The sequence below is a fragment of the Pongo abelii genome, chromosome 15 (genome assembly GCF_028885655.2).
Source record: "Pongo abelii isolate AG06213 chromosome 15, NHGRI_mPonAbe1-v2.0_pri, whole genome shotgun sequence".
Taxonomy (NCBI): Eukaryota; Metazoa; Chordata; class Mammalia; order Primates; family Hominidae; genus Pongo; species Pongo abelii.
The window spans coordinates 85,220,354-85,496,184 of record NC_072000.2 but is presented as its reverse complement, the minus strand read 5'-3'; the positions used below and the strand labels follow the sequence as shown (position 1 = coordinate 85,496,184).

The 275,831-nt window shown below is 38.5% G+C and overlaps 3 protein-coding genes, 1 long non-coding RNA gene, 1 other non-coding gene and 3 pseudogenes across 12 annotated transcripts; 4 read left to right on the top strand and 4 right to left on the bottom strand.

Annotated features, from left to right (window-relative positions):
• The first annotated feature begins 1,936 nt into the window (after window positions 1–1,936).
• GTF2A1 (general transcription factor IIA subunit 1) lies at window positions 1,937–50,306 on the top strand. 4 transcript variants are annotated; one of them, XR_008512970.2, is made up of 10 exons: window positions 4,401–4,875; window positions 9,010–9,111; window positions 21,319–21,523; window positions 23,788–23,852; window positions 27,957–28,032; window positions 29,202–29,335; window positions 32,595–32,915; window positions 39,825–39,914; window positions 44,105–44,377; window positions 44,860–45,155. XR_008512970.2 is itself a non-coding variant. In XM_054529638.2 (9 exons), exons 2-9 carry the CDS (start codon window positions 9,097–9,099, stop codon window positions 45,230–45,232), a joined length of 1,014 nt encoding a protein of 337 aa, XP_054385613.1. In that variant the 5' UTR covers window positions 1,937–4,216; window positions 9,010–9,096; the 3' UTR covers window positions 45,233–49,620.
• Window positions 22,593–22,736, top strand: LOC112128936 (small nucleolar RNA SNORA79). Its single transcript, XR_002911380.1, has one exon. It is a non-coding gene; the product is annotated as a small nucleolar RNA SNORA79 (small nucleolar RNA).
• Window positions 50,307–66,169: 15,863 nt separating the features above from the next.
• On the top strand, window positions 66,170–130,000 carry LOC129049796 (uncharacterized). Of its 2 annotated transcripts, none has more exons than XR_008513127.2 (5): window positions 66,170–67,406; window positions 72,199–72,387; window positions 83,545–83,637; window positions 124,771–124,916; window positions 127,012–130,000. It is a non-coding gene; the product is annotated as an uncharacterized LOC129049796 (long non-coding RNA). The 2 variants fall into 2 exon arrangements; XR_008513128.2 differs by having other exon boundaries at window positions 126,189–130,000.
• LOC129049795 (thyrotropin receptor) lies at window positions 91,909–96,022 on the bottom strand. Of its 3 annotated transcripts, XM_054530327.2 has the most exons (3): window positions 95,575–95,688; window positions 93,907–95,344; window positions 91,909–92,937 (listed from the first exon to the last, which is right to left on the bottom strand). In XM_054530327.2, the coding sequence occupies exon 2, from the start codon at window positions 95,326–95,328 to the stop codon at window positions 93,931–93,933; it is 1,398 nt and encodes a 465-aa protein (XP_054386302.1). In that variant the 5' UTR covers window positions 95,329–95,344; window positions 95,575–95,688; the 3' UTR covers window positions 91,909–92,937; window positions 93,907–93,930. The 3 variants fall into 3 exon arrangements, with proteins under 3 accessions (XP_054386302.1, XP_054386303.1, XP_054386301.1); XM_054530328.2 differs by lacking the exon at window positions 95,575–95,688 and adding an exon at window positions 95,738–96,022 and having other exon boundaries at window positions 91,909–95,344; XM_054530326.2 differs by having other exon boundaries at window positions 91,909–95,344.
• TSHR (thyroid stimulating hormone receptor) lies at window positions 122,990–274,358 on the bottom strand. Of its 2 annotated transcripts, none has more exons than XM_024231878.3 (9): window positions 274,037–274,358; window positions 170,017–170,088; window positions 163,865–163,939; window positions 144,792–144,866; window positions 141,627–141,701; window positions 140,159–140,236; window positions 136,059–136,127; window positions 123,486–123,563; window positions 122,990–123,381 (listed from the first exon to the last, which is right to left on the bottom strand). In XM_024231878.3, the coding sequence occupies exons 1-9, from the start codon at window positions 274,204–274,206 to the stop codon at window positions 123,249–123,251; spliced, it is 825 nt and encodes a 274-aa protein (XP_024087646.3). In that variant the 5' UTR covers window positions 274,207–274,358; the 3' UTR covers window positions 122,990–123,248. The 2 variants fall into 2 exon arrangements, with proteins under 2 accessions (XP_024087646.3, XP_024087647.3); XM_024231879.3 differs by having other exon boundaries at window positions 122,990–123,318.
• Window positions 198,806–199,680, bottom strand: LOC112128808 (nicotinamide/nicotinic acid mononucleotide adenylyltransferase 1-like; annotated as a pseudogene).
• Window positions 226,942–229,119, top strand: LOC112131879 (large ribosomal subunit protein uL22-like; annotated as a pseudogene).
• On the bottom strand, window positions 246,239–247,891 carry LOC112131880 (G protein-coupled receptor associated sorting protein 3-like; annotated as a pseudogene).
• Window positions 274,359–275,831: the final 1,473 nt, after the last annotated feature.

The window sequence follows — 275,831 nt, the reverse complement described above, 5'->3', positions numbered from 1 at the left end:
TCTGTCGCCCAGGCTGGAGTACAGTGGTACAATCTCGGCTCACTGCAGCCTCTGGGTTCAAGTGATTCTTGTGCCTCAGCCTCCTGAGTAGTTGGGATTACAAGTATGCACCAGCATACCCAGCTAATTTTTGTATTTTTAGTAGAGATGGGTTTTCACCATGTTGGCCAGGCTGGTCTCAAACTTCTGACCTCAAGTGATCCACCCACCTCAGCCTCCCAAAGTGCTGGGATTACAGACGTGAGCCACCACTCCCAGCTGTTGTTGTTTTTTTGAGACAGAGTGTGTCTCCAGCTCTGGTGCCCAGGCACGATCTTGGCTCACTGCAACCTTTGCCTCTCATGCCTCAGCCTCCCAGGTAGCTGGGATTACAGACACATGCCACCATACTCGGCTAATTTTTAGCATTTTTAGTAGACACAGGGTTTCGCCATGTTGGCCAGGCTGGTCTTGAACTCCTGGCCTCAAGTGATCTGCCTGTCTCAGCCTCCCAAAGTGCTAGGATTACAGGCATGAACCACAACACGCAGCCATCATTATTAAAATGTAAAGGTAGTGTTCTACAAAGTGAGTTAAGAACATCTTTCCCCAGCTTTGATGACATTGGTGTAGCTGTTACAGTTACCATTAATAATAAAACACCGACCAAATACTTGTCAAAGCACTTCCTAGTACCTTTGATTTTCCAACAACGATAGGTGGTGGTGATTATTTCACCTTATTGACACAGAGAGAATCATGGCACAATGTTACACAGGAATTTAGTGGCAAGAGTCAAACCTGATTCCACCAAAACTCCACACTAAGTTAATTTATTTTTGCTAAAAACTACAAACTGGTCTACACTTTGTTCTACAGAAAATAACTTAGAGCTGGTTGGTGTTTTAAGACATGAAGTAGCAATTTCAAACTAAGTTACAACAGACGAAGATAATTCAAAAAGATTTTTAAAAATCTCTTCATCACATGTATAGAACTGATTTGTATGGTCAGCAATTTCTTCTTATAGCCACCACCAAAAATTTGTGCATGTGAAAATCAGCAGTTTCTTTGAAAATGACAAAAACATAGGTGAAATCTGAATGCAGTATAATTTTTTTTGGTAGGACTGAAATATGTATGCTTTCAACAGCTTAAATGAATGCTATGACTATGCACTACACTTTAAAACAGGGACTTTCATTAAGATTGGTAAACTTGCTTGGCACGGTGGCTTATCTCTGTAATCCCAGCACTTTGGGAGGCCGAGGCAGGTGGATCATCTGAGGTCAGGAGTTTGAAACCAGCCTGGCCAACAATGGTGAAACCCCGTCTCTACCAAAATTACAAAAATTAGCTGGGCATGGTGGTGTGAGTCTGTAATCCCAGCTACTTGGAAAGCTGAGGCAGGAGAATAGCTTGAACCCATGAGGCAGAGGCTGCGGTAAGCCGAGATCGCACCACTGCATGCCAGTCTGGATGACAGAGCAAGAGTCTGTCTCAAAAAAAAAAAAAAAAAGAAGAAAAGAAAAAAAATGATTAGTAAGCTCGAGGCATCTTTCTTCTTCAATTCTGTATCCTCCCAAAGTGCCCAATACATACTAAGCATACATACATACATACAAAGTGCCCAATACACACTGAGCATACATACATACAAAGTGCCCAATACATACTGAGCATTAGGGCCTAAATATGCCTCAAAACTAGTTTTGTTTTTTTTCTTTCTTCACTATTTAAGAAAATGGAGTTTGATGGGAAGTCACGAGATTTTAGTTTAAGCCAATTTCCACAATCTTTTTAGACTCTTTTCTTTCTTGGCATTGTTGCTAAAATAGTCATTTGGACAGTAAAATATTTAAATGTTTGGACACAGAAGGTTTGCTGTCATTTTGTTGATGGTATAGCAAAATTTATACATTGATTTTTTTTCCCTTTTCTTCTCTTGTTTTACAGTTATCTAGTGTTTAGGCTGCATATTAAAAGAAAGACGCAACATTTTATCTCCCAATATAAATCATTTTGAAGTTAAAAAAACACATAAACATTCATCACAAGGAGAGTACTATTATGTATCTATCTAAGTACATGGCTGCTACAAAGTATGAGATCACAAACAGCAAATCCTGTATAAATGTTTTATATAGTAGAAGAAGCTGTTAAAGTTAGAAACGTCATTCAAGCTGTAGGAGACCAAGAATAAAAAGTTCAGATAGAAACAATTTAAATATGATGCTAAATGTAATCTTACTTGGGAGAAGTTTTCTCTCACAAATTTTCAGTTTTGTGAATTAAAGGGCTGCAGCTTCCAAGTATTCAGTCCTACAATTTTGGTACAACAGAAAATATTTCTTTCCGAAACTAAACTGGATGGCACACATATGTTGCAATGAAGGCATATAACAGCTACTGAGGGACTGGAAAACCAATATATTGGAATAGAATCCATGATGGCTAGATGCCAGACACACAAGCAATCTAAGTTCCTGGGTAAATATTAACCAAGTGCTTAGGTCTTTTTGTAATCTAGGTGTAAAGACAGAAGCCAACTTAGAGCCTCCAGGGAGTCTGATGGTCTTAAGGAGGCCAAGACTAGGTTTTCTGCCATTTTAATCCAGTAACTACAATCCATTATTTCACAGATTAATTCTGTGAAGAGCAAACCTCGTAGCTTCTCTTCCCTGTCCTGTCTGCAGTGGTTTTAACTTTAATTGATAGCAAAACTACTCAACCATTTAGTCAAGAATACCAATAGTAGGGAGGAAAACTAGGTGGAAGGTGAGGGATTCCATGTGCAAAGCGTTTGGGAGTATGTAATAGGGAGGTAACAAGAAGTCTTCTCAATATGTAGTAAAGCTTAACAGGAATGGTATTGTTTAGTGTAACTTTTCGGGCTGTCACCTGAATATTAAATGAATTACAAATGTTGATAGAATCATAACTTTATATAATATACCAAGAACACCGATTTCCTGTGATTTTTTTAAGTGTCCCAGACCATGCAGCTGTGCAGGAAACTGGGAAGCAACTGTTAAGAGAGGAATGGACTTGGCGTGAAAAGAAATGTCAAGGTTCATAGATATTCTCTACACCCATTCACAATCTCCCATTTTCTGAATATTCAAGGCCTCTGGTTTCTCCAATCCCTTTCTTCAAGTCTTGGCAGGATGCCTTTTTTTTCTTCTTTGGTAAGACGCCTTTGATATTCCTCAAATCTGGTTTCACCGGCACAGAACTTTGACATTTAGTTTTGCTTTGTCTCTGGAAGACAAACTCCCTCACTCATCCATGCGACATTTCAAGTCCCTCAAAATTCCCAGGGACAAGAAAATTAGGTACTATGAATTCTGCCTTCCAAACAGCATTCTCTGTTCTGCTTGCGATGTCGATATAAAGGCAGGATTTGCTTGGGCAGAACAGGTCAAAAGCTTATTGAAATGTACTTATTGAATTGCACATGGAACACAGCCGGCTTGCTCTCTTATAGCGAGAGGCCATGCGAGTTGGTGGGTCAAGGGCATGCATTTCAATGTGATCAGACTATACGTTGGCCATGTGGAGTCGCAGTATTTTGGCAATATTTTTAAAAACCAGGGAAAGTTACTGTGCTGTTACAATCCAAAGGCTGGTGGGGTTTTCTTCCCCCCCTCATTTCCACTAGCGTGATAAATTATTTAAAGTACGTGGCCTAGTAGAGGACTAACCTCTGGGTAACATAAGCCTAGTCTTCGCAGCGTACCCAGTGTGGAAACAAACGAATCAGAGGTTACTAATTCTGGAATGTTGAAAGTAGGCCCCGATCGGCTTTTATTCCCTTTGGGAAATCCTACACAATTCTGAGCGCGAAAGACCCACCCTCGGTGAGGCGGTGAGGCGCGAACGCCGCGAAGCTCACAGTCAAAGCCTCGCTAACAAATCAAGAGATGACTCCGCATTTAAAACCTTCCCGAATAGGAACGCGCCAGAGGCCGGAAGCCACGCCACGTGACCAGTCCTCCTCCGCGGCCATTCCTAGCGAGGCAGTAGGCACCGCCTCTGTCACATTTCCTAGCGCCTAAAGCGCGGGACCAGGCGGAAACGTGCAACAGGAGGCGGTCCCACCTAGCTTTGGACTGGAGTGTCAGTAGAACTCCCGTCTTTTCCAGCAACGCTTTGCAAGTACTTCACCGCAAAGAACTGCCGCAGACTTCCGCCTGGGTGCCAACCACGTGATCACGCGAGCGTTGGAGAGGCGTAGGTCCGATTTCACTACTTCACTCCCCGGGTTCCGCCAGTCCAGCACCCGCCACGGCGCGTGACAACGCGGCTCGCTTGCTGCCTCCGCCCCGGCGCGCCTGCGCACGCGGCTCTCGCGGTGTCTCGCGCTCAGCCCCGCCCACCTCTGTCCCCGCCCTTTCCGCCCCTCCCTCCCCCTTCACCCTGTCTCTCGGCGGCGGCGGCGGCGGCGGTGGCTCGCGCAGCTTGTTGGCTCGCTATATAAAGGAGAGAAGCGGGCGGACCGGACGGCTGGAGCTGCAGCCGGTGGCAGCAGCGGCGGCGCAGGGAGCGGCGGCCGGTGGTGGTTTCCCTCCTTGGCGCGGGGTGGGGAGCGGGCAACGCCCCCCCGGACCCCTGAAGGGTCGTGGCTTTTTTTTTTTTTTTTTTTTAAAGGAGATTCTCGAGGTTTTTAGCTGCGGGAGGAGTGCCCCCCTCCTCCTCTTCTCTCCGCTCTCCCCTACTCCTTCAGGATTGATTTTGTTTAAAATTTTTTCCCCAATCTTGCGGTGATTTGGGTCACCCTCCGGGTGTTATAGTTTTTTTTTTTTTGGTTTTGTTTTTATCTTGTTTTCTTGGGGTTGCCCCCTCTTGTTTGTGTTGTGTGTGGAAATGGCGAACTCGGCAAATACAAACACCGTGGTAAGGACGTGGTTCGGTGGCCGGCGGGGGCTTCGTTCAGGCGGCAGTAACGGCCGGACCGGGCGGGGGCGGGGACGGCGGCGACTCCCGGCCTCGACTCTTCAGCCGCCCGCGCGGCCGCCGCCGCCGCCGCTTCCCGCCTCGGGCGGATCGGGCCGGAGCGCCGGGCGGCGGGCGCGGGGGGGGCGCCGAGGGCTCGCGGCGCGGAGAGGGCGGGGGCGCCGGCGGGGCCTGGGGCCGCCGCGGGCCGGGCCGGGCCGCGGAGGCGGTTGGGCCCGGTCGGGCGCGCAGCCCCGGCCCCAGAACCCGGCCGCTGGGAGGGAGGGCGGGAGGGGAGCCGCCGCTTCCCCCCGAGGGGCCCGTCCGCGCTGGCTTGACGAGGGCTCCCCGAGTGGCTACAGAACAAAAACCGTGTCTGGGGAATCGGGCGAACCCCCGAGACCCACCGTGATCCACTTTAATGCAGTGGAAGATTAATGGTTACTTTGGGGGTTTCTTAGGTTGTTTCTGGCGGTTGTGCTTTGGGAACCTTCTCTGGGGCCATTTTATGTTTAAAAAAAGGACGAAGGTTGGTTGAAAAGCACTTATCTCAGTTCCTTCCGAATGGGTAAAATGGCGAAGGGGAAGACCCCCATCGTATCTTCGACTAGCAGAAGCACCAAAACAAACAAAAAAAGCCTGCAGTGGTCCAAATGTCCCCGCTTTCGCCTTGAAATTTACCTACTTCTTCCCGTTGGTCCCTTTTTGGTTACTTGCGATCACGTAGGTTTGCAAAAAGCAGTCACATAAATAACCTTTTCAGTCACCAACGCAGTGTGATCACTAGTCCACCCAACTCTTATTTTTATGATGACAATAAAACACGTTTTTGCCCGGTCCCAAATGCCGCAGATCAGCCCGCGGCCGCCCGACACCGTACCGTTGGCGACTCGGGTCTATCCATCATGGCTGCGGCCGCTTACCCTGCTTTTCAGTCCCTGAGCCTTGTGGTCCTCCTCCCTTTGGCTGCCCTGTTTATATAGAGCCATTGCCGCTCTCTAATATAGACTCTGCCAGGATGGGAAGGTGCTTTTCAGGCCTACGTCACCGCCTCTCCATTTAAACACCAGATCCGGCTTTAAATAGTGAGAGCTGCTGAGAGCGGGGCTGGGAGGTGCGTGCTCCCGAGGCGAGAGCCAGGCGTGTGCAGAGCTCAATTTATTTCTAGGTCCTTTTTTCACCCTGTGATTTCGCATCCGTCGCGGGCTGCTTTCAGAGCCCCAAGTTTTGGTTTTGTTCCTAGCAGCAGCTAGGATTTGCCTTCTTTGTTTGCTAGGGGAAATATATCCGAATCGCTGTCCCTTTTTGTTTACAATTTTCAAAATTTATTATTTAAAACAGAGTTTTAGATCAGATGGTCTAGCCATTTTTCTTATGTGCATTATTTTCGGGAATTTAAAAAACTGCTTTCTACATGGAAAGTGTTAGCTGCAGAGGACTTGGTTTTGGTAGTGTTTTGTTCAAGTATTCAGGAAATAATGTTAGAAATACAGCTCCTAATATTTCATTATGTTTTCCTATAGTAAATATAAAAGACACGAGGCTTTTCAGAGAAATAGATAAGTACCTAAAGCTTCAGTATAGGACCATTTATGTGTAGGAGAATCGTGAGTAGAGGGAAGAGACATACTGCAGACTAGATTAAAAAAAAATCGAAGTAGAACTTTATTGCCTTGGATATTAACATGGGTATCCGGTATAAAAATTATTCCAATTTATTTTCCAGCATTGCATCAGGGAATTAACATTTTTGAAGGAAACCTAACAAATCACTTAATAATGCCACTAGTGGCCCTCTGATTTACCAGTTCTTAAGTTTGAAATAACCTGTTATTTAAAAATTAGGACAAACCTAAATTGTATTTCGTGAAAGAAACTTTGCCTCAAGTATTAGTATAGAATTTTAAGTAATAATTTAGAAATTGCTTATTTCAAATACTACCTATGTGCCCACATACTTTTCAAAAATTAGTATCTTGAGGGCTTTTCAAATTGTGAACAATTCTGCTAAATTACTCGTTAGGCATATATTTTGTGAAGAATATACATTTCTCTTCCTTCAACTATAGGGCTTATGAAGCTGTTAAGTGGTCAAGTTGTGAGTTCATTAAGGCACAAAAATAAAATCGTAATAACTGATTAAGTAGAGAGTAGTAGAAGAAAGCAGAATTATACCTATACCTGTCTGGATCTCTTTAGAGGTAACTGACTTCAGAAACACCAAAGCACCATCTAGTTTACTGAAAAGCGTACATATTGTCAATTTGAGATTTATACGCCCAATTTAAAATACATTGCCCTCCTAATGCCTCGAGGAGTCATTATTGGTTTAAAAAAAAAAAAAAAGCACTTTATAGAGATACTTGTAATTCAGTTAAGTCACTTTAGGCAAGATGATGTCCATAGTCAAGATATACTTTCCTTATATATAGAATTAGAATGTTAAAGTAGGGACTATAGAAATGTGCATTTTACAGATAAATAAACTTCAAGAGGCGGATTTGGCAAAATAAAGCAGGTTAGTGAGTGAACAGTAAAGCAAGAACCCAGACAGTTGAATTGGTTTTCTTGTAATGAGAAGGATTAAATAGTACTTAATGGTTGAGGTAAATTGTACTGACAAACTCATTTGTATTTTGTTTGTTTTCTGAAACAGGGTCTGGGCCTGTCACCCAGGCTGGAGGGCAGTGGTGCAATCTTGGCTCACTGCACCCTCTCCCTCCTGGGCTCAAGCCATCCTCCCACCGCAGCGTCCCAAGTAGCTGGGACTACAGGCACGTGCCACCACTCCTGGCTAATTTTTTGTAGAGATTGGGTTTCACAGTGTTACCCAGGCTGGTCTTGAACTCTTGAGCTCAAGCGATCCTCCCAAAATGCTGGGATTACAGGTCATTGCACCTGGCCTCATTATTTGTAGTTTTGACAAGGCAAGGACACATTTTCTTAGCAGTTCCCCTGTGATCACAGTGTTGCTGATAGAGATGGTAGTGAAACACATATTTCTGTTTGAAGTTTGCTTATGAGAAAAAACACTTGGTTTTATTTGGTAGCGATTAACTTTAACCTTAAGCAAGGTATGAAACACAAGTAATGAGAAAACATCTAAAGAGCTTGTTAACCATAACTCTCTGATAATAGGTAGGATTTGTAACCAGGCAACTGTAGTTTTGTCAAGGCAGCTCTAGGTTTATCATCTGACATGACTTCCTTTTGTCTAACAGGTTAAAAATAGGATGTGGGGGAAAAAAATAGGATGTGGATTGGGCTGATTGTTCTATCTCCCACCTTGTAGTTTTTAAAAAATATTTTATACTTTTTGAAAGTTCTTTCACATCTGTTCTCATTTTACTCATTTTACCATTCAACCTTCTAGAAGCCAGCTCCTTTACTTCCCGCTCCTCCAAGTAATATCAACGGTGCTAATTGTAATAATGATAGTAAACATTTAGAGGGTTCATGTTCATTATAATGTTTCATAGCATTACCTGGGCAGTAGTAGAGGAGAAATCCTGGGAAGGAAATCAGTATACCTTGTTCCTTGGGACCTTGAGACTTGTCATTGTGAGTGTGTGAGTAGTTTAATGGTATAGCTTGAAAGTACAGACTGGGTCACACAACAGAAGTTAGGTGATTTTTAAACCTGAATGTTCATTAGGTTGCAGATTATTACCAGGCAGATGACTCCCAGACATAAGATTCTGCAAAGTCTTAAGATTTAGTGGTGAGGTAGTAAGACAAACAACAGAGTTCAAACCAAGCATGGAATAGTAGAAGCCAGACATAAGCAACCTGTAAAGCTATTATTGAACATTACATTAGGTATTTTGACTACAACATAGGAAATTATAATTGGAAATTGTATGGACCTTGTAGTCATAGGGACCTTCTGTTTATGAATTGCATTAATCTTAAAATTTTTATTAAAGTATGCAGTCATCAAATCCAGTTTATGGCAAATGATGGTCCTATCTTTAAAGTCATATATAGATAGTTGGCAAAATGACTATTATATTTGTTTTGAATTTGTGAAAACTTGTTATACATTATAACCTGTGAAAAACTGTGTTTTTCAAGTCTTTTATTTTTCCTTTAAAGCCTAAATTATACAGATCTGTGATTGAAGATGTCATTAATGATGTGAGAGACATCTTTCTGGATGATGGAGTGGATGAACAAGTACTGATGGAACTAAAAACTGTGAGTTTGTCTTTTTTAAAAATATTCCTACTTTTCCCCCCTAAAACATTTTCTTTAGCCAGAGATGAATCTGTAATTTTTCTATAGGATGAACGTATAGTTGAGTGAAGTGTGCTGGTTTTAAATCCCAACTCTACCATGCATTCTTCCTCTGACCTTAGGCAAGCTTCATTTATATTTCAGTTTTCTTATATGTAAGATGGAAATTGGTAGTACTTACCTTATAGGTTTGTTTTGAGGATTAAATGGAATAACTGTATAAAATGTTAGCACAATGCCTGATAGTAGCATTAGCAGTTATTATTGGGTAGTTAACATTCTACATTTTATGGTCTAATTACTTGACGTGTCTGGAATAATATTCTTGCTTTCTTTTTTCTTTTTTTATTTTTGAGACACGGTCGGGCTCTGTCGCCCAGGCTGGAGTGCAGTGGCACAATCTGGTCTTACTGCAACCTCTGCCTCCCAGGCTCAAACCATCCTCCCACCTCTGGGACTACAGGCACATGCCAGCACGCCTGGCTAATTTTTGTATTTTTGGTAGAGATGGTTTTCACCATGTTGTCAAGGCTGCTTTCGAACTCCTGGCTGCAAGTGATCCTCCTGCCTTGGCCTCCCAAAGTGACAGGATTATGGGTGTGAGCCACAGCGCCCAGCCTTAATCTTACCTTTTTTTAATGGTCTTAATGTACCTGTATTCTAAAGTGTGTTTTAAGTCGTAGGGATTAAGTGCTTGATAAAAGAATTTTAGGTTCTTGAAGTAGACCCTTTATGTAGGCCAAATGTTTTAAATATATTTTACATTAAGAGCTGGTTTTCTGTATCTTGGATTCAAGTGGAAATATTTAGATTTTTTTTATTAGCAGTTGTGTTTTCCTTGCATTGTAATGACTCATGAAATTGTGGAATATTTTTGCCCTGTTGATTAGAATAGTGGTTCTCAAAGTATAGTTCGTGGAGTCCTGGATTTCTCCCCAAGGGTTCTTTCAAGGGGTCCACAAGGTTGACTAAATGCTCAAGTCTGGAAAATCATAGTTTGCCTGTCATTCTTTCAAGTAAAAGTTGTATTCTGTGAGAAAAGTGACCAGTTAAATTCACAACTCAAGTGCACAGGTGCTTTTCCTTGAGATAACTGTAAATAAGCAGCAGAAATGCTTTATGTGTACTTCTCATTTCTGATGAACTGAATATTAAAAAGATGAGGACTCAATGTTATATTAAGAAATTTGATTGTTTGATATTCCGTAATGAAGTGTGTTTACATTTGAAAGATCCATATAATTCACTGAACTTGTATTTTCTGAATATCCAATGCATAATGTTGGAAAATTCATTCAAAATGCAAGATAAATTAATGGACTTTAAAAGTATGAAAAGTTCATAGTTATATGGTTTCATATTATGCATTGTAACTAACTTTTAAGAAACTATCACTTAAAAGTACCTTTTCTTTTCCCAACTACTTAATTGTAGGAAGGCAGATTTTCTTTGTATACCTCAACCAAAACAAAGCAAAAACGGGCAGATATGAGAATCTAGCTATTTTCCTTTAAGTCATTTGTCATTCTCACTCAATTTTATTTACTAAAATATGGCTATTTTCAGAAAAATGTCATTTATGTTAACATATAATGGATCCATTGTTTCTAAACAAATTAGTAAACATTAAAAATTTGTTATAATTTCTATTAGTATAAATATAGGTGGATGTAATTCACATACAGAAAAGCTCTTTGAGGGTCTCAGTAATTTTTTTTTTTTTTTTTGAGACAGAGTTTTGCTCTGTTGCCCAGGCTGGAGTGCAGTGGTGCTATCTTGGCTCACTGCAAGCTTCGCCTCCTGGGTTCATGCCATTCTCCTGCCTCAGCCTCCCAAGTAGCTGGGACTACAGGTGCCCGCCACCACGCCCGGCTAATTTTTTTGTATTTTTGGTAGAGATGGAGTTTCACCATGTTAACCAGGATGGTCTCGATCTCCTGACCTCGTGATCCCCCCACCTCGGACTCTCAAAGTGCTGGGATTACAGACACGAGCCACCGCTCCCGGCTGGGTCTCAGTAATTTGATAAAGCGTCCTGAGATGAAAGAGTTAGAACTGCTGCTTTAGAAGTTGATTATTAGGCTCCCTTAAATCTATGTACAAATAAATAATCACAGTTAATAAGTGTTAAGGAACATTTGTTGTGGTCTCATTTATCCATTCAATATAGGTGTGGAGGCTGCAACTTGGCAACCAGTTTATTTTACGTAAAGCAAATCTCACCTTGATTGTGGTGATGAAGTAGGTCTTGGCATATTTATTAATAGGTATCTACAGGAAACTTCTCTAGAATTTTCAATAAGGATATTCCTGTGTGAGGAGTTTGAGACCAGCCTGGCCAACATGGTGAAACCCCATCTCTACTAAAAATACAAAAATTAGCTGGGCATGGTGGTGCGTGCCTGTAATCCCAGCTACTGGGGAGGCTGAGGCAGGAGAATGGCTTGAACCCAGGAGGCAGGGGTTGCAGTGAGCCGAGATCGTGCCACTACATTGCAGCCTGGGTGACAGAGCAAGACTCCGTCTCAAAAAAAAAAACCAAAAAAAAAAACCAAGAATATTCCTGTGTGAGGTAGGAAAAATATATAGGTGTGAAACCGTTGAGCAAATATTTATTTACCTTGAGAAAAATTACAGGTTACTAATAGTGAAGAGTAGATATCTAAAAATACAAGTGTAAGAGTGCTAATTCTGAGACGTGAGTTGGAAGAAGAACAATATAAATTGTTCAAGTAGCATGAAGTAACTGAGGGATGTGAATAATAAGAAAACAAGCTTCTTTTGATTCCTTAGTGTAACGTGGAATGAGTTTTTTTGCAATTTATGTTATACTTTTTAATGGTTGTCCTTGTAGTTTTGTGACCTTGTATAGAAGATGCAGCATTTTTAGGTGTAGAAAATCAGTTCTAAAGATGTTAGGTAATTTTCTCTAGGTCTAACTCTAGTGGTCAGTCTAGATTGTTATCTACTCTTGCTTTTCACAATGAAAATCTGGAGAATTTTCCCTATCGTTAACAGTAGAATCGAGACATTCTCTTGAAGAGAATGAGCTATCTTTGAGACCAAATGTTTCCACCTCCATTTTTGTTATATATGACTTTTAGTACATATTTTATAGCTAACACACTGATTTTTAGTTTAATGGTTAGTTTTTAATGACAAAAAATGTGACCTACTCAATTTTGAATCCCCAGCTTCTACCATGATGTCTGGGCATATGTGGTTGGCATTCAGTAAGTATTTGATTGAATTGTTTGATAATAGATATGGCACCTGAATCTAACTGAACAAAGTAGTGTAATATTCTTGTTGTTTTTAAATGGGCCATACTCTTCTATCTGGGTTGTACTGGAGTTAAAAATAAAACGGTTGGACTAAAATGAGTTTGTTATTTTAATTCTCTGCACTGAATTTCTTCAGGATCTCATTAGAATTTCTAGAATACGCCCTAGATTTAACAGCTGGACAGCCAGCATTGTCCAATAGAACTTTCTGCAGTGATGAAAGTGTTCTGTATCTGTGCTCTTCAGTATGGTAGCCACTAGCCACATGTGCTTATTAAGCACTCAAAATGTGGTTGGTAGAACTGAGGAACTGAATTTTTGTTAATCTAAACTTAAATCACTACATATGGCTAGTTGCTGCCATATTGGACTGCTCAGGTTTAGACATTCTTGCTTAATAAAACAAACTTTAATTTCATATTTTATGGTTTAGAAAGCCTGTCATTAGCTCTAGCCCCTCTCCCTACTTTCTGGGGCCATTTTACAAACTTATCAAAAGCTTGTATCAGGCCGTAAAGGAGGCAGTGGTGAATTAGATTGAGAACAAAGATGAATGATGAGAATGCATGTAATTTGAGGGTTAATGAGGTAAGCAGAAAGGGAGATGATAAGAATATTTCAACCCAATCTTTGAGGTTATCTTTTGAAACACTGCAGGCCTACTTTAATGTATGAACTGTGAGAGGTAGAAAAAACACAATAAAATACAGCCCTGGTTTTCAGTAAATCTGTATTTGAATGTAAATGTGTTTTGGATTGGTGAGTGTCTATGGGTGGGAATGACACTGTAGAAATTCTCTTCAAAGTGAATGATAAAATCAACCTGATTTCTAGATTTTCCAACCTACCTATGTCCAAATGTCAAGTACTGTGGGAGATATAAAACATTTTCTCTCTTTTTAATAAAACAAATGAGAAGAGTTGCCTCAATTGGAAGTATATCTGAAATTCAGTTTATCTGCCTCTGATTCAGATTTCTCAACATTGGCATTATTGACATTTTGCACTGGTTAATTCTTCGTTGCAGGGGCTGTCCTATTGATTGTAGGATGTTAGCAGCACAACTGGCCTCTGCCCACTAGATGCCAGTAGCACTCTTCAGTTGTAACCAAAAATGTCTCTAGACATTGCCAGATGTCGCTGGGGGGCAAAATCACCTCTGGCTGAGAACCACTGTTCTAAATATACTCTAGTTATATAAAGTACTTGATGCACTCTAATTATGTGTAAATATTTGGACCATAAGTTGAAGAATAATCTACTATTTCATTTCATTTACTCTTAGGGAAAGCTCTGTTTCTACAGCATTATTTCTTGGGAACCCAGATGTGTAATATATTTTATCCAGGAGCTAGATGTTTTGTGAAAGTAGGAGAATCCTTCAGAATTTCTAGCCTACCATGTTGCCAGGTTTAGCCACCTAAGCTCTGGGCTTGTGATGTGAGGGGCTGCAGTGAAGGTCTCTGTGGCCTGGAGACATTTTCTCCATGGTCTTGGGGATTAATAGCAGGGGAGTGGTAAGGGGATTAACTTGGGGAGCAGTAGGTCTCATCACATTTTATAGATGAGAAAGTAGACATGGAATGTGCTTTGACAAGGTCATTTAGTTAATAAATGGTAGAGCCATGAACCTAGCCCTTTTGCCTCCATGTGACATATACAGTACTTAGCAGTAAGAAGGAAGGTAACAGAGTGTTGACTAGATCTTGGGTTGTTGGTGGGTGGCACCTGAGATGGTTTTGAGGGTTGGCAACCTGCTCTGATAGCAGTAGTCTAGTTTAGAGACTAGGAATTTGGACTAGTACTGGGATTAAAGGGAGGCAAGTGAGGGTCCTGGGGTACAGAATGCAGAGACATTCACTCTCTAGCCCTGACTGGGACATTGAAGTCAGACCAACTGGGTTATACCCCTATTCTGTCTGCCATTAGAGTGATCTTGAATAAGCTACCTAACCTCTTTCTTGTCAGATTCTTTTTCTGTAAAAGGGAGATAATAATATCTATCTTATAGGATTTTTGTGAAAAAACTAGTTTGTACATGTATTTATAAAGTACACAGAATTTAGTAAGTTTTAGTTATTAGTCTAGTTAACACGATATACAAATGTATACCTGAATCATTTTGGGAACAGAAGATGAATTTTCTCCATGTAATTTCAGATACCCGGCAAAGATTAGTATTCCTGATTGTTTTCAATACTGTGTTAGTGGCTGGGTGCGGTGTCTCATGCCTGTAATTCCAGCACTTCGGGAGGCCGAGGTGGGCGAATCACTTGGGATCAGGAGTTTGAGACCAGCCTGGCCAACATGGTGAAACCCTGTCTCTACTAAAAATACAAAAATTAGCTGGGCATGGTGGTGCATGCTTGTAATCTCAGCTACTGGGGAGGCTGAGGCAGGAGAATTGCTTGAACCCAGGAGGCGGAGGTTGCAGTGAGCCGAGATCGCGCCATTGCACTCAAGCCTGGACAACAAAGTGACACTCCATATCCAAAAAAAACCAAAAACGTATGTTAGTATGATTACTATTGCCAAAATAGTGTTTCATTGTTTATTTTATTTATTTTATTTTCATCATGTTGGTCAGGCTGGTCTTGAACTTCTGCCCTCGTGATCTGCCCACCTCAGCCTCCCAAAGTGCTGGGTTTACAGGCATGAGCCACCGCGCCCGGCCTCATTGTTTAAACAGTTGATGTCTAATATTTTGATAAATAAGATTGTGTGAAAATGGAATTGTAGAGAAACTATAAACATTCAACTAATTTGAACTTTATGGTAATTGGCATTATAAGCTTAATACAAAGTACTTGTATGATACTCTTTTTGTATGTCTTACATTACCTAGAACCAGTATTATAGTACTTGATAAATAATGATTTTCAATAGATTACCCGCCTCTCCCAAAGCTGTTGGAAATGTGTGGGGCCATGTTCAACATTTCATGAGGATTTTTGGCATTTATTAGGCAGGAGTCAGGAATGTTGCAATTCCTGCATATTTCTTGTGGGACCATTCTGTATGATAAAGAATTGTCCTGCCCAAAATGTCGGTAGCATCCTTATATAGGAACAGTATTCTAGAAGACAATAGTTTTGTTTTCCCTTCTTTGAAATTAGATCCTGAATAAGACAGTTGCTGCCCAGAAGATGTTCATACTTTGGTAGAAATGGTAGACTTTGTTTGGTAAGTACAAAATAGAAATGTCTTTTATGCATGGAGGCAGTGAGTGATGGCTTTTCTTTGAGGCTTTTGAGACTTTGACATTTGTCTTGTATAGGGAATTGTGGGAGAAAACTGCTGATCATAAGGAATAGTCTATTAAGGCTACGTATGCTATATTCAGGGACCTCCAAGTAATTTGGTACTGTGAGAAAATAGAGTACAAGTTATAGTAGCAATTGGTGTATGGTAACATGCTATACTAAGGAGCTTGGTCTTCAGTGTGAGGATTATCTGGGGTACTAGTTAAAATGCAGATTTTTGGATTTTCCAGAGAGTCTGGCTTGATAGGGGTAGTAAAATGAGACCTAGGAATCTTTTGCAAATAAGTATTCCAGGTTGTTAGATGGTGTATTAGTTCATTTTCACACTGCTAATAAAGACATATACACACTTCTGATAGACATACCCGAAACTGGGAACAAAAAAAGGTTTAATTGGACTTACAGTTCCACATGGCTGGGGAGGCCTCAGAATCATAGTGGGAAGTGAAAGGCTCTTCTTACTTGGCAGTGGCAAGAGAAAATGAGGAAGAAGCAAAAGCGGAAACCCCTGATAAACCCATCAGATCTCGTGAGACTTATTCACTATCACAAGAATAGTTTGGGAAAGACTGGGCCCTATGATTCAGTTACCTCCCCCTGTGTCCCTCCCACAACATGTGGGAATTCTGGGAGATAACAATTCAAGTTGAGATATTGGTGGGGACACAGCCAAACAATATCTCTTCTGTCTCTAGCCCTCCAAATCTCATGTCCTCATATTTCAAAACCAATCATACCTTCCCAGCAGTCCCCCAAAGTCTTAACTCATCTCAGCATTAACACAGATGTCCACAGTACAGAGTCTCATCTGAGACAAGGCAAGTCCCTTCTGCCTATGAGCCTGTAAAATCAAAAGCAAGCTAGTTACTTCCTAGATATAATGGGAGTACAGTTATTGGGTAAATAAAGCTGTTCCAAATGGGAGAAATTGGCCAAAACAAAGGGGTTACAGGGCCCATACAAGTCCAAAATCCAGCGGGGCAGTCTTACGTTAAAACTCCAAAATGATCTCCTTTGACTCCAAGTCTCACATCCAGGTCATGCTGATGCAAGAGGTGGGTTCCCATGGTCTTGGGTAGCTCCGCCCCGTGGCTTTGCAGGGTACAATCTTGCTTCCAGCTGCTTTCACGGGCTGGCATTGAGTGCGGCTTTTCCAGGAGCACAGTGCAAGCTGTTGGTGGGTCTGCCATTCTGGGATCTAGAGGACCGTGGCCCTCTTCTCACAGCTTCACTGGGCACTGCCCCAGTAGGGACTCTGTGTAAGGGCTCCGACCCCACATTTCTCTTCTGCACTGCCCTAGCAGAGGTTCTCCGTGAGGGCTCTGCCTCTGCAGTAGCAGACTTTTGCTTGGGCATCCAGGCGTTTCCATACATCTTCTGAAATCTAGGTGGAAGTTCCCAAACGTCAATTCTTCTGTGCACCTGCAGGCTCAACACCGCATGGATGCTGCCAAGGTTTGGGGCTTCCACCCTCTGAAGCCACAGCCTGAGCTCTATGTTGGCCCCTTTCAGCTGGAGTGGCTGGGACACAGGGCACCAAGTCCCTAGGCTGCACACAGCATGGGGACCCTGGGCCTGGCCCCCGAAACCACTTTTTCCTTCTGGGTCTCTGGGCTTGTGATGGGAGGGGCTGCAGTGAAGGTCTCTGATGTGGCCTGGAGACATTTTCCCCATGGTGTTGGAGATTAACATTAGGCTTCTTGCTACTTATGCAAATTTCTCCAGCCAGCTTGAATTTCTCCTCAAAAAATGGCTTTTTCTTTTCCACAGCATTGTCAGGCTGCAAATTTTCTGAACTTGTATGCTTTGTTTCCCTTTTAAAACGGAATGCTTTTAACAGCACCCAACTCACCTTTTGAATGCTTTTCTGCTTAGAAATTTCTTCTGCCAGATAACCTAAATCATCTCGCAAGTTCAAAGTTCCACAAATCTCTAGGGCAGGGGCAAAATGCCGCCAGTCTCTTTGCTAACACATAACAAGGGTCACCTTTGCTCCAGTTCCTAACAAGTTCCTCATCTCCATCTGAGACCACCTCAGCCTGGACCTTATTGTTCATATCACTGTCAGCATTTTCGTCAAAGCCATTCAACAAGTCTCTAGGAAGTTCCAAACTTTCTCACATTTTCCTGTTTTCTTCTGAGCTCCCCAAACCGTTCCAACCTCTGCCTGTTACACAGTTCCAAAGTCGCTTCCATATTTTCAGGTATTTTTTCAGCAATGCCCCACTCTACTGGTACCAGTTTACTATATTAGTTTGTTTTCACGCTGCTGATAAAGACATACCCAAAACCGGGAACAAAAAGAGGTTTAATTGGACTTACAGTTCCACATGGCAGGGGAGGCCTCAAAATCATGGCAGTAGGTGAAAGGCTCTTCTTACGTGTTGGCAGCAAGAGAAAATGAGGAACAAGCAAAAGCGAAAACACCTGATAAACCCATCAGATCTTCTGAGAATAGCGTGGGAAAGACCGGCCCCCATGGTTCAATTACCCGTCCCTCCCACAGCACATGGGAATTCTGGGAGATACAATTCAAGTTGAGATTTTGGTGGGAACACAGCCAAACTGTATCAGGTAGATAGGTAGGTAGGTAGGTAGATAGATAGATAGATAGATAGATATATTAATTACTTTGCTGTGGTTCCAGTTTTTAAGCAGAGGATATCATATTTATAAATTTAAAAAACGCCTTGATAACAGTGTAGAACAGTGTTTCTCAAACTTCTTGACTAGGACCCTCCTTAAGAATTAATAGTATTTAACATTTTGAATAAATATATGCACAAGTGTATGTGTGTATAACAAAAATCTGCAAAAGTTTTTTCTCAGTGCAGTACAGTCTGATTTTTTCTCAGTTCTATTTTGTTTACAAAAAACATTCTTAGGGGAGAGAGGGAGGGAGAAGGGGAAAGGAAAGGGAGAGTGGGACGGAGAAGGGGAGGGAAGGAGAGAGAAAGGAAAGGGAGAGAAGGAGAGAGGGCTACAAAGAAAATTCTAAATTGACTATGAATCACTAGTGGGTTGCAGTCCTCAGTTTGAAAAACATCGGTCTAGATTTTAAAGTAGTTCTCACTTTAGCATACATCAGAATAACCTGAATAACCCCCAGAGCTGCTGATTCAGTATTTTTAACAAGTATCCAGGTGATGCTGATGTTGGGTTTAGAACCGCATTTTGAGGATCACTGATTTATAGAGGATAGATTGGAAGGGCAAGTGTCCACTGGAATGTCTGCTCTGTAAGGTCGAGCATTTTTCTCAGGTTTGTTCACTGTATCTTCTTAATGCCTGTAACAGTGTTTGGCATATAGGACATAATTATTTGTGGACTGTATGACTTTATGCAGGAAACTCAAGAGTTGAGTCACTACATTACTACTGTTTGCAGTACTGCTGGGCAGAAAGGACCAGGGCCATGTCATAGAGATGCATTGGAACAGTGAATCAGAATAGACAGTAATGATAGGCTGTTGGGGTGGATTCTGACTTCTAGGTCGTTTACATGGGAGTCTAGGTGAGTCATGGTGCCCGGTACTTAGCCACACGTGATGTGTGTTCATTAATGTTTACCATTATCATAGGAGCTTCGTAGAAGTGATGGGTCGAGATTGCTGTGGGTAGACCAGTTGCAGGTGGTAAAAGTGAAGCATAAAATTTAGAAAATTATGATTTAAAAAACTTTTTAAACAAAACGTTAATAAGACTTTTTTTCACCTTGATTTTTGGCTCACAAGAAACAGGCTTTGTTTTGTTTTCGAAGAGAGGAGAAAATGTAGAAGGTTTCGGTGATAACAGAGTGTTTGGAAGCCTTACTATATATAATACATTAGTCATAATGTGTTTTATTTAGCATGTGAGTGTCTATTTTGATGGTGCACTATTCTAGATGCCTACTTTACAAAGATGAATCAGACACAACATGGGATCTCAGAAAGTAGTGCTTGTTACTACGGGAAGAAGCTAGCTGTCTTTCGCCTGAGATTAGCAGAGACTTAAATTTATTCACTGGAAGTGAGTTTAGAAGTAATCTTATTCAATTGGTTCCCCTTTTGGGTGAAGAAGATGCCTAAGAAAGATAAATGATTAGGTTACATAAATGGCCAAACCAGGACTAACTGGGTTCCTGACTTCTAGTGTAAGGCTCTGTTAAACAGTTAATGCCACCACCACTGCCACCAATAATAATATATTTTGATCACCAACTTTGTGTAACACTTATAATTGTTTTACATGGATATGTCATTTAATCCTCTCAACAACCAGTGAGATAGATGTTGTTACCATCTCTCTAAGAATAGACTTCAGGTAAGTCTAAATACTGGGCCTGCCAGTAGGATTCCCTAGGAAATTGACCTTAACATTTGCTTTTTCAGTAAGCCATTAGAGATTTAGTGGAATTGTTACTAGCATCAAGACAACAAATCTAGAATGTCTGGAATGATTGGAAGGGTCAGAAGATTATAAAAAATCTCTATGAGTATGACCAGGCATGGTGGCTCACGCCTGTAATCTCAGCTCTTTGGGAGGCCAAGGCGAGCAGATTGCTTGAGCCCAGGAGTTCGAGACCAGCCTGGGCAACATAGTGTCTCTATTTCTTAAATTAAAAAAAAAAATAAAAAAATAAAAAAACTCGCTGTGAGTATGGCAAAGGGAAGTTCTTGAAGGATCTGGTAGAAGCTTCAGGTCAATTAGGCAATATCCCAAGAGCAAATCCTGGAGGAGAAGACAAAGTATGTGTAGATCCTTGTGTACAGAATGACCGAATGAAGTTTTATCTGTATTTTCAGGGAATAGTTTGTGACTTTTTGGCCAGTTTCTTATAAGGTTAAGGCTCTAGATTGAACACTAAACCTGGTAGAGAGGAAATGTGTTAGGTAGAAGAATGAAATCGTTGCACATGTTTTCTTTTCTTTCTTTTTGTCCATTCTGATTTTTCCCATTCTACTAAGGTGAAATGAGAAAATAGAAATGGCTAAACAGAAAAGGATTGCCAATTGGCGTAATGGAAGAAGGAAGGACATTTCAAGAAGTGTGGAGAGTTGGGATAACTACTAAGACCTTCGGGCATTGCCGGTTCTTTTTCTTTATGTAGGATTGGACAGATGGAAAGTTAGGCTTTTCTTCTTTGGGGATTGCCTCTATGTTTCTCACTGTTGTAAATGAATTTATGTTTTGTATGTTATTTAAGAATTTATGTTTTATATGTTGAAGCAGAAAATTTTGTCTTTTGTATTTTTATAAGGAAAAAGTTCCATATAAAAATAGTTTAGTAATGGTTTTGATATTATAAAGGATAAACTTTGATTACTAAAGAAGTTGCTTATATGAAACTCAATGCTAAATAATAACTGCTGATTAAGGAATTACTATAGAAAGTTTATTGGAAGATATAAAAAGAAACAAAATCTCTAGTACTCTGATGTGGCAAAAATGAGGTTTGATACTTTAAAATTTTGTTTTTGTTATTGTTTACACTTGGGTTAGAATTATAGATTTGTTGTATTTCTGTGTCTGTATCAGTTTTTAAAATGGAATAACTTTATAAAGAGATTAATAAAACTGTTGTGTTCATCTGTCCAGAGTTATTTTTCACTTATAAGTCTTTAATGTTCTTTGCCTTAGTTATGGGAAAACAAACTAATGCAGTCCAGGGCAGTAGATGGATTTCATTCAGAAGAGCAGCAGCTTCTACTGCAAGTTCAACAGCAGCATCAACCCCAGCAGCAGCAGCATCACCACCATCACCATCATCAGCAAGCTCAGCCTCAGCAGACGGTACCTCAGCAAGCACAGACCCAGCAGGTCCTTATTCCTGCATCACAGCAAGGTGAGACTGGATTTGTTTTCCTACTTATGACTTGGAAATTAAGTTTGTCATTATGAAAGAGAAATATGCTGCATTTCTTGGATCTTGTCTTTTAAGGGGTGCATGGAGAACCTAAAAATAAACAAAAACCCCTCTTGATTTCGGGCTTTTTTCCCCCTTTCTCTTGGCTGAGGGGTGTGTGTGTATGTAAATGTATATAAATTTGTATAAAATGTAGGTTGTATCTGTAGAGTAATGGTAGACAAGTAATTTACTAATTGAAAGCCTAAGTTGATATTCAGAGAAGTTATATTAATATTTTGTTTTGAAAAGGCTATATAGTGATGGATTTCCTAAGTTAAATCTAAAAGGTTTATTTACTAAGGGCTTTATTATTTTATATGGTAAAATAGTTATTTGCTTTCTCTATAATACATGTTATTTCAAAGACATGTTTCAGATTAGTTTTTAAAATATATCTTAAATTCTGGAGTTTTTTGTATACTTTGGCAATCTGAAAATTGAGTTCCGTAGTAATTTATGTAAGGCTAAATGGACTGAATTAGATTTATTTTAAGTTAAGGGTGGATATATAACATATCTTAATTTATATTACTTGGATTAAAGCTAAGAAAAAGCAAATATTCATAGACTGTGTCCATAGTGCTTTGTACTCTGCAAGTCATTTTATAGATACTGTTTCACTGGCATCTTATAAGGGCTTTGTAAAATAGCCCTTGGCTCAGTTTCACAGCTGAGGAAAATCTGAGCCCAGAAAAGGCTAAGAAACTTGATCTGTATTTTCTCTCATGACAAACATCTATTCAGTTATAAAACTTCCTGAGCATTCTAATTCAGTGCATCTGCTTTTATGGGAGAGGACACTAGAAGTAAATGAAAAGTTCATTTTAATATCATTTAGTTACTCATTTGCCTCATTTGACAGTATATATATGTGTCTTAAAATTGGTAATGACACACAGTAGAAGAGTCTATTTGGGTTATTTTACTGTTGATATCTAGTGGTACTTTTCATACCTAATTTTAATGTGTACTTTGTATCAAATAATTTTATCCTTTTATTCTTTTTTGATGACTGTTCTTCCTGTTGCCTTCAGACCTGGCATTAGGATTTTAGGTCATCATAAATTAAAATTTGATTTTCTTCACTCAGAGAATATTAGGATAATGGAGTTATCTGTCTGTTCTCTGAAATTTGCGGAATCAAACATTTAATTTCTTTTACGCTTAAGTAACATTGCCATTATTTCTGATTTGTATTTTTTCCGACTTGGGCCGGTTTACCACTCTTCAGGCAACCTGGTGGTCCCCTGCTTTCAGGAGGCCACCATATTGATGCCGAACTTATTTGGACACCTGATCAGCATAGCACACTACAGCCCAGAACTCCTGTGCCCAAGTGATCCTCCCACCTCAGCCTCCTGAGTTGCTGGGACTACAGGCATGCATCCCCACACCCGGCTGATTTGTATTTTTTAAACAGCTGATGAAAGTAGCATGAATTTGTCAGCTGTCATATTTGGAAGAAAAGGACTATGTAGATTTCAAAAACTAGTCACAACTTTTTGAGCTTACTTTTATTGGATTAGTAACTCACTGCAACAGTGGTATCATTGTATCAGTAAAACAGTTAACCTTGAGTTAAGACAAAATTATGTTTGAAAATGTCCAGTTTACTTAAGAATGCATAGAACTGTGTATGTTTAGGTGTTAAGGTAACTCACTACTTCATGTTCCTAAATTCCCTTGCATCCTTAGGAATTGTCACTTAATTTTTTTTTTTTTTTTTTGAGATGGAACCTTGTCACCCATGCTAGAGTGCAGTGGCACGATCTCAGCTCACTGCAACCTCCAGTTCCCGAGTTCAAGTGATTCTCATGCCTCAGCCTGACACCCAACTAATTTTTTTGTATTTTTAGTAGAGATGGGGTTTCATCATACTGGCCAGTCTGGTCTCGAACTCCTGACCTCAAGTGATCCGCCCGCCTTGGCCTCCCAAAGTGCTGTGATTACAGGTGTGAGCCACCACGCCTGGGCTTAAATATTTTTTAATGTTAAATATTTTTCTAGTATAGGGTGGGTATATCACAGCTGTTATTTGCCATATAAATTTATAATGTCCTGAGATCAAATGATTGAAAGCATTTGAGTGCGGAAAACATGGAAAACGTGAAAAAAGTTTTCATCATTGTATGTAAAGTGTTCTTGTGATTATAAAATAACCTCATGGTTCCTTGTTTGCATGTGTGCTTATTTTTTTGTAGCCACAGCACCACAAGTTATTGTTCCAGATTCTAAGTTGATACAGCATATGAATGCATCAAACATGGTAAGACTCAGAATGTAGCAGTTTGATTGGCTGTACTTAATTCTAACCCAAATTGTGATTATGCCTATATATGTCGTATATTAACAACTTGAAGTTTATTGAAGACTCGAGCAAAACAGCTGTTTTAGTTTCCTGAATATTGGATCTGAAGTTTAGCTTGGTACCTAGACATTAAGATTCATAAAATTACGGAATTGTTTAAGAACACCAAAAGAATGGTGCTTTGTGAGAGTTATTCCATTCCCCACTATTTCCGAAAAAGTTTTAGGGTACCTACCAAGCTTATAATGCCAAGTATGGTTCTGTTTCAGGAGACCTAGTAATTGCAAGAGGGTGGGAAGGCTAAGAATTGTGAACTTCTAAAAAATGAAGATAGACTGTTTGGATAGTTCAGTATAACTATTTTTAAAATCAAGCATTTAAAAATATTGCTCTGACTTAACCATAGTATAGTCTAATAAGTCATTATAGTGTGTAAATTACCACAGAATACATTTTAACCGTTGAGTTACGTTAGAATTTTTATATTTCTGAGGACTATTCACTAAACTTTACAAGTCCTCACTCACATTTTCAAATTACATTTCAGACATATAATATTTCTCAACAAATGCAGTATAGGTTAACTGTAAACTTGAAAGAACCTCTTCAGATCCTTAGAAAATCTTTACCTATATCCTTGAAGTTGTTTTTTTTTTTTTTTTGATAAAACATTAAAATACAGTCAGATTAGAGTAGTTCAATACTTCCTTATAAATGGTTTTTCTTTATTCTGTTTAAAATTTACAGACTGTTAATTTCATTGAGTGGTGACTCAGCTCTTACATTTCATTCTTCAGCCAAAACTTTTATTTAAAGGTGAAAGAATCAATATTTGTAAAAAGGTCTTTTAACCTATGTAACTAGTTAGTACTAGAAATGAGATTTTTTTTCCCTCCGTTCAAGTTTTTTTTTTTTTTTTTTTTGAGATGGAGTCTCACCCTGTCACCCAGGCTGGAGTGCAGTGGCGTGATCTTGGCTAACTGCAACCTCTGCCTCCTAGGTTCCAGTGATCCTCCCACCTCAGCCTCCTGAGTAGCTGGGAGTGCAGGTGTATGTCACCACACTTGGCTAATTTTTTTGTACTTTTAGTAGAGATGGGGTTTCACCATGTTGGCCAGGCTGGTCTCCCAACTCCTCATCTCAAGCGATCTGCCCACCTCGGCCTCCCAAAGTGTTAGGATTACAGGCGTGAGCCACCACGCCCAGCCTCAAGTTTTTTTTTAAACCAAAAAGCAGTATATGGAAAGATCAGTTCTACTTTGTGAGTGATACTGAATCACAAAGTTCATTTGTGGTTTATAAGCCAGATAAGAAGGGCTTACCCACTAGACAGATGACTTCCTCCTACACATTACCAGCCTCACAAATTCATACTGTGGCAGAATTGGAAGTTTCTACATGATAGTAGAAATTGCAATTTTTAAATTCACAAATATCAAGGATCTCTATTTGTACTTGCAGTTGCAGTTTCTAGAATCTTTTCGTTTGCATGAAAATAAAAAATTTCATGCCTGTTATTTCTCACAAGATTTTTTATTGGAAAAAACTCCATTTTAAGTCTAAGGCCCCAATTTTTTTTAACCTCCACCCTTAAAAAAAAAAGTCTCACTATATGTTGCTTATTGCAGTTGATGTTATTAAGACTATATCCTAGGGAATAACTCGCATTATTTTAAAACAAATTTTGGCAGAATCTCTTGTGGTAGGCCCCTCTAAAAGAATTTTAAATGTTGTGGAAGAGAATTTTGAATTAATAAGTTATTTCTGGGATAAAAATTAGTGGTCCATCTCTTACTTACTGGTTAAGTCTCCTTTATTCTAAAAAGCATATGTATTTAAACAAGTCATAGGTCAGTTATTCAGGAAAATTGATTTAACATTTCTGTATATTTTACATTTTACTTTGTTGTTTTTAGTCAGTGTTTCCTTCATGTATTTCTGAACATAATTAGTATAGGCTCTGTACCAATAAAAGTGTTTTAGGTTTTTGTGGGTTTGCATTATTCTGATTCAGAAATAGCAAAAATATATTTGTTCTTTCTAATGGCTCTGTTTGCATTAGAAATGAACTAATCATAAAAACATGAGATAATATAGCAGAAGGCTATTTCAGGGAACTTCTAGTAAACCATTGTTTTCGGTTCTTTTTTATGAAATGATTGGTCTAATGCATTATTTGTGTTTGGGCTGTTTTGTGGAATACAAGAAGAAAATTTAATAGTTATTAAGTGTAAGGTGGTTTGTGTATGGTACATGACTCAGCAAATATATGTTATGCAGCTTGAGTTTGTGGAGGGTGTGCAGGTAGATATTGGGTCATGTATTCTATATAGAAACTACTGTGTCAGTTTGCTGGTGGAGAATTGTTATCTTTCAAAATATGAATTATAGGCACTTAATATTTCTAAATATTTTTGTTTTTTTCTTTTTAAATATTTCTTAATAGTATGTGGTGGTTAATATTTTCCTTAAACTTAGATAACCTTTAATTTGCTTATATAGACAAGATTTATCTTAAATTGGGTAATTGAGTATCCAACTTAAATATGGATCACCCGGGTGGGCTATAGTTAAATTCCGGAGACACAGTGGGAATTTCAGGCCCAAGATGTAGAAATTACTTAGGTTTGTCAAGTGGCAACAAGTCTATTTTCTTGGAAAGCTATGTACCTAGAGCCCAGACTAGACAGTAGTTGAATTATTAACTCACTTTAATAATTTTCCAAGGTGACTTCTCTGACACCAGCATTTCCAAAGCAGTTATATTTATTTTTTTAAGCTTTTCCAGATATGGGTAGTTCTAAAAATGTATAGGTTAGATTGAATATATGAATGATTGGTAGCTAAAGAAGATGGAAAAGAGAGGGAAAAAACTACCAAAATGTGTAGCTATAGTGGGATACAGGAAAATACTTAAAGTACAGAATAAAAAACCAGAGAATGGCATAATTCTTTGCGGGAGGACAGGAGGAGAAAACTCTCCAGAACTCTCCAGGAAGTCAAGAATTTGTCCTGGATTTAAAGAAATTCATAATCCTGTCTATATCTTTATAACTTAAGTGTCACATACTAACTTCATTTCAAAATGTTGAAATTAAAGTTTGTGACTATCGCCCAGGCTGGAGTGCAGTGGCACAATCTCGGCTCACTGCAACCTCCACCTTCAGGTTCAAGCCATCCACCCACCTCAGCCTCCCAACTAGCTGGGACTACAGGTGTGCACCACCGTGCTCAGCTAATTTTTGTATTTTTTGTAGAAATGGGATTTCACCATATTTCCCAGGCTGGTCTCAAACTCCTGAGCTCAAGCGATCTTCCCACCTGGGCCTCCTAAAGTGCTGGGATTACAGGCGTGAGCCAGTCTGCCTGGTGTGACTTTTCTTAAGATTTACAGATTTTTTGTATTAATCTGTTATTAATACATGTTTCACCTAGAATATAATGCCAATATATCCCTTTTTTCTTTGCTAATGTGACATCTTAGAATTGTCAGCTGTACTCCCAGTGAAGTCTTCTGATACAGTGTTCTTTATAGATATCTGTTGATTTTAGTAGAAATTTTAAAAGTTAAGAATTCTAAAAAGTAGATAATTATACTTTTATCTCAAGGAAATGGGGATAAGGAAACAGTGGGAAAGGAAGCAATAATGAAATAGCTATTTCATATAATGTACATATATTGTACATTGTTAATGTGGGTATTGTCTAAAAATGTGTAGGTTAGATGGAGTATAGGAAGGCTTGGTACCTTAAAGAAGATTGATGGGACAAGAAGGAAAAAAAAAACTGCAGTACCTGTGGGATTTACTTAGAGCACCTTCTCTAGGGGAAAAAACCCAATTATATTGTTGTATTTAACTGCTTAAAATAATTTAGTAGGTTGGAGGCTAGGTTGGTCGGTCTTGTACCATTTTATAAAATGGGATTTAGCCTTACTAGATTTTTTAAATTTTGGTATATTCTAAACAAAAAGTTTCATACACTATTAAAATATGCTAGAGATAAACAGATAGTATTATATATATGTGGTTTTGATATTTTTTCTTTTTTTTTTTTTTTCAGAGTGCTGCTGCTACAGCTGCTACGTTAGCACTCCCTGCAGGTGTGACTCCTGTTCAGCAGATATTAACAAATTCAGGTAATTAGGAATGATGGAACCATTTTAAAATGTAATTCAGAAAATTGTACTATCTAGCCCTTAGGTTTTGTCTTCTTTGAAAGACGGAAAATACTAATATTTCTTTTACCATTTGGTTTAGGTTATTAAAATAACTTTATTTGAGGGCTGTAACACATACAACTGTAATCATTGTTGAGGATACAGTAAAGAAGATGAAAATTGTACTTGAACTTTTGATGTGTGCATGATAACCCTATTATTGAAGTATGATTATATAAAAATGCTTACTTAGTGTTTTACTGAACACATTTAACATGCCAAGTGAGTATTAAACTTATTTGAACTTGTGATATCAAAGTAATTCCTAGAGCATATTAAGAGCAAATTTATTGTATGCTATTATTATACACAGTATCTCTTCATTGACAAAAGACCAATGTCTAGCTCATGTGTTTTGGCATATTGGTGCTTGAAAAATTTATTTACATGGATTTTTAAGTGTCCCCTATAATCTTGATTATATAGTTATTATTTATTTTCTATTCTGTGTATGTTATTTTTGTTAATTTGTAAATTTGTGAAATTAGGGGCTTGTCTTGCTACATATTTTAATAAGATGTACTTTGCTTTTTAATCAATTCAAGACTCCGAGTTATCTAAAGGAACATATTGGGGAATTTGATTCTGTGTGAATTGTATGACAATGATGATAACTGGTTCAGGGGACTTTTATTGCTTTTACGAATTTTGAAGCAAAGTTCTGTAGGTGCTTTGTTTGGTTCAAGATATTAAATGAGCTGTTAAGCTTTTGTTCCTTTAAAGCTTTAAAAATGAACAGCTCCCGAAGTGTCTGATCTTAACTGCTCTTTCTTCACTCCTGAGATTAGCAAAGATAATGTAAGCTTTAGTCAAGTCTCATAATCTGTTGTTAAAACCTTGTTGGAAATAGCTGAATGAGGATGTAAATATGAAAAATAAAACATTTTAAGGAATGTATTTGAACATGGCGAGAAGTCAGAGAAGGGGAGGATTGTGCATACTGTGTATGAATGACAGCCTTTAATAAAATTGTTAGTTTTCTTGATAATTTCTTGTGCTTTTGGTGGTATGAAATTAAATATGAATTCATTTCTTTTGAGATGGTCACTGCTAAAATGATAACTTGGAATGCATGCTTCTTGCTTTAGGCCAGCTTCTTCAGGTGGTCAGAGCAGCCAATGGTGCCCAATATATCTTTCAGCCTCAGCAGTCAGTGGTTCTACAACAACAGGTTATACCACAAATGCAGCCTGGTGGAGTACAAGCTCCTGTTATACAGCAGGTAAAATAATCTATTATGATCAGTATGGGGTTCTGTTTTATTCTGTACGTATTCCCTGGGTAGTTTCCCTCTCCTTATATGCACAAAAGACTCTTATTCAGTGCTACAGACCCAGTTGTTTCAAATTTCTCCTGTATACAGCTTAACTTAGATTCAGCATGTATTAAACATGTATTAAACAATTACTGTTGTCTCTGCCCATCCTTCATCATCCCCTCAAAGGTGGCAGCACTCTCCTTCCAGCTTCCTAAGCTGGTCATTCAGCCTTTATTCAATAAGCAGTTACTGAGTCTCGGGGTATTCACAAGGGTCAGGGGATTTAGGAGTGAATGAGGCAGACATGACTCTAGTTTTATGATGCTTACTGGAAGTGGGTGTGTAGAATCCTCCCTTTTCCTTACCTCTAATATCCCAAGGTATCAAGCCCTACCAATTCTTGTTAATAGTTTTTCTTTTTTTTTTTTTTTTTTTGAGACAGAGTCTTGCTCTTTCACCCAGGCTGGAGTGCAGTGGCGCGATCTCAGCTCACTGCAACCTCTGCTTGCTGGGTTCACACCATTCTCCTGCCTCAGCCTCCCGAGTAGCTGGGACTACAGGCGCCCGCCACCACAGTTGGTTAACTTTTGTATTTTTAGTAGAGACGGGGTTTCACCGTGTTAGCTAGGATGGTTTCTATCTCCTTACCTTGTGATCCACCTGCCTCGGCCTCCCAAAGTGCTGGGATTACAGGTGTGAGCCACTGCGCCCGGCTTTTTTTTTTTCCTTTAACTGCAGTTTTGCCATGGTTGTAGTCCCTTAATACGTTTGACACTGTTTTTTTTCTCAGCCTCTTTTTTCATTTCCTTAGTTCATACTGTCCATGATTTGTCACTAAAATGCTGTATTGTCTCCTTAATGGTTTCTCTGCCTCTCATCTTGTGCCCTCCTAACCTGGCTGATTTATAGTCTTTTTTTTTTTTTTTTTTTTTTGAGACAGAGTCTCTCTCTCTGTCTCCTAGGGTGGAGTGCAATGGTGCGATCTCAGCTCACTGCAACTTCTGCCTCCTGGGTTCAAGCGATTCTCCTGCCTCAGCCTCCTGAGTAGCTGGGATTACTGGCACGCACCACTGTGCCCAGCCAATTTTTGTATTTTTAATAGAGACAGAGTTTCACCGTGTCTAGGTTGGACTTGAACTCCTGACTTCAGGTGATCTGCCTGCTTTTGCCTCCCAAAGTGCTGGGATTACGGGTGTGAGCCACTGTGCCTGGCCTATCTTTCTAAAAATCCTAACACTTTTAACAGCTTTTCATTGCCTACTGAGAAGAGCCTAAACAACTCAACATGGTTTATAAAATCTTTTTGTGGATCTTGTTTCTTTGAACTCTCCAGGTTTATTTCTTGCCATACTCCCAGTTATTTAGCTGCATTTACATCAAAATAAACACTTGGATCTACTTGTGTTATATTCTTGTGCTGTGAGCACTAAAATGAAAGAGGAATGGTTATTTTCTTGAGGAACTTATGTACTTTATATGTTTATGTGTCTGTCTCTTTTTTAAATGTCAATAAAATAGTATGATGATAGAGACAAGATCAGAGCTGTACTATTAATCCAGTTTATTTACGTCTTTCCAAAATTATGTACTGCTGTCACTTCTGGGTTTCACTTGCTGTTACACTTCTCTTAAGAATGCTGTCTGGCAACTCCCTGCACTTCCCCCAAGCAAATAGAAAAACCTGGCTAATCTCCTTAAAGCAGCGGTCCCCCAGCTTTTTGACACCAGAGACTGGTTTTTGCAGAAGACAATTTTTCCACGTACTGGGCAGCGGGGATGGTTTCGGGGTGAAACTTTTAATTCAGGTCATCAGGCATAAGGAGTGCACAACCTCCATCCTTGCATGTGCAGTTCACAGTAGGGTTCCTGCGCCTATGAGAATCTCATGCTGCCGCTGATCCGACAGGAGGCAGAGTTCAGGTGGTAATGCTGACTCATCCACCACTCACCTCCTGCTGTGCAGCCCGGTTTCTAACGGGTTGGGGACCGCTGCCTTTAAGCACAAACAGAAACTACTTACTAATAATATAAGTAATATTTGATCATGCTTTGTCCCCCAAGTTGAATTTGGTACACTGTCTTGTGTTCCCATAACAGTATGTCATATTTGTACTACATCTTCTGTGTTTTTGAGTTGTTAGTGCTTTGTCTATTGTACCATTTTTTTGTCTTTTGTGTTGTTACACCATGTGTAAGCATTTTAAAGGAAATACTGTGTCTTATTTTTGCATTCCTTGAACCTAATGGCAAGTAACAAGCATCCAGTCCTCCTCCTTTATTATAGTACATATAGTTAATATTTGTTAGTATATATTTTTTCAAGTTGTGACTTACTTTAGAATCCTAGATGCAGAACCTGGAAAGGAACTTCAGAAATCTGATCTGGTGGTTTTTAGAAAAATAATTAGCTTTTATCTCACACTGAGTCAGAATATTAGGGGTATAGCCAAGGTATCAGTACTTTTTAAGCTGCCAGGTGGTTCATATTTGCAGCCAGGATTGAGAACCATTGAGCCTAGTTTGACAGTGAAATGACAGAGGCCAAGAGGAGTTAAATGACTTGCCTCTGCTGTATTTATGTCTGACTTTAGACAAAACTAGACCCAGGTTGGCCAGGCGTGGTGGCTCACGCCTGTAATCCCAGCACTTTGGGAGGCGGGCAGATCACGAGGTCAAAAGTTCAAGACAAACCTGACCAACATGGTAAAACCCCATCTCTGCTAAAAATACAAAATTAGCCAGGCATGGTGGCGTGCACCTGTAGTCCCATCTACTCAGGAGGCTGAGGCAGGAGAATCGCTTGAACCCAGGAGGCAGGGGTTGCAGTGAGCCGAGATCACACCATTGCACTCCAGCCTGGGCGACAGAACAAGACTCCATCTAAAAAAAAAAAAAAGTAGACCCAAGTTTTCAGATTCTCAGTCCAGTGTTCTTCATGTGAAGGCAGTGTATAACTCTTGGCCTGGTATCTGGCATATACATAGTACGTGCTCAATAAATGAAGCAGTTATCTTTAGAAAATCCTTATTTTCCAGAAATTTGATAAAATAGAAATTTAGTGGGTCACTACACTAGTTAAACTAATTGCTTTTGTACTTTAGTAGTTTTTAACTGTGTATGAAATAAGGCCATTCTGGTGATTCTTAAGCATTTGTTTCTATTTCTGTGTACCGTACTTGATCCTCTTAACTAGTTACTGTTATGTGGTTTTCTTTTGCTTTAGGTACTGGCTCCTCTTCCTGGAGGGATTTCACCACAGACAGGTGTCATCATCCAGCCTCAGCAAATCTTATTTACAGGAAATAAGACTCAAGTTATACCTACGACAGTGGCAGCACCTACACCAGCCCAAGCACAGATAACTGCAACTGGCCAGCAGCAACCGCAGGCCCAGCCTGCTCAAACACAAGCTCCATTGGTCTTACAAGTTGATGGAACTGGGGATACATCATCTGAAGAAGATGAAGATGAAGAAGAAGACTATGATGATGATGAGGAGGAAGACAAAGAGAAAGATGGAGCTGAAGATGGGCAGGTGGAAGAAGTAAGTTTCTAGTAAAATACTTAAAATGATAATCTACTTGATTATTTCCTTTTTTAGTTGGTGCAAAACTGATAAATTATATCCTGTTTTTTTCAGAGACTGTTAGGTGCTGTACAACATAATATTTTAAAGATAAAATTAGATTGTTTTAACTTTAGTAAGGTTTTTATATTCTGGTTATATTTATCTTCATAAAATATAACTTTCATATAGCTGGTAATAAAAAATGTATAACAAATTAAATTGTATTAATATGTGTAGTAAAGAGTACAGGTAATTCTAACTCTGGCTTACACATTTATAATGTGGCTTAAACAAGACATTGGTAGATAAATAGATGTGGTTAATCTTTTGCTTCAGTAATTTAAAAAGCATGGCAACATTTGGGGAGAGAGCAAACTCAAGAACCAAATGTCACAAATTTATTAAATATTTAAAACCTTTTGGTCCATGTTCTATACCACTTCCTTAAAAACCTGCGTGTACCCTTAATGTCTGTGTTCTTCTAGAAGCATATAAATATGCCTTTGTTTTCCTCACTATTCCAGCTTAGTTACTAGGCTCCAAAAACTATTTGTCCCACCACAATCTTCATTGTTAATTGCCTTCGTTAGCCTAAAATGCAGTCTTTTTGTTTCTTAGTACAAAGTTCTTCTAAATTATCTAAGTAATTTTTTTTCTAAAGAAAACATAGTTTATTATTGAATATTGAATAGACACAAATGAATAGAAATGTTTAAAGATAAAAATCATCCTGGTGCCCACCATCTAGTTAAAATAAAATTCCATTATTTAAAGGGCCTTAGATGCCTCTCCCTAATCCCATTATTCCTAGGCCATCAAAGTACCTTTGCTCATACATTTGTGTTGATTATTAATTGCTTTTATATTTTACCATATATATTTATATTCCTAAATAGCATATTGTTTAGTTTTGCATGTTTATAACGTAAATGAAGTAATTACGTATTCTTCTGCAAGTTGGTTTTTTTCCCTTAAAATGATATTCCTGAGGTTTATCCAAGTTGTTGCATATAGTTATAATTATTTTCATTGCTGAATATACCATAATTTTATTTATCAATTTTTCTAATCCAGTGGACATCAGGATTGTTTCACGTTGTTTACTGTTACAAACAGTTATAAAATATTGTAGTGTATGTCTTCTGGGGACACAAATGCAAGAGGTTCTCTAAATTTTATACCTAAACATTGAACTTCTGGCTCCTAAGGCATGCACATCTGCAACTTTATAATAAAATGCCAAATCACTTCTGCCATTCAGTACATAATTGTGCAGATGTCCATACCCCCTTATCAATACCTGATAGTGTCAGGCTTCCTAATTTTTGCTGATCTGGTAGGTAGAAAATTTTAGTATTTCATTTTGGTTTTAGTTTGCATTTCCTCACTTAGGAGTTTTAGCCTCTTTTTGTATATTTATTTGATATTTTTGTTTTGTATAGAAGTGCTTATTGAGGTCTCTTGCCCATTTCCCCCCCACTAAATTCTTCATAGTTTCAGTGCTACTGTAAGTAACATGTTTTTATTACCTTTTCCAGTTGTTTATTGGTAGTATGGAAATATGTAGAGCTTTTAATATTCATCCTTGAACCAGCCACCTTCCTAATGTCTTTTGTTGGTCCTCATAATGTATCTGTAGATTCTTTTGTATCTTCTGTGTAGACATTCACATCTTATATGAAGAATGGCAGTTTTTTGTGGCTCATTGGCTAAGCCTTCCGGAACAGTATTGATTAGAAATGGTGATAGCAGGCACCCTTCTCTTCTTCTTAAACTGAAAAGTAATCTTTTCCATGCTTCACTGTTAAGTTTAATGTTCGTTGTGGGTTTTCTTTTTTTTTTAATGGATATCTTCATCAGGTTAAGTAAATTCCCTTCTTTGCATTGCTTTGTTTTTTAAACTGTAAGTGAACGTTGCATTTAATTAAACACTTTTTCTGCAATGATTTGTACAATTTCTCACTGTAATGTTATTTATAATGGATTTCATTAATTGATTTTCTATTTGTAAACCAATCTTGTATTCCTGGGATAGCACAACTTGATCATTTTTTATTTCTCTTTTTATAAATTGCTGAATTCATTTTGTTGAGGACTTTTTTGTAGATATGTATGAGTGATAGATACTGTCTGATTTTCTGTTCTCATACTCTTCTTACAAGGTTTTCAGATTATGGTAGTTTTGTTAAATGAATTTGGGGACATGTTTCCTCTATTTTGAACTCTTTTTTTTTCAAAGATTGTATTTAATTCTTCTGTTGATATTTGTTAAAACATGCCACTACAGATACCTGGGTCTAGTAATCTCATGCCCTTCAAGTGTTTTGTTTCTGTTTGAGACCGTTTTGATAAGTTATATTTTTCTAGGACTCTCTATATATTTATCTAAATTTTCAAGTTGATTAACATAAAGTTAATCATGACATTGTCTTATTGATACCAGAATCCTTTGTCATCTTCATTCCTAATATAATTATTGTGCCATCTTTCTTTTTCCTATTCAGTCTTACCAGAGGTGTGTTGATTTTATTAATGTTTTCAAAGAGTAAATTTTTAGCTTTATTCTCTCTAGTGTGTTTTTCCCATTCTATTCTTTTCTGACTTAACTGTTTTGTTTGTAAAGAATATGATCTGTGTGATGTGTGAATCTCTTGAAATTGCTTGAGACTTGCTTGATTTGGTCAGTTTTTGTATATGCTTTGAAAAGAATGTGTTTTCTGCACTTGTTTGCTATTTGTACGTGTCTGTTAGATTTATATTGTCAGTAGGTTTGCTCAGATGCTCTTTATGTATCCTTGATATTTTTTGTGTGCTTGATCCTTTTTTTTTTTTTTTTTTTTGAGACGGAGTCTCGCTCTGTCGCCCAGGCTGGAGTGCAGTGGCGTGATCTCGGCTCACTGCAGGCTCCGCCCCCTGGGTTTACGCCATTCTCCTGCCTCAGCCTCTCGAGTAGCTGGGACTAGAGGCGCCCGCCACCTTGCCCGGCTAATTTTTTGTATTTTTAGTAGAGATGGGGTTTCGCCATGTTAGCCAGGATGGTCTCGATCTCCTGACCTTGTGATCCGCCCACCTTGGCCTCCCAAAGTGCTGGGATTACAGGCATGAGCCACCGCGCTTCGCCACTTGATCCATTTTTTACTACTGAGTGAGATATGTTCATTGTTTCCTACTATAGTAGTTGATATGTTTCTTCTTGTTTTTCTGCCATTTTTCCTTTTTATATTTTGAGCCTCAAAACAGGTGCATGTAAGTTTAACATTCATTGTTTTTTCTCAGTGAGTTGAACCATTTATGATCATATAATGTCTTAAGTTATTGCTAGTAATTTTTTTTAACCATGAAGTCTGTTTTTATGATACTGTTAGAGCTGTACCAGCTTTATTGTGGTTAGAATTTGCCTGGTACAGCTTTTTTCATTCTTTCACTTTTCAAACATTTTGGATCTGTAAACTTAATCTTTTTAAAGTAGAATATTGCTATTTATGCTATTTGTTGCAAAACTTTAACATCAACCAAGACTATTCAGTCGGGACAGAATAGTCTTCAACAAATTATGCTTGGACAATTAGATACCCGCATGCAAAAGGGTTAAGTTGTACCCCTACGGCATACCATATACAAAAATTAAAGTGGATTAGGGACCTATATCTAAGAGCTGAAATTATAAAACTCTTAGAAGAAAACATAGGGGTAAATCTCCATAGCTTTGGCAACAGTTTCTTTTTTTTTTCGAGACGGAGTCTCACTCTATCGCCCAGGCTGGAGTGCAGTGGCGCGATCTCAGCTCACTGCAAGCTCCGCCTCCCGGGTTCACGCCATTCTCCTGCCTCAGCCTCTCAAGTAGCTGGGACTACAGGTGGCCACCACCACGCCCGGCTAATTTTTTGTATTTTTTTTTAGTAGAGACGGGGTTTCACTGTGTTAGCCAGGATAGTCTCGATCTCCTGACCTCATGATCTGCCCACCTCAGTCTCCCAAATTACTGGGATTACAGGCATGAGACATTGTGCCCAGCCACTTGCAACAGTTTTCTTAGACATGACACCCAGAGTACAAGCAATCAAAGAAAAAGTGGACTTTGTAGATTAAAAAGGTGGTTTTTGTTTTTGTTTTTGTTTGAGACAGAATCTCACTCTGTTGCCCAGACCGGAGTGCAGTGGCATGATCGTGGCTCACTGCAGCCTCAGCATCTTGACCTCCCAGGCTGGAGTCATCCTTCTGCCTCAGCCTCCTGAGTAGCTGGGAGAAAATATTTGCAAATCATGTATTTGATAGGGATCTACTATGCAGAATATATAAAGAACTCTTAAACAGCGTAACAACAAAAAGATAACACAATTTAAAAACTGGCAAAGAACTTGAATAGACATTTCTCCAAAGAAGATACACAAATAGCTAACAAGCATATGAAAAGATGCTCAGCATCATTAGTCATTAGAGAAATGCAAATGAAAACCACAGTGAGATAACCACTTTACACCTACTAGAATAGCTATACTCAAAAAAGAAAGAAAATAAATGCTGGTGAGGATTTGGAGAATTTGGAGCCCTTGTGCATTGTTGGTGGAAATGTAAAATGGTACAGCTGCTGTGGGAAACAGTTTGATAGTCCTCAAAAATTAAGTATAGAATTATCCATATGACCCAGCAGTTCCACTCTTATATACATACACAAGAGAACTGAAAACATGTTTTTCAACAAAAACTTGTATATGACTGTTCATAGCAGCCCTATTTATGATATCCAAGTGGTATAAACCCAAATGTTCATCAGCTGATAACAGTGGAATATTATTTAGCCATAAAAAGAATGAAGTATTCATATATGCTGCAACATGGATGAACCTTGAAAACATGCTATGTGAAAGACATCAGCCACACAACGCCACATATTATATGATTCCATTTATATGAATCCAGAATAGGCAAATCCATACAGACAGCAGATTATAGATTGCCAGGGGACAGGGAGAATGGGGAGTGACAGCTTAATGGGTAAGAGTGATGAAATGTTCTGGAACTAGGTAGTGGTGAGTGTTACATACACTGTAAATGTTCGTTGCACCTGAAATGTACATGTACAAATGCTAAAATAGTGAATTTTGTTAACTTGAATTTTACCTCAGAGATTTTTTTTTTTTTTTTTTGAGACGGAGTCTCACTCTGCTGCCCAGGCTGGAGTGCAGTGGCGCAGTCTCGGCTAACTGCAGGCTCTGCCTTCCGGGTTCCCGCCATTCTCCTGCCTCAGCCTCCCAAGTAGCTGGGACTACAGGCACCTGCCATCACGCCCAGCTAAATTTTTTGTGTTTTTAGTAGAGACGGGGTTTCACTGTGTTAGCCAGGATGATCTCGATCTCCTGACCTCGTGATCTGCCTGCCTCAGCCTCCCAAAGTGCTGGAATTACAGGTGTGAGCCACTGCGCCCGGCCTAGAAAATTTTTTTCATTTTACATTGATGATACCTATTTTAAATTAAAGAATATCTATACATACACACCTGTGTAAGTAGGTATAGACCTAGACATAATAATTTTTTTTGTTGTTCTTATTGTTGATATAGAGTCTCAGGTTTTTGTCCAGGCTGGAGTGCAATGGTGTGATCAAGGCTCATAGCTTCAACCACCTGGATTCAAGTAATCCTCCCACCTCATCCTCCTGAGTAGGTGGGACTATAGGCATATGCCACCATACCTTGCTAATTTTTTTTATTTTTTGTAGAGGTGGCATCTCACTGTATTTCCCTGGCTGGTCTCAAACTCCTGGCCTGAAGTGATTGTCCTGCCTAGGCCTCCCAAATTGCTAGAATTAACAGGCATGAGCCACGTGCCTGTCCATAATATCTTCTGGATTATTGTCCTCTCTACTTTTGTTTTGTCTTCTCTTTCTGCATTTATTAGAAATCTCAGTTACATCTATCTTCTGTCACAATTGAAGCGAAATTTAACATGGTTGGTTATTTTATGCTCTAGTTAGGTTTTATCTTGGCCCCTAACTCTCTTTAATGCTGAGATTTCCTACTTTCTGCCTTTAAGAAAAAAAAAAGTCTGAATCTTAATTCTGCTTCATACCTCTACCATAACCATCATCATGCTAAACATGCTGATTTGTATTTAGAGTCCAAGTTCTTTAATGTAAAGACAGCAAGGCAGACTGCTAGCCTTTGCATTGCTCTTTTCTCCTCTAATTTCTCCACTGTTTTCCATTTTATATGATTTGTAGTACATAGTGCCATTAGCTCTTTTGAACCTTCATATTAGGTCCTTTTCTAGGCATCTTAAACAGTTATTGTGGAGAATTATCTTCTTGTACTGTTTTTAAAGAATAAAGAAAATAAAGATAGGCCAGGTGTGGTGGCTCACGCCTGTAATCCCAGCACTTTGGGAGGCCTAGGCGGGTGGATCATGAGGTCAAGAGATCAAGATCATCTTGGCTAACATTGTGAAACACCGTCTGTACTAAAAACACAAAAATTAGCTGGGTGTGGTGGCACATGCCAGTAGTGCCAGCTACTGGGGAGGCTGAGGCAGGAGAATCGCTTGAACCCGGGAGGCAGAGGTTGCAGTGAGCCGAGATTGCACCACTGCACTCCAGCCTGGCTACAGAGCGAGACTGTGTTTCAAAAAAAGAAAAAAGAAAATAAAGATAAACATCTTTTCAGACTTACAAATTACATAGCTTAGCTAATTTAATTATATTTAATTTCTTACATTTCAGTAATATTGGCAAACTATTAACAGCTGATTTGACAATATTAAATTTATGGTGTACATATATGCATTTGGCATTTGGTTCTCAAAGAACATCAAGGTCATTATATTTTTTTTTTCAGTGAATATTAAGGCCTTCTTATAGTAATACATAAATAAACTCTCCTTTTATTTGTAGGAGCCCCTCAATAGTGAAGATGATGTGAGTGATGAGGAAGGACAGGAACTCTTTGACACAGAAAATGTTGTTGTATGCCAATATGATAAGGTAAGGATGTCATCTTCAGATTACTGACATTATTTGTGTTGTAATTTCTTCCCTACATTATTCTTTCTACCTTATTGAAACATTTGGGCAGCTGATTCCTGCCTCTTAAATTCATTATGAATAGTATGAAAACCCTGTTAGAGTTTTGTGGATTATTTTAATAGAATGAAAGATTAATTTCTTAGCTTTATGTTTGAAAAATAAGTTATGAATGAAATGAAAAGAGCTATGATCTTCTTTTTCTATTTAGACAGTCTTTGAACTTGTAAGCAGAGTAAACAGCCACTTTGAGGTTGTCCTTTATGGTAATAGCTAACTCAATGAGATAATTCTGTTTCTATTTAGCCTCAACTATCTCAAAACTAGAAGGGTTCAATTGAATCTCTGTAACTGTTTTTATTATTAAGGAGAAGACGAAGGCAATGAACAGTGCTAAAAACAAACAGATAAGTTTTTACTGAAAATTATTTAAAATATTATTTAACTTTGCTGTAGTTTGCTAACATTAAGGAATTTTTAAACCAGATACCGTGAAAACTAGCCATTGATTCCTTATTTTCTTAATTCCTAAACAGGGTGCTTCTTTCCAAGTATTTTTGTTACATTTATTTGTATTATTTCTGAGATTTTTGTTTTCAAGACATTTAAATTGGAATACAGTTTTTTTATTGCAATCATTAAATTTATAATGCATGCAAATATTACGTTGCATTTATAATTTTAGTAGCGATCTTTACCAAATGCTGAAAATTCTAACAAAAGCTTATTTATTCAACATTTATAGAGTGCGGAAATGTACCAGACACTATTCTGGGCCCTGGCGATGTAGTTATGAACATGTAAAATTCGTGCCTTGCATGAAGTTTCCTTTATAGATGAAGAAAATCTTAATTCTGTTGCTTTTATGAAAATGAATGTGATAAGTAACCGTGCTTACTTCAAACAGATCTATAGGGAGAATGCCAATACTATGGATCTTATTTACTAATAAAAAGGTGGAGTTAGGCTAGTTTTTTTACCAGTGAAATTATAGAATGAAGACAGTAAGGTCATTGAGAGTTTCACAGCATTCTTTTTTGTGCATAATGACTTCTGAGAGACTGTTCTTAAAACCATATACCATGTACAGTATAATAAATGTAATTTCCTGTTAGATACACATAGAGCAAGACTATGAGGTTAAAACAAAAGATACCATTAAATCTTTATTGTTAGGAAGTCTCAGAGGATCTCCTTGCAACCAGATTATCCAGAACACAATTTCATGATGAGATGTCAGATTTATCAGGCAAGAGAGGACCTTTGTTTTAGCCTGACTGAAGAGTATACTTCTAAGTGTCTTCCTACTTTAAGACAATGGTTGTATTCTCCTTTGGCACAAACTGTACTCATGATATTTTAAATGTTAAAATTGGTTTGTTTTGCTCCCAGAGACATTACTGTTTTAAATTAGTAAGTGGAAAATAGCTCCAAATAGTGTGCTGAATGATAAATAATTTTAAAATTTGCAGAGGTCTAATTTTGAGAATCAAATGAATTGCCCTGAAGATTGGAGGGGGGTGGTGGCTTGATGTCTTTAGCCAATAGTAAAGAACAGCAGTGTTCTGTGACTGCATAAAATGAGACTGGATATTGTTTGAGCCAACTTGAATTTCAGGAATGTAGTTTTGAAGCCTAAACTTTAGAATGTCAACAATGAGTCAAGTTTAGAAGAGATCATAGAAGGACTAATAAAGCTTGTATTGCCAATCAAATCAGAATCTTAGTTAAATGCTAATAATATGGCAGAGTTCTTGCTTGCGTGTGGGTGGATAAGGGCTGATACAGCATTTGGCGAAAATAGCATCAGATGTAGGTAAACTTGCTTTAACACATTTTTAATTAGGAAATTTAAGAGGGCTTTCTCCTGGCTTTAAGAACATTCCTTCATGAAGGGCTTAGGGCAGGTAAATGGATTGCTTTTTAAGTTGTGACTTTGTACTTCTATTAATATAAAAATATTTACCATTTATTACCCAACATGACTTCAGTGTTGACTGTGTGGATTATTTGGCCCATGAAACTTTCGTACATTTATTTTTTGCAAATTGTCCTGTCCTATGACAGAATGCAGTCAGTTTCTTTACTTGTCTATAGAATCTCCATTTCCTGGCTACTCATCACTTTCTTGTTTTTGTCTAGGTAAGCCCACTGTCTTTCTGGTTGCAGTCACTTGGTTCATGCTGGAAATAACATTTGTATACACGTTTGTAGAATAAATAATACTTTATAGGAAATCAAAGAAAAGGGGAGACAGCTCTTTTCATGTGCAACAAATACTTATTGTTTATGATGTCCCTTGGCACTATTCTTAGAGCTTGAGATACACTAATGATCAAAACAGAACAGTCCCTGCCATTGGGAAGCTTACTCCAATCAGGGGAGATAGATGCTAAAACATAATAAATTAGGATTTATTTATTTAAAACATAATAAAATATTTATATGTTAGAAGCTGATAGTCGGTATGGAAAAATAAAAAGCAGGGAAAGAGGACAGGTTTGGTTTCAGTTTTAAACAGGATAGTCATAGTAGGTCTTTGGAGAAAATGACATTTTAGCAAAGACTTGGGAAGAATTAGCCCTGTTATCTGGTGGCAGAGTCTGTTGTATGTGAGGAACAGCAAGGAGGCCTGTGTGGCTAGACTGGAGTGAGGGAAGGGGAGAGTACAGTAGTAGGTAGAGAGGTAGGGGAAGGCAGATGGTAAGGATTTTGTAAGGACATGGCTCTTACTCTTAAGTGAATCAGAAAGTTATTGGAAGGTTTCAGTGAGACAAATGGTATGAACTGATTTAAATTTTGAAAGGATTACTTTGCTTTCTTTGTAGAGAGCATAATAGGAGGAGGAAGCAGAGGTTGCTGAAACAAAGAGTCTATTTAGGGGGATATTATAATAATTCAAATGGGCGATAATGATGACTCAGCCTATGGTGATGGTATTAAAGTTGGTGAGAAGTAGTTGGATCTTGGATTTGTTTTGAAGGAAGAATGTTAACAGGATTTCCTGACTCTGAGATTTGTGGTAGAAGAGAAAAAGGAATCAAGAATGACTCTCAGGATTTTTTGATGAGGATTCTGAAAGAAGGATGGTGATACCATCAGTTCAGTTGAGGAAAAGCTGCATGTGAAGCTGGTTGGACATGCCAAGTCTGGTATGTCTGTTAGACATTCAAGTCATCAATCTTAAGATGCTACATTTAGCATTTACGTAGTGTATTTAGACTAGAGGTATAATTAGTTCTTCATCCAACAGTCTCTACCCTACCTGCTGTTTTACCTTTATTGTGCTTTGTTTTGCTTTAATAAGTAAGAAAAGTTTGAATCCAGAAGAAGAACATGAGAGTAGTTTCCAAATAAGAGGAAGGTTGTTTGATTGAGTGATTTTTTTTTTTTTAAGTCTCAAAAAGCGGAGCTAGGATCAATAAATGGAAGTTGGAGAAGCAGATTTCAGTAAGGGTAAACTCTGAAAGATTTTACAAGAGAGCTGTTCCAAAAAGGAATAACTTAATTTGAAATTCTTTGCTTACTTTTCTAATCGTATTTAAGCAGACACTGCACAGCCATTTGTCAGGAATATGTCATAAAGAATGTTTACACTGGGAGGTTAGGCCATGGAATTTTAGGAATGAGATCTCAGAAAATATCTGTACCTGGCTGGGTGCAGTGGCTCATGGCCGTAATCCCAGCACTTTGGGAGGCCGAGGTGGGGGATCACCTGAGGTCAGGAGTTCAAGACCAGCCTGGCCAGCCTGGTGAAACCCATCTCTACAAAAATACAAAAATTAGCCGGGCGTGATGGTGAGTGCCTGTAATCCCAGCTACTCAGGAGGCTGAGGCAGGAGAATCACTTGAACCTGGGAGGGGGAGGTTGCAGTGAGCCGAGATCGTGCCATTGCACTCCAGCCTGGGTAACAGAGTGAGACTCTCTCAAAGAAAATATCTGTACCTGTTGAGCATTTCTGCATTATTATATGAAACAGACTGATTTAATAAAAGCGTACTGGACCAAGACTTGAAAATCATGATTGTCACCTAGTAGCAGTGTACCCTTGGTCAAACCATTGAACCCTATCCAATCTGTCATTACTTCTTCTGAAAATGAAAGCCTGAACTAGTTGATTTTTTTTTTTTTTTTTTTTTTTTTTTTTTAGGTACCTTTAGATCATAGAATAGGGAGAACCATGGGGCCTTCTTTGCAGAAGATGTGGAACTTGAACTGAACATTAAATAATTAGTGTGACTTACTGGGAAAAGGAAGAAAGGTCACTTCAGTTCATTAAGTTTTACAACTCCTCTCCCCCACCAAATCCATGGAATTACAAACAACTAAGGACTATAAGTGAAGGCAAAGATGGGAGTGCCCAGAGCCTGCCCTTCAGCTCTTTTTGTTTAACTGTGGATGTACATAGTTTTTGAAATCTGCTGTAAGTGACTGGATGATTAGCATCCTTTAGATGTATTTTTAAAATACGGCTATGTATAAGGTTCCATGTTAGGTCTTGAGAACTCTATAAGGAGTTTTATTTTGGTAGAAGAAATGAGTCCATAATTATATTACTTACAAATAATGTAAGAAATGTCAATGAAAATACCATTGGGAATTTAACACTGGAAAAGAATAGTTTTAGCTGGTTAAGATCTGGGAAAGCTTTGTGGAGGATAGTCTTTTTGAGGTAGACCTTGAAAATATATATGCAAACCTGGTAGAGAGATAAGACATTTTGTAAAGAAATATTTTTTAACTATTTTAATGAACACAAGTACTAAAAGCTATAAAATAGTACTAATTACAGATAAATTTGTTTTTAGACCCACCTAGTGAGTAAGTTTTGTGTGTGTGGTTTTTTTTTTGTTGTTTTTTGTTCTTTTTGGTGAAATTAAACTTTATTGAGAAACCAATTTTTAGGCCAGGTGCTGTGACTCACGCTTGTAATCCCAACACTTTGGGAGGCTGAGACAGAAGGATCACGTGAGGCCAGGAGCTCGAGCCCAGCCTGCACAACATAGGAGACCCTGCTTCTACAAAAACCAATTTGCAAATACAATACTGTAAATAGTGTTCTGTGGGGGGGGGGGTGTGTGTACGTGTGTGTGTGTATGGGTTTTTTGTTACTTGTTTTCTCTGTTTTCTGATTGTATCTCTGAATTTTTAAAATGTTGTTTTTGTTTAGATACACAGAAGTAAAAACAAATGGAAATTTCATCTCAAGGATGGCATTATGAATCTTAATGGAAGAGATTATATATTTTCCAAAGCCATTGGAGACGCAGAATGGTGAAGAGTTGCTTTTTTTCTTTTATAAATAAAAGAAACTTAAAAAAAAAAGTAAAGTGGACAGTTTGAAACTTGGGGCATATGCCAACCAAAACTTCATTTCTGCATGTCAGAAAAGTGCAGTAGAAGCAAAGCTACTGGAACAAAGATAGACCTTGACAACATAGACACTACTTACTGGCAAGCCATGGAACTGTAGCACCTGGGGTTGTTGGGTGGGAGGGTTGGGGTTTTGTGTAGGAAAACCATAATTGTTGATTTTAAATACAGGTACCTGCCACCGGTAATTAGCATGTAAAGCTTTGTCTATATTCCTTCCTCCAACTTGGGTTCAATCAGAAGATACTTGTTGGAATGAACTGAAGAAACTTCCCTTTTGATAGATTGAACTGAAACTGCTTATTGTATGTGGTTATATTTGGTAAAAGTTGCGTGTGAGCTTTTTACAGAAGGGTAAGAATTGTGTTGAATTTTAATTCACTTGTATAAGAAAACAATTTAAAACTCTCATAATAGGTCTTAAATATTTTTACTTGCTATTCTCCCTCAGTGATATATACCTCTTCCTTTCCAGCTTTATGAAACATCTATTTAAGATTTAAAGTTATCAGTGATCATAGTTTGGAGATAAAATTTGACCCAGGAATGAATATTTATTTTAATTAGGTTTTCATACTTATTAAATGTAATTAAAGACTTGGGTCTTGTCTGAGTTCAGTGGAATTGAAACCACAACTTTAATTTCCTTACAGAAAAACTTAATTTGTTTCTTTTAGTGCCACACCTTAAAAAGAAACCCCAAACTAGCTCCTCAGGAATATAGTTTTATTTTGCAAGCATACCATCTAGCTGAAATTGTATACACATGAATATATGTAGACTTTTCCTGTTGGACTGAAGTGTGTGCTTATAAATGTGTTTAGTTTTTAAGCTAAACATTCAGTTAACAGTCTGTGCATTGATTAGCATAGGGCAGGTGGTGAGGACCTGGATTTTTATTAAACAATTTAGTAATTATAAAAGTTTCTTGTGTTTACTAGTAAAGAATTTTAAAAATCTATTATTCTAATTCAACAAGTTTTTAAAATCAACTTTGTAATTTGAGGTTAAAATTTTGGGGGGAAGAGGTGGGCGGGCCACTAAGTTACCTCTCTTTCATTTGGTGGCCCTTCCAGGCCATTGAAAATAAAGACGTTGGCTCCAGTTTGCACATCGGGAAGAAAGCATAGAAATTTGACTTGTATATTAAAAATAATAGAAATGTAATATGTATATTAAGAATGCGTAGGTCTGTATTCTGTAAGGGGCTCTGAAGAACAATATAGCACTGCTGTGTTCAGTGTGAATTTGCTGCCTGGGAGAACTGCAGGAATGCTTGTCTTCACCATTGTGTTCTTACAACGAATTCAACTTTCCATGGTTTATCTTGACAAAATTTACATGTGTTTAGGTTACTTGTATATTGATATATTTTTTTAATCTTCAGTTTTTGTCTTCCTTTTGCCTTTGTGTTTTCAGAAGTAACACATAAACACTTTTTAAAGTACATTACAAAGAAGAAAACTGTGAGCTATTATATAGTGTTTCTTTTTTAACACAAATCTTTTAACTTTAAAAAAAGGCAAAAATTTTTTTTTCTACTTCCCACCCAGCTTACCACCTTGATCTCTTTAACTTATGTTCTAAACTTTGGTGTAAATGGTGGTGTCTAGCATGCTAGTAGTTAGATTTTATTTAGATGCCATAACTGGTAATACAGCTTTTATTTTGACTATATTAATTTAGTTTTTTGAGGGGAAGTTTGTTTATTCTGCGACTCTCAAAGCACACAGAGGTTTTAAAATATATATTATTATTAATAAGACTGAGAGAAGAGGAAATGGGAGGGAGTAACATCACAGAAGTCCTGTTGTTCAACTGTTCTTCAATATAGTTGCTAGTAGGTTTGTATTTACTCAGTAAAGAAGTCAGTGACCTGAACTACCTATAAAAATTCAGCAGTGCTGCAGTGTTGCTTAAGTGAAACCCTTTGGCTATCTAGTAGTTTTTATGCTACTGAAACTTGGATTACTGTATGATATTCAGCTTGTCTTGGGCCCTCTATGTAGACAAACATTCATATTCATAGTAGCGTTGTATACTGGCCTGTTTTTATAACTTTATTTTTCAAATATTAACAACCACTGCTTTCAGAGTGGTTATTTTGTTATTTTTGAAGCAGGAAATAACCATTTGTATTTGCACCTGTGTATTGCATATTAATTATGGTATACTTGGCAAATGCTTTTCTTTTACCTGTGAAAATTCTGAAAGCTGGTCCAAGCTACATTGCATACCAAATTGTGCTCTTATATATTATTTGCATCGTGTCCTTTTTAATCAAATAGCATGTTTTAGTTTTATTATAGTAGCTTTTGCTGTAAGAATGTCACTTGCTTATCTTTTATTGTACTTGAATTCTTAATCATGCTTTTAACATTGTATTTAACAAATCATTTCGTATTAGGTTCCATTAAAATGTCATTCCTTTGAAAAGGCAAGGGATTTCCACTTTCAGAATTTGAAAATGAAAGTAGCATGTTTATCTAAAGGCAGAAAATAGTTCAGACTTGGTATTATGAAAATAAGTAATGGTTTCTGGAGAGGATTGGTTTAGATTTGCACAGATGGCGATGGCACCTTTTACTTAAATTAACATTAATCAACAGTGCTAAGGAAAATTTACACAAAATTACAAGATAAAACATGGAAATGTGTGCCTTTCAGTATACAAACTCTTGCTTGGTGGTCATTTGGGTAATCAGACCATTTGAATGCCTGAGAGCATGTTTAATTTCTGTGGAGTGCCACATATGGCTAAAACAACTCTTTAATGTGCAATTAATTTCTAGAGTAAAATGTCTGTTATGTGAGGGGGATCTTTATATTGGGCTTTTCTATTTTTTAAATGTTCACATTTCTTTCTGTTAATTAAAATGCCATCATAATGTCACATTTACACTGTTGCCTCTTTTAAAAGCAAAGCCACTTTCTTGTTCTAAGATTACATCAAGACTTGAGCAGTGTGTAGTAATTAAAATGTATGCTTGATGAGCATAATAGATTCTGGTTTTAGGAAATAACACATAGCTTTTATATGAATATTTTCTTTTGCTATAGTGAAAATCAAAGATTTTTTTTTTCCTGGCTGTTTTTTTTTTTTTTTTGAGACGGAGTCTCGCTCTGTCGCCCAGGCTGGAGTGCAGTGGCGCAATCTTGGCTCACTGCAAGCTCCACCTCCCGGGTTCACACCATTCTCCTGCCTCAGCCTCCCGAGTAGCTGGGACTACAGGCGCCCGCCACTTCGCCCGGCTAATTTTTTGCATTTTTAGTAGAGACGGGGTTTCACCGCATTAGCCAGGATGGTCTTGATCTCCTGACCTTGTGATCCGCCCGCCTCGGCCTCCCAAAGTGGTGGGATTACAGGCGTGAGCCACTGCGCCCGGCCTTTTCCTGGCTTTTATGGAGGAATGAAAAGAGTTGTCTCCCTCTAAGAGTAATTTTTGATTCTCATAGCAATAATGTCACCATTCTTATCAGAGGGTAAATACCCCCTGTATAGGAAAACAGACATAATTTCCTCTTGGGCGTTCTCTTTATGACTTAGCATTTTCTTCTACTTGAGAAAATTCCTGTTTTTCCGATTATTTCATCTTGAACTTTTTTTTGAGCTTTTGTGCAATGTAATAGTTTATTGATCCATCTTTGTACATTTTCATTTTATTTCATGTCTTTCTCCCACCTACCTGTCAGAATCAGCTATAGCAGATTTTGAATTCTTTAGTTAAAAAATAGTTGCTTTGTTTCCTCATGAGTTTGTTAAATAGCTTTGCATTTTATTCCTCTGTTATGCTATGAAAATTATTACGAAGTTTATATTCTTCCCTTTTTAAGCCTGCCTTACTCTTGTCTTTTGTCATTGTCTATGGTTTAATGAAGAACACACCAAACTAACATTTTTATTTTGAGGAACAAAAAAACCTCTTCTCTTTTAAGGGAAGTTACTACACATTGAGTTAGTAACTACTCTTTCAGTCAAGGTTCCTTAATCAGTCCAGTCTGCATCAGGACTATGACTTGGGGGGCGGGGCTAATCCTTTTTGCTGTTCTGAGCTACTATTGTCAACTGCTGTTGTACATACTGTTATGTGTAATGGCGTAAATATATTTATTATGTTTGTAAAATTCATTGCAGATCAAGGTTGCTCTTCTGTGATATATGGGATATTATGTTTTAAAGACCATCTTGGAATACAATTAGAGAACTTAGTATTTTGATGTACTAAGACCTATTTTAAGTTTAATATTCTACCTTTGCAAAAACTTTAATTAAAGATGTTATTTAAAAAAAAATGTTGCTTGCTTTGCTTACTAGTTTATGGCATTGTTATAGATAATTGAATAAAATACAATTTAGAAAGGAAAATGCTTTACATTGTTAATGAGAATTCCACTTAACAACAACAAAAAGATGCTAAATTCTGTACCTTAAAGATAAGTAGATTGAGATGTCAATTTGAATTAGTAAACTGTGTTACAAATTATTAATAGTAGCTTTTAAAAAGTTTTATTTTCCAGGCACACAGGAATTTAGGTTGGGCGAATTCACACTAACAAATTATAACTAAAAATTGGTATAATTGTTTTTCAAAATAAAGATTACTCCTTGTGAAATATTAATAATTAACATATTGTATTAAATAAGTATTTCTACTCCAAAGTATAGATTACTTAGGATAAAAACATTGTTATTTCTCTGTTTAGCCAAACCACTTCCTCTTAGTTCAGAGGTTATAAATAATTGCGTATTAGGAGAATTGGATTACTGAGATTTGTATTGCGTATTGAATATATTTTGTGTTATTTTAGAAGATACTAAATAATTAGCAGGTATTTTAATTTTATAGTTAACTCAGCTGAATCATTAAGAAGCTCGCCTTTTTGTATTTTTTTATCCTGTTAACAGACTATCTAGAAAACATGCAAATTTTAACTATTAACATAATCATAATAAAGATATCTTATTTATTGCCAGCAAATCTTGTATTTTGCAGTTTAATTCAAGCTCCTACTTTAAGCTTAAGCTTTTGGCTTTTGTTTTTCCATCTGTAAAATGACAAGATTTTGAGGATGAAATGAGGTGTGATGCATGTAAAGCTGTTAGGCTGGTGCCTGGTACACAGTCAGCACTCAGATGTCACAATTATTTGCTTAATTTCATAATTATTTGCATAATTTAAAATTATTCATGAACCGGAAAAAACGGTCAAAAATAGCAAAAACAAATTGAGAGCCGGTGAAAGAGTTCATTATAACCAAACAATCCTGGGAGGGTAAGTTGGTGAAACAATGCATCTGGCTACAGCAGAAAGTGTCAGAGGGAAGAAAATTGAGTGCTGGATATGGGAGAGGGATAATCAAACAGTGGGAGGGCTTTTAAGCTCCATCTTTCCCCCCGCCAAAAAATTCCTAAATTATATGTCTAAAGTTGAATTTTCTCAAAGCTAAAACTGTGATAGAACTATCATTTTAAAAATGGACTTTTCAAAATGTGAATGGAGTCTGTCCAGTTCATTTAAGGAGCAAAACAGAGTTGTCAAACATTGAAGATACGGATACATCACTCTGATTCTCACAATGTCTCCTCCACTTTGAAAAAGAGTACATTGACTTCTCTGTGTTGACAGAAACTCCATGCTAATGATGCATAGGTTAGGGTGGCATTGCTGAGTGGGGCAAATAGGGCCAGGAAAACTAAAGTTCACCCAGGTTAGTTGCAAGAGATGAAGAGAGTAAAGCTTTTTTTTTTTTTTTTTTTTTGAGACAAGAGTCTCACCCTGTTGCCCAGGCTGGAGTGCAGTGGCGCCATCTCAGCTCACTGCAAGCTCCGCCTCCTGGGTTCACACCAGTCTCCCGGCTCAGCCTCCCAAATTAACTGGGACTACAGGTTCCCACCACCACGCCCTCCTAATTTTGTTTTTAGTAGAGACGGGGTTTCATCGTGTTAGCCAGGATGGTCTTGATCTCCTGACCTCATGATCTGCCCGCGTTGGCCTCCCAAAGTGCTAGGATTACAGGCGTGAGCCACCGCGCCCGGCGGAGAGTAAAGCTCTTTAGAGCTGTTTACTTTCAGCAGGGATGCACAAAGGACATTTGTTGTTTTGGCTTCTCAGTGTCAGAATACCCTTCCTATTTTGCTTCATGCCAAGAAGAATGGAGGGTAATGTATACCTCTTTATGGAAGTAGAATAGCAAGTAAGAAGTCACCTGTCAACTGGATCCAGAAACGGGGACCAAAATCTGAGAGATGGTCAGACTGATGCTTACACTCAGGACTTTGAGTCTTAAGAGCATGAAACAAAGTTGCAGGATCAGTCAGAGGTCCTATATATGTTCAGGTCTGGTGGTATGATAGTGACTGGGGCAAGAGTGCTATTGGCAACCTCCTAAGCAGACTTTGGCTGCAAACTACTGTACCCTTCCAATCCCTTTTCTGCTTAAAATAAGTCTGTTTCTGTTGTTTGCAACCAAGAAAGAAAAGCATTATTCATGCAAAGTATGTCTTAAGATATCACCTTTCCCTTGTAGGAGTCTTTTGCAAGATATCACCTTTCCCTTGTTCGGAGTCTTTTGCCTTCACAATTAGCCCCTTCTTCCCATTAGACATTCAATATCCTATTCAAAAATCTTCAGTGAATTACCAAAATAGCAATACTTGTAATATCAGCATCACAACTGTGGTTGGCTGATTATCTTCGAACATAAAGGAGTTTGTTACATTTAAGCCCATTATATTTTGTGTCATTCATGTATTCCACAAATACTTGAATACCTACTATGTGTACCATGACAACTAAACCCATATTCAAACTCCCTACAGTCTTGATGAAGTGACTGATGGGTAGAATTGGCAGAGTCCCTTCAAGATTCTTCATCCCTTGCATAGCATCTCTCTCTGGGGGCCAATCGGCCTCAGTGGATGAGGCCACTGGGGGTCCATTTATAGGAGTTGAAAGAGCACAGAGACTCCAAAGTCCTTGACATCTTCCTGAACTTGTTCTAGCACAAATCTGCTCTGATCAACTTTCCAAGACTTCCTCTCCTTCTTGGTGTGAAATGTATAAGGACCCTGTGCTCTATCTTGAGATGGCACTCAGTTTTTAAGTTCTACGTTATAAAGAGGGTGTGTGATATATATACTTAGTGTTATTTTCATGTTCTTAAAGCCTCTTTTTTGACATGCTCCATGTGTTCTGGAGCCTTTCCATAGAATTCGTCTCCCACAACCAAGAGTTCCTGTTCTCAAGGAGGGTATTAAAGGTGGAAGAAGGACACTGAAAGATTTTACAGACACAGCTTTTGTGGAGCAGAGAGAAGTGTTTGGAAATACTGGTTTTGAAGTATGCAGCAAGTATGAAGAAAACAGGGATGGGGACTCGGAATAAATACTTCTTCAGTGGCAAATGCATTGCCTGTTTTTTCAAATACGCACAGTAGCCTTGAGAGTGGTTATTTTTATCTTCATTTTACAGATGAGTTGATGGAGCTTTGTGGAGGCCAAGTAATTTGCCTAAGGCCACACAGCGAGACCGTAGTTTGAAGCTAGGGCAGATTGGCAGAGTGAGGTCAAGATACTCCATCCCTAGCTTAGGATGGGATGGGTCTTTTCATCACCTCAGTTTCCAGGAACAAATGGTTTCCATCTTAGCTACACCTGTTAATAAGAGGCTGTGGCGTTGCAGCAACCTGGTCTCTTGTTTCTGTTCAGAGGAGATATTCTGGGGACAGTTCTTCACTCTCCACTGTCTGTACTCACCACTCTGAAAAGACAGAGAGACAAATAAAAACACTGGCTGGGACCATGACAGCAAAGTCCTTCTGAAGAGTCATTCAGTGAAGACTTGGGGGTTGGCAAAGTAGTCCGTTCTGTTTTTGCCTTCTCCCAATAGTTCAATGAGTTAAAGGAAAAGAATGTTTTCACAGAAAAAAAAAAAAAAATCAGTATGTTTGTTTGCCAGAAGGAGATCTGTCTAGCCTCACCTCATATCACTTCTCTTCTGGTGAATCTGATGGTGAAATAAGTTTATTCCCAAGAGGAGCTCCCTAATGCAGTTAAAGTGGGCGTGGCTTCTATGGGTTTCATGGCAGGATGCATCAGGAATATAGAAACTTGGAGACAAATGTCCTGTGGTTATTGTTGTAGTCTGAATGTTTCTACCCTCCCCCCCAAATTCATATGCTGCAATTCTAACCTAAGGTGATGGTATTAGAAGGGGGTGTCTTTGGGCAGTGAGGGCATAATGCACTTATGAAGAGACTCAGAGAACTAGCTAGCCCCTTCCACCATGTGAGAGTGCAACAAGGAACAGGCTCTCACCAGACACCAGACTGCTGGCCCCTTGATCTTGGACTTCTCAGTCTCCAGAACTCTGAGACATAAATGCCAATTGTTTAGAAACTACCAATTTCATGGTATTTTGTTACGGCAACCTGAACAGACTAAGATAGTTACTGAAAAACCCCACTTTAAATATGTGAGCATGGGAGCCCACATTGCTGGACAGCCTTATGGTAAAGCTATCAAATCCTGCTCTTGGCATATTCTGCAGTAGTGTTGTGCCCAGGGAGGGAGGCAGTCAGTCCTGGGGGATGGGCAATAAGGAGGTGAACTGCTGGCCGAGAACATAATCATTATTAAATTGATTACATGTAGTGTGCTTTTTATTATTACCATGTGCCAGCAATCCTAAGCTATGTCAATGATAGAACTACCTTCCCATAAGAAATAATTTTTCGTTCTAACTGGTCTAATTGTTACAGTTAGTGTTGAGAGTGTTTTTTCATTTTTTTTTTACTGTGATAAAATATACATAAATGTTACCATTTTAGCCATGGTTAAGTGTACAGTTCAGTGGCATGAAACACATTAATGTTTAGTTTTAATATTTGTTAGCTTCATTTTTTTTTTACATTTCACATACATGAAATAAGCCAATCACAAAAAGATAAATACTACACAATTCCACTTAAATGAGGTTATCTACAGTGATCAAATTCTTAGAAACAAAAAGTAGAATGGTGGTTACTCCGGACTGGAGGAAACAGGAAATGAGAAATTGTTCAATGGATACAGAGATTGAGTTTTGCAAGATGAAAAATTTCTAGGGATCTGTTGTACAACTATGTGAATGATCTTAACACTACTAGACTGTACAGTTAAAATTGGCTAAGATGGTAAATTTTATGTTGTCTGTGTGTGTTTTGTTTTTACTACAGTAGTAAAAAAAGAAAAGCTTATTATTATTATTTTTTGAGACATCATCTTGCTCTGTTGCCCAGGCTGCAATGCAGTGGCATGATCATAGCTCACTGCAGCCTCAACCTTCCGGGCCCAAGTGATACTCCTTCCTCAGCCTCCAGAGTAGCTGGGACTACAAGTACATGCCACCATGCCTGGCTAATTCTTTATTTGTTAGTAGAGATTAGGTCTTGCTATGGTGCCCAGGCTAGTCTCAAACTCCTGGGGTCAAGTGATCCTTCCACCTTGGCCTCCAAAGGTATTGGGATTACAGGCGTGAGCCACTGTGCCTGGCCTACATATTTTTTAGTGAACATTGTGTTCAGTGTGGAAGTTAATTCAGCCAACTCCCAGTTATATGTCAGACCCCAACATGAGGGCACAGTCACATTAGTTTGTTTCTAGAGTAGATTCTTGTAGGTTTAGAATTGTTTCTACTCACTTAGGGCTCAGCTCATGCCTTCAACTTCTGTGGTAGTGTCTATTTCTGTGTTTAAGCAGTAGAATAAAAAGGAAGAGTTAGAGCACAACGGCTGTAAGGAAAGAAACAAAATTTAGTTCTTCAATTACATCCTTCTATGTGACCACTGGGAATTCTTATTTCTGCTTAATAATGAAACATTGAAATGTGTGGACTGTGAAGTGCAATCATTTTGTTTGGTAAATGCAAATTTTAGTCCATACTTGAAATACATTCATTTCATTTTATGATTATTACTGAAAATAATTGTGTCATATAAGAGAGGAAGACGTGTTAAGAAATGAAATATTCTGGATGTCAAATATGCTAAAAACTGGAAATCAGAGAATCAGAATCAGATCCTATTCTTTTTTTTTTTTTTTTTTTGTTTCAGACAGTCTTGCTCTGTTACCCAGGCTGCAGTGCAGTGGCGCCATCTAGACTCACTGAAACCTTTGCCTGAAACCTCCACCTCCTGAGTTCAAGTGATTCTCCTGGCACAGCCTCCCGAGTAGTTGGGATTACAGGTGTCCACCACCACACCCAACTAATTTTTGTATTTTCAGTAGAGACAGGTTTTCACCATGTTGGCCAGGCTGGTCTCGAACTCCTGACCTCAAGTGATCCACCCACCTTGGCTTCCCAAAGTGCTGGGATTACAGGTATGAGCCATCGTGCCTGGCCAGATCGTATTCTTTAATTATTTGAAAACAAACATTTTATTAACCACAGAAATGGTGGCATGCTGGAGAAAGCATGGGCTTCAGAATTGGATAGACTTGAATTTGAATTCAGGCTCCACTCTCTCCTTGGCAGACCTTGGACAAGGCATTTAAGCCCTTTGTCTGTTAAACAAGGATAACAGTACCTCCCTTGTAAGGAAGTTTTTGCCATGAATAAGGAGTGCAGAGCACATAGCACAGGTTTAAGCACAGAGCAGGCATGACGTGGGCTAGTGCATTAGTTTCCTATAGTTGCCATAACAAATGACCACAAACTGAGTGGCTTAAAACAGAATAAATTTTGGCTCTTTTTCTTCTCTTCACTACTTGGTTCTGAGAACTGGTTAGACTTTAGAAGCTGCTCAATTTCAGTATTTTCTTGCCCCTAGGTCTTAGCAACAGAAATAAAGTATATCAACGGGAATGGCTTCACTGCGTATGAGGAGGTCTTTTTTTCTGATGAACCCTGGACTTAAGGGAACACATGGGGAGAAGGTGAGAACTCTGGAGGGAGATGCTGTCCCTAAGCGAGGAAGTTTAAGGGAAAGGAATAGATCCCTGTCAGGTTATAAGCATATTGAAGAAAAGGATGAATTAGAGTGAGAAGCCAGGTGGCCCAGTCAAGTGCTAAGTGGAGAGATAAGGACTTCACCTTATGTTTTGCTGAACATTTTGCTGCCTTTTGCTAAGTTTTTCTTTTGGGCTTTAAAGTACCCATTATGAATTGTTCTGACTCTGGCCTTGGCAGAAAAGGTTCTGTTTTGCAACTAGCCAGGCACAACCAACCCTACTGATATCATTGCTATTTCTTTTCATAAAGGAGTAGAATAAGGAAGCCAGCCACAGCTCTGTGATTTGGCATAAGATTTCAATTTGTCTCTCATCTGGACCTGGACATCGGGAGGAGGAGTGGGGTTGGCGGAAAGGGAGGAAGGGTCATAGTCATTGCCAATGCTATTGATGATCTGATCTGGAACAAAGGATCTTTTTCAGAGTGGTTCTGGGGTGGGAGAAAGAAAAGTTACCCTCCGTTGACCATCAACCTTGCTCCTTGTTGCTTAATGAGGAGTGAAAGAAAGGGAACCACGGCAGGACCTCTCAAACAGCACGCAGCTGCTCTGAAACAGGCAGTAGACTTGTAGCTGTCCTCTCTCAAGCTCAATTTTTGAACTGCACTCCAGGATGGCAGGGCCAAATGCCATGGCTGTTGCTTGGTGTTGCTATACTTTAGTCTTCCATTTGGCAGAGAGGAGTAGAAAGCTTGGGAGTTAACCTGTGTGAAGCACCTACTCATAGTCAGGACTCTTAGTTGCATGGTACAGGAACCCAACTCAATCTGCCTCGAGCAAAAATAGAAATGTAGTGACTCACTGAACTGTGATAACAGCTTCAAGCAAGACTAGAAACCAGGTGCTCTTTCTAGCCTCATCTCTCAGCCCAGCTTCACTTTAAGTTTTAATCTCACGTTTGTCTACCCTTGACAGACTCTTTATGTTTCAAAAGAAGATGGTGGCTACCCAGGGCCCTACATACATATCCTTAGAGTTTGTGAGCCAAGATAATTTCTTATTTTAATTTTCTATTTTGAAACTTTTGTAGAAGTGCACCAATTGACCTGGCTTGGACCTGTGCACAATCCTTGGACTAATCACTGTATTCAAAAGAATGTAGGTTCATAATTGTATTAGTCCATTATCACACTGCTATAAAGAACTACCTGAGACTGAGTAATTTATAAAGAAAGGAGATTTAATTGACCCACAGTTCTGCATGGCTGGGGAGGCCTCAGGAAACTTACAATCAAGCAAGGTGCATCTTACTATGGCGGAGAAGGAGAGCGCGAGAGCAAAGGGGAGTGCCACACTTATTTTATTATTTATTTTTAAGTTCCTGGGTACATGTGCAGGATGTACAGGTTTGTTACATAGGTAAACGTGTGCTATGGTGGTTTGCTGCACCTATCAACCCATTGCCTAGGTATTAAGCCCAGCATGCATTAGCTCTTTTTCCTAATGCTCACCCTCCCGCCTTTCCCCGGCAGGCCCCAGTGTGTGTTGTTCCCTTTCCTATGTCTATGTGTTCTCATTGTTCAGCTCCCCCTTATAAGTGAGACTATGAGGTGTTTGGTCTTCTGTTCCCACATTAGTTTGCTGAGGATAATGGCTTCCAGCTTCATCCATGTCCCTGCAAAGGACGTGATCTCATTCCTTTGTATGGCTGCATAGTATTCTATGGTATATATATACTACATTTGCTTTATCCAGGGAATCATTGATGGGCATTTTGGTTGATTGTGCCATACTTTTAAACCATCAGATCTCATGAGAACTCACTCACTATCATGAGAACAGCAAGGGGGAAATTCGCCCCCATGATCCAATCACCTCCCACCAGGCCCCTCTCCTGACACATGGGGATCACAATTACTTACGAGATTTGGTTGGGGACATAGAGCCAAACCATATCAAGAATTGTCCCAAGTTGGGTCACACACCTACCTCTACCCAAAGAAGGCAGGGTACACACCATTATTGTCAACTTGATGAGGACCACATCAGGGAAAGAAAATGTAAAGCAAAAGTAGTTGCAGTTTCTTTTATTCATTCGTTGATTCATTTGCTAATTCAGTGTATCCAAATAACCAAGAGCCTACAATGTGACAGACGCTATTCCAGGTGCTAGTGATATGGTGGGGAGCATAACAGACCAAGCCCCTGCTCTCACAGAGCTTACATTCTAGTCGGGAAAGACAAATGCTTAGTAAGTAGGAATTTAAGATTAAATAAGTAGATAAATACGTAAACGATAAGTGCAATTGAGACCAGAAAAGGACAATGAAATATACAGTGTCCAGGGAAGTGAGTGCTACTCCAGGAAATGTGGCTGAGGAAGTCATTTCCGAGGAGATAACATTTAAGCTGAAACTTAAATGATGAGGAGGAGGTCTCATACAGAATAAAGAGACAGAGGAGGGGCAAATTCTCTCTCTCATCTCGAGCTAAAATATCCATCTTCTGCCCCTGAACATCAAAGCTCCCAGTTCTTGAGCCTTCAGACTCTGGGAATTATGCCATTGGTTTATCCAGTTTTCAGGCTTCTGGACTCAGACTCAATTCCACCATTATCTTTCCTGGTTCTCCAGCTTGCAGACAATGTATTGTGAGACTTCTCAGTCCCCATGATTGCATGAGCCAATTTTCATAATAAACCTATTATCTTTCTCTCCCTCTTTCTGTCTATATATATAATTGATCCAGTGGCTGGACCAATTTACATTTCTCCCAGCAGTGTGTAACTGTACCTTTTCTCCACAGCTTCGCCAACGTCTGTTATTTTTTGACTTCTTAACAAAAGCCATTCTGAGTGTTGTGAGGCAATATCTCACTGTGGTTTTTATTTGCATTTCTCTGCTGATTAGTGATGATGAGCACTTTTCATATGTGCGCTGGCCTCTTGTTAATCTTTTGAGAAATGTCCATGTCCTTTGCCCACCTTTTAATGGGGTTATTTGTTTTTTTTGCTTATTCAGTTAAGTTCCATACATGTATATTCTATTAGTTTTGTTTCTCTGAGAACCCTGATTAATAAAGACCTGAAAATCTACATCTTTAAAATCAACAAAAAAAAAAGTCCTGGGTTAAGCAACAGATTACTCATAACTGAAAAAAGAATTAGTGAACTGAGAGTAGTCCTAAGGAAATTACCTAAAATACAGCACAAATAACTAAAGACATAAAAAATAGGAGAGGTTGCTGCATGGTGATTATAGTGAGGAAGGCAATCACACATTAATTAGGAGTTCCCATAGAAAAAGATGAAAGGCAATATTCGAAGAGATATTAATCATGATTTTTCTTTTTACTTTTTCAACTTTTAGGATCATCAGGTTCATGTACAGGGTTGTTACAGAGGTATTATATTGTGTGATGCTGAGATTTGTGGTATGAATGAAGCCATCACCCTGGTAATGAGCACAGTATCCAATAGGTAGTTCTTCAACCCATTCCCCTGTCCTTCTCTCCCCATTCTAGTAATCCTCAGTGTCTGTTGTTCCCATTTTATGTTCATGTGTACCCAATGTTTAGCTCCCACTTATAAGTGAGAAAACGTGATATTTGGTTTTCTGCTTCTGCGTTAGTTCACAGGATTGCATTTTTTTTTTTTTTTTTTTTTTTCTTTTTGAGACAGAGTCTTGCTCTGTCGCCCAGGCTGGAGTGCAGTGACGCCATCTCGGCTCACTGCAAGCTCCGCCTCCCTGGTTCATGCCTTTCTCCTGCCTCAGCCTCCCGAGTAGCTGGGACTACAGGCGCTCGCCACTACGCCGGGCTAATAATTTTTTTGTATTTTTAGTAGAGACGGGGTTTTACTGTGTTAGCCAGGATGGTCTCAATCTCCTGACCTCGTGATCCTCCCGCCTTGGCCTCTCAAAGTGCTGGAATTACAGGCGTGAACCACTGCTCCTGGCCGGATTTCATTCTTTTTTATCACGGTATTGTATTCCATGGTGTATATTTACCACATTTTCTTTATCCAGTCCACTGTTGGTGGGCACCTGGGTTGATTCCATATTTTTTCTATTGTGTGTTGTGCCACAGTGAACACACAGGTAACCTTTTGGTAGAACAATTTGTTTTTCTTTGTGTATACACCAAGTAATGGGATTGCTAGGTTGACTGGTAGCTCAACTTTTAGTTCTTTGAGAAATCTCCAAACTGCTCTCCTCGGTGGCTGGGCCAATCTACATTCCCTCCAACAGTGTATAAATGTCCCTTCCCTGGCGCCCCCAACAGCTTCACCAACATCTGTTATTTTTTGACTTTTTAACAAAAGCTATTCTGACTGTTGTGAGATGGTATCTCATTGTGGTTTTGATTTGCATTTCTCTGATGATTAATGATGACCATTTTTTCATATGTTTCTTGGCTGCTTCTAAGTCGTCTTTTGAGAAGTTTCTGTTCATGTCCTTGCCCACATTCTAATGAGGTTATTTGTTTTTTGTTTGTTCAATTGTTTAAATTCCTTATAGATTCCGGATATTTGACCTTGGTCAGATGCATAGTTTACAAATATTTTCTCCCATTTTGTAGGTTATCTGTTTACATTTTTGGTAGTTCCTCTTGTTGTGCAGAAGTTCTTTAGTTTAATTAAGTCTCATCAACATTTGTTTTTGTTGCAATTGCTTTTGGGGACTTAGCCACACATTCTTTGCCAAGGCCAATGTCAACAAGGGTATTTCCTAGGTTTTCTTGTAGGATGTTTTTATAGGATTTTGAGGTCTAACATTTAAATCTTTTTAATTTTTGTATATAGTGATAGGTAGGAGTCCAGTTTCATTCTTCTGCATATGGATAGCCAGTATCCCAGCATTTATATTATTTTATATAATATAAATAATATATAATATATTATTTTATATAATATAAATAATATATAATATATTATTTTATATAATATAAATAATATATAATATATTATTTATATAATATAAATAATATATAATATATTATTTATATAATATAAATAATATATAATATATAATAATCTATCATAATATATATTAATAATCTATCATAATATTATATATTAATAATATATAATAATATTATATAAATATATTATAATATTCATTATAATAATAAATAATATATAATAATATAGAATAATTATATTCTATATATAAAGATATATATTATGTATTATATATTATATATAATGATATATATTATATTATATATTCTATATAATGATATATATTCTATATTCTATATTCCATATAATGATATATATTCTATATTCTATATTCCATATAATGATATATATTCTATATTCTATATTCCATATAATGATATATATTATATATTCTATATTCCATATAATGATATATATTATATATTCTATATTCCATATAATGATATATATTATATATTCTATATTCCATATAATGATATATATTATATATTCTATATTCCATATAATGATATATATTATATATTATATATTCTATATGATATATATTATATATTCTATATAATGATATATAATAGATAATTATATATTATATATAATAGATAATTCTATATTATATATTATAATAATATATATTATATATAATATTATATATTATATATTATTAATATATATTATATATAATAATATATAATATATTATATATAATAATAAATAACATATTATATATAATAATAATATATAATATATTATATATAATAATAATAATATATAATATATAATATATAATAATAAATAATATATAATATATTATAATATAATATATTATATAATATATAATAATATAATGTATTATATATAATATATATTATATTATATATTATTTATTATATATTATTTATTATTATATATTATATAATATATAATAATAAATAATATATAATATATAATATATAATATATAATATATAATATATATAATTTATATATAATATAATTTATATATATAAAATATAATATATATTTTATATATATAATTTGTATATATTATATAATTTATATATAAAATATATATTATATAGAATATATTATATATTATATATAATACATATAATATAATACATAATATAATATATAATATAAATGTAATATATTATATAATATATTATATATTTATATGATTATATATTTATATTATTAATATAATAGAAATAATATATAAATAATATATAATTAATATAATAGAAATAATATATAAATAATATATATTATTAATATAATAGAAATAATATATAAATAGTATATATTACTATAATAGAAATAATATATAAATAGTATATATTAATATAATAGAAATAATATATAAATAGTATATATTAATATAGAAATAATATATAAATAGTATATATTAATATAATATAAATAATATATAAATATAAAATAAATAATATATATTAATATAATATAAATAATGTATATTAATATAATACAAATAATATATATTATTTATATAATATTAATATATATTATTTATATAATATAAATAATATATATTATTTATTATTTATTATTATTGCTTATTTTTTTGAGTTTGTTGAAGATCTGGTGGTTGTGTGTGGCTTTATTTCTGGGTTCTCTATTCTGTTCCATTTGTCTATGTGTCTGTTTTTGTACTAATGTCACGCTGTTTTGGTTACTGTATCCTTGTAGTATAGTTTGAAGTCAAGCAATGTGATGCCTCTGGTTTTGTTCTTTTTGCTTAGGATTGCTTTGGCTATTCAGGCTCTTTTTTGGTTCCATATAAATCTTAGGATAGTTTTTTCTAATTTTTTGAAAAATGATATTGGTAGTTTGATAGAAATAACATTGAATCTGGAAATTGCTTTGGGCAGTATGGCCATTTTAATAATACTGATTGTTCCAACCCATGAACATGGAATGTTTTTCCATTTATTTGTGTCATCTCTGATTTCTTTCAGCAGTATTTTGTAGTTCTCCTTGTAGAGATCTTTCAGCTCCTTGGGTAGATTTATTCCTGGGCATTTCTTTTTTGTGTGTGGCTATTGTAAATGAGATTGTGTTCTTGATTTGGTTCTCAGCTAGAATGTTATTGGTATATAAATGCTACTAATTTTTGTGCATTGATTTTGTGTTCTGAAACTTTACTGAAGTTGTTTATCAGTTCCAGGGGCATTTTGGCAGAGCCTTTAGGTTTTTCTAGGTACAGAATCATATCGTTAGTGAAGAGAAATAGTTTGGCTTTTTCTTCTCCTATTTGGATGCCTTGTATTTTTTTTCTCTTGCCTGATTGCTCTGCTTAGGACTTCCAAAACTATGTTAAATAGGTGTTTGAGAGTGGGCATCCTTATCTTATGCTGGTTCTCAAGGGGAATGCCTTCAGCTTTTGCCTGTTCAGTATAATGTTGGCTGTGGATTATGTTCATTTGATGCTAAGTTTGTTGAGGAGGTTTTTTTTTTTTTTTATCATGAAGGGATATTGAATGTTATCAGAAGCTTTGTTTCCATCTATTTAGGTGATCATATGGTTTTATGTGGTGAATCACATTTATTGATTTGCATATGTTGAAACAGCCTTGCATCTCAGAAATAAAGCCTACTTTGTGGTGGTGAATTAACTTTTGATGTGCTGGTGGATATGGTTTACTAGTATTTTGCTGAGAATTTTTGTTTCTGTGTTCATCAGGAATATTGGCCTGAGGTTACTTTTTTTGTTGTTGGATCTGTGCCAGATTTTGGTATCAGGATGATGCTTACTTTGTAGAATAAGTTAAGGAGGAGGCCTTTCTCAATTTTTTGGAATAGTTTCAATAGGATTGGTACCAGTTCTTTGTACAGCTGGTAGAATTCAGTTGTGAATCCATCTAATCCAGGGCTTTTTGTTTGTTTGTTTTTGTTAGTAGGTAATTTTTTTTTATTGCTGATTCAATTTTGGAACTTGTTATTGGTCTGTCCATGTTTTTTGCTTTCTTCCTGGTTCAATCTTGGGATGTTGTGTGTTTCCAGGAATTTTTACATTTCCTCTAGGTTTTCTAATTTGTGTGCATAGAGGTGTTCATAATAGTCTGAGGATCTTTTATATTTCTGTGGGATTAGTTGTAATGTCGTTTTTATCATTTTGGATTGTGTTTCTTTGGATTCTTTTTTGTCGTTAATCTAGTTACAGTCTATTGATCTCATTTATTCTTTTGAAAAACCAACTTTTGCTTTTATTGATCTTTCGTATGCATTTTTGTGCCTCAATTTTGTTCAGTTGTTTTCGGATTTTGTTATTTTTTTTCTTCTGCTAGATTTGGGGTTGGTTTTCTCTTTTTTATTCTAGTTTCTCCAGGTACAATGTTAGATTGTTAATTTGAGATCTTTCTAACTTAGTGATGTAGGTATTTGGGGCTGTAAACTTTCCTCTTAACACTGCTTTCGTCATAGCCTAAAGATTTTGGTAAGTTTTAATTAGTTTCCAATATATATATTTTGATTTCTGCCTTAATTTCATTCTTTACCCAAGAGTCATTCAGAAAAAGTTGTTCATGTAATTTGTGTAGTTTTGAAAGATCTTCTTGGTCTTGATTTCTATTTTTCTTGCACTGTGGTTAGAGAGTATGGTTGGTATGAATTCAATTTTTTAAAAATTTATTGAGACTTGCTTAATGGCTGAGCACATGGTTGATCTTAGAATATATTACATGTGGAGATGAGAATAATTTATATTCTATAGTTGTATAGTAGAGCATTCTGTAGATGTCTATTAGGTCAAATTGTTCAAGTGTTGAGTTTAAGTCCAGAATTTCTTTGTTAGTTTTCTGCCTTAATAATCTGTTTAATGCTGTCAGCGAGGTGCTGAAGGCTCCCACTATCATTGTGTGGCATCTAAGTCTTTTTGTAGGTCAAGAAGATCTTGTTTTATGAATCTGTGTGCTCCATTGCTGGGTGCATATATGTTTAGGTTAGTTAAGTCTTCTTGTTGAATTGAACCCTTCATTATTATGTAATGCTCTTCGTTGTTCTTCTTCTTGATTGTTGTTGTTTTAAAGTCTGTTTTATCTGATATAAAAATAGCAACTCCTGCCCTTTTTTGTTTTCCATTTGCATGATAGATCTTTTTCCATCTCTTTACTCTGAGCCTCTCAGTGTCATCACATGGAAGATGAGTCTCTTGAAGACAACAAATATTTGAGTCTTGTCTTTTTTCCAACTTGCCAGTCTATGCCTTTTGGATGGGGCATTTAGACCATTTACATTCAAGGTTAGTGCTGATATGTTAGATTTTGATCCTGTCATTGTGTTGTTAGCTGGGTGTTTTGTAGACTTGATTGTGTAGTGGCTTTATAGTGTCTTTGGGTTATATGCTTAAGTGTGATTTTGTGGTAGCATGTGTTGTTCTTTCATTTCCATGGTTACCACTCCCTACGACTTCTTGTAAGGCTAGTCTAGTGCTAATGCATTCCTTTAGCATTTGCTTGTCTGGAAATAATTTTATTTCTCTTTTGCTCCTGAAGCTTAGTTTGGCAGGATATGAAATTCATGGTTAGAATTTCTTTTGTTTATGGATGATAAAAATAGGTCCCCAGTTTTATCTGGCTTGTGATGTTTCTGCTGAGAGGTCCACTGCTAGCGTGATGGGATTCCCTTTGTAAGTGACCTGACTCTTTTCTCTAGCTGCCTTTAAGATATTTTCTTTAACGCTGACCTTGGTGAATATGATAGCATGTGTTAGGGATGTTCATCTTGTATCTCACAGGGGTTCTCTGTATTTCTTGAATTTGCATCTCAACCTCTCTAGCGAGATTGGGAAACTTTCCACAAACTGTGTCCTCAAATATGTTTTCCAAGCTGCTTACTCTCTCTCCTTCTCTCTTAGGAATGCCAGTGAGTCATATATTATGCCATACTTCTCTGAAGATTTGTATTTTTAAAAATTTTTTTCTTTATTTTTGTCTGATTGAGTTGCTTTGAAGAATCAGTTTTTGAGCTCTGAGATTCCACAGCTTGATCTATTCCTCTGTCAGTGCTTCCAACACTATTGTGAAAATTTTGTAGTGAATTTTTTAACTCCAGTTCAGTTTGGTTCTTTTTAAAAATGGCTATTTTGTCTTTTAATTTTTGGGTCATTTTTACTGGATTCCTTGGATTGGGTTTCTACTTTCTCTTGAATCTTGATGAGCTTTTTTGGCATCCAGATTCTGAATTCTATGTCTGTCATTCCAGACATTTCAGTCCTTGCTGGGAGGCCAGTGTGCCTGTTTGACGTTTTGAATTGCTAGAGTTCTTGTGCTGGCTCTTTTGAGAGGGCTGGTGTTCCTTTGTCTTCTCGTTTTTATATTATTCATTTACCTTGAAGGCTTAACTGTGGTATATGTTGAGTATAGTCAATTGGCTTCATTTCTAGATACTTTCAGAGGGCCAAGGCTCTGTATGGGATCTTTGTGGCTAGATTCTTGCTCTGGGTTTTACAGGCGCTCTATACTGGCAGAATATTTTTGAAATTGTGATTTCGGCTGCAAACCAGTAGATGGCGCTTAAGAGTAATGGCCGGCAGGCTCTTACTCAGCGCTGGCTCTTTGGCTATTTTGTATTCGCAGCCATGCTCCATAGTTCAGGGGAGAGAGAGATGATCCTTTTGCCAAGTCCTCTCCTGGCCCTTAGAGGAGCCCCCTCCAATCACTGGAGCTGCACTTACATTTCCTCTGTTAGGTGTTCGGAGCTGTGGGGGCTCTCTCCGGCAGAGGCTAAGGCTTGCAGACAGGCCGCACCCTTCCCTGAAAGGCCCTGAGAGAGGCAAGTCTCATCCCGCGCTGGCCCACGAACTGCTTCTCACTCCTCTCAGCGTTCTGAGAGTGGAGGCTCCTCCCCCGCGCTTGCGCACCAGCCACAGATCGCAGCTGGGCACCCCTGAGCTCTGTGCTGCAACCCTGGGGCATTGGGCTCTGTCTTTCGGCCCCTCGGGGTCAGACACCTGCTGTGTTGGGGGATCCGAAGTGCTCCCAAGCTGCCTGGAAAGCATTCAGGCGGGGTCGCTAGCAAGAACTCAGGCTGGGCAGCGGAGGCGGCATGGTGCACACACTCAAGCAGGAACAACCAGGCAGGGGCTTTGGGAGGGGCTGCGTGCAGGGGGTCCCGCAGAACATATGCGCCCCAGTCCCGCAGGAAGGACAGCCCTGCTCTCTCTTGGTCCACTGGTAAGTTGAGGTCAGATGGGGAGCCTTGAGGGATAGGCGCCTATAGCCACCTTCCTCTGCAGCTGCCATGCACACAAAACCCCCTGGGCTCCCTGCAACCTGGAGCTCTGTCTCTACCTACTCCCTGGGCAGATCCCCCTGCCAATTCAACTGTCTGTGGGGGTCATAGGATCTCTTATAGCTGGAATCCCAGAAATACGTGAGGAGAGTGGGCTGCCCCACTGTCACTTTACTCACCCCTTCCCTAGGAAACGTTCTGGGCCTGGAACTAGTCCTGGCACTCACCCCGCGCAGGGTTCCCAGCTTCATTCCTCTTCAGCCTCGTGTCTGTGTGGCCGCTCTGTGGACTCAATGTTTTCACTGCGAAGATCTGCTCAGAGTATGTTGGTTTACGGGATATTTTGGTATCTCGATGGAAGCAGCACTTATTGACTGCATCTGTTATTTTTCTGGGAAAAATCATCTAATCAAGATGTTTCTGGGAGCAATGTAACACAACAATTCAAACGCAAGAAGGCCTCTCATCTTGAGCAAGTAAATAGGAATAATGCCAAATGCTTTTTATGTCTCAGACACTACACATGTATGAATCTTTAAATAACCCAATGCACTACGCTTTAGATTTCTCCCCATTTTACAGATAGGAAAAGTGAGGTACAGAAAGATTGTAGACTTTGCCTAAAGTCACACAGCAAGTGAGTGGTGGAGTCAAGTTGGACCCAGTCTGACTTCGGAGATGTCTACTTACCCATTAAGAGCACGTTCCTCATTAAAAACGAGGATAAAGACCTTGTTAGTGTATTCAGAGTACTAAGGGGAAATAATTCAATCTAGGAACCTAGACCCAGCTAAAAATATTATTTCAGTCAGGATGAAATAGATATTTTAAAATAAAAACTGAAAGTGTTTATTATTTACAAGTCCTAGCCAGGCAGAAAGACCTAGTAAACAATAAACTTTAGAAAAAAGATTATGGAAATTCAAAAGAGGATGAAAGAAGAAAAGGAAAACAAAGAAATTGGTAAGCATGAATAGGTCAAAATATTGACTGTGAGAGAAAAATTAGAATGGTAAGTTTTAAAGGAAAGTGGAACAAATATAATGCATAACAACATTAAATTACTTCATGAATTGTAGACAATAAGGACTTCTGTGGGAAAAAAACCACACTCAAACTCAAAGTGCTTTTTCTATTCTCTCTCTCAACAACAATCAACACAGAAGATGTCTGTGACCAAATTGGGGTGGAGGTGTTCTTCCTGCCACTAAGCAAGCAACAAGTTCTACAATTCTGTCGCAGTTTACCTGGAGATAGCATCAGATCCCACATGTTGAGGATTCATTCCCACAAGACTGCCCCTACTTCACATGTCAGTTGCAACTCCAGGCCTCCAGAATTTCTGACCAATGAGCTTCAAGTTGGGGTTTTCATAAGTCCCTCTTTGGGTTCAATTAATTTGCTGGAGTGAGTCAAATAACCCAGGGAAACACTTATGTTTACTGGTTTGTTATAAAAGATGTTAGAAATGATACAGACGAAGAGAGGCAAAGGCAAGGTAGGGGAGAAGGGGCACGGAGCTTCCATGACCTCCCAGGATATGCCACCCTTTAGGAACCTCCATGTGTTCAGCTATCCAGAAACTCTGTGAACCTTGGTCTCTTGCTTGAGCCTTTCATGGGAACATCATTGAATAGGCATGACTGACAACTGTGTAGAGATGTGATTGGACAAAAAGAGTATGGTCTAATACTCACAGACTGAGAGGGGAAACCCTGTAAGGCCTGTCTATTCAGATTCCTTTTGGCCCCTCTGTGTAGGACTCCTTCTTTTAGGGTATGGGGCAAGATCACTTCTGAAATGAGGGTCTTACGTCCCACAATCAGACAAGTTAGGTCAGAGAATTCCTTTATGGCCAGTGCCAATATAGAAAAACAAGGAAGATTCCTCACCTGGGGAGAAAAAGGAGCAGGTGCAAGGAGGGCAGGAGGGGAGCAGAGAGACATTCTGTTTTCTCAGGCCTGCTTCTGAGCCCTAAAGTGCTCCAGCATTATACCAAGAGCTATTGGAGTTATGAGCCAGGAACATGGATGGAAACCTATATGTAAAACCACAGACACATAGTAATAACAATATACCAGGATCCTTTAAAGAAATGAAGACATCTTTAAGCTTTTATTTCAGTTTAGTTGTCTCTCTTCAGAGGGATGGCCCAATAAAACTTCCTTACATATAAAGATAAAGCAAAAACTCAAAGAATAAAATAATGATGCCAAAAATGTTTTTTGTTGATGCCACTATTATTACCCTCCTAACCCAAGTTGATTCTACTTGGAAAATGCACGCTTTGCTTATTTCATTTTTGTTTTTTTACCTTGCACTGGTGGAAATCTAAGATGACAAAGACAGTGCATTTTACTTATATATATATATTCTTTATGCATTTCTTATATATATTCTTTATGCATTCTTATATATATTCTTTATGCATTTTCACTTATATTCATTGATTTAGTCCAGGTAATTCTTTTTTTTTTTTTTTTTGCTTGAGAAGGAGTCTCACTCTATCTTGCCCAGGTTGGAGTGAGTGCAGTAATGCAACCTCGGCTCATGGCAACCTCCGCCTCCCGGGTTTATGTGATTCTCCTGTCTCAGCATCCTGAGTAGCTGGGACTACAGGCGTGTGCCACCACACCCTGCTAATTTTATATTTTTGTATTTTTAGTAGAGACGAGGTTTCACCCTGTTGGCCAGGCTGGTCTCCTGACCTCAGGTGATCCACCAGCTTTGGCCTCCCAAAGTGCTGGGATTATAGGCGTGGGCCATCGTGCCCGAACTAGTCCAGGTAATTCTCATAATTTTATTAGTTAGATAGCATTAATACAGGTGTCAAAAATGTCAGAATTATTTCTTTTAAGAAAAAAGTGTTTTGAAGGTTTCTTTCTTTTCTTTTCTTATCATTAGGCATTAACAGCGATTTCCTGTGTAATTTGGGAATGTTTATTGACAGTAATGTGTATTACAGGAAGATAAATTCTATTTTTTCATGAAATGGCTGTCGTAGAATTATAATTATTATTATTTTGTTGTTGTTGTTGTTTTGAGACAGAGTCTTGCTCTGTCGTCCAGGCTGGAGTGCAGTGGCACAATCTCGACTCACTGCAACATCTGCCTCCCGGGTTCAAGCCATTCTCCCACCTCAGCCTCCCAAATAGCTGAGATTACAGCCTCGCATGACCATGCCGGGTTAATTTTTGCATCTTTAGTAGAGACAGGGTTTCAGCAAGTTGGCCACACTGATCTCTAACTCCTGGCCTCAAGAGATCCACCTGCCTTGGCCTCCTAAAGTGTTGGGATTACAGGTGTGTGCCACCTCACCCGGCCATCAAGGAATTATTAAAAAGAAGGAATCTAAGACTATTTAAAAAATTTCTCTCAATGATATAATATTTGGGTTTTATGTATTTTATTCCATTTTAGCACTGTGAGATAGCATGATTGCCTAAAGGACTGTGTTAAAGATGATTGCACAGTTCTGTCTTATTTATCTGCTGTCACGTTGTTTTGACACAGAAGAAAGTCAAGTAACATTGACAAAGAGCTAAAGTATGCTCTAACTGTGGAAAAAATAAATAAACTTGTCCATAGTTGCTCAATTTCTGAAGTAAAAGGAAAGAATACAGTGTAAGACTGTGAATTAGTTCAGGAAGGTAAACTTAAGTAATGTTTCTTTAACTTCAAGATTTCAGTGGCTTAACTCAACAAAGGTCTGCTTCTTCTGCATGTCACAGGACAATGCTGGTTGGTATGGATGGCTCTTCTCCACACAGTAATTCAGAGACACAGGCTTCTTTCATCTAGTGATTTATTTTTCCCTGCAGCTTCAGATACTCTTTTTCCCTCTCTCTGGGATCCTTTGCATCTGTCTGGCAGATATGGAGACGGAAAGCACAAGAGGATTGTGTTAGAAGTCTTAAGGGCTGGATGTGACATTCCTTGAAAGGGAAGCTGGGGAATGAGTATGTAGGTGTGTGTCCAGGATGTAGGGAAAATGGGCTTGGTGAGTATACATGCTGGTGTTTGTTATAAGAGAGCTAATCATGACTTTGTTTTGCAAGTATGAAAAGTGTGAAAAAGATAACATGAATGATAAAATCAGGCATGGTCACATTTATAATTGATCATTGATGTTTTTTCCAAGTTAATTACTTCTGTGATTTCTTGATAGCTATCAGCATGAGCCCCATTGCCTAAACATGATCTCATTTACTTACATGTTTGAACAATTCATATTTTTTTATGTTTTGTAGAGATGGGATCACCCTATGTTGTCCAGGCTGGTCTCGAACTCCTGGCCTCAAGTGATCCTTCCACCTTGGCCTCCCAAAGCACTGAGATGACAGACCTCTGTGAACCACTGTGCCTGGTCTCATATATATGTATTTTTAATATGCAGCTTGCTTCTTATTTATGTGATGAGAAGAGAATAAATGTTACATTATTTTAGTTGAAGAAGAAGTTTGTCAACATTTTGTCTTTTAAATTTAATTCACCTATAAGTTTGTATCGTCTTCAACCCTGTATTTAAACACATAACGTTCTTTAATAGAGACCTAACAATTTACAAACACTTCATGCTCCTCCATGTGGCCTGGGGAGTGCACGATGATGCTGGCCAGCACTAAGTTCTTCCACCTATGAACTTTGAATTCTGCCTTTGAGCTTTCATAAATGAAGAAAGCTATCCAGCAAAGCAGATGTTGAGCAACTCTTCATGTCTGCCTACTCTCACAGGTGGTGACAGCACTTCCTGGAATAACGTTGCTTTGGATTTAACAACAGTTGGGCAAAGGAGGTCGGTATACAGATACAGGACAAGAAGAGTGGTGTCAAAGGGAGGCTAAATCATTGGTTCTGGCTTCATCTAAGGAATTCTTATAAGAAATCGAGGGAGAGACTGTCCTGGGAAGTCTGATGAAACATGTAAGTTAATAGGCTGCAAGAATCATTTCTATCTGGTGTGTTTCTTTCCTTACATTTATTTCTGCTCCTTGACTGTTCACAGGTGACTTGAAATCAGATTGCCCTATCCTTTTTGAAAAGGGAAGCTTGTTTTCAATCCTCTGAGTAGTTTATAATGGTGTGAGGGCAGGGAGGTGGTACAATCTACCACTTTCCAACTTTTTACTTTTTTAATTTTTAAAATAAAAAAAATGTTTTTGAGACAGAATCTCACTCTGTCACCCAGGCTAGAGTGCAGTGGCACAATCTCGGGTCACTGCAACCTCTGCCTCCTTGGTTCAAGTGATCCTCCTGCCTCAGCCTTCTGAGTAGCTGGGACTACAGGTGTACGCCACCATGCCCAGCTAACTTTTAAATTTTTAGTAGAGACGAGGTTTCACCGTGTTGGCCAGGCTGGTTTCAAAATCCTGACCTCAGGTGATCCACCCACCTTAGCCTCCCAAAGTGCTGGGATTACAGGTGTGAGCCACTGCACTTGGCCTACCACTTTCCAATTTAACGATCATCAAATGGGACAAGCAATATTAGAGAGTTTTAACTAAAACAAGAAGGTGCTGCTGGGTCACATAAAATGTGGAAAATTCCATTAGTTGGTGTTTTCTGGTTGTGCTGGGGCCATACTCACATGGATGGGTATGACATGTTACTTATGTTAGAGATCAATGCAAAAAGGTAAAGAAGCATGACCAAGTTCCAGGCCCACACATTGCCTGGCGGTGGTCTGTGAATCAGCAGCGGAGCAATGAGTCATTATCACAATGTGCTGGCTGCGAGGTACAGGGACATGTCAGTTATAGAGGCACTGCTATGGAGAGAGGCCTTTCTTGTGTTTCAGCTGTGCTGCCTGTAGAGGGAGACACTGCTCCTCAGGTAAGGATTTAGAGTGTGGCATCAGCCAACTGTGAATATGTCGAGTGGGCCCTAAGTCTCTGGCAAAAGGAAAAGGGAGAAAGATAGGTTTTCAAGCAGCTCTAGCAAGGAGTCTGTGCCGCATGTCTCAGATCAAAACTACTTATCTTTCCTCCTCCTTCTTCTCCATTTGTTTTGTTCCACTGGTTGACAATGACCCTTCAGTTTGGCAGGTTCTTGGCCTCACTCACTGACCTAACAGACTTACTAAGTGTCTGTAATAAGCGCCTAATGACGCAGGTGTATTTCATTAAGATTCTTTTTTTTTTTTTTTAAATTCTTCACAGAAAGGTCATTTCTATCTGGCAAAGAACAGAAGAACTTTGTTTTTAGGTCATGTTAACCTTCCTCATATTTGAAAGAAAGGTTCGTCCCTTTGCCATGTTTTGACTTTGAGGATGAGTCTGCTCTGTCCATTTTGGGCCATTACTGCAGAGCTCAGCTGCCCAACAACTGGACTTATCTAGGTCACAAGGGAGAACATGGATGTATGTAAATAAAACATGTAACTGGTCAATATTCATGTTAATAGCTTCAATCCTAGTGTGAAGACATGTGTATTTGACTCATGGGAGAACCTCTTATGCTTACTTTACACAAAGTAAAAACTAAAATGATCTGTTGATTTACTAATAAAATCAAGACTAGATTCAGGTTGGCCAAGAAGCTATACACTCCATAAAGAGAAGGGTGCCTAAACTTTAAAACTTGAACTTCTAGTCTTCTCCTTCTAGTCTTCTCTATTGCCAGCCTTTGAAGGCAAGGGATTGACATTGATAAGGGCACTGATACTATACATTATGGTTAGTGGGTTGTGCTGTTGGATTAATGGGATTAACCTGGCTACTGGCTGATGGTGGCCCAGGTGCAGAAGTAAGAGTAGAAATTTCAAGAGAGAAATCACAAAACTGGTCAAACTTCCATAAGATATTGTGTATCACCAAGACAGATATTAAGTCTCCCAGTACAACACTGGGGGTTGGAAACATATCACAATAGGACGGGACAGTCACTTTCCCAGCTAAAGAGTCATGAGGACAGAGTGACTCGCAGGAGAGCTAGAAAGGTTCCCAGCAAGATAAGGAGGCAGCCTTGATGTGGGCCCCAATGCCCCAAGCATGACTAAGGGCATTTTGTAAGACCAAGTATTGAGTGGTGTCACTTCCTCTTTATTCTATAATCCCATGAGTTTTTGAATATTCTTAATCATGGCTGGTGGCTGTTGTACCCTGGTGCTTGGCAATGTCCATCCAGGGCAAGGGTACCTTTTTCTAATTTGTGCAAAGGTTCAATATGGGCTAGCTGTGACCCTACCTATGACTTCGGAGAATCAGAGAGGAGTTATATGCCCGTAATTGGGTCAAATGGTTGTTAAATTTTTTTTAAAGATATGGGGGTCTCCCTTTGTGGCCCAGGCTGGAGTGGAGCGGCACAATCGTGGCTCACTGCAGCCTCAAACTCTTGGGCTCAAGTGATCCTCCTGCCTTAGCCTCCTGAATATCTGGGACTACAGGGGCATGCCACCACACCTGGCTAATTCTTAAATTAATTAATTTTTTTTTATAGAGATAGGGTGTTACTGTTTTGTTCAGGCTGGTCCTTGAACTCCTGGCCTCAAGTGGTCCTCCAATCTCAGCCTTCCAAAGCATTAGGATTACAGGCATGAGCCACCACAACGGCTTTGGGTCAAATGTTAAAGGGGGACCAGGGCTTGCCTGAGGTCACTGATAGTTCATGAGAGAGTCCCACGAGGATGAGACTCTTGTGCAGATGGAGTTGGAGCTCTAAGGCAGAACTTCACACCTTGAGCTCTAAGTCTCAAGTGTGTTGCAAGTGTGCCTTGAGGAAGCTGTCCAAGGTCTGGGGAAGCCAGAGCCTCTGTACTTGTCACCTCTGGCTGAGAGTACCCTTGTTCATTTACCTAGTGTGTGTGCAATATGATTATATTCTCAGAATGCCACGATGTGAACAAATTTGGGGAGCACTGCTATAAGATACTACTTTACAAAGGACTTGGGTTTGATATCTTGAAGGAAATGTGTGGTCTTCCTTATACTTGGTTATCTGCTTTCCAGAACCAGCACACTAATATTAGAAAATGATAAAGTGGGAAAATGTTTGCTGAAGAACTTTGAGCTACAACTGGCTTCTAAGCCAGAAGTCATGGAGGACCCTGCAGTGAATGGGCACTGGTTGCTGCAAAGAGTGGCTCTGGAACATAGGACAGAATATTATCTATTTAACTCAGAGCTAAGTAGCTTTGATAGTCTCTAAAATGGACCAGACCACTCGTACTCTTCCCAGAGCTGGCACTGTGTGCCTATGACATACTCTCAGCTACTGATGACATGGTTATGCTGATTCTCTCCTTGAACTGCCTCCCAAGCCCTCCTCCTTTTTATTTTCTTTAATCATCTCTCTCTCTCCCTCTCTCCCTCTGTCTCTCTCTTTATTAAGAGCCAGGGCTTCCATACATAGTTGTGCAGTGCACAACCCACACAACTCTGTGCTAAGAGCCTTGATGCTCTGTACTGTCTACTGAACACAGGTCAAACTTGATAGCCTGTCATGTAAGATCCTGGATGATGCAGCTTCAGTCTATCTGAGTCAGTGAAAAGGCTGGCAGAAAACAAATGGTCTCCTCAAAGAGTTTAACTGAGGAGAATTTACAGACTATTTACAAAGAGGTGGGTGGGGTGAGAGGAACCAATCAGGGATGGTGAAACACTTAGGAATTAGCCACAGCAAAGTTGTTACCAGTCCTAAGGCTGAAAGGACAGAAGAAACAGGGGATGATACTGAACCCCAGAGGGAACTTGGAGTCACAGAAGACAGGAGCTATAACTATGGAGCTAACACTGCCGTAGCAGTCAAGAAGCAGGGAGGGAACCGGGGATAAATGCCCACATATCTCTGCCCTTGTACTGTGATCTCAAGCCAGAGCCCCTGTGGCCAAACCCATTGGAACACAGAGGACAAAAGAGCATGCATGATGCAGTCTATAGTGGTCAGTCCCTGCAGGGCAGAAAAGTTGGAGAATGCCTGTAATTGGGTCAATTACAGGGAGAGTAACTAGCACATTGCCTTCCCTCCTTCCAGCCCTCTCATCCTGTATGCTGATTCCTTTTCCGAGCAGTACCACAGCCTTCACACCTCTGTCATTTTGTTCATGCTTAGGCCTCTGTATGGAATGCTCTTTCCTGTACCCTCCTATATTTATACATTTGAAATCCTACTAATCTTTAAAATCCCAGCTTAGAAGTGACCTTCTTAAAGATTTCTTTGATCCCTCAAGCGGAATCCTCTAGTGCAGGGACATCTATGGCTTGCAAAGCCTAAAATATTTACTTTTTTTTTTTTTTTGAGATGGAGTCTCACTCTGTCACCCAGGCTGGAGTGCAGTGGCACGGGGTCACTGCAACCTCTGCCTCCCAGGTTCAAGCATTTCTCCTGCCTCAGCCTCCCAAGTAGCTGGGACTACAGACACATGCCATCATGCCCAGCTAATTTTGTTTGTATTTTTTAGTAGAGACAGGGTTTCACTGTGTTGCCCAGGCTGGTGGCGAACTCCTGAGCTCAGGCAATCCGCCCTCCTAGGCCTCCCAAAGTGCTGGGATTACAGGTGTGAGCCACTGCACCAGGCCAAAATATTTACTCTTTAGCCCATTACAGAAAATATTTGACAGTCCCTGCTCTAAACTTGTGCTATTCACTATGGTAGCCATGAGCTATGTGTGGCTATGGCACATTTGAAATGTGGGTAGTGAGACTGAGAAACTGAATTTTCAATTTTACTTCATTTTTATGAATTGAATTTCAAGTTTAAAAAAAAACAATTCAGTTATGAAAAACTTTTAAGTCTGTTTAGAGTAATTTGGGTTTGTAAGTCTTTTTTTTTCAAGTGGACATTTTACAAACTTTGAATGTGGCTAAGGTATTTCTGAAGAAAATTTAGTTTCCAAATTGCCATGTGTTTTAAGTATATACTGAATTTTCAAGACTGAGCAAGAAGAAAAGAGAATGTAAAATATCTCATTAATAATTTTCATATTGATTTCAGTTCAAAATGATATCATTTTGTAATAATGGGTTAAAGTATATTATTAAAACAACTTTCACTTTTTTCTTTTAACCTTAATTTTTTCTATTCTTATGGATTCAGGAGGTACATGTGCAGTTTTGTTACATGGCTATATTGTATAATGGTGGGGTTTGCACTTCTAGCCTACCCATCACCTGAATACTGAACATTGTACCCAATAGGTAATTTTTGACCTTTGCCCCCTCCGACTCTCCCCTGTATCTATTATTTCCCTCTATATGTCCAGGTGTACCCCTTGTTTATCTCCCACTTATAAGTGAGAACATGTAATATTTGACTTTCTGTTTCTGAGTTATTTCACTTAGGATGGTAGCCTCCAGCTCCATCCATATTGCTGCAAAAGACCTGCTTTTATTCTTTTTTAGGGCCGCATAGTATTCCATGATGTATGTATACCATATGTTCTTTCTCCAGTCATTTGTTGATGGACAGTTAGGGTGATTCCATGCCTTCGCTATTGTGAATAGTGCTGTGATAAACACAGAGTGCAGGCATCTTTTTGATAGAACGATTTCTATTCCTTTGAGTAGGTACTCGGTGGGATTGGTGGGTCAAATGGTAGTTTTACTTTTAGTTCTTTGAGACATCTCCATACTTTTTCTGTATTCCCACCAACAGTATATAAGCGTTTGTTTTTCTCCACATCCTTGGCAACATCAGCTGTTTTTTGATTTTTTAATTAATAGCCATTATGACTGGCATGAGATGGTATCTCATTGTGGCTTTAATTTGCATTTCTCGGATGATTAGTGATGTTGAACATTTTTCATGTTCGTTGGCTGCTTGTATGTCTGAAGAAATGTCTGTTCATTGTTTATGTCCTTTGCCCACTTTTTTTTTTTTTTTTTTTTTCGAGACAGAGTCTTCCTTTGTTGCCCAGGTTGGAGTGCAGTGGTGTGATCTTGGCTCACTGCAATCTCCACCTCCCAGGTTCTAAGAGATTCTCCTGCCTCAGCCTCCGGAGTAGCTGGGATTACAGGTGTGCACCATCACGCCCGGCTAATTTTGTATTTTTAGTAGAGACGGGGTTTCACCATATTGGCGAGGCTGGTCTCGAACTCCTGACCTCAGGTGATCCACTTGCCTCGGCCTCCCAAAGTGCTGGGATTACAGGCGTGAGCCACCGTGTCTGGCCATCCTTTGCCCACTTTTAAATGGAGTTATTTGTTTTTTTCTTATTGAATTGAGCCAAACAAAAGCTCAATTCAGGCAGGCTGTGGTGGCTCATGCCGGTAATTCCAGCACTTTGAGAGGCTGCTGCGGACAGATTGCTTGAGTCGAGGAGTTCTGAGACCAGCCTGGGCAACATGGCAAAACCCCGTTCTACAAAAAAGTACAAAAAATTAGCCGGGCATGATGGAGTTCTCCTGTAGTCCCAGCTACTCAGGAGGTTGAGGTGGGAGGATTGCTTAAACTTGGGAGGTGGAGGTTGCAGTGGGTGACAGAATGAGTCCTTGTCTCAAAAAAAAAAAAAAAAAAAAAAAAAAGAAAAAGAAAAAAGAAAAAAGAAAAAAAGCTTAATTTAACAGTTTTTCTTGCATGTGAGTGACCTCTGAGCTTTTAAATGGAAAGTTGACACTGAGTTTTAGTGAATGGCAGGGGTTTTTGTTTTGTAATACAAGTGCTTTTTTTCTTATTAAGTTTTTCCTTGTAGGTTCTGGGTATCAGTTCTTTGCTGGATGTATAGTTTGCAAATATTTTCTCCCTTTCTGTTGACTGTTTACTCTGTTGATTATTTCTTTTGTTGTGCAGAAGCTTTTTAGTTTAATTAAGTTTCATTTTTCTGTTTTTGTTACATTTGCTTTTGACGTCTTAGTCATGAATTCTTTGCGTAGGCCAATATCTAGAAGAGTTTTTCTTAGGTGTTCTTCTAGGATTTTTATGGTTTCAGGTTTTATGTTTAAGTCTTTAATCCTTCTTGAGTTAATTTTTTTATAGGTTGAGAGATAGGGGTCAAGTTTCATTCTTCTGCATGTGGTTATCCAATTTTTCCTGCACCAATTATTGAAAAGAGAGTCCTCTGCCCACTGTAACTTCTTGTTAGCATTATTGAAGATAAGTTGGATTGTGGGTATGTGGCTTTATTTCTGGATTCTCTATTTTGTTCCATTGATCTATGTGTCTATGTATGTACCATGCTGTTTTGGTAATAATAGACCTGCAGTATAATTTGAAGTCAGGTAGTGAGATGCCTCCAGCTTTGTTCTTTTTGCTTAGGATTGATTTCTATCGAGTAACACTGCTCTATAGTAACATTCAGAAACTGCAATAATTTTTATATGGCGGTGACACATATATCTTCCTCTCTAGATTCAAAGTTTTTTTAAAGTCTGGGGCACAGTTAAAAAAAAAATTCTGATGGATATGCTCTGCTTGCAGAAGGTACTCAATAAATGAATAACTAGTCAAACAAATGCTCAATTCAAACACTTTCTTGCATGTAGATGACTAATTCTCTGGGCTTTTAAATGGGAAGTTGAGACTGAGTTTTACTGAATTGCAGGAGTTTTTAGCTTGTAACCACAAGTGCTTCCTTACTGTAAGATAGAGGACTCAACGAATAGGCTTCTTACAGAGAAAATGATGGATAGTGGACTCTTTTTTTATAATCTGTAAGAATTTATATAAGGCCATGTCTAATTTTTAACTACAGAGGACGACTATAACATAAAACAGAAAATTGTCAAATGTTCATGCTCTACCGGGAATAAGCTATTATATTTGAGAGGATACATTTTTTTAAATTTCAGTAGTTTTTGGGGAACAGGTAGTGTTTGGTTGCATGGAAAAGTTGTTTAGTGGTGATTTCTGAGATCTTTGTGTACCCGTCACTCAAGCAGTGTATACTGTACCTGGTGTGTACTCTTTAATCCCTCACCCACCTCCCAACCCTTCCCCCTGAGTCCCCAAAGTTCATTATATCATTATATGCCTTTCACCCTCATAGCTTAGCTCCCACTTATAAGTGAGAACATATGATGTTTGGTTTGGGGGAAGATACATTTTTAAGGGCTCAGCATCAATTAAACATTTCATAGACATGAAAAATAATATATCAGAAATTCAATTCAAATCCAGCACATATTTATTGAGCACCTACTATGTGCCAGGGATTGTTCTAGGTTCTTGGGATGCACCAGTGAATAAAACTGACAAAAATGTCTGCCACTGTGGAGCTTATGTCCCATTACGTTTATTATAACATGATAAATAAACTAGTATATTAGGAAGTGATAAGTACAGTAGAAAAAAAGAGGAAAATAGAGGTACAGTAGAAAAAAAGTGATAAGTACAGTAGAAAAAAAGAGGAAAATTCTTGAGAGGACCAGGAATACAGCATGGAACAAGTAACAAATTTAAGTTAGGGTGGTCAGGACAGGCCTCACTAAAAGGTGCCATTTGAACAAAGGCTTGATGGGAGTGAGGGATTTATCCATACAGCTATCCAGGAGAAAAGCATTCCAGACAGTGATGAGCCAATGTCATGGGTCTGGTTGGGAAGTTCGTAGGTATGACCAAGGAAGAGCAGGAAGGCAGAGCAGCAAGAGGTCAACAGGGAAAAGATGTGTAGGAGATAAAAAAAAAAAAGAGAGGCAACTTGGACCAGATCATATGGGTCTTGTTTAAAGACTTTGGCTTTTTTTTTTTTTTTTTTTTTTTTAGTCATTAAGACGTTTATTTCTGCAACTGCTTCCCACTTTCCGAGTCTCGCTTTGTCACTCAGGCTGGAGTGCAGTTGTATGATCTCGGCTCACTGCAACCTTTGCCTCCTGTGTTCAAGAGATTCCTCTGTGTCAGCCTCCTGAGTAGCTGGGACTACAGGCGCCCACCATCATGTCCAGTTAATTTTTGTACTTTTAGTAGAGATGGCGTTTTGCCATGTTGGCCAGGCTGGTGTAGATCTGCTGACCTCAAGTGATCTGCCTGCCTTGACCTCCCAAAGTGCTGGGACAGCAGGCGTGAGCCACCATGCCCGGCCAACTTTGACTTTTGATATGAGAGAACTGGAGAGCAGAGGAATGACCTGATCTGACCTAAGTTTTAAAAGAACCACTGTAACTGATCTGTTGAGAATACACTAGAGGTTGGCAAACTGTTCTATAAAGGGCCAGAGCCATTAGGCTCTGTGGGCGATACAGTTTCCGTCACAACTACTCAACGATTGTAGCACAAAAGTAGCCATGCACAATATGTAAATGAATGAGTGTGGTTGTGTTCCATTGAAACTTTATTTATGAGCACTGAAATTTGAGTTTTATATAATTGTCATGTCCCTCAAAAGATTTTTTATTTTGATTTTTTTCGAACTGGTTTAAAAATATAAAATAATTCTTAGCTTTTAGGATGTACAAAAGCAAGCAGTGAACCTAATTTGGCCACTGGGGAGTAGTTTGTCAACCCCTTGAATAGATTGTAGGGGGACAGGAGAACAATGGAGACTATTTAGTAATCCAAAGAAAAGAGATGGTGGTAATCCAGACCAGGATAATGGCAGTGCTTGTGTAAGAAGGGGCCATATTCTAAATATATATTGAAGGTTAAGCCAAAAAGATTTGTTGGTAGTTTGGATGTGGAGTGTGAGAGAAAGAGAAGAAACAAGGAAGACTTCAAGATTTTTTGTCTGAGCACTTTGAAGGATGTATTGCCATTGACCAAGATGGAGAAGGCAGTAGACGAAGTGGGTTTTGGAGTAGAAGATTAGGGGTTTGGTTTTAGACATGTTAATTTTGAGATTCCTGTTAGATATTAAAGTGGAGCTGGTGAGGAGGCAGATGGATATATAAGCCTAGAGTTTGGAGAAAGGTCTGGTCTGGAGATAAGACATTTGGGAAGCATTGCATGTAGATAGCATTCAAAGTCTTGTGGTTGCATGAGATCACCTAGGGAGTAAGTGTTGACAGAAAAGGCAAAAGAGGGCCAAGGACTCAATCCCAGAGGTTTTATTTTAGGAGGTTCTATTTTAGGAGGTTGATGCAAAGAGAAAAAAGCAGCAAAGGCCATTGAGAAGGAGTGGTCAGTGAGGTAAATAGAAAGCCAGGATACTGTGGTGTCCTCAAAGCCAAGGGAAGAAAGGATGTCAATGAGGAGCGAGTGAACAATTGGATCAAGTATTGCTGATAAGTAAGATAAGACCTGAAAACTGACCATTAGATTTAGCCATATGGATTCACAGATGCCCTTAACAAGATCACTTTCCTTGAGCTATGGGATTGAAAAACTAGTTACAGTTGGTTTAACAGAGAACGGGAAAAGTGAGTAAAGATAACCCCATTTTTTTTTCTAGTTTTGTTGCAAAGGTGCCAAAGAAATAATGGGGGGAGAGTGAAATCAAGGCAAGATTATTTTTTTCTAAACATGAGAAAAAAGTTTGTGTGCTGATTGGGGGTACCAATAAAAAAGGAGAATCCAAATACAGGAACTTTATTATTTTATAATAACTCAAAGAGGAAAATCTATACTCCATTTACTAGGAAATGGGCATCAATGTCTACAATAATCACACCAGGTATATTATATACACATAACATAAAAATACTCTAATCCAGTTAGACTGACTAGCTATAAAAAGTTTTTAATGTTTAAGTTACAGTTTTGCTTGCCACCTTAGAATTTACAAGACCTTTTTGATGATGGATTGTATGACCCATTTCTGTTGAAGAAGCTGACCTGAAAACTTGATTTTCCCTTTCATTAAACTTCCCCCTAACAGAGGCATTCAGTATCATTTTACTGACCATAGAACTATCATCATTAGTCTTATTTATCAATAATTTTATTAGCAACAAAAGTTGACAATGATTCTTCCCTTAAAAAATATTTCCATATGTATCGCTAATACCAGTTTCTCCATTTCATCCTCCTTCCTTCTTAGTTTATTTAGAGCAAGCACAATCAGAGGAAATGTAGGTTACAAGGAAACAAATCAATGGTGGTTTTTTTTTTTTTTAGAGACAGGGTCTTGCTTTGTTGCCCAGGCTGGAGTGCAGTGGCGCCTTCTTGGCTCACTGCAATCTCTGCCTCCCCTTCTGCCTCAGCCTCCGTAGTAGTTGGGACTACATGTGAGTGCCACTACACCTGGCTTTTTATTTTTATTTTTATTTTTTTAGAAATGGGGTTTTGCCGTGTTGCCTAGGCTGGTCTCGAACTCCTGGATTCAAGCAATCTGCCCGCTGCAGCCTTCTAAAGTGCCGGGATTACAGGTAGGAGCCACCACACCCAGTCAAATCAGTGGCTGATAAGTCATTCAACTTACAAGTTTCAATTTAACCTTTTGTTGGCAGCTCTCAGAGGACTTTGTAACTGAAAAGACAGAATCATAGAAACAGTAATCAGGTTCTCAGCAGACTTTTCAAAAGACGTTTCCAAACATCTCTGTGGAATTAAGACCAATATTAGACAATCTACTGATTTTCCAGCCTGCTGGTGTCTCTCTGTGCTCAGATTTGGAATAAATGAATGAATTGAGCTTCGTTTTTCAATTAATTGTTATTTAATTTAAGACTTCTTTATTTATTTATTTTATTTATTATTTTTATACTTCAGGTTTTAGGGTACATGTGCGCAATGTGCAGGTTGGTTACAGGTGTATACATGTGCCATGCTGGTGTGCTGCACCCACTAACTCGTCATCTAGCATTAGGTATATCTCCCAATGCTATCCCTACCCCCTTCCCCCACCCCACAACAGTCCCCAGAGTGTGATGTTCCCCTTCCTGTGTCCATGTGTTCTCATTGTTCAATTCCCACCTATGAGTGAGAATATGCGGTGTTTGGTTTTTTGTTCTTGCGATAGTTTACTGAGAATGATGATTTCCAATTTCATCCATGTCCCTACAAAGGACATGAACTCATCATTTTTTATGGCTGCATAGTATTCCATGGTGTATATGTGCCACATTTTCTTAATCCAGTCTATCATTGTTGGACATTTGGGTTGGTTCCAAGTCTTTGCTATTGTGAATAATGCCGCAATAAACATACGTGTGCATGTGTCTTTATAGCAGCATGATTTACAGTCCTTTGGGTATATACCCAGTAATGGGATGGCTGGGTCAAATGGTATTTCTACTGCATTTCCATCTGAGCTTTGAAGAGAGGAGTGGTTCTCCCAGCACGCAGCTGGAGATCTGAAGACTTCTTAAGAGATGTACATAAAAGTACTTTGCGTAAGACAAAGGTGAAGATTGCCTTAGGCATATTTGAGAAGGTTTGTTCAACAAAAACTTAAGAAAATAAGTGAATTAGATGTTTCTGGACATTTCTTTCAACCACTGATTTTGTTGTTGTTGTTGTTAACTTACCAAAAAGTTATAGAACCTTTCTCTAGAACTCGTGGATAATACTAAGCAATTGCTCTAAGAGTTAGCTATGTAAGTATGAAATTCTTAGCCCCTACATTTCCTTTTCAGCTGACTGGGACGGATGAAAAGCAGCACCAGCCACAGGTTTCTTTCTCATTCTGTGTAATTACCATCTCTAATCCTGAATCACTCAAACTTTCCTACCACTATACTCTGCACCTGTTCTCTTTTTCATATCCTATCTATGATGATGATTGTTAAAAAGTTTCTCAGTATATCCTAGATGCAGCATCAACCATCACTGGCCCTTTTCCCCCTTTTGATGGTGGCAATGGGGGCATAGAAACTACAGTACACTTTTTAGGAGTTGGACAGGGACAGAATGGAATAGGTTGGACAAAGTATATTGGGATTAGGATAAGATGGAGGGGTTGGTGTAGGTTGAAGTTCTTCCAGATGTAATACAGGGCGTGGCTGCAGGGTGAGAGGGTTTGAAGAGAATTTATGGGTACCAAAGAGGCTGGATGGGCAAATAGTTAAAGAAGCAGGAGAAAATACTTTAATTTTCTCCAAGTATTGCTCCCATGAGTGGCTCAACTGTTCTAATTAAAATGAAATCAAGTAGCAACTTGGATGTCTGGGAAGACCTCTGAGTGCCAAAGGTGTGTGCTCACTCTTTCCTTTTCACCAGAGTTGGCCTGCAGATGATGAAAACAGGTATGAGGTCAGGCATCTCCTCTTTCATCCAGACCATGGCATTGATTGCTCAGGGAATCTCATTTCTCCAACATTTGCTGAAGCTATTAATACTTCCCCTAGTTTCTTTCCTGTCAGAGTGCTTGAAGAACACTTTGAGAAATCAGAAAAATATTTGAGAGCAAATAGTGTGAAATGGTTCTCTTTGTTGTTAATAACAAATCATAGGAGTCCCATATTCCCACAGATCTACAAATCATGTGTCAGTATCTAGTCTGTAAGTGTCTCCATTTGTCCTCTATCATTCCAGAAGTCTTTTTCATATGATGTCAGGGGAACTGAAATGGAATGTAATAAAATTTAAACCTGGGATTTGCTAAAAAGAAACAGAGGTGGTATTAGTCTTGTTTTTCTCAAACTTTTACCTCATTTCTTTAATATAGCTCTTGCTGAGCAGCTTGAAAATTCTCCTAGAGAATTGAGGCTTGGACTTTTTGCAGCTGCCCTTGAGGTCAATCTTTAAATTGCAGTGTTTATGGTGAAAGAGAAAATGGAGTCACAGGAAGGAATAAGTTATGAAGAGATTTTTGTCAAAATATTTCCCTTCCAATAGGCAGATAGTGCTGCTCTTGACAGCAAATTTCTTTTTATTTTTTATTATTTTTATTTTTATTCAGATGGAGTCTCACTCTGTCACCCAGGCTAGAGTGCAGTGGCATGATCTCGGCTCACTGAAACCTCTGCCTCCCAGATTCAAGGCTATTCTTGTGCCTCAGCCCCCTGAGTAGGTGGAATTATAGGCATGTGCTACCATGCTTGGCTAATTTTTTGTATTTTTAGTAGAGACGGGGGTTTTACCATGTTGGCCAGGCTGGTCTCGAACTCCTGACCTCAAGTGATCTGCCTGCCTCAGCCTCCCAAAGTGCTGGGATTACAGGCGTGAACCACTGCGCCCAGCCTTGATAGCAAATTTCCTAATGACTAGAATTCTGTGTTTAAACCTCATTATTGTAAATAATGCTGCAATGAACATAGGAGTGCAGATACCCCTTTGACATGCTGATATCAAGTCCTTCCAATATATTCCAGAAATGGGATTACTGGATGATATGGTAGTTTTGTTTTTAGTTTTTTGAGGAACCTCCATACTATTTTCCATAATGACTGTACTGATTTACATTCCTACCAACAGTGTACTAGTATTCCTTTTTCTCTGTATCCTCACCAACACTTGCTATCTTTAATCTTTACACAATGAAATACTGTTCAGGCTTAAAAAAGAGCAAAATCCTGTCATTTGAGACAACATGGGTAAATCTAGAAGACATTATGCTAAGTGAAATAAGCCAGGAACAGAAAGACAAATAGTACATGATCTCACTTATATGTGGAATCTGAAAAAACTTGAATTGATACAAGTAGAGACTAGAATGATGGTTACCAGAGGCTAGGGGGAAAAGGGCAGAGGAAGCGGGAATGGGGAGTTACTAGTCAAAGGGTACAAAGTTTCAGCTAGGCAGGAGAAATAAGTTTTGCTATCTCTTGCACAGCAGGGTAACTATAGTCAATGATAAAGCATTGTATATTTCAAAATAAGTAAGAGGGTAAGTTTCAAATGTATCAACACAAAAAATGTCAAGTAAGTGAAGTGATGAATATGTTTATTAGCTTGATTTAACCACTTCCCATGTATACATAGATCAAAACATCACATTGTACTGTGTAAATCTAATATGATTTTTCCAATTAAAATAATATAAAATTTAAAAAATCCCATTACAGGCTGGGCGGGGTGGCTCATGCCTGTACTCCAGCATTTTGGTAGGCTGAGGCAGGCAGATCACTTGCACCCAGGGCAACATGGTGAAACCCTGTCTCTACAAAAATTAGCCAGGAGTGGTGGTGTGCACCTGTATTCCCAGATACTTGGGAGGCTGAGGTGAGAGGATCACTTGAGCAAGGAAAGTCGAGGCTGCAGTGGGCAGAGATGGCACCACTGCACTCCAGCCTGGGCCACAGAGTGAGACTCTGTCTCAAAAAATAAATAAATAAAATAGAGAATAAAAATCCCATTATGGTGAATTATTAATACATCATTACATGGTTTCCATACCATGGAGCTATTTCTATAGTGCTTCATGACTTGAATCCCCCCAGAATTGATTACAAAGAACCATGTTATTGTTTTTTAAGACTAACAGGCATAGGACTGATATATATATATATATATATAGACTTTTAATTGTGTGTTGTTAAATAATGATGGCTATTACCTTCTTAAGCCCTCCCCATCTAAAATACTTCAACAAATGAAACAGAATACTCCAAAATATTTCTAAATTTCCAGGAGAAATTTCAAAATTATACTAAATGATTGAGGGTGACAGATTTGAAGTTGCTTATACAAAGCACTTTTTCTCTATTCTGTTGAAAGCTTTTTACTTACTAAATTCATATGAAGAACAACAATTAGTTGCTTAATTTTCCTTATGCAACTTGTAGCTATGCATTTATGGGAAACAAATATTCTGACAAAATACGATTATGCTGCCCAATGGAATAAATTATACACGGGTTTCACTTTCTTAGTGTTCAGCTTACCAGATGTTGCTACAAGATAAGCACTTTAAAACTCACTGGCTTAAGCGCAATTCAAACTTGCAAAATTGTGGAACCAAACCAAAAGCCCATCAACCAACTAGTGAATAAAGAAACTGGTACATATATATGATGGAATACTACACAGCCATAAAAAGGAATGAATTAACAGCACTTGCAGTAACCTGGATGAAATTGGAGACTATTATTCTAAATGATGTGACTCAGGAATGGAAAATCAAACATCATATGTTCTCACTGATACGTGGGAGCCGAGCTGTGAGGACGCAGAGGAATGAGAGTGATACAATGGACTTTGGGGACTTGGAGGAGAAGAGTAGGAGGGGGGCAAGGGAAAAAAGACTACAAATATGGTGCAGTGTATACTGCTTGGGTGGTGGCTGCACCAAAATCTCACAAATCATCACTAAAGAACTTATTCATGTAACCAGATACCACCAGTACTCCAATAACTTATGGGGAAAAAACCCCAACTCACTGGCTTAGATTTATCACATCCTAAAAAAATCTAAATTTCATAATAGCTAGATTATTATTCACGTCACATCACTGTGGTATCTGACTCCCCTAGTATAGCTCTAAATACACAATAACTCAATTAGCCATTCTGCGAATTTCTTTAAATGTCATGTCTTTTATTGTTAATTATTTAAAGCATAATATTATTGTGATAATTTCCAATCCAATATTTTTAAAAAGTATGTACATATTTAAAAATCAGCAGTACAGAAGAGTACCAGTTGAAAAGTTTCTACTTGTATTAGTCTGCTTGGGCTGCCATAACAAAATACCACAGACTGGGTGACTTAAACAACAGAAATTTATTTTCTTACAGTTCTGGAAGTTAGAAGTTCAAGATCAATGTCCTGTGAGGGTTGATTTCTGGGGAGACTTCTCTTCTTGACTTGTAGACATCTGCCTTCTTGCTGTGTGCATGGGAGTGCGGAGGAGGGACAGCTCTTCTTTATTTTTTAAAAAAGTTTATTTTCAATTATTATGGGTACATAACAGATATATATATTTATGGGGTACATGCGATGTTTTGATACAGGCATGCAATGTGTAATAATCACATCAGGGTAATTGGGGTATTCATCCTCTTAAGGACGACAGCTCTACTGGTTTAAAGCCCCATCCTTGTGATACCATTTAACCTTAATTGCTTCCCTAAAGGCCCTACCTCCAAATATAGCCACATTGAGAGTTAGGGCTTCAGCATATAAATTTAGGGGAGACATAGCTCAGTCCTAATATCACTCAGTCCCTAAGTCCAAATTCCAGAGAAAACCACTTCAAGCTATTTTCTGATTTTAGTCACTGTAATTGTATTATATACTTATGTACTTGTTTTCTGAACGATAAATATTTAGACATATCTTTTGGCTACATATAATGAAGATTAGGAAATTACAACTGACCTTTGAACAATACGGGTTTGAACAGCATGGGTCTACTTACAGGCAGATTTTTTTCTACCTCTGCTACCCCTGAGACAGCAAGACCAACCCCTCCTCTTCCTCCTCCTCCTCAACCTGCTCAGTGTGAAGACGATGAAGACTTTTATGGTGATCCACTTCCACTTAATTAATAGTAAATATATTTTCTGTCCTTATGATTTTCTTAATAACATTTTCTTTTCTCTAACTCGCTTTATTGTAAGAACATAGTATGTTATACATATACAAAATATGTGTTAATCAACTGTTTACGTTATTGGTAAGGCTTCTAGTGATCAGTAGGGTATTAGTGGCTAAGTTTCTGGGGGATGAAAGGTTATATTCAGATCTTCAACTCCAGTTTTGTTTTTTTTTTTATTCTGGAGGCATTGATGATGTTGCTCTGTTGTCTTCTAGTTTATACTGTTATTAATATCTTTTCCAGTGTCTACTTTTCTTTCTTGATTCTCCCTCAAGCATTTAAGGTTTGCCTTTTACTTTCGGTGTTCTGACATTTTATAAGTGCTGTTCTGCCCATGTGCCTTTTCATTCATCGCCTTTTGCACTAAGTGGACACTATCAATCTTTACCAGCTTTGGAAAATTTTCTCCTTCTGTTTCCTTGATGATTATGCCTTCTACGTTTTCCTTAGGACTCCTCTTGGACAGATGTTTGGCTTGGAGACGGATCCTTTGCATCTTTTAACTTTTGTCTTATATTTCACACCTTTGTCTACTTGTTCAACATCCCAAGAAATTTCCTCACTTTAACTTCCACTCCTTCTGGTAAAGCTCTTGCTTTGGCAATCTCATTTAAAATTTTCCAAAACTCTTTCTAATTTTTGATTACTATTATTGTTTTAATAGTAATTTTGATTGTTTTTGGGTCTGATATTCTCTCCAATTTCTCTGAAGTTATTAAGTGAAATTAAACAACAATATTCTGTTTATGAATGATCTATTTTCTCTGGAGAAATGTTCTTTTGTTTATTCTGGCCTTGTGTGTGTGTGTGTGTGTGTGTGTGTGTCTGTGTGCTATTGATGTGCAGTTTATTTCTCTCAAATATCTGGCAATTCTTGTGTCTCATTTATATTTTTGAGTGAAGAATGAGAGCAGCTAATGTCAGCAGACTGTATAGATCATTTTCCCCAAGATGTTTCTCCCTGACTTCAGGTGGGGGTGGTGGGAGGTGCTGATGGTAACTCCTCAATGATCAGGCTTCACTTATGTGTGAGGGCAGGAAGTGGGCCAGTGGGAGGAGTTCCCTGTTTACAGGAATCATTCGCTTTCTTTGAGATATTAATTGCAGCAAACACTGCATATGTCAGTTATTCCAACTGAATGGAGTGATGGCAGATGGAAGGGTCCAAGTGACATAGACTTTCAATTAATTGCCCTAATTAACCTCAGTCCTGTAACCTTCAGGCTTGGGAGGCTCACTGGGACTCTGCAGGGAAGTACATTCTTCGGCAGCTGCAGCCTTTTCCTGTCAGTGTGTTCTAGGCTGTAACCTCCCGTACAGTTAGTTACCGTCAACTCAAGGCCATAGACCTTCCATCTTTTAGAAAGCTAACAACACGTTTGCTTTGCTGGTGGTTCTATTTCTCCTGTTCACCATGCAGTTTTGGCTTGGTCTCATTTTAAATGTCTTCCCTGTCATGTCGGTGGGATTTGAAAGAAAGTCAGTCTACCACTTGGAGCTGGAACTTTTATAGCTTTTAAAACAGAATGCATTGATGCCAACAAGTTTCTATGGCACCCTTTAGGTACTCAGAATGAATGAGAATCACTCAGTTATGTTATGAAACAGTTTTCTCCTAAAGTAGGAGCATTTGTTCCCAAACATTTATTGTTTTAAAAAAAGTATTGTGGTTATAGTTTTCTTCTTTTTTCCCTGACTTTTACTTTGTTGCCACTCTCACGGTGCTGCCCTGTAAGACCCTCTCCTCATTGGCTGCTTCTTTGATGCAGTAGATTATCCTTAAAGCAAGAGTCAATAAACTTTGGGGGTGTTTTAAGAGACAGCCTTTTGAGAAACATGCATGAGCTTTGGAGAATGAATTGTGTGACCTCCACTGTGACTAGTCTGTGGCCATTTATCCTCAATAATTTGGGTTTATCTTCAGATAATTGAAAGGTGCTAGATAACATGAACTCTGAACAGGCCTTAGAGGTTTATTGTCTTCATTAGCACACTATTTAAATTTCTAGTGTCAATACCAATCATTTGCTTGGTTTTTTCTCTTAGTGATTCCTGTCAATTAATCATAATTCAGTTCACCAGGAGTAAGTTTTTCCACATAAAGACCACTTATGATCGAGACACAATGTTATACTTAAGTTATTAATTGACAGTCAACAATTTATTTATTAATATGGATTCATTAGCAAATGTGCCAATTATTTTTCTTGTCTTCAGTTTTAACACATATAATAGTAACCCCCGAAGAAACTCACAGATTAACAAAAAAGAACAACACTCTAGGACTTGGCACAATTATTCCATAGGAAGAAAATTTATTTCATGTTGTGAGTGCAAATTTTAGTAACAATTCTGTTGAAGTCACTTTTCTAGGACTCTGTTTCCAAAGCATTAGTTCAGCTATTCAAGATGAAACACATTATTTATCAAGATGTGATATTTCAAAATGTCACAGGAGAGAAACACATGACAAAAGGCAACACATTTGTTTAATTTCATTAGTTACAAGCGAACTTCTAGGTAAGTCATGATTTTAGATGTTTATAATATTTCTATTAAGATGTGCAGGTCTCAATGATAGTGATGAGTGGGTATGGCTGTGGAGAGATTCCAGTTGAGTCCAGCAGGGACCATCTGTGGGCACCCATTAACCACACTCCACAATCTTAAAACAACAAAGAGCTTTTATTTCATGGTGTGGTTTATGAGCATTCAGAAGTAATGTCATCTCTGCTTGGAGACTTTTCTAGCAGGACATTAGGGGGCTATCATCACAGGTAACCTGGAGAGTACATCTGTAGATAAAGATCCTGACTATTTTAAGTAAATAAGAATTATTGGGGAAAAGAAGTTTTATGTCCAGTGATCAACAGGGCTGGAAAGAGCTGGCAGTTTCAGAAAAGAAGAAACCTCTCTTGACAGCATTAGTATCATACCGTGGCCTGGAAATGGCAAAAATCATCCCTAAAGACAAGCAAAGTGTTTTGAAGTGACTCTTCATAGTGAAGTAGCAACTCTAAATAGCCAAAATTTGCAACCATTGTTTACTCTTTTATATAAACATGAATCTGTTTTTGGCCTGATAATTATAGCTGGGTAGATCTAGTAATTAAATGAATTATTCAGATCCAGGCGAATATGTTTACTTAATTGAATTTTTGGTTCAGACATCATAATCAAAAGTGAAACAAAGGAAACATTTCCTGGGTCATATGTCTAGGCTTCAAGGACTAGGAGTCAGCAGCCCTACAAAATAGGAAAAACAGATTCTACTTACTTAGTGCTCTCCTTTCTCTTTATCTTAGAAATATATATTTGAGGGAGAGGGATGTATTAGAGTTTTAAAATTGGAAGAAGCTATTGGACTCCTTCATTTCTACAGATTTAAGTCCCATAGTTAATTAGTGTCCAGCCTGTTTTATTAATCAACAGGGGATTGAGTGTGCTCTGCCCATAATTCCCACTTATTGCTACTCAGAAAGACTTCCTAGAGTTCACATCTTTTATGCTATGAGGCTGCCCAAGAAGAGAAATTCTTAGTTTGCTAGGCCACATAAGCTGAAATCTTGCCAGTTTTTCCAGGCAACACATAATAGCTTGGTCACATCAGGTGGATTCTTGTGAAGAGATGATTAATAGGTTGAGTTAAAAAACAAAACAAAGCAAAACAAAACTTAAAGCTAATTCTTACCCTCCTTCATGCCTCATAATAGCTGTTTCTTGTATGACAGCTAGCTGTGTTTGGCTTTTCAGTTTTAAGGAAATCAAGTTCTCTTTGTATCAGGGAACATCTAGTTGAACTGAGCCAACATGGGACTGATTTTATCTTGTGGCCACCAACCAAATTAATAGCATTTTCCATTTGCTGAATCTTTAGTATGAAATGTTATACAAAACTGAGAAGCTCTATATTGACATGGCTCAGTTAATATTTACTGAACATCCTACACAATGACATCTCTGGACTTGGCATCAAGAAAGTCTTCTAGATAGTATAGATTATTTTGATTTCACCTGGCATTCAAATATGCTGGTAGCCTAACTTCCTTCTTGGGGGCAATGATTAGGTTAATACTAATCACTCTCTAGAGATAAACTCTTGCCCCACGAAACATTGAAACATCGCCTGCACAAGAGTGAGGGCAGCTATGTGTTGGGGGTGTCGTGGGATTGGAATGCATATTCAGGAAACTATTATTTTGTAAGTTCCCCTACCATTGTGCGTAGTGTAGTGTTAATTTACAAAACCGTTTGCATATACTCTTCTGAGATTTGGCCTTGCTTCTTTGGGGTTAGATGGGAGTTTTCAAGCAGTTCATAGACATCTTGCATGTTGTGGAGACCCTGCCTCATGTCGTGGGTAACCTTTTGAACCTGGATATCAGTGCTGTTCTTTGGAGGAACCCTCTGCCCCCGGTATGCCTGAGCTTGGCGTTTACAGATGCCAAACTTGCTGAGTAGGATGAACACATCCCTCTGGAAGGCCTTGGTGAAAATAGCATAGAGGAATGGATTGGCACAGGAGTTAAGTGGATAGAAGAGTACCAGCAAGATTTTGGAGTTGCTAACAGTGATGAGAGGCTTGTTCAGAATTGCTGACAGAGCATAGAACGAGATTGGGGCCATGCACATGAAGTCAGTGAAGATCAACACAGCCATCCTCTTGGCAATTTTGGTATCTTTGTCCCCTGGGTTGTACTGCGGATTTCGGACTGTGATGTAGATCTTCACATAACAGCAGCAGACGATGACGAAGGCAACTATGTTGAGCGTCAGAACAAAAACAATATATGCCAGAGCAAGAGGGGTCTCGGTGTCCATGGGCAGGCAGATGCTGACTTTGGCATAGCTACTTATTCCTACCAAAGGGAGCAGGGCGAGAAGGAAGCAGCAAACCCAGCCCCCAACCATGATGGCACATGCATGCCTGAGGCGGATCTTCCGGTCCAGGCGCATGGCGAAGGTGATGGCATACCAGCGCTCCAGGGTGATGACCGTCAGTGTATACACTGACAACTCACTCGCAAAGACAGTGAAGAAACCAGCCGTGTTGCACCCAGGGCCTGTCTGCCAGTCGATGGCATGGTTGTAGTACTCAGAGTGAGTGTAGAGGTCTACAGAGGCGATGAGGAGCAGGTACATCCCCATGCAGAAATCCGCAAAGGCCAGGTTGCACATGAGAAAGCGAGGGACGTTCAGTTTGTAGTGGCTGGTGAGGAGAATAAGCAGGACAAAGACATTGCCCAGGAGAGCCAGCAGACTTACGAACCACACCACAATTCTCAGGAACTTATAGCCCATTATGTCTTCACACGGGTTGAACTCATCGGACTTGGGGGTACACACCATGTCTTCATTGTCCCCACACACGGTGTAGTCATAATGGTTGTCAAAAGCTTGTAGAGTCTCTTCCTGGGGGTTTTTGAGCTCCTGGCCAAAACCAATGATCTCATCCTCTTGTTCTTCAAAGAAGACGTAATAATGAGCGTTGTTATGAGTATCCTGGAACTTGGACTTTTCCTTGTACCCAACAATGCTGTCACCCAGATTCTCTTCATATTCCTGGTGGAGGGGGCTATTCAAGGCATTCACAGATTTTCTCTGGCGCAAGCTCTGCATACTGCTCTCATTACACATCAAGGACTCAAGGATTCTGCAAGGCAACAGAAAAGAGTCAGTGCCAGGCTGGGCGCGGTGGCTCATGACTGTAATCCCAGCACTTTGGGAGGCCAAGGCAGGTGGATTGCTTGAGCCTAGGAGTTTGAGACCAGCTTGGGCAACATGGTGAAATCCCATCTCTATAAAAAATGCAAACATTGGCTGGGCATGGAGGTATGTGCCTATGGTCCTAGCTACTCGGGAGGCTGAGGTGGGAAAAATCACCTGAGCCTGGGGAGGTCAAAGCTGAGTGAGGCGAGATCAGGCCACTATACTCTAGCCTGGGTGACAGAGTGAGACCCTGTCTCAAAAAAAAAAAAAAAAAAAGAGTGCTTGCTTAAAACCCACGAGTGGTTCCCACATTTACAAAAATATGCAAACTACTTACTGTGATGTACATAATTCTATAAGGTTCTATAGGATCCAGGCAGGCCTGTTTCTGTGACATCATTCCTATTACCTCCCCTCCCCTACTGCGGTCCGGTGGCATTGGTCTTATTTCTCTTCTGCAACCACTTCAAGAACAGTGATTAAAAAAAAAAAAAAGTGGCCAGGTGTGCTGGCTCACACCTGTAGTGACTCAATCCCAGCACTTTGGGAGGCCGAGGCAGGCAGATCACTTGAGGTCAGGAGCTCGAACCAGCCTGGCCGACATGGTGAAACCCCATCTCTACTGAGAATACAAAAATTAGCTGGGCGTGGTGGCACGTGCCTGTAATTCCAGCTACTTGGGAGGCTGAGGCAGGAGAATCGCTTAAACCTGGGAGGTGGAGGTTGCAGTGAGTCAAGATTGCACCACTGCATTCCAGCCTGAGTGGCAACAGAGTGAGACTCTGTTTAAAAAAAAAAAAAAATGTGGATGCTGGAGCCGGTCGCCTTGGTGGGAACCTGGCTCTATTATTGACTAGCTTGGGTAGGCCCATGAAGTTTGGTTAACTCATTTGTAACATGGGACAATGGGAGTGACTATTTCATATAGCGTCATTAAAGGATTCAATGAATTTATCTTTTTAAGGCTCTTACAATAGCACCTGTAGCTTTGTGAGTGCCATATGATGGTTATTGTTATTATTATTATTATTCCTATTCAAAGCTCCAAAACCCTATGTTCCCATTGCCTGAAAAACCCATGGCTGCCTCTACTCATCATTATTTAGTTTCAAACTGAATATTTTAAAAATAAAAAATTTATGTATTTTTAGTAGATACAGGGTTTCACCATGTTGGCCAGGCTGGGCTCGAACTCTTGACCTCAAGTGATCCGCCCACCTCGGCCCCCCAAAGTGCTAGGATTACAGAAGTGAGCCACTGCCCCCGGCCAGCCTGTTTATTTTCTGACTTCCTCCACTAGACAGTAAGCAAAATACAAGAGGGAATTCTTGTCTGTTCTATTCACAACAGCCAGGCACATAGAAGGTGCTCAGTAAATATCTGTTTAACAAATGAACAAATGGACACTACCATACAGGCATACTTGTGGAAATAAGATTTAGTTTTTTCCTTGCTCACCAGACTCACAACAAAAGGGATTCTTTAACTTGCCTCAGCTGCTGAGCAGATTTTGATTGATCTCTTGGGTTCTGGTTAAAATGTCCAATGGACTTGCTCTTCTCAACTGGAGGCTAAGGAGAAATCTAGGCCCTGCCCCTGAGGTCCACTTAAGCCTCCCACCCAGCCCTTGTCCAGTCCTTCTCAATGCTGCATGGCATCAGTGTAGAGTCCACTATCACCATCCTCTACCCAACTCCTGGCCTTTTGCAGTCCATATTGACCTTTTTTGTGTGTGTGTTTGCGTGTGTGTGTGTGTGACGGAATCTCAGAATCTCGCTTTGTTGTCCAGGCTGGAGTGCACTGGCACGATCTTGGCTCACTGCAACCTCCGCCTACCAGGTTCAAGCAATTCTTCTGCCTCAGCCTCCCCAGTAGCTGGGATGACAGGCACCAACCACCACATCCGGCTAATTTTGTTTTTTGTATTTTTAGTAGAGACGGGATTTCACCATGTTGGCCTGGCTAGTCTCGAACTCCTGACCTCAGGTGATCTGGCCGCCCCAGCCTCCCAAAGTGCTGGGATTACAGGCGTGAGCAGCCGTGCCCGGCCGCCATATTGGCCTTCTTGGTATGGCTGTTTTAGCTTCTGCCCTCACACCTAGATCTGATATTTTCCTGACTGCAATTATGTGTGTAGTAAGTCAATCAGTAAATACATAGAAGCTGAGGAGGACTGAATAGAGATGATGAAGGTGGATTAGGAGAACAGGAGATTGTACAAGACACAATGGGGGAAATAATGCAGAGTAAAAGCAAAAAAGTAAAAGAATCAGAGAAAGCCTGGAGAGAAAATGAAGGCAATTCCTCCTTCGCAGGCTCATAAGCAGCCTGATGTGCACATACTGTATATCATAGTTAATATTAATGAAGATCTTATAATATTCCAGGCCATTCCATTCCAGTGTTTTCCATTCAGTTTCTCATTTAGTCTTCTCAAAACTGCTATGAATGATAGCATTACGATCTCCATTCCCAAAGACTCAGAGTGGTTACATAACTAGGCTGGGATAACACAGCTTGAAAAATGGCAGAGCTGCGGTATAAACCCAGCTGCCTCCAAAGCCTGCAGCCATGTAACCAGGGAGCTATGACATTTGCAAGGCCCAAACCAATCAGGTAACCCAACTGTTTGTGTTGTTTATAAGTCTGTTCTCGTGGTTGTGGTGTCTGGGGTCTAATATGTGTTGCAGTATCTAATTATGAGTTATACCTGGAAACCGGACATCATGTCTACATAACCTCTACAAGATTGTATGAGATCTGGTTGTGTTTCTCTCTCCTTTGCCATCTGTCACCTCCTCTGCTCTACAGCTATCCAGCAACATTTGCCTTATTTCTCAGCTGCACCCACTTTGGGTCCACAGGGTCACTGTGTCCCATGGATTTCCTGTTTCATATGGATGCTTCCAATTTCCTCTCCACCTGGTTTTCAAACCAGGAAGCATCTTCTCCAAAACCAAGAAATGAATTCCACTTCCACCAAGGTCTTTTGTCACTTATGCCAGGTCCCTGCCACTTACCCTCTGATTTTCTTCTGATTCTTAAAAGCACAGCAGTGGCTTGGGTAAGAAAGGTCAGCCCGTGTGAGGTGAAGGAAACTCAAGGAAAGTGGAAGTTTCTTAAGAGTCCAGGTGTTTCTTGCTATCAGTTCCTTCAGGTGCTCCAGGCCTTTGGATGGAAGGGTAGTGACACTGGTTTGAGACACGTCTCTGGGAGGCAGAGAACAGAAAAATGCAGAGAGGCAGTGAGCAGCCAGTGCCTTCTCAGCCTTGGCCAGAAACTCAAACAGGCCTGAGGTTAATTGGGAGATGACATGCTTCTTTCTTCTACTGAGTACATAAGCTGAGCTCCTGGTCTAAGGAGGGATGGATATTAGGCTTCTAAGTCTGTGTTACAGGAACTCCTTGGAATTCCAGTATCCAGCAGTACAAATGCTATTTCCACAGTCATTTTATTCTATCCATCACAATACACACAAACTCTGGGAATCAGAGAGAGATGTCAATTTTACTCTGCAACATGCCACCATGTGACTATGAAAGGGTCTCAAGAGGCAAGAGAAATAAAGTAGAACAGAGACAAAGGGCCTACCTTGCTATCAGCCACTGTGGGGACTAGAGTTTGGGGACTGATAAACTGCTCACTGATATGAACCAATATCAGTATCATGAAAATCTGATAATGATGCAGACCTTGGAGTCATAACCAGTTACACTGCGAATTCATGACTGACAACAATCCCCCCTCCCCGCCCCCGCCCAGTGTCTTTAGAAGACTGTAAATCAATTCTTGGAAAGAAAACTCAAGTGTTGATATTAACAATGTGAAATCAGATTCAAATCACTTCCAAGAACAATGGGTTGGGGGGGTGGTGGTCAGGCTGGGAACAGTGTAGACATCAGTGTTAGTTACTAAAGTAGAATGAATTCATGGCATTAGTGTGGCATTCTCTGCTCTTTTCTGAATCCCAGAGAGTCCAGTTTCCATGTCTTGCTCCATCATTTTTATTGGCACCATGAATAGCTTGAATAAGGCCATGAATATTTAACCTAATATCCCTCCTATTTTATATTTAGTCAATTAAAATATTCCTCATAGAAGATAATTCCATTTAAAATATTTAATATAATTAATAGTATCCAATTAGCGAGTGAATTCCATTATTTTCAATTTCTTACCCCACATCATTGTAATTGGACTTAGCTGGGATTTACATACTCAAGGTTCAAGGCCGTCAGAACATGAAGCTCATGTATTAACCCCATTCTCACCACAGGACTGTGACTCTTGTGAGGAAAGCGTTGGTGCGGTTGCTATTTTGTTTTGTATTTAATTAAAAAAATATATAATCTAGCATTTTCCAAACTTGCCTGGTGGTAAGAATTACCCTTGGCGATGCCGGGTGCGGTAGCTCACTCCTGTAATCCCAGCACTTTGGGAGGCTGAGGCGGGCGGATCATGAGGTCAGGAGTTCCAGACCAGCATGGCCAACATAGTGAAACCCCATCTCTACTAAAAATACAAAAATTAGCTGGGTACGGTGGCACGTGCCTGTAGTCCTAGCTACTCAGGAGGCTGAGGCGGGAGAATCACTTCAACCCGGGAGGCGGAAGTTGCAGTGAGCTGAGACCATGCCATTGTACTCCAGCCTGGGTGACAAAGTGAGACTCTGTCTCAAAAAAAAAAAAACCAAAACCAAACAAACAAACAAAAAAAGCATTACCCTTGGTGCTTGTTCCTGTATTAATCCCGGGTGATTTTTACATTAGACACTTATAAACTGGCATAAATAAACACCTTTGCGGGTAGTGAGAGAGTGGAGGGACTTTTGAGCCAGACTTAAGCACAGTTGTGAAGAAAATGAATCTGGGTTTGCTCTCCTGCCTCATCTGTCCTTTTTGAGGCATGTCTTTCTCTTTTAGCTGTGCTGTCTCCAAGGTGTGGCCATCTTTCAATTCCAGCTTTCTGGAAGCATCTTAGGTTGCTCTTCCCAATGATGCTTTCATGTCAGTGAAACGGGAGAGCATCTCATGGCTCATTTCCCTGCTTTGTTGTCTGCCAGATACACTGATTGTGTGTATTCATCTGAAAGAGTTGATCCAAGTAATGTGCTTGCATTTTAATACATATTTCTTGAGAAAACATGTTAGTAATTATTTCAGTTACTGCGTGACAAAACACCCAAAAACTAAGCGGCATAAATCAACGATCTTTTTATTATGAGCATAGGTTTTATGGATAATGAATTTGAACAGTGAATGGTGGGGATAGGTTGTCTCTGTTCTGTGATGTCTGGGGCATCAGCTGGGAAGATCTGGAGTCTGGGGTGACTCAATGCCTGGGGGTTGGGATTATCTGCAATTTCCTTCACTGCCATGTCTGGTGCCAGGGCTGAGGTGACTCAAAGACTGAGCTCAGCTGGGACTGCTGCTGTGGCTACTCCATGTGGCTTGACCTTCCCACATTACATCAGCCAGATTCTAAGAGAACTATCAAATTCAAGGGCAGAGGACATACAGTCCACCTCTTAATGGGAAGAGTGTCAAAGAATTCGGTGCCTTCTTTTAAAACTGCCCTAATGTTCTAAGTGGTGGAGACAGCATTGAGGCAGATAATTTGGGGAAAAACTGGCAGTTTATCACTCTGCAAATCAGCATTTCTAGTCCAGGGATCACTCTGGACCAGCATCAGAATCACCTCTAATACTGACTGAGACACATCCCAGACCAAATGAATTATAATCTCTGTTTGTGGAGCCTGGGAATCTGCATTATTTAAGATGCTCTCCAGGTGATTCAGAAGCTGGTTTCAATTCTCAAAGCATTTTTAGGAAGCAGGCAGATACTAAAATTCAGACAAAGAAATAAGGGATGTTGTGTCCAAAAAGATACGGTGAACCAAGGGTGGAGTCATAACTATCATTTGGGTCTGGAGTTCTCAGCTTCAGTGTCCCAGGCGCTAGCCTTCACTTTCAGGTCTTTGGAGTCTTTGAACACAGATCCAGGTGCAGTAACTTTCCATGGACTCATTAGGAATCTGGGAGGGAAGATTTGATTCCAAAGTTTGTCTGAGTATATGTAATGACGTATCCCAGGTGGCCTCTAAGTTAGGTCCCACTCGGGCTGAACTGGGAGGGTGCTTGGGCAGGCAAGGAGAAAGTAGATGTTAGGAAATGTGGGTGCTTGGCATATGGTAGGTGCTCAATAATTGTTAATTTCCTCCTTGTTCCAATTTGAAGTTTATCTGAGCTCAAGCCAAAAGCAATGAAGTTGGCAAATACAGCTCCAGTCCAGACCTCAACTTGTATATCCAACTCCTTATTTGATATCTCCACCTGGATGCCTCACAGGCATCTCCAACTTAATAGGGTCTTTCAAAACTTAGCTTTTCATCCCTTGCCCTTGGCTTAACCTGCTCCTCCTCTATTTCCCCACAACATGGTAATTGACACTCTCATCCACTTGACTGTTCAAATTAGTAACCTTGGAATCACTACAACATGTTGGATTTCCTCAAGACCATTGTCCCATCCACATTTAATCTTGCAAAACACCTATGATTCTGAACTCCAAAGGAATCTCAAATCCATGTATTTGCATCTCCAGTGTAAGCTTTCTAGTCCAAGCTAACATTATCTCTTACTGCAATATCTTTCCTGTCCACTTTTATTCTTTTTCAATCCATTCCTCACATAGTAGCCAGAGTGATCATAACATATGAATTGAGTAATGTCACTTTCCTGCCTAAAGGCCTGCAGTGACTTCTCAACGTACCATGAATAACATCCATGCTTCCTACCATGCCCTTTAAGGTCTTGCAGATCTAGCACTGGACTACCTCTGTAGTCTCATCTCAGAGCTCTAAGGCCACTTACAGACAAAATTAGAATCTATTATACTTGAAGACATCTTAATCCTCACTTGTCATCGTTCTAAGTATCCATTAGGCAGGCTGCACCTTAAGTGTTCCTGTGCACTCCACCCACACTATCTCTGCACTTTCAGGGTCAAGCAGGGGGAACAACTGCCTTTTTTCTTTTTTGATTTAACCACCCTTGCAGTGATCTGCAGTTTTAATCAGACAGTCTGGTTGCTATCAGACAGAAAGGTAGGAGCTCCTCTATACTTCTCTATGGATCTAGCACTGCCTCTCCACTCAAAATATCTCAAATAGCATGATTCTTGCCTTGAAGCCTACTGGAATTTCTTTATTTCTTGTCTTCCATCTACCCTTTTCCAGGGCTTGAAGCTTCAATGTCCTTGTGGAGTCTCTCTTGCCCTTGCCCTACATTCATGCCGTGAATATTTACAACAACATGAAATTGTGCTAAGAACCCCCCACCCCGATCAGATGTCAGCCCAGCTGTTGCACATCTACAATTTCATGGTTCTCATTGCTACCACCTTAGTTTAGGTCTGAACTACATTTCACCTGAGTTTTGCAAAAACTTCGTGACTGGTCTCAGAAATCTTCCACTATTCCGATCTTAGGAACTTAGGAAAGAATGTTTTTTCTAAAGGACATTAGGAAAGACTTAGGAAAGAATATCTTTTCTAAAACACAGATCTTATATTGCTTTCCAGCTTGAAATCTATGCCTCCTCTAATATCTACAGAATGAAGTTCAAGCTTCTTAGGAGACTATTTCCCCTCTCCCCAGTGGGAGTCTCTTTCTGAATCTTGTGTCATCTTTTTTCTCGATTTTCTCTCCTAGAGCACATTTTCAAGTAATTTCTTAGGCCGTGTGAAGGAGATATTTTCTGAGTCTTTGCATGTCTGAAAATGACCTTTTTTTTCTACCCTTATATTCAGTTGGTACTTTAGCTGGCTATAAAATTTAAGGTTGCAAATCGCCTTTCTTCAGAATTTTAAAGGCTTTATCCTATTCTAGCACCCAGTGATGCTTTTGGTAAGTATGACACCATTCAAATTCTTATTCTTTGGTCATTGACTTGTTATTACTTCTGGAAGCTTCTCAGACCTTCTCTTTATCCCTGGTGTGACATTTCATGAAGGTGTACCTTGATAGGAATCTTTTTCCATTTATTATAATGGGCACTGGGGGAAGAGAGGCCCCTTCAATCTGAAGACCTTTGTTCTTCACCGCTAGGAAATTTTCTTGTATTGTTTCTGGGATAACTTATTCTCATTTTATCTGTTTTGTCTCTGGAATTCTTAATAAGACGAAAAGTCACCTCCTGGTCCCTCAGACATATCTCCATTTTTTCTTGGAATTTTCTCCTATTACTTTTATTAAATTGCCTGGTAAAATTCCTTGAGTGCATCTTCCATCTCTTCTATTAAATTTTTAATTTTAGCTTCATGAGAGCTGGAATACTGCCTGTTCTGTTTATTGCCATATTTTTGGTACCTAGACTGGTGTTTAGCCAACAGAAGACTCTAAACACATACTTGTCAAATACCTGAATAGACTTTTTAAGAGCACTTTCTTGTGTTCTGTTCCTTTTAATAACAGCGTATTTGGTCGGGTGTGGTGGCTCACATCTGTAATCCCAGCACTTTGGGAGGCCGAGGCGGGTGGATCACCTGAGGTTGGGAGTTCGAGACCAGCCTGACCAACATGGAGAAACTGGTATCTACTAAAAATTCAAAATTAGCCGGGCATGGTGGCACATGCCTGTAATCCCAGCTACTCAGGAGGCTGAGGCAGGAGAAAATCGCTTGAACCCGGGAGGTGGAGGTCACGGTGAGCCAAGATCATGCCATTGCACTCCAGCCTGGGTAACAAGAGCAAAACTCCTTCTAAAAATAAATAAATAAATAAAAAAGAATAAAAAATAAAATAAAACCAGTGTATTTGAGGAAGCATACCCCTTTGTTTAGGAACATGGGTTTTAAATTCACACTATCTGGACTTAAATCCTGGCTTCTGCGCTTACTATCAGTCACTTAAACTTTGTGTGCTGCAGTTTCCTTATCTTGAGTTTGTTGAACAGTAACTCTTAGTGTGTTCTCAATAAATATTAGCTATTATTTTTATTATTATTATCATGATTGTTATAGTAATAGGGATGAAATGTGTTCTCAGATTTATCTCAGGTCCTTTATTATTGCTTTGTTAAAGGTTCCTTTCTCTTTTCTGTGATGTCTTTGATTTCTCCAGGCTCATTTCCCTGCCATTTGTGTATCTTGGTTTTGATCTTCCATATTAGGAGCATTCTTTGACTGGAGATCTCTGGTTGCACACATTCATATTTAAGAGGGTGCTTTTCTGTTGGCAGACTTTGCTTTAGGGTAATTATGTAGGGAGCTGGCCATTATGTTGGTAGACCCTAAAGTGCCAGAATGTAAATGTCTTTTTTGTTTTAGGATTTCTCAACCTCTTCAGCTTAGTGGGGAGGTACTTGGCTGTTGGAATTTTGCATAAATAGAGTACAGGATTAATGTTTCCAGATATAAACTTTCAGTTAACCCTTCTGTTTTCAGTCCCATGTCTTACTCTTCCCACATGCCATACCCATCACCTCTAAGTCCCATTCCTCCCAGAGATTTTACAGAGCAAGACAGCAGTCTCTGACTACGCTCCCTCTGAGTACTGTGAGTTTTGCCTTCCTTCTTTTCTATTTTTCTTCCTTCTGAATTCTGTAGCTCTTCAGACCATGGATGGGCTCTCACCTGTCTTCTGTAAATGTATGTGTAGTAAAAATTCTTGTGGATGTATAAATAGGAAAAACTCATTTCTCATCTTTTTAAGGGGATCTCAGGAGGGAGAGAAAATAAAATCTTAGGTTTAATGCTTCATCTTTAACTTTTAATCACTACTGTATTTAGCACACAGAACTGTGCAAGAGCTTGGAACAAATACTTGTTGAGTACTGAGCCACATTTGATAGTCTCCCAATTCTGGAGTTTTCAGAGAATAAATCTCAGTCTGAAGAGATCCTCAAACTCAACAAGTCAGGAATCATTTTAAGTTATTTGAGGCTGTATTTTTTCCCACTCACCCAAAGTTTTATTTGGTTACTTCAAATCCAGGATTTTTAAATAGTGTGTACCTTCTTTCCTAAAATAAACCTGTCAACATGTAGTAATTTTTTTTTTTCTGAGTAAGAAGAATATAAAGAGTTGTTATGGGTGATGAAGGGGTCTGAAATCACTTGTGGATGTAGCCATATGGATAGAAAGCTACAAGCTGGAGGGCTTCCCTCTGTTTTGTTGACTCTGGCACTCTCTTCAAAGAGCTCATCAAGCAATGGGCATTGAACTCCATGAGAATTTGTCTCTAGCAAGTATTTACTCGCAAATCAGAATGCAGCTGAGCTGAGTCTGGCAGATGGTTTGAAGTCTAATTGCCTAGGTCGTGGGAATAATCTCGAGTTAAGTGTCTAATGAAAGTAACAGGACCTGAATTTGGAGAGAGTGAGTCCTGCAGTGTTATATACAGAAAAGAATATTGTGAGATTTTAATGATGCCAGGAAAAAAAAGAGCTAACTACGTTGAATGTCATAGGAAGAGCAAATTGCACCTCAAAAGCAATTGGGCACTCTAGTATCCCCAAACATTGGAACTATTTTTATTTTTTGAGAGATATTTTGTCATTGATTATTATTTAAGATTAACATGATAAATTCAATTGCAAATTAAAGAAGCACTAATTGGCTTGCCAATGTTCCAACAGAAATTGCAAGTGTCTTTTCTGTTTGCTTGTCATGAAAGTAGGTTTTCCCAAAGGTCAATATGTGGAAGCTGCTCCATTATAAATGTGCAGTTACATCTCTAAATTGGTAGATGAAATGCATCTAGGAGCAGAAAGATTAATTTACTGTTTAAAATACAATGTAATTAATTTATTAATATTGAATTGAAAAATAAGTTAAAGGTTTAAAAGGTATAAATTCAAAACAGTGAGCTTGTCTATTAATATATTTAAATAATTTAGAAATGCAATATGCATTTATTTAGCAAGTACAGAATGTATTGATTGCTGTCTATGTCTCAAGTATAGTTCTAGAAGCTAGGGCTATAGTAGCAAACTAAACAGGCAGAAATTCCTGCTGTCCTCATGCTTACATTCTAGTGGAGAAAAAGGTAATTTTTTCTTAAAAAAGTGAAGACATACAGTATGTTAGATGACAATGATAAGTACTGTGGGGAAAAGGAGAACAGGGAAGAGAAAAGGCAGAGACCAGGAGTGGGTCACAATGAGAGATGAGGGGACAGTGTCAGGGAAAGCCTCATTGAGGAGATAGTTGAGGAAGTGTCTGAAGGCGGTGAGGGAGACAGCCAAGCTGATATCTGGAGCAAAAGCATTGCAGGCCAAGGGACCAGCAGTGTAAAGACTGTGAGGAGTGCACCTGTATGTTTGAGGAAGCAAGGAGGCCAGTGTTGCTGGTGCTGAGACAGTGAGGGCATAGAACATGTGGGAGAAGTCAGCGGAGGTATTGGGAGCCAGATCATGTGTGGCCTTGTAGGCTATTGAAAGAACATTGCATTTTCATGGAAGTGAGATCAAAAGGCTGCAGAGGAATGCTATAATCTGACTTATTTAAAAAGGATCATGCTGGCTGCTGCTTTGAAAGTTACCAAAGTGAGTAAGGGGTGGAAACAGGGAGACCAAAAATAGAGAGGATGGTGCTTTGGACTAGGGTGGTAGCAGTGGAGATATTGAAAATGGTTGGAGTTTGTAGATATTTGAAAAGTAGAGCCATTGGGACTTTCTGATGGATGGGATATGGGGTATGTGAGAAAGGGAAGGGTTGAGAATGACTCCAAGATTTCTAGTCTGCAGCTGGGAGAATGAAGTTGCCATTTCCTGAGATGGGGAAGGCTGCAGGTGAGGCAGGTTTGGAGGGAATGATCAGAAGTTCACTTTTGGGCATGTCAAGTTTGAGAAGCCTATTGGACATCCAGATGGTGACGGCAGTCAAGCAGTGTTTTATGAGCGTGGAATTTTGGAGAATTGTCTGGACTGGAAATTTCTATTTGGGTATCATAAGCATTAGGTAAATCCATACAAGTGGATAAGATCACCAAGGAAGTGAATGAAGATATAGATAAAAAGAATATCAAAGATGGAGCCCTGGGGCACTCCAACATTAAGAGATCAGGAAGAAGAAGAGCTAGAAAAACAGAGTAGGAAGGAACAATCAGAGGTATAGAGAAAAACCAAGAGAGGGTAGTGCTTTGGAAGCCAAAAGAAGAATACATTCCAAGGAGGATGGAGTCAGCAACTGAGTCAAATGCCTCTGAAATAAGTACTAATTGGCCACTTGATTTAGCAATTGTGTAAGTCACTGTTGACCTTGTAAAGGGAGTTTTAGTGGCATGGTGGGAAGTGAAAACTTGATTAGGGTGAGCATAACAGAAACTGGGATAGTTGCTGCAAAAAGACACAGATAAATAGGGCAGTAGGTGGAAGTAGATATGAAGGAAGGGATATTTTAAAATTATAAATATTTCAATATTTTCTAAGAATTAAGGAATCTTTTAAAAATAAATAACATCTAAAACAATAACTCTTTAAGGCCATGTAATATTCAATCGGTTTTCCAAGAAAGGCAAGGTAGTTCTTACCTTGTTTAAGTCAGATCCAAATAGGCCCAGACATGGCATTCAATTGATGTCTCTTAGGTGTCTTTTAATCCATATTCATGAAACATTGTTTTAAGATGGAAGAAACTACAGCATGTTTATACACTGATGGGAGATAACTTAGTAGGGAGGGAAATACAGATGATTAGGGAAGAAGGGAGAGGATTGCGATGTCCTTGAGTTTTTGAGAGGGGATGGGATCTAGGGCCCCGGTGAAGGGGCCAGCCTTAAAAAGTGACTTAAAATACGGAAGAGAGGAGAAAGGATGTGGGCATAGACACAGGAAGATGGGTAGATGTGGTAGTGGGACATGAGGAGTTCTCTTTGGATTGATTTTATGCTCAGTGAAATGGAAATCAAGGTGATCAAGTGAACAGGAGAATGAGGGAGAGGACTAGAGAACTGAAGAGAGGGGAGGCCATAGGACATGGTCATCCAACAGAGTGGGAGAGGGAATGGGGAAGTGGGATGTGATTGCTGTGCAGCAGGTAGAGCCTGCTTGGGGTGAATGATTTAAGGTGAAACCACTTGCTATGTTCAGCTGCAAAAGCCCAGGCCTGCAGCAGGTGGGTGGTTAGACCTAACCAGGTTTGGGCTTGGCCAGAAGAGGCTGATGAGACAGAGAGGCAAGGTAGTTAGTCGCCTGCTTATACAAGTCAGTGTTTATAACGACAGAACATGGCATTTAAGCTGCATAAGGAAAAAGTGAGGATATGAGGGAGGTGAGAGACAGTGAAATGTTAGTAACAGACTGTAGATCCTGGCAGAACCAAAAAATTGAAGGATTAATATATTCTAAGGAAAGAGATAGAAAGAGCAGGATGTTTAAGATTAAGGTTATGGAGGCTTTGTGGTCATTGGTCATGACAGGTCTAGTGAAGCCTGGAAGTACAATGGAGGGCAGGCTTATTGGGGGGAGTGGAGCTCAGAGGTCAAGGTATAGGAAAGATAATCCATGTGGATATTGAAATAACCAAAGTTAGGACAGGAGCAATGTTGGAGGAAAAAAAATGTTGTATATAGGGTTAGGGACTCTCCTCTGTTTCAGTCATCCCCTGTGGGTCTTGGAGCATATCCTCCATGGGTAAAGGGGGTACCACCGTAGGCAAATGTCTAGAATGTCAGATGGTAATAAGCATCATGGGGAAAAATAAAACAGGGAAGTGGGATGAAGAGGGGTGGGCAGCTTGCAAACTTAAATAGGGCATTCAGGGAAGATCTCAATGAGAAACTTACCTTTAAGCAAAGACTTGTATCAGACGAAGGAGACAGCTATGGATATTTAGGGAGAGGACTCTCTGGCAGAGAAAACAACTAGTGCCCAACCCCTAAGGTGGGAACATGCCATGTGTCTTATTCAGTGTGGCTGGGATAGAACCATGAGGAGGAAAGAAATAGGAGGTAGGATGAGAGACTACGTGGCATGGGTGGGAGACAAACAGCATAGGTCTTTGAAGGCTATTTGTGAGGACTTTGTCTCTTTAAAAATGAAGATGATGAACAACCACTGGAGGCTTTTAAGCAGAAATTTAAGTAAATGATCAAGTAAAGTTGCAGAATTACAACAGGTGCAAGAATAATCTTACATAAAAGGGGTTGACCTGATGTACCAGGAAGAGATTGTGTTTTGGAGTTAGTTAATACTGAATTTCTATCCTGATATTTCCCTTATGGCCAGGTGACCTCGGGGGACTTACCTGATTTCTTTGCACCAGTTTCCTTATTTGTTAAATAGGAATAAGAATACTTTCTATTGAATAGTTAGGCCCAAAGTGATAGACTATCTGTAAAGAACCCAGCACAAAGCTAATGCTCAAAAATGACTTATTATTAATAAGAAAATTAGTGACTGACTGATCAGAAATTATGAATCTTTTCTTAAAATCTATGTGTACAAATAAAATTGCTTTATAACTCAGATATTACTACGATCATTTCTTATAAGCCTATTCTTTCCATGATCTATGAAATCTTTCAGCATTTACTATTGCAACATAATAGACTCTGCAATGGAAAATTGCCATATCCTGTAAGTTGGTGAGTCAGCATTCTACCACACAGGGACAAAAGGAAACCAGGGCAATTTTTAGTCCATTTTCACGCTGCTGATAAAGACATACCAGAGACTGGGTAATTTATAAAGAAAAAGAGGTTTAGTGGACTCGCAGTTCCATGTGGCTGGGGAACACAGTTCCCCAATGTGGACTCACAGTTCCATGCTGCCTCCTGCCTCACAATCATGGCAGACGGCAAAAGGCAAAAGGCACATCTTACATGGCGGCAGGCAAGAAAGGGAATGAGAGCCAAGTGAAAGGGGGAACCCCTTATAAAACTATCAGATTTTGTGAGACTTATTCACCACCACGAGAACAGTATAGGGGAACTGCCTCCATGATTCAATTATCTCCCACTGGGTCCCTCCCACAACATGTGGGAATTGTGGGAGCAACAATTCAAGATGAGATTTGGGTGGGGACACAGCCGAACCGTATCAACGGCCAATGGTCAGAAGCTGAAACACAAGCATAGCCTCCTCCTCAATGTTGAATCCCCTCCTTTCTCAACCTCACAACCCCTACACACACCCAAAATGATCATCATCGTACTGGCAAAAGGGTCAGGCTCAATGCTACTTGTGGGAGATAAAAGGTCCACTTTTTTTTTTAAGTGTTTATTTCTTTTAGACTCAGAGGCAGAATGTAATTAACAAAATGGATTTCCATGTCCTGGCAGAGATAGTGTGTCAGATGACAATGCTTGATTATTTCCTCCCACCTGATCCAGGAGTAAACTCCCAGAAGAGTGAAAACATTTAGTACCCATCCACATTTACTTGGAAAGAATTGTGTGCCTAATTCTACATGCTAAAAACTGCTTTTTGTGTTTCTGTTTGTAGGTTATTTATTCAAAAATTTAATCCAAGGTTGATTTATACCTCTCATTATTTAGCCTGTTGCCAGCATCCTCCAACTGATTGTAAAATCACAAGTAAAACCTGCTATAGAACATAGTATACATGGCTTTTGCCTTTACTATTTGGTCCTATGCAGTCTTGTTTCTCTTCTTTCATTATACAGATAATTGAGACTTGAAATGGGCAAAATCACCCAAAATTGAGAAGAGTAGTGTGGAGAAGTCAGAATCTTTTGGGGTTGGAAGGCTGAAATCAAATTTATGTAAAAATAGCACAGAGCCTAGCAGGCACTCACTAAAAGGTAGAGTTATTTACATAAATAACTCTAAAATTACATAAATAACATAAAATTGCAAAGAAGGAACAGTGAAGAAGTAATTATCATCCTACTTGCTCAACATAGAACAAACTTCAGATTCTTTACTGTTACGAGCTCCTGGCTAAAGAGGGATAATTAGTTAATAAAATGGTTCAGAATTTATAAGGTTTAGAACATTTTGGTAGTGTTGTTTTCCTAGTATTCATTCTCAGCAAAAATTCTTTTATGTTCTACCAGTTTTTGTCAAGGTAAAAAGCCCTTACTTAAATAAATAACTTCAGCAAACCCATGCTAAAGAAATATTTTATGAATTTGCAAATTATTTTTAGAGAAGAAAAGCTCTTCTAGTTTACTTTTTGGCCTGGCATAGATAGGAAACATTTACTCAGACTGAATCCCCTAATACAAAATGCATGACCATTTGAGGCCATTGCTCTAGACAGTGGCTCCCAGTGTTTTGGAGAACTGTTATTTAAACTAAAAATCTTTCGGGGATGATAGTAGTTGCACTGTTAGTCAGTTGAAGAAGTACAAAGGTTTGTATGATTTTGAGGATCTTTGCACTAACTGCTTTATCCCTCTCCCACCAGCAGGCAGCCCACTAGTTGGGGACTGCTCTGCAAACAATTTCTCAATAGTTATGAAAGTAACCTTGCCAATATAGATTGCTGTGATTTAATGTATTAATTCTTTTTTCTCATAATAGTGGCTATGGTAGTAGGAGATGCTACCTATCAATAAATTAGGATTTTGGGGGAAACCAAGTATCCTGAGTTGTCAATGTGACTCTTCTGTTCTGAAAATTCCTAGGGCTGAAGCAGACCATTCCCTGTTCTTGTCAAGAAGTCAGCAAGCACACCATTCTGGAAAGATCATTGCCTACTCTCTCTCTCTTCAAATTCTTTCATCATCTTCCTTGCAGCCCCTTTGCTGTGCCTCTGGAGATGTGGGCGTGTGACTTAGGAGGGAGGACCTACTTCAGTTGCTTCCCCAACACCTCAGCTCTTTTGGCATGGGTCTGGCTTAGTGCCCAAGCTAGGTGTGCAAGACGTCAGTTTGTCTTGTGTTTGCAACTCATTTCACAGTCGGTGAGCAGGGCAGCCTAGCATGCAAGCCTCCCTTGGCTTTGCATCTGCAGGAGGTTCCCTTCTCCAAGGGAGCTGCACCAAGAGCTTCACTTGGTAAGCACAGAAAGAACGTCAAGGAGCTCCAGGCTGATGAGGTATTTGGGGCTCACTTTCCCTCCCCTCAGAGGGAGATCCAGTCCCCATCAAATTGCCAGGAGGTGCAGATTAGCAGTCCCAGCTCAGTGGCCATGACAGAGGTGTCCAGGAATAATATAGTCAGGGCTGAAGTGAGTTGAGGGCCACAAACTTTAATCTGTTATGCAACTATTACTACTACTTCTACAGGGGCCATTCTTACCTGCTGAGTCAGATTAGGTTGTCCATAATATGATTTCAACACAACATTCCAACACTATCCTTTTACCCGAATTATGTCATTTTTTTTCCTCTGAACACATCCCATGTTTTCCTATAGACATGCCTTTGTTTTGTCTCATAACTCTATCACTGTCTGTTGCAATTCTGCCCCTCACCTGAAGCCCATCTCAAATACTATCTCCTTTAATAAAGCTTTTGCTGATCACCCTAACTAGAAATGGCATGTTCAGTCTCTAAATATCTCATATGGCTTTTTACATTAAACTTATGTTACAGTTACTTATTCACATTTCTCCTAAATTTGATTGTAATCTTTTTAAAGCAGAGGCTGTGTCTTATCCTTATAACTACTGGAGCTCAGTAGGTGCTTAGTAAAATGCCTGTGGAATAAGTGAGTAAATGCACTAGGGTTGGCAGAGAGCTGGTGGCCAGGACCAAAATTTTATTTAGGTCAAACATTTTTTCCTGGAACACAGTTGAATAATAAAAAGACAAAAATCCAATGAAAATGGGCAAAAAATTTGAACAGAAACTGGGTGAAAGAAAATATACAAATAGCTGACAAGTGCATGAAAAGATGCTCAACATCATTAATAATCAGTGAAACATGAATTAAAACCACAATGAGATACCCAGTAGAATGGCTAGAATAAAAAAAAGACAATTAAAAGCATTGGCCAGTATAAAATGCTCATACCTTGCTGGTGAGAATAGAAAATGAGACAACCCTTTTGGAAAACAGCGTAGCAGTATTTCCTATAAAGTATACGTAAAGACATATATATGGAGATATACATCTATTCTATTACCTGTCAATTTTACTACTAAATTTTTATATTAGAAAAATAGCATGTCTATGGGAGGTAGGGTGAGGCATGAGGGAACTTTCTGGATGATGAAAATGTTCCAAGTCTTAATCAGGCTAGAGTAATATAGTTTTGTCGAAATGCATCAACCTGTATACTTAAAACAATTGTGTATGTTATTGTATGCAAATTATATTTAAAATATAAGTTTGCTCAGGATCATCCTAGAAAATCATGTATTTACCTGTGTACTTCAGGCATGCCAGAAAGGACTCTACCACAAATGTTCAGCCACCTAATAGTATTATCTTGTGAAGATCACGAAGAGTTTAAAAAAAAAAAGAAAGAAAAAGAAAAAAAAAAACCGAAGAAATATGACAGTGCCATGACCCTTGAATTAATTTGATCAGCTAAAAACAAGAAAGGTGTATTTTTGAAGTTTATTTATGCTGATACCTGTAATGCAAACTCAAGGATATTATTACAGAGATTTCCTCTTCTTAGGAAGTACTTACTCAACAATATGCTAAATGCTATATTAAAGTGGGTTACATAATTTAGAACTTAGAGAACTCTGATTATTATGAAAGGCATTGCATTTCAGTGTGTTCTTTCCTCTGAGATTAAAAACACCAAGTGGTTCTCTTTCAAAATAAGATAAAAAGAAAATGAGGTAATCAAAAATGGAAAGTATAAAAATGGAAAATGAGATTGCATGTCTTGATTAAAAATCAATCAATAAAAAACATTATTGTACTTCCAAACTAAATTTATGTCTTTTTGAAAAACAGCAAATATTGGATAATAGATCTTCTGACTCTAGATATTGCAACTGTTTTAAATTAGATTATCTTTTGAGAAGTGACCTTGAAAACGCTGATTAAGTGGGTAAGTTTGATTTTTTTTTGGTTGACTATTAGACATGACTGTATTCTCCCTCAAAAACCTTTATAAGGCAGAAATATATACGGCATCTGATTCTCTTTTCTTTAGATGGAGTTTACGATTTTCCAAGTCTGGCTTTGACAACAAATGACAATGAAATCATGGCTATTTGATATTTAGTTACAATTCATCCAATATTTATTGAGCACTTTCTGTCTTCTGTTTTGAGGCAGGAAGATTATTAAAAGTATAAGACACCGCTTATTTCCTCTGGGATCTTAAAATCTAATTATGGAAAGAAGATATGTGGGAAAAAATAATGGAGATTTTGACAAAAGATGAAGACAAGAATTAAAGAGACGTCACACGTCCATGTATGATTAGTTAACCAATTCATTTCCAGACAACAACTATGCTTGGAAGTTCAGGAATGAGACTGGACTCTTCTTTGTTCATTTCTTACTTTTCTGCTATTGACCTCTCACATGCTGACATCTCCATTGTCTTCTCTTCCTATGCTTTGTGGCTTTGTTATTAAATTAAGTGTTAATTTTTTCTTTTTCTTAGACGGAGTCTTGCTCTGTCTCCCAGGCTGCAGTGCAATGGTGCAATTTCGGCTCACTGCAATCTCTGCCTCCCAGGTTCAAGTGATTCTCGTGCCTCAGCCTCCCGAGTAGCTGGGATTACAGGCGCCTGCCACCGCGCCTAGCTAATTTTTGTATTTTTCAGTAGAGACGGGGTTTCACCATGTAGGCCAGGCTGGTCTTGAACTCCTGACCTCAAGTGATCCACTCCCCCTCAGCATCCCAAAGTGCTGGGATTACAGGTGTGAGCCACCACGCTCAGCCTAATTTTTATTAAAATAATGCATGGACCTATTTTTAAAAAGCAAATTATACTGGAAGCTTGATAATACAAGAGGCAGCCCTTCCCTGCAGTCTGGTGTCTGATGTCCCAGAAGTATTCCCTTTAACTTCTGGTATTTCCTTCCATAAGTGTAAGTATTTCTTGATTTATTGTTTTTAGATTTTATCCGCTGACTCTCTACTATAGAAGATGAGGATTTGGCTTTCTTTTATCATCCCTCACCCCTAAGCATTTCCTCTCCTGACACACTCCTCTACTCTGCTGAAATAGTTTTGTGACATATTTGGTTAAACCCATATTCAGTACTGTGGTTATTGCAACTTTGCATATTGTGCTTTCATTTCCTTTGTCATGTAACTGTTTATTTTTTTTCATAAGATGTCCATTTGCCTCTCTCTTTTTATTTGGGTGTCTTGGTTTGAACAAACCTCTTGCTAAGTTTTCTACATGCTCCAATGTTCTTTAAAACACCTCTCAAGGCCAGGAGTGGTGACTCACACCTATAATCCCAGAACTTTGGGAGGCCTAGGCAGGTGGATCACCTGAGGTCAGGAGTTCGAGACCAGCCTGGCCAACATGGTGAAACCCCATCTCTACTAAAAATACAAAAATTAGCCAGGTGTGGTGGTTGGCACCTGTAATCCCAGCTACTTGGGAGGCTGAGGCAGGAGAATTGCTTGAACCCAGGAGGTGGAGGTTGCAGTGAGCTGAGATCGCACCATTGCACTCCAGCCTGGGTGACAGAGCAAGACTTCCTCTCAAAAAAAAAAAAAAAAAAGGAAAAGAAAACACATCTCCAAACCAGTTTTTCACACAATGAATTCCATCAAATAATCTATCAATCCTTTTATTTTTTTGAGACAGAGTCTTGCTCTGTCTCCCAGGCTGGAGTGCAGTGGTGGGATCTGGGCTCACTTGCAGCCTCCACCTCCTGGGTTCAAGCGATTCTCCTACCTCAGCCTCCCAAGTAGCTGGGACTACAATTATGCACCAACATACCTGGCTAATTTTTGTATTTTTAGTAGAGATGGAGTTTCACCATGTTGGCTAAGCTGATCTCAAACTCCCGACCTCAAGTGATCTGCCTGCCTCTGTCTTCCAAAGTGCTGGGATTACAGGCATGAGCCACCGTGCCCAGCCAACCCTCTTTTATTTCTAGAAGACCTTCCTCTTGGAGTCTTCATTCTTCAGCTCTGATGTAGACGTCATGTTCTCAAGACTCCTCAGACCTCCCTTTGTGGTCATCCTGGGAATTCTATTTGCTTCTTTCCTGTGTTGATCACTGTTTTAACAAAGTCCTCATTTTTCTCTTTTCTGGTTTATTCTCCAAGAAAAGGTGAATAGGAAATCAAGGTTTTGAGACTTTGCATGTGAGAAAATGTCTTTATTTTTATCAATCATACTTGATTGGTAGTTTGGAAATGACTTTCCCTTCAGAATTCATAAGGTGTATGCTATCTATGGTCTTCTTCAGTGTCACCATTGAGAAGGCTGATGGCATTCTGATTCTCCAGCCTGCACAGGTCACAAGATTTCTCTGTCTAGACGCCTTTAATTTACTATTTTTATCCCATTGATTTCATGTTTTATGATGTACCTTCATGCCTCCCCACTTTTTTTTTGCCATATGGGTTCTCTGTGCATCTTTTTATTTTGAAAATTCATTTTCTTTATTAATGGAAAATCTGCTACACTATTTTCTTTTTCAGTTTTTGTTTTCTCTTCCTAAAACTTTTGTTAGTTGGGTTGTGGACCTCGTGGCTTGAATTTCTAATTTTCATGTTTTTTCTTTCCTCTATTTCATATTTTTTTGCTCTCTCTACTGAGTGCTGTTTTTCCCTTTAACAACTTCTGCTTACTTTTTTGGTTTTGGCTTTCATGTTTTTAATTTTCAAAAGCTCTTTTATTGTTTTCTGAATATGCCTATATAAGGAATTATTTTGCGAATGTAAAACATTGTCTCTCTGAGGATATTTGTTATAACTTTCATGAAAGTTTTTTTCTGGTTCTTGCATTGTTTCTGTTCCTTCCAAGTTCCTTTTTCTGTTTATTCTAGTCCTTGTTTTTCATGTCACCACATCTATTCAACATAGTACTGGAAGTCCTAGTTAGAACAATTAAGCAATACAAATAAAAGGCATCCAAATCTTAAAGAAAGAAAAGAAACTGTTTCTGAGTGCAGATGACATTATCTTATACAGAAAATCCAAAAGCCTCCACCAAAAAACTGTTAGAACTAAGAAATGAATTCAGTAAAGTTACAAGATACAAAGTCAACCTACAAAAATCAGTTGTGTTTCTATAAACAAACAATAAGCTATCAGAAAAAGAAACAAAGAAAACAATCCCATTTATAATGGCATTAAAACAAAATAAAAAATAGGAATAAATTTAAACCAAGGAGGTGAAAGATCCGTACACTGAAAACTCTAAGACATTGACGTTTTTCATGTCAATGGATTTCCTCAAAGGTCTGCTGGTTCTTGGATGTCTGTTCTTTGTAAGGGAGGCCTATGAGAAGCTCTGTGTGTGGAAGCTTATTGGCTGGTGGGCATTACTATGGTGACTTTGGGAGACTATCAGTGATTCTTTTTGTAGGTTTTTTTTTTTTTTTTTCTTTTCCTTGGGCCTGTCACCTTCCTCAGTAGTCTCATCTCTTACTTGGAGGGTATACATTTTGCCAATATTCTATGAGTTGAGTGAGTGGATAAGGGGATTGTTGTTCTTACATTTTAGAATGTAAATTTTCATATAATCCTGTTTTCAGAACAGTACCTACCTTCTAACCCCAACTGTGCTTATTCTCCTTGAGTCTTGGTGATGACATTTTAACAGAAAGCAAATTCTAGTCTTTTTTCTGGGATGAGTAAGAAGTAGTCCTTGACTGTGCAGAATGAGACTGACCAGCTTCAGCGTCACCTATATTCTCGTTTGCAGAACACTTAAGATTTAATTGATAAAATATTTCCTAGATTTTGTGATTTGAATTAGCTTGCATTTTATTGATTTCACCCATGCAAGTACTTAGCATGCAGCTCTCTCGGCTTTTGAAGACACTCATCATTTACTCACATGATCACCTTTCCTACTCTTTGTCATTAAAAATACATGCTTTTTAATGTATTTATATTTTCTCAGAAGTACTGTCATTTTAATGTTGTTTAAAAAAGGATCAGGGAAATCACATTGGTGGGGAGAGTTCAGAAGTCTCAATTCTATTCATTTTTTGAGATTTCTTCTATACCTGTATCCCCTCATCACCAGCTACATTCCAAAGAGTCTCAAATATATCTCTAGCCCTGACCCCTATTGTGACTTTTGAACCCACGTATATCACTGCCTGCTTGCATGTGTCATGGGACTTCAAACTAACTTTCCCCATCTCAGGAAATGGTGATCTCATTCTCCTAACTACTCAGTCAAAAATAATTACAGTTCTCCTTGATTCCTTCCTTTCTCTCATCTCCTATATCCGATCCATCAGCATGTCCTGTTGGCTTTACCTTAAAAAATATAGTCAGGATCAGATTATTTCTCATCATCTCCACTGCTACTGTCTTAGTGCAAACTACTTTCATTTCATGCCTATATTATTTTGGCATATTCCTAAGTGGTCTTCTTGCTTCCATACTTGGTTCCCTACAGTTTATTGTCAACACAACAGCCGGCATGTTCCTGTGAAACTTTGAGTCAGATTGTGACACACCTATGCTCAAAATGCTCCTTTGGCTTCCCCTCTATCTAAAGAGCAAATCAAAAGACCTGATGATGGCCTCTAAGACCATCTGCAAGTTGCTCCTCAACCCTATCATCTTTTTGATCACAGCTTTTACTTTTCTCCCCCATGTTTACTTCACTATGTTTGAGCGGCAATGGCCTCCTTGCTATTCCTCAAATGTGCCAGGTATATTCTCACCTGGGGGTCTTTGCACTTGTCTAAAATGCTCTTTCTTCAGATTGTCCCCAGGCTTGCCCCTTTGTTTCTTTTGGATATTTTCTGAATTGCCACCTTCTTGATGAGGCTTTTCGCTCACTGTTCTTTAATGTAGTGACCCTCCCCTATTGGCAGCTCCCAGTGAAGAATCCCAAGTTTAGCAAGTCCTCATCAGTAAATGCTTATTGTACATTTTCAAAGGCTGGCTAGGGAGAGTTTAACCAGATTGACGGGATTGGATAGGAATGAGAGGGAGCAAGGAGAGAATTTCAGCTGGGTGAATGGCCAAATAAGAGCTAAGGTATGAGGACCTAAACTTAGAAATCATTCATTCTCATGATACTTGTGAGCAGATGATTTAACCAAAGGAGAAGATATAGAGGAAAAAGAGCCAGGACCCAGGATGGAACCCCATTTTGAGGAATGATGCAGTGAGCTAAGGAGAGAAATGGGGAAGGAGTGATCAGAGAGGTTAGAACAGATCAGAATAATGAAATGTCAAAGTTCAGGAAGAAGTGAAAATAATCATAATAATGTCTAACATTATTGAGGATATATTTAGTTCCTTTATTATCTTATTTAAACTTTATTAGTTTACTTTATCCTGTTTTGACAGATGAGAAAACTGAGACTTGGGTCTTATAGTTAGTAAGTGATGGGGCTGGGAGTCAACTCCAGGTATAACTCCTCATCTTTGTCATTTTCCACAACCTGGAATGCCACCAAGAGGTAGGGAAAGCATTTTCAGGCAGTTGCACAAATCCTGTTAACTTGGTGGGAGAGTCTTGTAAAAAATCTTGCCATAAATATAAAAAACAACTTCTAGGCAGTACAAGCAGGTAGTTTAATTGACCACTTCCAAAGAAGTAGAAATGGACACATTCCGTTGAGGACAACAGACTAAAATATCTTTAAAATATGATTGCTCTTTAAATGCTATAGTGTTTACAGAAGAGTGCTTTAATTATTTATTGGGTACCATATTAATTTCACAAATATTTATTAAGCTCATACTGTGTTTCAGGCATTATAATATGAACCAGAATTGTAGAAATACAATTCTGCCCTCTAAGGCAGAATTAAAATGCCAGCAGGTGCTCATCAGAAAGATAAGATTATAGCAGGGTTTTCCAGACAGTAGGAAGAGTAAGAGTTTAGCATAACAGTATAAGTAGGTTGGAGAATTAAGGGAGCTAAGAGGTTCGATATGGATGGACCATTGATCAGAGGCGTTAAGTAGTGTAAAAGACAAAGCTAAAGATTGTGGCAATTCCTTGCATGCCTCACCAAGACCTCTATCCTGAGGGGAATGGGAGGCCAGTATTGGGTTTAAGATTCTATTTGCATGTGAACCCAAAGAGGTTTGGGGAGGGTGGATTTGAGAGGAACCAAGACTAAATAAAGGCAGGAGCCAGATTTGGAGACGCTAATCATCTAGATTACTGCTACTCAAAGTATGGTGCCCATTGGCCAATAGCTTCTTACCAATCCAAGGATAAGAAGCGTATGCTGGATGTGAGCCAGCTACTTCAACTGAACACACTGTTGAGTTTGGTTGACTTCATTTTCATGACGAGATTTTCTCCAAAAAAGAAGCTGTGCTTTGCTGTATGTCTTGGACAGCCACTTACCTTGTAATGAACTCACTTTGAATGGTTCTGGTCTACACTATTGGTCTTCAATTCTTTCAGTCTCACATATTAATAAGTAAAAAATATCTGAGTATGTACCACTAACATACAAATAATCATGAACCCTATACATGTATTTTCGTAATACTATATAATATATACCATAACACACTAAACATACATTTTAAAATAATGCAATGAGGATAAGTAATATATATTTTTTTAAAGTTTCACAAAAGCAAAAGCAATGTTATCAAACATGCTTAATTAGTTTTGAAAATTATTTTTAACCCTTTTGGCTATGGCTGTTCAAAGTCTGCTTTTGGTTCAGTTTGTTTTGATTTTGGTTTAAATGGCCATCCTAGTTGAAAAAATTACCAAAGATGGTTGTTTCACCAAGAATAGAGCAGGCTTAACTGCGTTTATTAAACTAAGATTTTCATTTTTCAATCTAATTCAGTAATTAAATACATGTTTTTAATGAAATTTTATATTTTCTGATGTCAATCAGTTGTTTTTGCAAAGTGATCTGGAGGTGTTTCATTTTCACATTTTATACACATGGATTTTAAACCTGTTACAACTCTGTATTACTTTGCTAGAGCTATGGTAACAAAATACCATAGATTGGCTGGTTGAAACAACAGAAGTGTATTTTCTTACAGTTCTGGAGGCTGCAAGTCCAAGATCAAAGTGTCAGCAAGTTTGACTTCTCCTGAGGCCTCTCTCCCTGGCTTGCAGATGGCCACCTTCTTGCTGTGCCTCACGTGGCCTTTCCTCTGTGAGCGCCCATCCCTGGTGTCTCTCTGTGTATCCCAATCTCCTTGTCTGATGAGGCCACCTGTCAGATTGGATTAGGGCTCACCTAACAGCCTCATTTTAATTTAATTACCTCTTTACAGACCCTATCTTCAAATACAGTCACACACTAAGATGCTAGAGGTTAAGGCTTCAGCATTTGAATTTAGGAAGACAGACACAATTTAGTTCATAACAAGCTTAATTTGAAAGATTTAAAAACAAGTTAAAATTCTATTTCTGATTTGAACCAAACAGAATTTTTATGGCATTGACAATTTTTTATCAGGAAAATCGCATAATATGTGAATATTTCCAAATGCCTGTTTCTAAAGCCTTTCTCTAAAGCATACATTTCTTTCAAAAAGCAATGACTTTTCTTATTATTTGGCGAAATAGTACCTTAATCTTGAAGAAGCAGATATAAAAGTGTTATTGAAAAATATCTTCCAGGTTAAAAATTACTGACAGGGACTTTATCACAGAAAAGGTTAATACATTTTTTCCCCACTTGTCTTCTTGTAAAAAGAAAAATGCATAATAATTTTAAGTACTTTGCCATGAATTAACAGTGAACCCCTACGTGGCACAGCAGATTTTCAAGATCACTCTGACCTCTTATTTGGATGGAGCCTGTGTGTTAAGAGAACAGGACCTTAAACGCACTGGGTGCATTCAATCTGAAAGTGAAATAACATTGTTAAAGGTGAAGGAGTGAAGGTATCCAGTGCTCAGGACTGTGGATCACTCACCCTTCTCTAGGAGGCATCCACCCCTACCTGACACCTGAGGGACAGTGGCTATCTATAAATAAAAGATTAATAAAACTTAATTTGTTCTTATTTAAAAATAAGTATAAATAGAACCTCTAATATTTCCTCTCGCCCCTAACAGATTATCTTGTGTTATCTCTAGGGTGCTGTGTTCCACTTTGTTTTTTTTGTTTTGTTTTGTTTTTGTTTTTGTTTTTGAGACAGACTCTCGCTCTGTCGTCCAGGCTGGAGTGCAGTGGCGCGATCTGGGCTCACTGCAAGCTCCTCCTCCTGGGTTCATGCCATTCTCCTGCCTCAGCCTCCCAAGTAGCTGGGACTACAGGCACCCGCCACTAAGCCCAGCTAATTTTTTGTATTTTTAGTGGAGACAGGGTTTCACCATGTTAGCCAGGATGGTCTTGATCTCCTGACCTCATGATCTGCCCGCCTCGGCCTCCCAAAGTGCTGGGATTACAGGCGTGAGACACTGCGCCCATCCTGTGATCCACTTTGGCAAGGACTAGAGTGGATGCTCAATGATGAGATTCTAAACTGAGGCAAAACCAAGGGAATGAGGAAGGTGGCGATGATACAGAGGCTTCAGGGAAGCAGAATCAACAGAACCTGATCACTGATTGGTTGTGGGGGTGTAAATCAAAGGAAATGCACAAATAGGTATGTCTTCATGCTGTTTAAAAAATGTTTTTATTCCATCTTTCCCCATGATTGTAAGTTCTTCCACAGATGAGTCGAACTATCATTTATATTCCTCCTTCTTTGTGCCAGGCATTGTGCAATGTACATTCAGGTACATTTTTTTCTGCAAAGACTAGAGTGCCTTCCATCTAGTTGTGGACCTTGCATTTCAAAATTTTTCAAACAGCAGCTGCTCCATGAACAGAGCCTCTGTGAGCATGTACACCAAGGTGGCTGCCTTAGCAGGCATCAGGATGGCATACTGGAGCTTGGGGCCTTCTGAGTCTCAAAGGACAAGGACTTTCTTCCAAGAGGTAGCCTATACAGCCAGGAAAAGAGGGACTTGCAGAAGCCTTTACCCGAGACAGCAACATTTTCTACCCTTGAACATAAGGTTCTCTCCTTAATGTCTCCATTTATTCCAAAAAAGTAAAAAAAAAAAAAAAAAAAAAAAGACTAAAATATTCTTTTGTATGTCTTACTCACAGCAAGCTTGGTCCACTGTATACTCCTCCAAATGCATCTTTGTCAATAACTGTCAGGTATTTATTCTTGTTTAGGTAACTAGAGAGAGAGAGAGAGAAAGAGAGAGAGAGAATGAATTAGGTGATTTTAAGAAATCACACCAAATTAGTACAAATATCAGAATAAAATGTGACCATAGTATTGACTGATTTCAAGAATTTAGAGGATACTTTATCTTCTTCTGGCTTGAGCACTTAAAACATTCTAGGTTTCAACAGTATAAAGTTTTACACATTAATTATGGCAGAAGTTTTTGAAAATGAGCATGTTTATGATCTAGTTTGCATACCTAAATTTCTTAAAAGTTGTTTTAATTCCCTATTTTTCAGGCCAGTGGCAACTGTATTTTTTAATTCTCTTTAATGCCAATCCTCTGTAATACCAAATTTTGTTTGTTAGTATTAATTAATATTCCAATTTAACTTTGAAGACTAGGCTTAAATTAGGAATGGAATGAAGATGGTGAGGGTGGTGAGTGATGCTGAGGACTGTCAGAGATTCAGATATTTTCTTTGGGTAAGGTTGTCAGATTTAGCAAATAAAAATACAAGATGCTAGTTAAATTTGAGTTTCAGATAAACAATGAATAATTTTTTGGTAAAAATAATCCCCATGCAATTTAAAAAATATTTATATTGAAAGTTATCTGTTGTTGATCTGAAATTGAAATTTTATTGGGTGGCCTGTATTTGATCTGACAACCCGATAGTGTGTGTGAGGAGTGTTTAGGCAGATTACAGAGGCAGATTACAGAGTAAACTCATCAACCTTCCATGGAGGAGGTTTGATGGGCACACTGACCATTCCGTTTTAAAAACACACTGGGCATTAAAGGGTAAAATGTTTTTGGAGCAATTTAAGTTACAAAGTGATTTTGAAATAAAATTCCCTCCAAATGGATAAAATCTTCCAAGGAGTTTGAAACTGGCTGTTTCCCCATAACTTTATTACACAATAAAATTACCTAAAAAGAAGCATAGCACATATATATCCTTGTTACAAATGCTCCCAATTTACACATTTAGAATAACTCACAACATAACCTAGTTATGTTAACTTAAACATTACTGAGTGGCCGCCTGTTGATGCAAAAGAATATAGCAGAGACCCTTAGAAGGTATGCTTAGATATGGCTAATGCTTCCATTATTCTACTTACGGGGTTTGCTCTTCATGGTGGAACATTTTTAAGGGTAATGGTTAATAATAATATTAAGCCTTCAGTCAGAAGGATTTCTTCTCCATAGCCCTCACAGAGAAACTTCCCTCCTGGTTAACTGGACCCAAGCATGAGTCTTCACTGGAGCCGTGGGAGGAAGAAGAGTTTTACCAATCACCAGTGCTGAAGAAATCTCTCCTTTCTGGGCAGGATGAGGGAATCACTAAATGATGAGTAAGTGCTGAGACTCCACAAAATGACATGTCATAAATTGGTATATATTTTTGGGTCTTTCAATTTTCTTCTTCTTTTTTTTAAAATTTATTTATTTATTATTATTATACTTTAGGTTTTAGGGTACATGTGCGCAATGTGCAGGTTAGTTACATATGCATACATGTGCCATGCTGGTGTGCTGCACCCACTAACTCATCATCTAGCATTAGGTATATCTCCCAATGCTATCCCTCCCCCCTCCCCCCACCCCACAACAGTCCCCAGAGTGTGATGTTCCCCTTCCTGTGTCCATGTGTTCTCACTGTTCAATTCCCACCTATGAGTGAGAATATGCGGTGTTTGGTTTTTTGTTCTTGCGATAGTTTACTGAGAATGATGATTTCCAATTTCATCCATGTCCCTACAAAGGACATGAGAGCCCGCATGGCCAAGTCAATCCTAAGCCAAAAGAACAAAGCTGGAGGCATCACACTACCTGACTTCAAACTATACTACAAGGCTACAGTAACCAAAACAGCATGGTACTGGTACCAAAATAGAGATATAGATCAATGGAACAGAACAGAGCCCTCAGAAATAATGCCGCATATCTACAACTATCTGATCTTTGACAAACCTGAGAAAAACAAGCAATGGGGAAAGGATTCCCTATTTAATAAATGGTGCTGGGAAAACTGGCTAGCCATATGTAGAAAGCTGAAACTGGATCCCTTTCTTACACCTTATACAAAAATCAATTCAAGACGGATTAAAGACTTAAACGTTAGACCTAAAACCATAAAAACCCTAGAAGAAAACCTAGGCGTTACCATTCTTCTTCCTTTTTTTTTTTTTGAGATGGAGTCTCACTCTGTCACCCAGTCTGGAATGCAGTGGCATGATCTCTGCTCACTGCAACCTCCTGGGTTCAAGCGATTCTCCTGCCTCAGCCTCCTGAGTAACTGGGACTACAGGCAATCACCATCAGGCCCGGCTAATTTTTGTATTTTTAGTAGAGACAGGGTTTCACCATGCTGGCCAGGCTGGTTTCGAGCTCCTGACCTCAACTGATCTGCCCAACTCGGCCTCCCAAAGTGCTGGGGTTATAGGCATGAGCCACCGTGCCAGCCCAATTTTCTTCTTAAATAGAGATTGAGAACTAGCTAATCTAAAGTAGCCATTACCATTTTGCCTCCATACACTCTCTATTTCTTTCACAGCATTATCACAATCCATAATTATTACCTTGTTTATTTACTTGTTTACTTTATTTTTTGTCTCCCCAACCAGAATGAAAGTTCTGTGTCTACCCATTGCCAAGTTCACCATCTCTATAACTATTTGTTGGATGAATGTGTGAATGAGTAGAAAATAAATCAACATACTTTTTCATCAAGGCAGTAAAGTGGGCAGTGTTAAACTCTTAGGGTGACACAGACGATTGCTTTAAAGAAAAAATAATGAAGAGTGAAACAACAGAAGACTTGGCTTATGGTGTGGTGGCATTTGACCAACTGTTCTTGTTGAGGTAGTGATTTTTGAGGCATCTGGTTTACAAATACCTCAAGGGTATAGCCCAAACTTGGCTTCTTCTGGTAGTGGCTGAACACCCAATATTCAGGGCATTGTTAAGTGTGACACAGGGAGAGTCAATAAATCTCAAATGCATTCAGAGACCTGGCTAAGATGCTAAAGCAGCCAATCTGTGCCTTCCCAGTGGCTTCAATCACAGTCCCCACTTGATCATTGTTGGACTCTCCTTTAACCCACTATGTCCATGGAATTCCTTTGGTCAGTGACACCCGGAGTGGGCAAAATCCACCCTGGAAAAAAACAACAACTGCCAAGAAGATATTGAACAGCATGATTTTGTAAAAAGACAACTAAGTTCAGTACAAGGGCCGCACTGGCTTGCATCTCTTTTTGTATTCTTTGGACAATGCAGCTTGCAGATCACATTCTGTTCCCAGGCTGTTGAAAATCAAGTAAGAGCCGGTGAACTCATCTCAGTTTTTCCTCTTCATCTCTAACTGCTGCAAGTGAAATTCAGCTTGTTCTTTCTAATCATTAGAAATTATTGTAAAACTAAATTATTGCTTGTCCAATTCTGCAGTGTTTTCATCTGATATTTAATATACTCCTGAGGATAAGGAGCCTGGTTGATAAGCATTGCAGTTTACCAGAAACTCTGCAGAAGACTTCAGACTGGAAAAGCCAGCCAGAGTCCAGGAGGGGAGGAGGAGGATGCAGAGGAGCCCTGGCTAAGCTGAACGGAGATGAACTGACACTTCAGGAGACTGTGCCAGCACGGCTGTTTGGGTACTTTACCTCTTAGAGATAATTAGATGCTTAAAAGTGAAACCATCACTCTGCCATCAGCAGATTTGAGGGCTGCCTAATTTAGCTTTTCAACCTTGCATCAGCTTGCTGCTCTTGCCTTCCATCTGAAGTCAAGACAGTGGGGAGGGAAAATACATATACAGAAGCCTCAATATCCAGGAAAGTGCTTCCATCAACCTCATTTATCACATGACATTTCCTGGGATTATCAGTCTAGTTAAACTGATTCCTTGACCATGACTTACCTTGATTCTTCTGAAATCCACATTTGTAACCAGCTTCGATAAAGCAGTCACAAATCTTGGTAGGCTATCTGGTTAACCTACTCTAGAAAACGATTATTTTAGAAGGGAGTGATAAAAACTATCCCTTGCAAGGAGAAGATGAACATAAAGTAGCTTAAAAGAGACTCAAAAGGCTTGTAGTAAGAGATGAAAGGAAATACGTTTTGAAAGTCAAGGTTTCTAAATATCTATACTGGAAAGGGCTTATGAGAAAAGAACTGGTATTTCCTTTAAACATAAGATAGACATGGCTATGTCTCTATGTGTTCAACAGCTTTTCACCGCTTGGGTCTTATTCCTCTTTGAGAACCTGTTGGAAGAAATGAAGTTCTTCTGAGAAAAGAGATGTCAGATTTCCATACATGGAGTTAAGAAGGCCTGCTCTGATTTAAGATTGTGAATAGTTCACAGTTAGGGAAGACCAGTGCAGTCAGGAAAATGAAGGTGGTGAGGAATGAGCTGAGGAAAATATTCAATTGACAAACTCAGTATTATGTGTACTACATGTGTGTTTATGTACGCCCTTTTCTGTTGGACTCACTCTTGGCACATAGGGGCCATTCAATAAAGACTTGCTGGAGGAAGGAATGAAAGCCTGATTGTTGGGTGACTCCTAGAAAGAGGCACCCTCTACACCAGGTTTAGAAAGACGTGATCTATGCCAGAGAGAGGAGTGTGATGTCGTGGCAAGAGAATTTGCTATTGCTGCTGAACTTGGCTCTCTGGGGAGTTTGAAGATACATTTCAGCTCCAAGATGGAATTTCAGCCTGTGCCTCCACAGTCCCTTTATGGGGAACTTGGGCTGGGCCCTGATTATGTTGTGAGACTCTCATGGGAACACTTCTGTGGGGAACCATGTTTTCCTCCCACAGCGTTGCTAATTCAGAAAATTAAAGGGACCCCCTGCCTAGCTCTCATGTTAGTTTAAAGAGAAGCTGGATTGCTCTATGGAAATCCTTTTGTAGCAGAAATCAGGACAGCTGTTTGTATAGTAACCCATGAGAAAATACTCAAGCTTTCAATAGGCAGAGGGAAAAGTCAGCCTTAGAGTATATCCTACAAGCTGTTCAAATACTTACCCCATGACAAATAATAGCCTTCTTAATCCTATAATGTTCTCTATCATTGTCTTTTCCCAGTGCGCCAAGATGTGGTGTTTTACTTCGAATCAGCTAATGCATGATGCTAATTAGCGCATTAATTGTGTTGATGCTGTTTATAATAATTAGCGTATTGGTGGGCTCTTAGCATATCAAAATGGTATTTTTATTCCTGCCTAAATGTTTACTGTCAGATAGTAGCTAGTTACTAGAGTTTGACAATAGGAAATGTGATACAGAGAATCAGACATTCTGTGAGAAGCAGCATATCCCCATGCAGATTGTGTGGAAAGAGGATGGAAAAGAGATTTCCATCACACAATGAATGTGTGACTTAACTTGTGACCAAGTACAGTTCAACTTCTGTTGAGCAAGGGATGCTTGTATTATTATTAATTTCACCTCTGAGTGATGACAACGTTCTTGGCGCCATAGGAAGTCATAGGACAATGTGCTTTTACACATCTGCCATCATTTTCATGAAATCCTAACTAATTACTTGACTGCTGCTGAGGCATCAGCACTTGCACTTGATGTGGAATTTGTCCAGCTTGGCTGTAATTGTATTATTCAGTTACATTTTAAAAAATGAGTGTAAATGAGGTCGATCTGCTAATTTCAGTAAATTGTCATGAAGTGGAATGATGGGGGATGATTGCTCTTTTGGATGACACATTGTTTAAATGAGAACCTAATGATATCTGGACAAACTTCTGGAGAAATTACCAAATTGCTAACATGCCATGTGAAATCCTTGAACACTATTAAGATAATTACAGGAGATTGATGTGTTTGCCTTAGTTTAAAATCTTAATTAGCATTGAGACCAAAAGCAACATCCCTATGTTAAAAACATAACATGAATACTATTTTATTATTACCATGGAACCTTCACCTTTCTTTCCTTCGTCTATAGCTCAATCCTTGTCTTCCTCCAGTCCCAGGGCTCCTTATCACAACCATCATTTTGATTTTACACTGGATTTACGTGATACCTTTTACTGAAGTGCTTAAATCTAGGAAAGAATAAATTTCTATTGACTAGGAATCAGAAACTTAGGGTAGAATGATGGAGCATTGTTTTATAACAGGAGCAGTTTCCAACTTGGATTCAAAATACTGATTAAAAAAATTTGTTTTCTATTATGATTGGATCTGTACTTTCTAATGCCAAATATTTTAATCCAGATACTTTTTATCTTGATCCCACGCTTGCTCTTTAACCTTTACCAGAAATTCAGAGAAACAGAGTACGTATTTCGCCACGCAATGTTCATCCTCACTGAATACTTTTATCCAGAGGTCTACAAACTATGACCCTCCAGTCAAATCCTGCCTTGCCCTTGTTTTTGTAAATAAAGTTTTATTGGAACATAACCATGCTCATTTGTTTATATGTTGTCTATGGCTGCTTTCACACTACAAAGGCAGACTTAAGTAGTGCAACTAAGACCATATGTCCCATAAAGCCCCAAATATTTGCTATCTGGGCTCTTCCCAGAAGAAGTTTGCTGACCCCTGATCTAGACTTTTAGAAACCAAGACACAAAAGATTCTTAACAAAGAAATAGTTTCCACATTTGTTAAACTCTTCCAAATAACTTTAATACATAACATAAAAATGTCAAGAAAGTATTGTGAAACAGTACGCTGATTTCTTTCCTATGTTTCAAGGTATAGTTAGACAGTAAGTCATGGCACCAGTGAATTGAAAATCCATTGTCACTGACAGAATATCTCTGCCATCAGCTAAGCCTCCCAACAGAATCCATGATATGGTATGAGGAGAAAGCTGGTGTGAAGGTACAGAGAGTCTCTACATATACAGCAGATCCTCTAATAATATTGTCTCATTCACTATTGTTTAGTTTTTGTTTGTTTGTTTGTTCCTGAGACGGAGTCTCTCTCGGTCGCCCAGGCTGGAGTGCAGTGGCGCGATCTCGGCTCACTGCAAGCTCCGTCTCCCGGGTTCACGCCATTCTCCTGCCTCAGCCTCCCGAGTAGCTGGGACTGCAGGCGCCCGCCACCACGCCCAGCTAATTTTTTTGTATTTTTAGTAGAGACGGGGTTTCACCGTGTTAGCCAGGATGGTCTGGATCTCCTGACTTCGTGATCCGCCCGCCTCGGCCTCCCAAAGTGCTGGGATTACAGGCGTGAGCCACCGCGCCCGGCCTGCTTAGTTTTAATAAGAAAAAAATCCTTTCCAGGCCAGGGCTACTGTGTGTAAAGTGTGCACACACTTCCCATGTCTGTGTGGGTTTTCTCCAGGTATTCTAATTTCCTCCCACACCCCAAAGATGTGCATGTCAGGTTCCTTGGTGAGTCCGAGTGAGTGTGGTGGTGTGTGTGATTGTGTCCCATGTTGGGGTGACGTCCTGTTCACGGTTGGCTCCCACCTTGTGCCCTGAGCTGCTGGAATAGGCTGTGGCCAGCTGTGACCTTGAACTGGAATAATTGGGCAAATAATTCTCTTGTTTTTATTAACCTAACTTAAATGTATGTATAGCTCATATTTGTTTCCATATTTAACATTAGAAGCATTTTGGTCCTTATGTAAACGTTTGGTTGTTTTTGTGACCAGAAATATGCTATAGAAACTCAACTCCTATTTATATCAACTAGCCTATGGTAAAATTGGTTTCATTATACATTGTTTGTACTTAAAGTTGTAGTTTTCAAGACCCTATCTGGGATGCTAAGTGAGGACTTCGTGTACTCTTTCCATAGGGTTAATTTCAGAAGGCCATCTGATCATTTGAAATCTTTACTAGTTCTTAGAAGCTCCACAGCTGTCTCTAGAATAAACGTTCTTAAATTTACCTGCCTCCCAAGCAGATGGTATATTGAAAGATTCTTCTTCAGTAGTGTAATATTGTGAAATATGTATTTGGTCTTATCTGTTTCCTGGCACACAGCTCCTAAAACTCCTGGAATTTCCAGAGTGACAAGTGTCTTTTGTATGCTGATGAGATGACTGGTGACTGTCAATCCTTCATAGCTTCAGGATGAGGGCTGGTCACCAGAAAGATCAATAAATAGAGGGTTGGACTTTCAGCTCCACCTTCTCACCTTCAGGTAGGAGACAGGAGCTGAAAAGATTGAGATGATCACCAACCACCAGTGGCATAATCAGTCATGCCTATGTAATGAAACCTCCATACAAAGCCCGAGAGGAGAGGGTTTGGATGAGCTTCCAGGTAGCTGGAAGGTGGTCAAGCCACATGTGGAGCTGACAGGAGGGTGTGTGCCCAGAGAGGGCATGGAAGCTCTGCACTCCTTCCTACCTCTCACCCTATGCATCTCTTCCACACAGCTGCTCCTTTGTAATATCCTTTAAAGTGTTTCCCTGAGTTCTGTGAGCTGCTTTAGCAAATTAACTGAACTGAGGAGGGGACTGTGGGAACCCTGATTTATAATTGGTCAGTCAGAAGCATAGGACACAACCTGCGAGCTGTGACTGGCATCTGAAGTAGCAGGCAGTCTTGTGGGACTGAGCCCTTAACCTGTGGATCTGATGCTATCTCCAGGTAGAGTATCAGAACTGAGTTAAATTGTAGGACATCCAGCTGGTGTGCATTGGAGAATTGATTACTTGCTGTGTGGGGGAAAAAACCTCCAAACATTTGGTGTCAAAAGTGTTGTATTGAGTGTGTGATGGTAGAAAAACACCTTGATTTTTTTCCTACCTCTCAGAGGTGGTATTCCCCTGAAAAGTCTGTGGAACACCAGACCAGAGAGATGCTCCTGTAACTGAGAACTGCTTGAGAAGCTCTGCAAACTAAGGCTCCCTCTTTGATATGAATAATTCAGATGATTTTATTAGAAGATCTGAAAAGTCCACTTATATATCTTGTTTAACTTTATAAGATCATAAATTTCTTTTAAAAAGTAATACCCATTAATTTACTATGGAAAGAGAGTTGAAGAAATATAGTTTAAAGGAACATAGCTCCCCCTCTCCCATCCCTTCTCTTATCACAAAGGCTGAGGAGAAGCCCACAGAGAAATTATTGTTCACTTGTTCGTTTTTCCATCCTTTCAATAGAAAATGTCTCTAAACTCCTTTGATATTCTGTGGCTAATTTTATGGCTGGTCATAAGATAATAAGCTGCTAGACCTACACTGAGCTCCACTTAGCACACTAACACTTCATGATTGAAGAAGACCTCTTTTGAAAATCTCTTGAAGTCTTTGCAGAGTTCTCTAAACATGACCAGGAGGCCAATCATGAGGAGGAGTGAGATGTTTTGCAGGAAAATAGTCAATATACATAAACTAAGTTCAATACCAATTCTTTGACTTGAATAATGTTTTATCGTCCCAGCCTTTTTGTCAGGTTATCGCCGACCAGACTTCACCTGGAAGCTCACGAATGGCCTTGCAGCATTGGTAAAGTCAGGTTCTCGTGGACTAATGGCACTGTTTCTTGATGTGATTGTCATCTGAAACTTCTCCTGATTATGCCTTGAGTTTTGAGTTGCCTCCCTTCTCTCACATGATCTCATTCTTTTCAGGATCAAGATATTTTTAACTTCTGTATTTAGTACCTTTAATAGATTGAGCTAAGAAGCCTAAGCAATCTTCAGGGCTAAGAAACAAGTTGCACTTGTCAGAGTTCGGTGTCCACACCTTAGTGATGGCTAGTAAGTCTGCCATGATTAATCCCAGCAGAGGGCAGGGAAAGAGTTCTGAACCAGGGGACCCAGGTCTCAGCTTTGACTTGGCCACTAGGCAGCTCTATCAAATTAAAACAGCCATGTTAAAAAAAAGAAGCCCTGTGTCCTTGTTGGGCTTAATTCCCTTCATATGTAAAATGTGACAATTGGACAAGAAGACTGATAATGTATTTTACAGCAGTAGTTCTTGACTTTTGCTCTGTATTGGACTCACTTGGAGAGAGTTTTAAATCCCCATGATCCTGCTACATCCAGAATGTCTGATGGCAAAACCTAGGCATTAGTGCTTTGAAAACTCCCTAATGTTGAGAACTATTGCTCTGTAGGCCTTAAGGTCTGAATTTTATACTCTATCTTGAATAAATGATAGCTGATAGTGTTTGACCCTCAAACACTATCAATGACTAAATATGGCAGGAAAACATGTTCTTCCAATGACTATGTTCTAAATATGACTAAATATGACTAAATATGACTAAATATGGCAGGAAAATATGTTCTTCCAATGACTAAATATGGCAGGAAAAACAGGCACATAATTTGAAGCATAGATTCTTATCTTGGGCTCCAAAATCTTTTGCTTGTGGAAAAATGAATGTTTTAGAAATCAATTACCCTATATCCCAGGTTTCAGGTTCTTTCTCTAATCCACCATTCTGGAAAGGCAGTTTTAGTTCAGGCAAGAGTCAGCTGAACACACTGAATTCAGGAGCCATATTAACAGCTCTGGTTTCCCTGGTTGAAGATTTCCTTACTATCTCCTATCCCTGCCCTTGCTAATGTGAGTCTTTGTTGCCTTAATGCTAACTAAACTTTTGGTGTACTCTATGTCTAGAACTGTGTGACAGTCATCTGAAATCTTTATACCCTAAGTACCTACAAACTATCTTCATTATTTTAAGAACTCTCCATACTCCATTCATAGAAAATTTGAATTTGAAGATCATTACCCTAAGAGTCATAGCTTTCTAGGAACAGTTGAATCAAAGAGGAAAATATTTGGTGAAATTCATACAATATTAAAATCAAATGCCACCTTTCCAGAATGCTGGATTAGAAAAAGAACTTGAAACGTGGAATATAGGGTAATTCATTTCTAAAACATTAATTTTAATAATGATTTAAAAAACAATGGGATAAATCTAGAAAAAATCTAGCTTGTATCTCCAAAGAAGGAAAGCAATGTTATTCGATATTTAGGCTTCAGTTATCTTCTATCTGAGATGCATATTTTGGATTGGGTATACTTCTCCCTAATGTACTTTGCCCTTTGATGCTGCTGCCCTTGAGCTGACCCCCACCAGAATGTACACTCAGTGTGGGCAGGGAGCACATGGCTCCTGTTCACCTTTGTTTTCCCAGTGAATGGCACAGGGCCTGGTACATTGCAAGCGTCTAATAAATATGTTGAAAAGTATGAAAGATTGTAAGAAGTTAGTATCATAAAGTTAAGATAGAAGGAGGGTCTCTCCAATTCTGTAAGTAAATTTGAAGGGGTAAGTATCACCTTACTCGATAGAGTCTTTTTAGACTTCGTCTGTAATTATGTATTAAAAAATAATGGAAATGAACCATTATGATTCCACAACCAGACAATCAAGAGAATGGTACTGTAACTCTTCATTTCATAAAGACTGGTATGAAGCACAAAAGCCAGCAAAGAGTGAGACTTCACTTCAAACAGAACTCAGGGAGCCTTGCCTCCATGTAATGAGTTCAAACATCTTTTTACCATTTACCATTTAAAAATGGAATTGTTCCAGAACCTACCACCTAACCCCTAAACCAGAACATCAACCAAAATCACATAATCTACATGCGTGTTCTTCTCCATCCAGAGCCACTGTATACGGTTAGACAGCTTATTGACCTCACCCTTGCAACTTAAAGTGTGGTCTATGAACAGCAGTGTCAGCATCACCTGGATGAGTTTGTTAGAAATACAGAATCCCGAGGCCAAATCCAGAGCTACAGAATCAGAATATGTATTTTGATAAGACCCCTCAGAGGTTCTGATGCTCAGGAAAGTTTGAGAAGCCCCGTACGCAACAGATTTTGAGTCATAAGGCCTTCAGATTTTGCAGGGATCATTTCTGGAACATAAAATTACTATGTATGAAATGTTTAAAGTGAAAAAAAATAGAATTACAAAAATGAATACATAACAAGACACTGCCAAAAATGAGCAGGTAAATTTGAAAAAAACAACAAATAGAAAAAGGTGAAATAGAAAAAATGTATCATTTGTAAAGAAATACTCAAAAAGTGTTATAAAACACATCAAACACAAAGTCTATTGTTTGCTGTTTCAGCTGTTCCCAGCACTATTTATTTTTTGAAAAGGCAAAGGTGGATATGATTTTTTAGCTATTTCTGAGTGAATCAAATATAAACTGACATCTTTGCCAAAAACATGTCAGAAAGGAGTAAAAGAGAAACCACCTTATTTTCTGAACAGCTTTGGGCTTCATTAAAGATATCCTTTTACTTCATGTACATAATAGATGAACATTTACACACACACATACACACACACACACATCAGGGAGAAAAGCTTTGGAACTTACCATTGGAGCTAACGTAAGTGTCCACTAAAGTGGGGCCCTGCCAAGTTCCTTGACCTCATTTCCATGTTGGTCACACTAACTCTGGCGTGGAAGATGCTCTGGTAGAACCTATCTCTCAACAGCATTCTGCCCCATTGGATGGTTCTTAGGGTAAGGGGAAGTGACAGTTTTCATGGCTACCCGTGACTTACACAGCATCCAGCTTTGTCCCATTGAAAGCATATCCTTGGACTGAAGTAAAGCCATTGTTGTACAGCTTCCTACAACCAACAGAGAGAAGAGAAATCAGTGACTGGTGAGAAGTGGTGCTGGCCTGTTTCTGGAGAGTTGGGCTATATTTCTTCAGTGTCATAAATGTGCATAAAGGTTTTTCAGGTCCCACATGTGTATCCCATAAGGAAACTTTCCAGTACAAGTTGTCGGAAACAAGATAATATTTCTCAGTTTGAATGCCCATTCTCCCGACTTAGCTTCTAGTAAATTTAAGCTGTTTCTCAGAATCATATTTAGTTTGAGTAACAAACTTGTTACCATTAAAGATTTTAAAAGAATATTCCACATACCTTCAGAAAAAGGGATTTGAGGTAATAGTTAACCCAATGTCAATAGCGGAGGAGCAACTGCAGTCTCTTAAGATAAACATTTTGAAAGACATTCATCTAAATGCATATGTTTTTATTTTTCTATTAATATTTAAATGTTATTTCACCTTTGTATTTTATCCATCTTTTTATCCTCAGAGCTTAGATAGATTAAATGTTTAAGGGTTATAGGCTGAATTAAATTAAACCTCACAGACAAATCTAAGAAAGTAGATAGACCATGTCCTCTTATGGAATTTTTTTTTTTTTTTTTTTTTGAGACAGGGTCTCTCACTCTGTCACCCAGGCTGGAGTACAGTGGCTCAATCATGGCTCACTGCAGCCTTGAATCCCTGGGCTTAAGCGATCCTCCCACCTCAGCCTCTCAAATAGCTAGGACTACAGGCATGTGCCACCATGCCTGGCTAATTTTTGTATTTGTTGTAGAGATGAGGTTTCACCATGTTGCCCAGGCTAGTCTGGGCTCAAGTGATCCGCCTGCCTCAGCTTCCCAAAGCACGGGGGATTACAGGTGTGAGCCACTGGGCTGGAAATGTTAATGTTTTAACTTGTTTCTATGTTTCTATGACTAATTAATTCGTTTAATGAATCAGGGAGCCAGTCTGAAATGTTATTACTTCTATTTCCTATTGAAGTTACTGAGACATGAGTGTGACTTGCCAAAAACACATTGCTCTAGGACTGTTGAGACTTAGGATCCCTGACTTCAAATATAATTTTTTTTTTTTGACACGGAGTCTGGCACTGTTGCCCAGGCTGAAGTGCAGTGGCATGATCTCTGCTCACTGCAACCTCTTCTCCTGGGTTCAAGCAATTCTCCTGCCTCAGCCTCCCGAGTAGCTGGGATTACAGGCGCCTGCCACCAGGTCCGACTAATTTTTGTATTTTTCAGTAGAGATGGGGTTTCACCATGTTTGCCAGGCTGGTCTCAAACTCCTGACTTCAGGTGATCTGCCTGCCTCGGCCTCCCAAAGTGCTGGGATTACAGGCGTGAGCCACCGCGCCTGGCCAACCTCAAATGTAATTATTTCCACCTACCAAAAGCAGCCCTCCTTTCTGCAGGAGAAGGAGCCCCAGCCTTGGGAGCTCTGGGCTATATGGGAATGCAAGAGGTTATTGGTGGTTATTGGCATGAAGATAAGAGAAGACAGCTATAAACACACTCAGGCACTGCTAGTGGGAACTCCTAGTGGCAGTTGTAAGGGAACTTTGAAAACTACAGTAATCTACCACATGTGAACTTTGGGAACACATTAAGAAGCACACAGGAAAGTTCAAATTTGGAATTAGACCTGGCTCTGCCACTTAATAGCTGGATGATCCTGAGAATTTCTCAACCTGTCTTATCCTCAGTTTATCTCTAAAAATGTGATAAATAAGTACATAAATGTAATGCCCAATCAAAAGGTTGCAGAGAGGATCAAATAACTATATATTTAACAAAGTGAGGAACACTTATTAGGTGACCATGTTAAAAGGAGCCATTCGGGAGGCTGAGGTAGGAGAATTGCTTGAACCTGGGAGGCGGAGGTTGCAGTGAGCCGAGATCGCACAATTGCACTCCAGCTCTGGGTGACAGAGTGAGACTCTGTCTCAAAAAAAAAAAAAAAAAAAAAAAAAGAAATAAAAAATAAATAAAAGGAGTATCCTAAGACTTGGATTTATCCTATATAGTTGTGGGAAACTGAGCAAGATTCTCATGGCTTTGTTGTCGTTGTTGATGTGTTTGTTTTTGTTTCATCTTAAATAATTACATAGCGAGTTTAATTCCAGCTACTAACATGTCCTGGGTGAGGATTGCGATACCCCAGGAATATAAGCACAATGGCTGAGAAAACTCTGTGCATAAGTAAATTTTTTCTAAACTAGAACTCTTTTATGAAGATGTGAGAGTTGTGCATATAGCATTTTAATTTTCCTAAATTTGTTGAGAGTCCTGGACATTAAAAATACTTGTTTGAATTGCATTTCAGATATTAAATAGAATTCTTAATGAACAAATCGGCCTTGTAAAGGGAACATGGTGAAGAAAGACAAAAGAATTACAAACTTTGATTGAAACTTTCTCCTCCCAGGAATACGGGTACAAAGTCAGCTGTTGGAACATGTATCCTTTCATGTTGATAGTTTTTTGAGCCTGAGCTTCAAAGAAGCAAGGACTTTTGCCAAAATGTAGAGCTAATCATCTGAAAAGATCATGAATAATCTATACCATCCTCTCCTCTACATTTAGGAAATATGGGCTTCCCTCACTCAGATGTTTCTAGAAACACATGCTGGGCTCCATGCTGGGTGTGGGACAATCAGCTTTCACTTGAGGGGGGTGCTTGAGATATGGGGGTTTCAGAAAAATGGTGTCAAGGGATAGAAGTAATATTCTATAAAGAAGTTTAGCATGTAGGAGTTTCCTTATGATGAGCACTATATGGCGCAATGGAAAGCTTTACTGAGGAAGTAAATGGCTTTGAAGTTTGGAGCCGAGCAGGCTAAGAGCCTGGGCCTTTTCTGCATGGTAAGAAGAAATTATGACTGAGAAGGAGCCTCCTTTGTCTTTTCAAGAGACTGCTCACCAGGTTGTGATGAGAAGGATCATCTGAAATGCTCTACTGCTCTCAGAAGTTGAGGTAACTTCACTGGGCCCAAACTGATAAACTAGGAATGGCTCAGAAAATAGCCCCTTAGAAGAACTGTGTGAAGCTTGGATCCATTTTTCTGGGAAGTAATTTCATCAGGTTTGTATCTGATAAAGACCTCCACCCCAACTTTAGTGTGAGCAGAGAAATGAAACTGGGGTGACAATCCAGACAAAAACTTCACCAGGCTTGAACCTGGGCAGTGGTCCTGAAAATAGAGAGGAGACCCTGCAGAGGTAGCTTCAACTCTACTTTGTGACTTATACAATGAGAGAGGAATTTTCTACCAGCTTGGAGAATTAACTTATCCTTTATACCTCTATTGGATCTTCTCCTTTAGAACATTTTGTGAATATCCCTAATTAAGCATCTACTTTTGACCATCTAAAGGGCTTTGCCCCTATTCAAGCTCTGGAAAAATGTTGACCTATAGCAGCACTATGCTTTCTATGTAATATCCCCTTACAGGAGCTTAATAACAGTTTGTGATTACTGAGTAAAAGTGTGAGTGCAGAATTTATAAAGTTCTTAGTGGCACCACTTTTTTTTTAACTCAGTGATCTTGGGTAAGTCACTTCAATTTGCTTAAACCCCGGTTCTTCTTCTGTAGAATGGGGACACTTGGATACAGATGATTATCCCATAAGGCCTGCAGGCCATATCTAGTCCACTGCTTCTTTCTATAAATAAAGTTTTATTGGAACACAGACATGCTCATTAGTGTATGTATTGAGTACGGCTGTTTTTGCCACACAATGCCAGAGTTGACCAGTTCCTACAGAGGTTGCATGGTCTGTAATGCCTAACTGGTTCTTCATGTGAAAAATGTACCAACCACTGCCATAATGAAATCCTCTTGTCTTGTTACCTAAACTCTTTTGTAGTCTACAGAGTAGCATCCCATAAGACAATACTCTTATTTAATTATGTAGAACACTTTATACTCTATAGAGTATATATGATAAGGCAGTATGGCTCTTGGATGGTCTGTAAACATATGAAAATGGCTCAAAATAGAATTTAGTTGATGGAGCGAGTAGAACTGGTAATACTCACAGTGTCAAGGTTTCATTGCATAGTCCCTGGAAAGCATTCACAGGGATTGACGTCATGTAAGGGTTGTCTGTAATTTCACTGCAAGAGAGAGGGACAAAAACACTTAATGAAAAATGCTTTCCTTCTGCAGCAGGGGTCTTGCTGCACATACGCACTTAAATAAATAACAGGACACAATATAGCTTAATCTTATTTCTTTTTAAGTTTCACTGACCCTTCTTAACCGCTAGTGGCTCAGAGGTCTGGTGAGGTGGTGAGAGCTGTCCTAGATGACACGCACCTGGAGCCCAAATGTGGGTTAAGTGAGAATTTTAGGTGTGGATGGAGGTCCCTGACTTAATCCTTATCTCGGGGTAGGCAGATGGATTTGAGAGGCTTCTCCTGAATCTGCAACACTTTGTCCACAACAACTAGAGTTTTCTACATGCACGGACCTTTAAGAAGGTCAGGATAAAAGGATTAAAGGATTTCATTTAATGAGTATTTCTAAAATGTCCTTCACTTGCCAAACTTCGTCAGGCTCCTGGAGAACCTTTCTACGCCATTCTAGTTTCTGGAAGATTGCTTACATTTTGAACTGAGCTCTTTTGCAACAAAGAAGTATGATCAATTTTTTTTTCTAGCAAAACCCCGAGAGTTTGAAGCTCATCATTCTACCTTTTGCTGACTCTTTAATGCAAACTCAACTTGTAATTCTCTCTGCCTTATGTCCTTTCATTCCTATACAATTAGTAAGACAACTGACCTATGTCACCAGCTTTGAAAAAGGGCACATGGGTGCCAATCAAAGGTCACAGGCAGTAATTTGAGTACCACTCCTGACTGTTCCTTGAGACACTGCTCAGACAAAATCACCTGAGGTTTCTATTCCTCAGTTTCCTCATTCATAAATGGAAAAGCAATAACTTCGTTTTACACCTTATAAGGTGGCTGAGAGGAGCAAATGTCATGTGTGGGAAAGTGTTTAAAAAACTATTAAAACTCTATGAAAAATAAGGTATCATAGTTATTATCAAATATTCCTTCTATTCAACCATTCCCATTGGCAAAGAAACATTGCATAATTTCTTCCATTTAAAAACAAAAACACACAAACAAAATCTTTTCTCCTGACTCAATATCTTGCAATTACCGAGCTATTTTCTGCTCCTTTTAATAGTAAAACCTCTCAAAAGAGTTAATTATGGTAACTCTTTCTAATTCTGTCTACCCAAATCTCTCTTGAGCCCACTCCAACCAGCACTCCACTGGAACTGTTCTTGGCAGAGTCACCAACAACCCACATTGCTAAAGCCAGTGGTTATTTCTCAGTCCTTGCCTTACTTCATGCCAGTGTAGTCACACCTGGTCACTGCTTACTCCCTGAAACAATTGCTTTACTTAGCTTCAACCTACCCCCATGACTGTATTCTAGTTCTTGTCAGTGACAAACAAAATATTGTCAAACATGGCATGTATGCATACTTACAGTATAAAGAATATATCAGTGGAATAAACTTTGGTCAGGTCAGGGAACATTTTAAGTCCAGTGTTGAAAATGCCACTAAATTAATGAAAAAAAGAGAAAAAAAAAGCATAGAATTTAGGTAAAAAAATCAACACATAGGAAGGAGAATAATGTAATAGCTGAAAGCATGGGTTCTGAAGACAGCCTGTAGTCAAACTCCCAACACCTTCACTAAATATCTGAGTAACTGTGGGCAAGTTCTGATGGTTGGATGAGATGATATTCCCTCAAGGCACAATAATTTAATCCAGTCCACTGGTGTCAATACATCTGCTCGGCTTAGAATGCTCTGGAGATTGTTTTAACCAAGTGGGATTACTAGAAATATAAATTCAGTTTTCGTGTGTGTGTGTGTGTGTGTGTGTGTGTGTGTGTGTGTGTGTGTGTGTGTGATTTTCTTGTTTAATTGGAAAAAATTATGTGTTTGTTAGTGAAGGGCTAAGAAGAAGATGGGACAGGAAGATATGATGACTTTAAGCCAGCTTCCTCTTTCAAGCTCTACATTATATTATGCTGTTATTTTGCCAAGACTAGCTTTCCTACAGCAGTGATCTGAGAGTACCATTATAGCAGTACCATTTAAAAAAATATGTCCAGAGAGCCGGGCACAGGGACTCACACCTATAATCCTAACACTTTAGGAGGCCAAGGCGGGTGGATCACTTGAGTCCAGGAATTCAAGACTAGCCTGACTGACATGGCGAAACCCTGTCTCTACTAAAAATACAAAAATTAGCTGCACGTGTTGGCATGTGCCTGTAATCCCAGCTACTTGGGAGGCTGAGGCTTGAGAATCACTTGAACCTGGGAGGCGGAGGTTGCGGTGAGCCGAGATCATGCCACTGCACTCCAGCCTGGGTGACAGAGGGAGACTCTGTCTCAAAAAAAGACAGTGTTCAGAAAAGGAAGGAAACCAATCAAAGACAATGTCTTTACCTTCCGTAGTTTATATCATCTACAGAAAAATGTTAAGATTAAAAGACATGCATAAAACACCATGAATACAAGAATTCTCAGGCTCCTGATGCCTCCCAGATTTAGTTGTTTTAACATTTGTTACAGCTACTTGAATGTAATTAGAATTTTTTTTTGAGAATTTGGCATGTCATAGAGTGACATCTAGACACTACTCAGTAAAGCTTTAGAGAAGGTCTTCTGGTAGAAAAACTATATCCATTGATACACCTTCTGAGGCAAATTCAGACTTGACTCCCTCTAGAGAAGAAGGCATAGGATTTGAAGAGGCAGCAGGAGCCAGAGGTCTCAAAATGAGCAAATGGGAGGGACATTCCAGATAACAAAGGCGAAAGGTGAGATTCCATAAGGTATATTTGAAATACAGTAAACAAACTAGTTCAATTGCAATAAGTGCTCATGAAGAATAGTAGGAGGGAAAAAGGTCCAAGAGTCAAGTGGGGTCCATATACTTAGATCAAGATCTTTCTATTCTTCAAAAATCTCAAACAAGTCCCTTAAAACCATCCTGTGGGTCTTCTTTCTGATGTTTTCTCTAATTACCTGAACCCCCAAACACTGTATATGTCTCTCTTTTGTCACTTTCCATTATTCTTCTGTAGGAGAGGCACTTTTCAATTTCACACACATCTCTTCAACTAGATTGCAGGCAAGGACAATGTCTTAGAAACCTGTATGTTCTCCACAGAGCATATAGTGGGGGATCATCACATCAATGGGTTATTATAGTATTTGAAACTCAGAGTCCATAAGAAGAGCAATTGTCTGGTCCCATAAGTTTTCATGGCTTTCCAGACATCCTTTCATCTTCATATCCCATCAGTGTCTTCTATTCCCCTGGCATCTCTCACACCCACCTCTTCAATATACAACTATTGGCCAGGCACAGTGGCTCACGCCTGTAGTCCCAGCACTTTGGGAGGCTGAGGTGGGCGGATCACCTGAGGTCAGGAGTTCGAGACCAGCCTGGCCAACATGGTGAAACCCCATCTCTACTAAAAATACAAAAATTAGCTGGGTGTTGTGGTGCACACCTGTAATCCCAGCTACTTGGGAGGCTGAGGCAGGAGAATCGCTTGAATGCAGGAAGCGGCGGTTGCAGTGAGCCAAGATCGCACCACTGCACTCCAGCCTGGGCAATACAGCAAGACTCTATCTCAAAAAAAAAAAAGCAAAAAAAAAAAAAAAATAAAGCAACTATTTTTAGTTCTCCAAAGAAGCTGTGTGGTTCCCTACCTTTGTGTCTTTATCATGCTATTCCATCCAGCTAAATTTCTTTTCTATCTCTCCCCATTCTTGTTCAGGATACCCTCTATCCATCCTTAAGGGCTTATCTCATAAAATATCTATGATTACATAAGTTTGTTTTGAAGGTCTGGATGAAGATGAACTGAAATGTTAATAGTGCTTATTTTGGGGTATTGGGATTAAGTTTTTAAAAAATTTTCTTCTTCATACTCTTTGTTTTCTAATTTTTATAATGCATGCAGGTAGGAAAAAGGACTCTTCCACCTGGTATCCAGGCGGCCTGAGGTCATACAGACACATCCACTGAACACATTTTTACTGAGTACCTACTCTGTACTAGGCAGTAAAGATTCAACAGAGAAAAAAAATGTGTGGTCCCTGGATTCATGGAGCTTACAGTCAGCTCATAAGGTGTTTTCAAAGTAAAGCAGTGAGTGCTGGACATTTGAGTGCTGGAGTGGGAGGCTGAAACTGTTGTCCCTTCTGTTTTCCCTCCACTCCCCACAAAAGTGTATTTCACTCTTTGTGGGTTTTTTTTTCCTGTGTAACAGCCACTCTAATAATATTGTTGTGATACGCATTTTCAAACAAAATTGACCAACTGGCTCTGAGAATTTTGTTTTGTTTTGTTCTGAAATACTACATTTAAGGACCACATATACATGATGGCATCTTCCCCTCCTGTTTCTTGGAGTGGGTCTCTGGTCCCAGCACTATGTGCTGACTTTTGAATAGGTTTTAAAAATGTGGACCATTTCACCCGATACCTTGCCCTAACCCAGGCTATACACCATTAAAATGAACCTGGACCACATCATCCTAGGGAGATTCCTGGGAGACAACAGCATTAAATCTGACCCCCTCCCCCAAAAGAAGTAGGATGGGAGAGGATTTAATACTTACAGGAACTTTAGGAGGGGGAGCTCTTTGAGGGCATCAGGGTCTATGTAAGTTAAGTTCCTGGTATTCCGAATTTCTCTGTATAAGTTACAAGGAACACAGTCACTATAATACATCCGTATCTGTTCTTATCAAAGACAAAACAACATAAATCAGTTTTAACAAATATTCCTGAGAAAAATATGCATTTATGCCACAGGGTACCCCAGGGACTGTAGCTGCCAGGGGTCCCATCAACAACAAACTACTCCTGTCTCCTCACGGGGACCCAATGGCTGGTCAGCTCTTTTGCGTCGTTGGCTTGGTTTCCGTCCATTTTAATTTATGGGCTACATTTTTCTTAATTGTAGTATCAGAATTTTTGTTTTCTTTTAGATTTAGAGAAAAGAGAAAAATCCCTCCAATGATTTGGTGAGGAGTTGAAGACAAATATCTTTATTATTTGTAAGTATTCTGGCCAAGACAATGAGTGTTGGAGTGGGAGGTTGAGGGAATTTTATGATGAACGACAGCACAGCAAGATGGACAGTAAGGCTCTGTCATTGCCATACCAGATGTTCAGAAGTGGTAAGTCTTCACAGTTCACTTGGGTTTATTTTGTCATGTCAGCAGTTGAAGACTCTTTTGCATGTATAGTGCAATATCGTGTGTCAGTAACTTACATACTTAGGTTTATATAAATGCTGATCAAGAATGCACAGTTAGCATTAGAGAAATAAGTAACTGCTAGAAATGAACTCTCACTGGTTGAATTAAACATATTCAACGTAGGTTGACTGGCTTAAACAGTTTAAGGCATTCCCTATGCTTACATGAAAAGTATATAAGAACCCAGTAAACCTTTAGCATTTCTCCTTAGGAGTGGCACCTAAAAGAACCAGCATCTAGTCATTGGTGGTACCAATCAGAAAGCTTAGAATGTGACCTCTGTAATTTTTAAAGTTTTATTGAAAAAGAATTTACATTCCATAAACTTCAAACATTGTATGTAGGCATACAGTTCAATGATTTTTAGTAACATTACATAATTTTGAAACCATCATCACAGGTTAGAACATTTCTATCAATGATAAAAGTAACCATAGGCCCATTTGCAGTTAGTCTCCACTTGCTCCTTTATGCCTAGAAACCACTGATCAGTTTTCTATCCTTATAAATTTGCCTTATCTGGACATTTCATATAAATGGAGTCATATAACAGGCAGTCTTTTATGTCTGCCTTCTTTCATTTAGCATAATGTCTGTGAGGTTCATCCATGTTGTAACATGAATTGGTAGTTCACTCCTTTTTATTTCTGAATAGCCAGATGGACTTGAGATAGAGTCTTGGCTCTGCCACTTCTGATTATATGACCTTGGACAAGTTTCTTGGCCTCTTTGAGCCATAGTTTTCCTGTCTGTAAAATAGGAACAATTAACAACACCTCTTTTGTGGGGCTCTTGTGAGGATTAAATAATATTCATGAGGGATTTTATGTTTGGCCTTCACATAGTCAGGGCTCTATAAATAATGCTTTTATTATTGTTATTTTCTTAAGTGCAATGAAAGCTAGAAGAGACATCAGGGACTTGGGACTGGAGATGTTATGACATTCTTGCAAAATTAGAAAAAACTCTCTGGTTTTTTCAACTAGGTATTTCAACTAAGGACACTGAATATGAAACAGACCTTAGAAAAGAGAGGATGGAGTTAACTCTGAGAACAGAAATCACCTACCCCTCTCCTCCCTAAACACACAGCTTACTGTCTATAATAATATACCCTTACTGGTCCATTGTCCTCATCAACATAACTACTATTCCAGGAGACTGTTGCCCAGGCAGATTGCTTTATTGTTCATTACAGAGAGTTTTTGAAACAAAGAACCATCAATGCTTCAACAGAAAGCATCAACAGTTTATACTCCAAGATCTTAGAACTCCTCACTTCCAAATCCTCACTATGCTAATCCTAAACTATTATGTCATGATTTTTACCTAAACAAGACCCTGCATGGAAAGACCCTCTTTATACAATCTTTCATTTTTTTTGTCCTGGCTTTAAAATGCAAAGCCCATATCCTTGGAATTCCCTCTGTCTTGGGCAAAGTGTGCCAGTTGGCTACCCTACTCCAAAATCTCATTATTTTCCCACCTTGTCCCTCTAGAGACTATCAATCTCTGTTGAGGTGGTTCTCTCTTTCCAGGGTGAGCAATAAACTCCTTGCCAGAGCTTTCCATTGGGGGAGGAGGGTTTGAACTTCTGCCAGAGACAAACAGATGTAAACTAGATGCAGGAGTTTGGAAATTGAGCGGGGTTTGCAGTCTGGAAAATTGCTCGACAAGAGACTGTCGTTGAACAAGTAGTCTTGAGTGAGTGGTCTAAGAGAACGTTACAGTGAAAGAAAATGCAGCCCACCTGGGTCAGCTGAAAAGGTAGCAAATAAAAGGGAAATGAAATGCAGCTGCTAGTAACAGTTGATTAAATGAGGCTGGCAACTTACATGGAGGCTGGAAGAGGAGAAATGTGGGAGAGGCAGCAAGGAGAGAGAAGGAAACATGAAAGAGGAGAAGATTTCTGGAAGGAAATGTAAGAGCTACAAAGGAGAAAGATGAATGAGAGATTCCACAAGAAAACAGCAGGGAAAAGAAGCTGCTTTCTGAGGTAAGGCAACAGCTCACCACTTGCTCACAAGTGACTTTTGAAAAGTATCTCCTGAAGCAGAGAAGGGGTGGAGTGGTCATAGACTTCCAGTAGTTTAGCTAAATGGTGAGAGATAACAGCTGGGTGTGGTGGCGCATGCCTGTAAGCACTTTGGGAGGCCAAGGCAGGTGGGAGGCCCAGGCAGGTGGATCAGTTGAGGTCAGGAGTTTAAGACCAGCCTGGGCAACATGGTGAAACCCTGTTTCTACTAAAAATGCAAAAATTAGCCGGGCGTGGTGGCTTATGTCTGTAATTCCAGCTATTTGGGAGGCCAAGACACGAGAATCGCTTGAATGCAGGAGGCAGAGGTTGCAGTGAGCTGAGATTGTGCCACAGCACTCCATCCTGGGCGAAAAAGCAAGACTCTGTCTCAATCAATCTATCAATCATTAAATAGAGAGGTAACATAAGAAGCAAATGCAGCTAGTAAAACCTTTTCAAAGATAGGAAGAAAGGAAGGGCAGAAGTGAGTACAAAAGAACATCTAATCAGAGAAGGGTGAAAGAGGCGTTCAAATTTGAATGTCTTCAAGCATGCCTGTGAGGGTGAATTTGAATCACACCATTTTGAGTTAAGCAATTATGGCCTGAGTTTGCAGGAGGCTAGCTATGCTGCCAGAAAGCTGGAGACATTGGAAGAAAGAAAAGCTGTTTGTAATACAGCACACTAGGAATGGAGATGCCCCCCAGAGCTGAAGATGGCTGTGCCTCCAACAACCTGAGGCCCTGAGTGACTGCCTGAAGGTGGCTGCTCTGCGCTCCCACTCATCCATCCAGTACTGTCCCATGAGCAAGCAGTAAACCTCACTCACTAAGGGCTGTTACATGTCTGCATTTTTGTCTATTTCTTATAGTAATTCACCTACCCAAACTAATAAGCATAAATAAAATTCCAAAAATATAGAGTACTCTGTTCACAGTGGTCACGTCTAGTAGATAGGTTTAAAAGGAAGGAATGTGGAATTTTCACTTTTTATTTTATCTCAATCAAAAAAAAGTAATAAAGAGGATGCGAAAAATCTCAAACTTTAAAAACAAAAAAGTAAAGCTTTATATATTCTCTATAAAAATAACATTAAAATATGTGCCAGATATGCTGCTTAAGTATGCTGTTTTATGGAGCGAGGCTCTTTTTCTTTGTTGGGGAAATATGCAAGGCTCTTAAAGCGTATTGATTAGAAAAATTCAGCTTTGGAAGATGATATGGTGTGGCTCTGTGTCCCCACCCAAATCTCATCTTGAATTGTAATCCAAATTGTAATCCCCACGTGTTGGGAGAGGGACCTAAATCTCATCTTGAATTGTAATCCAAATTGTAATCCCCACGTGTTGGGGGAGGGACCTAAATCTCATCTTGAATTGTAATCCAAGTTGTAATCCCCACGTGTTGGGGGAGGGACCTAAATCTCATCTTGAATTGTAATCCAAGTTGTAATCCCCACGTGTTGGGGGAGGGACCTCGTGGGAGGTGATTAGATCACAGGGTGCTTCCCCCGTGCTGTTCTCGTGATAGCGAGTGAGTTCTCATGAGATCTGCTGGTTTTATAAGGGGCTCTACCCCACTTTGCTCTGCATGTCTCTTTCCTGCTGCCATGTGAGAAAGAACCTATTTGCTTCCCCTTCTGTCATTATTGTAAGTTTCCTGAGGCCTCCCCAGCCATGCAGAACCGTGAGTCAATTAAACCTCTTTCCTTTATAAATTACCCAGTCTCAGGTATTTCTTCATAGCAGCATGAATACAAACTAATACAGAAGATTAAACGGTAAAAAGAAACAGTGTACTTTTTTTTCACCTGAGGGAGGGTGTGAATTTCCTCCTAGTGAGGGAACAACATAACTGACTCATGTGATGCAGGTAAGGATCATCCTGATTTTGCAGACAAAACTATGGAGACATGTTTTGAAAGGGCAAGTGAATAATCTCCTGTTATACACTCAGAGGCAACACTGGACCTTTATCTAGGACTTATGACTTCAAATACAGCCTTTTTTTTTTAAATGAGGTTTCAAGGAGATCATCCGGCAGAACTAAAAATATAAGTAAATATTCATTGTCTAATTCTCCTTCATTAGGTTTCAAATAAAATAAACATTTAGATGAAAAGTGTAACATTGCTGTCCAATGGCACTGTTCACAAATCAACAGATCAATAATTCAGCACGCAGTTAGGTTCACTTAATCACATGTCTACATTCTGGGTTTTTTTTCTTCCTCTAAGAAACATTTATTAATTCTCAATAAAAGCCTAGCACAGGACAACTGGCTTTCCCGTTACGACTAGCAATGCAGCAGGCACTCAGTCCCTGAGTCCACACCTCAAAGAGCATATGGGAAATCAGCAGGATGAGAGAAGGGAGTTCTCAGGTGAGGGAATGAGGAACAGAAGAAGGGGAAAAGACTTAAAGTCTTCTGTTAAGGAAGACTTTTTTTTTTTCCAACCACTAATTTCCTTCCATTTTCCTAGTGTCCCTCTTCCTACCTCAATTATTCAATGGGCAATGGATCGTGGCATTTAACTGTGCTCCTCACCCTTGGAGATATTTCCCCACACCCTAAACTGCCTCAGTTCATGAGTGAGAAGCATGCCAAGCCAGGAAACAATTTGAGGGCAATCAAAAAGCCGACTTTGCATTTCATCTGCAAAATTAGATGGCGATGAGAACACTTCAGACCAGCATAAACCAAGAAGACTCAGTTAGATGATGTCAGAAGAGAAGCTGCCACAGCCAATTTATTGTTACCCAAAACAATAAATTGAACAAGAATATTAGCCAAAAGCCTAGCTCTCCACCAGTCCCCAGCTTCTTTTTAACTCTTGTTGCAATTTGATTTTCAATTTTTTTCTCATTTACTTTAAAGTGCCCATGTTGTGGGATCAGGAGGACCAGTGAGAGACCTTGGGGTGTATACAGGAGGATATCTTTATTATTGAGCACACTCGGACTTAGCAGACTTGACATCCAAAGACTGGGCCTAGAACAAAGACAGCATTTGACTTTTATACACATTTCACAAAAGGGGGTGGGCTAGCTTGAAGCAAGCTTACAGCGGTGTGAAAGCAGGGATACAGAGTCAGGACAAACTCAGGACTGCACATGACCGTTGCCAAGCAACCTAGATGTTCATTATCTAGGTTTTGCTCTAAAGAGCCTTGCACTGGTTTATCTCATAACCTTCACTATGGTGCCCAGGCAGCTGTAGTTCAGGCCTTTTCAGGCTTCTTATGACTTTCTTTGTACTTCTTAGATAAAACAGAATACTTGAAGTCACTAGTGACAGAGAACAGGTATCTATAAACTTATTCCATAAAACAAAGGAAAATTTGTTTTCTTCTCCCTATGTTGAGGGAGTGCTGGGAGAGACTCCAGAGCACATTAGATAGTATTATCAAGACTTTTCCTGGGTCTGGGCTGTGCCTGTTGCTGCCTCTGGGACAAGTCAGCCTAATATAGGAAAGCTTATTTCTCTTTCTTTTTAATTTTATTTTTCTTTAATTTCCCACCTCACCTATAGTTCAAAAAAATGGAAGGCAGTCACCTTGATTTTGACTAGGTTTGCTCACTCAAGTGGGTAGAGTGGGAAGAGATTAATTAGAATATAAGTGAATAATTACTGGACATCTATTAGGTGCACTTTGCTGCATACTCTGGGTGGTATAAAGAAATAGTTATTATTTATTTTAAAAATAAGATGTGCATATATTGCCCAAGCCATCATTTTGTTACTCTACACCACACTTCGGGGACTGTTGTGGGGTGGGGGGAGGGGGGAGGGATAGCATTGGGAGATATACCTAATGCTAGATGACGAGTTAGTGGGTGCAGCGCACCAGCATGGCACATGTATACATATGTAACTTACCTGCACATTGTGCACATGTACCATAAAACCTAAAGTATAATAATAATAACAATAATTAAAAAAATAAAAATTAAAAAAAAAATTTTTAAGTGCTATACAATCCCTAGGTGAAAACTGAGACTGTAAATTAATTTTAAGGTAACATTTTAGGACAGGGTTCTATCACATAATACATTACTGATGTATCTTGACATCAAGTCTTAATTTCAAGTTTAATGCATAGTGATCTTTAAAAAGTTAATTTCATCTGACTATAGAGGGAATACATATTTATTGTAAAAAACTTTGAAACACATTCATACAAAAAGAAAATGAACTTTCGGACAGCTGACCATCCTCCTGGAGGGTGGTGTGCCAAGGCAGGGAGTGGAAGCTCTGTGCCCCTCCCCCACACTTCACCCTATGCAATCTTCATCTCTATCTTTTGTAATATCCTTTATAATAAGCTGGTAAATGTAAAAAAAAACTCCCATCATTTGATAATACAGAGAAAAACTATTTTGTTCTGTTATGTATATATATATATACATACATACATATATATTTTAAATAACATAATGACAAAAGCTTCTCTTATGTGATTAAATTGTCTATAGCAACAGATTTTCTCTTTATAAGTCAGGGTCATGCTATGCTGCCCAGGCTGGAGTGCAGTGGCTATTCACAGGCGGGGTCATAGTGCACTACAGCCTCAAATCCCTGACCTCAACCAATCCTCCCACCTCAGTCTCCAAGTAGCTGGGACTAAAGGTTTGTGCCTCTGCGCCTGGCTTAGTATTTCATATTTGACCATTCTCTTAGCTAAGCATTTAAGTCCTTTCCAAATTCTCTCTAATATAAATAATTAACTCCGAAACAAATGGCTTTTTACATTAACTTTTTTTCACTAGTCTATTTTCTTAGGGAAAATTTATAGAAGTGGAATTACTGGGTCAAAAGTTAAAAGTCTGTCAAAGCTCTTGGTATAGATTAGACCTTAGTTTCTAAAGCCCTGATTGTTAGACTAGCACTTACTTTTCATATTAATCTGTAATATGAAAGTTCACAGAATAAATTATTTCCCACATTATCGAGGATTTTCAATGAGAGAAGTCTTAATTCTTTGATAATTATTAATGAATCATTATTAACATTCCGTATGTAACTGGAGGAAAGAAATAATCTATAACCAAAAGGCAATATTCATGACTTGATGTATCTTTTAATATATTGAGAAATTAAAAAGTAAGAGATATTGGGGAGAGTTTATAAGTATTCAGATTTTAAAAGCACATTGAAGAAAATTTAAATTTATCAGCAGATTTTCCACTAAAAATAGAACATTAAAGAAGTGATTCTCTAAATTGCCTGGCAGGTGCATACAGCTAGTTTCACGATTATTAAAGGATTGGTGCTAAAGCTGGTGATTTTGAAACTTCTGATGCAGCCACTTGATTCAACTTAGTGGATCAGCAAAATAAAGTCTTATTATACTATAAGGCATAAGTCACACATTTCACCTATCCCAGTTGTAAAAATTTTCACTTATTTTTGATTTAAAAAATTCACATAGGCCAGGCGCGGTGGCTCACACCTGTAATCCCAGGACTTTGGGAGGCTGAGGCAGGAAGATCACAAGGTCAGGAGATTGAGACCATCCTGGCTAACACGGTGAAACCCCATCTCTACTAAAAATACAAAAAATTAGCCGGGCATGGTGGCACATGCCTGTAGTCCTAGCTACTTGGGAGTCTGAGGCAGGAGAATCCCTTGAACCCAGGAGGCAGAGGTTGCAGTGAGCTGAGATTGCACCACTGCATTCCAGCCTGGGCGACAGAGCAAGACTTCGTCTCAAAAACAAACAAACAAAGAAACAAAACTCAAAAACTCATGTAAAAGTAAAAACATTTTTCTGAGGGCAGCATTTCTTTTTCTTTGCTTTTTTTTTTTTTTCTTTTGAGATAGGGGTCTCATTCTGTTGCCCAGGCTGGAGTGTGTAGCATGATCATGGCTCACTACAGCCTCGACCTTGTAGGCTCAAGTGATCCTCCTGCCTCAACTTCCTGAGCAGTTGGGACTATAGGCAAGTGCCATTGTGCCCAGCTAATTTTAAAAAATATTTTTCATAGAGATGATGTCTCACTCTGCCGCCCAGGCTGGTCTCAAACTCCTGGGCTCAAGCCATCCTTTCTCAGTCTCCCAAAATGCTGGGATTATAAGTGTCGGCCACCACCCCTGGCCAGCATTTTCTTTAATTATTGCAGATATTTTAATTAAAGAGATTTTATGGCATTGCAGTGATTTTGGAGGCAGACACTTTTGGGTTCAAATTCTCACTTTGAAATGTCTTAGCTAAGAAAACTTCGGCAAGAGCTCTGCAAGGTATGTATTACCATCTTCATTTGACATAGCAGAAACTAACACTTGGTAAAAGCTAGTGAGATAGTGTATGTGAAGTACTTTTAGTGGAATGCTGGCCCACAAAAGGCATTCAGAACTTGGTCACTATTATTACTAGGAGTAACAACAGCAGCAATCTGTATGTTATTGACTTTCTTGTAGAGAAAATACAATAGAAAATGGAAGTGTCCAGTGTTTCATCATTTTGCAGATATAAATCTTTATTACATGCATACTTTTCGGTCCAAACAGTATCCTTGCTGAAGTTACAACCCAGGGGGAAATGATTTGTATCCACTTAGGATCCTGAATAACTCACAGAGAACCTACCATTCTTGTATTTTTTTCTCACAAATCCTCAATGCCTTTACCCATTGTTAACTGATATATAATTGCTACTTCCTCTGGCTACCTATTGTTGTATAACAAATTACCCCAGATTAAGTGGTTAAAATAACATTTTATTATAGCTCACAATTTTGTGGATCAGGATGCCATACAGTGCTAAGCTGGGTGATTCTTCTGCTCTATGTAGCCTCCACCAGGATCACTGGGTGTTATTCAGCTGGCGTCTGGAACAATTTGGAGGGTCCAAAAGGGTGTGCTTACATGCCTGGCTTTTTGATGGGAATTGCTAGAAGGTTAGGCTCAGCTAGGCTCTTCTCCATCCCAGGATCTCAGGATCTTCCCACACGGTCTCTCCATCAGTGCAGTTGGACGTCTTACATGGTTGTTCAGGGTTCCAAGGATATAAAGTGAAAGCTGCCAGTTCTTTTAAAGACTGGGACTAGAACTGGCATTGTATCACTTCTAACATACTCTATTGAAATAGTAGACAAAAATGTCCAAATTTAACAAAACCAGCAACCAATAAATCCACAAAGTTCGGCAAACCTTAAGCAGATTAAATATAAAAAAACTCACCTAGGCATATTATGATTAAACAGTTGAAAAGTAAAGATATAGAAAAAGTTTTACAAGTAACCAGAGGGGAAAAAACACATTACCTACAGGAGAATAATAACACGGATATGACTACTCATGAGAAAAAAAGAAGGCCAGAAGACATTGAAGGATATTTTCAAAGGGCTGAAACAAGAATGGCTTTGCTACAATTCTATACTCAGCAAAAGTGTTTTTCAAATATTAAGGTAAAATATATTTTCAGTAAATGAAACCTCAGAAAATTTGCTGCCAGTAGAACCACAGTGAAATACTAAAAGTTTTTTGGGCTAAAGAGAAATAATTGGACCTACAGAAGGGCATGGACACTGGAAATATTAAATATGTTGAATGTATATAAATGACTATATTTTTCTTTACTCAAATTATGTAAAAGTTAATTGAATCTTTAAAGTTAACATAATAATGTATTATGAGGTTTATAACGTATATAGGAATAAAATATATGACAACAATAGCATGAAAGATGGAAGAAGGTAAATGGAATTTTAATTTCAAAAGGTTCTTACATGATATGCGGAGTAATATAATATTATTTCTAAGTAGATTGTGATAAGTTAAGGATGCATATCATAATTTCTCGAGTAATCACAAAAAATTTGCAAAGGACTAAGAAGCCAATGGAATAGAATACTAATAAACAGAAGCAAAAACAACTAGATTAATCCAAAAGAAGACAAAGGAGAAAAAAGCAACAAAGAACAGAGAAGACAAAGCAAATAGGAAAATGGTAGACTGAAATCCAACCATATCAATAATTACAATAAACGTCATGGATTAAACATTCCAATTAAAACACTGAGATTTTCAGGCTGGATATAAAAGCAAGATCCAATTCTGTGATGTTTACATGAAATGCATTTTAAATATAAAGATGTAGTTATTGAATCTCAGTTGTTTTGGCTGTAAAATGATAGTAACTACTTTAGAGAATTGATGTGAGGATTAAATGAGTATATATGTGTTGAGCAATTAGTGTAGTGCTTGGGATATGGTAAATGCTCAATTAAGGTTGACTAAACTTATATGTGTCAATATGTGTGTGTACACACATACACTAAACATTCTGTCAATCAAATTTTTCATGAATTCAGACTAGCCTACTCTTCCAATTCATTATTTTTAAAATGCATGTTCAGAATACATTGTTTCATTTTTTGTTTGTTTTAGTTTGATTTCCTCACAGCTTGGTGTAGGTGAATGGCACACAAAGCATCCTGCCTTACGGCGACTTATTATTATCAAACATCTGCATTGTTATAATAAATTTTAGTAAGTTCTAAACCAAAAAGCATTCAAGGATAGATTCAAATGGGGATCTAACTTAGATGCAGAAGTGGGCTGAAGGGTATGTGTCTCTGTGTAGGTCATAATTAGGCTGAAAAAATAATCAGTAGAGTTAACTAGGCAAAGAGAGAGAGAGAGAAATAAATTTCTAGGCAGAGGCAAAAGCACGTGAATACCCTGAGGTGAGAAAGATCTTGGACTGTTCAAAAAAACCAAAGAACACAGGTGTGCAGGTGTGAAGCATGATGAGAATGCACAGGTGGGCAGGAACCAGCTGAACTTGTGGGCCTGGCTGTTTATGTTAAGATATTTGGATTTTATTCAAGAAAAATCATTCTGGCTGCTGTGAAGATACTGAATTAGAAGAAATCAATTGGAAATACCAGTTAAGATATAAAATTATTATAGTTCAAACAAGAGATGATGGTGGCTTAAATAAGGGTGGTGGCAGTGGAGAGGAAGAGGATACATTTTCTGTGTATTAGGGTAGTAGAATCAACAGGACATGGTGAAAGAGTAGAAGTGGGTGATGAGGAAAGAAGGTATAGTGATACCTCTCAGGTATCTAGGATTTGCATCAGGATGAAGGAAGTTGGCATTTATTGGTTCAACATACACAGGAGTAGTAGATTTCAGAAGGACAATCAAGATTTCAGTTTTGGATATAAAATGTGAGATATGTGCAAGATGTCTGGGAACAGAGGTCAAGTAGACCAATAGGTATATACCGACACTAAGAATGAGGGCCTGAACTAGATATATAAATTTGGGAATTGTTAGATAAGATCACATAGCAGGAGAAGGTAGTGTGAAAAGAGATGACACAGGATTGGGCCATATGAAAGCCCAATAATTATAAGTGGGGAAGGGGAAGCAGCCAGCGAAAGATCATAGGAAAGACTGACCAGTATGGTAGGAGTCCACCCAGGACTGTGATATCACAGAGGCCAAGGGAAGAGGTTATGAATAAGAACAGAATGGTCTACTATTTTGAATCTTGCATATAGCCTTTTAAGATGCAATGGTCACAGGTTTAACTGTGTTAAACATACTGTATTTATTGAATGAATAGCTTTTAGTTTTTGGAATGACAGTTCTAGGTCACAGACCCAATGTCAGTACTGTTAAGATGAAAATGTTAGATAAATTTAACAGTTTAATTGAGCAAAGAATAATTCATGAATTGGGCAGCCCCCTAACCAGAATTGGTTCAGAGAGACTCTGGTGCTGCTCTGTGATAGAGAATTTCTGGAGCTGGGGGCGGGGATGAAAAGAAGGTGATATACAGAAAACAGAAGTGAGTTATAGAAGCAGCTAGATTGGTTATAGCTCAGCATTTGCTTTATTTGAACACTGTTTGAACAATTGGTCACCTGTGACTGGCTGAAACTCGGTGATTGGTAAAAAAGTAAATTATGGTCTGTGGTCTGTTCACATATCCAGTTAGGTTATACTTCACTGCATACAGAGAGGCCTTTAGGCCAAATTTACAAGGAGGCAGCTTTAGGCTAAAGAGTGCTTATGTTCTAATACTCTAATTCATATCACAGAACAAAATCTAAACGTGAATTGGGAAGCCATCTCAGAGGATGTATATAGAGCTCTGTAAGACTGGACAGGTACTGGCAGGGATAATTAGAAGTGGCAATGGTAAACTAACTGCTCAGCTTTCTATTTACCAAATCACAGGACCAAAAAAAGTCAGTTTTGAAGGGCAGATTAGAAAGAAAACACACTTATGAAATGGAATAACATTATGTTATTTTACTGCTGATGTAGTCCTCATTGGAGCTTTTCAATAAATGCTGAAAATATGCATTGGCATTTGAAATGTGTACTCATAAGTTTAGTATCTACATATCTATACTTGCAGCAAAGCCAACACAATAAAGAGCTCTCTTTCCTAAACAAATCAGAGGGCTTTAATTCTATACTGAGGAATCCCAGGAACGTTTGGTTGATGGTACTTATATGGTATATAAATTAAACAAATCATTCTATATTGATACTCAGTTGCATGCCTTATACCCACAAAACCATTCTCAATTCCTTGACCAAAGATGAGTGATCTTTCAGCTCTATTTTTCTCATGCAAATTATAATGCTTTGTATATAGTTGCTGCTTAATAAATGATTATAAAACAAATGTCTTAAACATTTGGGTGGCATGCATGCAAAAATCTTCACTGATCTTTTCTGCTGACCAAAACCATTTGCAGACGATAATGTCAGATACATATTAGAAACATTTGAAGAATACAAGGTGCATTATCCTTTCAATTTTTAAGATATTAGACTCTCAATATCTCAAGTATATAAGCGAATTGTCTTTTAATAATTTATTTTTAAACTCATTCTCTTTTTAATTACTGTATTTAATAGTTTCCTTTGGTTTAGGAAGTTAACGCTTTTGCTCAGAGTAGAGAACTGAATATTTACTTAAAAAGACTTATAAATAACAACTGGAATCTTTGTGAGAAAAAAGATCATAATACAAACAAAATGACTGCTTTTAAGATCAATAGGGTTTATATAGGACTTCACTACAAATTAATTGCTTTTATTTTTGGTGAAGGGGCAAAGAAGCAAAATGGTTTGCTAAATGGATATCACATTTGGAGTCAGAAGATTTGGTTTTCAATTTTGAAGACTGTTGTTGTCTTTACTGTACTAGATCCTCAGCCTTCCTGGGCCTCAGTGTTATTTTACTTTCTTTGGTTTTAATGTACTGCTCTATTATATAAACTTCTTATGAAGGATACATAAATGATTTATTTTTAGCCTTCTTTTCTAATATATGTTGTCTTAAGGCTATATGTTTTCTTCTAAGTATGACTTTGACTACATCCCACAGGTTTTGATATGTCATATTTTTATTATCATTTAGTTAAAATTATTTTCTAATGTTTATTATGATTTCTTCCTTAATCCTATGGTTAATTAGAAGTCAGAGTTATTTAGAAGTTAGGTTATTTACTAGTTAGAGAACATGCTGATTTTATTTTTTTTTTGTAATCTATTGAGACTTGCTTTTATGGCCCCACATGTGGTCAATTTTAGTAAATGTTCCATGTGTCCTTGAAAAGAATATATACTCTGCAGTTGTTGGATACAACATTTTTTATAAGTCAATATGATCAAGTTTGTAAATTATGTTCAAATCTTTTTATTAACTTTTTATCAGTATATTTACCATTTTGGTATGCCTGTTCTATCAATTATTGATACAACTATATTAAAATAAGCTCTCACTATGATTGCCAATTATTGTTTATCTTTTTAGTTCTACCAATTTCTGCTTTATATGGTTTGAAGCTATGGTCTTATAGACATTAAATTTAGAATCACTATATCTTATATAGTAATTCCTTTAATCATTATGAAGTGTACCTTAGAGTAAGACTTTATGCTTTATATGTATGTATATTTACATCAGTTTTCTTTTAGTTACTGTGTGCATTTTATATGTTTTTATCTTTTCACTTTCAACCCTTCTATATAATGTTTAAAATGTCTGTTGTAAGCAGCATACAGCGAGTATTAAAAATTCACCAATCAATCTTTGTATTTTACTTAGAGTATTTAGTCCTTTTACATTTAATGCAGTTAATGTAAATGCTGATTATTTGGAGTTAAATCTATTTATTCCAGAAACTCTCTATTTCTTCCAATTTCTTGCTTTTTTGTATTAATTAATTAATTTCATTCCATTCCCCACTACTATTAGCCTGTTAGTTATCCAGTCTTCTACAAGCATTTTAGTAGCTGCCCTGTGAGTTAAAACATTTATTTATGATTTATTAAAGTTTAATTTCAGTTAGTACTTTTACCACTTCTCAGATAATTCAAAGACCTTTAGAACACTTTAACATTATTTATAATGTCCTATACTTTTTTTAAAAAGCTACCGCATATTTTAATTCTATGCATACAAGCAGTTCTACTTTGCATGGCTCCAATACACATGAAGTTTGGTTACCATGATTTAATCAAATGTAAATAATAACTGTCCTCAACACATCCCTCAAGTTTCAGTTACCATAGTATATTAACTATTAATCATTGAATAAAGTACGAACTTTGTTGCTAGCTCTTCAGTCCACAAATCACTATGTAAATAACAGACGCACATTGTAATAGGTGACCAACTACATCACTCCTTTCAAAGTCATTGATAGTTGCTCACTGGGCATCTCTTGCTCAGTTCATTCACAAACAATAAAGTATGTCATTGTGTTTCCTATGTGTTTGCCAGTAATCACCTCATATGACATTTCCTAAAAATGGCTAATTGAAAGAGTGAATTTACCAATAAAGATGCAAATGAAGCCAGGAAATGAAATGTAATGTTACTGAAAGGGAAATTCAAACAAAATGTAAATGGAGTTATAGAATAAACCACTGGCCTGAAAATTTTGATACCACCACCATCTGAGACTATTTATTTATTTATTTATTTATTTATTTATTTTAGAGACCAGGTCTTGCTCTGTCATCCAAGCTGGAGTGCAGTGGTGTGATTATAGCTCACTGCAGCCTTGAATGCCTGGGCTCAATTAATCCTCTCACCTCAGCCTCCCATGTAGCTGGGACCACAGGTTTGCACTACCATGCTCAGCTAGTTTTTTTTTTTGGTAGAGACAGGATCTCACTATGTTGTCCAGGCTGGCTGAGAAACTCTAGATATTAACCAGAGGAACTTAGTGATGGGAGAAAAATGGATGCAAAGGATGAAGATATCCCAAAAGAAACAATGATGGTAAAAAAATTTTACATTAAAGAAACACTTGAAAATATTTTATAATATTTAAAAAGCAAAGGATAAAATGATGGAAGCTAATCTAGACTTAGAAAGAAGTATGACAATTTTCCAGGGTATTGAAAAGATATTCTCTTGTAACTTATATAATAAAGATAAAAGGTCAAGCACTGTCAAAGCTACTCCTGGTAAGCTTTTACAAAGCAATAAAGCATTTTACTTCTAAGTGTTTCTAATGTTGACAATTACAGTATGTGAAATATTAGTTTTATAATTTTTTCCTTTCCGTTTATAACTGACTGAGAAATTTTAATGTTTTCATAAAAGCTTTTAGAAGTCACAACACAATTTTTCTTATTGATTATTAAGACTGCTTAATACAGTTTCAGTCTGCACAATTTTATGATCCCACACTATCATGCAGAGCAAAGAACAGTATTTTAAATCCCCTAAGACATTATTTCATTTTGTGCAGTCAAGTTTCATTTATATTTACCGGTATATTGACCTTTTCTGTTGCTTTTCATTTCTTCCTGCACAGAAATGTCTTAGCATGTGGAATGGCTTTCCTTTTGTCTTAGTAATTCCCATTAGTAGTTCCTTTAATATGAGCCTCATGGTAATAAATTCTCTCAATTTTTTTTTGCTTGAAGTATCTATCTTTTTCTAATTTTAAATAATCTTTTGGTTGGGTTGGCAGATATTTGCTGTTTTGCTGTTCACAAACATCTTCCTATTGTTTTATAAGTTCCATGATTTCTGTTGAAAATTTAGCTATCAGTCTTGTTACATCCTTGAAAGTATTATTTATTATTTTCTTGCTGCTTTTTTTTTTTTTTTTTTTTTGAGATGGAGTCTTACTCTGTTGCCCAGGCTGGAGTGTAGTGGCATGATCTCAGCTCACTGCAACCTCTGCCTCCTGGGTTCAAGTGATTCCCTGCCTCAGCCTCCCGAGTAGCTGGGATTACAGGGACACACCACCATGCCTGGCAAATTTTTGTATTTTTAGTAGAGACGAGGTTTCACCATGTTGGCCAGGATGGTCTCAATCTCCTGACCTTGTGATCCACCCGCCTCGGCCTCCTAAAGTGCTGGGATTACAGGCATGAGCCACCGCGCCCAGCCTTGCTAGCTTTTATAATTTTCTTTTCGTCTTTGGTTTTTAGCAATTTTACTATGATGTGCCTCAATGTAGCTTTCTTCGTATTTATCCTTCTGGGGTTTGCAGTACTTCCAACATACGTGACTTGATGTCTCTTAAGAGTTTTGGAAAGTTTCTTTCAAATATTGCTTTTCTCATTCTTTCTCTCTTTTCTTGGGATCTAGTCATAGGTATGCTAGACTTTTTATTGTGCTATATATTTCTTATTTTCTCTTTCTCTCCATGCTTCAGACTGATTATAGTCTTCTGACCTATCTTCCATATTACTAATTCTCCTTTGAGCTATGTCTAATCTCTTGTTAAACTCATGTATTTAGATTTTTTATTGACTTTTTAGATTCTAGAGTTTACAACTGATCCTTCTTATCATTTTCAGTTTTATTCTGAAATTCTCTCTTGTCATTTAAATTTTTGAACATGCTAGTTATTTTAAAGTCTGTGTCTGATAACCAATATTTGAACTTCCTATGGATCATTTTCTGTTGTCTATTTTCTTCTCTTGATGTTTTGCCCCACAAACTTTTGAGTATTTTTTGTATTGATTCAAAGTTAGACTTTAGTCTTTGCAAGGGCTGATCTATTCACAGTTTTCCCGTACTTCTAGGATGAAGCTCTTTAGTGATCTCAACCAAAATCCTGGATTGCTTACTAGGAGCAATCCTTCTTAGCAAGCCCTGCACTCAAATTTTTATTTTCCTAGCCCTAATAGATGCCTAAACCTCTGGTCAGCTTCTTAGCCCTTAAGCTTTTGCTTACAATTCAGGAAATACCTCAAGGGGAAAATAACCAAATGATGTTTCTGGGATTTGCTTATTGCCCATTGAGTTCTTACTGTCTTCATAACACTCTGATACTTTCAAACTTTTTTTAAAAAAATTCAGCTCCTTAAGTTATTCTCAGACTAATAATTGATCTGATGTAAGGTAGCGTACCATACTTGGAAGCAATATCTTGGACCTCAGTATTCTTGAAAGCATCTTAATGTGGTGGATAGGGAAAAATTTTAAGTCATATATTTATGGTATAAAGATTGTGGCCCTGTCTCTTAGTAACTGTGTGACCAAGGAAAACATATTTAGCCTCTCTGCGTTTATGCTTTTCTTATATAAATAATGGAAATAATTGTATCTACTTCACAGGGTTGTTTTAAGAGGTAAATAATAACCGAACAAATAATGTTCATATAATGTTTAATGTAATGTTAGGATATACTAAGTATTTATAGATAAGTATTTTTGTTTCTTCATCAAGAAAATAGTTAATGATTAGTAATACATAGCTGCTTAAAATAATGCAATGTGATTATTTATGTAACACTTTTTATAGATTGTAATCTACTAGAGAAATAGAAAAATTATTCTATTTTTGAATGGTATATTGACTGGTTTTCATGTGCTAGATATTATATAATTCAATATTGATGATAAACATGAAGTTGCAGCTCTTATTACACTTATTTTGCAAATGAGACTAGGAAAGATTATGTGACTTGTCCAAGGGTAGATAATGAGTAGGCAGAGACACCGGTGTTCAAATCCAACTCTGACCAACTCCAGAACTAGGGTTATTAAATTCCCTCCTATTCTAATCTCACTAAGCAACTCTTCTCTTTCTGAATTAAGGAAAAAATGCCAGCTTTGTAGAATCTTGCACAGACCATAGAATCAAGTAGTTACTCAGTAAATACTTATTGTCTCACTGACATTCACATCAATAAAATATGCTGACACAGTAGTAATAGAACAGATAGTGGTTCAAGAACAGAACTTTTAATGTTGTCTTTAACTTCCAACCATGGAATTGAGGTGTAATGAAGATGAATAAACATAAACTGAGAATGAGAACAGGTTAATAATTTAATCATAAACAGAAGTTTTGACTCACAATCTAGAAACCAGCTCCCATTGCCATCTGGAGCCCCAAGATTATCAGTCAAGAGTGGTTGTGGCTTAGGTCTATGCTTCACTTTTCCTTGTACTTACATGTGAGTCACTTTACTCAAATTGTAGAAGGCGTGTGATTCCAGCTGCTGTAGAGTCACATCTATAGATATGTAGCTGAATGTCGGAAAAATATAAGACAAAGTAGAAAGTTAGTAGGGTTGTAAACTTCAAACACACTATTTTTGACATAACTTTTTGTTATGTGCTTCCCAGATCATGCAACATGTACAACCCTCATGGATTCTGCCAAATTATGTTAAAATTACTTACTACTTTTTTTTTGCAGATCTTGTGATACCTGAATTCCTCCTGTATATTAACTCCTATTTATCTGAAGTTATCATTTAACTGTCACTTCCTTCAGAAACTTTCCCCAAACTCCCTGATTAAAATTTCCCATATGTATATTTAGGGATTATGTATATGTGTGTATATATATATATATATACATATATATATATATATATATACACACATACATATAGTGCCACCCTGTGGAATGTTCCACTAGAGAATTGAGGTTTTCTCTTCATCGTCTTTGAAACTACATGTCTAATTCCATGTTACTAGACATTCCATTAAAAATGCTTCTTATTCACTCTAGTGTTCTTTTCTGATGCTTGCTTTTTTTTTTTTTTTTTTGGTATTTTGAGGAACTCTTCCATTTTAAAGGAACTCTTCTATTTCCTTTAAAATACACAGATGTCCAAGACCTGGTCTAGGATAATTAATCAGAGTTTATGAAGGATGAGTCAAGTACTTTTATTTTTCAAAAGCTTCTTAGCTGATTCTAATGTGTAGGCAATGTTGAGAACCACTGACCTATAGTTTGAATTGAATCTGCCATACATATGTATATATGGTGTATACATAGGGATTATATATAGTGATATATCACTATATATATATATACACATAACTATAAACTCATTTCACTAATTATCACAGGGCAAATTTCCAGTTCTTTGGGTGATATTTATGTTGTCTCACTAGACTGTAAGTTCTCTGAAATGCAGAACTGTGTCTGTTTTTGGCCACTGAATCTTGAGTGCCTTTCAGAGTGCTTGGCATGTTGTCGACTCTTATTAAACAACTGAATGACTAGAAGGGTTCCTCAAAATAGCAAAAAAACATGAGCATCAGAAAAGAACACTAGAGTCAATAAGAAGCATTTTTAATGGAATGTCTAATAACATAGAATTAGACATGTAGTTTCAAAGATGAAGAGAAAACCACAATTCTCTAGTGGAACATTCCACAGGGTGACTACATACTCCCTTAAGACTTCTCTTCATGATTTTAAATGAAGCTGAAAATTCAAGCTCCATCTTAAAACTTTGTAAGCAAAAAGTAATTCAAATAAAAGCTTCAAGTACTGAAAAAGGAAAAGAGAGAAATTCCTAAATACAACTTGTCAAGAACATATAAGGAATGTTTCAAATAGTTTCCTCAAATTCCATCTTGTAATGAGAATGACTAATGCGGCCAAATTCAATGACCACTTTCTATTGAGAGGTATTTCTATGACATTTGGGAAAATGAACAATTGACAGATGGTTGCCAGCCATAGCCATAGCAGAGATTCTCAACCCTGGACATGCAATTAAACTACCTGAAGGGCTTTAAAGTACACAGATGTCCAAGACCCGGTCTAGGATAATTAAATCAGAGTTTATGAGGGATGAGTCAAGTACTTTTATTTTTCAAAAGCTTCTTAGCCGATTCTAATGTGTAGGCAATGTTGAGAACCACTGACCTATAGTTTGAATTGAATCTGCCAGTAAAATATCCTCATCGATGCAATGTTTACGAGAGGAGTGCTGATTGTTCCATTCTGAGTTTTTATCTTGGTTATTATGAGTATTCTAATGGCTCTGTGCTTTCTATTTTGAATTACCCATTCTCTAAATAATTATCCTTTGATTTACCCAGTCTCTTAACCCTTTGCCTCTTGCGGATAATAACGTTATATAAATTGTTTTGATACAAATATATTTCTAACATAAAGGAAACAATGGAACAGATTGAAAGGAATTAATTTACCATGTAGAGACTGTGGGGATTTATCATGGATGAAGCTGAGCCAGCTAGCAGAGCAAGATTCATTTTTCAAGGCTGCCAACTTGTTTCCCTAAGCATCTTTTCCATTGCTACAAATCTTCTACTGAATTTCTTAGTTAAGAAGTATGAGTCTTTCTCAAGGTTCCAGAAGGATAGTCACTCGGCCCATATTACCAAATGGAAGTTCCAGTTTCTCCAACCTAATGACACCTTTTTGGAGGGCTGTGATAGCTTGGTTGTGAAGACAACTGGCAGGAATTGTTTATTCAGGGGGATAAAAATTGTGATTCCCTGCTTACTTACCCCATTTTTATAACTAGGAAAAATCAGATCCTACTTCTTCTTTGCATTTAAACATTGTATAATCATTATAGTCACCATATGACTTACCATTCAAACTGGGATAGTTTTGTGAGTTAAAGCAAGGTGCCATTAACAATTTTGCCAGAATACCAAGTGGGAATTTGAACCATCTCAGACAAACCTAGCATCATCCTGTTGATCTCTTTCTTCTCCCCAAGATATATCAAATCTTTAATTATTATTCAGGTATGTGTATGTGCTTTTATTCCACAAATATGTATTGAACATTCATTGTATGACAGACATCCTTCTGGACAATGACAAAACAGGCCTGTTCCCTACTTTCAAGGAACTCACAGTACTCAGAGATACAGATTAATGTACAAGGTAAATGGGATTAACACAAGGTGTTAACAGAATGGGATTAACACAAGGTTCAGGGAACCCTATCACTTAACCTAGACTGGAGAATCCAGCAGTCTCCCTGGGAGAAGCCTCAGTGGAGCCTTCAGATCTGCCTGGGTGTCTCCTATATCTCAGTCAACAAACCCTCTTCTTATTGCTCACCACTTTTATTTCAAATCTTCTCATCAGATTTCTAACTCTGCCACCTCCATCTTCCATCTTCTTAGATGTCCTTTAATAATTTGATAAGTCATAGAAATGTTTGAAACTTTAACACGAGAATGCCTTGAATTCCCCACCAATAAGCCTATTAGTTTACCTGCATCTGTCCCATCTTTTTCCTACAACTGAGACAGCTAAGTAAAAAAACGGCTCCCTAGCAGAATCTTCAACTGCCTGTGCCCTGGGAGAAGTGTGTACTGGGGTGGAGCTTAGGGAAGTTCATTTATAGCTGGGAGGAGCCTGGCCTCTCCTGTTCTGGGGTGGTACCTGGGATTCAATCTGTGAGGTGGGAAACGGGCTAGAAGGACTCTCGCTTTGCTGAGAGTCCCTGTTTCCCTCTTTTCCTCTTTCACCCAATAAATTCTATTTTTATCACCCTTCAAACTGTCTGTGAGCTAATCTTTTATGACCATGTGACAAGAACCTGGCTTTTAGCTGAACTAAGGAGAAAGTCCTACAACATAACTTCCTCGTTATGATGTAGAAAGTGACCATCTTCCTATAGAAGGTCAATCCCTCTATTTGGATCTCATCCCCTCCTGCCTCTTCAGGGACCACATGCTCTTAAAATTGTTCTTTCTTCACTCTCTTTAGCTTCTCCCTCTCTATGGATGCCTCCTCCTGGTCCCAGTTATACCCACTTGTTTGTGACTCTCAATCTCTACCTGAATCTCTCCCCTGAGTGCCCCCATACACCCAGAACTCCCAATCCTCTTTACTCTAATTTACTTTTTTTCCCCATATACTTATTTCCTTCTAAATTAGTATCTAATTTACTTATTTATTGTGTTTTTGGTTCATTGTCTATTTCCTCCCATTCAGATGGAAACTCCATGGGGACATGGATCTTTGTCTGTTTGTTCCCTGATGTATCCCCAGCTCTGAGAGCAGTGATTGGCACATAGTAGGGGCTGAACAAATATTTATCAAATGAATGAAAAAATTCTATGTCCTGATGTGTACTCAATATAACTGCACCTCAAATGCCATATGCCCCAAATTGAATTCCTAACACACCCCCTGACCCTCCACAGCAAATACACAAAACACTTCTCTGCCTAAACGAATGTGCCGATCAACCACACAGATGTCCTAATCAGAAACTTGATCAGCCCTCCCTTATTTATGTCTCAAATCTCTATCCTTTTTCATTATTCCCACTCAATGATCATCCTTCAATTTGCCATCCCCTGTCCTTTGGGCACTGCATCAGCCTCTTCACTAGCTTCCTGCCTACAGCCTTGCTCCACTTCCACCCCTCACTCCACTGCAAAGCCAAGGGAATGTTTCTCAAATGAAAATCTGACCATTTCACTTGCCTGCTTAAAACCATTGAATGGCTCAGCCCTTATGGAAGATTTTAAACTCCTTCACATGATTTATAAGACGCTGTACTAACTTAGACCTACGTTTTATTTTTTTCTACTGCCCACCTCCCTGCCTAAGCTCTACCTCCAAGAAACTTATTATATTTCAATTCTTCAGAAAGCCCAGGCTTTTCCCTTCTGCTTTTTGCTATATAATGCAGATCACAGGTCAGGTGCTATTTTTTTTTCAGGAAGTCTTCCCCAACTCCTCTCCCTGCTCCTGTGTAGGTAATAGACCTCTTATGTGAGATTCCCTATCACCCAATAACTGACCCCATCATGACACTCATCACTCTCTTAGGAATAAAACTGAACTGCTGTGAGTTTTGTCTACTGTTGTGTACGGAACACATAGCAAAGTGCCAGGCACAAAGTAGGGCTCAATAAATATCTGTTAAATGAATGAAGTAATGGCCAAGCTGTTGGGACATGCAAACAGAGACACCAAATAGGCAGTTGTATAAGGTAGATGAGGGAAAAGGAAGAGCTGAAGGAGAATTCAAGGTTTTTAGCTTATAGGATGCTACAGTGGTGCTGTTGAAAGAGAAGGAACAGCTTGGGAGGAAGATGAAGTGTTTATTTTGGATATGCTGGTTTTGAAGAGCCTGTGGGACATCCAAGTGGTAATATTTGGAAATTAGCTGTATTAGGAAATAGTGCAGCCAAAGGAATGGGAGTGTTTACTCAAGGAAAGTGGGGTATAGAGGAATTAGAACAAAATATACAAAGAAAGAACTGGTAATTCAGTAGCTGGCAAAAATAAAATAGGAAGTCAGAAAAGGAGACTGTGGAAGAGTAGCCAGGTGAGACAAGAAGAGAAATGAGAGAGGAATATCAAGGAAAACAAAGAGGCAAGGATTTGAAAGAGGAAGGACTTGTTAGCAACATAAAAAACTGCAGAGATGTTCAGTAGGATAGTCTCTCAGCCTCAGCACTGCTGACATTTTGGACTAGATAATTCTGTGGTGGGAACTGTCCTATGAACTGTAGAATGTTCGGCAGCAACCTTCACTTTTACCCACTAGGTGACAGTAGCAGCCCCCTCTCTAGGGGGCATTTAGCAACCAAAAATGCTAAATGCTTCTAGGGGTAGAGTCGACTGTGGTTGAGAACTACTGAAATGACAGAAACACTAACAAAATGGCCACAGAGTGAGTACATTTGGCCAAAAACTGTACAGGTTGCTCCTGGTTATATTATTTCGCATGCCTGAACTATCTGGATTGCCTGTCAAAATCAATTAAATGAAATAAAGACCTGCTTCATTTCATTCACTCTTTGTCAACCCAATATGGAAAATCCTTTTTCTCCTTACTCTAAGTGGATAGCAATTCAATTTTTAAGGTTTAGAATTATTTTTAATTCTCTTTTAACGTGAGAGAGATATGAAACCGCTGGCTACGTTTATAACAAAATGTAAATATTTGTATTAGTAGTGAAAGGTGATTCAAGACTTGGTGACTAGGACAGATGGATGTTTGTCTATCTGTATATATGTTTATCTTATAAACTATGGGATGTTTATAGGAGAGATTTACAGCTAAGGTTTTGCCATATTCCAAGATATATTAAAATACATCGAGAATTATGAACTGCTCAAAATCAAATGAATTTAAATTTGGTTTAGGTTTTAAAAAATCATGTAGGAATTAGGGAGTGGAGATATAACAAAATGAAATAAAAATCATGTACATAAAATTGTCATATACATTGAAAATGTAACTGCCATTGATTTATGCAAGTATAATACCAAGTATTTTTCTTGATAGAACACGTTTAGAGAATAACATATCACAAATGCAAACTTCTCTTTATATTAAAAAAAAAACTTACATTCTGGAAATATTGGGCAGATTAGAAAATGCATGACTTGGAATAGTTCTCAGGTGAGTCTCAATAAGCTTCCTGTGAAAATAACAGTTACATAATTAGAGTTTTAATCATTGGGCTTTTCTAATAATTCACCTTAATTATAAAAACACATTATTAAAAAGCATGACAGTTTTCACAATATATTTCCTTACACATAATCAACAAAAATAATACTCAACAAACATACCAAAGAACCATATGTACACATTTTTTTCTCCCAATAAGAATTGTGAGATTCAGATGCAGAAGATAAATCATCAAACTTCATCTATGAATTAGCAGTAAACTAATATGTCTTGCCTCACATCACACTTTATTTGTTAACCGAAGGGCAACATTTTTTGCGGGGTCTTTTTATTAAATTGAAAAACCATGATTATTTTACCTTTTACTTTAGGTTTGGGGGTACATGTGCAGATTTGTTATATAGGTAAACTGGTGTCAGGGTTTTTTTTGTACTGATTATTTCATCACCCAGGTACTAAGCCTAGTACCCAATAGTTATTTTTTTCTGCTCCTTTCCCTCCTCCCACCCTCTGCCTTCAAGTAGGCCCCAGTGTCTGTTTGTTCTCTTTGTGTCCATGAGTTCTCATCATTTAGCTCTCACTTATAAGTGAGAACATGTGGTATTTGGTTTTCTGTTCCTCTGTTCGTTTGCTGAGGATAATGGCCTCCAGCTCCATCCAAGTCCCTGAAAAGGACATAATCTTGTTGTTTTTTATGACTGCATAATATTCCATGGTATATATGTACCACATTTTCTTTATCCAATCTGTCACTGATGGACATTTAGGTTGATTCCATGTTTTTGCTATTGTGAAAAGTGCTACAATGTACATTTGTGCGAACAACGTAATATATTCATCAGTATGTTAAGACTACTGAATTTATAGCATGTACTTGTCAATGGAAATGTCTTGGAATGCTATCAGAATACACATTAAGTACATATTTAAAAGAATTAAATGCATGTTTTAAATCTTAAGGATTAAAAATAGTAGCGTGGTTACTACCTTCTTGCACAAGTAAAAGTCTCTTCAATCATATCTTGATCTTATCATCTACGTGCTCCAGTCTGGAAATAACTGACTGGCAAGGAGCAAATTCTTCTTCAGAATCTTAAGACATCTTTGCTGGATTTGCACCTTAAAGGTGTGACTTTTTCTCCAGTTTGCTTCTTTGGAGACTCTTCAGAAGGTGGAGACTGTTCTCATTATACATAATGAAACACCTTCATGCATTCCAGTATACCTCTCCACCTAGGCACTCCATTTTTGAGTTATGCTCTTTACTATAGTTACTACTTGAGAATCTCGTATGGAAAACAGTGTGCATAGTGTATTAACTTGGCAAAAAGACAATGCCTCAGCATACTACTCAGCTTCTCCATATGTCTGTTTTTGCCATTTAATCACACTGGTAGTCACACATCATCCAGTTGGTACCTCATTTATAGATAGTAGAATAACATTGTGTATTTTTTCTTCTCTAAGCTGAGGGGTTACTTCTCAACAATATATTTCCTTGGTCTGTGCTTTCTTTGAAGTATTCATTTTTGCAACGATTAAAATATATCTGTAACTTGCCTAATCAAAGCATCAGAAAGACCAAATTAGTTGGTAAAAGCATCTATTAAAATGGAGGGAGGGAGGTGATGTGAATGACAAAAGAGTAAATCTTCAGCTCTTCCCAACCTCTGGTGTTTTGCCATGAAGCCCAATGTTGCCTTAATATTATTTCAGAAATTCAGGTCCCATAAATTACTTGGTCTTCTTTGAAGGTCTCCCACTTATATTTCCTTAATTGAGTTATCCGGATTCTGAAGCTAAACAGATATGAGAAGAACAAGTCATTCTACCAAAATCTCTGTGTAAAATTGGGCCATGTCAAAGGAAAACAAAAGATACACACCTGTTGAGTATCACCCAAGGCGATTGAGTTTAAGCTCAAAGATGGTCTTACTCATAGAGCTGTCGTAAGGCAAACATTTTGTGGGCATACTTATGGTAAGATTGTAGGTAATATGGGTCTAAACTGTAACTTTCACTGACTAAAATTTTTTGAGTTTAGCCTGTGTTCAAAAGTAAATAAAGTATATAAAATTAAATAGGAAACCAGAATAAGATTACAATGGTTTCTAAGAAATTGACTTGGAACAGAAATAGCATCTAAGTGCAATTTAATAGCCTTTGGGCTAAAGGTTCAAATAATGTTTCTATTCTTCCCCAAAGTATGAGTTTCTGAAATATATAATACCTGTTTCTTGAATTCTCTCTCTCTTTTACACACATACAGTTCCGAACAAAGATCTTTTTCCCACTATTGGGTTAGTTGTGGCACAAGGTGTTTCAAAAGACAACCATATTTGAAATGCTAATGTTTTGCTTAATTCCACAAACAAGATATTTTTCCCAGCCAGATTTTTTTTTTTTTTTTTTTTTTTTTTTACCAAAGAAAGCTCACCAATATATGTAGACCAATAAGGATTATGTGTCTCAGAGCATCTGTCTTAGTAATAATACAATATGCACAGTAAACCAAACAAAATTGAAGTTGAGGGTGCTAGTAATCAGCCTGAGATAAAAATAATGTCTCTTTGTTGAATAAATTCAGTTAATATCATGATTATAACACACACTGGAACAAAATACTGATTTCAATAATGTTAAATGAATTATTAGAATGACAACTAGTTGTAGAGATTGCCAAATTCAATTGCAATTTAACAGTTCATACATTTTGCCTGGATATTTTCATAGTAATGTGCACATAATCTAAAAAAAGACATAATTGAGTTTGTGTAAATTTTGTTGACTTGTGGTATAAATTGTCTTGGTTGCCTCTCTAAAATTCATCATATTAGCTTAAGCTCTCCTTTAATTTCTTTCCTAGATTTTAACATGTGATTAGTCTGATTGAACTTATGAAAACATTTAAAAGGAGTTTTCTTCTAAGGTATCTATTTCCCTTCAAATAAAGAACAAAAACAATCAGTGAGGGCATGGCATCTAGGAAATTAAATAAAGACATCATATTTATTTAGAGAGCATCTGCTCCATTTTTCCCTAATAGTTCAACCTTACAATAACGGTTGTGGGGAAAATTTATTGTAATATGTGGATGCCTCATGACCCCCAGACACATGTGCTCCGGCACGCACATAATCTTTGTGGAGGTTTTGTGGTTGTTTTGATTTGCAGTAGTTTTGTAGCTAGAGTTAATTTATAGAATGTTTGTCATCTATCTGTTTTTATCCCTCCATCTAGGGGCAAGGGGCTGGATGTTCTTTCTATTGTCTACCTTTTCAAGAGAAGGCCTTTTATTCAAAGAATCTTGTGATATTGTAATTACTGCTTTAAATGCAAATGAAAGAAAAAACACCAAGTGAATGTGTTTATTTTATAGAAATATTTTATTTTAATTTCAGAATACATTTTGAATATTTATAGAAAAGGCAAAGTACACATCTACATGTATATTCTTTTGACAAAACTATTAGAAAATCTTCAAAGTGCTTCACTTTTGTCCAAAGAATTTGCATCACAATAGTATTTGTTTCTAATGAAAATATGCTAGGTACTGAAGAGGCTGTTTTTTATTTGCCTTTGATAATTCACAATAAGAAGACAATGATTCTTTCTAAAATACGACAAAAAACCTCACCTCAGACAAATAATATATCTATTTACTATTAATGATTAAGGCATCATATGTAACTCATTGGGAAAATAGTTCACAGCTATAGTCTTGTATCCTATGTGGAGAATGCACATTTTATGGTTAAAGAAGTTGGCTTCAAGATATAGAAATTATGTGAGAGAAAAGATATAAGCTGAGTTTGCAATTTCAATTTGTTTTTCTGTGATTTCTTTAATCAAGAACGACCATTGGAGATATGACAAATGTTTCCTTTGGGCCTTGCTGAACCAAGATTTATATCTATCAAATGTCTGCCTTAGGAAAATATAATGTAGAAATTGACATGCATGTGAACCGTCACTGATTGACTTGCAGATTTTGCAGGTAGAACTCAGTTTTAAGTACTTTCTTTTCGGTTCTTGCAGTAGCAATGGAGGAGAGAAATATGGTTAATGTAAAGAGAGCTGATAGTTCTTTGTTCCAAACAAGAGCAGTTGGTGCGATTAAACTTTTCACAGTAATCTTGCATGATACTAGGCTTAGTTCACTGAAATCTCATCAACATATAAATCCAATCAACATTCCAACATCTTGTTTCTTATACAGTTTCTGGAATCTTAAACACATAGCTTGTGTTGCATATGTGCATATGTAGGTGTGGGTTCTAACACATTTCTCACTATAGCCCCTACCTCATGACCATGTCTGAATTGTACTGAGTTGAGGAGGCTGGCTGATCTTCTTTGCCATGGCAGAGACTGTGTGGTCCAGAAACACCAAACTTCCCACTTGTGTGTCCTATTTGCCTCCTGGCAAACAGGCTGAGAGTATTTTGTGATTCTGCGTGTTTGTTTAATATCAATGTCATCTTCATCTTAAGGGCCTCTTGTTGTATTAACCACCTGTGTCAGTCAATCAGCTAGTATTTCACTGAGGTGTACCAAATATATTTCACTGAACTATTCTATGTGAGTATAGAAAATATTCATAGTAGAAAAAGAGGGAATTGGTAAAAATAATCCAGATTTTTTATATTGTGAAGTTGTGGATTACAAATTAGGCAATATTAATACAATTTAATGTGACATTTATCACTTGCCTTGTGTTCTTATTTTGGTGAGAATAAATCTTTTTTTCTTTTCTTTTTTCTTTTTGAGATGGAGTTTCACTCTTGTCACCCAGGCTGGAGCGCAGTGATGCAATCTTGGCTCACTGCAGCCTCTGCCTCTGGGGTTCAAGCGATTCTCCTGCCTCAGCCTCCTGAGTAGCTGGTATTACAGGCACCTACCACCACACCCAGCTAATTTTTGTTTTTTCAGTAGAGACAGGGTTTCACCATGTTGACCAGGCTGGTCTCAAACTCCTGACCTCAAGTAATCCACCCGCCTTGGCCTCCCAAAGTGCTGGGATTACAGGTGTGAGCCACTCCACCCAGCCAATAATAAATTTTCATTGGTGAATTTGTTTTACTGTTGTGCATTAAGAAAATACTCTGTGGCAAACTGTGAAAGAATACAGCAAGCATAGGATTTAAAATCAGGGGTGTAGACCCACAAGGATCATGCAGTTAAACACTTGGGACTATTTGCATATAGACTATTTTTTAAAATAAAATAATTTTAATTTGTCATTCTGTTGTGTTTTCTATTTTGGGTGATATAGTGAATTTTAATCAGTGTTACTGCTAAATTATTTACAAATGATACAAAAATATCAGGTGATATGATGTCTACAATGCAAGATGTGACACTGCAGCTGAAATAGAATGGCATCCTGCCCAGAATCCAAGTGGATTTGTGAGTTATTATGTAGGGTCAAACAGAGTTTCGATTTGGGCTTTTTTGTGTGTGATCTGAACCCCAGAAACTCAAGAAATAACTTGATAAGTTTGACGTATGGAAATTGCTCAGCTTAGGCCATCTGGGAGAGAGTTGTCTATTCACAAGTATTGGTTTAGGTCTCCAGATTGTTGAAAATATTAAATTTGGTTTCATTTCATTATTTGGCATAATTTTTTGTATTGAAACTATTTTTTCACAGTTCTTTATTAAGGCATACTTTATACCCAGTGAGATGCACAAGTCTACAATGCATATTTATATACTTCGGTGTATATAAGTATACTTATACTTCACATATATGTATGCATATATGTACACATAAACCCATGAGACCAGTGCCTGGATCAAAATATAAAATATCTCCATCACCCCGAAAGTTTCCTGTGTAGTTTTCCAATCAGTAATTGTATTAGTTCATTTTCACACTACTGATAAAGACATACCCGAGACTGCGAAGAAAAAGAGGTTTAATGGACTTACAGTACCATGTGGCTAAGGAAGCCTCATAATCATGGCAGAAGTCAAGGAGGAGCAAGTCATGTCTTACATGGATGGCAGCAGGTAATGAGAGAGAGCTTGTGCAGGGAAACTCCAATCTTTAAAATCATCAGATTTCATGAGGCTTATTCACTATCATGAGAACAGCACAGGAAAGACCTGCTCCCATGATTCAATTCCCTCCCACTGAGTCCCTCCCACAACATGTGGGAACTCAAGATTTGGGTGGGGACACAGCCAAACCATATCATTCCACCCCAGCCCCTCCCAAATTTCATGTCCTTTTGTTTCAAAACCAATCATGCCTCCCCAACAGTCTCCCAAAGTCTTAACTCATTTCAGCATTAACTCAAAAGTCCACAGTCCAAAGTCTCATCTGAGACAAGGCAAGTCCCTTCAACCTATGAGCCTGTAAAATCAAAAGCAAGCTAGTTACTTCCTAGATACAATGCAGATACAAGTATTGGGTAAATACTTGTATCTCCCATTCCAAATGGGAGAAATTGGCCAAAACAAAGGGGCTACAAGTCCAAAAAGTCAGCAAGTCTGAAATACAGCAGGACAGTCAAATCTTAAAGCTCCAAAACGATCTCCTTTGACTCCATGTCTCACATTCAGGTCACACTGATGCAAGGGTTGGGTTCCCATGGTGTTGGACAGCTCTGCCCCTGTGGCTTTACAGGGTACAGCCTCCCTCTCAGCTGCTTTCATGGGCTAGTGTTGAGTGTCTGTAGATTTTCCAGGCGCATGGTGCAAGCTGCCTGTGGATCTACCATTCCAGGATCTGGAGGATGGTGGCCCTCTTCTCACAGTTCCACTAGGCAGTACCTCAGTGAGGACTCTGTGTGGGGGTGCCCACCCCAAATTTCCCTTCTGCACTGCCTTAGCAGAGATTCTTCATGAGTGCCTCACCCCTGCAGCAAACTTCTGCCTGGACATCCAGGCATTTCCATATATCCTTTGAAATCTAAGAGGAGGTTCCCAAACCTCAATTCTTGACTTCTGTGCACCCACAGGCTCTATACCATGTGGAAGCTGCCAAGGCTTGGGGCTTGCATCCTCTGAAGCCATGGTCTGAGCTATATCTTGGCCCCTTTTAGTCACAGCTGGAGCAGCTGGGATGCAGGGTACTAAGTCCCTAGAGTGCACGCAGCAGAGGGAAACTAGGCCCAGCCCACGACACCATTTTTTCCTCCTAGGCCTCTATATCTGTGTTGGAAGGGGCTGCCACAAAGTTCTCTGACATGCCCTGGAGACATTTTTCCCATTGTCTTGGGGATTAACATTCAGCTCCTCATTACTTATGCAATTTTCTGCAGCTGGCTTGAATATCTCCTCAGAAAATGGGATTTTATTTTCTGTCGCATTGTCAGGCTGCAAATTTTTTGAACTTTTATGCTCGGTTTCCTTTTCAAAACTGAATGCCTTTAACATCACCCAAGTCACATCTTGAATGCTTTGATGCTTAGAAATTTCTTCCACCAGATATATAGATATATATATACCCTAATCATCTCTCTCAAGTTCAAAGTTCCACAAATCTCTAGGGCAAGGGCAAAATGCTGCCAGTCTCTTTGCTAAAACATAACAAGAGTCACCTTTGCTCCAGCTCCCAACAAGTTCCTCGTCTCCATCCGAGACCAGCTCAGCCTAGATTTCATTGTCCGTATCATTATCAGCATTTTGGTCAAAGCATTCAACAGGTCTCTAGGAAGTTCCAAACTTTCCCACATTTTCCTGTTTTCTTCTGAGCCCTTGAAACTGCTCCAGCCTCTGCCTGTTACCCAGTTCCAAAGTCGCTTCCACATTTCAGGTATCTTTTCAGCAGCACCCCATTCCCAGTACCAATTTACTGTATTAATCCATTTTCATGCTGCTAATAAAGACATACCCAAGACTGGGAAGAAAAAGAGGTTTAATGGACTTGCAGTTCACATGGCTGAAGAGGCCTCACAATCATGGCGGAAGGCAAGGAGGAGCAAGTCACATCTTACATGGATGGCAGCAGGCAAAGAGAGACAGCTTGTGAAGGGAAACTCCTGTTTCTAAAACCATCAGATCTTGTGAGACTTATTCACTGTCATGAAGACAGCACAGGAAAGACCTACTCTCATGACTCAATTATTTCCCACCAGGTCCCTCCCACAACATGTGGGAATTCAAGATGAGATCTGAGTGGGGACACAGTATATCAAACTATATACTATATCAGTCAAACTATATCAGTAATCCTGCTCTTCTATAGGATAACTACTATTCTGACTTCTATCATCACAGATTGCTTGTTTATTAACTTCACATAAATAATCATAAATTAGCCACTTTTCTGCCTTGCTTCTTTTGTTCAACATAATATTTCTGAGACAAATCTATGTTATTACATGTATCAGTAGTGATTTTTATTGCTAATTATGAATATGCATTTTTTTTTTCATTCTCCAGTTGATGGTTGTTTCTCGTTTGGGGCTATTATGAAAAAAGCTGCTATGAAGAACATCCATGTACAAATCATTTTATGGACACACATACTCATCGCTCTTAGGTAAATGTCTAGGAATATGATTTATGGATCATAGGTAAGTGTATACTTAACTATCACAAAAACTTCCAGTTTCCAAAGTGATTGTAACATGTTCACTCATACCAGTGATGTATAGGAGTTCCAGTCAACTCTACATCCTCACCAACACCTGGTGTTATCAGTGTTTTAACTTATAGTCACACAAGTAGGTATGTTTCCATCAGCATTCTTGATTGGTATTTGTAATTTGCTAAAGGATTTGGAGAAATGCACAGCTAAGTTAAAAATGTCTATATGTGTACACAAGTATAATGCTTAATTTTATGTGTTAGCTTGATTGGGTCATGGGATATGAAGATATTTGCTTAAACATTATTTCGTGTTGTGTCTGTGAGGGTGTTTCTGGATGAGATTGCCATTTGAATTGGTAAACTCAATAAAGCAGCTTGCCCTTCCCAATGTGAATGGGCCTCATCCAATCAATTGAAGGCTCAGTAAGAACAATTATTTATCTCTGCTTGTCTTTAAGCTGGGACATCAATTTTCTTTGCTTTCAGACTTGGACTAAATTCTACACCACAGGCTCTCCTGGTTCTCAGGCCATTGGATTCAAACCAGAATTTATACCATCAGCTCTCTTGGTTCTCAGGACTTTCAACTTTGACTGATACTATACCTTTGGCTCTTCTGGGTCTTCAGTTTTCCAACTGCTTATCTTGAGCCTCTTAGCCTCCATAATCATATGAACCAATTCTTTACAGTACAAATCTCTCTCCCTCTCCTTCTCCCCTCCCTCAGCCCCCTAAATTTGTTAGAACTAATGAATAAAATTCAGTAAAGTAGGTTACAAAATCAACATACAGGATTTAGTAGTGTTTCTATATGGTAACAATGAACTATCTGAAAAAAATTAAGAAAACAATTCCATTTGCAATAGCTATAAAAAATAAGATACTCTGGAGTAAATTTAACCAAGGAGGTGAAGAACCTATACACTGCAAACTATAAAACATTGATAAAAGAAATTGAAGACACAAAGAAATGGAAAGATATTCTGTGTTGATGAATTGGAAGAATTAATATTGTTAAAATGTCTATACTACCCAAAGTGATCTCCAGATTCAGTGCAATCCTATCAAAATTCCAATGTCATTTTTCACAGAAATAGAACAACCTTAAATTTTGTATGGAGCCACAATAGACCCTGAATAACCAAAGCAATCTCGAGCAAAAATAACAAAGGTTAAGGTGTTAAACTACCTGATTGCAAAATACATCACAAAGTTATAGTAACCAAAACTGCAAGGTACTGCCATAAAAACAGACACATCAACAAATCGAATAGGGTAGAGAGTCCCCAGATAAACGCACATATCTATGGTCAACTGATTTTCAACAAAGGTGCCAAGAACACACAATGAGGAAAGAACAGTCTCTTCAATAAATGGTGTTAGAAAAAGTGGCTATCCACATGCAGAAAAATAAAATTGGGACTTTATCTCTCCCTTGATAGTAGAATCAACTCAAGATGGGTGAGACTCTTAAATGTAAGATCAGAAACTGTAAAACTCATAGGAGAAGAATAGGAGAAAAGCTCCTTGACATTGGTCTGGGCAATTATTTCATGGGTATGTCCCCCAGAGCACAGGCAACAAAAGCAAAATTAGACAATTGGGATTGCATCAAACTAAAAAATCTTTTGCATGGCAAAGGAAGCCATTAACAGAGTGAAAAGACAACCTGCAGATTGGGAGAAAATATTTGCAAATATATTGTCAAAGGGCCTCATTTTGATAAGGGACTCATATCAAAAATATATAAGGAACTCAAACGACTCAATAAAACATATACTCCTATTAAAAATGGGCAAATGACATGGATAGACACTTCTCAGAAGAAGACATATAAATGGCCAACAGATATATTTAAAAATGCTCAACATCACTACTCAACAGGGAAATGCAAATTAAACCACAATGAGACATCACCCTGCACCTGTAAGAATGGCTATCATCAAAAAGGTGAATGATAGCTAGTGTTGGCAAGGATGCAGATAAAAGGGAACCTTCACACCCTGTGTTGTGGAAATGTGAGTTAGTACAACTATTTTGGAAAAATGTATGAAGGTTATTTAAAAAACTAAAAGTAGAAATACCATATGATCCAGCTATGCCACCCAAAGGAATAAAAATCAGTAAGCTGAAGAAATGTCTGCACTCTACATTCACTGCAGCAGTATTCACAGTCACCAAGACAAGGTAAATTTAAAGCTTTCTGGAAAAGAGTCATCATTCTAGATACCATTAAGAACATTTGTAATCCACGGGAGAAGGTCAAAATTTCAACATTAACAGGAGTTTGGAGGAAGTTAATTCCAACTTCCATGGATAATTTTGAGGGGTTAAAAACTTCAGTGGAGGAAGTAACTATGGATGTGGTGAAAATAGCAAGAGAACTAGAATTAGAAGTAGAGCCTGAAATGTGACTGAATTGCTGCAATCTCATCATGAAATTTTATTCGATAAGGAGTTGCTTCTTATGAATGAGCAAAGAAAGTGGTTCCTTGAAATGGAATCTAGTCCAGGTGAAGATGCTGTGAACATTGTTTAAATGACAACAAAGAAATTTAGAATATTACATAAACTTAGTTGATAAAGCAGAAGCAGGGTATGAGAAGATTGACTCCAATTTTGAAAGAAGTTCCACTGCATGTAAAATGCTATCAAACAGCATTGCATGCTATAGAGAAATCTTAGCACTGGTAGACTACACCGTGTAGTGTAAACATAATTTTATATGCACTGGAAAACAAAATAAAATTTTGCAACTTACTTTATTGTGATGGCTTGGAAAGGAACCCATAATATCTCCCAAATCTTTCAAAATTGAAAAAAGGTGGATTTTAAGTGTTCTCATCACAAAGAAATACGTAAGGTGGTGTACATGTTAATTAGCCTGATTTGATCATCCCACAATGTATGCATGTATCAAAATATCATACTGTACCCCATAAATAGATATAATTATTTGTTAATTAAAAATAATTTTTAACAGAAAAAGTGCATTACTTTACTATTATTATCTTTATAGGATTGTACCTACCACATGGAGTTGCTATGAAGATGTAATAAATTATTATTAGAAGCACTTATAACAATGTTAGGAACACAACGAACACTAACTAGGTGTTTTAAACAAAAACATATAAATCAGTTTGCCAATTTATTGATGATGAGAAATACAACTGTCACATTGGTATGAATATTCGTGATGGTATGATGAATTTTTCTTCACAGCAGACTATTTTAGGGAACCATGAAATATTCAGAAGTTTGCCTGAAGATCATGAAATCAATCAAAACAGGAGATGAATCCATTTTTAAAAATGTTCTCAGGCTAAGAGAGCATAGTACTGTTGTTTCATACAAAAAATGACCTTGCCTCAAGGTCTGAACATTGATTTAAGTTTCCTTTCTCCTGGACATAGACCGGTTGGGAATTTCCAGAGTTTTCATCTCTGACTCCACTTTTCCTTTGCCTTTATTGCTGATCAATCTCCTGCCTGATTGATGTTTTCTTCATATTGTAGGGTGTTATTCTGTTTCCCTTAAGATATTTTGTATGTCTTTATTATGATCCATTGTGTGTTACTTTAAAAATTTACTTGATTTCATTTGTTTCTAAGTTCTTAGGGAGCATTATAGTGCTCCTTCAATATTACTGGGAATATTTTATTATAAACTGTGTTAGTCTGTTTTCGTACTGCTATAAATAAATACCTGAGACTGGGTAATTGACTCACAGTTCTGCATGGCTTGGGAAGCCTCAGGAAACACAATCATGGCAGAAGGTAGTGGAAGGTGAAGGGCAAACAAGCACCTTCTTCATGGCGGCAGGAGAGAGAGAGTAAAGGGTGAACTGCCAAATACTTTAAAAACCACCAGCTCTTGTGAGAACTCACTATCCTAAGAATAGCATGGGGGAAACCGTCCCCATGATCCAATCACTTCACACCAGATCTCTCCCTTGACACGTGGGGATTACAATTCAAGATGAGATTTGGGTAGGGACACAGAACCAAACCTAGCCTTGGACTGACATTTAATATGTGTAGTGCTTTTACTTGGCATGTAAATAAAAGAAAAAAATTTAAATGTATCTTTTTGTTCTTCCTCAACCCTCACAGAACCATTTGGACTTTGAGGAGCACTGTTTAATACCTATATGATTTTCAAACATTGTTATTTTATGGATGAATAATCAGAAGAAAGGATGAGTAACTCAAATTCATTTAATAAAGTAATAATAGCCAATTTTCCTGCAAGCTTTTCATTATAAAGTACATATAGATATGGTATTCTGAAACTACATAACCATAGACAGATTCCTTCCTTTGCTATGCAGTTGTGATCTAGAAGCATTTCAGGAACCAACACACATTTAGTAGACCACATATATTGAGTGCCTACCATCCTCCAGGCATTATTCAGAGTGCTGGGGTTGCTATGGTAAAGAGTCAAAGCTTCTGCCTGCCTGAAGCTGAGACCAATGTGGGAGCCAAACATTTTTTTAAAAATCTCACTTTAATAACTATATGCTATGAATAAATAATACAAGACCTACGTGAGTACAGTACATTCTCATTTAATGTCCTGGTTAGTTTCCTGGAAACTACAACTTTAAGAAAATGATGTATAACAAAACCAATTTTATCATAGGATAATGGATATAAACAAGAGTTAAATTCCTGTGGCATATTTCTGGTCACAAAAACATTACCAAACTTCTAAATAAAGACCAAAACATTTATACTATTAAACATTGAAATAAATGTAAACTATATATACATTTAAGAAAGAAAAATAAAAACAAGATAATGATTTACTCGATTTTCGGTGAATCAGAGAGTGAGGGCACTCATAGTGGTGGTAGATTCAGTCAAAGAATAAATGTTTGCAAAATGAACATTGTCAGAAGCACCTCCTACCATCACACAGTTCAGAAACAAACAACAAATATAGTGAGCTCACTAAGCGCTTTCATACTGCATTGTTTATTGTATGATTATCATGTACTTAAAAATTTTTTATTTTATAATAACTTGTATTTATTCAGTCATTTATTTTCCAACCTGCTTATTCCAGCTCAGGGTCACTGGTGGCCAGAGCCCATCCTGGCAGCTTGGAGCAAAGTAGGAACCAGCCTTTGACATCATTCCATTACAGGACACACTCGCACATACACCCCTGCACTCATCAGATTGAGACCATTTAGACGGGCCAACGAACCTAGCATGCTCATCTTTGGGATGTGGAAGGAAACCATATTAATAATAACAGAAGAAAGCACATTTCGATATAGGAAGAATGTGTGAACTTCCCATGGACGGTGATCCTGGCCAGGAATCAATGTTTTTTTTTCATCAACATTATAACAAAACGACCTTATTGGAAGATCTGCTGTATATGAGAAGTCCCCTTGAAAAAACTGAATTCAGCTGAAACCTGAAGGCTTCTGTTTATGACAGAGTCTAAAGGATATTACAGCTTCAGTGAAGGAAGTAGGGTGATGAGTTGAGAGTCAGGGCTTTCTCAACCTCAACTGAAAAAGGGATGAAAATATCCACCCTCCTTATTTATTGTTATGAAGAGAAAGCAAGGTAGATATAAAAGTGAGCTATCTATTGCAAAGTCCTGAATGAAAGTCAGGAATTATAATATATGGGATCTTAGCTACAATGTTGTCATAAACATAGCAGGCATTCATTTAATACTTCTATATAAAAGCCAATGAACAGGCCGGGCGCGGTGTCTCATGCCTGTAATCCCAGCACTTTGGGAGGCCGAGGCGGGTGGATCACGAGGTCAGGAGATCGAGACCATCCTGGCTAACATGGTGAAACCCCGTCTCTATTAAAAATACAAAAAATTAACCAGGTGTGGTGGCGGGTGCCTGTAGTCCCAGCTACTCGGGAGGCTGAGGCAGGAGAATGGTGGAGCTTGCAGTGAGCCAAGATCGTGCCACTGCACTCCAGCCTGGGCAACAGAGCAAGACTGTCTAAAAAAAAAGCCAATGAACAAACACGTGTCATCTGTCCAGTGTTCTGGAAAGCAGCTGTCCTTACAAATGGCAATGTGGGCTTTGGCACAGGGTAACTTTTTCTTGGTTCTCACATGCCTTTTGGCACTTCATAAATTCCACCATCTATCATTAAAATTTCAAAGTGTTGTCAGTGAATTTTATTCAAGGAGAAAAGACCTAATTGTCTTAAGGCATTTTCAACCCAGTCAGAACAGCGGGCTAGGCATTCAAAAATAGTATGTATATATTTATCACCTATATATTCTACTCAGACATATGGAATACCATAGTCAAACATTTTGGGGGAGGTGTGTGTATGTGTGTGTGTATGTATGTGTGTGTATTTGTGTCGGTCGTTTGTGCTGTTGTTTAGGAGGAAAAAAATAATTTTATTTGAAAAATGGTCAAAAAGCGAGTTCTTCCCATTAATTTGCATTTCAGATGTTAACACTCCTGCATTAATTTTCCTTTCAGTATGTGTGTTTCAATTATTATGCATTGATTTAAAACCACATATTTTCTACCCACCATGCCTGTTTCTTTCCTTCATTTATGTAGATCTAAATTTCTATTTTCTTTCTGTCTTGAAGAACTTCCTTTAATGTGTTTTGTTTTTAGTACAGGTCTGGTGGAAATGACTTCACTCAACTTTTGCTTATCTGAGAAAGTATTTTTACTTTTAACATGGGAAGATACTTTTACTGGATATACCATTCTATGTAGACAGGTTTTTTCCAATACTTTAATGATGTTATTCTGTTGTATTCCAGCCTGTGAAGTTTCTGACAATAAGCCTGTTTCTCTTTTAACCTTCATTCCTTTGTAGGTAATGTGTATTTTTTTAATCTGGCTACTTTTAAGATACTCTCTTTGTCACTAATTTTCAGCAATTTGAATATATGTCCTGGTATCATTTTCTTTATATTTATTCTTCCTGAGGTTCATTGAGAGGTTCTTGGATTTATGGGGTTAGAGTTTTTATCAAATTTGGAAAATATATGATTATTGTTGCATTAAAATTTTTCTTTATGTTTTTTTCTCTCTCATTTCCTTCTGGAACTCCAATTATGTATAAGATAGATCACAAGATAGATCACTTGATATTATCATATGGGTAACTGATGCACTGAAATTATTTTTATTTATTTTTATTTTTTTTCCTCTCTGGGTTTAATTTTGGATAGTTTCTATTGCTGTTTTTAAGTTCTAATTTTTTCCTCTTCTGTAGTATTCAATGATGTTAATCTCATCCAGTTATTTTCATTTTATATATTTTTAACTTTAGAAGTTCCTTTTAGGTCTTCTTTATGTCTTCCATTTTTCTCATTATGATTATGCATTCTTTTATTTCTTTGAGTCTGTTTAGAAGACTTATAATAGATGTTTTAATGTCATTTCTTGTTAATTCCATCATCTCTGTCATTCTGGGTTTGCTGCTACTAACTCATTTTTCTCTTTGTTCTGGATCATATTTCCTGCCCTTCTCCCTGACTATGGAATCAAAAACATGGCCACCAATTTCCGTCTTTGGGAATCTGGGCTGGCTTTGATCATTTGCTTGATTATAGAATGTGGCAGAAGTGTGTTCTGAAATTTTGAGGTTACATTAGAGGAAGCCTTGCAGCAAAGTTCCACCTGAGTCTAGCATTCAGCCATCCTTATCAAGGCAGCAGACAAGTGAATAATGCCATCTTGGACTCTCCAGAAAAGCCCATTTGTCATCTGAATATCAGTGAGTAAACTCTGATGATGCCATGAGAATGATTCAGCTATCTCTTACCTCAATTCCTGATATACACTATCATTAGAAATGTTAAATTGGTAGCTGTTTAAACTTTTATATTTTACAGTAAATACTTATGTAGCTATAGGTAACCAAAATACCCAGTATATGTCTGATATTATTTAGGTAGGTATTTTGTATTTGTGTAATTACCCTGTGGGTTTCTAGCTTCCATAATTATTCAGTAAATGTGAAATTGGTTTGAATTTATGTTTTCATTGAAACAGCAGTGATGATGAAAAAAACCAAGTGGGAGCTGAATGATGAGAACACATGGACACGTGAGGGGGAACGATGTACACTGGGGCCTGTTGGGGGCCATGGGAGGGAGAGCATGAGGAAGAATAGCTAATTGATGCTGGGCTTAATACCTAGCTGACAGGTTGATAGGTGCAGCAAACCACCGTGGCACCCATTTACCTATGCAACAAACCTGCACATTCTACACGTGTATCCCAGAACTTAAAATAAATAATAATTCTTTCATTGAAGAAAAGCCCAGCATCAGATGGGTTCACTGTGGAATTCTACCAAATGTATAAAGAACTAATACCAATCTTCCCAAAGTGTTTCTAAAAATTGAAGAGGTGGCAATCATCCCTAATGCATTGTGCAAGGCCAACATTATTCTGTTACCAAAACCAGACATGGACATAAGCCCAGCTCTTTTTTCATCTTTCAGCTCCCACTTATAAGTAAGAACAGGTGGTATTTGGTTTTCTGTTCCTGCATCAGTTTGATGAGGATAATACCTTCCAACTCCATCCATGTCTCTGCAAAGGACATGATCTCATTCCTTTTTATGGCTGCATAGTATTCCATGGTGTATATGTACCACATTTTCTTTAATCAGTCTGTCATTGATGGGCATTTAGGTTGATTCCATGTCTTTGCTATTGTGAATAGTGCTGTAGTGAACATATGTGTGCATATCTTTATAATAGAATGATTTATACTACTTTGGGTATATGCTAAGTAATGGGATTGCTGGGTCAAATAGTGTTTCTGCCTCTACATCTTTGAGGAATCACCACACTGTCTTCCACAATAGTTGAACTAACTTATACTCTCACCAACGGTGTATAGCATTCTTTTTTTCTCTGCAATCTCACCAGCATCTGTTGTTTTTTGACTTTTTAGTAATAGCCATTCTGAACTGGTGTAAGATGGTATCTCACTGTGTTTTTTTTTTTTTTTTTTTGAGACAGAGTCTTGATCTGTCGCCCAGGCTGGAGTGCAGTGGCGCAATCTCGGCTCACTGCAACCTCCGCCTCCCAGGTTCAAGCAATTCTCCTGCCTCAGCCTCCCGAGTAGCTGGGACTGCAGGCACATGCCACCATGCCCGGCTAATTTTTTGTATTTTTAGTAGAGAAGAGGTTTCACCGTGTTAGCCAGGATGGTCTCAATCTCCTGACCTCGTGATCCACCCACCTCGGCCTCCAAAAGTGTTGGGATTACAGGTGTGAGCCACTGTGCTCAGCCTTGTTGTGGTTTTGGTTTGGATTTTTCTAATGATCAGTTATGTTGACCTTTTTTTCGTATGATTGTTGGCCCCATGTATGTCTTCTTTAGTGAAGTGTCCATTCCTGTCCTTTGCCCACTTTTTAATGAGGTTGGTTGTTTTTTGTAAATTTAAGTTCCTTGTAGATTCTGGATATTAGACCTTTGTCAGATGAATAGATTCCAAAACTTTTCTCCCATTCTGTTGGTTGTCTGTTCACTCTGATGATAGTTTTTTTTCCTGTGCAGAAGCTCTTTACTTTAATTAGGTCCCATTTGTCAATTTTTGCTTTTGTCGTAATTGCTTTTGGTGTTTTTATCATGAAATCTTTGCCTGTGCATATGTCCTGAATGGTATTGCCTAGATTTTCTCCTAGGATTTTTATAGTTTTGGATTTTACATTTAAGTCTTTAATCCATCTCGAGTTAATTTTTGTATATTGTGTAAGGAAGTGGTCCAGTTTCAATTTTCTGCATATGGCTAGCCAGGACTCTCAGCATCATTTATTAAATAGGGAATCATTTCCCCATTGCTTGTTTTTGTCAAGTTTGTTGAAGATCAGATGGTTGTAAGTGTGTGGACTTATTTCCGAGTTCCTTTTTCTGTTCCATTGGTCTACGTGTCTGTTCTTGTCCCAGTACCATGCTGTTTTCATTACTGTAGCCTTGTAGTGTAGTTTGAAGTTATGTAGTGTGATGCCTCCAGCTTTGTTCTTTTTGCTTAGGATTGTCTTGGCTATTTGGGCTCTGTTTGGTTTCATATTAATTTTAAAATGGATTTTTCTAATTCTGTGTAGCATGTCAATGGTAGTTTAATGGGAATAGCATTGAATCTATAAATTACTTTGGGCAGTATGACCATTTTCACAATATTAATTCTTTCTATCCATGAGCATGGAATGTTTTTCCATTTGTTTATGTCCTCTATGATTTCTTTGAGCAGTGGTTTGTAGTTCTCCTTGTAGAGACTTTACACCTCCCTGGTTAGCTGTATTGTTAGGTATTTTATTCTTTTTGTAGCAGTTGTGAATGGGAGTTCATTCGTGATTTGGCTCTCTGCTTGCCTGTTGTTTGTGTACAGGAATGCTAGTGATTTTTGAATACTGATTTTATATCCTGAGAATTTGCTGAAGTTGCTTATCAGCTTAAGAAACTTTTGGGTTGAAACTATGGGGTTTTCTAGATATAAGATCATGTTATCTACAAACAAAGATAATTTGACTTCTTCTCTTTGAATCTGAATACTCTTTATTTCTTTCTCTCACCTGAGTGCCCTAGAACTTCCAATACTATGTTGAATAGGAGTGGTGAGAGAGGGTATCCTTGTCTTGTGCCAGTTTTCAAGGGGAATATTTCCAGCTTTTGCCCGTTCAGTATGATATTGGCTGTGGGTTTGTCATATATGGCTGTTATGTTTGTTTTGTTTTTTACTGGCACATTATAATTGTACATATTTATCAGGTACAGGGTGAAGTTTCAGTACATGTATACTTGGGTAATGACCAAATCAGGGTATTTAGCATATCAATTACCTTGTACATTTATCATTTCTTTGTTGTGAGAACATTGAATATGCTCTATCCTAGCTATTTTGAAATATACAATGCAATATCATTAACTATAGTCACCCTACTGTACAACAGAACACAGAACTTTTTTCTCCTATCTAACTGTAACTTTGTACCCATTGACTAATCTCTCCCTATCCTCCTGTTACCCCTACAGTCTTCTGCCTGTGGTCACCACTTCCCTATACTCTACTTCTATGATAACAACTTTTTTAGATTTCACATATGAGTAAGATCATACAGTATTTGTTTTTCTCTTCCTGTCTTATTTCACTTAACATAACGTCTTCTAGATTAATCCATATTACCCCAAATGACAAGATTTCCTTCTTTTTTTAAGGCTAAATATCATTCTATTGTGTATATTTGTGACATTTTCTTTATTCATCTCTTGATGAACACTTAGGCTGATTCCATATCTTGGTTATTGTGAATAGTGCTGCAATAAACATGAGAGTGCAGATATCTCTTTGACACACTGATTTCATTTCCTTTGAACATACACACAATAGTGAGCTTGCTAGATCACATGATAGTTCTAGTTTTAATTTTTTGAGGAAACTTCATACTGTTTTCCATAATGGCTGTCCTAATTTACCACCAAAAGTGTATGAGAGTTCTCTTTTCTCCACATCTATACCAGCATTTGCCATTTTTTGGTATTTTGAGAATACCCATTCTAATTGGGGCAAGGTGATATCTCATTGTGACTTTTATTTGTATTCTTCTGATGATTGGTAATGTTAAGCATATTTTCATATACCTGTTGGCCATTTCAGAAATGTCTATTTAGGTCTTTTGCCCATTTTAAAATCAGGTTACAGTCATGCATCACTTAAGGATTGGAATATATTCTGAAAAATGCATTGTAATGCAATGTTGTTATTGTGTGAACATCACAGAATGTACTTACACAGACCTAGATTGTATAGCTTATTGCTCCTAGGTTAGAAACCTGTATAGTATGTTACTGTACTGAAAACTGTAGACAATTGTAACATGATGGTAAATATCTGCATATCTAAGCATGTCTCACCATAGAAAAGGCACAAAAAATACAATATTGTGATCTTGTTGAATCACTTTTATATATGTTATCATTGACCAAAATTTTTCTTAACTTTTAAGTTCAGGGGTACAAGTGCAGGTTTGTTCCATAGGTAAACTTGTGTCCTGGGGGTTTGTTGTACAGATTATTTTATCACCCAGTTATTAGGCCTAATATCCATTAGTTGTTTTTCCTGATCCTCTCCCTCCTCCCACCTTCCACCCTTCAACAGGCCCCAGTGTGTTTTGTTCCCCTCTGTGTGTCCATGTGTTCTCATTATTTAGTTCCCACTTATAATTGAGGACATGCTGTATTTGGTTTTCTGTACCTGCATTTGTTTGCTGAGATAATTGCCCCTAGCTCCATCCATGTCCCTGAAAAGGACATGATCTCGTTCTTTTTTATGGCTGCATAGTATTCCATAGTGTATATGTACCACTTTTTTTATCCATTCTATCACTGATGAACATTTAGCTTGATTCCATGTCTTTGCTATTGTGAATAGTGCTGCAATGAACATATGTGTGCCATGTCTTTATAAGAGAATAATTTATATTACTTTGGGTATATACCTAGTAATGAGTAATGGGATTGCTGGGTTGAATGGTATTTCTGTTTTCAGGTTTTTGAGAAATTGCCACGCCTTCTTCCACAATGGCTGAACTAATTTATACTCCCACCAACAGTGTAAAAGCATTCCTTTTCCTCTACAACCTCACCAGCATCTGTTATTTTTTTACTTTTTAATAATAGCTATTCTGACTGTTCTGAGATGGTATCTCATTGTGGTTTTAATTTCCATTTCTTTAATGATCAGTGATGTTGAGACTTTTTTCATGTGATCATTGGCTGGATGTATCTTATTTTGAGAAGTGTTTGTCCATGTCCTTTGCCCACTTTTTAATGAGGTTGTTTGTTGTTTTCTTGTAAATTTGTTTAAGTTCCTTATAGATGCTGGATATTAGACCTTTGTCAGATACATAATTTGCAAAAATTTTCTCCCATTCTGTGGGTTGTCCGTTTACCCTGTTGATAGTTACTTTTGCTGTGCCAAATCTCTTTAGTTTACTTAGATCCCATTTATCATTGACCAAAATGTTATGTGGAACATGACTGTATTTGTTTTTTTGCTGAGTTGTTTGGGTTTCTTTTGTATGCTTTGCAAATATTTTCTCCCATTCTGTATGTCGTCTCTTTACTTTGTTAATTGTTGACTTTGCTGTGCAGAAGTTTTTAGTTTGATATAATCCCATTTATCAATTTTTGCTTTTGTTGCCTGTGCTTTTCAGTTGTTATCAAAAAAATCTTTGCCTAGGCCAATGTCATGAAGGGATTTCCCTATGTTTTATTCTACTAATTTTATCGTTTGTGTTGATTTAAGCTTCTAGTCAATATTGATTTGATTTTTTGTATATGATGAAAGACAGGGTCTACTTTCATTCTTCTGCATGTGGATATCCAGTTTTCCCAGAACCATTTTTTGAAGAGACTCTTCTTTCCCCAATGTGTATTCATGGCATGTTTGTTGAAAATCAATTGGCTTTAAGTGTGTGGATTTACTTCTGTGATCTCTCTTCTGTTCCATCGGTCTATGTGTCTATTTTAATGCCAGTACCATGCTGTTTTGGTTACTATAGCTTTGTAGTTTATCTTGAAGTCAGCTAGTATGATGCCGTCAGCTTTGTTCTTTTTACTCAAAATTGCTTTGGATATTCAAGATGTTTTCTGGTTTCATATGACTTTCGGATTTTTTTCTATTTCTTTGAAAAACTGTCATTGGAATTTTGATAAGGTTTTCACTGAATCTGTAGATCTTTTGGGAGTAGTATGGACATTTTAATATTAATTCTTCTAATCAATGAACTCAAGATATCTTTATCCATTTACTTGTGTCCTTTTCAATTTCATCATCAACATTTTATAATTTCCATTGTAGAAATTTTTCACCTTCTTGGTTAAATTTATTCCTAAGTATCTTTTTTCTTGTAACTGTTGTAAATGGGATTGCTTTTTTGGTTTATTTTTCAGATAGTTTGTTATTGACACATAGAAGTGCCACTGATTTTTGTACGTTGATTTTGTATCCTGCAACTTTACTAAATTTGTTTATTAGTTCTAATAGTTCTATGGTAGAGTCTTTAGGGTTTTTTTTAATATATAAAATTATGCTATATGAAAACAGGGACAGTTTGAGTTCCTCCTTTTCCATTTGGATACTCTTTATTTCTTTCTAATTGCTCTGGGTAGATGAAAGTGTTGAAAGTGGGCATGCTTGTCTTGTTCCAGATCTTAGAGGAGAAGCTTTGAACTTTTCCATGTTCAGTATGATGTTAGTCGTGGAATTATCATATTTGGCCTTTTATCATGTTAAGGTATGTTCCTTCTATACCTAATTTGTTGAGAGATTTTATCCTGAAGGAATTTTAAATTTTATCAAATGCTTTTTTTGCATCAGTTTTGTCATTGATTTTACTAATGTGATGTATGATGCTTATTGATTTGCATATGATGAATCATCCTTCCCTCTCCCAGTTGATCATGGTGAACTCTCTTTTTAATTTGCTGTTGAATTTGGTTTGCTTGTATTTTGTTGAGGATTTTTGCCTGTAGTTTTCTTTCTTTGTTGTGTCCTTGTCTTGTTTTTGTATCAGGGTAATGCTGGTCTCATGGAATGAATTTAGATGAATTATCTCCTCTTCAGTTTTTTGGAATAGTTTCAAAAGAATTGGTATTAATTATTCTTTAAATATTCAGTAGAATTCAGCAATGAAGCCATCAGGTCCCATGCTTTTCTGTGATCGGAAATTTTTATTACTGATTGAATCTTGTTACTCATTATTGATCTGTTCATATTTTCTATTATCAATTTTGGTAGGTTATATGTGTCCACGAAGATATCTATGTCTTCTAGATTTTTTTTCTTTTTTCTTTTTTATATTTCTTTCTATTTATTTTATTTATTTATATAGATATATTTTTTAATTATACTTTAAGTTCTAGGGTACATGTGCACAACATAATTGTCTCTTATGATTCTCTGTATTTCTGTGGTATCAGGTGTAATGGCTTCTTTTTAATCTCTGATTTTATTTATCTGTGTCTTATCTCTTTTTTCTTTGTCTAGCTAAAGGTTTGTCAATTTAGTTTATCTTTTTAAAAAACAATTCTTTGTTTCATTGATGTTTTGTATTTTTTAGTCTCTATTTCACTTATTTCTGCTCTGATCTTTATTATTCCCTTCATTCTTAATTTTAAATGTAGCTTGTTCTTGTTTTTTCTTTTTTTAGTTCCTTGAGGTAGAATGTTAGGTTGTTTATTTGATATCTTTCTTTTTTTTTGATGTAGGCGTTTATTGCTATAAACTTCCCTCTTAGAACTGCTGTTGCTATATCCCATAGATTGAGGTGTGTTGTGTTTCCATTTTCATTTGTTTCAAGAAATTTTAAATTTTCATTTTAAATGTTTTGATTGGCCCATTGGTTGTTCCAGGAGCATGTTGTTTAATTTCCATGTATTTGCACGATTTCCAAAATTCTTCCTGTTATCAGTTTCTAATTTTATTCCATTGTGACCAGAAAAATACTTAATATGCTTTTGATTTTTAAAAATTTGTTGAGACTTGTTTTGTGGCCTAACATATAATCTATCCTGGAGGAAATTCAATGTACTTTTGAGAAAAATGTGTATTCTGTAGATTGCTGGTGGGTGAAATGTTCTGCAAATGTCTGTTAGGTCCATTTGGTCTAGAGTGCAGTATAAATCCAGTGTTTTTTTTTTTTTGCTGATTTTCTGTTTGGATGATCTATCTATTGCTGAAAGTAGGGTGTTGAAATCTCCTACTATTATTGTATTGCAGTCTGTATCACTTTTTAGATGTTATAATATTTGCTTTATATATGCTTCAGTGTTGGGTGCGTATCTATTTAGAATTGTTATAATCGGTTGCTAATTGACCCCTTTATTATAGATTTACCTTCTTTGTCTCCCCTTTCAATTTTTGACTTATCTGTTATCTAAGTATAGCTACTCTTGTAGTCTTTTGGCTTCCATTTGCATTGAATATCATTTTTCATCCCTTCACTTTCAGCCTATGTGTGTCCTTATAGGTAAAGTAAATCTCTTGTAGGTAGCATATAGTTGGGTTTTGTTTTTTACCCATTCAGCCACTCTATATCTTTTAATTGGAAAATTTAATTCATTTACATTCAAGGTTATTATTGATAGGTAAGAACTTACTGTTGACATTTTGTTAAATCATTTTCTGTTTTTGTGTGTGTGTGTGTGTTTCCTTTGTTCCTTTTTCCCTCTCTTATAATTTACCTGTGTGGTTTGCTGATTTTTTTTGTAGTAATAAACTTTGATTTTTTTTCTTTTTCATTGTGTATCTGCTGTAATGTTTTTCTTTGTGGTTACCATGGGGCTTACATTTTAAAAACTATGTAGTTATAATAAACAATTTAAGTTGAAACTTGGGCTACATACAAGTATTCTAGACTTACCTTCTACCTCCCAAATTTGTTTATTTTTTATTAAAAACATTTTTTTTGAGACAGTCTTGCTTTGTTGCCCAGGCTAGAGTACAATGGTGCAATATTGGCTCACTGCAACCTCCGTCTCCCGGGTTCAAGCAATTCTCCTGCCTCAGCCTCCTGAGTACCTGGAACTGCAGGCACATACCACCAAACCCAGCTAATTTTTGTATTTTTAGTAAAGATGGGGTTTCACTATTTTGGCCAGGCTGGTCTCAAACTCCTGATCTCAGGTGATCCCTCAACCTCGGCCTCCCAAAGTGTTGGGATTATAGGCATGAGCTACTGCGCCTGGCCTCCCCCACCAAATTTATAACTTTGTTGCTTACTTTGTATCTTTTCATATCCTGTATGTATTTTAACAACTTGTTGTAGCTATAGTAATCATTGACCATTTTGACTTTTAATCTTCAAACTAGACAACTGAAAGTTTATATACCACCAGTACGGTAATGGAGTATTCTAAATTTGATAATAAATTTACTCCTACCAATGAGATTATACTTTCATTTTTTTCATGCTAGTAATTATTTTCCTAATACATCCAGTTGAAGCACTCTCTATAGCATTTCTTCTATGGCTGGTCTAGCAGTGATGGATTCCCTCAGCTTTCTCTGGCCTAGAAACACTATTTCTCCTTCATTTCTGAAGTATAGATTTTCTATGATAGTATTCTAGGTAGACAGTTCCCCCGCACCCCCACCTCACCTCTTTAAGCACTTTGAATTTATTATCTCGTTCTCTGCACAGTTTTTGTTGAGAAATGTGCTGATAGTCTAGTGGGGATTCCCTTATATGTAACTTGATTCTCTTCTCTCACTGCTTTTGGAATTCTGTCTTAAACTTTTGATGATTTGATTATAATGTGCTTTGGAGAGAACCTCTTTGGGTTGAATCTGTTTGGGATCCTTTGTGCTTCATGGAGCTGGTTGTACATATCTCTCCAAAGACTTGGGAAGTTTTTAACCATTTTTTTAAGTAACCTTTCTGTGTCTCTCTTCATCTTTTGTCCTATGGAAATCCCATAATGCAAATATTTGTTTGCTTAGTTGGTGTCCCAGAAGTCCAGCTTGCTTTGGTTGTTCTTTTTATTCTTTCTTCTTTTTGATCTCTGACTAGGTTATTTGAAAAGACCTGTCTTTAAGTTCACAAATTTTTGTCTTCTGCTTAATTTAGTCTGCTATTGAAGCTCTGAATTGTATTTCTTCATTTTATTAGTTAAATTTTTCAGCGCCAAAATTTCTGTTTGGTTCTTTTTATTTTTATTATTTTTATTTTTTTTGACACTACCACAAAGGCTCTCCATTCATCTGAATGAAGATGCCAATAAATGACTTTTATTGCGGGTTTGTTTGCTGCATTCAAATTATGCAATGTAAGGGGTAAAGTGTACAACACATAAAACCCCCAGCATCAAACAAACAAGCAAAACAAAACACAAGCATTACACGTTTCCTCTAAATTCACAGTACAACAGCCAATTATGGAAATGATGTGGTAGGGAATAAACAATGGCATATTTTCTTCACATCATTCATTAGTATTTATTCCCCTGTGAAGTTCATTGTTCTAATTTCCATTATTCAAAGGGGAAGTTCTATCCTTGAGGACACCCAAAAGTATGCTATTACATGGCAGCATCAGCAGCATCCTTGGCATTGGAAGAAAAAGCCAAGCAGCTCATTCTCTGCACAAACTTATTGCTCCATAAATAATATAACAATAGAATCATTTCACCATTATCAGGTCTCCTGCAAGGGTTACCACATGCCTTGTCCAGTGAGGTCCTGAGGTCAGTAGAGTCACAGCTGAGCAGGGCATGGGCACTTCTAAGTGGGAAGGCATGGCAGTATGAGAGAAGTTTCTAGCATTGGAACCTTTCTGCAGTTTACACGACACTTCAGATAAACTATGTATTGTTTCCCAGAAGAAATTAAAGTTCAGTTCTTATAGCTTCTTCTTGCTCAATCATTACTTTTCAGGGCTGCTTCAACTCTTAAACTCCAAGAAGCTAAGGAGGAGAAAAATGACTCTTATCTGTAGGATTTGAGATTCCAACCTTTTATTCACTTGGCAGATGGATCCTGAAAGCTGCTAGGTGTCAGGCTTTTCATCCTCCCTGTTTTTGAGAATTGGCCCAAAGGCTTTAGTAAGAGTAAGCTGGGAGCTGAAGCACATATATTTACTTAACTTTATTTAATATTTTTATTTTTTAAACTGTAGATTCAGATCTGACTATACAATTGCACATATCTAAGTATTTTTTTTCTTCTGGAGTTACAAACCCTTCATCTGGGGTGGGGTAGGAATGAAATAGAAATTACAAAAAGGCAAATTATTATATTTTCATTAGAAATTTAACTTTAGTCCTGTTTCTATCATAGGACAATTTTCACAAACCCCAAAATGATTCTATAAAAAGCTATTTCTGATCTTTCTGCTTTAGCAATTGGTAAAACTTCCACAAAATTTTAATCAGGGGAAACCCACGTAACAAGCAGGTGTCTTTAACATGAAGCTATGACTAATTATTCGAGAATACTACTTTTGGTTAAACTTCATACAAAAGGACAAGAAGAAAAAAAATATGAGAAAACAGACTCTTTTTCTGCTTAAATTCACAAATGGCAGATTCACAGTTGTCTGGAACAGAAACAGCAGGGCCCTTCGGAAATTTCAGAGTTTTTAAAAATGAGTTCTCACTATTTTGCCCAGGCTGGTGTCAAACTCCTGGGCTCAAGCAATCCTTCTGCTCCAGCCTCTCAAGTAGATGGGACTACAGAGCATGTGCCACTGCACCCCACTTAGATCTTCTGATTAAGCTATCAATAAAGGCTAAGAGTATTCAGACATAAAATCCTTGAATAGACTTCTCATTCTCTGAGGTTCTCTCAATTCAAGGTAGCATGATGTCAACTCTGAAGTTGTTTCTGAAGATAAAGAGAGGGCGGATGACCAAGGCTAGAGCATGACCCATAACAAGGAAAAGTAACTGTGTATAAAGTATAAGGCAGCAGGTCTTTACCTCTGGTGGGCATCAGAAAACTTGCGTACTTTTCTAAACATAAGAGGGCTTGGACTTCACTCCCTACTTCTAAAGAGGAAGCTCCAGGCAGATAGGTCTTGCCAAACTTTAGTCAGCAATTGTGATGTGTGCCACGGAGAACTAACTATTGGTACAATGTTTCTGCCAGCCATATGCACAACCTTTATTTTGCATAACTGGAGATGATTTATCAATGGTGCATTTTACAAGATCACCACTGTAAGAATTCCTTCCTTTGTCTACCCTAGCTGCAGATTACCCACAGCAGGCATGCATAAAATGTCAATTCTCTTCATAACCTAAATTAGAATTTTAAATGAACTTTTGCTTTTCACACTTTGCTTCTTTTATGTGGTAGAGCTAGGCTGTACTTTTTGACTTCTTATTTGTAGCTAGTTTCACTGAAAATTCTTCTGGTTTTTGTGTGCTGCTAATCTCTTGTTTTAAAGATAAAGAGAATTGTACATTTTTTTTTTTTTTTTTTAGAAAAAGACCATATGGAAAACATTCATTTTAGCAACTTCTGATAAAAAGAAAAAAAAAACTCTGATTTTGACTTACCACTGATTTTTACTAAACTTTTAATCTTTAGTTTATGCAACAGGATCACAATTTCTTTTCCCAGTTATTAACACCCGGATTGTTTCAAACCCTAAAAGGAAAGTGCAAAACATCATGCTGTAGAATTTCTATGCCTTAGCTTCTGCAGTGTTTCTCTGTAAAGTGGCCAGGATGGCCCCTGTCATTCACTCTTGGAACTGTCTCCACTGTCTTCACTCTCGGAGTGCCTTCACTCTCGGAGCTGTACAAATTATGCTTTTCGATGTATTCTTGGACAAGATCTAGTACCAAGTAGTGGATGCTCTGGCCCCTTCTGAGGGCTCTTCGGATTTTTGTGGATGAGATATCCTTAGTGATCCATTCATTCACCACATGAATGTTGCTCCAGTGTTTCCATAAGCACATCAGATTCATAGATGAATTTCTGAGCAGCATTTCCAGCTTGAGTAATGCATATGAGCCCACAGTCTGCCATGATTTGGGTGATGTCTTCACTCTTCCAGAAATTGGGAACACCAAAGGACTCCAGTAAATCTGCCCCACACAGCAGCTTGACTTTTGGCGCACCTTTTGTTTTTGGCTCTAGGGATCTCTTGATTAGAATCTTGTCTTTGTTCAGCTCATGGAATTCCTCTTCCGTCCAGGCCTTTCTAGTGTAGGTGAGTTCTGCTGGTGATCACAGTTACTAGCATCCAGTTTATCTTGATAGTGTCTTAGCATCTTAACAGTCTCTATCCACTCCTTCTGAAAATTTTTCCATGTATCAACTTCCACCAATTTGGAATTCTTGGTGGCAAGTTCTGCCATGATGACCTGGTGATGGGCAGGAATGAGTCCCTTCTTCTTGTATGCATCACCAACAGGAGAGATTATTCCTTTGACAACTCTCTACCTTCCTGTTCAATTCATGCAGTCCTTGGCCAGTTCAAACAACCTGAGGTGCATGTTGGTAACAGGACTGAAGGAGTCACAAGCAAGGGAACCACTTCAGTCTTCTCTGAATTTTCCATGGTAAGAACTTGAATTTGTTGATCTAAATGGAAAACTGTGACACCTCCCTTGTTGTTTTTACAAAGGAAATTCTTTGAACGTGAAGTGTCTTGCAAGGTAGGTGATTGGAACAATTTCGACTAGTGTGTCAACAGTTTTCTCTAAGGTGGGCTAGAAAAACGGTTTCATATCCAAATTGTAACTCTTTTCCACGCTCCTGCATTTGATACCTTCCCTCAAGGCATGTCTGGATGCAGTTTTCCTCAAAGACCCTCTTGGCCTCACTAGGAGAAACCTCAGAAAGGCTGTGGTAGGAGCAGTTGAGGGAGAAAATACCCCACCCATGGATGTCTCAGGCTGCTCAAGTGGAAATTTGTTTGGTTCTTTTTAATGATGTCTATCTCTTTGTTCAATTTCTCATACAGATCATAAATTATTTTCCCAATGTATTTGAAATGTCTATCTGTGTTCTCTTGTTTCTGAGTTTCCTTAAGATTCATAAATTTCCATTTCTTTGTGTTAAGTAACTGGAGAATCACTGTGCTTATGTGGCGGTATCATGTTTCTTGTGTCCCTCTGTTGATGTCTGTGCATCTGGTGGAAGAATTGCCTCTTCCAATTTTATACAGTAGCTTCCAGAGGGGAAGAATTTCACCTGAAGGGTGTCCTAGGGAGTCAGTTGGGTAGAGTGCATTGGCTTTGGTTCTGAGTGAGGACAGTAGTGTAGTCTCTCTGAAGTTTCTGTAGTCAATGTCAGTGATGCCTATTAAGTGCCTCTGTGACCTAGGCTGATAGAGTTTGTGTGGCTAGTTTGCTGGTTCTGGCGCTGCTTCCCTGTGGGCAAAGTGCCAGGCTGGTTCATGCAAGGGAGCATGGGACAGATCCACTGGCTCTGTGGTTACTCTCCTGGGGGCAGGTTGCTAAGCTAGTTTGCACACAAAGGATCGCAGGGATAATACCTACTTTTAAAATCTGAAACAAGACATCCTAATGGTGTTCTAGAGTACCAAAGTGTAAATAAATAAGAAACAACATAGATTTACCCTGAAAATTTATTTATTTCTTCAAGTTAAAGCCTCATGTTTTTTTCTAAATATTAAATAATAATTCCTAGACAATACATATTTTTACCATGCCTCAAATTATTGTTCAATTAAAAATGTTTTTCCATAAACTTCTTTATCAAAATATAAACAAAGATACCCAGTCAGAGCCTAGGGTCACGCTGTCTCCTATGTGTGTAGTTCCTTCAAATGTATGACTGTAGGATCACAAACTATGATTTCATGCCAAGAGTAGGATGGTAGCATGGAAGAAACCCATACTTTTCTAAGCATAATGCTGTGTATGTCACCAACAGGCCAGCTTTCCATCTCCCCTTCCCCCAGTGCAGGAGGGTGAACAGACTTATAAGAACTAGCGTTTATGCAGGTCATCAAGGGATACTCAAATCTGTGGAAGGAAACTCTTGAGATTTCCTGATTGTTTTATTAATTGAGGCAACCAGTCAGAGCATGCTAGTTCCCATTATACCTCAGCTTTTACAGAGAGGTCTAAAGTCTTATCTTGTTGTGATTTTATATGTAAAAGGCATTAAAACATGGTGTATGCCCTGGCAAACCTCCATTATAATGAAAAAAATGTCATGACCAAAAAGGAACATTTGCTCCCTGTGTGCTATATTCAGAATGCAGTTCTACTGACAATCTTGTTGGTTAAAATAAAAATAAAGCCACATACATATTTTCTCCTGACAATCCTCTCTATTAAAAAAAAAAAATGAAACCACATGATTTTCCAGTTTGAATGAAAAAGACTAAGTGGATGAAAAGTCCAAATGCATCTGTATCTGGGAGGTCATACTCAATTCCATTCAGCATTATCAAAAACACTCGTCAGTAAAGTCTATCCGATCTAGAAAAGTTTGTTTCACAAAATGAAAAACTACTTGTAAGAGAATTTAATTAGCGTTTATTTCCCTGCCTGATTTTTAAAAGGTACTTGTATTTGTCTTAATTCATTGAAAGAGAAAAGGATTAATACTCAAATATTTCATCCCATATAATAATTCAAGTAGAATTTACTTGAAAATTCAAGGCCAAACTTCAGATTTTTAAAGAAAATATATTTTGATGTGATAACCTTAGGCTCAATCCTTGAGGTAAAAAAATGGATTTCACCAAAAGCAGTACAATTTTTGCTTGAAATTAAGTGAAGGATCAGTTTTCTGTGGTCTTTTAGCCAAGAGACAAGAAAAAAAAATGAACTCGGTTCATTTTTAAAATTCTGTTTTAGTATCAGAGAGCAGGCAATTGAAAGTTCTTTGTGAAAGTGACTTCTTTGTTTTCCCTAAGGGCTCTTGAATGTTCATACTGGAACATTAGTGACCTTGTTTATACCAATGTTGTATCAGCCACCATCAACTCCATTCTGTGCTGCAATAAATATGCTCCAGTAATTGTAGGTCCTAAGTTTCTAGGGCCTATCAACACAATTTCTTAAACATCAAGATCCCGGTAGTTATGGCAAAAGAGGCTTTGTGCAGAACTCTCACTGAACCCAGCATAATTCCTAGCATATCCATCCCATACTGTAGTCCAAAGTGCAGTGTTAAGTAATTACACAGTATAAATTATTTTGAGCCTGTTCTAGTGAATTATTTTTATAGCGCTGAGTCTTGGAAATTCCAGACAATGTTGGGCAGTCTCAACAAACTATGTAATAGACAACTGGCAAGGATGCAGAATCCATGGGTATATTTTTTTAAGAAAGGCCAAGTTATTATTTCACCCTCTTTTCTTTAGAAAAAATGTCAAATGCTTTGATTAACTGATAGGTCACCAGGTAGTCTGAAGAACAGTTTCCCAGAATGGCCCACACTCATTTCTACCACATAGTACAGAAAATTTTTATTTCCATAAAGTACGCATAAAGAATTAGGTTGATTTGGGTTTTTTTCTCATTAACACATTTTCAAACTGAAAATCAAGTCACATATATTTTTACTTATTTTCTCTCCATCATAAATAAACTGCTGAGGGTTCAGATACGGAACTGTAACAATCCAAATCAGGACAGCTCTCTTTTCGCTCCCCTTCCATGTCTCCCTCTTTTCTCCCTTCACTATCATGCTATATGATCTAAACTCCTAGGGTATGAAATATATGAGAAACTAATATATATAATCCTCAAAAGTAAATCATAGAACAGTTTTATAACACTGAGTTAAATAAGATGAGGAATGGAAAATATGTCCTCATAATTAAAAAAAACCCCTGAAGATTCCTATTGCTGAAATAAGGAATGCCTTCTCAAAGATTTGGAAGTAAATTTTACATGGGAAAAGAGAGTTAAATAACTCTGGGGAAATCACGATGGCCTTTGTTATGGTTTTTAATTCCTTTAAAGGTTACAGAATGATTCACATTTTCTATTTCTTCATGTGTCAGTTTTGGTAGATTGTTTTTTATAGAAATTTATCCATTTTATTAAAAATTTCAAATTTAGAGACATAAAGTTAATATATTTAAATAATATAATTTAAAAATATCTATAGGCTGTGTGATAATAGACTCCTTTTTTATTTCTGATTCTTTATTTCCTCAATCAACCTTACCAAAGGTTTATCAATTTTATTAGTCTTTTCAAAGAATCCATTTTGGGTTTTAAAAAGTTTTCTCTATTAAAAATTGTAAAATGTCTGATTATTCATATTCTGAATCTCTTGTGCATTCATTTCTGTTGCTGGTGTTTCTCTCAATTTTTTATTACATCATCTTCTCTTCGCATTTGTCTGGTTACTTTTTATTGTGTGCAAGATGTTGTATACAAAAAGTGTTGAAATCATTTGAAGCCTAAAATTGTATTTCCTAGTAGGATTTCCATTTGCTCATGGCAGTTGGTTAGGGGGACTAGCAATCTTATATTACCGTAATCCAATTAGAGGAACTAAGATGGTTGAAAACTGGACTTCTGTCCCAAGTTTTTTTCCAGCTACCCCTTACTACTAGATGGAGCCCTTTGGGATCCCAACTCAATGTAGGGGGTTTATCAGAGATCCCTTCTTGATGGATTTTTTTTCTTACTGTCCAGCCCTATAGTGCTGCCAAACCTCTGCTCAACTATTCCCTGAATCACATTCCTAGGACTTACCTCTCCGATTTCCCTTTTTCTCCTCTTTGTTTCATAATTCTTTACTATTTTGTGATTAAATTTTTTTTAATCCTGCTTTGCTAATTTTTCTTACCAGGAGTGGTTTATGTGATGTAAACCAGCGTTCCTGGAAGGATAAGTTCATTACACTTTGTTTTTAATATTTTACCATTGGGCTGTGATTTCTAAGGTCAATTTTTCATAATATGAAAGGCTTATGATCTACTTGAGTTCCTCTAGTAATTTCTTTGTTACTTTGTAAGATATAACTTTGTGTAATATCGTAAGGTCTCTCTTCCTTTAAACAGTACCTGTTAATTTCCCACTCTGAATGATGTTTTTAGAATATGTCCAGTTACTTCCATCTTCTTGCTTTTCTGCTACACTCATTTTGATTAGTTATGTGCTTAATCTTAGATCAGCCTTAGTCTCAGATCAGCCTTAAACAATATATTTTAAAAATGAGAAGATTGGTGCTTAAATTATCTCCCATTTTCATTTCCCTCTTGCTCCTGATTTTTGTTAGTTATATGATTTTTATAAAGGGATAACTTATTACATTTCTATTCTGTTCTGTACACCCTAATTTCCTGAAGTCATTTTAACCTTAGTTTTAAATTTAAAATGACTTAATGCTCATAGCTCATCATTTATATCTTAGTTGACCTAGTTAGCTAACAGCTTTTTTAAAGCTCATGTAGGTTTTTTTCCCCCTACATTTTACATATTTGAAAAAGTTATTGCACAGATGCACAGAATAAACAAGCCTGGTGTGTCTGGGTATATAATTTAGGGGTCATACTTTGTTTCCCTGAGAACTTGATGATTTCATTATTCCTAGCACTGAATGGAGAGAAATTTGAAGCTAGCTTAATTCTTTTGCTATTCAGATATTTATGCCCTCACCTTTTTTAGATACTCTTGGGTTCTTTATTTTTCTTTGAAATTCCTTAACTTTACTAGATTAACTTTACTAGATTATGCACAGAAATTAATAGATATTTATGTTTGCTGGAATATTGGGTGTCCTTTAATTCTACAGATTCAAATATCTTATTTCAGGAGGTTTTTTGATATAACTTTGGATATTTTTGTTCTCCATTTTTTTCTGATTTTGTCTTTAAAAACAAGAATGTTGAATGTTTTACATATAATTTCTAATAAAAATCCAGTGTGTTGTACCTGTTCAATTTCTCCTGTGTCTAGATTTACAATTTTTTCCTACTTTAGTTTTTATTCTTTTCTGTTTCATTTTGCTCCACTTTCTCAAGATGTCATGAATGTCTTCACTTGTATTTTCAACATGGGCAACATTGCTGTTCCTATCAAAGCCTTTCTTTTTCTTTTTTTGAGATGGAGTTTCACTCTTGTTGCCCAGGCTGGGGTGCAGTGGCGTGATCTCGGCTCACTGCAACCTCCGCCTCCCAGGTTCAAGTGATTCCCCTGCCTCAGCCTCCCAAATAGCTGGGATTATAGGTGCCCGCCACCACACCCAGCTAACACGGGGTTTCACTATGTTGGCCAGGCTGGTCTCGAACTCCTGACCTCAGATGATTTGCCCGCCTCCACCTTCCTGGATTACAGGTGTGAGCCACTGCGCCCAACCCAAAGCTTTTATTTCTTTGATGCTTTTATTTTGCTCTTTTACTTCTATCCCAAGATCTACCAAATAATTTTTTAACATTTTTTATTGCCTTACCTTTTTTTTTTTTTTTAATTTGAGACTTAGTATCTTAGCTTTGGAGTCCTAATTTCAGAAAGGTCACCTTATTCATTAAGTTTTATGAACTCACAGATAACTTTGGTCACAAGTTTTACCTGCTTTAGGGCAATAAAAATATTTCTGGTGGTTGCCCTTTTTATGATTTTTATTTGTTTTGTTGCTTTTCTTCTTTATGTAAATAGGGTTATTTTTGCATAAATCCAATGTTAATTCCTTTTCAATAATGAAGGGATTTTTCTCTAGAGGTGACAGAGTAATGTTTGCATGTTTGCATGCGTGTGCATGCACACACACACAAGTATGTCGATTGTGTGGTTCAGCTGTAATCTTTCTTTACTCATCCATCCATCATACAAATATTTATTATGCAGCTACTTTGTGCCAGGTACTGCTCTAGGTTTGGAGAATATAGCAATAGATAAATCAGAAAAAATTTCTGCCTCCATGGAGTTTACATTCAATGGGGGATAAAGATTGACAGCCTCAAGCTGCTTAATATTCAGTTTCTCATCTGGTCTTCCAAATAGATAGTGTCTTGCAGAGTTAGCTTGTCTGCATGTGTCTTCATTTGTCATCACATCCCCTGCATTGGAGGGGTTTCTTGTGTGGTTTCAGGAACTCCTTGAGGCCATCCATCTTGTTCTATCATGTCTTACCCCTTGATGTGTGTCACCTACTTCTAAGACCTCTGCAATGTCATCCTTTGAGCTCCAGTAACCATCTTCTTTCAGTTTCTTGCCTCTCTCTGGTCCAAATTCACTATACTTGCCAGCTTTTCTTCATATATTTTATGGTTGAAGTTAATGAAGATTTTCTAATAATTACAGACGGAAGTGTGTATTGCAAAATTTCCTTGTTGCTTTTGGCGTTTTTCTAGAAAGCAGTTTAGGGATCAAGATGTCTTTAGTATCCTGAAACTAAATATTTCATTCTTTCACTTTCAAAGTGAGGGAACTCAAGCCTAGAAGGTTCAGTGATTTGTTGAATGTCTCATGTATAATTTTTAATAAAAATTCAATCCTAGAACCAAACTTTCTGGGCTCCCAGTTTAATGTATTTTATTTTTATGTGAAAGATACATAAATATCAAGGAAACAAATCAATATTATAGAATATCATAGAAACAGCTTCAGATTTGTCCAAAACCAACTTTCTGTCTCTTCTCATGTTAAAAAAAATAACTACATATTTATACTGATTTATCCATTGGAATAATTAGGGTTCAAGTCTACCTTTGAATTGCAAGTTTAATTATACACAATTTAAAAAAATAAACATATTGAATCTTTTTTGGAGATTTGCAACAACTTTTGAAAACTTGCAGTTGAACCATATAGCCTGGAAATATAAAAAAAAATTAAAAAAAAGCTAGGTAGATACTCATCTATTTTATCATTTATTATGATAAAATACATACAAATATATTATAAAAAGTTAAAATTTATCAAAACTTTCAAACACAAATACAGACTGCACATGCACCATTCACAGTCAAGAGAAATGTGAGCAAACGTAAAGATAAAGTATTAAATCATTACTGCATACAATTAACTGTACATACTGTACTACTGCAAAAATTTCATAGCCACCTCCTGTTGCTATTGTGCTAAGCTCAGGTGTTGCAAGTATCTGCTTAAAATTTCATGTCACTAATTATCTCTGTATAAGCAGTTTGTGTCTCCAGTAAATTCCATATGACAGTAAAAAGTGACCTCTCACTGTTCTCACATATTTTTCGTGGTATTTAGTGCAACACTGTAAACCTTGAATAACATCATGGGATCTATACAAAGTGCCGTTAGTGTTGCTGAAAGTGCTCCCAAGAAGCAGGGAAAAATCATGACAAGAAAAAGTTGAACTGCTTGATATTTACCATAGATTGAGGTCTGCAGCTGCAATTGCCTGCCATTTCAAGACAAATGAATCTAGTGTAAGGCCCATTGTTAAAAAAGAAAGAAAATTCATGAGGCTGTCACTGCAGCTATACCAGCAGGTATAAAAACTTATACTTTTTGCAAAATACCTTTTTATCTCATATTGAAAATGGAGCTTTTATGTGGGTGCGGAATTGCTATAAGAAAGGTATACCTGGCCAGGCACGGTGGCCCAAGCCTGTAATCCCAGCACTTTGGGAGGCCAAGGTGAGCGGATTGTGAGGTCAGGAGATCGAGACCATCCTGGCCAAAATGGTGAAACGCTGTCTCTACTAAAATACAAAAAATTAGCCAGGCATGGTGGCATGCACCTGTAGTCCCAGCTACTAGGGAGGCTGAGGCAGAAGAATCGCTTGAACCCAGAAGGTGGAGGTTGCAATGAGCCGAGATTGTGCCACTGCACTCCAGCCTGGTGACAGAGCAAGACTCCATCTAAAAAAAAAAAAAAAAAAAAGGCATGCCTAAATACTCTATTATTATTCGAAAAAAAATGAAGTCATATAACAACTTAAAGCAAAAGGAAGGTAAAGGAACTAAAGCTGGAGAATTTAATGCCAGCAAAAGATGGTGTGATAGTTTTAGAAAGATGTTTGGTTTTAAAAATGTGACGATAACAGGAGAATCAGCTTTTGCTAACCAACAGGCAGCAGATGAGTTCCCAGGCACCATTAAGACAATCACTGAGAAGAATATCTGCCTAAATAGATTTTAATTTTTTAAAATTTTAGGGGGTACATGGTAGGTGTACTAAATAGGTTTTTAATGCAAATAAAGGTGCCCTATTCTGAAAAAAATGCCATGAAGGACATTTATTAGTAAGAAAAAGAAGTGAGCACCAGGATTTAAGGCGGGAAGAGATGGGCTGCCTCTACTGTTTTGTGCAAATGCAGTTCGGTTTATGATAAGGACTGCCCTTATCTATAAAGCAGCTAACCCCTGAGCCTTGAAGGGAAAAGTTAAACACCACCTGCCAATCTTCTGGTTGTATAAGAAGGCCTGTACAATGGGAACTCTTTTTCTGGGTTAACTCCATTTATGCTTTGTCCCTCAAGTCAGGAGGTACCTTGCCAGTAAGGGACTGCCATTTAAGGTTCTTTTGATATTGAACAATGCCCCTGGCCACCCAGAACTCCATGAGTTCAACACTGAAGGTGCTGAAGTGGTCTACTTGCGCCCAAACACACATCTTTAATTTAGTCTTTACATCAGGGTCCTAAAGACCTTTAAGGCTCATTACACCCAGTACCCTGGAAAGGATTATCAACACTACGTAAGAAAACCCTGATGATGTGGTTTGGCTGTGTCCCCACCCAAATTTATCTTGAATTCCCATGTGCTGTGGGAGGGACTCAGTGGGAGGTAATTGAATCATGGGGGTGGGTCTTTCCCCTTATCTCAAGCCAGTAGGCTTGAGACCCCCAAAGGGCTGATGTTTCAGTTTGAGTCAGAAGACAGATAAAGACTGATGTCCCAAATCAAGCAGTCAGGCAGGAAGAGTTTTCCTTTCCATTTGTAGCCTATTCAGGTCAATCTGCTTTACTCAGTGTCTTAGTCCATTGGGCTGCTATAACAGAACACGTTAAACTGAGTAATTTGTGGACCATAGAAATTTATTTCTCACCTTCTAGAAACTGGGAAGCCCAAGATCAAGGCACCAAGAAATCTCCACATGCACACAGCAAACTGAGTGTCTGGTGGGGACTTGCTCTTTGGTGCCTTCTAGCTGGGTCCTTAGATGGCAGAAGGAGTGCATAGACTTCTTGGGCTCTTTTCTAAGGGCAGTAATCTCCTTAATAATCTCATTAATGAGGGCTCCACCTTCGTGACCCAATCACCTCCCAAACGCCCCACATCTTTTTTTTTTGTTCTTTTGAGATGAAGTCTCGCTTTGTTGCCCGGGCTGGAGTGCAGTGGCGTGATCTTGGCTCCCTGCAACCTCTGCCTCCAGGGTTCAAGCAATTCTTGTGCCTCAGCCTCCCGAGTAGCTGGGACTGCAGGTGTGCCCCACCATGCCCGACTAATTTTTGTATTTTTAGTAGAGATGGGGTTTCACCATGTTGGCCAGGATGGTCTCAATCTCCTGACCTTGTAATCCACCTGCCTCAGCCTTCCAAAGTGCTGGTATTACAGGCATGAGCCACTGCGCCAGGCCCCAAACACCCCACATTTTAATACCACCATATTAAGGGTCAGTTTCAATAAATGAATTCTGGGGAGAGGAGGACACAAACATTCAAATCATAGCACTCAGTCTGCTGATGCAAATGTTAATCTCATCGAAGACACCCCCTCAGCCACAGCCAGAAAACTCTTTGACCAAATATCTGGAAACACTGTGGCACACAACACAAGTTGACACATACAATTACCATGCCCAAGTAATTACTGTAATTTTTTTGTTGTTTGTTTTGTTTTTGTTTTTGAGATGGGGTCTCGCTCTGTTGCCCAGGCTGGAGTGCAGTGGCGTGATCTTGGCTCACTGCAAGCTCCACCTCTCGGGTTCATGCCATTCTCTTGCCTCAGCCTCCCAAGTAGCTGGGACTACAGACGCCTGCCACCACGCCCGGCTTTTTTTTTTTTTTTTTTTTTTTGTATTTTTAGTAGAGATGGGGTTTCACCATGTTAGCTAGGATGGTTTTGATCTCCTGACCTTGTGATCCACCCGCTTCCGCCTCCCAGTGCTGGGATTAAAGGCATGAGCCACCGCACCAGGCCAATTACTGTAAATTTAAAGCCTACTTTCAGGTCCATGCATTGGATGCCATGTGCCAACTCTTGAGTAATGTCAGTTGTTGATAACTGAGGTTGTAAACTCAGAAAAGAATAAAGGTAGGCCACATGTTTACTGATGCTGTTAACCTATAAAATTTCTTTTTTTATCGTGACTCAGATCATACATTTTATATATTTAAAAGTATGCTGAGTGGTTTCAATAAGCTGTAAGAACTGTAATAAAAAGAAATAATTGATCCAAAACATTTTAAATTAATACGTTTCTTTCCAGAGTTGTAAAGCAATAAATGTAATTAAACAATGTCCATTGAATATAAGGTAGAATCAAGGTCTCAGTATCTAACAACAAACCTACCATGCAACATAATTTCTTTAGGGGCAAAAGAACATGATTTACCTCACCTTACTCTCCTACTTTCCCTGCCTACTGTCCTCTCTTCTCTTTCTTACGCCTTTCCTTTCTCCCTTTCCCTGTTACAAGCGGTAGATTTGGGGAAAACAAATATGGAACAAACCCAGGATCTTTTTTACCCCCTTATCCTAGTGAGGAAGACAAGCAGGTAAAACATCTAACCAGTGTAAGATGGTGGGATGAGCTTTTCAGTGGAATAGTAATTAATTAGGGTGATAGTAGACTTTACAGGGGAGGAAACACTTAAGCAGAGCCTCAGTGGTTGATCAGGAACTCGTCAGCCAAGGGGAACATTCTAGAGCAGCGGTTTCCAACCTTTTTTGTACCAGGGACCAGTTTCATGGAAGACATTTTTTCCACAGACTGGCAGGGTCGGGGGGATGGTTCTGGGATGAATCAAGCATATTACATGTATTGTGCATGTTATTTCTATTATTACATGGTAATACATATTGAAATAATTATGCAACTCACCATAATGTGGAGTCAGTGGGAGCCCCGAGCTTGTTTTCCTGCAACTAGATGGTCCCATCTGTGGGTGATGGGACCGTGACAAAATGACAGTAATCTCATTTTGGTTGCTGTCACTGCAGAAAACCCTGCTTCACAAAGATAGCATGTTGGAAATGGAAGCAGGCTTTTCAGAGCTTTTGTAGCAATCTCAGGATATTCTGCCTTGACTTCAACCCAGAACATATGGAGATTTGAAATTGTCTGAAACATACTTTTAAGGATACCAGATGCAGCTGTACAATTGAAGTACATCAACTCGCTTGCCACTATAAAGCTTGCCACCAGATGCAGCTTACTTGTCACATGTCACTCACTTTTAGGGTTTTGATATGAGTCTGCAATCAATTGACTTATTATGGTTTCTATGCAGTCAAGCCTCTCTGCCAATGTTAACCTGTATTTGCAGCTGCTCCTGAGTGCTAGCATCACTGCCTCAGTTCCACCTCAGAGCATCAGGCATTAGATTCTCATAAGGAACACGCAATCTAGGTCCCTCGCATGTGCAGTTCACAGTAGGGTTCACTTTCCTATGAGAATCTAATGCCACAGCTGATCTGACAGGAGGCAGAGCTCAGGTGGTAATGTGAGCGATGGGGAGCAGCTGTAAAATACAGATGAAACTTCGCTCGCTCACCTGCCACTCACTTCCTCTATGTGGCCCGGTTTCTAACAGACCACGGACGGGTACTGGTTCATGGCCCCAGGGTTGGGGACCCCTGTTCTAAAAGGAATTGCTAATTCCCCACAGTCTTTTAGAACATTTTGGCTATTTCTAGCACCTGACACATAGTAGCTGCTCATTCAGTCATTTATCCATTCAGCAATGTTTTTTAAATATATTTTATGTGCCTAAGTGTAACACACACAGACAGAGACACATATGTTTAATAAATATATGTTATTTTGTTTTACACTGTTGTTGGGAGTGTAAATTAGTTCAACCATTGTGGAAGACAGTGTGGTGATTCCTCAAGGATCTAGAACTAGAAATACCATTTGACCCAGCAATCCCATTACTGGGTATATACCCAAAGGATTATAAGTCATTCTACTATAAAGACACATGCACATGTATGTTTATTGTGGCACTGTTCACAAGAGCAAAGACTTGGAACCAACCCAAGTGCCCATCAATGATAGACTGAATAAAGAAAATGTGGCACATATACACCATGGAATACTATGCAGCCATAAAAAAGGATGAGTTCATGTCCTTTGCTGGGACATGGATGAAGCTGGAAACCATCATTCTCAGCAAACTAACACCAGAACAGAAAACCAAACACTGCATGTTGTCACTCATAAGTGGGAGTTGAGCAATGAGAACACATGGACACAGGGAGGGGAACATCACACACCAGGGCCTGTTGGGGGGTGGGAGGCTAGGGGAGGGATAGCATTAGGAGATATACCTAATGTAGATGATGGGTTGATGGGTGCAGCAAACAGCCATGGCACATGTATACCTATGTAATAAACCTCCACATTCTGCACATGTACCTCAGAACTTAAAATACAAAAAAAAAAAAAAAAAAAGAATCGATGATTTGCTTGCACTAACATATCCACATTTTCTTGCCTGTTCAATCTTGCTTGTATCTTGGCAAAACTGGAGTCACCATCACTATATATTGCTCATGCAACCTTTTTTTTTTTTTTTGAGATAAAGTCTTGCTCTGTCACCCAGGCTGAAGTGCAGTGACATGATCTTGGCTCACTGCAACCTCTGCCTCCTGGGTTCAAGTGATTCTCCTGTCTCTGCCTCCTGAGTAGTTGGTACTACAGGTGCCTGCCACCAGGCCCAGCTGATTTTTGTATTTTTAGTAGAGATGGGTTTTGCCATTTTGTATGCCACCAATGTGAAGGGGGCCTATTCATGTTATATGATTTATCATATGTCTGGGGCTCAGGAAATTTGGTCATTCTGTTACAATTGCTTAAAAATGTTCATGTGCCTTTTTCTTTTCATGTCTTCTGCCTTTCAATCCACATCAAGTTTCCTTCTCATAGAATATTTCTTGTTATGTCTCTAGGGTCCTGACCTTTGTCTTCACGAGTAACATCTGCTTTCACTAAGTTGATCTGCAAGACAAATCTAATCTTGGCTTTGCTCAATTTCTGAGTTGGTTGGATTCCAAAAGTTTTGAAATGTTTTCTGGGATTTTGCATGCATTTTTTCATAGGGTGATCAACTTCTCAGACTAGTTTCTCAAAGCCTATTTCACTTATTCATGTAGTGGGATTAGGACCAGCTTGAGCGCTATGTTCAGGAACTATGAGGAGGTCACAGCTATCAAAGGAGGAGGAGTGTTTTCTCCCACCACGACCCTGAGTGCAGGTTCATTTCTAGGTAAAATTTTTAGATAAGTAGGTTACATCTTCCTTTTCTTCCCTGTCCCCTGTACTCCCATTCATAGCTCCCTGGGGCCTTCCCTCCAACTCTTCGGTGCTCAGTGTCCCCCACACAGCACTTACCCATTTATTGTATGCCTGCATCCAGAAACAATTTAACTCTAAAAACTGTGTTTCAAAATTACTTCCATCACTGCTTCCTCATTCTCTGTGTGTAGTTGCTCTACAATCTTCGGGAAAGTGAAAGTGGAATTAATTGACCCTACTGAATAACTGACTGATTTCATGATTTAAACTAAAATTCTCAGATATACCAAATGAAATAATAGGTAAAGTGAAGTGAAAGTATTCAGGCAGGTTAAGGAGTATATTTTGGAACAGCAAGACATGAAGTCATTTATTAATTTAAAGAACATTTATTGGGTGGCTTTCATGAACTAAGCTCTTTGTTAAGCAGAGGAGATGAATGACACTGGATTACATGGGCTAAAGAGAAAGAAAAGCCAGCAATCTAATAGAGTGTGTTAAGTACTATTGTAATTCCTGCACTTTGGGAGGCCAAGGTAGGTGGATCACTTGAGGTCAGGAGTTCGAGACCAGCCTGGCCCACATGGTGAAACCTCATCTTTACTAACAATACAAAAAATTAGCTGGGCATGGTGGTAGGTACCTGTAATCCCAGCTACTCAGGAGGCTGAGGCAGTAGAATCACTTGAACCCAGGAGGCAGAGCTTGCAATGAGCCGAGATCATGCCATTGTACTCCAGCCTGGGCGACAGAGCGACACTCCGGTTAAAAAAAAAAAAAAAAAAAAAAAAAAGATTATACAATGTGGCATTTGGGGTGATCAGGCTTCCCAGGGGAAGTGACAGCACAAATGAGATGTGGAGGCTGAGCCATGGCTATTTTTGTGTATGGTGCTTATAAATTCCTTTCTAACTTATACTTTCCACTCTTTGGCGGAGGTTCAATTACGAGAATACCTAAGAATTGCCTAGGCTATTATTTTGAAATGTATCTTCTCAGACTCCATTCCCAGTGTTCTGATTCCACTGGTTTAGAGTGTCTTCTGGGAACTTACATTTTTAACAGGCCCACAGGGCATTTGGGTACAAGCTGTTCTGGAGCCATGTTTTGAGAAATTAGACTCTGAAGTGCCAGGCGGATTGACATTAGCTTAAATTATGAAGTGGGTCAAGTTTTTCTTTGTGCACTGTCTCCACTCCTTACATACTCCCGATGCCCTTGAGTTACTGGGAGCTCTACTGAGGTCCCTGTGGCCATTATCCTGGTGCCCAATCTGATCTTCCACCATGCAAACTTACCATCCTGTGATCACAGAACGTTAGAACAACGTCAGAATTAGTTGAAATTTTTTAAATGGGCAAAAGCAAGGCATTGGCCACATTTAATCCTCTTCTAAGTTTACATCTGTGACCCCAAGTGCCCTTAAACCCATTTATGCCTAGTGTTCCATTATTGGAACGCTAAGCATGGGAGTTGTTATATCCTACTGCTCAAGGTCATTGCAAGGCCTGATTGCAAAAATGCAAAAAATTGCAACCTCAGGCATAAATGTGTTAATATCCCATTGATTTTTAAATCCTATGTTCTGTTTATTTCCTCATCCCCTTGCTGTTCCTATCCCTTCTGTTGTTAAAATTTGTTGAGGTGACATTCACATGCTGGTTTCCAGCACACATCTAACATTGTAACTGTGTTTGGATAAAACAAATCAAAACTTTTCTTTAATAAATTGATAGTCTTTTCAATAAGTGGTGTTAAGAAAACTGTATATCCACATACCAAAAAATGAAACTAGACCCCTATACTAGACACAAAAATCAACTCAAAATGGATTAAAAATCCAAACATAAGACCTCAAACTAGAAGCAAACAGAAAGGAAAACCTCTTTGACATTGATCTTGAAGAAAACAATGGGGAAAAGCTGCTTGTTAGTAATATTTTTAGATATGACCCCCAAAGCACAGGCAATAAAAGGAAGCAAACAAAAGGTGGAATTACATCAAATTAAAAAGCTTCTGCATGGCAAGGGAAGCAACAAAATGAAAAGGCAGCTCATGGACAAGGAGAAAATATTTGTGAACTATATATCTGGTGAGGGGCTAATATCCAGTATATATAAGAAACTCAACTCAATAGCAAGAAAACAAATAACCCATTAAAAATTGGCAAAGGACCTGGAAACACTCCTCAAAAAAGACATACAGAAATACAAATAGCCAACAGAAACATTTAAAAATGCTCAACCTCATTAATCAACAGGGAAACACAAATCAAAACCGTAGTGAGAGATCACCTCACATCTGTTGGGATGGTTGTCAACACAAAGACAAGAGATAAATGTTGGTGAAGGTGTGGAGAAAATGGAACACTTGTAGACTGTTGGTAGGATTGCAAATTGGTACAGCCACTGTGGAAAACAGAATGGAAGCCCCTGAAAAACTTAAAAATAGAACCACCATATGATTCAGCAATCCCTCTTATGGGCATATATTCAAAGAAATGAAATCAGTATGTCAAAGAGATATCTGCATTCTCATGTTCATTGCAGCATTATTCACAATAGTCAAGATTTGGAATCAGCAAAAGTGTCCATCTACACATGAATGGATTTTTTTAAAGTGGCATATATACACAATAAAATACTACTCAGCCTTAAAAAAGAAAGAAATCCTGTCATTTGCAACAACATGGATGAAACTAGAGGATGTTATGTTAAGTGAAATTGGCCATGTACATAAAGACAAATACCGCATGATCTCACTTATATGCAGAATCTAAAAAAATTGAACTACAGAAGCAGAGAGTAGAATGATGGTTACTGGTGGGGAGTGGGGGGATGAGGGGTTGGGGAAATGTTGGTGAAGGGATACAAAATTTCGGTTAGGAGGAATAAGTTTAAGATATCTATTGTACAACATGGTAACTGTAGTTAGTAACATTGTGTGCTTGTAAATTTCTAAGACAGCAGATTTTAAGTGCTCTCACCACAAAAAAATGATGAGTATGTAAGGTAATGCATATGTAAATTAGCAGCATTTAGCTATTCTACGATATACACATATTTCAGAGCATCATGTTGTACACCATAAATACGTATATTTATTTGTCAATTTAAAAAATTAAAAAATTTTTAAAGAAGTGATATTCACATGCTGGATATAGAACACATATCTAATATTGTAACTATATTTGGTTAAAACAAACCAAAACTCTTGCCCATCTTGAAAATTATGCATTAGAAATTTAATATAAAATGTTAAGTGGACAGTAATTACTTTTGCCCCTCCTTTTGTTCCCCCTTGCCACAAAACATAATTATCATTTTCCATTCAACTAGCCAACTTCTTTGTCAGCCTTAGGTTTACAGAGGAATTTTTCAAAGAAACTTTCTAGATACAGTGTAAAACTTCATGGCAAGAAAACTCAATGCTTATTTAGAGTTTCTCAAAAGGATTTAGGTTGTTTGCAAAGTCCAATTTCTATGGTTCAAAAAATAACACGTGGCTTAGTGAGGTTTTGAGTTTATATCAAAACTCTGATCATGATCCTAATACTCAGAATCAGACCATTTCTGTATTCACACCACATAAACAGATTCTAAGAACTCTATCCCTGATACTCAAATCACCAGCCCATGGAATTGAAATGAAAATAAGAATCAGGTGAAGGTTTATTTTTAAGAAACATTCAATCCAAAATAAAGTTAAACTTAAAGCATAAATTCTGTTCTTCTGGACACTCTTGAGTTTCTCACTGCCATCACAGTTGGCCAAAACTATCTGCATGAAGAACCAAGGCTTTGGAAGGCATTTAGGAAATAACTTTCTGAGACTGTATTCTGCTAACATACCATGACTAATAGCTGCAGGAACTATAGTCAGGTCTCTAAGTTATTTTATGCCTCCTACTTGGTGTGGGAATTCTAGGACAAAGTCTGTTAGCATTGGTTTGGTTGCCATTCTGCTCCCATTCAATGAAATTGTGGCAAACAAGGCATGTTAAAGAGTCTGGTAGCATTGACCATACAGTGCCATTGTTCAATCAAACTCTCAGGGTTTGTACTGACAGGTCCAGGGGAAAGCCAAACCTGAGATGGAGAAGGGGTGAAATTGGGGAAGGAATCTACTGAAGGCTATTACTACATTTCAGGCACTCTACTCATCTGTTTGCATATATTATCTCATTCATTTTCTTTTATATCCCCTAGATACAAATTTCCCACCATTCTGGATTCTGACACCCAACAGAAAGACTGTTATTTGGCATCATGTGAATTAGCCAGGAGACCTCTAATTTCCAGCCATTTCCTCTGGTCTGACCCCTAAACTCAGCTCATCTGGTTTCTCGTTTCTGAGGGGACAAACACTTCCCAAAAGGCAGACCCTCTAGGCTTCTGAGGAGACCGTCCCTGACATTGTTTTTACTTCAAGACTACAAGCGAATGAAAAACAGCTCCCTCTCACAAGAGGGCTGGAGCTCTTGATACAGAACACATCTCCAACTGGCTTTTGGACTAAAATAACTGAACCAACAAGATATTTTAGAGGTGATTATTTGTTGCATTTCTCAAATTACGATGAATTTTATAGACCCATATCTCATAGATATATCTGTCTTAATCCTAAATTAGGGATTAGTACACTTTTTTTTTTCCACAAATCATTTTAAGGGTGGAAATAATCCCATAAATCCCATCACCCCATAAGGTTAACTCATCAAAATCCTTTCGTCGAGGACTAGGATTATACTCTATCCCAAATCAAGCCAAGTAAATATAGATGATGCCAGACCACTAAACAATGTTTTCTAGAACTCTAAAAGTGCAGAGTAAATATCCCTCCTTGGGCCACATGTGTGGTCTGGTATGAAGAAAGAGCTTTGGAGGATGGAATATAAGCACTAATGCTCACTGGCTGTGGGGTCCAGGTGAGTCACTTACACTCCCAGGAAGTCAGTGCCCAATGTCATGAGAACTTACTAAAGCCCATGGCTCATAACAGAGTATGGTGGACAATAAAGAGTAGCTGTAAATTTTTATTGGCTGGAAAACTCTTAGAGAACAGAGCATGTGTATTTATCTTTGTAGTTCATCATAATGGCACGTACAAATCCTTTATAAACATCTGTTTATTGGGGAAAAAACCTACTTATATGTCTCAAAAATTGTGTACATCTGTTAAGATTTTCCTTGTAAAAACTAGATAGGAAAAAACTTTTATTATTTATTTATTTATTTTGAGACAGAGTCTCACTCTGTGGCCAGTCTGGAGTGCAGTGGCGTGATCTCGGCTCACTGCAATCTCCGCAGGAGAAAACACTTAATTCATATTTTCCAGGGGACTTTTTAATGTAATTAAAACAGAAAAATAAACTTTTTCCCAGTAGTTACTACATATGACTAAAAATTATAATTACTATTCCTTTTAGGCCATAAATATTGTACCATAATTTTTAAAACCTGATGAACTAGTATAAAAACTGGTTCGAAAAAACTAATAAAATAGATAAACACCTAGCAAAATTGATCAGGTGAAAGAAAAGAGAAAGCACAATACATAATTGTATTGGGAATGAAAAAGAAGCTACAACTATAAATACTGTACAAATTTGAAAAAATAACTTAAAGGAATACTGTGAATAGCTTTATCTTCAAAGCTTTTAAAAATTAAAAGAAACTGATGTATCCAAAAAATATAAATGACCAAAATAGAAATAGCAAAGCCTGAACAGACAACTAATAATTGAATAAATTATTTATTTTTGTCTATCTTTTTTCCCTGTCCCTGAAAAAGCACCAGCCGGAATGGTTTTACAATTTACCAAACTTTCAAAAAACTGATAGTTTTTTTCTTAATCAATTTCAGAAAAAAAAAGAAAGAAGAAAAGGAGGGAAGAAAGGAAGGAAGGGAAGGAAAATGAGAAGTGCTTCAATTCATTTTATGAAGCTAGTACAATCTTGACACCAAAACTGGGCCTGGATAGTACAAGAAAGGAAAAACCCAACTCAATCATGTTAGTTCCTAGCTCCAGCTAATTGAATGCTGTCATCTAGACCTTTGACTCTCAAGAGAGTGACAGCAAGATATAAGAACAGTGGAGAAGTTTTTCTGGTAGCTATGGAAGTGAGAACATGATGGAATTAGTGCTGAGTACCAAGAAGCAGTGATGTCCGTAGTGGAGTTCTCAGCAGCGACCTAAAGAATCAGATTTACCCAACTTCAGTTTAAGATAGTTGGGGTGAGTTTCTGTTACCTCCAAATCTAAATATTGACTGATACATCTTACATGTACATCTTTTGGCCATATACCAAAAAATATAGCAAATTTCATATTTAATAGGGAAACTCTAGAAGTATTGTCTTTAAGGTTAAGAAGACAGAATGTTGCTATTCAACATTGTACTGGGGTTTCTAATGAATGCAATAAGACAAAAAATAGGAATTAATTTTGAAAAGGGCGAAAAAATGTTATTTTTATATATTTTCCTGTAGGGAAAAGCAAGAGAGTTAAGCAGTGTTGCTGCATATAAAGATTAATGTACAACCATCATAGTGCTCAACCAGCAAAAAAATCATTTAGAAAATGTAAATTTAAAAAGCTCATTAAAAAATAAAAACAAAAACTATAATATAGTTAAAAATAAATGAAACTCATACAAGATCTCAGTTGAGAAAATTATTAGAGCTGATTGAAAGACAAAATGAAAAGAAACTAGACATATATATGGCTGTTCCAAAATTTAAATTATCTATAGAATAAAACATTACATAAACAAAGTTAAATGACTAGTATATAACTTCTTAGTCAACACATATTTAAAAAATTAAATTAAAAGGCAAGTGATAAACTGGGAAGAGATATTTACTAGTTGCATACCAAAGCATTAATACCCAAGATATATAAAGAACTCTTATGAAGCAATAAAAAGATAAGGCAATAAATAATTTACAGAAAAAGACGGTAAAGTGAAACAAGAAAAAGCATGAAAAATGCTCAATCTCAGTAATCATCAGGAAAATGAGAGCAAGAAGAATACTTATCAAATTGGTAAATATTTAAAATGTCTGAGGATATGGTGAGGATATTTGGAAATAGAAATTTTCATTTACTTGGGAGTGAATTCTGCTACAATCACTCCAAAGAGTAATTTGGAAATATCTGGTAGAATTGAAGTTAACTATGTCTTCCAACCCAACACGTCCTCATCTAGGTATACACTCCCCGCAAAACTGGCACAGTGGACGTATACAAGAATACACAAGGATGTTCAGTCTAGCAACTTTTGCAAGACTCAACGTTGTGGAACAACTTAAAGCTCATCATAGGGGAAATGGATAAACAAATTCTGATTTATTTACATGACAAAATACTAGATAGCCAAAAATATAAACTAGACTACACGCATCAACATTAATTTCTCTTGAATTCACATATGGAGTCAAGAAAATAAACTATAGAATGATACACAAAATATGATACAGTTTAAATAAAATGTTAAATACAAAACACAGTCCTATGGCATTTGTGGTTGTGGGCAGATATGATAAAACAAAGAGTAAAATGCACATCAACTGGCAGCACACTGATAACCCCTGAGGAAGAAAGAGAACGAACATGAAAAAAGAGGAACTCCAGTATGATGTTTTATTTTTTAAAAACACAATGATTACTTTTCTTGGAGGTGGGCACATAGGGGTATTTGTTATAGTACACTGTGTATCTTTGTGCATTTTAAATATTCCATAATAACAAAACTGCAATTAATATGCAATGTAGCCAGTATATGGATCAACGTGGTCTACAAACCAAATGATGATACTGACAAACGTTTCGCCAACTTGGAAACCCTAGAAACTTCATTTTAAAAGATCTTATACATAGGACAAATCATTTGTTTCCTTTTCCACAAATGAAGAGGACATAAAAGCATGATTACATTGACATGATTTTAAAAATCTGAGACTATTGAAGCTATTTTTTAGCTGGTTATTATTAATACTGAAGCTATTATTAGCTGAAGAGTAAAGAATCACTCTCTTTGAATTAACACTGTAGACCTCTCCTTTAAAAATGTGGGTGTTTTGACAATGTAATCGAGTTTAATGTGGGTTTAAATTTTATTTAAATTAGCCAGTAAGCAAGAAAATTGTGTGTCTTGTTTGAAGACTGTTTATGGGTAAAATACAATTTCATATTGTATGGGTACATTGCTATATATCAAGGACAGATAAACTTTTATAATCATTAAAAAGGAAATCCTGTTAAAAGAACAACAAATCAATGTTCTGGTTATTTAAAGAGAAAAATTTCCATTATTCATACAGTAATTGGAAACTTTTAAGAATTTCTTAAGGAGGGTATGTTTCAAACTGGTGCAGGAAATTAGAAGTTGGATAAAAAACAGCTAGCAATTCTTCACATTTTAAGGATAATTCACATAGATAAAGCTTAAAGACCTTAATTTCCTTTTGAAATTCATTTATTTTGCCTTATTTTACATATTTATATTGGTAGAATCTCAATGCATGCACTATATGCTAGAATAAGAAATGTAAACTACCTAGAGTTCGCGTCCAAGATAAAATTTCTAGTACATATTACCTGTTGGTTCTAGAAAATGGTCTACAAAGCCAGGCGCAGTGGCTCATGCCTGTAATCCCAGCACTTTGGGAGGCCAAGGTGGGCAGATCACAAAGTTAGGAGATGGAGACCATCCTGGCTAACAAGGTGAAACCCCGTCTCTACTAAAAATACAAAAAATTAGCCAGGTGTGGTGGGGGGTGCCTGTAGTCCCAGCTACTTGGGAGGCTGAGGCAGGAGAATGGCGTGAACCCGGGAAGTGGAGCTTGCAGTGAGCCGAGATCACGCCACTGCACTCCAGCCTGGGCAACACAGTCAGACTCCATCTCAAAAAAAAAAAAAAAAAAAGAAAGAAAGAAAATGGTCTACGAGTTTGTGTTTGAAGTAACTGATCAGCAATCAACAAAATTATTGAGTATTGCTTTATGACCAACAGTGTCATCATCATCAGTGTTCTTAGGTGAAGAATAGACATACCCCTCCTCTCCAACCCTCCACAAGTTTTCAGAATTGAGTCTGGACACAGTGAGCTGTCCCAGGCTGATCAATACATAATATGAATGCCAACTTGCAAAAAAGTAGATCATTAAATTGCTACATTCACAATGGTTTTTTGTAGTCCCTCTGTTCAGAAAGAGTGCTAAGATGGTTAAAACTAAGGGTTTGAACCTAAGTGATCCTGCTCTCTCACCCCGTTCTGTGAATACAGATTTCCTTTTCAATCAGGACAGTACTTCTCATTGATTATAAGGAACAAACTCGAGATGACTTAGAAATGGACTAATCCAGTCCTGCTGTTTTACAAATAACATATGTGAAGTCCTATAACTTCCCATTCTGTAAGTGTGAATACAGTATGGAAAGGAGGAGATAAGAGTAATGTTATGGGAGAAAGTGGAGAAACCTGATAAACAGCATCTCAGCCAGGTGATCAATGTCAACCACATCAGTAATAGGACATGTTGATAGTATGAACCCTTGATACGAAGTGATGAGAATGACATTTCACCTTGCTGGTCTTCTTCCCTAAAACTCATAACGCCAGTCTATTAATGAGAAAAAAAGAGACAAATCCCAATTGAGGGATGTTCTGCAAAATATCTGGCCAGTACTCCTCAGAACTCTCAGGGTCATCAATCACAAGAAAACTGTAAGACTGTCAGAGTCTAGAGTTGCTCAGGGAGACCTGATGACTGTCTTAGTCTACTGGCACAGCAAAATACCACAGACTGAATGGCTTAAGCAGCAGACATTGATTTCTCACAGTTTTGGAGGCTGGAAAGTCTAAGATCAAGGTGTCAGTATAAATCAAGCTCTGGTTTCTCTTCCTCTTCTTCTAGGACACTAATCCTCATGACCTCATATAAATCTAATTCCCTCCAAAGACCCCATCTCCAGATAGCATCACATTAGGGTTAGAACTTCAACATGAATTTTGAGAGGATGCAAACATTTAAATACATAACAGTGACAAAATGTAATGTGGTATCCTGGATAGCATCTGGGACTGAAAAAGTTTGTTAGGTGAAAATGAAGGAAATCTAAATAAGATATGGACTTCAGTTAATAATAATGTATCAATATTTGTTTATTGATTGTGATAAATATATCATACTAATGTAAAGCATCAATAATAAGGTGTTAGGGGCTAACTTGTGTCCCCATCCTAATTTATATATTGGAGTCCTAACCCCAGTACCTCAGAAAGTGACTATATTTGGGGCCAGGAACGTTAACTCACGCCTGTAATCCCAGCACCTTGGGAGACCGAGGCGGGCAGATCACGAGGTCAGGAGATGGAGACCATCCTGGCCAACATGGTGAAACCCCATCTCTACTAAAAAAATACAAAAATTAGCTGGGCATGGTGGAGCGTGCCTGTAATCCCAGCTGCTCGGGAGGCTGAGGCAGGAGAATTGCTTGAACCAGGGAGTCAGAGGTTGCAGTGAGCCAAGATTGCACCACCGCACTCTAGCCTGGTGACAGAGCAAGACTCAGATTAAAAAAAAAAAATTGACTATGTTTGGAAATAGGACCCTTAAAGACGTAATTTAGTTAAAATGAGGTCATTAGGGTGGGCCCTAATCCAATATGACTGGTGTCCTTGATAAGAAGAGGAGACCAGGACAGAGACAAAACACAGACATGAGACAACCATGTGAGAACACAGCAAGAAGGAGGCCATGGGCAAGACAAGGAGAGAGGCCCCAGAAAAGCTTCTTGATCTTGGTCACACCTTGATCTTGGACTTGTAGCCTCCAGAACTGAGAGAAAATACTGTTGTTGTTTAAGCCACCCAGTCTGTGGGGCTTTGTGACAGCAGCCTTAGCAAGCAAATACATAGGGGAAAATGCATGTAAAGGATATGGGACATACCCGGACCATCTTCACAACTTTTTTTAAAACCTAGAACTGTTCTAAAACAGAAAGTTTATTTTAAAGGCATGAAGCCCAAAGAGGTTAAGCAAGGTAAGATAATACATGAGTCAAAAATACCATTGTGAAGCCCAGTTATGCCTCTTACTGTGTGGGCAAGTCATTTACTCTCTTTAAGATTTTGCTCATTTATGATATAAAATTAAGGGCTAGTACCAGCCATGCTTACTTCATAGGGTTTGTATCATATCAGTGGAATTAATATTAAATACATGCAAAAGCAATTTAATCAAAGGACCTGTTATTATTAAATGTTTTGTTCAAGGCCCATCGCTATTTTAGGCAGAGGTCAAATTATTTAGAACTTTTATCTGCTGTTAATCCAGTCCTCCTTTCATCACTCCTTACTGACATCATACCCGAAAACTTCAGTAGCTCCGCGGTTCCAAGAACACATTAGTCAGATTATAACCTGTGGTGGCAGTCCACTTTCCTAATTAGAATTAGCCATCTCAAAACTGCAAATGCTTGTCTTGAATGGCATCCTAGGGGATATGACATTCAGACAACACCACAGCTTGAGAAGCAACCCTGTGAACAATATTGATTGTGGATCAATATTTTTCCTATATATGAAAGAAAATATGTTTTTCTACTAAGTATGATACTTTATGGCAGGTATCCAAAATACAGTATCCAAGGTAATACACTGGGAGGTGCAGAAAAAATATTATAACTTTTTCTTATAGTTTTTAAAATTCATGCTTTTTGAATTTATGTTTTTGTGTGTGTGTTTTATAATTTACATGGTATATTATACAGTAATATGCGCCTATAAAGTATGCATAAATACACATATATTTCAGAGTGCCAATATATTTTAGAGTGCTGATTGAGAGTACACACACAGAGATACACGCGCGTGTGCACACACACACACACACACACACACACACAAAGGCTTCAGTCCCCTTCATGAGAAGGCAGGAGAAACAGGACCAGTGCATAGACAAGTACAAATTGGATTTGTAGTCTTTTTCCCTTAAATATTATAGGAGAGAAAAGGAGCATATTTTCATCTCCAGAGATGTTTTCAAACTATAGGCTCTGCTACATATTGGTTAAGTGCCTTGCAATAATCACTCAATCTCTTTATGCCCCGGTTCCCTCATCCTTAAGGTAGGGATCCTAACAGTGCCTTCCTCATATTATATTTCCCAGCTAGGAGAGAAATGAGGAGAAAACCATGAGTATCCAAGGATGGAAACTTTCTTAATCGAAAGGCCTGTGGGGCATCCTGCTCAGACATATCTTTTTCCTTGTTTAAATAAACCATGAATGTGACTTCCAGTATTTCCGAGTCAGCAAATCAAAGAGTGAGGGGCAGGCTATTGTGACAGACTTTGTGGAGTGAGCTGGCAGCAATGACCATGGTGGTTGCTGGGACCATTGTGACCAGGAAACAGGGTAACTGGAGAGGCACATAAACTGGGACCAGTACCACTGCTACCCGTCTGCTACCTAACTGTCTTTGGTAAAGAAACAGATTTTTGTATACGTTGCTACAGATGGGCATTTGCCTGATGAAAGGGAGTATGGAGGACACTCCAGGCAAGGGGAATAGTGTGTGCAGTGTCAATGGAGGTGTGAAAATACATGGAGCGTTAAGGGCTTTTGAGGGTTCCAAGTTCATGTAAATGTGAGTGCCAAATCAGTGAACCGTGCTTATTTTAGCCACAGCTGTGTGCTTTATGTATAGTACATGTCTAAGAAATATTCAGTATTGTCTTGATAACTGAGTAGAACATACAAGAGATATCAGAATCACCTTCTTGGGAGCATTGTCTTTGGCAGATTACGATCCCTGCCTTTAAGGATTTTGGTACACAACCTCTGAAGTGTTATCTATTGACCCACTGTTACAGACATAGCGGGGTCGGGAGTGGGGAGACGAGTAAAGTGCTATTATTTGAGGTCAGGGTGTTTTAAACTGCAAATTGTAACCCATTGGTAGATTGTAAAATCAATTTAGGGTATCATAACCATAATTTTAGAAAAATGAAATGAAATAAAATAGAACACAGATGTACATAAACATGTCTATATCCCAGGGCACAATGTAAAATATATTTTATACCATGGGTTATGGGCAAAAAGGTCAAGCCACTGGTCTACATGATAGTTAGTACAAGCCCTTAGTAAATCAGTAGGCAGGTTCTGGCGGGATTTAGTGACTGATTGAATGTGGAAGTTAAAGATGAATGAGGATTCAACATTTCTGGCCTAAGCTAGTAGGTGAAGTGTGCAATGCCATTAAAGCTGAGATTAAAAATGAAAAAACATACATGTTGTGAGATTATTTTGGGGGCTGGAATGGGGTTTAGGGGCAGGATGTCAGGGAGAAGATCATACACTTCGTTGGGATATGTTACATTCGAGATTCCTACAGGTCATCCAAGTGGAGATGGATCTGTGAAAATGGTTTTCTATTCACTCGACCCAGAAAACCCCTCAAAATCAGGCAAATCAAGAGTTTCAAATTGTTGTGTTTCCTTTAAGAACACTTGTGAAACTGCCCAGGCCATCAAGGGTGTGCCTATATGAAAAGCCACCAAGTATCCGAAAGATGTCATTTCACAGAAACAGGGTGCACCATTCCGAGATTACAGTGGGGGAGTTGGTAGTGCCCAGGCCAAGCAGTGGGGCTGGACACAGGAGGCAAATAGGAAATGTAGTCTGAAGCAGGAGGAAGAGGTCAGGGCTAATGATAAAATGTGGCAGTCATTATTGTCCAGGTGATAGCTGACGCTTTAAATTGGATGAGATTTTTCTAAGGAGCATGTGTACTGTACAAAAAGGACAAAGGATGAAACAGGTGGGGAGGTCAACCTTTAATGAGCCAGTCACCGGAGCAGTAGAATGAAAGTGAAGTAGAAGGAGAACCGAGTCTATTTGTCACAGAAATATTATATGTTGCAGAAATATCAGCACAAAAGAAACTAAACAGCAGTCTTTTAAACTGGCAGTTAAGAGGCATTAGGGACCTTAATGAGAGAAATTACCACGGAGTTGAGAAATAGCATAGCAAACCAGATTTCAGCCAGTTGAAGAGTAGTCAATGGTAACTAATGACGAATGGTTTTCTGTTTATGGCATGAGTGGAAGAAAATGGATAGAGGGTTAACTATGGAGGGAATAGGGCGAAGAGCAAGGATTTTATAATTGGGACATTAGGTAACATTTTTGGGTAGAGTGAAGGATTAAGGTTGATGATAATAGCAAACCTATAGTGCTTACTATGTGCTAGAGATTACTCTAAGCACTTTACATGGATTAACTCAATTAAATCTTCACAACATTGAGATAGGTAATACTATTATCCCTATTTTACAAATGGGGAAAGTGAAGCACAGACGGGTTAAGTAAATAGAGCAAAATCACACACAACTGATATTAGAGATAGGATTTGAATTCAGCTCGGGTTACCAGAGTCTATGCTCTTTTACACTTAGCTGGAAAGAGAAAGATGCAGGAAAACAGGAAATAAAGGGCTATAATCCCTTACCCAGAAAATTTGGGGCCAGATGTATTTCAGAATTCAAAAATTTTCAGATTTTAGAAAGGTGATATATATATGTTTGATTATACTCAAGCAGGATCTGGGGCTGTACTTTGAAACAAACACATTGATAATTGATATTTTTGTAGTAAGTATGTGAGTAAATAAAGATGATATCACCTCATGTCAGTTTGGGCCAAATTCTACTGCAATGTAGGTTGCCAAAACATTTCAGTGTTCAGAGCTGTTTGAATTTTGGACTTGTGTTTAAGGAACTGTGTTTCTGCAATAGCCAAGTGTGTCTTAGAAGGGGAGGAAGAAAAATGAATGAAGGTGAAAGATTGGCCTTGGGAAGGGTTGAGAACATCTGTTTCTTTGTGAAAAGAGAGAGCAGGCAAAAGCAAGATCAAGAAAGTTAGTCCCACTCTTCCCCTAAGTGGCCTGAGGTGATCTGTGAAAATAGTTTTCTATTCACTCGACCCAGAAAACCCCTCAAAATCAGGCAAATCAAGAGTTTCAAATAGTTGTGTTTCCTTTAAGAACACTCGTGAAACTGCCCAGGCCAACAAGGGTGTGCCTATACGAAAAGCCACCAAGTATCTGAAAGACGTCACTTCACAGAAACAGCGTGTACCATTCCGACATTACAATGGGGGCATTGGTAGTGCCCAGGCCAAGCAGTGGGGCTGGACACAGGGTTGGTGGCCCAAAATGAGTGCTGAATTTTTGCTGCACATGTTTATAAACGCTGAGAGAAATGCTGAACTTAAGGGTGTAGATGTAGATTCTCTGATCATTGAGCATACCCAGGTGAATAAAGCACCTAAGATTTGCTACTAGCCTTATAGAGCTCATGGTCAGATTAACCCATGCATGTACTCTCCCTGCCACATCAAGATGATCCTTACTGAAAAGGAACAAATTGTTCCTAAACCTGAAGAGGAGCAACCTGGAACGATTGTTCCTTTTCAGTAAGGATTCAGTAAGTTTCTTTTGTGCTGATATTTCTGCAACATATGATATTTCTGTCGTACAGAAGGAAAAAAAAGATATCTCAGAAGAAACTGAGGAAACAAAAACTTATGGCATGGGAATAAATTTAGCATAAAATAAATGCAATTAAGAGTTAGAAAAAGTTAGTTCCCAACTTCTCACTCCCAACTCCCACAAAGAAGCCCTGTTCTGTGTTCTCATCAAAGGTCAGATGTCAGACCTACCTCACCATCTTTCCCTTAAGGCCTAGAATAAACTGTCCTTGCTTTTCCTTGAAAAGTTGGTGCATTTTACTCAGCCCACAAGTAGCATCTGCAGGTGATTCTGCCTTTCCCTGCCAGCTGTGAGACAAAATGGGAGAGAAATTGAGAGGCAGAGGCTGCCACTGGAGAGATCCTTTATAGACCCCACTTCCCTTTTGCAACTAGCAATATTCACCTCTTAATTAATCCATTAGCTACCCAGCAGGGGAAAAACAAACCTTAGAAAACTGTTAAAGCATTGGAGAGTGCTTAAGGGATAAGTGAAACAAAACTGGAAGATTTTGTCATGACCTCTGAGGAAGAGAGAATAGGAGGAGAGAGAGAGAATGAGTATGAAGAGGCTATGAATCAGGCTGACGTGGAGGGAAAGAGAGAATGAGAGTCCGACTGGGACCCATGAAGACTGAGGAGTATACCCCAATGACAGGCAAGCTTTCTTCCAGAAGCTCTGTAGCATCTATCACTGTGTCTTATCTTCCCAGCCACCACCAGATTCAGGCCACAAGGATCCCAGTTTTCTTTATTCAGCAGATGTGGGGCCGGGGATCCTTAACTCAATTGGATAGGAGAGTAAAAGCATGAAAATATTCCTGGTGTTCCCAGCAGTGATCCTGGTCATCCGAATCCAGAAAAACATTGTTAAACATCGTGCTAGATGTCAAAATATTTCTAGTGGTGCTTATGGTACATGTTAAGTTAAAGAACCTGAAATGACATCCTGGTTTGCAACTGATTTCTGGGGTGGTATTACAATGTCAGTTGTCTTAGGAGTTAAAAATTTTGGCCTGGTGCAGTGGCTCACGCCTGTAATCCCAGCACTTTGAGAGGCCAAGGTGGGTGGATTGCCTGAGCTCAGGAGTTCGAGACCAGCATGGGAAACATGGGGAAATCCTGTCTCTACTAAAATACAAAAAATTAGCCAGGTGTGGTGGCATGTGCCTGTAGTCCCAGCTACTCGGGAGTCTGAGGCTGGAGAATCGCTTGAACCCGGGAGACGGAAGTTGCAGTGAGCTGAGATTACACCACTGCACTCCAGCCTGGGTGACAGAGCGAGACTCTGTCTCAAAAAAAAAACTGTAGTCTTCCCCCAAAATTTAATACTTATGTGAAATACATTCCAAACAACTGACTTCTGCAGTGTATCCCTGTAAGTTGGAGATTGCTTGTTTTTATATTCCTTTGCCAAAGTTACTAAAATTACTGGTGTAACAGAAATCAAAAATAATATATTCTTTTGACTCAACAGCATGGCAGCATCTTCAAATCCAGAGCTTGATTTTAGAGTCAATATGACTTCACTGGGCATTTTCCAGACCCAAATAGAGTGAGTTGGCAAGTCATCCTATCTGGCAATGTTAATGGAAAAAAAATCCACTTTTAGCTTTATAATTAAAATAGCCCTGTATAGTTTAATTATCAGTGTGAATTGCAGCACAGGTGAAATACTGATCAAACCTGCTAATGTTACAAAACTGACAGAAAGAGCAAATATGTTAGATAATACACACTAACATTTTGATCTTCCACCTCCTCAAGCTCCATCATCCAAAATGGGAGCGATTTGGAGGATCATGTTGTATACAGAATGGAGGAAAATCCTGGAATGTTTAACCTAGAAGAAAAAAGACTTTTTAGTGGTGAAGAGGAGGAAAGTCTTTAAGTACAAATGATTACTTCTGATTTGGTCCATGAGGGCTCTGGTGAACATATCTAAGACTAATGTTGGGAGATTTTCTCCAATATGAAAAAGAATAACAGAATTCTTCAAAAATGAGATAGTAAGCTCTTTTTACCCTATGTATTCAAAAGATGAATATCGTGAATCAGGTATAGGAGATTCTTACACTGGATGTGAGGTTAAAGTACATGATATCCAAGTCTCTAAAACTCTGTAAGTCCATGGAAATTATAATAACTACTGCCTCTTTCTTCTCCAAGCAATATGATATCCTCAAAATTGGATGCCAATGAGAAAATGCAGGTTGATGCTAAGACCCCAGTTGGTTTCACAATTGTGCAATCAAATTTTAAGTGTTCTTGATGGAACCAGCCAACCTGAGACAGCCCATTTCCTTAGTCATGGAGATGTACTTTTGGAAGGAAAAATCTGTAGTAGGCATAAATCAGTCCAAGCCAGTGGCTTTCCAAGAGGGTATGATTACAAAAGAGACAAAAATTATTATAGCCCAGAAGGGGAAAAGAAAGCAGAACTCATTATCCTTATAAAATATGTCCTTTGATTCTTCCTTCTACTCTATTGCACACACTGTTTCTTAGGCTATCTAGTTGTCAGTGAGGTCAAGATAATAGTGGTTTTAGAGAGACAGCCAAGATTAGCCATTCTGGTTTCTTTTTATAATAACTACTCCTTAAGAAATTCAAGTTTCTTGATGTTGGAAATCATTTAAAGTTCTATAGTATGCAGTAGTAGCTTCTGCTTGATCTTTATAAGTAATAACTTCAAGATATTGCAGTGTGATTACATAAAAGGTCATAATGGAAGTCTGTTTTTCTCCTCTGTAATACCCACCAAACATGTAATTATTTGATCATTGTTGGCTGTCTGTCTAAAATGCAAATTCCATGGAAACGTGGGCAACTTATCTGTTCTGTTCAGCATTCAATTTCCAGCACCTAGCACAGTGTTAGCACTCAAACAATATTGATTTGAACAAAGAAATCTAACCTATGAATGATTGCCTGCCCCAATACTCTTCTTATTTCCCACATAACACACACTGTGACTTTTCTCAGGCAGTTTCTTAAAAGAATAGAAGCAACCAATATTTTTTCCCTCAAATTTCAGAAAGAAATTTTTTTTGTCCCTTTGTCTTGGATCAGGGCAAGGATTCTATTTCTCCCTTTTAAATTACTTCATTAATCCTTGTTATTAACTATATCAAATGGGCACTGGGTGGTTCGTAATGATGTAATAACAACTCATCTGGCATTGCAGCTTTCACTGTTGTACAATGAGAATGCTTCCGAGTCCCAAATGGGAGAATGAGCTTCCCAAGTAGGTAAATACCACCTCGTGGGACAGTCCAGACAAACAGTCTCATCCAAAAAATTAAGTAAATATGAACAATCTCCTATCTCTTAAGTATCTTCTGATGCCTTTTCAGGCAACAGCTACCTGGGGTTTGGGAGGTAGGCAGATTAGACACTAACCTGCCCTGTCCTGTAATTTTGCCAGAAGTCAGACATAACCTAGTTTCTAACCCAGGATAATCTTACAATAGAACTATATTTGTCTGTATATTATTTACTTATTTCGTAACTATCTCCATATTTCATTTGATCTTTGTGAATACCGTGAGGTTGTTAACATAAGTATTAATTATTATTGTTATTCCCATCTATTTTGTATATGCAATAACTCCAGGGTTTAAATGATCATTTTAGGGTAAAAGAGCTAGTTGGAGGCAAAGCTGGGTCTCTTCCTCTCTATGTCGCAAAGCAGCATGATGTGGCAACTACAGGAATAACACCCACTTAATTCCAAATCCATTTTTCATCTATGTGACCTTAGAAAAATCCTTTACATTTTGTAAGCTTTAGTTTCCTTAATTCCTTTTTTTTTAAAAAAATGGGAGCTAAAGAGGTAAAGAGAGATGGGGGGGAGGTGAATGTTACTATTTGCCCGTGTTTAGCTCACAGAATTATCCTGAGGTGGGGATGATAAAGGTTAAAGTTCTTTGTAATGTATAATGTAACTGTGATATGGTATTATTCTTTTTATACCAAAACTGATGAAAAGCATGGAGCTTTGGAATCAGAGACACTTTGTTCAAGTTTCCTTTCTAGTTGCTTGACATTGGTTGAGTTCTTCAACCTCTTTAAGCCTCCAGTTCCTCATCTGTAAAATGGGAGCAATAACATCTGTCTGTTAGGGCTGATATGCTGAATAAGTGAGATTCAGTAGAGAAAAGAGAAGTCACTAAATGGATAGTAATGGTGGTAAAGGTGGTGGTGTAGTACTAGTAGTAGTAATAATAACAGCAATAATAATGTGTCTTCTTTACTGTTGAAGAAACTGACATTCAGTAGCTTAATGATTTCATATAAGGTTTCCTAGAGAATAGAGCAGCAAGAGACTTCATACACCACTGCTAAGTCTTGTATTTTCTCTGGGAGAAACAGATTTGGAGTGGAAGCTAGATGAGAAGAAATTTTTGTTTCCTCTGCATCCCACCATCCGCACCCACCTCAGTCCACGGGCTCAATTTCTTTAAAATTTAAGGAGGAACGAGTACAAAAGAGAGTCCCCTCTCCCCCACTACTATAGGAATTCCAAGTAATCTTAGGCAAGAGAATAAATTCGTAGTGGTGCCACTGCTTAAAGCCTAGATTTTCCTGATTGCTCGAACAGTACTTCTTGCCATTGAGGACCAGATCTGAACGTGCGGGAGTTCTTCGTCCACTTAGTAACTAGACTCCCTGTACACTGAGATGAAACCAGTGTGTCTCTTTGTGCTCCCTCTGCTGGTTAGCTGAAAGCTTAATATGACAGAGCAAAGTGATTCAGAAAATTTTGCAATAAACCAGTCATCGTCACTTACTAGATCATAGACGAAAGTTTTAAAAAAATGACTATGAATCATGGAAACTGTGGCATCATATCAGATAATAGCTCATTTAAAGGTAATACAAATCTGGGAGGAAAGAGGGAGGATCTAGAAGCAAAGGGCATCTGGATGTTCCAACAAGCTGCTAGGTTTGTGTTGGGACTCTGGAATGTAATTGAAAGCTTGACAGTAGTAAGAATGATTGATCTGGTTACTGCTCATGTATTCATTTAAGATGATCACTTCAACAAAATGCTCTGCAGTTGCGATTTTGTAAAATGTATTATAATTATAAGGGAACAACATCTGTTTTGGAAACACAAGGTAGAAAAATTCTATCACAATCATGCAGGGTAAACAAAAAACTGACATTTAAAAATATTTTCATACAAGGCTTACAAAAACATACAGTTCACCCTTGACAATGCAGGGGTTTAGGAGTGTCGACAACCGCATAATCAAAAATTTGTACATAACTTTTGACTCCCCCAAAACTTAACTACCAATAGCCTACTGTTTTTCTTGTTTGTAGCAAGAAGGTGTGTTTGCTACCCTTTGTTCTTTTTTTTAAACTTTTATTTTAAGTTCAGGGGTACAAGTGCAGGTTTGTTACACAGGTAAACTTGTGTCACGGGAGTTTGTTGTACAGATTATTTCATCACCCAGGTATTAAGCCTAGTACCCATTAGTTGTTTTTCCTAATCCTCTCCCTCCTCCCATCCTCCAGCCTCTAAAAGGCCCCAGTGTGTACTATGCCCCTCTATGCATCCATGTGTTCTCATCATTTAACTCCCACTTATAAGTGAGAATATATGGGATTTGGTTTGCTGTTCCTGTATTGGTTTGCTGAGGATAATGGCCTCCAGCTCCATCCATGTCCCTGCAAAGAACATGATCTCATTCTTTCTTACGGCTGCATAGTATTCCATAGTGTATATGTACTACATTTTCCTCATCCAGTCTATAATTGATGGACATTTAGGTTGGCTCCATGTCTTTGCTATTCTGAATAGTGCTGAAATAAACATATGCATGCATGTGTCTTTAAAATAGAATGATTTATATTCCTGTGGGTATATATCCAGCAATGGGATTGCTGGGTTGAATGGTATTTGTGTCTTTAGGTCTTTGAGGAATCACCACGTTGTGTTCCACAATGGCTGAATTAATTTACACTCCCAACAGGGTAAAAGCATTTCTTTTAACTTTTAATAGTAGCCATTCTGACTGCCATGAGATGGTACCTCATTGTGGTTTTGATTTGCATTTCTCCAATAATCAGTGATGTTGTGCTTTTTTTCATATGATTTTTGGCCACATGTATGTCTTCATGTCCTTTGCCCACCTTTTAATGGGGTTGCTTATTTTTTCTTTGTAAATTTAAGTCCATTATAGATGCTGGATATTAGACCTTTGTCAGATGCATAGTTTGCAAATTTTTTGTCCCATTCTGTAGGTTGCCTGTTTACTCTGTTGATAGTGTTTTTTATACTCTCAACAAAGTAAATTGAAGCACATTAGTTTAATTAGATTCTATTTGTCAATTTTGGCTTTTGTTGCAATTGCTTTTAGCATCTTTGTCATGAAATCTTTGCCCGTGCCTATGTCCTGAATGGTACTGGCTAGGTTGTCTTCCAAGGTTTTTATAGTGTTGGGTTTTACATTTAAGTCTTTAATCCATCTTGAGTTAATTTTTGTATATGGTGTAAGGAGAGGGTTCAGTTTCAGTCTTCTGCATATGGCTAGCCAGATATCTCAGCACCATTTATTGAACAGGGAATCCTTTCCTCATTGCTTGCTTTTGCTTGGTTTGTCAAAGATCAGATAGTTGTATGTGTGTGGTCTTATTTCTAGGTTCTTTATTCTGTTCCATTGGTCTATGTGTTGGTTCTTTTACAAGTATCAGGCTGTTTTGGTTACTGTAACCCTGTGGTATAGTTTGAAGTTGGGTAGCGTGATGCTTCAAGCTTTGTTCTTTTTGCTTAGGATCGCCTTGGCTATTTGGTCTCTTCTATGGTTTCACATAAATTTTTAAATAGTTTTTTTTACTAGTTCTGTGAAGAATGTCAAAGGTAGTTTAATGGGAATAGCATTGAATCTATAAGTGGCTTTTTAAAATGATTACTAATAGCCTACTGCTGACTAGAGACCTTACTGATAACATAAACAGTCAGTGAAGACTTTTTTTGCGTATGTATTGCAAACTGTACTTTTACAATAAAGTAAGCTAGAAAAAAAAAGAAAATGTTATTAAGAAAATCATAAGGAAGGGAAACTATATTTACTATTCATTAAGTGGAAGTGACTCATCATAAAGGTCCCCATCCTTGTCATCTTCATGTTGAGTAGGCTAAGGAGGAAAAGGAAGAGGAGGGGTTTGTCTTGCTGTCTCACTGTGTCAGAGATGGAAGAGATGGAGGATGTGCAAGGGGATGCAGAAGAGGCAGCACACTCATTGTTACTTTTAGTGAAAAAAAATCCTCATATAAGTGGACCTGTGAAGTTCAAACTTGTGTTGCTCAAGGGTCAACTGTATAGAAATGGTAGAACATTGCTTAACCTTTTTTTTAATTCTGTTTTTGTCTACATGGGAAAAGAGAAATGAAAAAATTAAGATTGATATGTAGATCATTCAGACTCAGAAGGGCCTAAAATATCCAGGTATTTGAGATGGATATTAAGTCCCTTAATTATAGACCAGTGCTCTGCAAAGTGGGGTCTATAGGGGTGGCCATGATGATCCACTGGTGTGCAGAAAGCAAACACATTAACATTTATTTTTCTTTATCTCATGTTTTTGCCTTTACATTATTTGTGTGTTTTATAAACATGTATTCGAGGTGACGATTAGTAGAGTAGTATAGTATAGAATTTATAAATAAATGTATATATTAGGAGTACCTGTTCAAAAACTTTACTGATAGGAGTATACAATGAATTAAATCTGGAGATCACTAACCTAGATCTCTGGTTCAATACTAAACATTACTGGGCAGAGTAGGCATATACTCATAGTTAAATATTATTATTTTCCCTAGCATCAATCTGTGAAAAATATTTAGTGACTATGGATTGTGTGTCCAGAGCTATGCTAAGTACAGACAGGATTACAAGAAATGTCTAAGCCCCAGGTATTATGTGACACAATCTCTCTACCGTCCAGAGGAGTCCATTCCATTGTTGAACAGCTGTGATCTTTAGAACAGTTCTTACTGAATCCAAATCTGATATGTGATAATCAAATTTGGGAGTACAATTTTTTTGGTCTAAGTTTTGCCTACTGGGACAACACTGGATCTCCTTTAAATAACTGAAGACAGCTCAAATCTATATTTTATTTTTCTCTTCCCCAGAGCCCTACTTGAGCTCTTTTAACTTGTTTTGGCATAGCATGGGGTACTGTCTAGCCTATTAGATGGCATCACCTGAATTTACTCTAGTTTATCAATTCCTCTTAAAATGTGATTTGACCCACAAGGAAAGCAGTGAGACTATCATTTCTCTTGGTTCCCATCATTTCCCATGATTCTATACTGGTACTAATAAGTTAATATTTTTAGAAACTTCATCTGTCTCTTGTCTCTTTTTATAGTTAACTGCAGCTCCCAGATGTTTTAACCGTGACCTCTGGACTAGGACTTTACAATCCAATAATTGTGCAATTTATTATTTAGAGTCAAATGTAGGGTTTATATTTATCTTAGTTAGGTATCATCTTGCAATTCTGTTTTGAAACACAGTCTGCTGAGATTATTTTTTAATCTTGCTGCATTCAGCAAGTATTTGCTAAGCACTCATTAAATGCTAATCCTTCTTTTGGGTTTGGGGGTGTCATATGAAAAATAAGTTGATGTCTGTCCTCTTGAGTATCTCACATTCCAGTTGGGAAACTGGACATAAACCTCTCCATCATGCAACACAGTAAGATCTACAACAGTAGTATGTGTAAAGTGCAATGAAAATGCAAAGAAGAAAGAGACTTAAATAGTCACTCAATATCTTTTTTTTTTTTTTTTTTTTTTTTGAGACAGGGTCTCTCTGTCGCCAGGCTGGAGTGCAGTGGCATGATCTTGGCTCACTGCAACCTCTGCCTCCTGGGTTCAAGGGATTCTCCTGACTCAGCCTCCCAAGTAGCTGGGACTACTGGCATGTGCCACCACGCCCAGCTAATTTTTGTATTTTTAATAGAGACAGGGTTTCACCATGTTGGCCAGGATGGTTTCGATCTCTTGACATTGTGATCTGCCCGCCTCGGCCTCCCAAAGTGCTGGTATTACAGGCGTGAGCCACCACGCCCAGCCCATTTTTGTATTGATTTAGAATTTATGATCAGCTTGCATATCTTTTTTTTAAAATTATCAAAAAATTCTGGTAGATAAATGGGGCTAGTAAATAGTCCCCAGTTTATAGGAGAACCAGAGGCTTAGAGCATTTAAGTGATCCAGCAAATGAAAAGCACCTTTTATCCTTTTAAAGTAAACCAGAACAAAGTGATCCTATCTTTCTGGTCCCACACTTATTTTCCAAGATTCTCCAGAAATTTCACCTAGTGTCCTCAGATATATATGACTGAATCACTTTAGCATCAAGAGACAATCCCTCCAGGCTTGTCGGTGTGAATTCATTTAAGGCAACTTTGCCACTGCTAGGTCAGCAGGTCTTGGTCTGCAGGACACCTTTCTAAGTTTGAAGTCTGTGAGCAAAACTTCCCTAGGCCCTTCTATTATCACTTGTTGTTATCTGCTAACTTTACAATGTCTTTTGGCAGTCAGCTTAGCCATCACTCTTCCTTTCCTCTTGGCTGGGATTTAAAATGTCTCCTTTATGTTGAATTTTATCTCCAATTCCCAGACTTTTTTCCTCTCTCTTCTCCAATATCTGACAATAAAATTTGGAAAGAATGTTTGCGTTAATAATAAAATGAAGCAAAATTCTTGGACATGTCACCATTAATTGCTTTTTTGCCCTTTCTTTACAAAAATTTGTTTCTTTATTTCCTCTTTTAAAACAAACCTGAGTTATTGAACATCTGGGCTGGAATTTCTGCTGAAGAAAAATATTCAGAGGCTCTTGAAGGGTGTCCAAGTTTTCAAGGCTTTTTTTAAGTAGGTAAAACCACTTGTCTGAGAGAAAGAATTCTTCCCCCCACTTAGGTGTTTTTTGTCATGTGCACTGGTGAACAACTTGCATTTAGGGTATGAGTTATATCTGAGGACAAAGAGTCATGGATTCTTTTGCACTATCTTGAGTAATTTAATTAGAAGAGTTTATAGTTCTTTTAATGTAGAGTCATAACATCATATGAGAAAACATTGAAATCTGATGATTTTTAAAAGTCATATATGGATTTGCACATTATTCTTAACAGAGAAAAATCAGAACTTATTCAAGCTGTACTTTAATCGTTCTCTTCATGAATGTCACTGTTAACTTGCACAAAACATTTAAAAATTATCTGTTTCGGACAGGTGCAGTGGCTCATGCCTGTAATCTCAGCACTTTGGGAGGCCGAGGTGGGTGGATCACCTGAGGTCAGGAGTTCGAGACCAGCTTGGCCAACATGGTGAAACCCCATCTCTACTAAGAATACAAAATTTAGCCAGGAGTGGTGGGCGCCTGTAATCCCAGCTACTGGGAAGGCTGAGGCAGGAGAATCGCTTGAACCCAGGAGGCAGAGGTTGCAGTAAGCCGAGACTGTGCCATTGCACTCCAGCCTGGGCAACAAGAGCGAAACTCTGTCTCAAAAAAAAAAAATTATCTGTTTCAACCTGTCTCTTAAGGAAAGCGACCACCAGTTTTGTGTTTCCAACATCAATGATTTCAAAAACCAGCATAGTAACAATCTCAAGTAACAGGGTTAAGTAACAGGTGTAGGTTCAAAGCTTTTTTAATTGGACATATCTTATTTGCATCCTCTTCCACTCTGGACTCAACCGAGGAACCTTCCCACAGGGCATGGAATCTGGCTTTCCAAAGAGCCATCAAAGGGGCCAGATGACAGAACTGGAAGTGCAGGGGAGTAACTTTGATCGGTGGGAAAAAAGATATGAGAAGATATAGGGAAACTAAGTTGCTTATTATGAACTGCCCCAAGGCATGGGTCCATATAGCCTGTCCACAGATACCTTGCTTGGATGTACAGACCACCTCCCACATTCCCTGCTGGGTTTCCAGGTTCGCTGGGAAGCAGAAGTCACTGCATTGTCCCTTAGCCCTTCCTGCCTTTTCTTTCTCCTTACTCTCACATCAGCAAGTAATCTCTGCCTCACACTCTGTTTTCGAGGGAACTCTGGCTAAAAATATCTATTAACCAGTACATTAAATGTTCATTTCAATCCAGTATAGCTTTTGTGAACCTACTATATGAAAGGCGCTATATTGGATATTATAAGGGAATTAAAGCTGAATAAAATTTAATCCTTGACTTTTGGCACTAATGGTCCGGAAGAGAAGCTAAAACAATTGCATAGGCAGGTAGCTCTGGAAAACAATTCAGGAGAGTTGGGTTCTAGGTCTGGCTCCATTGGTCGCTGGCTGATATTTAATCTTGAGCAAGACATTTACTCTTTCTGGGTCTCAGTTCCCTTAGAGTAAAATACAGGGCTGTCTTAGATAACCTCTAAAGTGTCTTCCACAACTAAAATCCTATGATTTTATAAATTTAGTTGAATAGAAGTAAGACTAAAGTGCAATCCACATGCTGTGGGAACCCAGGACTTAAGGATTTGGGAAGCCTTTGGGAAGAATAAGGTATTTGATCTGAGACTTGAAGGATTTGTAGGATTTTGATAGGCAGGGAGCAGATGAGCATTTCAAGCAGAAAGAAAAGCATAAACAAAGAAGTGTAAAAGGAAGATTGCAATGTGCATTCAGAAGAGCTGTGAATAATCTAGTTTGGTTGAAGCAAGGCGTAAATTAAGTTGTCTAAATTAAAGAGGTTGGTAAATTAGAAATGGAAGATGTCGACTGCCATGTTAAAAATTTGAGCTTTAACGGATATTCATTGACCCAACGTATCTATGGAACACCTACTATCAGAGAGTGAGTGAGGTGCCGAGAACATAGAAATAAAGAAAATATAGTTGCTGCCCTGAAGAATCCTCAAGGGGCTTATGAGCAGTGGGCAGGGAAGTGGTAACCACAAGTGAAGCTAGTGTAAAAAATGCTGTAACAAATGAAACTGAAGTGGAGGGAAGGGAAGTGTGGGACATTTCAAGGTGCAATTAACATGAAAGAGGCAGAGGAGGAGTCAATGATAACAGAAATAAGGACAATGGGAAAAAGAGAAGCATAAGTAGTTTTGTTAACAGAAAGGTGAGTTCATTTTGGATGCTGAATCTGAGGTGCTCCCAGACAACTAGACAGAAATGTCTAACTGGTAGAAAAAATACTGGTGTGTGGCTAGCTTGAGATGTTGGCGCAAGTGATATGAGTATATTCTGTGAGTGACTCATAGGTCTGGAGAGATGTGTCAAGAAAGAAAATGTAGACAGAAAAGAAGATCAAGGGGAGTAGTTTGGGGGAATGCCCACATTAAACAGTCAGAAAAAGTAGGAGGTGTGGACCAAGAAGACAGAGTCAAACTATCAGAGATGTTCGACAATCAGCATAAAGGATGACGAAGGATGAAAGAATTTCAAGGAAGATGAGAGGGGTGAATTAAATCAGAGGCTCCTCAAGCTTAGTGGACCAAATGCATCCAAATCAGTTGAGACGTGTCTTTAGAATATGGAATTTGTGTCTACATGGATCCTTAAGAAACTGTTAACAAGGATTGCCTTAGGAGAGGAAATGTAAGGAAACTAAGGGGAAGTGATATGGTTTGGATCTGTGTCCCTGTCCAAATCTCAGGTCAAATTGTAATCCTCAGTGTTGGAGGTGGGGCCTGGCGGGAGGTGATTAGATCATGGTGGGTAGATATCCCCCGTCGTGCTGTTCTCATGATAGCGAGTGAGCTCTCATGAGATCTGGTCATTTAGAAGTGTGTGGCACTTTCCCACCCCCTTCCTCCACGCCTACTTCCCCTTCACCTTCTGCCATAATTATAAGTTTCCTGAGGCTTCCCCAGAAGCCAAGTAGATGCCAGCATCATGCTTCCTGTACAGATTGCATAACTCTGTGCCAAATAAACCTCTTTTCTTTATCAATTACCCAGTCTCAGGTATTTCTCTATAGCTTGTAAGAACACTTATACAGGAAGGGTGGATTTAAGTATTGTTTAAATTTTTACCCAATGCATGATTTACCTAACTGAATAAATACATTTAAATTAAAGTTCAAATGGGAGTTTGGATTTTAATGCTGACAATAGGTCAAAAGAGACCTCTACCTCAGACCTAAAAGGTGAGAATTTTCAGGAAGGGGACCCAGGAAAACAGTATTTTTAAGTTGTCCTGGCAATTTTAATCTGTTGTCAAATTTGAAGACTCCTAGAGTAGATAATTTCTAATAGAACTTCAAGTTCTTAGAATAAAGTGTTGTGGCTAAGTAGGAAACTGAAGGGCAATATTTTCATATACGGAGATCATCCAGAAGACTTGAGAGGGCCTTGTATCAATGGGATGGCAAGTTTTGGTAGAAGGCTGGAGGCAGCAGAAGTCAGTCTGAAAGGAATGAGGAATAAATAGATGATGAAGAAACAGCGACAGTGAAGAATATAAGAAAGAAAGGAAGATACTAGTATCTGAGGCATAGCAACATCAAGCAACAAGGTTAGCATTGACGATGTAAGCTAATTGAGGAACTAGTCTACAAGCTACCAGAAGGGGGCGATAGAGAGCTTTCAGAGCTGCGTGACCTGCTGAAGAAATCCCAGGTGAATTGAGCTGTCAATTAAAAGCATGGGATGCAATAAAAAGGTTTTGTTTTTTAATTTTTTAAAAAGTGTGGGATGCAGCATAAGACTTGAATCAAGCCTAAAACATAATTAATGCCTAAAACATAATTAATGTAAGAAAATTGAACTAGGGTTGAAGTATACAAACAAGCAAAGGATTCAGGGAGTCACCGGGAAGTAATCAAATAAGCCATGAGTCATAAGTGCAGACATCAGGAAAGAGCCAGAGTGCTTTAGCAAATTGCCTCATGGGGGACCAATATTCCTATGGAAATGGCATCTGGGAAGCACCAGGATTGCTTTGGCTGGCTTTTAAAAGAGCTTAGAATACAATCCTTAGATCCAGGAAACTAGGGAAAGTATTACTGTTTCCTTTTTTTTCCTTTGTTTTTAAGGATACAGGAGGCTTGAGATAATTTACATACAGAGGAGAACAAACTTGAGAAAAAGGAAGGGTGGATAGTGCATGAATGTTGGGAAAAACAGGCTGATAATTGAATTTTCTTAAAAGATACTGAAAATTCTCAAGTACTTTCTGAAGCAACTGTGTTCAGCAATAACAATCTTGTTTCTGCAATGTGGCGGACTTTGTGCAAGACACTGTGGAATAACGAATCAGAAGGACATGCTTTACCATTTCCTCAGAACTTATAATCTTGAAGATGATATGGACAAATTAACATATAATTAAAATAGTGTGATAGAATGATAGAATGAGGCTGGGAGCAGTGGCTCATGCCTGTAATCCCAGCACTTTGGGAGGCCAAGGCGGGCGGATCACCTGAGGTCAAGTGTTTGAGACCAGCCTGGCCAACACTTTGAAACCCCATCTCTACTAAAAATACAAAAATTAGCAGGAAGTGGTGGTGGGCGCCTGTAATCTCAGCTACTTGGAAGGCTGAGGCAGGAGAATCGCCTGAACCCAGGAGGGAGAGGTTACAGTGAGGCAAGACTGCGCCATTACACTCCAGCCTGGGCAACAAGAGCGAAACTCTGTCTCAAAAAAAACACAAAAAACAAAAAAAAGAATGACAGAATGAGGAAATATACAGTGAGTTAGCTATGTATAATAGCTAATTTTGAGATTTGAGAAAAGTTAGAGGAAGCCTCCTGGAGAAACTGATGTCTAATTTTATTGTAAAGTTAATAGTGTAGGATCTATCTCTCTCTCTATCTCTCTCTCTCTCTATCTATATTTTTTACCAACTCTCTTCAATACCCAATATAGTCTCCAAGATAATAAATATCTGGACAATGAATAACCTAGGAACTGAAAGATGAAGACTTCCTGGAAGTCTACATAATCCCCAAACCTTCCCACTATGACCACTGACAAATGTTCGATAAAACATAACAATTATTTCAAACGAATAGCTGAACTCTCTAGAAATCCAAGAACTCCCCAGATATTATGAAAGAACTGCAAACAGAGTAACAAGCTCTGTGAATGCTCAAGAAGTAGAAAGATGATCATGGGGAAGGAATCGCCAGCCTCAGGATCCTGAGAGTTTGGATTTTAATGCTGACACTAGGTAAGAAGAGATGTCAGCACATGTGACAGGAAGAGTTGGAATTAAGATATTGCTACAAAATTAGGAATGTCAAAGTGCTATACACTTAATGAAAATGTGAGTCAGCAAAGATCTTCCCACTGACCAAAGTTTGCATATCCCTTGTATATATTCTATTTTGTTGTTGTTGTTGTTGTAGAGGCATGTTTATTGACATGCAAAAATGTTTACAATACACAACTGGGGGGAAGCAAGTTACATACATATTTACAGTATGATCTTGTTTTAGTTTCTTAACTGTCAGAAAACCTCAAAGCATGTTACCCCATATTTTCACACATAGAAACTTCCATTTCAGCTCAGACTAGGGATTATAATTCCCACCATGAGTCTTAGAGAACTCAGCCATAACCTAAACGTCCTGGGCATGCTTTCTGGTCCATACCAACGACCAAGAATCACTATCTTGTAGACTGGCACAGCAGCCTCTTATAGCTTTGCTGTTTTGTATTGTTGAAGCTGCAATTCTGGATCTAAATTTCTCCGATTACATTTATTCTGTCGTGTTAGCTGGTACAAATGCAGAAATGCCCAGGCTTGCGTACTAGTAAAAGATAAAGCCCTTTGGCCTTTCATAGGACACATAGGAGAATAAATCACAAATGATAAAAAAAAATTAAGGCATGATTTTGCAAGGAGGAAAAAAGCAATTACCTTTTAAGTTCAGAGTATAAAACAATGTACAGGATGATTTCAGCTCTTTGGGGAAGATAAAGTACAAATGGATAGAAAAAGATACAAAGGACATCTAACAAGTTCCCCTTGCTGATCACTCCAAATCTCCATCTTACTCATTGAACAAAGTTTGGGGCACCTACTATTTCTGACACTGCCAGATAAAATCCATCTATTCATCTCAGAATTTTCTCCCGACCTCCAGCCAGATGCAACCAAATGTCTAATGGACACAAGCATGTGGAGGAAGTTAAGAATTGTAACACCTGGCATGGACATCGTCCACTGCAACATTAAACATTAAAACCAGTCTCTGAGCTTTGAAGACCATCGCCTCAAAATGTCCTTCAGGGGGACTGTAAAGGAGTATGGTGAGATGGGTTCTGGTGTCAGATAAAACAGCTATGCCACCTGCCTGCTGTGGGAATCTAGGAAAAAGTATTTACCCTCTCTAATTCTCATTGGAGGGTACCCAGACTAATGAGGTCTAATAAAAACATGAGTACCTAGCTCACAGGATCACTGTGAGTAGAGGAAAAAAATAAACTTGCAAAATATGGTGCCAACGCAGTGTCTTATATAGAATAGACACTCACAAAATGTTTCCACCCTTCTCTTTTGTGAGATGACTTTGACATAAATGAAACAGCCTGACAATTTAAGAGTTACAAATTAGAAGCAAAATTAAAATTGAACAAATAATACATTTTGTCTGAAATTCTGGGTCATTTCTGTGTTGTGGAATGAGTATCTGATATAGCCGGAATAGGAGAAAAATAGTAGTTTCTCTTACATTAAACAGCCTATAGCAACCCCTGCCTCTTTTATGTAGAGAGTGCACATTTGGTCATGGGTATACATGTGCACACACACACACACACACACACTCACTCTCTCTCTAGGTACTGTTATCTTTGTGTGTGTGTATGCCTTACTTCTATAACTAGATTACAAATTCAAGGATGTTTTCTTTTTTGCCATTTTAAGCCACAGATGGATCTAAGCAGATACTAATGAACAAGTTAGCTCACTTACAATGAACTGGTTCACTATTTTAAATAAAATGTTAAAAATATGCCAATCTAGACAAGATAAAAATCAACAAACATTTTCAGCTAGTGATATGATATTCATCTGATAACCCCAAAATAGTTTAGCTCAAACCTAGAGCTTGCCACAGGTAACTATGTGTTAAAGATGCAATGTATAACTTGTACACTGTAATAACCAAACGTGATACAAGGCTCTTTGGGAAGGTACAGCCTGCTAGAGTTTGGAGATGGTTCAAAATGTTCTATCTCTGGCTCATTTTACATTGCTTCAATAATCCCTTTAACTTCCCTGAGAATGCCCATGAGTGTGTTATAACTCAAGTGATCAACAACCACAATTGAGCCCTTTCTGATATGCTCCTTTATGTTAATAAATGTGGCCACACCACTAACAAGATTGGCTTTTGCCTCTTTATGGTTAAAGATGAGTTTTGATGCTGCCAATGCCTTCATATTGATCATGTCTCTGGCTGCAGTTGGATTTTCAGATATATTTAAAATTACTTTCAAAACAAGATGTCTGGTTTTGTACTTTCTCAAGGATGGCAAATGAAAAAGCTCTGAAAAGTCACTGGCAACAATGTAGTGATGGACAAAATCAGTAGTCAGTTGCCCTAGTATCTTTAATCCAGATTGCTGTCCAGGTGAGTTCAAAGGAAATGACATGGTGTCTTTACACATATGCTTAACATGTAATTCAATTTTGCGTTGTCTTTCATCCCCAGAAGGAGGATTCAGAGTAATTACTCATAAGAAAATTAGTAATTTTCTCATTTCTGGGGAAGGAACACTGAGCAAGCTTTCAGTAAGTGTCATTATACCATCTCATTAATAAACTCTTGGGCAAATGGGTGAACGTTGTGGACACCCATTGCAATCTGTGCTTTTTTATGGACAAGAGGATCAGTAGTTGACTTAAGTAAGCTAACAAGTTGTTCAAATTCCTCAGAGTCCACATAGCATTCCATTTTGCAAGGGCAAGCAAATGGCTTAATCTCATTTACCTCCCTAATCCTGATTTGGCGTCTAATCTCATCTATGGTCTGGATGCAAGGGTCGGAACCAAAAGGACACTCAGGGATGGGCTGTGAGCATGAGTGAGGGTTCCTAGAAGGGCAGGCTGTTGCCACAGGCAAAGAATAGGCATTTTCTTCAGCTGAGGCCAAAACAATATATGAAGGAGGGCTTGCCTCAGATGCCTGGGATCTAATCTGAACACTGCTGGAGTTACAGCAGGGGCTTTGGGCCAGATAGTTACCTCAGACCAGTCCTTGGGCCTTTTTTTTTTTTTTCATTAATTTAATCCACAGGCTGAGATCTAACTATCCTACACACAGATTTAGGATTAGGGTCAAAACTAGCATCATCTCCTTCCCAAAACCAGTTCCCAATGACATTTTCTTCCTCCTCTTCCTCAGCCCCAGACCTAGGTTTGCAACTGGCCCCAGCCACAGGCTCCAACTCCTCAGCACAGACCTGGCCACCAATTTCAGGTTTATCATTCTTAGCAACGGAATGATTACCAGCCTCTTCTCCATTTCAGAACCAGGAATTGATAGTGGCCTCTTCCTTAGCCCAGACCCAGGCATCAATACCAGCCCCATTTTTACATGTGGAGCTGGTGGACTCTTTCCCAGCCTTGGGACTGAAATCTCCAGTGGCTTTGCCCAGAGCCTTAGGGTCTGACAGGTGCTCCTTCCTTCATCTCAGCACCGACCTTGTTCTTAGACGCTGCCTTCATCTCTGCCACTGCATCTGTCAGAGACCTTGGCTTGTCTTTTGCTTTGGCCCAGGTATTGGCTACAGGCCTAACCACACCCGTAGCCTCCCTCTCTTCTCCAGCTTTAGCTTGTATAGCAGCCTCTTTTCCGTTTTGGCCTGGGCTCTTGTCTTATTCTTAGTCCCAGTCATGGTTGAAGCCCAGTTACTTGGCCCTGTCCATCTTGGCCTTGGTTCTCAACGTGTCCTAGGTTGATGTCTTAATACTCTTTCACTGGGTCAGGGAAAAACTTGGTAGCAAGACTTAGAGTCAACTTTCAGTTCAGCTGTCACTATGTTCTCTTGCCAAACATGCAGCCTCTGTCAATGATACAGAGGGCAGAGGCACGCTTGGGCTAGGGAAGAATGATTGTTCCCTGGTGCAGACCTGCTGAAGCTGATGGTCTTCTAACAATCCAAAGCCACCACAGCCACCAGCGGTGATGGACCTTGGATCCAAATGAATAGTTTTTGCTCTCTTTCTTAGTTAACTTCCTAGTGAACAGCTACCTACAGATCTCTACAGGAACCTAGAAAGGAACAGACCTCATCACCACCTATGTCAGCCTGCTCATATAGCAGGGGTCCTTAGAAGATGCTATCCTTCCCACAAAAGAAGAGCCTTCTAGCTAGAGAAGAGTCACAGCCTTCACAGGCCCAGGGCCCAGGTCGTCAGCCTCCCATCCTCTCCTCTGTTGTCCTCTGGCTGCTCGTCACTTGGATTCCCACTTCTTTCCCCACGATCTGGATGGCAAAGAGGCGTCCCGCCCCCAACGCCACTGCATCAAACTCAATATTCTATTTTTAAAAAAGCCTTCTTGAGAATCTGGAACCAAGCACTTGCCCATAAACTTGTGTGTTTTGCTTGGCATTTCAACTACTGGATGGCTGAGACACCACCCAAGCTAAGATAGTATCATAAAATATATCCCTGAGCAGCGAAATCCCTGATGTTGCTGCTGGAAACAAATGTGGAACTCCCTTGAGCCATTTTCTCAATGATAAATGAGTTTATAATCCTAAATTATAAAATAAAAAGATAACAATTCACCATGAAAGAGCCATTAAGATCTCACAATTATCAAACTGACACCCCCAAGAATTACAGAGAATAGAATGATTTCAAAGTGATTATAAAATAAGTTTTTAAAAAATAATTCAAGACATAAAAGACATGATCAAAATCACAAAAATGAACAGATATATGAAACAGAACAGACAACCGAAATATAACAGAAATGGATTAGACAGAAGAGTAGTTAGCTGAAGAATAGTGGCCTGGAAATGTATGTAAAGCTAAGAAACTAGATAAAATGTAGCACAGAGAGATATCATATTAGAAAACACAAAAGAGAAGTTAAAAACAAGAACGAAAGATGGGTGATCCAACTTACATCTAATAGGACTCACATGAGAAAAGAACAGAGAAAATGAGGACAGACAGTATTAAAGAGATAATGGCTAAGAACTTCTCATTCAAAATGGAACAATAAATTCAAAGCAGGGTAAATAAAAATTCATCAATATCTACACATATTACAGGAAAACTATTAAACATTAAAGACAAAGAGACCTTAAAAGCAAATAAAAGTCAAAGATGAAAGCATCAAGAGAAAGATAACTGAGCTGGTGGTAGATTTCTTAACAGCAAGAGAAGGTACAAAAACAATAAAATTCTATCTTAATCCCTGCGTGGGGAGAGAAGGAGAAAGTGGATAGTGGCAGAGCTTTAGTTGTTGCTGTAACATTTTATTTATTTAAAAAATAAAAGAGAAAACTAAGTTAAAGCCAATTGTTAACTTCTGGTTAATTTTGATGGTAGCACATAGTTATCTGTATTGCTATTTTTGTGCTTTCATATGCATTAAAGATGGAAAAGGGTTAATTATAGAAAAAAAAGAGTGGAAATAAAGAATGTTCCCATAAAAAGGAATAGCTTGTGCAAGCAATAAGAGCAGCAGAGTAAATGACATATTCTAGGATGTAAAAATAGTTCGAAGTGGCTGAAATAAAATTCTAGAATATAAAAATAGTTCAAAGGGCTGAAATAATAGAAGTGACTGAAGTGGAGGGAAACTAGTAAAAGATCTGCCTGCTAAGAGAAGCAAGCAGGGCCAGATCACGGGGCCTTCATAAACCATGTGGAGAGTCTGAAATTTTCTGAAGAGCAATGGAAGCCAATAGCGTATTTTACGCAAGAGACCGAGACCCCATCTGCAGTACAGGCTGATCACCCTGACTGCTGTGTTTAGCAAGAACAAAAGAAACTCCATTTCCATTCAGGTGGAAAAAAATGTTAGTAGTGGGAACTCAGATGAAAACAAGTGAAATGGAGACAGATTTAAGATATACTTAGACTAGTAATAATTAATAATGGATTTGATATTAGGGATGAGTGAGAAGAAAGTATCAAGAATAATCATATGTGTCCGTTTTTCTTTGTCTTTAAATACTGATTATATGTTTTTAGTTTACTCTTTTTAATTAGCACATATTTTTGGAATACGGTATGCTGTTTTGATACATGTATACATTATGTAATGATCAAATCAGAGTAATTTGCAAATCCATCACCTCACACGTTTGTCATTTCTTTGTGGTGAGAACATTCAACATCATCTCTTCTAGCTATTTGGAAATATACAATACATTATTGTTAATGTAGTCACCCTACTGTGCAATAGAACATCAGAATTTATTCCTCCTACCTAACTGTAACTTTATACATGTTGACCAACCTCTCCTCATTTCTTCCTCCCCCTACCCTCTGCATAGGCTTTGGTAACCACTATTCTACTCTCTGCTTCTGTGAGATCAATGTCGTTAGACTCCACATATGCATGATGCTTCTATGAGATCAATGTTGTTAGACTCCGCATATGCATGAGATCATGCACCATTTGTCTTTCTGTGTCTAGCCAATTTCACTTAACATGATGTCCTCCAGGTTCATCCATATTGTTGCAGATGACTATGCTGTTTTGAGCATCTGGATAACTGATGGATCCATTCACTGAGATGGGTATACAGATAGTTTTGGCCAAGAAGATAATAATGTCACCTTTGGAAATGTTAAAATAAGGAGTCTGTATGATATTTTAGTGAGCAATTGGATGAAATAAGTTTAGTGCTCAGAAAAGAGACCTGGCTTAGAGATCTGAAATTCAAATTCATTAGAATCTCATTAGATGTATGAATGGGAGTAGGTGAGGCTGGAGAAGTGTGGCATGAGATAAGAACCTCAAAACCATCCAGCATCTTTAAATGATAGGTAGAGGAAGAAAGAGAAGCTGGTACAGAAAGGCAGATGTGCAAACAGAGAAGATGAAAAAGAAAATGGGTATGGCAGCCACAGAGATGCACCATGCAGATCTCCCTCCAGGAAACAGCTTTCTGTGTAACTTCAGGAGGCAGTTAGCTGCCAGCCTCCATCTGCAGCACCTGCAGGAACTGTCACAGTGTTTTAACCAAAACTCTATTCTTCCTGGGAAGCCCACAGCCCAGGGCTAAGCATGGCAGCAGCTCTAGAGACTGGCCTCTATGCCCAATGTGGGTTCCTTTAACGGGCAGTCTTTTCTCTAGAGCTCCCCATTGGTTTGGCCAAGACTTTGTCAGATCTGCAGCACAGTCTGGGGCTCTCCCCCTTTATCTTTCACAGATGTTATCTTTCAATGAACCACTTGCCCTCCTAACTCTGTCTCAGCATCTGCTTCCCAGAATAACTGAACTGATACAGTTGGTACTGGAATTGGTCTGAGAAAGCAGGAGGTAAAATGAGGTTTTGGGAGCAGATCACTTCCTGCAAGCGTAATGAGGATCCCATTCTGGGTGGCACATGGGGCACAGATAGTCTCTGGCACAGGGTGGCAGCCCAATTACCAAAAACTTTAATCAATGATGGCTTGGAAGAAAGTTCTGTGAGAGAACTTTCCTGGCCTGTGCAATGTTCATGCTTTAGAAAAGTGCACGTGTGTGTGTGTGTGTGTGTGTGTGTGTATGTTGGAGGGATGTTGTTGAGGAGGAGGCAAGGAAGATGAAGGAAAGCAATGAATATAAGGATGAAGGAATTAGCTGGATTTTTGTTAAGTTTGAAGCTACTACAGACAGCTAATGCTGAGATAAAGTTGACAGCAACTGACAAACAATTGAACACTGTATGAGAAGGCCTATATCTGGTCCAGGGGGATATTAGAAAGAGCTGAAGACTAAACTCAGAACTTACAGTTAAGAGTTATACTTTTGTTTATATCTAAGAAAATGGACAAATAAGCTGTGATTTATTCTTTGAATAGAATACTGTAGAAAGATTGCTTCGCCCATGTATCAGTTAACATGGAAGTCTGACAACTTGGAATAGGGCCTGAGCAGGACTTTGCAGCACCAGGCTGTGGTACAAGCAGCCCTGCCTCTTGGGCCATATGATCTCGTAGACTCTATTGTGTTGGAAGAGTGAAAAGTGAAAAAAGAGGTAGTGTGGTGTGGAGTTTATGGCAAGCCTTCATAGAAGAATCAAAATACAGTACTCTGGAGTTCTAGAGTGAGGCCACACCATCTGCAGTGCAGAAAAACATCTCTTGGGGTGCTACTGAGCCCTGTTTGAGACTGAATATTTGACCATGGAAGCCAGTAACTATGCATTCTAAACTGCCACTTGTGAGCTGAGCTCTGTAGAACACATTAAGTCAGAATGTCAGGCAGACTCAGCAGCAATTTGTCTAGTGGAAAGTGGTATACCAGGGATCAAACCTGAACAGTACAACAGGGATCACATGGCCACTTTATGACACATTGAGCCATTTCTTCCTGGAAGGACCTGTGAATTATTGTCATGGTAGTAAACATTTATTCTAGATAACTGTTTGCCTTTCTTACCTACAAAGTCCCAGGCATCACTACTAGCTGGGGGATTTGAAAGTGATCCACAGACACAGAATTCCATATAACACAGCATCAGACCATGAGAGACACACTTCACAGAGGAGGAGATGAGTGAGCCTGTGACCATGGGATCCTCTGGTTTTATCACATACCACATACTCCAGAGGCAGGTAGCTCTATAGAGCAATGCAAGAGCCTATCAAAGGCACAACTGGAATGCCAATTTGTAGGCAACCTACATCATGGCATCTGCCATGGTGGGGTATCATCATGCAGGCTAGACACTGAATCACAAACCTCTATATGGATGTTATCCCAATTAGGAAGAATATATTGGTCTGGGAACCATTGGGCAGAAGCAGGAGAGAGTCCACTTATCACATTCAATGATTTGCTGAAAGAGTCTGTGTTTCCTCTTCCTATAATACTAGGCTCTGTGGAGAACTCAGTCTATGACTGCATTCAGGATTTCTTGTACACAGAGACCAGCAGGCTGAAGGAGGAGTCAATATCTTGTTAGGAGTAACTGACACTGATCAGGAGGAAGAAGCAGGGCTGCTATTACACAATGAGGACAGGGAGAAATATATTTGGAACTCAGATGATCCAGTTGGACATACTTGCTCAATTGTGACTATAGACAAACAAGTGCAATAACCCCAGCCTAAGAAAAGTGTGGTTACTATGGGTTCAGGCCCTCAAAAATGAAAGCTTTGATTATATCAGCAGATAAGTCATCAAGACCAGCAGAGGTGAAAGCTGAGGGGGAATTTAAAATGAACAGTGGAAGAGAGATGATTAGTACCAATTGTGATCCCAGACAGACCAACTGCAGCAACAGGGGTCAGACTACTCCCTAAGTTACCTCTTTCAAGTTTCTCCTCAGGAAGACAGGCCCACTGGAATCCTGGATAATCTGTTCCCCAAAGATATGTGGAGAAGCAGATCTATATCTTGCAAGGGGTGGGCTGTGGCTGTTGTGGAAGTGAGGGCTTCGTTTAAGAATGCACTTGCTCACGCCTGTAATCCCAGCACTTTGGGAGGCCGAGGCGGGTGGATCACGAGGTCAGGAGATTGAGACCATCCTGGCTAACATGGTGAAACCCCGTCTCTACTAAAAATACAAAAAATTAGCCGGGTGTGGTGGCTGGCGCCTGTAGCCCCAGCTACCCAGGAGGCTGAGGCAGGAGAATGGCGTGAACCTGGGAGGTGGAGCTTGCAGTGAGCCCAGATTGTGCCACTGCACTTCAGCCTGGGCAACAGAGTGAGACTCTGTCTCAAAAAAAAAAAAAAAAAATGCACTTGCTGTTAAGCTGCAAGGAGTGCAGTTGGCACACCTAACCAGCTCAGTATCCTCCCCATTATGCAACAGCAGCCCTGCCTCCTGTGCTGCTCCGAAGACCCGAACTAAGGCACCAGGCAATCAAGGAGTGTGATGTGGAGAAAACCAAGGGAAGCAGTCAGCAGTGACAAAAGCCACTGAGCATTCAACTTAGGAAAGGATCTAAAATGTTCTTTGGATTTTGCAACAAAGGTTGTTAACATGACTTTGGCAAGACCTTTTTCAATTGAGTAATGGGGGCAAAAGCCAGCTTGCACCAAGCTAAATGGTGAATGGGGAGTAAAAAAATCAGAAGAGCAACATGAGAAAGCTCCTTATGAACATTTAGCTGTGAAGGGAAGGATAGAGGCAGGGAAGGAGTAGTAGGTGGACGCAAATGTGAGAACTATGGAGTGAAATTTTTTTAGAGGAAAGATAATTGAGTGTGTTTAGATAGCTGTGAAAAGCATCTGAGAGAGTAGGAGAGGGAGGAAAAAGTCAAAATAGGGTGAGGAAACCAAAAGAACACGGATGTAGGTGGAGGGACTCATCTTGTATTACTACAAAAGTGGAGAAGAAAAGGATGGGTGTAGATTCTTTTAAATGAAATACTTCATTTGTGTTGCTTTGTTTTAATAGTCAAGTTTTTTCAGAATCCCTGCATAATACATTTGTGTTCTTCAAAATATGTGACAAACAATAACCTCCCATAGTCTTACTCTGCTGAATGGGGAAGATTGTCCTTGAATAGGAAGAGCTCCATGAACATTTGAACAGTGATGTCCTTGGTCTTCCTAACAGTTCTCTGAAATAGGACAGGACCATCTTACGGTTTTCCTTTAATAGATACAAAAGGTAAGACACAGAATGATTAAGTGCCTTACTAAGATGCTTAGGACTTATGGAAGGTCTCCTGACTTCCACTGTCATTTCTACTTACCACTCTTACTGTGTAAGCAGTCCTTTCACATAGTCACGCAATAATTTCCCTGAGTTCAGTGGAAAACTGTCCTCTGCTCTTCACCATGACTTTTAGCTGACATAGCTTTATACCAGATATTTTTCCTCTCTATTTTGCTGCTGTTGATACTGAAGATATTGGATACAATACAAAAAGAAAGCACAATCCCTCCAAGCCACCCTATTTTTTGGTCATGAAATACATATTTTCTGTAAAGTGCCAAGTTTCTTATGAGTAAAAGGAATCCTTCATAAGTACATTAGACCTTCTATCATCACACAGAACTGAATCAGACAGAGCCTTAAAAGATTCTTTCATGCTTCGTAAAGCACATTTCAGAGCTTCTGGCTTTGTTGTTTTAGATTCCAGGGATTGAGGGTGGTTGTGAAATGGCAATTTGGTTATGCTACATAAGGCCAACCAAGCATTAAATACGGGCATCTGGAGGGTTTGGCAATACTAACAGGCTTTTCAGCCAAACTCTGACACAGAACAGATAAATCCTTCTTACAGATTTATGGGCTCTATTGGCACAGAGGCCCCCTAGTTAGAATTTCAGTCCCTTTACCCTACTGGGAATGAATATATCTGGAAGAAGATAAGAACTCTTGGAAGTCTTTAAAATGTCCCTTTTGAAAAGTAGACAAGTGTTGCTCTTCCTAACAAAGCTGTGCAAGCCTGATGCCAAACAGCTGCTGGATGGTCCCTGCATGGAAGCTTGCCCTCCACAAATTGATATAATGCTCACACCGAGGGTTAAATCAGGCCACATCTGACAGGCTCTCAGACCTACTACCACGTTAGTAACAATAGCTAACCTGTGATCAAGGCGTATTCTGTTACATCATGCTAACAGCATTAGCTCATGAGCTCCGTATAATCACTCAATGTGGGGAGAGCAGATTTTACAGATCTTGCTAGTTTGTTCATCCTGTGAATTGAGTAAATAGAATCTCCCACCCAGGGCGATGGTGGGAGATAAGAATTATACCACACCTCTTCTGCCTCCACATCTAAAGCAGGTTGGGGAAAAATAACTGAGAAGTAAGCTCTGGTAAACATAAGGTGAAGAATAATTTATGTCTCTCATTTAAACAGTTTCCAATTCACAGCAAATTTTCTTCCTTGGCACATTGGTTAAATTTGTTAATGGAGATTTAGAAAAGGTATAGAAGCCAATATTATTATAAGAAACATCGACAGAAATAGGATATTGTTAGAATTGTTCTTCAGCTTCCTTATAACGGAGAAAAGCCCTTTGCATGAATATTGACTCATAAAAGAGTTATGAATAATGGCTTCATGCATTGCTATTAAGTCGCCGCTTTCTAGAAATGTTGCCTAAGATTGCCATGAGATCCAGAAGGGATAAATGCATAGTGTTCCTCTGCCAACTGGCTAGAAACAGCCTCCTTCATAAGATGGGAACTCTTAAAACCTTTCGACACGGGAAAGTATGTTTTGTAGCTCTAAGCCTCTGAGAATAAGTACACAGATTTTTTTTTTTTTCTTTTCTTTTTTTTTTTTTTGAGACAGCGTCTCGCTGTCGCCCCGGCTGGAGTGCAGTGGCGCGATCTCGGCTCACTGCAGGCTCCGCCCCCCGGGTTCACGCCATTCTCCTGCCTCAGCCTCCCGAGTAGCTGGGACTATAGGCGCCCGCCGCCTCGCCCAGCTAATTTTTTGTATTTTTAGTAAAGACGGGGTTTCACTGTGTTAGCCAGGATGGTCTCGATCTCCTGACCTCGTGATCCGCCTGCCTCGGCCTCCCAAAGTGCTGGGATTACAGGCGTGAGCCACCGCGCCCGGCCAAGTACACAGATTTTTTTGATGTTCAGATTTTTGTATCTAAGGTATAAGGTATTAGAGCATGGAGTGGGGCTGCTATCTACATTGATGTGTTAGAAATGAACCTGTCCAAAAATTGCTACAAGCTTTAGCCAGGCCTGTTTACATCTGTTTTCCCTTTGGGTCACTTGTCTGATTGCCCATACTCTTTGTCACCCTACAATGTAGATGAAACTTGAAAGCATTATGCTAAGTGAAAGAAGTCAGATACAAAGGTCACATATGGTAGGATTCCATTTACACAAAATATCCAGAATAGGTAGACCCATGTGGACGGAGAGCAGATTCCTGGTTTCCAGGGGCTGGGAGGAGTGGGGAATGGGGAATGACTGCTTAATCCGCACGAGCTCCCCTTTGAGATGATGAAAATATTTTGGAACTAGATACAGGTGCTGGCTGTACACTATTGTGAATGTACTCAATGTTACTGAATGGTAGGTATACTTGAAAATGGTTAATTTTATGTCATGTGAATTTCACATCACCTGAGAGAGGAGGAGGAGGGGAGGGAGAGGGAGAGAAAATAGACCAGATTTAGCAAGATAGCTATGGAATAGTAGAAGGAGCTTTGGGTTTAGAGTTAGGAGACATGAATTTGAATTCTGACTCTTTCACTTACCAGCTGTGACATAAAAGTCAAAAAAGATGACATTTCTGGGTCTCAGTTTTGCATCTAAATGAGAGTCAAACACCTCTCAAGGAAGACCACTGTGAGCACTGAGATATTATATGTGAAGACATATAGAATGGGTCTGGGCATAAAGCTGATACAAACACATAACTGAGCAAAAAACCCCACAGAACAATGACAGGTTTTTTTTTAAGGTAGTACAAAAAACAAAAACGAAAACCCATGGAATTTATGTTATAGCTAAAACTGTTAAAATGTAATAAAAGTAACTTGGATTAATAACTCACAATAGATAACAATCATGGCAATTTTCATAAATCCAAACTGAAGAACTAGGTGTTTTGTAATTATAGTTTATACTTCATTTATCTGGCTTCAAGGCATGAATTTAAATCTAAACATTTGTGTTATGGAAAATTCTTCCCTCTAGTACTATGTATAGTAACCACATCAAGTTACTATATTTCATCATCTTAAGAGGCACATATTTTAAAACTTTAATGTCTCAGGAACCAGGAATTCATTGATTAAAAGTGTTGCTGGATCCCCCTAAGGAAGCGTAGGGAAAGTGTATACCACTACAAGCATTATTGGTTAACGTCCCCCAATTGTTCCTAAAAGGAACCTGTGGCCAGTTGCCAAAGTAACTGTCAACTGGTAAACAGAAATCCAAGACTTCTTGAAGATCATTGGATACAAGGTTTGAGCTTATACTGATAAGACTATGTCCCAGGATAAATTGCAGATATTAGTGTCAACTTGAAAGACTTAAAGGATGCAGAATGGTGGCGTTTCATATCCTTTCCATTCCCCTATCTGCCCCCTGTAAGAAACAAAACCAACAAAAACCCCAAACGAATAGATTAAGGTGAATGACAATGCACTTTAACAAACTTAACCAATAGGTAGGTTCTATCATAGCTGCTGTGCCAGATGTCTTCACTGGAACACATCAGCACAGCCTCTAGCACTTTATATGTGATTATCAATCTGGTGAATGTGTTCTCTTCTTGATTCCTATCAATAGAGAGAATCAAAAGTAGTAAACCTTTATCTAGGAACAATAGCAACACCAATTCACTGCTTTGCCCCAGGGGCTCCATTTCATAAGAGTTTGCAGGGACGGATAGTCTGGACATCACACACATCGTCATACTGGTTTGCTACCTGATGATATGCTAATTAGAGTTGGTGGGCAAAAAATAGAAAGAAGCCTAGATATTCTAGCAAGAAATCTGAAGGTCAGGGGGCAGCAGATAAATCCCACAAAGATTCAGGGACCTCTTCCATTAGCAACATGCTTAGTCTGGGGCATTCTAAAAAATCCCTTCTGGCCAGGTGTGGTGGCTCACGCTTATAATCCCAGCACTTTGGGAGGCCGAGGCAGGTGGGTCATTTGAGGTCAGGAGTTCAAGACCAACCTGGCCACCCGTCTCTACTAAAAATACAAAAATTAGCCGGGTGGTAGTGGCACATGCCTGTAATCCCAGCTACTTGGGAGGCTGAGGCAGGATAATTACTTGGGCCTTGGAGGCAGAGGTTGCCATGAGCCAAGCTAATGCCAGCCAAAAAAATGAACTACTGCTGTACTGCAGTCTGGGTGACAGAGTGAGACCCTATCTCAAAAAAAAAAATCCCTTCTAAGGTATAGGACACATAGTTGTATCTTGCCCTTTCTACCTTTTACAAAGAAGTACAGCACTTGCTGGGCGTCTTGGCTTTTGGCAGCAGTGTAACCCATTTTCCCATTTATCAGATAACTCAGAAGGCTGCAGGTTTCAGGTAGGACCTACAGGAGTCTATAACAGATTCAGGCTGAAATGCCAGCTTCCCTGCCATGTGGGCCACACAGCCCAGCCCAGCAGGTCTTACAACTCTACAGATATCCATCCTGGACAAGAATATTCCATAGATTTGCCAGCAGGTCCCAAGAAGAGAATGAAAGCTCAGGCTCTTGAAGTTTAGGAGCAAGGATCTCCCTTCTGAAGGACAGAAATACCCTTTATGTGAAAAATAATTCCTGACATGCTAGTCTGCCCTAGTAGAGACTGAGATCTCTTCAATGGGACACTAAGTGACTCTGTGACTACAGCTGCCCATTGTGAATTGGGTATTGCCAGTTCTACTGAGTCATAAAATAAGGTGAGCACAGCAGCAATTGATTTTATGATAGAAATTTTACATTCTGGATCAAGAAAGACTAGGTAAGGGAAGGTAAATTCATGACTAGGTGGCCTAGAATCCCACTTCACTTATCTCTGCTGCACTCTCACTGAAATTGGCTTCATGGAGAGCTCCATATGACCACTTGATGGAGTTCATAGGTTGGTGTCTGCTTTACAGTTTGGCACAAGCTAATGCCAGCCAAAAAAAATGAACTACTGCTGCATTACGGCCCCACTCAAGGGTGGCCCTAAAGGATAGTGGTGAAAGGAAATCTTCACAGTCAGTTGATCTGTGAGCATTACAGCAATCATTCTCTTTCTCTTTGTATGAAGGGAGAAAGAACTGTGACAAGGGTATACATGGAATACCAAGAAGTAGCAAGTAACTTACGTGGTTGACCACTGGCCTAGAAAGAATACTATTGGAAAACAGAAAACAAGAAAGTCTAGGAAACAAATATGGATATATCTATGGGAGTGGGAACAAATTCTGTGGACCTTTGTGTCTCACCTTAATGCTCATCAGAGAGTATCCACTGATTACTCTAGTTTGCAGTGAATCTCACACCCAGTAGACTAGAGGACTCATTTTATAAATGCCATCCTGTTTTGGGGAAATGAACATGAATGAAGTGGCCATGGTGATAGGAATGGAAGCCAAGCATGGACCCAATGGCTTGGGCTCCTTTTCATCAAGTCTAATCAAGATACTTCTGTAAATGACCAGCCTTTCAGCAGTATAGTCCATTGCTGCACCCTTGATAAGGCACATTTCTTTAAAGAGAACAGCCAGACATTTGGTGGCAGTTTGATTATACTGGACCCTTTCCACCCTGTAAGAAACAGTAATTCATTTAAAACTTCATGGTTACTTTGGATTTGGCCTTCTCTGACTTCAATGCCTCCACCGGCGCCACCATTTAAGGGTTTATAAAAACCTGATATACCATTATGAAAATGTGTACAGCATTGCCTCAACCAAGGGATGCATTTCATGGCAGAGAAGGTACAACAAAGGGCATATGAACACTATATCCACTAGTCTCACTATGTTCCCTGTCATGAAGAACCAGACTGCCTACAAGAATGGTGGAATGAATTAAAGACTCAGCTAAGGTGCCATCTTGGGGACAAAGCCCTGCAGGATTTGGGATCTGACCTAAGACAGGATATGAGCTGAATCAATAGCCAACATATGCTATTGTGTTCTATGTAGCTAGGATACACATGTCTGAAAACCCGGGGGCAAATGTAGAATTGACTTGTCTCACCATCACCCTAGTAACCTAACATTCAAATTTTGAGCTTCATGTCTGTAGTCCTGCCCAATTAACAGTACTAGTTCCTGAGGAGAAAGATTACTTCTTCCAAGTAAAAAATACAGGGAGGTTGATACTATAATGATGACCTGGTCATGTGGGCTTCTCACGCTAGTGGACAAATAGGTAAATATAGGAGTTTCTCTATTGAGAAATATTAGGCCCTCTTTACCATGAGAAGCTAGGGCAGCTGCTACACATTAGGAAGAGTGAGGAGTGTGTCTAGAATGCAGGGAATTCACTGGGGCATCTCTTGGTTCTTTTGAGCCAACGGATAATGGTGAAGGAGAAAATACAGCAGCTACATATGACAAGAACAAGGCAACTAAGCTTTCAGAACCCTTGGAGCTGAAGTCTGGGTCTTTCCATCAGGCAATCAACTCAACCAGTCAGAGTGCTGGGCAAGGGTGAGACAAATCTAGGATTGGAGTCAAAGAGAGATGAGGACTATCAATGGCATCCTTAAGATTAGCTGCAGCAGGGAAGACTAGTTTATTTCACAAACCCTCTTGCATTATGTCTTTGCAAGGACTGCATCTTGAAGGAATCTCTGTGGAAGAAGGGGCTTGTATCCCCCTTTCTTGTAAAAATAAAAAAAAAGTAAGGACATCTCATTCTTACAAAATTGGAGGCCCTATATTTTATTATGGGAGCTAAACATAATGAAAAGCTTGGGCAGGTCTGAGTTGTGCAAAGGCTAACCAACCCTGGGTACCTGTTTTACATCATTTTAGATTCTCTCAGCTTGCCTCTTACGCTAGCCCTGCTGCGGCTACCAGTTCTGTATGAGCTCTGACTAGCTTCAGGCAGGTACAACTCGACAGTACTGCATCTCAGCCCTGCACCACACACCTCTCATCTCCCACCCGGGGACTTTTTTGTTAATATCAGGAAATTCTCTCATCACCCAGGCACAAGAAACCTGGAAGGTCAGTAGAATTAAATCCCTGACTCATGGGAGCCAAGAACTGATGGATAGATGTTTTACCTTTCCTCCTTCCTAAAGCAAGGGTCCTAAGATGCAAGTCATCTGAATTCTCAGGTGGTCTCAGGGGTTTCAGCAACCATTTGTTTCTAGCAGCAGCAAACTCTCCCTCTCTCCCTGCTTCACTTCCCCATCCTACCTTCTGCTCCTGGGATCATACTCCCCAACAAGAATTCTCACATGGGCTCTGCTTTCTGGAGAATTCAGGCTAAGATATCACTGACTCCTCTCTGTTACTCAAAGTCCACACAGTCTGCTAGAAAATCCTGTTGGATTCACCTCCAAAATAAGCCCAGGAAATTTCTTACCACATTCCCTGCAATTAAGCTGGTTCGAGCCAGTATCATCTCTCACCCGATTAAGAAACATAGTAGCCAGGGTGATCCTACTAAAATGTAAGTCAGGTCAGGGCTGGGCAGGGTGGCTTACACTTGTAATCCCAGCATTTTGGGAGGCCGAGACGGCCAGATCCCCTGAGGTCAGGAGTTCGAGATCAGCCTGACCAACATGGTGAAAACCCATCTATACTAAAAATACAAAAATAATCCAGGTATGGTGGCACATGCCTGTAATCCCAGCTTCTAGGGAGGCTGAGGCAGGAGAACTGCTTGAACCCGGAGGTGCAGGTTGCAGAGAGTCGAGATCAACTACTGCACTCTAGCCTGGGCAACAGAGCGAGACTCTGTCTCAAAAAAAAAAAAAAAAAGTAAGTCAGGTCTTGCTTGTGTGTGTGTGTGGCTCAAAATCCTTAATAGCTTCTTATCTCATTCCAAAAATAAGCATATATATATATATACATACATACATATATATACACATACATGTATATATACATACATATATATACACATACATATATATATACACATACATACATATATATATATTTTTTTCCTCCTCCAGATATTAGCCTGGATTCCTTTTTTAGCTTCTTCAGGTCCTTATTCAAATGTCATTTTCTCAGTGAGGCCTTCTGTTACGGACTGAATGTTTGTGTGTCCCCCAAATTCATATGCTGAAATCCTAACCTCTGATGGGATAGTATTAGAAGATGGGGCTTTTGGGAGGAAATTCGATTATGAGTGTGGAACCCTTATGACGAAATTGGTGCCCTTATAATAAAAACACAAGAGAGATGAGCCTGGCTTTTTGCTATGTGAAGATACAATGAGAAGATGGTCAAGTGCAAACCAGGAAGCAGCCCTCACAAGACAACAGATCTGCTGGCACCCTGATCTTGGACTTCCAGTCTTCAGAACTGTGAGAAGTAAATGGTTATTGTGTAAGCCACTCAGTCTGTGGTATTCTGTTAGAGGAGCCCAAACTAAGACACCTTGCTGACTATTTAAAATGCAACTTCCAGTATTCCTTCTTCCTCTTCCTTCCTTTATATTTCTCCATTATACTTTTCACCATCTGACATTCTCTGTGTTTTACTTTTTAAAATTTTTTAATTTTTTTTTTTTTTTGCTATTTTCTTCTGTTAGGATGTAAGATCAATGAGGTCATTTATTATATATCAAAGCCTAGAATAGTACTAATGTATGATAGGTGATCAATAAACATTTAAAATATAAAAAAGAAAAGAAGGAAGAACATTTTACGATAAAATGCCACCTGTCTAGAGGTAGTATTTTTGGTTATCTCAAATCTTTGGACCATGTCCACAAACCCAGAAATAACTGCAAAGGGTGTTGAAACGGAAATACTGCCATCTAAAGCCCACTAAAGGCTTTCTCATGGAAGAGTATCTCATTTATGCCCGTCCTTAGATCCTCTTTATTCTCATGCACAGAGCCCTTCCCTAAAAGTAGCCTTCTAGTTTCTTGGCTTAAAAAAAGATTGAAATAACAAAATATAAAGTGACAGTACCTGGCAATAAGACGAGACAATTTCAGTCTCCTCTCTGGAGTTGCATGAGAACACACAGGCATGGGTAAGATTAAGTTAATGCCTACAAAATATAAGCCAAAACCTTCATGTGTCATATAAATACAGAGATCATGTTTTCTGAAAGAAAAATTTGGACATAAGGAAGCTCTTTCCAGGTGCACAAGTGATGTGGGAAGTTTAGATTAAAATGATGATGAAATATTTGAATTTCTGGAACATTCTGATGGCAGTATTTTCAATGGGACTGTGCCATAAAAATCCAGAGCACATATACCTGTCACCACATATAAGAGAACAATATTTATAAGACGTCTTAAAAATCACAAGTGCCAGCTTTGTAATTAAAAAATTTTTTTGAAAATTTCTGGAATACCCTAAATGTTCTTAAAGGTTCATACAGAAATGAAGCCAAGTAAGTAGTGTCTGACATCTAATGGAACATTTTAAAACTCAATCTGTAATTTTGAACAAATGGGACCATTTTGCTCATTCTTAAAATTTTCAAATGCTATTTTTTTAATGTAATGAAAGGCAGAGAGTAATTAAGTATGTTGACCAGCTTCAGTAAAAATGAAAACAGAGTCCGTATGAAGAATTTAACATCATGTAGGAGGCATTAGAAACTTGAAAAAATCTGTCAACTATTGACTTGAAAAAGTGGCAGCATTCAGTGAACTTCTGTGTGAAGAGCCTATCAAGGGACAGGCTAAGTGTGAGCCATAAACAAAGTAATCACCACAATAACATATTCAGAAGGAAAACCATCACATTCAAAGGTGTTGCAGGCTGAAAGAGTGAGGGTTGTGATCAACTCACTATACCACTGGAGGCTCTGTAAGTAAACAGCAAACTGTTCTCATAAATGCAGAATGTTGGCAAACTGACAAAGTGCGTCCGCCACCCAGAAGGAATGCTGAGGGCAGTCACACCCCAAGCACAGTGTTTCTTGCAATTAGGTACATCTGAAGCCTGTTAGTAACAATATGAACCCGTGATCAATTAAGCAGCCGACCAATCGTTACCTCCTCCTCCCTGCCCTTGCTGTACGAAGGGCCGTGGAAGCTCAGGGGCTGCCTTTGCTCACTGGAAGCAGGGAGCTCTCTTCTTCTTCCCCTGGACCCTTTCTTTAAAACAGTTTCTTTTGTCTTACTTTTTCATTTCTACGTTCATTCCTTTGTTCAGTCTCATAATGACGGTCTCAGGTAGTAATAGTAGTAACTGTCCTAGTGATGGTCTCAAGTAGTAACAGTAGTAACTGTCGAAATGACAGTCTCAAGTAGTAACTAACTGTGACAGCTTGCCACACAAAGGTCAGGCGATTTTCATTTGTTGTTAAAATATATCTGTTAGGGTTGTTTGTAATATAAGAAAAAGATTGAGTCATAGTGAGTACACTTACAAAATGCCAAATTATTCCAAAGCAGAATTTCTTAACTTGTGAGGGGTCAAGGACACCTTTGAAGGTCTAAGGAAAGTTATAGAGTCTCAGAAATGCACTGATGGGGACAAATTTTCACATAACCACAGATTCCTAAGAGCACAACCACGAACTCCTGGAGGCCCATGAACTTTTGTCTAATAAACCTTAGTCTGAAGGGTAACAAACACACTTTGTATAACCAGGAGACACTGAAATAATCAAATAGATCAATTCCACTTAATTTCTCAGCTCTGGACAAAAAACAACTACTCTAGTAAATTGACTGATAAATTCAGACAAAACTAATTCATTTAACAATATGTTTTATGCATTACGAATTAGTTTTCTATGCTTACTACTTCATCAGAGGTGATCTAAGAAAATAGACTTGGGCCCCAGGATAGCTAGTTTGTTCACACAGATGAAAATAACTGGACATTCTGGATCTAGGCCTCTGATATCATATCTGAATGGGCTTGCCTCATCAAAACTGATCTGATTGTTGAGGTTGGACTTTTAAACATGGGGTTTCACCGTGTTAGCCAGGATGGTCTTGATCTCCTGACCTCGTGATCCGACCCCCCTTCACCTCTCAAAGTGCTGAGATTACAGGCGTGAGCCACCCCACCTGGCTGAGACCAACCTTCTTTTAAGTGATAGACTCCCACCTACGGCAATGAAACACAAGGCTGAGCATGTCCCATGGGCCTCTGGACTTCATGGTCTAATAGGAAGATCTATTAACATTAGTAATTTATCCCCCAAACTGGGACACCTTTGAGAGTGAAAGGAATGCTATTAACTACACTTGAATGACAGATGTAATGGGGTTCAAGACATTCTATCCCCAAATGTGACACCTTGGCATTTGAGAAAACAACAGAAGCAGAAGATCTCTCTGACTTTTTCCTGCCCTTCTCCCCTGAATCAGGTCATAAGACAATCCTCTGGTCTTCCTCTAAAGTAGGTCTTAAGACCTTCATTTCAGAGGGGCTCTCCCTACACCAGGAGAAAAGGAATGAAGACACAGAGACACCCAGATGAATTTGGACAAATGAGACTTGCTAAGATCTGCCCCACAGACCACAGTTTATTACCATTCGATCATATCCTTTTGTCCTCCAATCTGTATGACTGTCCATAAAAAGATATAGTTTTCTCTGTTCCTTTGGGTCTTTATTACTGAAGTCTCCTCTGTCATGTAAAACTTATATTTAATAGTTGTTTAATGTTTTTTTCTTGTCAATCTGTTTTTTGTTGTTGTTGTAGGGTCTCAGCCATGCACCATGTGATGGGTAAAGAAAAGATACTTTCTGCCTTACAGGTGTAAGAGGAGGGTCCGTTTGGATAGGGCAACCCTAACTATATGGAACCTGGAAACCAGTGGATGGTTCCATAAAGAACCTGGAGTTCATTAGGGGACGAAGATCAATTTTTAAAATTAATAAACATTTTTTAGCTTGGGAAAATTTAGAGTTAACAATAGAATGAGAATCTAAATCAGACCCATAGTATTAATATGTTTGTGTTGAGTTTAAGAATAATCAATATATATTTGGTATTTTGAGTATTTGTATTAACAGAAGTTGTTGACCTAGTTGGGCTATCTAATAGATTGGTCTTGCTATTCCAATTTAAAATATATAATGAATTTATTTTGACTTGTGATTTAAGTTGAAAAGGAAATTAGAGGTTTTAATAAGTTTACCTGTATGGTGCTCACTGGGAAGTGGTAACTTTTCTATAATTTTGCACGTATTACTGGGGAAAAATGTGTTTCAATGAAAAGCTGTGTATTGACTAGAGAACACCCTTCCAAGTTTCTCAGTCTGATTCTATGGGAATTATTTTACAACTTTCTAGATTGTAGATAATTGTAGCAATGCAAAACAATTTTGTCTAGAGATTGTAAATTCTGTCCCGTATGGAAGAACTTCTATGAACTTCTCTCCCCGACTGGGGAAGAAGCTAGTTTGGCCTCCATCTGCATAGTCACTCTGATATTCCTAATCTATAAATATGTCTAGTTTGTGGGCTATCCTTTAAGCCAGTTGTAATATCTTACCAGTTTCTTCATTATGGTGGGTTAAAGCATGCCCCCAAAATTCATATCTGCCTGGAACCATAGAATGTGACTTTACTTGGAAATACGATCTTTGCAGATGTAATGAGTTAAGTTGAGGCCATAGTGAATGAGGGTGAGCCTAAAACCAATAATTGGAGTGATGCAGGGAATGCCATGGATTGCCAGCAGCAACCAGCCCCTAGGAAGAACCAGAAAGGATTTGTCCCAAGAGTCTTCAGAGGAAGCATGGCCCTGCCAATACCTTGATTTCCAACTTTTAGCTTCCAGAACTGTGAGATAGTAAATTTCTGTTGTTTTAAGCCACTCAGTTGGTGGTACTTTGTTATGGCAATCTTAGGCAATTCATATACACTCATCAATGAGTTAATTAAAATCTTTAACATGTGTTCAATTTATAGGTGTATGAGAGTTACAATTCTACCTTTCTTTGAAAATTATCCGTTGACAGTATTAACTCATTCATACCACCCAGGAATCAGGTGAATCAGGGACTATTATTACCCTTTTTTTATAGATGGAGAAACTGAGGCCCAGAGGAACTAAGCAGTGCTCCCAAAAGCATATTTAGGAAATAGCAGACCAAGGCATTCAATCCAGAGGATCTCACTCCAGAGTTTGGCTGTCTAAAAACATAGGATTCCTGGTACTTATAAAGTTTAATATAATGGATGCTTTTGAATTTTCTAAGGATTGGGAAAGTTTCATCAAGCATTCAAATACTTCAAAATAAAATACATTAAATTTGTTTTCATTTAAATTATTTATTATTTTATTAAACTATATGGGAAATCAGTTATTAAAATATTATTAAATGATAAAATACTCCTCAAAGTAATTGTTATGATTAGATTTCCAAACAAAATAATAAATACATAGAAAACTCAATAAAGAACTAGGTTTTACATTTATTTCTTTAACAAACCAAATATTAATTTACGAAGCCAGCTACCCCCATTAACTGTTTTTTTGTGTGTGTGCATAGAAACTGCTCCCAAGGACATCAGAATTCACTTCGATCTGTACTGAGTTATGAAGGGAGTAGTAACAAATTTTATTGTCCATTAATATGTTCATTCCAAGTGAATAAATCAAACCCCTTCAGCTTTCAGGTCAGAATTCTTCAAAGCTCTTGGAATACCACGTCTCCACCTTCCACCTGCTCCCCTGAAACTTCTTACACTCAACTCCTACTGGTTCTTCAGGAGGTAGCTCAAAGCCTTCCCTGAACCGCAGTTTAAGTAAGTATCCCTCACCCCTACTAAGAGCACACTCAAGCACACTTATACAATTGTAACTCTATGTTTATGTAATTATTTGATTAATATGCAGCTCCCACACTAGACTGTAAGATCCCTGCAGACAGGGACATGTTGGTGGTGTTCTCCATTAAATCCAGAGTGTGACACAGTGTCTGGGATACAGTTAGTCTTTAGTAAAGATTTGCAGAATGAAGGAAGTGATGAGCAATGTAGAGGGCATATGGCCCCTCTTCAGTGGGGAATTCCCTGTTGTGTGGAATATTAGAAGGACCCCAGTTCTGCGTCTCCTATTTCAGACACCAAAAGTGGGCGGCTGACCTCCTTCTTCTTCCTACCTCCAGCAGCTATGGCTTGCCAGCCAATCAAATGCTCCCATACAGGATACCACTCTCAGGTAGGATATTTAAAGAGACAGGGACAGTTGGGAAATTATTGATGGCAGTACATAGACAGTCTGGCAGCTACAAGACCGCAGATGTCCAGTGGCTGTGGTTTCTATATTGCCCATGGAATTGTCCTAAACAGATGATTCACTGTGGCTCCAGCTCCTTGCCCACAGTAGGCCTTGGCCTATTTTCAAAGCCTGGTCCTATAGTAATTCTGTAAATTACATGTTCTTTCAAAATATTTTTTTCTTCCTTAACCTAAACAGAGTTGGTTTTCTGTTACTTCTCATCAGAAACCTTGACTGATTTAAATACACATATATACATATATATCTGTCTAAATATATATACATATAGGTATATAGATATATTCCCTCTCTATGTATATTCTCTCTCATATATATATGATGGACACATTTTATTGTTCATTATTATGTTCATTCCAAGTGAATAAATCAAATCCCTTTAACTTTCAGGTCAGAATTCTTTACTCCTCTTAGAACACTGTTTCATATGTATGGGAGAGGAGAGAGAGAATGGAAAAGAATAATTCACAGAGTCTGGATATATGAAATGAAGTCACCTTTATACGTGTGGGGCTGTGTTTGGGGAGCATGTGGGTGTTGAAGCAGAGGACTTCTCTTTAGGTTGGAAACAATTGTTATTCAGATTACAACCACTGATTGTGACTAAAACCATTGTGAAATATACAAAACATCCACATTTCTTTAAGCGTGGAACAAAGATGACTTGGAGGTACATGGGATTATTTTAGGTGGAGTGCCTACCTGGCATTAAATAACAGTGAATCACACAGTGAGAAAGTAATTCCTTTTTCTATTGTCTTTCCATCCTTTTGATACTACCAAGGACACCGTGCCAGATTGTTATCTCTTTAATACTTATTAATACTTACTTCGCTTCCTTTTTAACAAAGAGAAGGCAGCTGTAGGCTCAGTGTATTCACAGACAATAGTCTGTAGCTAGAATTTAATCATATTTTTGTTTTTGCTGTCTTTAGTTTTCTGGTTACCTCTTATTTGTACCAAGTCATGCTAATTTTCCACTTGTAACTTTTCTAAATAAATTTCAGTTAGAGAAGTGAGTCAACTTAAAAATACTGAGTAAATAACAGCACAGATGGAACACAGGGTACAAATGCCAAAGATGATGAATGCTAGTCTTAGTTTAGTAAACAGTAGGAGAGTCCATCAGTTAGAGCCACAGATGCAGAATGCAAATGAGTAAAAACAGAACCTGAAAACAACAGCTCCTTCAGAAACATATCTGAAGGCACACAGGTGTCCAAACCACTTACTTTGTTGAAACCCAAGACCACAGATGGCAGTGGGGTTGGAGAAGGCAGAGATAGCAGTTACTGTCATAATGAAACTGAAAGCAGGTAGGTTAAAACAACACAGTAAGGTGTGCCAGCACTTTCTGGAGGAAGAATCCACACAAATACATAGAATGGTGCAGAATGGTTGTCAAATCCTTTCTACCTCTTTATTCAGAAAAGGAAGGATCTTCTCACGCACAGAGGCAACAAACGGCAACTTTCTGAGTAAGAGAGGGTGATGGGTCAATCTTGTTATCCTTGGTTTTGAGATAATATGATCTATAATTATATGCCAACATTTTAATTTTTAATTTTATTCTCTTGCTTCATTTAAGTTTCCTTAAATCAGTAATTTTCAATTGAAGAGAGTGATTTTTTTCAAACTACCTACACATCAAAAATTCTAGAATGTTCCACTGGCAGTGGGTGAAGTAGGGATCCCAGCTCTCCCTCACCTTCCACTCAGGTAAAGCATCATACCCTTCTGGAGGGGAGGAGTGAGGAAAAGATACAGCATCACTTCTTCAGTGAGGGCCACAGTCCGTAATTCTCTCCCCTCCATCCATAAGACCACGGGGCTGGGATATGGGTAGTAGGGCAAGACAGCTGTTTACCTTTCGGAACAATAATCTATGAGTAGAAGATAAAGTTTAGAAAGAGTTGTTCTCGGCACCATCATAATTTGTAAAATGTCTAAGAAGTGGTTATACAGCATCTTGATGAAGTTTGCAGAAGTAATGCAAATAACTCTACAAGAACAAAATACCTTACATTTTAAACCAGTGTAAGCTCTTCAAAAACTTTAAAAAGAGGAACACTCTGAATAATATAAAACTTGCGAGAGAACATGCCTCAGTGGTAGATCCTGTATAATTTAAGTAGATTCCAAAAAGAGGTCACCACCCAGAACGGCTTTTTAATGACAAAAACTTAATTTATTTCAGCAGGGAATACCTTCCATAACTTAGATCTTTCTTGTCTAGAAAGATCTAAACAAAGATCTAGATCTTTCTTGTCAAGAAAGACTAACTTAGTCTTTCTTGTCCTCCTTGCCTCTCTTCCACTCTTTCTTCCTTCCTTCTTCTTTCCTTTCTCTGCTAACCTCCTGCTTTCTGAGTTCTTGCATCTGACGAATAGCCCCCGAGGTTATCAGTCGGTTTATTGAATATGACTTGTTTTCAGACTTTTTTCTCCAAAGCCTATGACCATCAGGGGAACACTGGTATGGTGAGACACAGTTCTCATCTGAGAGTGGTGGCTTAAGGGTGCAGGCTCCATAGTTGATGATATGCTATTTCAAATCCTGACTTTACCACTTACAAGCTGTGCAACATTGAGCACATTACTTCATTTTATTTTTGTGCCTCAAGGTCCTCATCTATAAAATGAGGATAATAACATCACCTACTTAATTGGATTTGGTGAGGATTCACTGGGTGAGTTCATGCAAAGTGCTGAGAACAGGACCCCTCCCCCGTAAGTAAACACAATATAATTGTTAGCTTTACATGTTTTACTTCTCTCATATGCTTTCCTTCAACAGAAGAGTTCTACCACCCCCAAAAGATGTAAAAATCATTTTTCTACTGTTGCAGATGGTTGTAGCCATTGTTCAAAGGAGACTACCATTTTGTTTTACCCACACTTTTCATCAGGTTTCTCTTTTCCATCTCAGAATAACTTTATTTTTCAGGACATACTACCTCCCTCTCTATTATTCTCAAGGTCAGATCCTCCTTGCCACTGTCCTTATGTCTTTTTCTTGTGATTCAGTGCCTTCCCTCAGACTATTCTCATCAGCATCATGTCATCACCTAGGAAGCACCTAGTTGAACATTCTCTTTTACCCAGAAGGAAATTTGGCTCCTTCCAAATCAGTCATCTTACACAATTTCATGGTTAGTAAAGAGGGGCTGAAGAGAATGCTGGTTTCCTGACTCCTGTTCCATTGCTCATTCTCCATTACCCTTTCTTTCTCAACTTTTGGTGGAATTTTAAATAGGATGTCTACGAGTTCCTTTTCACTGTCAGAGCCACATCTCTCTTCAATGACTTGAATTTCTGCCACTGTTAAGGAAGTCTCTGAAGAAGTGATGTCTTTGGATTTATTTCTCCCCAACATACAGAGGACATTCAGAGACCTGGCACATTCATTTGCTTATTTATTCACTTAAACTTTTTTTTTTTTTTTTTGAGTGTCTAAGTAGTTCCAGGGTTTCAGGAATTCGGGGTTGAATGACAGTGTCCCTATGTTAGAGAAGCTTGTGTCCTGCTTGGGTAGGCATGCAAATAAATAACAAGTTACAAGAAAGTAGACAATGTCTAAGGGCTAGGGTTAGGTTCATGCACAGAACGCTGTTGGGTAGCAGGGTATAGCTTACCCAGCCTAAAGGTCATGGGTCAGGAGAAGCTTCCTGCAGGGTTGATCCAGGATCTGGATCTGGGAGTAGGCATTAGCTGGGTGAAGAAATGGGGGAAATGTGCGTTAGGCAGAGAGGCCAGAAAGTGCGAAGAAAGGCAAGGGCAGCTGTAACAGCAGGGACCTTTGGGGAAGCGCCAGAAGTTCTTCTCAGCAGGAGTGGGAAGTTAGAGAAATTAGGAGCAATGAGGTTGGAAAGACTTGACTAGGTCTTGAAAGATCTGGTAGGCTGCACAAAAGAATTGTATTCTAGAGGTGACAAGCAATCCATGTAGAGGTGTAATCAAGAGGCCATTACACCTTTTACACATTTTATTCTGTGGTGGCAGCATGGAGAATGACTACCACACTGTTTGGAGGTTATTGAACTAATTAATTCAGGTATGCTAAGACACTAGGATATCTCTGAGCACAGAAATATATCTCTGTGCTGAAATATTCATCTACTGTTAAATAGTCTTCATGAGCTAAATTCTTGAGAAAATCTAGAGGTGCCACCTTCCCATTTCTTTTCATCTATCAACATTTTCTTTAATAACCTGCACTTTCTAATCTTAACTGGATTTAACCAGCCTAGGTTGTTTTACTATCCTTTCTTTCTGTTCTATTTTTAACCAATCAAGAAAGACTTTATTCCCTTGGTTTTGTCTACAATTTCAATGATCACTGATTTAAATTGCTGTTAAGAAACAGGTTGTGTGTGTATAATCTTATTTAACATCAGGTTTCTAATTTGGTAACATTTAGCATGCAGATAAATGTACTATCCTTTTATGAACTTTCATTTCTTTATACCTCTATCATGCCTATCACAAAGCAGGGTTCTGGACGTACTATTTCAGTGGCAGTTCACATTTGAGTAAGTCACTTACAGATACTGTATAGACAGCTCATTTTAAAAAGGGCCCTGATTAAACCTTTGTCAACAATTTGATGAATCAGCAGAACTGCTAAGATAACATGCCATCTAGAGAAACAAAAAGGAGAAATACATATTTTTGCAATTTTTTATTACCCAAGATAAGATCAAAAAGGTCAGTTCCTGAGATGCCATTATCCTTATCAATTCAAATAAAACAGATTCAACCAGGGTTAGGCAAAGTGCTGAATAGCAGCTCGTTGGAAAGAACAGCTCTCACGGTCATTGTACACCAAAGTTTTGTAACCTTTTCCTGTGTTGGGAATGAGGATGTCAACAATGATACCTTCCCAAGTGTGGGCGATTAAGTTTTTAGCACACACACACATCTACACACACACACACATTCACTCACACACACACTCACACACATTACTTCGGGCTGTTATTGAGCTGCTTTTGTGCACTTCGGGCCACCTCTGCAGATGCCCTTGGTCTCTAGGTCCTACCCTGATTTCTCCCGGGTACTTACAGAGTCTGTGTACTGGGCGGTAAGCTGGGGATGCGTTGAATATCCTTGCAGGTGACTCTGAAGTCCTCCTCCTGATGGCACTCGCAGGGTGGAGACGAACACTCCTTTCCGCCCAGGTCCCTGGGCAGGGCGAGCAGCAGTACCAGCTGCAGCAAGTCTGCCGGCCTCATTTTCCACGGGACTCGGGGCTATTTCTCCATCCTCCGAAATCGCCTCATTCTCAGCTCTCCGCACCTCGGGTTACCCCAGGCCAAAGGAGACCCGGGAGCGGGAGGGGTGGGAAGAGGGAGGGCTCCAAGGGGCTGTGACCTCACCACTGTAGAGGAGGCTGGAGAAGGGGAAAAAGAGGCACTTAAGTGCTCCGCTTCCCTAGGCAACCTTGACCCAAACAAGCCTGCTTGCTTCACTTTCCTTGGCTGCACCCACGCAGTCCGCTCCGTCTGTTCCCTGACACCCAACACCAGTCCTGGCTGTCCCCTCTGTTTTCCAGCCCGCCCCCATCCCCCGCGCCCCTCCCATTAGTTCTCTCCAAAGCCTAGTTTAGATGTCCCCTCCTTTCCTCGTCTTTAAATCCAAGGAGCCACCTTCCCTCGCGTGTAGCCTTCTAGACACCCTGTCTGCCTGGGAGCCACTCGCGCGCAGTCCTTATCCAGAGAAATTCCCCGCGGAGTGGACTGTCCGCGGGCGGACCAATGTCCTGCAGAACTTCAGCTCCTCCTGGCCAGACACCTCTGCTGAGGGTCAGAGGCGGGCACGCAGCCCTGGCTAGCCCGCGGTGCGGCCGAAGCCGTCGCCCTGCACCCCTGGAGGACTCTCATTGCTATCCAACTGCAGGGGCCACTCCGGAGCTTGAGTCGACTGGCAGCTGCTGCCTCACATTGCAGCCCGCGGCTCCGCGAGGCAATTCAGGAACTGAACTTTGGGGCCATCTGCTGGGAAGAATCGGGAATGGCAGAAATAATTCCAGGTTCCCTAAATGGGTCCAGTATGGAAATTCTGGTCGACCCAGGAATTTTATTGAGTCATATTCCCCCTGGAAGATGGGAAGAAAAATAATACTTAAGTGGCATACTCACCATTCTTCACACAGTAGCCAAAAAGATCATTACAAACATAAATCAGATTGTGCCTATTTCCTTCTTAAAAGTTTTCAATCACTTATTCCTCTTGGGATAAAAGGAATGTCAATTCCTTCTATACTGCATAATTCCTTTTATCTGAACTTGGCTAGGGCAGGAAGGAAAAAGTTGTGGTTATGGGAATCAGAATAAAGGTTGAGAAAGATTGACTAGAAAAAGACAGGAGGGAACACACAGGGTTTCCATATCTTAATTAGGCTGGAGATTAAGTGGATGTATACATTTATCAAAATTCATTAAACTGTACATTTAAAATATGTGTATTCCAAATTTTATGGAAGCTTTATTCATAACCACTAAACGAACCAAGTGTCTCGCGACTAGATAATGGATAAACAAACTCTGATACCTCCACATTGGAATACTATTCTGCAATAAAAATGAATGAACTGCTGATACAACATGCACAAATTTTATTTTCTTTTTTTTTCTTTTGAAACGGAGTCTTGCTCCATCGCCCAGGCTGGAGTGCAATGGCGTGATCTCGGCTCACTGCAACCTTTGCCTCCGAGGTTCAAGCAATTCTCCTGCCTCAGCCTCCCGAGTAGCTGGGACTACAGGCGCCCGCCACCACGCCCGGCTAATTTTTTCGTAATTTTAGTAGAGACGGGGTTTCACTGTGTTAGCCAGGCTGGTCTCGATCTCCTGACCTCGTG

Bases quoted from the DNA above. Each gene is read 5' to 3' on its own strand.
- GTF2A1 (XM_054529637.2), top strand. From the start codon at position 4,846: ATGGCGAACTCGGCAAATACAAACACCGTG. The intron at 23,853-27,956 runs GTAAGACTCAGA...TTTTTTTTTCAG, and splicing joins ATATGAATGCATCAAACATG to AGTGCTGCTGCTACAGCTGC. The intron at 28,033-29,201 runs GTAATTAGGAAT...TTCTTGCTTTAG, and splicing joins GCAGATATTAACAAATTCAG to GCCAGCTTCTTCAGGTGGTC.
- LOC129049795 (XM_054530328.2), bottom strand. From the start codon at position 95,328: ATGTGTAATGAGAGCAGTATGCAGAGCTTGCGCCAGAGAAAATCTGTG.
- TSHR (XM_024231878.3), bottom strand. From the start codon at position 274,206: ATGAGGCCGGCAGACTTGCTGCAGCTGGTACTGCTGCTCGCCCTGCCC. The intron at 141,702-144,791 runs GTAAGTATTAAA...TCATTAATTTAG, and splicing joins CTCCCCCTCCTAAAGTTCCT to TGGCATTTTCAACACTGGAC. The intron at 123,382-123,485 runs GTGAGTAAGACA...CTTATGTTCAAG, and splicing joins TACAGTGGACCAAGCTTGCT to GGTAGAAAATGTTGCTGTCT.